Source organism: Lissotriton vulgaris, chromosome 12 (genome assembly GCF_964263255.1).
Source record: "Lissotriton vulgaris chromosome 12, aLisVul1.2, whole genome shotgun sequence".
Taxonomy (NCBI): Eukaryota; Metazoa; Chordata; class Amphibia; order Caudata; family Salamandridae; genus Lissotriton; species Lissotriton vulgaris.
In genome coordinates, this window is record NC_141700.1 from 784,332,367 (window position 1) to 784,620,724 (window position 288,358).

At 47.3% G+C, this 288,358-nt stretch overlaps 1 protein-coding gene across 4 annotated transcripts; it reads right to left on the reverse strand.

The window, feature by feature from the left end:
- Positions 1-35,182: 35,182 nt before the first annotated feature.
- On the reverse strand, positions 35,183-156,537 carry LOC147678715 (phospholipid scramblase 3-like). Of its 4 annotated transcripts, none has more exons than XR_015302494.1 (9): positions 156,396-156,537; positions 97,409-97,487; positions 67,651-67,844; positions 61,767-61,794; positions 54,649-54,830; positions 53,791-53,952; positions 49,474-49,602; positions 44,110-44,692; positions 35,183-44,011 (listed from the first exon to the last, which is right to left on the reverse strand). XR_015302494.1 is itself a non-coding variant. In XM_086946172.1 (8 exons), exons 2-8 carry the CDS (start codon positions 97,419-97,421, stop codon positions 44,630-44,632), a joined length of 771 nt encoding a protein of 256 aa, XP_086802298.1. In that variant the 5' UTR covers positions 97,422-97,487; positions 156,396-156,513; the 3' UTR covers positions 35,183-44,629. The 4 variants fall into 4 exon arrangements, 2 of the variants coding, with proteins under 2 accessions (XP_086802298.1, XP_086802297.1); XR_015302493.1 differs by having other exon boundaries at positions 35,183-43,973; positions 44,012-44,692; XM_086946172.1 differs by having other exon boundaries at positions 35,183-44,692; positions 156,396-156,513.
- Between the last annotated feature and the right edge of the window lie 131,821 nt (positions 156,538-288,358).

Here is a 288,358-nt window from a genome sequence, read left to right on the forward strand (position 1 = left end):
GTCATCTGTGTGCCCTTCGCAGTGCTGTGGTAGATTGTTATACTGTTGTGGTCAAAGTGTGGCCTGCAAGAGAGAGGTGTCAGTCCATTTCAAGTTGTAACATGGCGGTCCTTTTTAGATCTCGATTACAGACCGCATTTCATCTGGTTGTTGTTGAATTTCTTCCTTTTTATTCAATTTCTTTCTTTCCTTCCTTTGTTTGTCCCCCTAGCTTCTTTACTATTCTTTTGATTGGATGACTTGTATCCTTCCACTGCCCATTCTGAGAACTATGTTTCTTTTACTTGCAGCACTCCTTGGGTGTTCTGCATTGCAGCGTTGTGATTGGCTCAGAGGAGCCGGGGTGCTTCTCGGTCCCCAGAAGAGACTCACTCGACGTGGTAGAGACACAGCGACAGAGAGATGGCGGCGAGATCAGGTATATTTATTTATTTTATCCAAACCCGGCTCTCCGTACCTTACCGGCCCCCACTGAGTAGTGTGCTGGAGATAAAAGACCACAGTGATTATGACAAAACCATACATCACTGTCACCGCTCACAGGGGTAAGAAATCCACTGCCTATTGAAACAATCATGCTACAAACTGAATATGGTGGCTGCCGGGGATGAGCCTACCAGATCATAGGCTTGGCTTGCTACCATTTGTCTGTACTCTTTTGGCCATCTTTGGCCGTTTTCAGGCTTCAAGTGCTGTTTCTTCATTGTGACTTCCCCTCAGAGTTTTCTGTTGCCTTCTTGATACGTCTTTGGCCTCCTCAACCTCAGTACCTTCACCCTCATGCATTGTATGTCATCCCATGTGGAACACGGTTCGATACCCGGCACCGGTGGCAGGTCTGCTCAGCACCATGTGACTCTGGGCAATAGCTTGCTTAATCTTCCAGACGGCCCCCAGCGCCTAGAGACCCTTACGGGTGATTGTCCGCACTTTACAAATGTGGATTATTATTATTATTATTATTATTATTATTATTATCATCCCATTGAGCTGGCTACCTCAGCCTCGGGTCTGGGCAGTGCGGCTAGTTCACTTGCCCAGAAGGCTCAACAGGACACTTAACAGGACTTGGCAGCTGTTTTGGAAGCCAATGCATTGTCAACTAGTAGAGTCAGATTAGGTCTACCATGTCCCTTAGTTCTGGTGGGGAAGCGGTCATGTATGGGTCCACCCGCTGGGTCAGCTGCTCGAACCTATCCAATTTTAATTGAGAAAGGACATCAATAATTGTGTTAACACAACCAGACACATGCCTTGCCCTGATCTCAACATTAGCACTCAACTGACACCTCCACAACTTCCGCAATAAGTTAGGTCGCAGAGGGGGAGTCTGCTGAGCCATTGTTCACTTGCGGTACCACTGCGTGGTTATCTGACCATGATGTGATCTTGTTCATCACCCTGCTCCTCCATATCCAGAATGTGACTACAGTCGGGAAGGCAGGGCGTGGCCAGCCATCATGGCCATGTGGATGTGTTCCATGTAGGAACATCGCCCTTCCCTGCGATTTGGAGATATACAGCTCGCACTTACCTCTGGAATCGACGGAAATGCAGACTGGAGTGCAAGCGGGTTGCAAGAGAAGTCTTTCCACCCCTCATTGACCACAGGGGAGAGCAGACGCACAGAGAATCAGTGTGGAGACCAGGCCAGCTTGACAGGAAAAAATGGCGACCGCGACCTGTGCCCGGGTCTGTCCCAATCCCGGCGAGTTACTTGGAGCTGCAGTGAATGGAGCGGCATTGTGTGGCTGTCGGAGGCCCTGATCAAGACCTGCGGGGGTCGGTGAGTTACGCTGGCAGCCCCGATCTAATGGCAGCTTTGTAACTGAGGGTGAGCTGCGGCCTGACATGAAGAGAGCAGCGTCCCAGTGAGATCCCTTAGCACTGTGCCGATCAATCTGGCTTACGGGTGCTAGATGCTGCTCTTCTGCACAGGGTTCAGTCTATCTCCCCTCATACATTGGAAACAACCTCAGTTTTGCAGTGTCCTTTGGTAAATGAATGCCTGACTTTAAGATGGCGGCTGATTTGGGGAATGCAAAGTTTGGATTGATTGGAGGCTGAGTGGTTGCATGGTCGATGGTGTCCACTAACTCATTCTCCCTGACTCTGGGGTCTATATATCTAACCTGGATGCTATTGAAAGCTCTATATATATACCCATGGGGCTAACGTTCTCTCAATCGCTTGCACAATATCTCTCCCTTTCACTGGAGGGAGGCGGAGGGGGACTCTGCACTCAAGAAAAGAGTAGGCCCTGGGCCTGCAGGAAGAGTAGCATAGCAATCACCCTGAGGAGAGTTTTTAATTGACCATGGATGTGTGTGGCGGCCCATGATTAAATGTTGCTATTTGAATCTGGGACTATGTTGACCACCCAGAAGGCGGCATAGTGCCTGTTGTGGGAGTTGGGTGCCCTGGAAACTGTGACATTCTCCTAGCGGGGTCACACTGCACTGGCCAGAGTGCCTATACCACCGAAAAAGCTACAGGTGAATAGAGTTTCGAGCTATTCCCCTGCGACAGAGTCCAGAACAGGGGAAGCGGCACCACAAGTGGAGGAAAATATGGCGCTAACTAGAGACAATCTTCTAGCTTTACTACAAGACTTTAAGAAGAAGCTACATGAAGACATCAACACAGATATCAATGCTTCCTTTGATCCTTTCAAGGCAGAGATTAATTCCCCCTTAGTCTCCCTCCAGTCTGATGTGCACTCAGTGGCTACTTGTACCATGGGTCTAGAAACAAAATCTCAAGATTACGAGCAGCGGCTGGCACCGGTGGAGGAAGAGACGACCGCTTTAAGGGTGCAGTTTCAATCTACCCTCCTTAAATGTGAAGATTTAGAAAAACGCTCCAGCCGGGACAATATCAGGTTGTAGGGCCTGCAGGAGAGATGTGAGGGACCAGACCTGGAGGCATTGATGGTGGGCCTTTTTTCAAATCGGCTGGGAGATGACCACCCTGAGGTAAGGTTGGAACGTGTTCACAGGGTGGGTCCCTGGCTTTCTGAGGGGGGACAGGTGCCCCAGGTATTATCCTAGCAAAATGAAGCTCCTTCAAGATCAAAGAACTGGTCCTTCAGAGAGCTAGGAAAAGAGACACTGTTGAATTCCTGGGTGCCACCTGTTCACTCGACTCTTCCAGGATGTGGCTCAGGCAACCTTGGCCCATCATCTGCAGTCTCGCCCCATCACTACAGCCTTGAAAGTTTGACAACTCAGATATAGGTGGACATATCCTTTTGGTATAGCCTTGGAGTACAACAATAAGCAATGTCATTTTACTGAGATGTCTGAAGCAGTTACTCTTCTAGGCTTTGAGAACCCGAGTTCACCAGGCCGGACCGGATAAACGTAGGAAGAGGGGGAGACACCCCGGGAACAGCGCCCACCATGGACTTGGCATACACAGAAGAAGAGCAAAACTTAAAAGAGATGAGAGGGAGGGAAACTCCTCCTCCTAATGGGGCGAATTACATTTGCTGTTGAGAGCCGGGACACTTGTTATGGAGCTCCTCCACTAACTTTAATGCAGAACTCCGTTCTCTGTTGCTCATTAGAGACTAAACTCGAGGGCTTATAGATTATGCTAGTGCTGGACTTTGAGGATGTGTCTGTTCCATTCATTCTCTGCCGATACACATTTACCTATAATCGCGGGGTGATAGGGCAGGTTTACGTCCACGCCCTGAAGTTTCCTAAATAGATGAGTCAACACATTATTAGGAATTCTTTAACCTTTTATTGCTTTGTTAGATTCCTAGAGTTTTGTATTAGTTTTCATGTTTTGCATGACGGAGTATCAGGTCTTGTGGGAGAGATGAGGTGGGGGCTAGGAACGGGGGCGGGATGGATGCAGGGGGCCATGGAGGGACACTTAGGATGAGAGTGGAACTTTGAGATTTACAAGCCCTTCTAATTTTAATTCATAGCTTTTACCTCCTTAGAAATAACTTTGACCTGGTTGTGCTACAAGAGACACATCTAAGAAGGAATATGGATCACCTCTTAAAACATAAATTGTATCCCATTATTTATAAATCTTCTGCCACATCCAAGCATAAGGGAGTAGCCTCAGCCCACTTCCAAATACAAGAAAACAAGGCTGACAAAGAGGGAAGGTTCCTGATGGTAAAGGTCTTCCTAAGGGGATGTCGTGCACTGTGGCTACGGTGTATGCCCCCAATACCGAACAGTCGGAATTTCTTCTCTTAGTACTTTTTAGGTCTCGCCCTGGCGAAAGTGCGCTCTCGCCGCGAGGACTATAGCTGTCGGCTCAGCCGACAACGAGTGGAGACAAGAGCTGGCCACACGCGCAGCATTGTCAATGGCAGATGCAGATTCAGACGCCCGCCTTCGGATTGGGTCGAGCGCGTGAGCTTCTAACGTAGACAGCTCATGACGCGCGGCTGGTAAGTTTCGGTTTCGCTACTCAAGTGCATGTTGAAAACAGTTGTTTTTTCAATATATACACTAGACTTTACAACTCGCGCATTGCCACCGTGTGCCAGACGATGTTGGCTCTCATTACACACTGTCACCGTTTATTTTATTTAATGCGATGTTATGTAGCGCAAACATTACCTGAAGGTGTCAGAGCGCTTTACAAAAGAGCCAGTTGCCTTACATAACGACTTTGAATTACATGAACCAGTGACACGGAGTCTGCCATACTGGGCACAGTGGGGCATGTCGGAAAACTTTGTGAGCCCCAGAAAAGGTTAGCTTTTCTTTGTTTAAAAAATAGTCCTTCAAGGAACGGGAACAGAGCTGATGTAGCTTCTGGCGCCATCTAGTGGTATTAATAATGTTAGCTGCTTCGCAATTATTATATACAGCGCCGCTGAGGTTGAGCATCTTTGCCAGTGTTGCTTCTGGTTCCCCCTCCAGCCTTGTGTAATTTTCAGCCATGGTTCGTGCTGCTGTGAATAAGATCCCATTTGGAAGGTGCGACCCTCAAGTGGCAAGGATCTCTTACATGGAAGCACTTCAGCTCAGGTATCGGTTTTGACAGATCATCACACAACGTTTTCATATACGTAGGTGAATCACTGCAATAGAAACAATATCACTCCAATCTTTGTTGAACTTGTTAAGAAAGTTTTTCTGCAGCATTCCAAGTGAAACTGCGTTCCGTGTTTTCCAAAAGTCTAGTGTCATGATTTCACCACTATCCCGGATGCTTGGTGACCGCACTCTTTTCACATATACCTGCCACTACACCTTGCATTGAATGTTTAAAGCCTAGGGTGTTTGGAAATTCACCTACTGTCAATACTGACTTGCTAGCAAAGGGGGCTGGTGTATCAAGGGCTTTTACCCATTCTCTGTGGTAAATGTGATAGTACATATTGGGAAAGAGTCTTATGAAATCAGCCATTTTACCCATCAGTGAAAGAATCAAACGTAGCCAAAATATCAACTATGATTTTGACATTTCCTGTTTCTCAACAGTTTGTAAAATAATAATTAAAAAAACTAAAACATGCTTCTAAACCCTCCATCTTTAGACCAGACCACAGAACTGAAAACAAGCAATAGGAAGAAGAAACAATATTTGAGTGACATTCCTAAACAACAAAACTCAAGCAGAACAATGTTAGCCCAGGCTTCCTTGCTGCTAACATGTATAACAACATTACATTGTATTGGCCCATTCAGGAAGCAATAAAAAGGACTCTTTCACTCTCTCTTTCCTTTCTTTGGATGACATTTAGTATGTGGTTGTGCTTGTGTTTTTCAGTGTTTATATGTTTACCCTGGTGAGAGATTTTTCCCTCTCAGTTGGGTTTTATCAGTTATTATAGGTTTAAACCTAAAACAGGATAGCCTAGACATGTTCCAAAATAGATCACACTTAACTTAGCCAACAATTACGCCCCACGTCCAAGTGACGAAGACACATCCGATTGTCATATCAGACCATGCTCCACTAGAACCGATATTTGACTGGTCCACTCAACAGCTGGGTATCGTAGATGGTTTCCCCCAACATTCTCAGTCGAGATTGTCTCTTCTGAGATGAACTCCGGAAGACGATACAGGAATTTATTCAGATGAATGATCCCAAGCAGATCTCAAATCGGACTACATGGGATGCATTTTAAAAGCTCATACGTGGCAAAAGTATCTAGTTGGCTACTACACTACATCAGCAAATGGTAAAAGAGAGGCAAACATTGGAGGATGACCTTTCATGAGCCGAAATGGCACATAAATCATCTCCTCTTCTCCTACAGAGGAAAGCAGTGGCATTGAAATGGAAACTACATGCTATTTATACTAACAGGGCCGTGAAGACCCTCCTGTGCCTGAAAGCATTTAGCTACGAGCACGGTATTAAAATTGTCTCCTTACTGGCAAAACAACAACGGGCTAAAAATGAGAAAGAGTTTATCCGGAAGATCAGAGATGATACAGGATGAAGTCATCACTGTGAGGAGGGAAAGGCCTGAATATTCAAGGACTATTATAGTAAATTGTGTACTACTGACTCATTAGATCCAAGCACACAACTCTGATACCTGGAGTCACTTGACCTGCAGCGGGTCTCCCCTGAAACACTTAACCCCCCTATTGCTAGAGAAGAAGTACAAAAGGCCATAGACTCTCTGAAACTTCAAAAGACTCCTGGGTCAGAGGGTCTTCATGCTCAGTTCTTTAGACTTTTAGGGCAGACCTATTTCTTTACCCGACAGACCTCTTCAACTTTATAGCCTCCTCCCAAGAAGTGTCTCCTTCAATGAGTGAAGCACTGATCACAGTCATCCCCAAACTGGGGAAGAACCCCCAATTGTGCTCCTCGTATAGGAGTATGGCATTGCTTAACTTGGACGCAAAATTATTCTCTAAGATTCTAGCTAACAAACTGGAAGATATATTACCCAAACTGATGTATCCTAACCAATCAGTGTTTATTAAGAGTCGCCATACTCATGATAATTTGCGTAGGGTTATCCACCTCATGGAAGAGGTGCATAAGAAACAAATCCTGTTGGTCTTGTTGGCACTTAATTCTGAGAAGTCCTGACCATGTATACTAGCCTTTTTTTAATGAACATGCTGCATCTTTTTGGGTTCGGGACCGCTTTCTGTTGATGGTGCAGGCAAATTATACTAGACTGAGATCCCGGGTGTAAGTCAATGGTACGACCTCAGATATCTTCGACTTGATGAGGGGGACAAGACATGGATGGCCCCTCTCACCCATGCTTTTTGCCTTTTATATAGAACCCCTGGCGGCATGGATACAAGCCAACCATGGGATCCAAGGTATCCAGTTTGGGTTAGAGGAATACAAAATATCACTAATCATGGACAATGTTCTTTTACCCGTAACCTCTCCCTGCACCTCTCTACTGGCCTTACAATTTAAGCTTCATGGCTGTGGGCTGGCAGCTGGCTTTAAGGTCGAGCTTTCAAAATCCTTTCTTCCTAATTTGTCAACCCCCCTGAATGAGCTAGACGACCTAAAGACAACCTCACAGTTTGAACAGGCCAAAAAGGAGATAACTTACCTAGCTATTAAGATTACACCCGACGTGGCAGACTTATACAAAGCTAACTTTCCTCCTATACGGAGACAACTTAAATCAGATTTAAAAAGATGGGCAGAACTCTACCTTACCTGAATGGGCCATATAAATACGATGAGATGACCGTGTTTCCCTGGGTATTGTACCTGTTTCAAGGTCTTTCCATTGAAGTAAACAGGGATTTTTTCTCTGAGTTGCGTCCCTGGATTACACAGTTCATTTACTCTCCTGCCAACTACTAACACGATTGAGAACCGCCAGGGTCCGAGCCCTGCCTGATCTTCTATTTTACTCTAGAGCAGCCCAGCTTAGGTTTATATCCAAATGGTCTCTAAAGGCCTCAGATACGGACTGGCTCCATATGGACGGAGCAGTGGTGGGCCAGACAATAGGTGTTCTCTTATGGAAAACCCAACAAGACTGACCGAGAAATGCTTATCCAAGTACTCAGCCACTACACAAAGTGTGGGACATGGTCCTTAAATCACACGAATTAACAACGTGTCGTCTCCATATACTCCCATTCACTGCAATCCTGTATTCCCTCCAGCACTCTCAGTTGGCCCATTTGACAGATGGTGAAAAGGTTGTTGCCTAACCATTTCCAACCTGTTCCAGGGGGAAGATATCTGGACCTTTGAAAGTTGCTGTTGCAATTTGCATCTACCGCTGTCTGAGATTTCATTATATTCAATTGAAACTTTGGGAGTTGCAGCCACAGATGAGATTGGCGGCTACCAGGGACCTCCTCCCTGATGAGAACTTTGTACGAAGCGGCAGGACCTACAGGGGTTCCATAACCTTTGTTTACTCCCTATTACACCCCACTAGGCCCCTGCATGCCCCTGACACAAATCCTTTTGGGAATCCGCACTGGACATCACCATACAAGGGAAACAATGGGCAACACCTTACAGTGATATCACTAGGTATAATCGCTCATTGGCCCTGAGGGAAATGCATTGTAAGACTTTATACGATTGGTACCTCTACCCCAAGAAGTTACATACAATGTTCCCAAGCTCTAAGGATAGGTGCTGGAGAGAATTTGGAATGTTAAGAAATCTTTGACATATTTGGTGGGACTGCCCTTCCATCTGACATTTTCAAATGAAATTCTGTTGCGGATTAGGGAGATCTTGGGCTACCCGATATCTGAGAGCCCGGAACATGTTTTGTTGGGCCTTTAGGACACTGTTTTGAAATGACAAACAATCGGTGATCGCTCCATCTTGTGGCTCTGTCTGGAGGTGGCCAAAATGGCCCTGGCCGCAGCCTGGAAGAGGCTGGGGCCCCTACCCTCTCTCAGTAGTACACTAGGCTATGGCAGACCCCGGCTCTGGAGCACATGACAAACATGTTAGCAGATACGCAGAAGAGTTTTGACTATATACAGGGCCCCTAAGAAAAGTTTCAAATATATACAGAGCCCCATAGTACAACACCTCTCGGAGGGGCTCCCCCTATTCTCCTGCCAGCCCAGACTATGAGCCCTTTACAGTTTCCGGAGTTAGCTTGACCCTGCTCACTCTTGAAGATAAACAAGGTACTTTTAGAATGTGTCCCTCCCTAAGGGGGGGGGGCTATTGTGCTCCCCCCACCCCTCCCTCATATAAGAATAAGTCAATTTTTCATCAGCAACTGTTATCTCTGGCAATGCAGGTTATGTTGTAATGGTTTTATCCACTTGGATAAACTTTTGATGAGTTTGCCTTTCTTTTCCTTTTAATAAGGGTACCTGACAATATATGATTGGAAATATGATGAATTGTAATGATCTCCAAATGCTATGTAGACTCACGGAGATCTATGCCAGTTACTCTGTTTTAGCAATACTGGAACTTTCTATAGCATGCGGATGCAATTGGCCTAACAAATTGATTGCTGTCTTACAAGGCACAGTAACCCTTGAAAAATTTCAATTAAAACATTTTGACACAATCAGGAAGACCTCCAACAGTGAGATAGTCTTTGTGAAACTCATAACCTTCCAACCCTCAGGCACCTTGCTGCACATCAAGTGGAGCCCTAACATCTACACTGCCTTCCACATTGGTAAACCGCGCAAACTGTTCCGTTGCCCACGGCTACCAACAAATCAGTGTATTCTTAAAGTCGGCTAAGACTGTCATCCACATCAGCAGGTCCTGCTGACCCCCACCGTCAGCCTAACACCATATTGTTTTATGTGTAGAGCCCGGGGAGCTTCCCCGGATGCTTTGCCAACGCCATGCTGGATGTTGTAGCTCTGAGCAAAATGAATGAAAAAACATTTACAAACTGCATGACTGCACCGGGAAGAAGCGTCTCTAGTCAGGAGGAACCAAGCCAAGCTGAATCCCTACGAATGTCAACTCAGTTGTTGGCCCAACCGTCTTGTGCTTTAATGGTGGATCCCCCGAAGTGTCCGTATGTTGCAAGAAAGATTCCAGGATAGTTCTGCACTGGCCAAGCCTGCTGCCCCTAGAAATAAGAAGTCATCCAAGTAGTGCAGCTTACCCCCACCCGGGGGCTGTTTGTGCAGAGCCCATTCCAAAACAGTGCTGAAAGCCTCAAACTATGAGCATCCCATGGGCAGGCACTTGTCATAATAGTACAGCCCTTCGAAATGGAAAGCTAGTCAGTGGAAGCTGTCCGGCTAAGCTGGGAGGAGGCAGACACCAGACTCCATGTCCACCTTAGCGGTCATTGAACCCCGGGCAGCATTACTTACCAGATTGATCACCTCATTGAAGGGTCCCCTGATGTGTGGAGGTGCTGCCGCCACTCCAGGAGCGAGCTAAAGTGAGCTCCGACGTATCTAGCTCTGGCTGGTTCTCTCCTTTGGGTGGCAGGGGCCGGCACAGGGGTAGATGATCAGTTGCTTTTGCTTGCTGATGGACTGTTTGTGCTGGTCAAACTCTGTTATAGTCATTAGCAGGCATGGCTCCCACAGCTGCTTTCACTTCTCTCACTGATGCAAGCCCGCTGGATGCCTCCAACAATGCCTAGGAATACTGCACTACTGGTTGCTGTCTTTGAGGATTTTACTGCGCTGTACTCTTTTGCACTCTCCGCACCACAACTTCTTCTGACCCATCTGCCGCGGGGTACCTGCTTCAGCATTTTAGGCTCTCCACAATCACAGGCAGCACATTTCACACCTCTTCTTTGCCCGACCAATGTCCAAAACTGGTGGGCATCTTGACGCCGACAGACTCTGCTTCCCTCATGCTGCCTACCCCTCCCGCTGGTCATCGGTCACAGACTTTCATTGTTTTTTAGATGGCTTGGTAGCCTCCATTTGCTGCTGTACTGGTCCAGTTTGAAAATGCGCTTTTGACAATGTTAACTTCTTGCTTTAAAAATTTTTTTTTTAATTTAATTTGATTACTTAGGGCCATATGTAGGTAAATCATGAATACTGATTCCTTAATACCGAATTTTAACGATTCGGTATTAAGGAATCGGAAAATGCGATGTAGATAAAAATTCATTAAATTTTACCGATTCGTTAAAAATCTGTAAAAAATACCGATTCGGAACGAATCTGTAAAAAAAAAAAAATACAGAAAAACCAATACCGAATCGGAATTACCGAATTCATAACCGAATCAGTAAATACCGAATCGGTAATTCAAAACTTCGTAATTCGATGAGTCACCCAATCACCTCCCAAACAGGAAATGGCCACACCCAGGCAGCTGCACAGAACCTGGAGCTTACTGTGAGGCAGGCTGGTGAGCTGAGGAGCTAGGAGCAATAGAGCATCACAGCTACAAACCTAAAAAAAAAGAAAATAACAACTGCTTTGAAATGGCAAGCCAGGACAGGGAGAAGGAGAGAAGTGAGAGGAAATGAAAGCTGCAGTTCAGCGAAAAGGAGCTGGAGGTACGGATCCAGGATGTGAGTCAGGACCATTACAGGCTTTTTGGTAAGCGGTCTCTCCATGTGCCTGAGTCTCAAAAGAGACAGATCTGGATTGGCATACAGGACAAAATAAATGCCATAGGTGTGACCCAGCGTACCATTGAGGACATCAAGAAGAGGTATTACGACCTCAGGAAGACTGCGAAAGCAAGGATGGCAGAGAGGCAGAGGCAGGCTGGCGAAACTGGTGGAAGGAAGTACAGAGCACCAGCACCAACACCACTGGAACTGATGGTGGAGTCCACCCTCCAGCCGTAGAGTGTGAGTGGTGTGGGAGACGCAGACAGCTCTGCCAGAGCAGCAAGGAAACAAGGTAAGACGCATGCCCAGCATGCTGGGCTACCCCCTCCCCAAACCCAATCGCCATAGTGGCATAGGTGCTCCCATTCCACTCCATGTCTTACTCATTACCTGCTATGCATTGTGGGAGATGTAGTCCGAGGGAACTGATGTATAGGATAGTCAGGCTAGCAAATACAATAGCATTTGAAAGTAATTGGCAATCTCAGGACATTCACTGTGATCTGTAGGCATGATGTTTAATGTAATTCAAATGCAGACAGAGCAGTGAGTATATTTGTGTCATTACAGGCGAGACATCTCGCAGTGCTGCAGAGGGGAGCAGAGCAAAGACAGCCAGGCCAGAGGTGAGGCAACATGAGGAAGAAAGCATGCCTACAGGGACCACAAGCTCCGCGCAACCACCACCACCAACTCCTCCAACACAGCCATCACCACAGCGCCAGGGAACGCCGCCATCCCCTCATGCCCAGTCCCCACTGCGATGAACACCACCACCACCACAGTCAGGCAGGAGGCATGCCGTGGCCACCCTCCAGCAGATGGAGGAGTCGTCGGAGGAGGGCACAGGGGGCCAACAGTCTCCAGTCCATGAGGGCGCCCACAGTACATCTAGACGCCGCAGGGCAAGGCCGGACAGTCCTGAAGCAACCGAACAGGGTGAAAGTGTGTTTGCCGGACTGCAAGGCAACATGCTGAAGGTCCAGCGCCTGCAATGGAGGGAGATGAGATCACTGCACAGGGAGGTGGCACACATCAACAAACACATTCACAGGATGGAAAAAGGGCATCAGTGCAATGGGAGACAACATGTGTGAGGGAATGCAGAGAGTTGCAACCTCTGTGGACAACCTCTGCAGCCAGTTGGAGAAGGATTGCCTTGGCAGGCGCAGGGAGAGGCAGAGGCTCCAGACCTATACCAAGGCAGTGAACCGGCTGGCGACTGCAACCTCACTGATGTGTCGCAGGTCCATCGCCATGCAGGAGGAGATGGCGCATTTTAGCAGTGATGTGGCCGGGCATGGTTACAATGACCTCTGCATTAGAGCTCCAGCAGAATGCGAAGGCGGCCACGATGGAAGGGGGGGGACAGTGAGGAGGCTACCAGCCGTGGTAGCATTACACCCTCTCCCACCGAGGTCAGGAGGCGCAGTGAACGCCACGGTGCAGCGCAGGAACAGTCTGACACTACAGACAGTGTTGGCAGGGAACGTGCACATGCAGCGCGTGGACGCAGAAAGTAGGAACCACTGCCCATTGCCAAACATTATGTGGGTGATGTAACCCATTTCCAAATGGACACTGCTTACAACACTGGTGGTGTGCTAATTAAACACCATTACAAAAAACTGTTACTGGCTCTGTCTCGTTACTCGCTCAGAAATAGTTTGACGTTATCTCTGCCCTTCTCTGTCTCCCATCATGTTCGACTGCAACACCAGCTGCGCAGGGCTCTGGCTGAGGGTTGTCCTTGTCCTCGGTGTCAGTTAGTTCCACTGATGTACCTTTTTTTTGTGGCCAGATTGTGTAGCATTGCACATGTTGCAATAATTTTGCAACATTTGATGGGGCTGTACTGACGTGCACCTCCACTTTTGTGGAGGCAATGGAATCTGCTTTTAAACAGTCCAAAGGTGCGCTCCAACACGTTGCGTGTGCTCTTATGTGCAACATTGTATCTCCTCTCCCTTGGGGTGGTTGGGTTGAGGTATGGTGTGAGTAGGTAAGGCCGGAGGGCTTATGCGCTGTCACCTAAATACAAAAGAAAGTGCCATTAAATTGTGTGACCTATAGCTTGAGCCAAGGTGTACATCAGGGTGTGTCACATTGATTTACCTAGGAGGTATCCTTCTCCAAATTCACCATCAGCCAGACGTGTATGGATACCACAGTTCCGGAATATGTAGGAATCGTGGGTACTCCCTGGGAATTTGGCCACGATGTCAATTATGATGTACTTGGCATCACATATCACCTGCACATTAATGGAGTGGGTGGATTTGCGGTTGCGGTAAATTTATTCTGTTGTTGCAGGTGGGCAGATTGGAATATGGGTCCCATCTACGAAGCCAATGACGTGTGGGAACTGCGTCAGTTGGTAGAAATCCACCATGGTCCTCTGCAGCTCCCCCTGTATACTGGGGAAGGTAATGTAATGTTCCATTCTGTCCATCATGGCATCCAGGAAGGTGTTGAAAAAACGTGGATAGACAGCTTTGTGACACACCACCTACTGCGGCTATCACACCCTGGTAACTTCAAGATGCCAGGAGATGCAGGCAACAGAGTACCAGGACATGGGTGGGTATTGCGTGCGCTCTTGGTGTCTGATGCTCAAGATAGGGTTTGAGGTCCCGTATTTGGTCAAGGATGGTGTGTGGGTGCAGCCTGTACCTTTCATGGATTTCAGGTTCAGTCAATTGAAACAATGTGATGCGCAGTCTGTAAACCGCTCTGCCCGTCTCCAGATCCTCACTCCTGCTGCTCTCAAGCGTAGCCGCCTTGCTATGAGGTAGAGGCCTGTCATTGTGTTCACACTGTTGCATTTTGAGGCTGTTTTTATGCACTGCACCTGATTACCACATGATCAGGATCCGTGGTAAATACCGAATCGTTATTACCGATTTTGGTCAAAGTCTGTAATACCGATGTTTGCTGCATCGCATTTTGGGGCTTTTACCGAATCGTTATTTACAGATTCGGTATTCATTGTTTCGGTGTTCTCCGATCGGTAAATAAGGATTCTGTAATTATTTACCGATTCATTATTACCGATGCCATTCGGTAATACGTACATCTCACAGGGCTAAATATCGGTCGGTAAAGCCGGATTTTACCGATTTTCGGCTTTACCGACCGGTATTTGGCCATCTACATATGTCCCTTATTGCTCAAAATAGTGTCCACGATCATGGAACAGTAAACATAAAAAGGAAACAAAATGGATACCATAGCTTCTCATATGTGCACACGTGCTGTGCTGCATGAGCACAAAAGCATACTCATGCAACTCGTGCAGAGCTGCTTTTGTGATGTGACACATGCGTGCGAACACATGACACTTTTCTTTTGTACATCATTGGCAATGCAAATACGTTCAAAAGCGGAGGCCAGTTGGCTGTGCAAATGCTTGCGGTTCTCTACCTTGTATGCTGCTTTCCCCCTTAAATACCCGCTTTGTGCTCTCTGAATTGCTCCCTCTTCTCCCTCAAGCTTCTCAATGGCTTCTCCAACCCCTGGTGTTATGGAGTATACAATCCTTTTCTAACAATAAACTATCGTACCACGAAAGATGCTACCATCAGCAGATATGGAACACCAAGTACAAAGTTCTTGCAGATCGCAGTGACGCTGGCACTAAAAGCAGGAAGGAAATCTACACAATCATTAAAGATTTCACTGCACCTTCTGCTGCCTTCAGGAACCTCACACCCTCACAAGACCTTTGCAACAAGTTCTCAGAATTATTCTGGAACAAAATCATAACCTTGCTCTCGAAACACTCGTCTGACCCAGCCACGCTTTCCAACTACAGGTACATCTCCCTCCTACCATCCCGGTAAAGATCTTAGAGAAGCTAATCGACCAACACCTCTCTGACCACCTCAGTAACCACAGCTCCTCAATGCCACACAGTCTGGATTCAGACCCAAAACCATACAGAAACAGCACTCATCGCTACCATAGACAAAATCTCCATGATCCTTGACAGAGGAAACACAATAGCCCTGGTCTCACATCCTATCCTCATCAGGCGCCTGCACAAGACTACCATTGAAGGACCTGCTCTCCGCTTGATCTGTTTCTTAATGGATAGGACTCAAGCTGTAAGCCTAGCACCTTAAACCCTTGAAGCCCCCCAAACTCATGTGCGGAGTGTCTCAAATTCACCACTCCAACCCACCCTCTTCAGTGCATACATAATCCCTCTGTCCAACGTCATCCATGCACACATCAACATCCTCTCCTAAGCCAACGAGACACAATTTGTACTCCCCTCTCATACAAGACCCCAAAATAAGAAACAAGTTCACCTCCTAAATAAACAAAAGTTCTAAATGGATGAAAGCCATCTGTCTCAAGCTCAAGACCAACAAGACAGAAATAGTGATCTTCTGCAAAAATTACCCACCCTGGGACTCCAACTGGCTGATGGCTGAAGTTAGACCCACACACAGCACCGATGCAAGGAAACTCAGAATCATCAACAGCAAACTGGACATGATTACACAAGTCAATGCTGGAAGAAATGTGGTTACTGGCTACACTCTTCTCCGGCGATGCAACGTGCTTCTGCAAGGCAAAGCGACAACGGCAACACCCTTCTTCAGTGATGCAACGACAGCGGTTGCGGCACGATTCTTCTTCGTGAGTCGCGCTTCCAGTTCCTTGCAACATGCAGTCCCTCAGAAAGCCCAACACACCTGCAGGCACTTCTAAAGAACTCTTGGGGAGCTGGTGGGTGAGGTCTGTTGTCCCTGAGACTTCAAGAGGAGGCAAGCTCTATCTCAAGCCCTTGGAGATCCTTCACAAGTAGAATGAAAGTAGCACAAAGTCCTTTTTCCTTTCTTTGGCAGTCAGGCAACCACTGCAGGCCAATCCCCCAGACAGCACTCCACTTAGGGATAGTCTCTTCTTGTTTCCCAAAAGTGATCTAAAGTTCTGGGGATGGATCTCCTCTTTTATACTCATTTTCTCATTGTTCTCTGAAGGCAGAGAGGCCTTTGCCTAGTCCAAACCAGTTCTGTTCAGTCCTGGAGCACTTTGTTGACATGCCTCCTTCTTTCCTTTCACAGTGCAGGCCAGGGACATCAGACGCACCACAGGAGGGGGAGCCAGCATTTTGTAGGGAAGGTACAGGCCTATTCAGGTCCCAGATGCAACACCTCCCTCCCATCTAGATGCAGATCTCTCTATTCACCACTGGGCTGACTCACCCCGTCTCCTGGAATCCCCCAGCCCCTGTCACTCAAACTCCAGACAAGGAATACACAACCTAGCAGAGGCAGGCTTGGATGGTTAGACAAGAAAAGACCTACTTCCTAAAAGTGGTATTTTCAAACACAGAATATTAAAACCAATTTCACTAAAAGATGTATGTTATCTTTCTGAGTTCAGGCATACTAAACTCGAATTTCTACCAAGTTCCCCGAGTCAGTTAGGATTAGAAGATGTAATAATCAAGCTGCCCAATCTGGCCTATGGGCAACAGGTAGCCTTGCAATAGTGAAAAACGAAAATGCTGTAATGCTGTAATTAACTATTAGGACATGCCACACACACCAGGGCATGTCCTACCTTTTACCTACAATGCACCCTGCCCTTGGGCCTACCATAGGGGTGACTAATATGCAGAAAAGGCTAGGTTTAGGGACTGGCAAGTGGCTGCACTTGCCCAGTCAACATGGCAGTATCAGACTCACACAGGCTCTGCAATGGCAGACCCGAGACACACATTTACAGGCGGCTTCTGTGGGTGCCACAACCTGTGCTGCAAGCCCACCAGCAGCATTTGGTTTACCAGCCCTGGGCACACTCAGTGCACTGTAATAGGGACTGACAAGTAAACCAAACCAACCAATCATGGATTCACTAATCCATACATCAATTTGCCATAGGGAGAGCATATTCACTTCAGTGCTGATCAGCAGTGGTAAAGTGCCCAGAGTCATACAAAACCAACAGGTCAGACAAAATACAGGAGGAAGGCAAAAAGTTCAGGGATGACCCTGCAAAAAGGGCCAAGTACAACAAAACCCCACTCTATTTACACTGAATCCTGCCAGTGTACCCTTCTGCCTCTATGTGGGCGAATGTAACGCCTATAGCATTGCGTACCCCACCGCCGACCATCTGCTTCATATTATGCCCTTATGGCCTGTAAGCCCAATACTGTCTGACTGCGGTCTTTAGATGCTGTGTCGCCATGCTGCTGTCCCCACCCAAGCGTAAGTAGCCCAGTGCCAAACGTCTGCTAATGTATACCAGAATGCAGACAAGTGGATGGAAAAGCTTTGGGATGGTCAGAGCAGGAGGAGAACAATATGTACATATTTACCTGCCCTCTCTTAAATTATGGGAATGCTGGATGTTTCTAATAGATTGTAGCCTTTGTGCTCTAATCCAGTGTTTCCCAAAACTTTTGGACCACAACGCACTTTTTAGAAAGACAAACTTACCCTAGCCGTTTAGCTTCAATGCCAATAAGGCGGGCACCTTTTAGCTTAACTGAAGCATCCTGTAACCCACACTTGTTTATGGAGAGCACATATTCTGTTGAAATGGGTAATACATTTGCACAGACCGTTTTACTGATACAACTATGGCAAACAAATGTATAAAATCCAGTTTCAGTGAATGTTTGTCTTTTGTGCATCTGCCAGTTAGTACCTTGATTTGTTTTGGCTGTGTTAAAATTGTTGCTTCCGTCACACTTCAGGGTAACAAGAAATGTGATTTATCTTTTGCTTTTCTGACTGCTGAGTGTGCGGAGTCCATTCACAGCTATTTCTTTACATTTTCCCTTTCTGACTGTAAAATAGAAGAAGATTGCAAGCACCAATCCCAGTGCTAGAAGAATTACAATTTTAGCATATTCGATCAGGGGACATAGCTCATATTTGCCCTGTGTGGTGTGATCTGAACTGCTATGACTATGCGTCGGCGAATCATGTGTACCCGTTCATCTTGCGATGCACATCCGCTAACTGTGAAAACAAATATACTCCCTATCCATGGTACTTTTTGTAAACAATGATGATGGCACAGCAGGGCCTTTGCTGGACTGCAACCCTGGTTGCTTAATCCGGAATTGAGACCTAGTTCAATAGCTTTACCCCTGGGATGTATTGCCCTCCACCAGAATCAAAGATCTGCCTTGTTTCTGGCTTAGGCCCTAGTAACATTGTAATTAGTGACATGAACATTTGGCTCAGCGTAAAACGGACAGTCTTGAGTCGCCATTGCAATCACCAGTCCGATGCCCTTTGAAATCACCATCTGTCTTCCTTGCGCAAGTGGTCATTTGGCTAAATGCCCAGTGGGACCTGGAAATGCTATTTAACCCTCCTATCCTCTGAAGTATCGGCAAGCGCCACTCTCTGGTGCGGATGCCTTAGTACGTGAGCAACCTGCCGGCCACATCTCGCCGCCCGCTATTCATCCCCCATAGAGGCGCCCGCTATTCATCCCACATCTCGCCGCCCGCTCTTCATCCCCCAAAGAGGCACCGTCAGTAGAAAGTGTGAGAAAATATCTTGCTAGAGTGGACACAAAAGACTATATACGTTGGTGACCGTCCTCACAAGCTAAGTGACTGCCCAGCTTCTGGTGCTTAGAAACATGTGGCCTCGAGCAATGCATGTCTTTGTTTAGTTGCAATATGTCCATTAATTCCTTAACACCATCGCTGCGTGCAAGATTCCCCTCCTGTGCTGGGCCCTAATGTAAATGGGTGTGCTCAGGACAAGCTGAGCTCGTCATGGGCATCGAAGGGGTTAAAGCAATTTTCCACGTGCAGTTGAATACTGTGCTGTTCAGCTGGCCATCTTCAAAGGCCATTTAATTGTTAATATTATGAGTGGTGCGGAGAGATGATATCAGAATCTAAGAGTTGCTGTTTCATGTTCTGGCGCAGCCCACATATATGTGGGTCCTGCTGGAACCCCTGTGCCTCACTGTGCATGACCTGGGCACTTGGTCCAGCTCATTTGAAGCCCTTGCATGTGACTCATAACAAAGTAGCAACAACTGGATGTGATGCCGCTTAGTGACGATTACACGCAACTGCACTCGCCTCTAGAACGGTATGTAACAGCGGTTGGATGGTCTGGAGCCTTATTATGGACTTCCTGCAGTTACTTCTTGTTCGAGGAGGGACATCTTGTGCAATGTGAAGCCATAGACCTGGGATTAATCATGGCTTCCCTGCTTGACTAAATTGTGTGATCCTAGGCAATTGTTTACATGTGACTTGTTCCTTCATTTGGCAGATAAAGGCACCTCGAAATAGATGTGGTCAGTATATCCGCTGTATAAAACCTGCTGTTGTGTTTGAGTTATTAAACTATAATGTTGTCCATCTACCATAACAGCCAACAACTCAGAGAACCCAGAGGGTTCCTAGTGTTTACTGACCCGCCAGGGAGTAACGCATGTCAAGGCTCCAATTGATATAAAGCGTGTGTCTGTGCCCTGCTAAAATGGCCCCACAAGACCGTTACACTTTGGTGCCTGCGACTTATTCTTCAGTAAACATTTTCAATATTCACAAGGTTTGAATTCTGACCCTATGACTAGCCCAAATATGCTTGACGGACAGCTCTGTTACTGTTCCCCATGGTTGTGTGGCCAGGGGTTGATTGGCCTGTGGTCCCTTGGGATGTGCATGGGCTTGTGTGTGGGGGAGCAAAACTGCTGTCGGGCAGGGAGCCTGTGCAACCTGGAATACAAGTAACCGTACTAAGCGGTGTTACCCCCGATCCGATGGGGGTCCTTGTAAATCATTGCAGACTTAGTTGGCCACTGCCACATTCCAGTCTCCAGAATGTGTGCTTAAGAGCTTGGCATGAGACAACAATTCTAAAAGAACCGATTACCATCATGGCAACAACCACTTCTGGGTAAGTCCCGGTCTGATTATGAGTCGGGCAACGCCTAATGCAGATCATTCATTTACGGTGCCAAAATAGGATATTAACATACAACATGAATGGGAATCTGAGGAAGTCAACCGTCTACACTACTGCTAACACTGCTGGGCGAGCAGCGATGAAATCAGCTTTGTATTCTTGTGTTAGAAAGCCTGGGACAACCACAAGTGGCAAAGACAAGTGCTTGGCAACCCATAACCTTCACCAAAACACCACCCCACTGTTAATCAAAATACATGTTGTGCTTTTCAGCAGGCACCTTAAGCCTCAGTGCTACTTTATGATGAGTCAAGACCGTGATGCAACAGAAATCAGATCTCTGCAGGGGGCTCTGACCATTACCATTAAAGCTACCCCCTGAAAAGTGTCGGCCATAAATAAATCCTTCACCCTTTTACCAATAAAAGTATGGTAACATGTTGTGGCACTTAGCTTGATGACCAGATTAGGCAGCATTGCTGACGCTGCCCCTATGCAACTCGCGTTTCGGCGACTAAGTTGTTAAGCTGGCCAGGCAATACAGCGGAAACTGTATTTTATAGATCTCTGGAAACGGGAGGAGCGGATACCGCACTGAAGAAATGTAAGCAGTGATGCAGCGAGGAAATTATCTGACATCTACCTTTATCAATTCTCTCCTGTAAAGGATCATTATGACAAATATTTCTTGATGAAGACATCTTAACCTGCTAAATCGAAAAACGTGAGAATACATGGTGCATTGTAATAGCATGCAGAGCGTTCTAAAATGATGATACGAATGTAAACAAAAATAGATGCAATGAGAACTACACATGAATGTATTGACATGTTGTTTAAGGGTGAAGGGAAATCTTGCTGAGCTTTGCTCTGCATCTGCAGCGAAGAAATCGGGGCAGCCTGCATTTATAAAGAGCTTGTGGGATCTAGAGAATTAATGCTCAAAAGAGCAATGGACAGGTAGAACCAGCCTGCAGGACATAGATTCCCTTCCCTGCAATACAGGGTAAAATACTGTACTAAATGGACCACTCGTGTGGTCGAGTACCCCATGATGACCGTCCACTATCACCATCTTAGACTGACCTTAGCGTGCTATTTTATTCTAGCTTTAATGTAGAACGATGTTACATATGCCTGCCTAGTGAGAATAGTTATGAAGTAGGGCAGTATCCCTTTCATATGAATTCTTACTATTGACTTTGACACAGCTTCAGGTCAATCTTGTTCTTTAACTTTATCTTGCTTTACGGCAGTGCTTGATATTGGCTTTGATATGGTCTCATGTTATCTTCAATACTAATTTACGGGTGTAACTCAGGCCCCTGCTGTGGACCTACCCATCACGGGCGCCAATAAAGAGGGGTGAAACACAGCCCCTCAGGGTGTACCCATCCTTCAAGGGCACCCACTGAGATGGGTGAAATACAGGCCCCAGCGGTGGGCCCACTCATCAAGGCCACCCATAGAGCAGGGTTTACGGCAAGCCACTGTGGTGGGATCACACATCAAGGGCACCACTTGAGCCCAAGGCATGTGAATATCTGTGAGATATCGTAGCCTCAGGGGCCCCACACACGATTCTGCATAAGTGCCCCATCATTAGGTCTCGCCTGCACAGTGCTTGTGAAATCTATTGTATTCAATATAATCTAAAGAGGAGCTTACATCCCACCTCCTTGCTTTTCATTGGTTCCTTTGCTTGCCTCTTACTTTTCCTCCATTTCTATTGGCTGTAGAATAGTTTCTTGCATTGACCAATGCTTGTTCCAGTGTTGTTCTTTGCGTGCTTCCGCTGTTTTTATCTGCTCTCTGGTCGATTTTTGTTCAGTGGGGTGGCGAGCACAGGGTTCATGTGGTTGTCTGGCAGAACATTTTATGGTGGTTAAAATGGTGCAAAGTTTCACAAGAGAGAAACATTTATCAGCGCTCCAATTCGCAGCGTCGTTGTGGAAATATTTCAACAATAAACCTACTTAACAACAGAGAATGATAAATATGCTTACCAATTAGCATGGCGTCCTAATGATTATATCCCCGGTGGGATTCACCCACCAGAACATTCTGGAAAGGAATGAACCCGCGACCTAAAGCATAGCAGTATTGCTCACTGTGTTTCTGAAACAAAGCTATCCCTGAATTAACTGGCCAAAAGTTCTACTTTTTTTCTGCCTGTTATGGTTTTTACACATAAGTTCACGTTGTTCTTCTTATTCTGCCCGACTTACGTAATGTAAACGAGCTGTAATGTATGTTGCTGAAAACAGACATTCAATTTTTTGCCTAAATATGTATTTGGGTTTATTTAAATGCTCTGCTGTATTTCAGCTATTTGTTAGGACTTGGCTACACACCGCTGTGTGGGCAGACCTATTGTTTACAAACACATAATGTAAACTTAGAGTGGGTTTTGGGTCAGCCCCCTGCTCATGATTGGATGGCGTTTGTTGTCCATTGCAGGTATATGCTTTGATTGCCCCCCTACACCTCCACTGACCAGCTTCTCCCTTGCTTTAGTCCATGTTGTGTGCAGGGTACACTTCCATAAAAAAAAAAAATTGCAAGTGATTTTAGGCTCTTTGTGAGAAGTTGGCCTGGTATATGGTGTTCACTATTCTAGTGAGCACCTTGCACCAGTCCAAACGACCCTTATGGGGATTGGTTGTAAGTCAACCTTATAGACCAGCTATCCTAATGGTAGCGTGCACAAAGCAGTCTTAGGCTAAACTCAAGAGGGCATGTGAAGCCAGCTGTTTTACCATATGCAATCCCTTTTAATACCAAATGAAGGGACACCACACAAGTTATATATTACAAAATATACGTATTTATTTCTAGAATAATCCCCTTAATTCTTTATGAGCACAGGAGAACAAGCATTATACAAAGAACACAGTATAATATACAATAAGCTGCACAATTATGGATAGGCCAGGTGGCCACTCAAACCATATATTAAGAAAGTGGTATAAGTACCACCTCACGAACAATGAACAGGCCTAGGGCCTAGGGAATCGCTGGGCCTACACTGGACTAACGAAGATTAGATCAGGAGAGGCTCACAGGATACGGGTGCAGAGTCTATAGGTAGGCTTTCCTGTTTTCAGTTTCTATTTCTGGTAAATTCAGGTGGTGTTTTTTCAGTGTTTTCCAGTTATTTCCATACCTAAAAAAAAAGTGCTTTTCAGTGTTTACTCATTTTCAAGCCGTAAAAAACAACTGAAACTGTGTTTTGCCGGTGTTTATGGAACGCTTTGGTTTTATGATTGCTTTTTCAATTTTTTTTCAGAAATTGTATACTGCTCTACATTTCAGAAGCTTAATAAAGTCATTAAATACTTTCCATTGTTCTTTGATTCTGCAGCTCAGATTTAACAAGCATTTGCAATACAATAGTTCTCGCATTTATGCGAGTTTAAGCTATTGGCTTTGTAAGTGACAAAGCCTTTTATTTATGTTTTAAAAACAAAAACAAAAATAAAAGGCATTGTTATTTGCAATCCTGTGCTCGAAGGCATAGTCCTCGTCTTACCTTCCAGCTCTATCTCCCAAGTAGTCTTCGCCCTTTTGTGTGCTGGTCAACCCTATCTCATGGTCCCTTTTGATTTTATTTAGAAGGGGTAGGGCTTGTCTCTTTCTTCTGACTCTCCTGACGCTCATCCATACCATCCCCACAGAGTCATCTCCCTCACACCAGGAGCAGCCCTAACCCTGCAGCGCATGCCTTCCTTTTCCTTTTTGGACCAGACTGTAGGTTCTAGGTTGGTGTCTGTAGGAACCATGCTGCCCTATGGCAGCTAGCCTAAGAGTCCTCACTAACTGGATGAGAGGTAAGGAGTGTCTGAGCCAGGACCGATCTGATGCCTCTCTGGACATTTAAGCCAGCTGAACAAGGAGTGAGACTGAACAAAGAGGTGGAGCCATGAGTCGGGGTGCTCCATGGGACTGAAGCTGGGGTCGGACCCAGGGGGCGGGCTGTGACCTTCAATGGGTAAGCCACTCGAATGTAAACAAGAGGTGGAACTGTTACCAAAAGGGGAGTGGTTAACTTTGAGAGGTTCGTCATTCACTTAGTTGTTATGACAAAACTGCACTCTTTTTAGGTCTCGCCTGTCGATGCGCATGCGCATCGAGCAAGCGAGACTATGGGGGCTTATCCACTCTTTATCCCAACTTGCAAGGAATCGTGGCGATTCCTTGCAGTGCCCGTGACTTTTAAGCTCAATGCGCATGCGCATTGAGCTTAAAAGCGCGTGCACATCAGTTCCCTCATCCGCACGTCGCATTTCTCCTCCCCCCTCGCCCCCTCCCCTGCCCGCCGTGTCGCATTTCTCCTCCCCCCTCCCCTTATCTGCCTTCCCTGTCTGTTCCCTCTCCCCGCTCCGCCCCCTCCCCTGCCCGCCGTGTCGCATTTCTCCTCCCCCCTCCCCTTATCTGGCCTTCCCTCCGTCTGTTCCCTCTCCCCGCTCCGCCCCCTCCTCTTGTTATTGCATTGTGTTGTGGCATTTTTTATGTCATTGAAATGTGCATAATTATACAAATGCGCTCTACATCTTTATTTATTCCTCAGTCATTTCACGATTTACACAAATGAGTTCCCAGTTGCTGTAACTGAAATAAACCTCTCCTCATGATCTCAACATGTATTGTAGGCTGCCTGTGCTCTATTTTCGCGTTGATGCGAGGAGGCAGCGGGCAGGCCTTCAGACGGGCCCTGTCAGCTTTTTAGATTAAGAACCCTGAGGATAAGTGTAAAAATGGAGAGCCCGATAGAAAATTAGAAGATATTTCTGACTGCCCGTACATATTTAGGTAGAGAAAATTGCGTTTGTACCACTTTAAAAATGCAAATTTCCAAAACAAACTAGTAAAAGTTATCTATTTATATCCTTCTCTGCATCCTGCTTGCAATGGAGAGAATTGTTTGCAGTATGCACTCTGCAGACAATCACTTTGTTGCCTGCAGGTTTTACGGTGACTCGAGAATCTAGACATTAATTAAGTTACTAGACACGTGAGATTTCAACTCAAACATTAAAAATATCAATAAAAAGGAGCACGTTGTTTGGGTTATTGCTATTTCAAAATGCGGCTAATTTATGTTGTCAATACCCCAGTCTCGTTAGCCTCTACCCTGTGCAGCTCAGCTCCTTGTTAAGGGGCCCGTGCAAGTTAAGGAGGCTGGCTAGCCACAATCCTACCGGCCTCGCCTGCGGCCAAGCCATGTAGCCTTGTTCGTCAGTTGCTCTTTAGTGAAAGTTTTACACCAGAGGAAAGACGACAATTAGTATCGCTTCCATGTCATACACAGGACTGGTTCCATCCCTTTTAAACCTGGCACACAGTAGGCTGGGCTAGCAGGAAGCACAATCAGCGGCACTCGTGACGTGGAAGAGAGTGACCAGCCGCTGGTTCATGCCATGCACAAGGACAACGGGCACTTCAGAGTCACTGCTCCGCCTATGAACTACGGCACTGCCAGTAACTGCGGGCACAATCAGAGGGCGGCAGTCTGACATGGAACCGATTCTGCAGCAGCATCCGATGGATCACGTCAATACCCCAGTCTCGTTAGCCTCTACCCTGTGCAGCTCAGCTCCTTGTTAAGGGGCCCGTGCAAGTTAAGGAGGCTGGCTAGCCACAATCCTACCGGCCTCGCCTGCGGCCAAGCCATGTAGCCTGGTTCGTCAGTTGCTCTTTAGTGAAAGTTTTACACCAGAGGAAAGACGACAATTAGTATCGCTTCCATGTCATACACAGGACTGGTTCCATCCCTTTTAAACCTGGCACACAGTAGGCTGGGCTCGCAGGAAGCACAATCAGCGGCACTCGTGACGTGGAAGAGAGTGACCAGCCGCTGGTTCATGCCATGCACGAGGACAACGGGCACTTCAGAGTCACTGCTCCGCCTATGAACTACGACACTGCCAGTAACTGCGGGCACAATCAGAGGGCGGCAGTCTGACATGGAACCGATTCTGCAGCAGCATCCGATGGATCACAAACTACATCTGCTGCTGGCCTACGCCCTTCCGGTTTTAAACTTCTTGTGCAGTATACTGGAGGATACCTAACTGGCACCATGAATAAAGTGCCACACGATGTACATTAAGTGGCATATGTAGAAAAATGTGTCTGTAGGAAAGTTGGCTCGTGTGAGCATATGTACAATCCCAACAGTGTCTTTCTGTGCTGGTGTGCAAAGGTTCACTTTTATGAAACCTCGGATCAGATTCTTACTAGCACAAGTTAAACAAGCATTTACAACGCAATAGATCTCACATTTGGGAGAGTTTCAGCTATTAGCATTGCAAATGACAGTGCCTTTTATTTATATGTCTCAACCACCCTCACCCTCACTCACCCTCAACCCCTCACCCTCACACAGTGCAATAGGTCTCGGAGCATTTGAGTTAGAGCTTTTAGAAATGTTTATGGCTTTTTTTTTTTTTGTAATTCTTTAGCATTGGCTACAGGAAACAAAAATGCTAAAGATTTACTAAAAAAACCCATAAACAATTCTAAAAGCACTAACTCTAATGCTGCGAGACCTATTGCATTTCCAATGCTTGTTTTTTAAGTTGCCAAATGATGTAATTTCAGAGCCTGATGCTTGTTTACCTATCCACATTCATAAAAGTGGAAATAAGCGCTGCATTGGAAAATTCAGTTTTCGTTTGATTTGAAGTTCTTTAGTTTTGAAAACACTTCTGAGTTTGTGGATTCAGAATAGTGTGTCATTCTTAGGTCTTGTGTCAAAAGACCTGGTGTGTACTATACCAATACCTACAGTAGGCTTTGGGGCGGCCCTTTGCTGATCATTGGTTGGCTTTTTTGTCAATCTCAATTGTGTGCTTTTGTTCAATGGCTTTCCTCCTTCTTTTATTTGTCCCCTGGACCACCGCTTCTTTACCATGTGTTTGATTGTATGACTAGCAGTGCCTAATTTGTAAAGTATTAAGTGCCAGGGCACTGACCAGGAGGCCACTGCAGCTTGCACCACCGATCGCCCTGGTCATTGCTGCCAATATTCATGCATGTGTTGTTTGCAAGCTGTTGAGAATACCGAATCTTCATTATAGCTGTAATTTTCAATTTTTAACCCATCAGATTATCTTGTGTAGTCTCATATTCTACAATGACTTGCAAACTGCAGCTTTCTTCCTCAATAAAGCGCCTATGTGGAATCTCTGGCTGAGCGGCTTCATTCTAATGGGCAACCTTGTGTGAGAATTTATGGCGGCCAGCCCGGTCGCGAATGGAGCCCCGCTGCGCAAGCGGATCTTTTGCTGGCGCTTACAACGACAGCAGTTTAAGGGCCGGAGAAGCGCTGAAGCAAGCGCTACACTGTAGTTTCGAGTACAGGACTGTGCTTTTCAACCCACTTGGGATTTTAATTTCTTTTATGGGGCACCCCACGAGTCACTCACCGGAGCAACACTGCTAAGCACCACATATACCAGCAGGCAGTTCGGGCTGCCACGCCCTGTGAGGCGAATGAAAATGAAACAGGTGCTAGCCATTGACTTTGGGACTGCCTATAAGAACAGACAATCAGAAGGGTAGGGAGGAGGAATTTATGTCCATTTATTTCCCCAGGTAGGTATACAGGTAATCAAGTGGAGGAAATGGACACTTGTAACAATTCTAAACCATTGGTTAGAAATACTATGGTATCCTCAAAAAACTCAATGTGTGCTGGTGATGCGGTATATTTCTTTCATCCGCCCCTACATTGTAGTTTTTGGCAGTTATCATCGGATACCATAGTAAGTGTTGGGTGCCTGCCTCATCCAGAGGCTCCTCTGGTCTAGATTGCAGTGTCCAGAGATGAAGAAAGTGCCCCCAAAGAAATTAGGGTAAGTACAAAAAGGAAAAGAAAAGGGTAAAAAAAGGATCGACACCTGAAATGACTTTAATAGATTGGTGAAGATCTTTTGATAAAAATAAATGAGTACTTATGCTAGATCGAGTTACTGGATCTAGAAGTGTGGATTCCCAAAATGTGTCGACATGTTTCAGCCCCCTTTGGCTCAACGGAGTCTGTGGGGCTTTCGTCAGGACAAATAGACAAACAAAACATAGAAAATTACTCACACAATTCGTGTAGTGATATTGGGTTGTTTAGTAGAGGGTATACACTGACCACTCGAATCTTTTTAACCCCAAATAGTAAGGCTATTCGCTTTCATCAGGGAAGCCCAGAGCCGCGTGTGTTGGCGCATTCACCGCTTGTGCTGACTCTGCCCATCCGCACTTTCTTCATCTCTGGACACTGCAATCTAGACCAGAGGACCCTCTGGATGAGGCAGGCACCCAACACTTACTATGGTATCCGATGATAACTGCCAAAAACTACAATGTAGGGGCGGATGAAAGAAATATACCGCATCACCAGCACACATTGAGTTTTTTGAGGATACCATAGTATTTCTAACCAATGGTTTAGAATTGTTACAAGTGTCCATTTCCTCCACTTGCCTATAAGAACAGCCAGTGAACAAGTGCTCAAGCAGCACGAAACGAGTTGGGTAAGTGTATGAAGGAAGACCCTGACCTGACTTGCAAACTGCAGCTTTCTTCCTCAATAAAGCGCCTATGTGGAATCTCTGGCTGAGCGGCTTCATTCTAATGGGCAACCTTGTGTGAGAATATATATATATATATATATATATATATATATATATATATATATATATATATATATTCGAATGTACCTTTTTTATGTGCCCCTATATAGAATGTGCCTCTTTTGTGGTTCTCTTGAGGTATAAAGCAGCACGTTTTGCGCTGTACTTGTGTGTTATAAAACTCTTCTTTTGGGGTTCCAGCACATTGTTCAGCACTCCTCTTTTGAGCTGCCCATATTTCACAACTAAACCTTCACTTGTTTCTTTCATGTACGTTGTAAGGTACCCCTTTTTGTGATGTGCCTCGATGCTGCAATGCTCCCTTAGTGACGAGTTAATATATTGTACTGGACCCCTATCTTTTGACTTTCTTTTATATTCTTTTTTTTAAATAGAGGTTCGCTTCTCTGCTGTGTTTGCACTTTCTAATATGTCCCCGGTTTGCGTGTATACTCTAAGGACAATGTGGTTACCTGTATGGTGTTTGATTTGGCCTGAGGCTGCCTCCAGGTGCTACAGAATGCACTGATGTCACCTTAAATGCACCCCAAATCCTGTCTGCGCATGTTATTAATGTTTCCTAATCTCTGTTCTTATTCACGCGGCATTAACAGGCGAGGTTTATAGTGAAATTCATTTTTATGAGTGGAAGGGGGAAAAAGACATGCAAAGAAAGTTGAAATGATGAGCGCCAGTACTAACTGAAACACATTAAGCCCTCCTTCCTGTAAGACGTACATTGAATTCATGAAATGCTGCTAACCATTACCAACTAAAACATGCTTGCCTTCCTGGAAGATGTAGAACAACTAAAAGGCCCCATCCTTCATGCAAGACGAGCAAAAGCAGCTGAAATGCTGAGTCAGTTTGCACCATTTAATCACATTGCACCTCCCACAATGCTCATTCGTGCAACAGCTGTCTTTGCCTCGAGCCAACGTCCAAAAGAAGTATCCTGGTGGGTGAGGCAAGGGCTTCCTTAAGTGATCTGATTAACTTAATGGCCTGGTCACGTGCACATAAGGTTGCTCGCTGTGTTGGTGTAACATGAGCCCCAATTTCAATAAATGTCCAGAGTCAGGCGCACAACAGCCATTGGACTCAAGGGCTTCAGCCCCCTCCCTTAAGCGAGCCCCCGCCCGCCCCCACCCCCCGGTCGTGTGTGTCAGCCCGGGATGCACACCCTCAAACATACATCTTTAAGGCTATTTTGCAACTCGTCTGAAATCTCTTTCCACAGTGGAAAAGACAGGAAATGTTCAAGGGCGGCAGTAAATGTTTTTCCATGGTGGGGAAAAGGGGGTGTAGGGAAAGGGAATTTGAAATCAGTGAGCAAAAGTTTTCATATGCAAATGTACGCATGTATATCTCCTCATGCAAATATCGAATTCACACAAGTTTAGTTGGAGTTAGGGTTCCAGGTCTACTTCTGTAAAACCCTGAGAATGCACGAAAGGTGTAAACCTGCACCATATGCAAGGGCGTATGCCAGCAGGTAAAACGTAACTTACTTTAGGAATTCAGCCCATGATTTATTTTTTTGTTCCGTGTATGGCTCCCAACAGATTCTCCATTGTTTATATTTTTTAATATTGGCATTCATAAACACATTTTGCTAAATGAGACCTTGAACAAGTGGTAACATTGCCCTGTAGATAAACATTTTATTTTTTCAAGTTTCACATTTTCGTGTAACTTTTATATTGAAAGCAATCACCAGTCTTGCTTTCTGGCTTCCTCAGGGACTTATCTGATTAACTTAATGGCCTGGTCACGTGCACATGAGGTTGCGCTCCTAAAAGTTCGCTCTGTTGGTGTAACTTGAGCCTCGATTCGAATAAATGTCCAGAGTCAGGCGCGCAACGCCCATGGAATTCAAAGGGCTTCAGCCTTCTGCAATCACCCCCCCAGCCCCCCCCCGTCCATCGTGTGTGGCAGCCCTGGCTCAGACGGCTCCTGGGCAAACACACAGCCGCACCCGAGCACTTAACAGGTCTTTTAAAGACCTTTTGTTTGTTAAGGTGGCATTAATATCCCCCCTGCTTAGAGCCCTTGCAGCTCCACTCTGCCTTGTGTTGGAACAATCAGCCCCCCAACGAATTTTTTTCTTTACCCCCCCCCCCCCCCGAATTTGACTTTAGTTGCGCCTCTGTCCAGGGTGATCAACTGAACCAAAGCCATTGGGCTGTGTATGGTGCCTTTCGTAGCAACTGACGGCGAGCAATCAGCAACAAAAGAAACTGGGGGCAGAGGAGGTGTGGAGACAACTGCACAGCTAGGAGCACTCTAATTACCCTACCTGAACAGCGGGATGAGGGCGGACGGTTTATTGCAATTACTTGGATTGTTTTTTCGTATTGCTTTAGCGCCCTTAAGTGGCCAAACAGTGCAATAACTGTAAATGCAAATAATGTAAAAAATCAGCGATACTCGGTTTAAACCGAGTCAGCTGATTTTCAGCCGGTAGTGTACTGTCGTTGACAATCGGTTTTAACCGAATTCCAGACAACCTATCTATAGGCAACCGCGTTTACCATACAAGTCAATAGTGCGTAAAATGTAGGAAAGTTATAGGTTTCGTAGACTTCCGACTGGACTAGAACTTAGCCATTTAAAACTAGGACACTAGAGGTGTAATCCACTATAGGAGCACTGGAGTTAGATTGTTACCTCACCCACAGGAAGCGGGTGCATAGGTGCCAAAGTGTGTCGGGTTTCGTCGTGAAGTTCTATGGAGCCTGGAGATGAAGATGCTGCAGGCGGCCGGAGAGAAGAGTCCAGTTGGATCCAAGGGTGGATCGAAGATGTAGAGTACCTGAAAGCAGAGGGGACAGAGTTCAGGTCACTAGCCAGTGACCAGCGAGGAACCAGGAAGGAACCAGGTGATGTCGGGTTGCAATCAGGGCGAGGTATTTGTCTCCGCTGCCACGTGGACCAGGAAGGATCGAGGATGACCAGCTGGTGAACACGAGCTGTCCCACAAAGGCTTTTGCTGTCGGCAGTGTCGATACTCGATTCGGAGTCACCAAGCCTTGGCAAAGGCAACCCACGCAGGACTCGGAGATGTCTTCTTGATAGGACCGGGAAGGTCAGATCGATGGCTCCTTTTCAGGGGAGCTGGGGCCAGTCTGGAGCAACCAGACCAGCAGTGTAGTTTTGGTGTTTCGTCGTCACAGAGGCCACTAGCCAACGGGCAAGCGACTGGACAATGCGTCGTGCAGGAAAAGTGCAAAAGGGCCCCACACAGCACTAGGAGAGTGTGGAGAAGTGACCTTTGGAGCACAGGCTGCTCGGGGCTGGGGCTTCTCAAACCCCAAAGCACAGCGTCGAGGGAACCTCGGGGGCTGCACAGGAAGCACCTCGTCGACTTTTCAAGATGGCCGGTCCCATGTCTCTCATCGCCTCCACGGGTCTAAGCTTTGCTAGGACTGTGGCTCGGGCTGTTGGAAGTCTGGGAGTCCTGGTCTTGTCGGTCTCTGTCGCTCGAGCTCCGGCGGGAGCAACGGCAAAGAAAATCTCGCCGCGCTGATGGTGCCTGCTTGCACAGGGTGGCCACTCCTTGACCACAAGGGAGATTCTTCAGTCTTCTACGTTGAGTAGGATGTCGAAGGGTCCAGAGTTTCGTTTCAAAGTTTTAGTCAGGATGATCTAAATTGCATTGGCACAGCTCCTACCTTTATTCGAAATCAAGGGGCTGGATCACCTGCTAGGTCCCTCCTATGGGTGGGACCCAGAAAGGGGTGGTTACACCCCTTTCCCTTTGTCCAGTTTCACGCCAGAGCTGGAGCTGGAGTGCCCCAGCACCGGTTTGAACTGGGCTATGCATGGGACGCCTTGTACGCCACAGGCAGTGTCTAGTTTTATTCAACCCTCCCTGCTACAATCCACTATCTCCTGTCTGGGGTGGTGTAACACCTCCCTGTGACAGGATACCATTTGCCCAGGCCTCCCCTGCCGGAGTTTTGGTCAACAGCAGGAGGCCAGACTTGTGTCTGTGGAAGCAGCATCCATTTTGTGATGCTGGGGCTCTGGTTAGATTTAACCGCGTTTAAGCAAAGTAACATGTCTTCTCCCTCTAGAAGGGTGGAATGCTACCCCGCCGCCAGAACTGGCGAGGGGGTAGTATTCCAAAGGGTATGACACCTTACACGACATGTTTTGATAAAGCCAAACCAAAGTTAGCAAGTAACCGCAAGGATTATAATGCACTTAAGAGTATATAGTATGGCATTATCCCAGAACAGCTAAGGGAGTTGGTCCCGAAAGCTGCAGACAGGCTCAGCTCATGCTACAGCACCATCTCACATAAAACCAAGCACTCTGCCTCCAGGATTGATAAGGCCTGCCATAGAAGTGACTTATAGGTGTATATGTGTCCAGATATAGGTTTAGATATAGGTATACTATATCTAAGCAAAGGGTGATTACACGACCTTGCCCCAGCTGAGTGATCAGCCAGTTGTGTCAGTTTGGATAGCCAGCCAGGGGTGGCAAAATATATGCTGCACCCCCTGGTAGGCCTTGGATGCACCTATGCCCTGGGTACCTATAGTACACTGTACAGGGGCTGATAAGGTGACCCAATGTTCAATTGGTTATGTACCTAAAGTACATGGATGTGAATTTAGAGAGAGAGCAGCAGGCTGTGGGTCTGATTAGCAGGCCCACAGCCACATTAAGTCAAAAACCAGTGAAGCAAAAAGCAAAAAATGGGGTGACCATAGGAAAGCAGACCCTACTCTCCTACACTCTTGATTTTGCTTCCTGGTTACTTGGCCAGGCTTTCTAGAGCCGCCATACTATCGAGGCAGCGCTCTCGTGTGTGCATGTACCCAGCCCATAATATTATGGCCGCTGCGGCATCAACACCATTTACAATGTCTGGCTGAATGCATTTACAGCGTAGTTCCCAGGGCTTTATCGTCACTCAAACGTGCAGAGAGATGTAAAATGTTTACAGAAGAGATCGCTGGCAGCGATAAAACCGTCTCTCCTCTCCTAAACAAGGCTGAGCAGAAGCATTTGCTGTTTGTTTGCCAAGATGACTTGCTTGTTACACGCCTTAACTATAAAACTCTTACGCAATACTTGGAGCAAATTTATTTCTGAAGTTAACGCCCTTATCCAGATGTCATATACTTAATCAATGTTGCCAAGGAACTACCTCTGTGGCAGAAGTCTAATTCATCTAACGTGCCTATTATGTCATCATTCCGGACATGACAGAGGTGTACCTTGGTGTTTGCTTCACCAAAACGTTTTTTTACGGAGCTTAAAGAAGTATATTCGTATGTACGCAATAAAAATGGTTTCTCAAAAAACAAGTTATAAAACTTTTACGGAGTTTCTTTAACTTATGTTGAACAACTGCTCACCAACTTTAAACTCACAACAAAAATATTATTAATCACATAAGTGAAACCAAATGTATTTACAAATGCTTGTTTTTTTTATGCCACTGGCAGATGCACATTGATATCTTCGGACCCAATGCCAACCTTCCACGTAACATCATCCTGCCAAGATGATCAGGACTTGCAGATGGTTTTTTTTATTTGGGGATTTTTAGCTTGCTGAACTTTAATTTTCTACAGCTACAAAACTGTTGGTACAAGAATTCTTATACTCGCTACGTAATGTTTCCCAGGAGGGCGGCCTCCGTATTATCAAAGAAGAAGGGGCAAGGATGTGACTGGGTCATTGAAGGAACAAGAACTCCTGTTCCTACTGATTGTTTCATCATGCAGGTTGAAACAGTATACAATCTGGTGATATCAGTTGCTTTGGGTAAAAGGGATATTGTCATAGAATATTTACATATAATTACCACAAATTAAAAGTGCTCCTTTTTTAACAACACTTTTAAATAATGTCAAAATGTAGGTCTGTTTCCTTTAAAAGCTGTAATATTTTCATAGGAATTTTCTAATATTGGGTTTGGGTGATAAATAGCAAAATATAACTTCTTAAATTTAAAAAGAATTTTAGATTGATGAACATCCATAAACTTTTTGTAAGTCAATTAAAAAGGCCCACCTTATTTTAAAGTTGTAAATGGCCTTCATGAGTTTTAGAGCAGACGGAGAGGTTATTAAAACGTAACAAAAGTTATTCAGCATTTTTAGAATAAATTTCCTAGTTATAAAAATACACGTTAAGAAAAACTCAGGCTTGTTTACTTAAAATGTTTAATAATAATGACATTGTTATTGTATACGTTTTGGTACGATAATACACAACTATAAAAAAGGCACAATCCATCAAATGCTTCATAACAATCTTCAAGCAAACTCTTCTTCAGCTTTTAGTAGTGCATCCAGCTAAACAGAATTTAAGGCAGTTGTCGTATTTCAAAGCTGTGCATTGTTTTAAAAAAAATGTCTACAGATTCAATTTTTAAAATAGAATTAGTCTGTAGTCTAAAAAAAGTAATATCATATCTAAATACAGCCAACATAACAGCTGAATCTGCTTTCACTTGCACTTATACAAACCCATTAACCATAAAACCAAGACAGCAAGAATCTGACCTAGGCTAGCCAAGCAATACCAACTTTTAAAAGGTTTTTTGACAAATCAATCTAAGTTTTTTCCACAACTCCTAATAAACTTTATAAATGTTGCCTTTGAAGTAGAAAGCAGGAGTTTCCCCCCAAGTTTAAGAATTCTCACACAGCAGAAGTTGGAAATGTATCTTGGGCCTATCTTAGCATGTCACTGACTCTGATCCACCTCTAAAAGTTATTCTTCTCCCTTCTCTGAAGGCGGCTAGGATCTGTTACACAGGTTTAAAACAAATTCTGATCAGCCTCTGAGCCCCCTTCTTACCCAGAAGCCTTCATGCACGTAGAACATTCAATAGGAAACAGAGCTCTATTCAGGTTTGTGGGCATTTCTTTGTGTATATACGAAGTTAATCCAATAAATACCACTTCTTTATGTTTCCAGTATCTCAGCATGGCTAGCGTGTACATTCTCACATAATCGGATAAGTGTGTTATTTCACGGCTGTGCAGGAGCACAGAAAAGATGGTACTTCCTGAAAGATCCGAAAACAAACAACATTTCCCAAGTATCTGTTTTAAGAATGAATACCTTACGGAGACACTTCTCAATGTGTTTTCCTAAAATGAACTGAAATTTGGACACTATAAATGGGGTGAAGGGGTAGCACTTAAGGCTGTTAGATATGAGGGACAGGGTTTAAGAAGATGGGTTTAGGGATTGGGGTTTGGAATATAAGGTTAAGGGTTTGTGGTATAGGGCTTTGAGGTATAGCGTTAGTGAATAAAGAAACAGGGCTACGGTTTGGGGTGAAGGCTAAAGAGTAAAGTGATACAGGCTGAGAATTAAAGGGTAGTGGTTATAGGTTTGGGGTATAGGGTTGTGAGCTAGGGATATTGAGGTTTAGAGTACAGGGTTAGGGATTAAGGGAACAGGGTGTCCCGTTTAGGGTTTAGAGGACAGTGATTTGGGCTCAGAAACTGAGGGTTAGGATTTGGTGTAAAAAATTAAGGATTTGGGTTAAAGGTATAAGGTTAAAGGCACAGTGGTACGGATTAGGGGATAGAAGTAAAGCATATACAGGTTATGGCTAAGGAGTTAGTGATGAATTGTAAGGGTTTTAGGGTACAGGTGTCCTTGGTAAAGAGTTAAGGGTATATGGTTATGAGCATAGAGGTGAAGGATAGGGGTTAGAGAGTGGGTACGGGGTTAGGCATTTGGGGTATAGGGGAGAAGATGCAGTGCTTTGGGTAAGGATATAGGATTTACAGTGTAGGGTTGAGGGTACACGGTTAGCCACTAACATGACACCTTTTTCATGTCACTGTTTGAAAGGTGTTTAAGGTGTTTTGAGAATGTTTGTTATTTTTAGTCTTTCTGTTCAAAATAAAATAAAAACAAAGTGTTGCTTTCTAAAGTATTACTGTACTTAACCCATTTCAGTGGAGCGCACTACCAACTTAAAAGGGATGCAACTAGACTTGTTAAAAATGAATACCACTCCTTAGAGAAAAATCCAACTAACAAGGTCAATCAAACAGGTATATCCGAGGCAGAACACGGTAAAAGCCTTTATGTATTTATAACCGCACTGAACAGATAGCGTGCTATGTACACAGAGACTGGAATTGGATATTTGTATATGAGGACATACCAGATAACGTGCACAGTAACGCAGAATGTGGTAAATGGTTATTTCATGTCTGTACAGGAGCACAAAACACATCTTGTGTAAAGGGGGCACAGTGCTGTATATATCTTACAGCAAAACACACTAGGGTCTTGACTCGTTACTCAGCGCGGCTGAGTCAAACTATACTAGAAAGCAACACAAGCGCCACTGCTGAGAAAAGCTATTGACCAACAAAGCTCAGTACATATGGGTGTTTAGAATGAAGCATAAACAACCTGCACAATTCTTTAGCAACTAGGAATTTATTCCTCTTTCAAAAATCTTTTTCATTGTTGATAACACATTATTTTTTAGTGCATGGAAAAGACAAACATTTTTTATATATATACAATGAACAACAATAACATGTAGCATAATATTTACACACTTCCAACATACATGGCCTTCCAGTCATACAAAACACATGCATACACAGTGATCAGTAAAACAATCAAAACAACAGATAGACACAAAGAAAGTGAAACCACGTATCGGTCATAAATCAGTTGAAGGAATCCCTTGGAGTTTTAGAATTTTCTAAAGTCTTTTTAACTTAATCTCTGAACGAGAATCCACTTCTCTGAAAGGTGGTAAACAAACTTGTTTTTAGCGCAAAACTTGTAGACCAGATACGGGGAAAGGATGGTCGACGCGTTTCGAACCCTTATGATTAATGGGGTTCTCCTCAGGACCTATACTGGTTCTTTAGCCATTGAACCAGACAACTAAGAAATTCGAAGATGGAAGATCAAGGCAGGAAATTCAAAAGGTTTCACCGTGGGGTGCATTCAGGGGCTGCACTGACGTCGGCGGCTGGCTTGACGTCTAGTCCATGCTTCTCATTAGTCGCGGAGCGAACTTGCTGCTTCGCCTTTTCTCCGCGGGTGAGCAATGGGTCCTTCCATTCTAAACACCCATATGTACTGAGCCTTGTTGGTCAATAGCTTTTCTCAGCAGTGGCGCTTGTGTTGCTTTCTAGTATATATCTTACATACATTTTAATAGGACCCGAGAATAGATATGATGGTGAAAAGCAAAGAGTGTTAATTAGGCCTGGTCTATTTTTATTTGAGTGCAGAATAGATAACTTCGATATGAGCGCAAAATGTGATAAATGCTTATTGCATACCAGTATAGGAGCACACTAAGGGTCGTTTGTAGATAAGTAAAGAATATATTTAGTATATGTATATCTTAACAGTGGCACAGAATAGATCTCATGCAAACAAGCGAAAGGTGTACTAAATGAATATTGTATATAACAGATAACAGGCCTCTAGAACATGAGCAGAACAATTGGCAAATGCCTCTTGTGTGTCTGGAGAGGAGCAGAGCGAAGATATCTTATACATGGATTTATTATATGGGAATCCTGTCTTAGGTAAAGAAGGACTGCAGTTTACCTGTAAATCAAAGTATTAGATGGTTAGTGATGGAGAGATGCTGAAGACATCTTGGAGCTATGTTTAGAAGTCTGCCAGACAAACCTCAAATATAAGTGTATTAGAGTGTTGGAAAGATCTCGAAAATATGTGAATAACAAGCTTTTGCAATGCAATCAGTCACGCATTTGTGTATATTAGAGCTATTGGCGTTGTAAATGATAATGTTTTTTAATTCTTTTTTTTATTCCAGTGGAGGGATCCTCGAGAAAAAGAGTTGGAGCTATTAGCATTGTAAGTGTGCTGCATTTAATCTGGAGATGTAAACTACCTATATAATTTGGCTTCTGGAGATGACAGCAACATTTATCCAATATTACTTTATACATGAGGCGATCCGATTGTGTACAGCCCCTTTGTACGCAGGAAAAGATCAATTGAGATCTGCTTAATTGCATCAGGTGCAGCATTGAAAATGCACTTTAGTCGGAGTACGTTGTGCCTCGCTTCGATACCTTCTTTGAGTCCAGGCTCTGAAATATCGTGTTCCTGCACTCCGCTAATGTGAGCATTTACGAAGAAGAGGTCTCATGTAGGATGAATAGGTTGGTGGAGTGATAGATGTTGGTATGAATGCTTGAATGGATAGATACCTGTATGCACATATGGATGGATATCTGGGTGATTAGATGAATGAAAAGATAATAGGTGATGCATGGGTAGGATAGTTACAGATGGTTGTTATGGAAACAGACAGATGGACCCAATGGCAAAATATTCATTACAATAAATTTTAGTACTTTTTTGGACTTTGTCAGAACTGGACACATTCTCTATTACAAATGTTGAGCCCTAAGTGCATAGTTAACTGTATGAACAATGTTGTTATTGAAACTGTTTGTGTATCGCTTTTTGTAATTCCACAGAGACAGTAATGATAAACAAGGTCATATTCTTTTTTTGGGGGGGGGGGGGAGGGAGGGGGCATGGAGCGATTAAGTGATTGCCCAAAATTACAGGATATTTAGCTGAGACTGGAACCTGGAACCTGGTTCCTCAGTTCAGAAGTTGGCAGCTCTGGTTGTAATGTCACATCATCTCCCCATCTAGAAAAGCATGCATGTAGTATCTTCCATACAAAGAAAGCCCGCTTCCACACTACACGGATATTCGCTGTTGTCATTATCAAAAGAATAAAGTCCACTTTGGAAATTTTCCTGTAAAAATACACTTTTCAACTCGCCACAGAAAGAAAATAGGTTTTTGGTATTATCTCACAGATATTGTACTTCCTGTTGTGAAAGCGCAGACAGCAGTTGCAGCCTTTCTACAGGGACAGCTTTATATGTTATGGTAAAACAATAAACCAATCAGGGTTCTTACAGAGCATGGCTAATGACCCATTCGGGTCTCAAGGCATGGGGGGTGGAGGTAGTTCTGCAGTTCAGTCGAAGAGCCCGGTCTTGATGTCCTTCCTGAATTGAGGCAGTGAGGGTGATTGCCTGAGATGTAAAGAAAGAGTTCCAGGTCATTGCGCCGAGGTAGGAGAAGGTTCTTCCTCCAGCCGTGGTCTTGCGGATCCGTGGTATGGTGGCCAGGGCCAGGTTGGAGGAGCGGAGGTGTCTGATGGCAGTGTAGAAGGAGAGGCGGTGGTTGAGGTATGCAGACCTGATGTGGAGGGCCTTGTGGCCATGCGTGGGGAGCTTGAATGTGTAAATGTGGGATTCTTGTAAAGCGCACTGTTACTCTACCCGAGTGGCCTGGCGCTGGAGACCGCTGGGGAACCCATCCTGGTTTTCCCTGTGAGATGGTCCCTTTCTGGGTATCTCCAGGGTGCAACCAGGCATCCCCGGCGTCTGTGGGGGGCCGTTGTAGAGATGAGGCAAGCTTAATGCCCAGAGTTACCGAGTGTGTTCCCTGGTTAGAGTAGGCACTGAGGCGAGAATTATCAAGTCCGTTGACCCCTGGTCCACGACCCTGCCGCGTCGGGAATTGAACCCTGGTCCCGGGCCGTTCTCTACTTACAGGTCTGCCGCCTCTAACCAGTGAGCCACACCTCTTCACTAGGTGTGGCTCACTGGTGATTCTTTTCTTGATCAGGAGCCTGTGGAGGTTTCTCAGGTGATGGAGATGTGGCTGTGGCAGGGGAAGCCAAGGATAAGACCTGCGGTGGCATTCTGGATTTTTTGCAATTTCTTTTGGAGCTTCTGGGTGGTGCTGGCATAGAGTGCGTTGCCGTAGCGGAGTTTGTTGCTGATGAGCGCCTGGCTTACCGTCCTTCTGGACTCAGTGGGGATCTACTTAAAAATATTTTTGAAGCAGGCGGAGCATGTGGAAGCAGGAGGATGAGACGGCGTTGATTTGGGGGTTCATTAAGAGTGAGTAGTCAAGGATGATGCTGAGCTTACATGCGTGGTCTGTGGATGCGGGGAGCTCCGGGCGCTGCGGGCCACCAGGGTTTGTCCCAGGCAGAGGGGGTGGTTCCGAGGATGAGGACTTAGGTTTTGCTGGAGTTGAGTTTGATACAGCTGTACTTCATCAATGTATTGACTGTCTTCATCTCATTATGGAAGTTTTTCTTTGCGGATGTAGTTGCGTCGGTGAGGGAGAGAATCAGCTGGGTGTTGTCGGTGTAGGAGACTATGTTTAGTCTGTGGTTTTTGAGGATGGCTGCCAGCGGGCCATGTAGATGTTGAATAGGGTGAGGCTCAGGGAGGAACCTTGAGGGACTCCGCAGCTGATCTCTGTAGGTTCTGAGGAGAACTGTAGACGCCTGACTATATGAGAGGATCCACTCTGCGGCTTTGCTGCGGATGCCGGTGTCATGAAGTTTTGCATAGAGGGTGTAGTGGGAGATGGTGTCGAAGGCTGCAGAGAGTTCCAGGCGAATGAGGACTTTTGTTTCGCCTTGGTCGAGGAGATTGCATATGTTGTCTGTTGCAGTGAGGAGTGCAATCTCGGTGCATTGGTTGCTTCTGAAGCCTGATTTGGAAGTGAAAACACACAAACTTCGCATTACGGCAAAGTGAATACACATTTCTACGTTGTGGTGGTGGGAGTATACACTTGACATATTGTCCCATTATCACATGCTACGTGCAGTTCACGGAGTCAGATGGAAAGTTCATACCATCCCCAATAGAGGAGAGCACACAGCTCCAATTATACAGCAGACATGCAATCTGAGTAGAGCGATCTGAGGGGGGACAGCCCCCTCAGCTGCGAGCACCACGTGTGACTGTGCACAGGCCAGGAGATTAGTCTGAGCGGAGAGGACAGGACAGTTATTATCTGCTGTTATTACATTCCGGCTGCAGAGTTTTAGCTTCCAGGAAAATAGCTGCAGGCATTTGAATTGCAAGGCTTTCCCCAGAGCTGCTGTGGGGCAGAGACGAGAATGTGGTGAGAAGTGTGTCCATCAAGGGGTTAGGGAAGGAGCATAGAGGGACAAAGAAAGGGAGGGAGAGGGGAAGGACGGCGGCTGTGCGCACATGTTCCTGCTTCTTCCAAAAGCCATTTACTGGAGCTGTATTGGCAACAATGGCAGATAACATGTACCGAATTATGCATTCCGATTAGATAGCTCAGTGGGTTAAGCGCATGCAGCAGAGATCTGTGCTGTATGCAGATCACAGCTTCGCGTTGTTGTGGCATGTCCAACTTTTTCGTCTTTCCGGGTTCACTCCAGCTGGGCTGGATGTCACTCGGTAGCCATGAAACCAGTCAGTTCATAGAATGCGCTGTGGTTAACACAACACCAAAGTACTAGTATTATTACTACTGTGCGCCAGCACAAGCAGGAACTCACCGGCGGAAGCCTGGGTCACGACAAACAGGTGAGTCTTACACTATCGCCGGTGTGAGCAGCTCAGAGGTTGAGGGCCGACAATAAATGGAATATGCCGATATCAGCCACTGGATGCAATGCCAGAGCCCAGGACAAACCCTGAACGGGTAGACCGGAGGCTCGTAATAAATGGTGCAGGTGGAGAGATGGGAACGAGAGCGGCCGTAGGACCAATTCAATTAAAAACATAGTGCGCCGAAGAAACGATAAATAAATCAAAGAGCATGGGGACATGAAACAGGGGCAGTCCACACGAAAGTGAAAAGTACACCCAAAGGTGGGACAAGAGCAGCATTTTATGAATGAAAAGAAACAAATTTAGAAAGGCATTAGAAGGAGTAAATGGAAAGCAGTGAGCGTGGTCTAAGCACCTAGAGTAGAATGCAGCATGTCGAGAGACAGCGCATGTGCACTGCATAGGCTCAACCTAAAAATGCTAAGATATCTTGAAGATAAGCCTATAAGAGTGCTAGAGAGACCTTAACGATCTGACTGCTGGCAGGACCTTGAGGATGTGTGCATGAGAGTGCTAAAGAGACATTAAACATGTGTATTACAGGGACAGCAAGACATCATATGTGGTTGTATTACAGGGTTGAAGAGACCTCTTTTATACGTAGCAAAGAGTTCTACAGAAGTTTGGAGGTATGCATTTACAAAATGATGAGGCCATCTCATAAACATGTTGATGTGTCTACGATTGATGGAGAGGTTTCTATGTGTATAGAGTTGTTTTGAAGCACTTTTGAAAAGGTTTTGTTTGCGTCAAGAGACCTGAATGTGCCTATCACTTAGGTGCAGTGACAAGGACCATATGCAAGTATAAACACATAATATGTGAACATGATAAATTTGACCACAAGTATGTAAAAAATATCTAGGCCCCGACTGAGAGTCAGGTGGGGATGCATTCCAGTGTGGAAATCCACTTCTCCCTATTACAACTGGTGTTCCCGCACCCGGATTCTTCTGGTTGTGTGAAGAGCGGACCCAATATTAACTAATAATGAAAACCGGGCAATAAATCCGGTCCAGCAAGTGAATCCCTGTTCTGCAGGGTTTAACCATTAGCTGTACGGAACTGGCGAGGTGTTGACCGTACTGTACTGATTTTACTAGTGAAAGTCTGCCATCAAACCAGTACAGTACAACTCATAATCGTGGCCTCAGCAGGCGTGGCATGGGCACAGGTGCAGAAAAGAAATGTGTGTAGTAGTGCAAAAGAGACCTGAATGTGTGTACAGGACTGCCGAAGAGACAGTTGTGTGGGGGTTTGTGAAGGAGTGCCGAAGAGACTATGTGTGCACATGTGTGTATGAGTCGACAGGAGAACTAAAGAGATGTTTATCTATGATCTGTGTGGAAGGATGTGTAGGAATATTCCAGGGACATATGTATATGTGTGTGGAGACTGAGACACATGTATTTCTGTGTGTGGAGGAATGCTGAGGAGACAATTACATGTGCATGTGTGGGGGAGGGTGATTAGTGAGGAGTACTGCAGAGACCATGTGTATGCATCCACGTGTGAGGGGTTGTAGAAGGGCTTAAGGGACCTGTGTGCATGTATCCATGTGTGAAGGGCTGAAGGGACCTGTGTGTATGTGTCCATGTGTGAGGGGTTGTAGAAGGGCTGAAGAGACCTGTGTGTATGTATCCATGTGTGACGGGTTGTAGAAGGGCTGAAGGGACCTGTGTGTATGTGTTCAAGTGTGGCAGGCGGAAGGAGCACAGAACGGACCTGTGTGTATACATGTGTGAGGCAGGTGTAAATGAGTGCTTAAGAGATGTGTTTGTAAGCGTTTAAGTGGTGGGTGTGTCGGTAGGAGTACTGCAGTGAACTGCATGTGTCCATAAAGACACAGACATTTTACAGACTCCCCTCTCCTGCTGGGTCACAGGATGTCAGTCACTCATTGAAATGGCACTGAAGAAATCAGATCTGTGTCCTTGGCCCCTGCGGCTCGCTCAAGCCATTCCTACACAGGAAGCCAGAAGATAAAGCTACATCCCCAGACTCCCCACCTCCGCCTTGGGCTTGGTATTTTTTGTGCCCGACACAGATCAGAACTTTTCTTGTCGAGACATCTATGCTTGTAGGTGTGGGAAAGTAGTTTGATGAAAGGAGGGGCAGCAAGAGGCAGTGTGCACCAGGATCCAGTCTTCTCCAGTATTCGCTCTTTCTCCAGCGTAAAGAGAGCTTAGGGTTAGTTTAGTGGCGGTTGTGCTGCGCGTCTCGCAACATCTTCATTCTCCGATTGTAAATTTCTGCATCCTGAGAGATGACAAGAGAACAGAAGGTGAGATACAGGAGTCTGGTGAGATGCAAGTGTCTAGGGCAAGAAGCATGGGAAATGAAAACACCTAATGTAAAGTTTAGTCTCAATTTGCCATCAACCAGATCCCTCACTTTGCAGCACACTGGAGGTTGCATTCTCCATTACCATGGTGAACCAATTAACTTTCACCCTGGGGACCGAATTTCCAATCACCCTGTGTACTGCATTCTCCCTCAGTCAGATGACCGCATACTCCCTCAGTCAGGTGACATCATACTCCCTCAGTCAGGTGACATCATACTCCCTCAGTCAGGCGACCACATACTCCCTCAGTCTCAATAACTCTAGTGTCTGCATTCTCAATCACCCCAGTGTCTGCATTCTCAATCACCCCAGTGTCTGCATTATCAATCACCACAGTGGCTGCATTCTCAATCACCCCAGTGTCTGCATTATCAATCACCCCAGTGGCTGCATTCTCAATCACCCCAGTGGCTGCATTCTCAATCACTCCAGTGTCTGGATTCTCAATCACTCTAGTGGCTGCATTCTCAATCACCCCAGTGGCTGCATTCTCAATCACCCCATTGTCTGCATTCTCAATCACCCCAGTGGGTTGCATTCTCAATCAATCCAGTGGTTGCATTCTCCATCACCCTGGTGGCCCCCTTTTTCCATCACCATGGAGGCAGCATTCTCCATCACCCCAGTGGTCCCATTCTCAGTTGCTTCGGTGGCCACATCCTCTTTCACCATTGTTGCCTCACTCTGTATCAACTTGGTCACCCCTATTCCAGTTCCCCTGTGGGTCAACTTCCCCTTTGGATAAGAACAGCCAGACATGAGAGCTCTAGTGGTTACTTATGCTGTCTTTTCTGAAGACAGAGAACTTCTCGCCTTATCCACAAAGGACATCTAAGAACAGGCCGGCTGCAATTCACATTACTGCTTCTGGAAGGTCACTAAACCAGAGGAAAGGGAGGGAGAGCAGGAAACATACACAGAGCGAAGGTTGTTTTTCGGTTGAGACAGGATTTCCTGTTAAAAAAACTATAGTGTGATGGCCACACGATCAGGCATGACTAACATTTGTAGGATCGCTGTAAACATCTGAGCCACAGTATGAATCCCAAAAGAGTTTTTCTGAATATGTTTTTGGGCAAATAAGGTCTAATCTTGTACTCCATTTTCTTGCGAGTAGGCTCACGTCTTAGAAGGGGCTATCTGAGCTCCAGTCTCCACCTCCAGAAAAGACCAGCCGCCCTTATCTTTCGTCAATTGTAGCCACCACATGACACACTCCGTCTCATCCAAGTCATTCTGGTAAACACCCTGTATTGTCCCTCAAAACTGATATTACTCATAATAGTACACATTTTGAGAATGCTGTTTGATTTTAGTGTGTGTATGCAAGGTTTCTGGGCCCAGGCACTAGCCCTGGACAAAATTTCAATTATGCCTGAGTACCCGGAAGTGATTTTGGTAATCCTGTGTTATTATTTGACACAGAATTACTGATAATAACACATTTATGCCCAGTCATGTAATTAACAGCAATTTGGGGGGAGGGGGGGGAACATCCTACAACGAGGGCACATTTAGTGAGCAACTACTCGCGCTGCAGCTTATGTTCTGTTGCATTTAACACTATTTTCTTAGAGCCGAATGCATCTTCACAGCCATTCTGGACTTGAGGGTGCATTTTGCGCCAAGAAAACAGCAATAAATTCTGGGAGTAAGTTGGGGGAAAATCCGACCCTACGTGCCTATTTAGCGAGCATGAGTAGCTGCTTGCTTTTTGCTATCCATTTTTTGTTGTATTTAGCGATATTTCTTAGCACAAAACGCATCCGTGCTTGCGTTTTTTCCTCCCAAAAAATAGCGCTAAAGGCAGATTTACTCTTCTGTTGTTATTACGTGTTATCTTGGGGATCTACGGGTTGTTAGGCGTGATTACGCTACACAGAATTGAGTGAGTCGTGCCCACCAATACTAGCCACTTGATTGTGCCTATGGGGGTGTGTATGTGCCAGGGCGAGGAAGTTTGTGGGTACTAGTGGAGCCTCTGATCTCTCAGAAGGGTACTTTGGGAATCACAGACTCAAGCCCTCCCAGTCTTTGAAGTTGGGTTCCCAGGATAACCCCCTAGACATGTGCACATAGTATTTCCAACCCGGCCTTCTCGCTGGACGAGAACAAATGAGCAATTTCAAAAAGATACTCACCAGATTAACTATTAGTCCCAAGAAAAAGAGGTGGGATGTCCCTTTCCATGTCAGAAGATTGTGGCACCCTTGCCCAGATTAAATACTAGCAAGGCAGTCATTTTGGGCATGTCTTGTTTGAGATCAAAAGTGTGCCCAATGAGCAAGTGTCTTTGCAGAAGGAACTGTAATGTTCCATTGAGTTACAACCTGCTGAACTCTTGGAGCTGCTGTCTGGGGCATGATGACACTGTCCTCTGAAGAAAGGCTGCCATTTCACGTGGTGAGTTGTGGTAAAGTGAGCACACGGAAATTGTACAAGTGGTTGTGCCAGTCTAAAGAAGCCTTAGGTGATGAGGGGCCAACCTGAGTGCTGTGATCAATGCCAACTTTCATGAAAAACCTAGTTTATACGCTACAGTTGCTTTGATCTCTACTTCAAGAAGCACTCAACATACTTCAGTAGAAGTTGGACCCACCCACATTCCATGCCAACCTAGGGGAAAGCTGACGCGTCACCTGCTAGAAAGCAGGGTGTACATGCCTGAGGCCAGGTTATTCTCCAGTGCCTTCCATAAAAGCTTGAAGCTATGGGCCACAATGAGCCAGAAATCTGTTCTTCCTTGCCCACCATGTCATTTATACCAGCCCACAACATCAACTTGAGTTGGGGGGCAGATGTCTCAAAGCTAAAGTGTCCCACCATCCCTTAGTAAAGTATAAGCATATGGGTTTAAAAGCTATGCTCAGGGCTTCTTGCAGTCTGCACTGCCAGAAGCCAAGAGGCAAGCATTACATTACACCAGAGCTGGCATAGAAGATGTTATCAAGGTGAAGATGACTCCATACTAGTTTTTGTTCCTACATGTCCCCGTCCCAGTCTCCTACTGGCTGGCTTCTCACTGCTCCTTCCACCCTACGTGAGATTCGACACCCTCAGTCTTGCAGAGAAACTGCCTTTACCAAATCAATAGCCTGGCGGATATAATTCAGCCTCCGGCTTCTCCACCAGCAAACACTCACAACAAAGCACAGTGGGCCAGATGTACCAAAGCTTTTAGCCTTCACAAACACTCTGATTTGTGAAATTAGAACATTTGGTATCCACTAAAAAGTTATTTTGTATGTACTAAACCCATTTTAGGACACAGTAAAGTTTTAAACACTCCTAAAATCACTTTAGAAATGGATACCGAATCCCAATTTGGAGGAGACGTATTGTGGGCATTCCTTCAAAGTTGCGATTTGGTTTCCTGTGTGTCAATGGTTTGTGACTGCAATTTCCGTTGCATATAAGTGATACGTTACAAACTCCCAAGGTAACACTTTCTCAAAAGGGGATGAGTTCTCTTTGGACCCCTTGCCCGTAGCAAATTGGAATGGCAGCTTCAAGTGGAGGAGGCAGTGGCCCAGATTCATAACTTGATTTTTTTTTAAAGCAATCCCATTTTCTTTGAGGAAATGGAGCAGCTTCTATAAAAAAAAGTTTTCAATTTTAAAAAGAAATCACAGGAATGGTGGTCTGAGGTCTCTTATTAGCCACCATCTCTGTAGATGTAGCCAATCGCAGTGGGTCAAAAATTGTGGCCTGCCTCATTAGTATTCTCTAGGTAGGTCGGTCATCAACCCACTACGATTTCTCAGTATATAGGTCGTTTTGCAAGTTAAGTCAGTGTGCAATATTCTACCAGGTTCTTAGTACCCCATGTCCAGTATTTTCCATTATCCTAAACCTAAATTAACTATTTACCCTATTTAAGGGCTATTTGGGTTATTTAGACTGGTGCAGGTCGCAGGCCAGGTAAGTGGCAGCTATGGCTTACTGTTGAGCTTCTCACCTGCCTGGACTGAAACTCTCAGTCACATCAGAGCAGCCGGTGCAGTAGCTCCACTGCAGACTCAATGACTCACCCGGTAATTGCCATACTGTTTCTTCCCGCTCGGCATTGCTTTTTTTTGTTTAAAACAATTATTCATTGTCTCTAGAGCAAGGGATTCTTTTTCCCCTAGGCATCAGAGACACTGAAGGGGTTCCCTACCGATGACCTGTATGCCGTGCATGTGTTGCATTGCTTGGTGCTCCCAAGCCGGGGAATCCAGTGATTCCCCTAAATAGTAAATAGTTAAAGTAAAACGTGCTCCTGGTGAATAATAAGTGAGGTTAATATTTAAAAGAGAATCATACTTCTAATGATACTTAGACATCCCTTGATGGATCTTCAAATGTTTCATTATCCTTTAATACTATATCCTGTCCCTTTACAAACCTTGCACAAAGTTGCGCATTGAGATCCATCAGAGGAGTAAAGTTGAGCTGATCGTTGCCTCGGAGACCCTGCTTATCCAATTGTGTAATCAATGGGGAATCTACTCGGGGATGTCCAGCCACTGGGTTTTAAGCCAAAGACCTGTGCTCACTCTCACCCTAGCCCATCCACCTCCCATCATCCTTTAGAACCTGATTTAGATCTCGGCAGACGAGTCACTCCGGCACAATGGTGACGGTTTCCAGCAGATGGGATATCCTGATCCCATCTGAAAGCCGTATCCCTTCCCAGGCGGACAATACTCACCAAGAAGAAAGATGAGCCAATGAGTACAGCCTTGATATTCACATCCAGGTCAAGGGGGAACTGCACCGTGAATTGGCCGCTCTCCCGGCGAATCATGCCCACAGTCTGGGTTTCATCGTTGGACTTCACCTGTGGGCAAACGGGGTGAAGAAGAATCTTACCAAAAGGCTAATTTCACCTGGAGCACCTACCACACCATCACCTTGTTTACATCCACAACAATCCAAATCAAATTCTGTACAGAGCGTGTTGTCATTTGTGCCCTCCGAACGGGATGGCCCTCCTAGCACTCCCACTAATTGGACTGGGGAACTCACATGATTTTGTTCAGCCAGGCAACAACAACTCTTAATGATATACAACAAACATAGATGAGGGGTTGTGAGCATATGTTCCTCCTTTCCAAAGGTGTGTATTCCGGTCAGTAGGGTAATTCCTTATTAAAATACAACACAATAATACAGGTTGATTTGAGTGAGAATAGTTCTTTTTATTCACCACTTGATTGAATCCATTTCACTCATTTAAAATTTTTCACAGAATAAGTTGTTAGGGAAAGAGAACAGAAGACACATGTTTCGCCCTATGTGGCAAGTAGAGCCAGGGCTTTCTCAAGGCTGTGAAGGAAAAGAAAGAAATGTCAATATTAGGGCACAAGGCTCCCAGGAAAAGGGGACACTAGCCGAGTGTTGGAGTGAAGTCATTGCTTGACTGTCCCCCCAGTCCTTGTCCTGAATCCATACTGGACATCTGACAGGATGGAATTATCAATAGCTATTCCTCCAATCTCAGCAAAGCACCCCAACCCAGGAGTTTAGCAGATGAATTCAGGAGGGAAATTTGCTCAGGTGGCCCTAGCCAATTCTACTCTACAGCCTTCTAAGAGATGGTGGACTTTGGCACCTGCCAGCCCATCTAACAATCTAAGGGCCAGATGTAGGTTGCCAAATACCGGTCGGTAACGGCTGATTTCGGCCGTTACCGACCGGTATTTGGAGTTTGAGATGTAGGGGGCCAAAATATTACCAATTTGGTAAATTTACTGAATCGTTAAATTTACCGATTCGGTAAAATACTGATTCGGTAAATTTACCGAATCGGTAAATCTAGATGTAGGTGGCACTGGAAACAGTGCCACAGGCCCTTAAGAATTCGTTATTTGCCACAAAATAATATTTTGTGGTAAATAACTAATTCCAGTGTACATGCACATCTGTGCATGTACACCTGTGCCATGTGGCACACATACATGCCCTAAGGGCATGTATGCGTGTCACATGGCACACAAGCCAGAATCAGGGGTGCAACAGGGTGTCAAAGTGACACACTGTTCCCCTTGACAAATCGGTAATTTTACAGAATCGGTATTTAATGATTCGGTAATTGCCATTGATTCCTATGGGCCTCAAGGCCATTGATTCCTATGGGCCTCAAGGCCCATAGGAATCAATGGCAATTACCGAATCGGTAAATACCGATTTGGTAATTACCCAATCTTAACGATTCGGGAAATGTTACCGAATATTTACCTACATGGCATTTACCGACTTGTAAATACCGAATCAGTAAAATTCGGTATTTACGAATCGGTAAATGCCATTTACCTACATCTGGCCCCAGGTAGCCACCTTGAAGCTGTGGTGAACATGCAGTGTGCACCATATCCAACCCCTAGCGTGCTCCGCACCAACTGTAAGTTAATGCAAGATTGGGTGCCCAGAAGATGGCATGGGTGCACTGAAAGTTGGGGTATTCATGGTGGCTCAGGGGAGGAATGGGGTACTTTGCTGCACAGTTTAATGACACAGGCTGATGCAATGCAAGGCCTATACCACCACATAGGACTTAAAGCTATACATATCAGAACATGGCACAAAACCTTCAAGAGTGAACGTGGGCCTGATCACTTGGAACAATTGAAGACTTGATACAATTAAAGTTAGAACGGCTTCAGCGTACTTAAAACGTACAGGATTGAAGTAAAACTCCTACAAGAAATCACCTAACACAACGACACAAATGGGCGGCCGGTGATTTTATTCAGCATATAGTGCACGCGTAAGAGGGTAATGATCTTGAAAAGGAAAGGTTTTCTGTTGAAAACAGACAAGACTCGTTGAAACCCAAAGTGAATATTCCTAACAATTCAGGGACCAGTGGAGGAGCTACACGTCAGTCTTATTAATGCACCTGGACACAACACTGATCATCCAAAAATCTACGCAAACTTGAACAAGGTATTCAGTTAATTGAACACGCAGACAATATTATGGGGTGGGGACTTTTCGAAACCATCCAAAATAGTGAACTGGGCAGATTGAAACAGAGCAAAGAGGACTGTCTGGCACTGCTGGATAAAATTCCTTAAATTATGGACCAAGACAAATGGATAGATAGGTGGCAACAAAGATACCTGCACTCTTCTGAATTTACCTACTATTGCTCAGCACATGATGAGTGCTCCTCTACTGACTATAATGACTGACCACTCATGAAGTGGGCCTCTGGTTGAGGGACTGCCAGTATATGTGTGGTCCTCATCAGAGCATTCCCCAGTGTTGTTGGGGCTGGACAAACAACCCTGAATAAGTTGAAACACACTTGCACTGCCACAGGACTTTTTTTGCCTCAAATGTAGAATTATAAATTGCACTGCTTCAGCTCAATCTATCGATTATTGGGTGCACAGAGCCCAGGAGACCACACATCTAGAAGCTGAAAGGGAGTCCCCTAGGAATGATAATAATGAACCGGATGAACAGACCTAGAAAGACAATGGATACGGTAAAGTGCAACATACAATCATGACGATGGCTCACATGCAGAATGGGTCTAGCAAATCTATTTCTCTCTATGATTCCTGTTAGGAGAACCCCCTGACTTCCAGTAGTCTCGGAACCCAAGGCTGCCGCTCAGCTCTCCCGACCGGGCGTGAAACCAATGATTGATCTGGTTATTAAAAGTGAGAAGACAAGAGCACTTCAAAGGGAAGGAATATACTAAGGGGGCCCTGGATGCTTTTTACAGAATACAGAATGCCCTGAACACTACTCCCTGAGAACCTGAAAGAACCTGAAAGAACTCAACATCATGCTAGTGATATAAACCCACAGCCCATCTCATTTACTATCTCTGATATATATAGATTGGCCATCACTACTCAGCCGATACCTCACTGTGGTGTGAGGCGCTGATGGGAAAAAGATTTGGAATCACTTTTACTCTTTTAAATTGATACAACACTATACTATACACATCCCTCCTACTGGTATATGGTCTACCTGAGACAGCTGAACACACCAGATGTGACTAGAAGGGACAGGTTTCATCCACATGACCTGGGAGTGCTCTTGAGAAAAGCATATTGGGGTGCGATATTCATGGAGGATGGAAATACGCCATACCATAGCATCTCGCCTCAGGATTAGGACCACTCTTGGGGTGAGATGCTTCAGCACCCTAGCCCTGTCCTTAGCAAAGCGGAGAGTTGCAATGTGTTGGGCCAGAGCCCTCTCCTCAAGACAGAAGACTGGATCCAAGATCTGATGCCACAGATACTAAGGTCAACCTCCTTCCCCACAAACCCGACCTAAAGATAAATGGCTTCTCCTTACACAATATTTGGTGACTCAAACATTATATCTTTAGGCATATCCTACTATTTAATGTGCAATTCCCAAACAGGGAAAATAAATTCATGCATGCAACATTAAAGTACTACACACACGTTTGATGTGTGCTGAAGAATGTTCACGTGGAGATGTACGACCTGCTCAAACGTACGACTGACAAGATGTTCTTGCTTTGTCACATACATCTGCTGAGTTCTGAATATCGGCGATTATTAGTTGATGACAAGAGAATAAATGAAACAAAGAAACCATCTTAAAATGTACAGATGAGTAGCAACAAGAGATCCTGATGCACACGTTTACAGTACACTGGGTAGAGCACTTGGGCGAAGCCACAAGGGGAACATTACAAAACACAAACTGTAGGCGTGTTTTACATTGGTATCTCCCCCAGCCGACAGGAGCAAAGGTCCTTGTTAGTAGAATTACAATCTCTACATATTACCGAAAACATGAGCATTGCATAAAGCACAGAGAGTTAGCAAAGATATCCTGGGGAGGTCTTGAGTTAGAAGGAAGATATACCTGCGGAATTACTTCTGGCTTTCATTATTCCTTTTTTATTTCATTCTTCCTGCTTTCCTCCCTCTACTTCCCTTTTCCTTCTATCCTTCTTCCTACAAACATTTCTTGAGTTCCTTCCTCCACCTTTTCCTCCCACTTCTTGTCCCAAAATCCCTTTCACCTCAAAGCTGACGTCGCCAAAGATGTTCTGCTGGAAGCCAGGGCCCACTACTGCAAGAACCGTCTGTCTTGTGGCATTCTGGATGGAGAGGCTGGTCACGAACGCGCTCCAATTCCAGACGCTATATCCGATGATATTGCCAGGTGGGCAATGGATCTCGATCTGTAACCATGGAAACATGTCAAGATTGAAAAACACTTCATGAGGTCCTGTCATATAAGCCTGACCGGAAAAAGGGGATCTTTGAGAGGTCAGTCTTTGAGCCTTGGGACTGTGGTGTAGACAGGTCAACAGAGCTGTTGATGGTACTAACATCTAAGTAGGAATCAACTTTACCAAAAGTTCAATTTGATTAAATGGTCATAGCAAAAGTCCAGGTTCAGCCAGAACTAGCCAACCACTGTTGGCTCAGTGTTAGACCATTCCTGTCCATCAAGGGTGATCCAGTCAGTGCTGGGACCAGATGGAAGAGGGGCCTGAAGAACAGAAGCCCACAAGGCTCCCTCTGGTGGCGGTCACCAATAATGAGCCAACCTTAGGTGACTGATGTTACTACAATTTAATGTTGGGTGTCTGCAGAGGGGAATCAAATTGTTAGGGCATTTAATTAATTCATGTGCAGACCTTAAGTCACTATTGGTCAATTGTACATTTAAGGGGGCTCAGAGATGTTTTTCCCAAAACTGTGTGCAACAGAAATTGTTAGCAGTGTTGATAATCATCTTCACATAAGAAGGGCTCTACTGAAGGTTACTGGACAACCGAGGTCACCTTGGACCTCATCCCCCACTTTCAGGATTTCTTACTTATGGCCGACACTGCCCAGATACAAGAAGCCGCTGGTTCCTGGGAGCTTACATCAGGTGAGCAGGTGCACTTGCAGTTCTGCAGCAGTTGCATCACTTCCTTGTTGTTGTTGTCGGTTACATGGAGGTTGTAGAGGGGACCACAGCATTGTATCTCCTGCTTGGCAAAGAAAATCCTCTGGTTCAAAATGTTGAGTAGTTCGTAATTCCGTCCCCATCTTTGTCCAGTGGAAACTTAAATAACAAATGAATAACCTTCACATTTAGAAATTAATTCTCATATATATGCTTATATTAGAATCATCTGTCATCAACTGCAAACAAGTGTCTTCATCACCGTCACTTATTATTATGGAATGCCTGAAGTACACCACTACATTCCAACCAATCCTAACACAGGAAACAACACTCACAGTCTTCATCACATAGCACAAAGGGGACTAAGAGTTACATCTTTGAAGCTGCCATAAACTACGAGTTCTCTAGAACAAAAGGGGCAACCCAGTGACCTGGGCTGGACAGTTAATATGTAAAAGCTGGTCCCCACGGGGGAAGTGAAGCCCTTGACTTTCATGGAAATAGTGTCAAAACAAAGATAGAGATAACCTCTCACAAGAGTAGGTTTTCAATTATGCATTTAGAGCATTTATTTTTATGTATCTTCTCAGTCATGATTACATACAACAATTTTTTTGCGGTTATTATGCATTATTTATATCTTAAAAAAGATAATGTGCTCCCATTAAAGTGACGGCACAATGAGACTGATTAATAGTCAAAAAAGTCCTTACATGCTACATAAAAAAAATATACTTGTGGCTGGTAGGGATAATAGAGTGTTTGAAGCCAATACTCGTCAAGTGAGTGTTGATATCCACCATCAAATTCTTAAAAACACAGTCCACATATGTTGTTTCGTCGATGTTTCGACCCCTGGCCATAAGTTATTTAAAGCAGGGTCATCATCAGGATCTAAAATAAACAGGAAGCTCCAAAAATTGTGGCAGAAAATTGTGCAGTCTTATGGAAACTGAAATTCCAGTGGGGGAAATAACTTCAGGAAGGGTATTTATCAAAAAATCAAGTTGAAAAACGGGTGCAATGCTGGAAGCCTAAACCATCCGAAAATAAGCTCCCTCTTTAAATGCATTCTTTACATTGTGCTTTAATAAGCAGTTTCCAATTAACCCAGTTGAATAACAAGTGCAATACTAGATGCTTAAGTCATCTGAATTTATGTGCATTTCTTTTGAAATATATTCAGTACATCGCGCTTCAGTGAGCAGCTTCAACTGTCTCCTTCAGCCCGCTTTTATTACAGAAAGGTAGTAAACCCTAAATGTGGTGTACCTTTTAAAATGCTCACCTCTAGTAGAAACATCAATACAGATAGGTGAAATTCTCCATCTTGTTTGGCATGCGACAGAGTCCTCAACATGCTGTTGACAGATCCTGCAATAGGCGCAGTGAAAGGGGAGCGAGAAGGTAAGGGTGACCAATGTGTATTGCTTTTTCTATTACAGGTTGGCATTCTAAAGGGTACAACACATTTAGGTTTTACTTGTGATTGGATTACCCTTGCTACTAACCAGTATTCCAACCACTGTGTAGATGATAACAAATATTTTCAGTCCTGATGAATTGCCAATTGATCGCTCTTTGACAAATTAGGCACGAAACATGTTGACCTTTGACTTTTTAGAGCTACCAGAGAACAAGGTCACTCACTTATCAAACATTGCTTTATAGAACTACTTAGTCAATTTTAGTAACACTTTCCTGGAGCACTTTGCACTTCATTACACTCATCTAGACCCCAAGGCCCTACAACCCCACTTCACATGACAGCTTTGGAATAAAAGATCTCCAATAAAGAGCCCCTTTACGGGTGCCCGTCGGGCATTGCAGCGCCGGCCTGACGAGGAGCAATCGCCCAATGATGAAGCATGACACCCAATCAGGTGTGTGAGGGACCAAGTTCCTAAAGGAACGGACCCCCGTCCTTCCTTTATACATCTGACCGACCAGTCACATATATTCTCTATCTGACTTTTTCTGAAGGAATTGCAGACCTGTTTGATGTAAGATGAACAGCTCTCAAGACCTGTCCATACCACACTTGTCAAAGCAGTTAGCAAAGCAAGACCAACAGGCAGGCTAACAAGCCGCAATGTTAGCGTTACACCTAAAAAAAACACCATGAATCACACGACAATGATGTACTTTGAATTTTGCCACTAAAGTCTGTCCCCGACGGTGGTGTCTTTCAAGTTTAATGCACATGTGCACTACCCACCCCTTTTTCCATCCTATTATCTGCTGCTAAAGGTGACAAGTACTCTTGTACAGAAATACTTAGGATATTCACAAGTAGCTTCTGTCCTACCCCTTTTCACTCAACCTGTTCATGAATTCAAAGTGTCACAGCAGGAAACAGCTATGACCAGAACCACATGGAATAATTTACAGAGATCATGTCTGCCAGCACACACCTTCTTGACACTGCCCCTATAGGCTTTTATAGGTTTCATATAGGATTCTTTTTATATGTGATAGCAAAAATTATGACTATGCCTCACGTTTTGGATTTCTTTAAAGTACACATTGTACTAAAGCAGTCTGCAACTTTATCTTTTGTGAGGTCTGTCAGATCAAAGTCACAGCTCACTCCTCTCCCCTCCCATCAGCTCCGGGGTGTGCTTTCACAGATCAACCCTGGATGGGTGGTACTGAAGCATGCTTTATCAGTGTCAGGAGGCGCCAAGCACCATCTCAAATCCTTAATCTTTCCCTGCCCTATAAGAATGTTCAGTGTTGCCTTGGACTGTTTCATCTTTCATTGCCCTTCTGGCTTCTCCCCCTTGCAGATGCTCAAGAGAAATACCTTTCTCCCTACCTCACACTGTAAGTCAAGAGAACGGTTTTAGTAATGGAAAGGTATTGCGTCTGAAGGTGTGTTGTTTGTTTGCCCTCGTTTAACCTGATGTATAAAGGGCACACCTTCTAGTTTTGTAGACCAGACCAGTCCAAAGCCGACCAGGCATGTTATTGATATCTTGGGTACGTGCCGAGTGCTATTAAATGTCTTACCTCTAACTTCTGCCTATTGACAAACCATTCATTTAGAAATCCAGACAGGGGAATACATAGCGTGTCTCAGGAACTGGAGAGTCTTAATTGTGACGGTCAAACTAGGGGTAGGTCCCGTACCTTCAGGAGCTCCAGTAGTAGCTCCTTTCTTGCTATTGTGCGAGAGTCTCGGATGTCACGACTGGGGCAGCTAGCCCCTCCCCCTTTTAGGTGAATCCAGAAGGTATATTGTATATCTGTTTATGTTAGACTACATCATGAGTCCAAATTATAGGGTACAGACACACACCTACACCGTACCTACTTGAATAGAAGAGGATCCCTTTGTCCTGACGAAATACCAAGATTCATTGGACTATAATATGCATGAAACTTGTTGACCCCCTTCACTGCGCAAAAACTAATTTGAGCTAGAGAGACTACAATTCTCCCTCTCTAGCCACGACTCTACAGTCCTTTGTTTTTACTATAGCCTAGTTCCCCAGGCGATAAAGGAATCCTGTGGGATCACTATAGCTATTTATATCCTGCACTTACCCTCTCCCACATCTACTCATACTACTCTCTCCATATATGCCTCTCCACCCCTGAAGACTGCACATCGGTAAAAAGAAAAGACCTCCGGCAAGGAGTCCCTTTGTGAGGGCCCGTTGGGCATTGCAGCGCCGGCCCAACGAGGAGCTGCCCGATGATGAAGCATGACACCTCTCGGGTGTGTGAGGACCCTGGCTCCAAAAAGGAGCTTTTCCTCCTCTCTCCTTCCTACGTTTGACACCCGGTACATCACCCCACCTTGCCCCCAACCGCCCCCCTTCAATATCCCCCTTCCCTGTTTCCTCTAGGAACTGCATACCCCTGTTCTTGCGAGTGTTAACCTTACCCATTCTCCTGAGAGCAGAAAGAGCTACCATATTTCTTGGGAAGAATTTGATAAAGCCAACTTGCTTGAGGAGGTTGAGGCACTGCTGGTGGCCTTCACCGAGAGAGCAACCAGCAGTCTCCATCAGAGCTGGGATTGTGTTGTCTGAGGCGAAGATATTAGTGCCTGAGCTCATAGCAGAAAGGAGACCACAGTATATTCTCAACTTTTTGATAGATTCAAGACACCAGAACTTATTATCCATTTTCAATAACAGTGCTGGTCCTGATGAAGGTACATTGCGTACTCTGGGACAAACTTTTTAAAGATGAAAATGGAGTTAAACCGAAACCTTTTTTGGTTAGTGCAAACAGGGAGGCATCCGCACCTGCCAGCAAGGATGATGTTCGATCATTGGAGAAGTGTGGCTCAGGGGTTAGAGGCGGCAGACCTGGAGCTTGAGTTCGGCCCTGGACCAGGGTTCAATTCCCCACCTCGGCGGGTGTTGGGCTCAAAATTCCACAGACTCGTTAATTCTCGCTCCGGTGCCTTCTCGACTCACGGGTTCACACTCTGCGACTCTGGGCATTAAGGTTGCTTAATCTCCACAACGGCCCCTCGCGGTGGGATGCCTGGCTTTCACCTTGTGGATACCCTGCCAGGGTTATCTCATAGGGGAATACCAGGACGGGTTCCCTAAGCAAGCGCTGAGATGCCCCAGGGTAAGTCGTGCGCTATACAAGTTTCATTCATTGTTAGAGACGGCGGAGTGCTGTGCAAAGTACATTTGGAGGTTTGCTGCAAAACGTTATAACATCAGACAACTGTTAAAATAGGAAGATGTTTGAGTGGTCCTCACAGTGTTGGAAAGATTTTTTGACAAACACGAGATACCCAGAGTTTCAGCCCTGAAAAGGATTGATCCTAATGTGGACAGCATCATTACTATGGATGCCAGGAATAAGGAGCTGGGGGGGAGTTTTGACACTAAAGGATACATTTTGCAAATATGTAATTGCACACGCTTCTAGGTCATCGTCTCCGACCAAAGAAAGATGTCCAATCATAGAAACAGAAGTGTTAACTTGTGCATGAACTTGGAATCATTTGAGAGCTACTGTGTGGGGTAAACAATTAACCATCCAATATGATCATAAATCACATTAAAATGTTGACAACTGAGGGTCCAATTAATGCTTTGGGAATATTGGACATTATTTCCATGAGTATGCAAGATTATGTCTACAAAACAATATATGTATAAGGAAAGGATAATGTAGTGGCTGATTTTTTATCAGGAATGTCAACAAAGTTGGTGGAATGCGAGGATGGAGTGTGGAACAGTTTTTAAGTAGCTTCGGTATATGATTGTGGCGCGCCTGCTATCAGGAAGGAGAAGTAGGATACAGAGTTTTAAAACAAACACTATTTTACTGAAGGAGTTTCATTATTTCGAAGATAAATGGCATAAAAAGGAGTTTCTTAAAGTAGGTGCGAGACCTTTTTGGTAGTCAGATCTGAACTATCATTGGAGAATTGTGTGGTTCGGAGGGGTGACGGAGTAATTCCTCCTGGTGGAGTGTATGTAGTGATCACGAATTTGTGTCAAAAATGTCATTTTGGCATAATCAGAATAAAGTCTGTGGTAAAAATATTATTTTGGTGGCCTGGTGTGGACATAGGTGTGGAAAGCTATGTGAGAGAATGTTCGATTGTTCCATGGTGAATAAATCCCTCCAAACTTTGAGACCTCCAATGTGGAAAGTCGCTACTCCGAGCATCCTTGGGAGTCAGTTGTTGTCAATATAGTACCACTGATAGGGATGTTACAAAATTGCATTCTTTATTTAATTGATATATTTTCAAGATGGCCTGTGGTGAAAGTTGTTGAGAAGGCAGATACCAAGTTTATTTTGAATTTCCTGGATCAGGAATTTATTTCTGGAGGGATTTCAGCCACACTTTTGAGTGACAATGGTGTATAGTTTATGTCGGAGGTGGGAGTTAAACATAGAACTACATCTTTGTACAATCTCAGCGGCAATGGAATGATTGAGCGATTCAACCGCGTGTTTAAAGGTGCTGGTCAATCCGCCATGGCTAGTAACCTGGACTGCGTCACTTAGTTGGGAAATGATGTTTGGACTTATAGAGTAATAGGCAATGAAGCCACAGGGGTGTCACCTTTTGTCATTATGAGAGGAAGGAAAACCAGAGGCAAATATAACCGGTAATGGTTGTTCAATACAGGATTTGAAAAATGGTCAGCTGAATAACGAATAAACAACAAACACAGTCAACTATGACACCAAGAATAGTACAAAAAATGTGCATGTCAAGGTTACATATTCGGTTCATATAAAAAAACATCTGGAAGGGTCATTAAGGGTGAGAGCCTATTTTTTCAACCTGCTGAGGTGGTGGAGGTTTTGAGTAATGCAGTAAGGTTGAGCAACGGTCAAGTGTGGAACCTCAAGAGAGCATCTTAGCAGTCGAAGGACTTGTGGAAGGAATTTCCATCGAGTACTCGTGATAGCGGTTCCAGACTACTAGACAATGTGGAGGATATTGAATATAACATAACTTCTGAAGATGCCACCAAGAGACGAGATGTTGAGGATGGTTGAGTTACCAATATTGAAGGGGAAGGGTTTGGGTAGTCTACTGGACAGAAATGGGTGATGCCAAGACATGGAGTGGTGTGGAACCACAAAGTGAGCTGGAGACACTGATACTATTTTGGGTAGAAACGTGTCGGAGTGGGTGTTGTTAAAACAGGAATGTACAAAGAGCGATAGAAACCCACCTAAATGGTTGAAGGATTGATGTAGGTAAATTGTGTGCATAAATGTTCTTGTCCAATAGTTGTCAATATTCTCTTTTGTTTTGGTCACTGTCTATTCTTGTTGTCTCTTGTATTCTATTAGTGTGACCGAGGAGCGCTGGGCAAGAGGATCGGCCTGTTGGAGTTGCGGTAACCAAGCACTTCAGGTGGAATACATTACTTTGGACCATTTGGTGTGTGTTTTTTTAATCCTTAACACAACAGTCATGCCTCCATCAGTCAGACACTCCATGCTGGCAAGTGTAAATCCCACACTCCTAGGGGAAGCGTCTCATTGCTCAGGTCTCTCTTTCGTCACTTCCAGAGTTCTCGCCTTCGTCACTTCCATTGCACATGCGTACCCGACACCAGAAAAGAGATAACAGAAGAGACTTACACTTTTCACGGACGACAACTTGGTCGATCTGAAATTGGGAAAAATAAAGAACAAAGACAACATTAGGTTAGGTCCTCTTTGGTGGCTGCATCATGTATGTTTGGTTCTGGGTTAGCTGTGCCTGAAGAGTGCGGTAACAGCATCAGAGGTTCACAAGCAAGAGCAATTGCAGGTTTCTTCGAGTGCACTCAATAAGTATTTTGCCAATAACCGTTTAAAAAACCCATAAAAATCAAAGCATGCAAGATTGGGAGAGAAGGATTCAAGTGGGCAGTTAAAAGTGTAACCTCGCATCCCTCGATTGTAAAGTGCTTGAAGGTTTCACATACTCATATGAAAAAGTCAAATTTCTCGTCTCCGATGTACCCAGTTTGGGAAGCAGGGCACGCGATAAATGAGGGCGTTCATGAACTTTCGAGGTAATAGTGGAGCGATGAGGGTGGTGGGACACTACATCAAGCGGATAGTGAGAAGACAGGGAAGAGAATGGTGCAATACGGTAAGAAATGGATGATGGAAAGGGGGTAGGAAGCAATTGAGAGTATTTTAGTCCGTGCTTAGTTTGAGCCAGTGGTCGTTTGTGGGGTCCATCGCCACTTATTTTTGGGGGCCACCACTTGTTTTGTTCCATCAGGCTTTGACCCAGAATAAGAGAGAGAGAAAACACAAAAGGGGAGAAAAGGAGAAGGAGAGAGAAGAAAAAACAGTAAGGAAGGGGGAAATCAAGAATAAAAAAGAAATTGCAAGAGTGAGATAAAGGGGCTGGGAGATCCTGGTTATGGATTAGAGGCATGAGGTGGAAAAAAGGCTTCAATAACTCCGCCTTCTGATCGAAGCTTTGGGCCCAGCACTTGATCTTTTACAAACTAAGCACTGATTTTAGCTTAAATTATAAAGTGAGTTTCACTAGAACAACTGAGTAACGTAACCGCTATGCACCGCATGACAAGAATATACGTGTTGTCTTAGATTGAACTCTGAGACACGTAGGGTTCGGTGAAAGGTGAAAAGTGATGGATGGAGTGGGATAGGGTCTCAAGATCTCCATGGTAACGCAACCCCATTTTCTGCAGTTGTTATATAGCATAAACTTGGCCCAAGGGCATTAGAACAACATCAGATTACATTACACAATGTCAGATGTTATATTAAGTGATTTGCACAAAATTTGGCAGTATTTTTACTTGTCAGCTAAGGATCAACGTGGCACATTTCATGAGGATCCGTGCAGGGGGAAAAGTTAAAAAGGGTAAAAAAAAGATGTATTTTCACATTTTAGTGATTATATATATATATATACATACATATACTTGAAGATGAAGGATCACAATAAAACAACAGCCAGCCTGGGCAAAAATCTGGATCTCAAAGGATACAATGAGTCACAAAGAAATAAAATATCCACGAAAGAAGTGACTCAAACAGATAGATTCACCAAAGAACAAAAATATATTTCCACTACAACGTTTCAGCTTCCGCCTTCCTCAGGTAGTTTCAAGATTGTAAGCTCAGTGGCTGCACAGATGACACCGCTGAATTTTCAAAAAGCATCATGAGTGAAGATTCCATTTGGAATGTGGAATCAATGCAGTCCTGAGAGTTCTTGAGATGTGCAGCAATCAGGTTGTATTGTCAGTAATGTTCAGTCCACCTGGATGCAATGATTTTAAACGGTACATGTTCCACGGGGAAAATCTTCAAATCGGATAGTGAATGATCCACAAGGTTAAAATGATTGGCTACAGGCTGGTCAATTTTCTTATAAATTGTTGCTGATTTGTGGTTCCTGAATCGTGTGCGGAGGTCATTCACTGTTTGGCCTACATATTGTTTTTTACAGCTTTGCCGTTGGCACTGAATCACATAAATAATGCACGTGGAGTGACATGCAAGATGCTGCCTTATTGCATAGGTCCTTCTGGTAACATAACTAGTAAATGATGATGTTTGTAAAAGGTATTCACATGTGATGCGCCTTTTAGAGTCACAGCAATGAACCCCTGCATTTGTTACAGCTTGTGGATCATTTACTATCAGATTTGAAGATTTTCCTCGTGGAACATGCCTCAAAGGAAGAACTACTGGACTCCAGGGAAAACTTCTGGATGTACCGTTTAAAATCATTGCATCCAGATGGACTGAACATTACTGACAATACAACCGGATTACTGCACATCTCAAGAACTCTCAGGACTGCATTGATTCCACATTCCAAATGGAATCTTCACTCATGATGCTTTTTGAAAATTCAGCAGTGTCATCTGTGCAGCCACTGAGCTTACCATCTTGAAACAACCTGCGGAAGGCGGAAGCCGAAACGTTGTAGAGGAAATATATTTTTGTTCTTTGGTGAATCTATCTGTTTGAGTCACTTCTTTCCTGGAAAAAAAAAATTATATATATATATATATATATATATATATATATATATATATATATATATATATATATATATATACACACATATATATATATACACATATACACACACACATACACACAGAGAATTGTGGATGGCATGGAGCACAATTTGACACTCTACTATATGAGTCAGCTACGGATGAGCATGTCAAGCTTCATAAAGACACATACAAGTGGAAAAAAGTTCAATGGGTGTGGTGGGGTGAAGAGGGGGAGGGAGGGTTTCTGATTTTACTTCCATGGGAAGTTCTGCTCGTGCCTACAATAGAAATCGGATTACACCAAACTTGGCATGAAAGTATTACTTTATTCAGAAGGCGTGCTTTCATTGGTCTGGTATAAACGTGGTAAGAGGTTTTGAGATATAAGTTTTTGAAAACGTTTGCCAATGGGCTTGAAAGGATTAACACTTTTGTATGTATCTGCCGTTTTAAATTGCAAGTTCTGACTCATAACTCCATCTGGGACAGGGCGTGTCACTGCAGGTGCCAGACTGGAAGCAGCCCAAGGGTCTTAAAAATACTCTTTGAACCAGTACTTAATTAGTAAAAAAAAAATGTTTTTAAAAAGTGGCACTGCTCTCCTCAGGAGGCCACTGCAGCTTGCACCACAATTTGCCCCTGCCAGCGCTGCCAATGATAGTAACAACTCGACTACTAACCATCACACTGCTGCAAGTGTGACAAGTCAGACTATTCCAGGCCACCCAGAGCCATAAGAATGGATTGAGCAGCGGCAGGTAATAATAATTTTTTATGTATATTCAATTAACAATGAATTGAATTACTAATTCATTGTTGTGGTCATCTCTAAATCAGGCAAACAGCGCCACCTTGTGGCAGACTGTCACAAGCGCCAGAGTTGACAACTAAGTGCCGGTGTTGAGCATGGGCACCTCCGGCTCAAATTAAGCACTGCTTTTAATCATCTCTAGCAACAGGTTGAAAGTGCAAGAATAGCAATCTAAAAATAAAAAATAAAAATCGCAATACATAATAGCCTTTGTAGGTGGAGGGAAAAGCCTCCATTCTGTCCTGAAACTAACAATTTTAAAGCAAAATTAAAAAACAGAACCTAGTTTTTCCTCTAAAGAAAATTTGGAGAATTATGTTCCAATTAGTGTTAGGGGGGGATAAAGAACTGTACATCAGAATGTGGGTGTTGCCAGACAAATAGAGGTTAGATGCAGGGCCTGTCTTCAGACCAAGCACAGCGGCCAACCCCCGCTGCAGCTTGAGTGCGGGTTCGGGCTGCAAGCCAGGCCTGGTGCAGTGAGTTTGCTGCTAGCGGAGGGTTACGCCATGCACCGTGAGGGGGAAGTGGAGGGTTGGGTGCCCAGTATGAGTTGGACGGAGGGCTTGGCCCTAAGCCGCTCTGCGGCCAACCCCCACTGCGCAGTGAGGGTGCCGAATAAAGTGTATAATTAAAAAATAAAAATCACAAAAAACACCAAAGATAAAAACGGAATCATGGTACTGGCTTAAACTAGTACATTCATCAGTTTTGGTTCATTATGGTTGATGGTGCACACAAGGCAGCCGTAACTAACGTCACCAGCACTCCTCAAAAGAGCTATTTATCAATTGCACAAGAAAACAGTCAGCCTGGCTAAAGTAAAAGACGCCGGGGATGATCATCATGGAATACGCTGTGTGCCACGGGAACCGTAACTGGCGAATTTCTGTATTTTACGTGTTTGATCTAGAATTCATAACTTAATTTTGAACTGCGTTATAATGGCATGAATGCAGATGCGCAGAGTGTGCCATGGAACTGATTGGCATTGTTTAGTGTGGGGAGGGGCCACGAGTGCGTCATATTTCCCCTCCCTCAACAATGGTAAAAAATAGCATATTACACTGCGCGTCTGCAGATCACCTATGGTAATGCCATTGCAGTCCTTATGTGTGCATTAGTAAGAAACACAATAGGTAATTGAGGAAGCTTAAGGTGCAATGTCCACGCAGAGTTCATGTTATGAAGCACTGAAGATGAAGAACCTGGTTGAGGGCCAGGATCCATCGCGCCTTTTCTATCATAATAACATGAGGTTTTAATATCGCCATTCTAGTAATACCAGTAGGATTCTGTGTTTATTACTACACTTACTCTAACTAACATGGCACGGGTCACATTTATTTGAAACGGACGAAGAATTGTGACAAAACCTTCTGACATTTTTACAGCAAAGTCTTTAACCTCTTCGAGGCTCATGATGCGCTCAGCTAGTCATAACGGCCGTGGAACGCCCACGCGGGCTAATTCCCCTCCTGTGCCATTAAGTGGGCGGAGTCATGACGAGCTCAGCTCATCATGAGCACAGCTCTGCTGTGCATCATGACAAGCTCAGCTCATCATGAGCACAGCTCCGCCGTGCATCATGACGAGCTCAGCTCGTCATGAGTACCGCGGCGCCATGCGTGTCCCCCCTCCCACCTGCGCCGCGGGGGAATTAGCCCCGCGGCGAAGGGGTTAAGCCTAGGATTAGCTACACTGCCATTCACGCCCAGCTGAAAAATCACAAAGGCCTTTTAACACTCCAAGCACAAGAGTACGCATATGGACTGCTATTGTGCCATCCAAGTCAACCTGATTAGTATAATCAGCTCTTGACATGTGTTTCGCTCTCATTGGAGCAGGCGTTACAAGCACAGCATGTATAGATACACAGGGGACACACAGTATAGGTAAAAAACAAAGGCTCATAAACTTAAAGTGCTGCTGCTCAACAGCTGTCAACGCCTAGTAGGACAAGGGACAAATGCTTTTGCTTCATCAACATAAAGATACTGGCATAAGTATAAGGATAGAAAGGCAGAAATATAAATATGGTGAGATTCCACTGATAAACAGTGGATGACTAAATATAAGAAGGTTATTTAGGAGTGATAAGATACATGAAGATACTTGGACAAAAATACACAATCTAGACGAAAGGTGGGCTACAAAGACACATGATGAATGTACACAGAGAAAAATAAAGGCATAGATATACATAAAAGTACAGAGATATGTACAAAGAGGTCACAAATATAGAGATAAATATATGGATGAACATATGAACATAGAAAGCTGAAAAGATAAAAAAAATATATAACTGAGGATTAAAATACAGAAAGCAAGCTGTAGAAATAATATTCATAAAGGTAGGTAAATAAAGACAGTAAAATAAACATGACAGGAGAAAAGAAAAAGGCAAAGCCCATCAGAAAAGAGATGTCGTGAAAGATAAGCCAGTTTTGTAGAGAGAACATTCATAAATATCAAGGTACTGTTAGCGAGAAAACAAATACAGACATAGAAAGTGGCAAAGACAGTAAGATAGAGAGATACAGAAAGTTGAATTTAAAAATCATTAGTAGAAAGAAAAATAAAACAAGTTGAAAAATAATCCAGCTATCAATGGAGCAAAGAGGATACGGTATTATTGTTAGGAGTATGTGACAGGGGGAATATACTTCACCTGTGTCAAGTACTCCAGCCCCTGGGGGACTCCAGGAATCTCTGCCATGTATGGCACAATAGCAGCTTGTTGGGGTACCGGGAACCCCTGAGACTGAAGTGGGAGGTTGGTTGGCCCAGGAGGATTTATCGAACTGTAGGTTGGCGGAAAGGGCTCCGTGCCCTTCATCGGTTCAGTGGGGACATGCGAATAGTCTGAAAATAAAATAGAAAAGATGTTTCAATTTAAAGATTTGATGCACTAGCAAAAATGGGGTGCTGCATGCCTCTTCCCCCACTTCCTGCTCCCGTGCTCATGCATCATTTAGGTGCAAGCTGGGAAGTGGAGAAAGTTGGGAAAATGTATTGCAAATGTGTGCGTGTACCCACACAGTTTTATTGCTTGCCACACCATTTACAGGATCAACTTACCTTATCCACCTCTGGGGACACCCACTTCCCTGCAACTTGCCTTACCCACTACTTGTGCAATGTAAGTAACCTCCGCCCACCTGGCAGAAATTCACCAGTAACAATTGTATGTCAGAACATCGGTACAAAAATGCGGTCCAAATATGGTTTTAAAAAAATCACTCACATTGGTGTACATTTTCTATTATTAACTCCAATAAGTCGATACTTCAGACAGAAACTTTTTGTCAGACGCTATTTAGTCAAGTCAAGAAATACTTTATTTCGGCCTCACAAGACAATAAAAGGAAAAACAAGACATTTTGAAATTCAATGCAGATTATCAATTAAAAAAAATATTATGTACAGCTAAAAATTTGAAAACAATTAAAAAAGAATTAACAAGGTAATAAATGGCATGATAAACATTAAGTATCTTCGACATAAAGTGCTAGCTTGTATGTTAATAAAAAACAGATTTAAATACAAAGTCACGTACATGATTAATTGATAAAATGGAATAATCAAGCTGGAGCTTTCTTTAGAACTGCATGGCGAGCGCACCACATTGAGAAACAGTAGAGGGAAAGTGAGTATACTATTGCCATGCTGGTGTCATATTTAAGAATCCTGTAAGCAATGTTTGGTTCCAAGATTCCTACAAAGCGGATGCAACCAGCGAGCCCTCATTGCCTTATAGGTGGGGCAGAAAAACAGCACATGCAAATCAGGCTCCGTACAAGTTTTACAAGACAGGCAATCCTTCGTAGGGCTCCCTCCCCATTTAAAGGTAACAGCACATAGAGGGAGTACACCAAACCTAAACTGCAAATTAAGTTTTCTAGCTAGGGAAGGCTGAATGTCATCTATGTTAGATTCTAAGATTTATTGCAGTTTAACCTCTAGGAAGGATGATGTAAGTGTGCCTGTCCTGGGGATACTTTGTAGTTGTTTGGAGTGGTATTCCTTAAATTTTTGTATCAATACTTTTCTTGGAGTTGCCAGAGAACTCTCTTCCGGACTGTCCCATAAGTCACCCATTCCAATGGAAACAAGCACTGGCGTTGCCAATAGGTCTCGCAGTAGGAAAGTTGGAGCTATTGGTTTTGTAAATGACAAAGCCCTTTATGTTTTTAAAATGAAAACAAAAATAAAAGGCATTGTTATTTGCAATTGTAATGGCTCCAACGTTCCTACTGCGAGACCTATTGTGCACTGCACAGTGTGGGTGAAAGTGGCACTGCGTGGGTGTGAGTGGCTTTGAGTGAGTGGCGTTGCGTGGGTGAGTGGCGTTGCATGTGTGAGTGGCGTTGCGTGGGTGTGAGTGGCGTTGCGTGGGTGTGAGTGGCGTTGCGTGGGGGTGAGTGGCGTTGCGTGGGGGTGAGTGGGGTTGCGTGGGGGTGAGTGGCGTTGCGTGGGGGTGAGTGGCGTTGCGTGGGGGTGAGTGGCGTTGCGTGGGGGTGAGTGGCGTTGCGTGGGGGTGAGTGGAGCTGCGTGGGTGAGTGGAGCTGCGTGGGTGAGTGGCGCTGCGTGGGTGAGTGGCGCTGCGTGGGTGAGTGGCGCTGCGTGGGTGAGTGGCGTTGCGTGGATGAGTGGCGTTGCGTGGATGAGTGGGGTTGCGTGGATGAGTGGGGTTGCGTAGATGAGTGGGGTTGCGTAGATGAGTGGGGTTGCGTAGATGAGTTGCGTTGCGTGGGTGAGTGTGGTGTTGCGTGGGTGATGGTGGGCTTGCATGGGTGTGAGTGGGGTTGCGTGTCTGTAAGTGTTGCTGTGTGGGTGAAAGTGGCACAGAGCCTTTGATGTGGCGTGGCGCAGGAGAAATGGTGCTGCTGCTAATGAAATATAACAAGCCAGACCTCTTGGCTGTACCAAGGCTTGTTACACGTTGGATACATCTAGCTTTGCAGTATAGAAATCTGGACTCCACCGTGAAGGCTTCTCGACAGGACACATGGAAATGTGGGCCCTCGGAGAGCTGGATTTTCCCAGCCCTTGTTTTTAAACGGAGTATGTTGGCCTTTCTCGGGCTTCTTCCTCTCGCACCTAGCTTCCCTACGGAGCAGCCATTTTTGTACTCTGCAACACACATTTGGAATACAAATGATGTACTGTTACAAACTCATAGTTAAGCATTCACATAGCTGAAACATCCTAAACAGCGGGTACATGCGATGTCTGCTTCAAGTAAACTTTGCAGGGAGAATGGAGACAAGGTCCAGAAAAAGCTACTGAGAAAACTGGTGGCACCTAAGCATGCAAACGTATATGAACACATACATGTGCAAATATACATATGTAAAAGGACAGTGTTTGGAGGGCGCATTGTTTATCTACTAAGAAGAATTTCTGCTGCCAGGGGGAAGGGCTGCTTTCGACAAGTATTTGGTCACTCCAGCTGGGAGCTTATGTTACAGCCATTCAAAGGAGGGCGTGTGGGGGCTTAAGTCTGGTGGAACGAATAATAGGACAGTCTAGTTGGGGTGGGGGTGGTAATGCAATTAAGAGGAGAGAGAACAATGGGCTGTTAGAAAAATCCCCAATTTCCCTCTAGCCTCAAAGGATTCTTGCTTCAGACACAACACGCATGTATGCAAATCATGATGGATTTATGTAAATACCGAGGGAGCCTGGTCTTTTATCAGGCCTTTTTAATCGTAGGACGAACCGTCACTAAGGACAAGCACAAAAATTAAATGTAGCTTCTAAAATTCAAGTGAGATATATTGAAGTCGAAAATATTAGCAAAAGGCGGATTAGGAGGGAAGCCGGATGGGGGCGGGAGAGCCTGGTGGGGGGGGCGTGAATGCGCGAGGGGAGGCAGGCGGATTAGGAGTGAAGCCTGACGACAAGTATTTGGTCACTCCAGCTAGGAGCTTATGTTACAGCCATTCAAAGGAGGGCGTGTGGGGGCTTAAGTCTGGTGGAACGAATAATAGGACAGTCTAGTTGGGGTGGGGGTGGTAATGCAATTAAGAGGAGAGAGAACAATGGGCTGTTAGAAAAATCCCCAATTTCCCTCTAGCCCAAAGGATTCTTGCTTCAGACACAACACGCATGTATGCAAATCATGATGGATTTATGTAAATACCGAGGGAGCCTGGTCTTTTATCAGGCCTTTTTAATCGTAGGACGAACCGTCACTAAGGACAAGCACAAAAATTAAATGTAGCTTCTAAAATTTAAGTGAGATATATTGAAGTCGAAAATATTAGCAAAAGGCGGATTTGGAGGGAAGCCGGATGGGGGCGGGAGAGCCTGGTGGGGGGGGCGTGAATGCGCAAGGGGAGGCAGGCGGATTAGGAGGGAAGCCTGATGGGGGCGGGCGTGCCTGTGGGAGGGTGATTGAGAAATGTAGCCGATGCGGGAGGGAAGCCTGATGGGGGCGGGAGAGCCTGGTGGGGGGGCGTGCCTGTGGGAGGGTGATTGGGAAATGTTGCCGATGCGGGAGGGAAGCCTGATGGGGGCGGGAGAGCCTGGTGGGGGGGCGTGCCTGTGGGAGGGTGATTGAGAAATGTTGCCGATGCGGGAGGGAAGCCTGATGGGGGTGGGAGAGCCTGGTGGGGGGGCGTGCCTGTGGGAGGGTGATTGAGAAATGCTGCCAATGCGGGAGGGAAGCCTGATGGGGGCGGGAGAGCCTGGTGGGGGGGGCGTGCCTGTGGGAGGGTGATTGAGAAATGTTGCCGATGCGCGTGCATGTTTAATCACGTGGTTCACGTGAACTACATGAAAACCGCGGGGCTGAAAGCCCTTTGGTTTGAAGATGTTTTCGCCACTTGAATTCTCGCTCCGCTCGATGCGCTTGCGCACATCGATAGGTCGCGAGACCTAAAAAGGGAATTCTTAATATATATGAGCCAGGGAATTTTACTTGCTCCCCTGAGATTGGCTACCTCCTTCAATTCCTCCCTATACATAAATAATTCTGGAGTGCACCAAAGGTTGCACCAGTAAAGTAGAGGTCTTAGCGCAACTTCCATTGCCACTGGGCTAACACGCAGATCCATTCTGAGAGGAGTTAGAGGGGTACTACCAAGAAGACCCATCAGCTGTCTAAGAAATGAGTTTTCAATCCTTGCCAGCTGTATTCGGATGGCCTGTGACCCCCCACAGCTCAGCTCCATACAGGGTGGCCCCTCTGGCTTGCATCCTGTAAGTTTCCAGGACCGCCCCGGAATCTTGTTTGCACACTTCCTTTGCTGTTTTGAAAGACCCCCAGACGTTTGCGTCAGTTTAAGACAAGCCTTCTTAATTTGGTCACCCCATCCATTTTCTCATTGAGGGATAATCCCAAGTATTCGCATACAGGTACTTTTTCTAAGAAATCCCCTGCTAGATGTGGATTGGGTCTTTTTATGTGCCCTGCATTAAACAACATGTATTTTGTTTTCTGGGTGATAATTTCCAACCCTCTATTTTTGTAGAATGAATTAAAATATCCAAAGCCCTTTGGATGCCCATCGGTGATTTCGACAGAAGGACCTTATCGTCAGCGAACATCAGGGCAGGTACCTTGCGTCCCGCTAACTTTGGAGCATCTATATCCCCTCCTGCTGTCGAGGCTGCCACTAAGCCATTAATAAAATTGCAAAAGAGGGTTGGGGCTAGGACACACCCCTATATCACACCTCTCTCTATGGGTATACGGTCAGTGAGATCATCATTCTTCCCATATCTGATTTGAGCATAGCTATTCACATGCAATCGTTTCAAGATCTCGCATAGATATGGAGTATGACTGGGCCGTACATTCCGTTCCATTTGCGGAATTTGGGTAATTTTGCGGTCCGCGGAGAACACGAAATTGCCCATAATTCTGCATTTGGCGACTTTGCGAAATGTTTTGTTTGTTCGCGTTCTCAAAATACGTGTTCGCGAGATATTTCCCCCCCAAGCACACAAACAGATTGCGAACAGTAAAAAAGCATTTGAACGAGCAATTCCGCGTGTGAGCGGAATTTCTGCGTGTTCGCTGAGATTTTTTCCCGGTTCGCAGAGATTTGCCTAACGCGATTCCGCAAATTCCGCCCTCCCCTAATATGGAGGCGCCCCCAGGTCGGATAAGATGGCCCATAGTATTCCCCTAGGGACTAGATCAAAGGCTGATTTTAGGTCCACAAAGATCATGTAGGGACTGCCACCCTCCAAGATCACTGTTTTCCAGTGCAATAATTGCAACCTGAATGCTTGATCAATTGTGGACGTTTTTGTACGAAAACAGGCCTGGTAAGGGCTAAGAATGGAAAACTCCTCCATCCAGTTTTGCAATCGGTCCAGAAGCACTCGGGCAAAAAAAAATTGCTTAACATTGATGAGGCTAATGGCCCGATAGCTCGCAGGAAGGAGGGGTGAGCACTTCTTGAGGATAGGGATGATTTCCGCCCCTAGCCAAGTTGTGGGAATCTCCATTCCCTGGAGAATGGCGTTAAAAAGTGTTAAAGCGCTCGACGGCGTACAGTTATTTGCTTTCTAAAGTTGGCTGCTCACTCTCCTAATGGGGAAAGTGCACTCTTGGTGGTCAGTGCCATTGGGGGCTTCCTTTAAGTCAGGCTGGCCTTGGGGAGGTTTTGGTTCCAAGGACAGTCTTCGCTCTGTTAGAGAAATTTCATGGATAAGGGCTGACTCAGCACGTAACAGGAAGGCATCGAGGGTCCCCACCACTCCCTGTCCTGTGAGGGATTTTTTTTTATTCATGATACTAGAGTCGTTATTAGTCGTTATAAGGGATGGTATATGATAACCTATGGCAAACAACAATGAATAAACTAATGGACTAATGATCAGACGGTTGACTCAACTAGACCAGTGGGAACCCTTAGCCTACAAGCATTAACCCCCAATACAATCCAAGGACAGGAACTTTTTGAACAAATATGTTAATAAATTGGCACTGCCCGGCCTCTTAAGGTCTCTGACGGGCGTAGATGGGCCCGCCCTTGGCAAAGCGGGAGCCACGGGTGCCTTTGTGTGCCGCTGGGCGCGTAGGAAAGTGACGGCGCCTCCGGGAGCGAAGAGGAGCAGCAGCAAGGGAGGGTGAAGTCCCCCAGTGGTAGTGGTCACACTGGTTCCCGCGAGGCGGGGCAGTCTGGGGGCTGAAGTCCCCCTGGTGGTGGTGGTCACACTGGTTCCCGCGAGGCGGGGCAGTCTGGGGGCTGAAGTCCCCCTGGTGGTGGTGGTCACACTGGTTCCCGCGAGGCGGGGCAGTCTGGGGGCTGAAGTCCCCCCGGTGGTGGTGGTGGTCACACTGGTTCCCGCGAGGCGGGGGCAGTCTGGGGCTGGAGTCCCCCCGGTGGTGGTGGTCACACTGGTTCCCGCGAGGCGGGGGCAGTCTGGGGGCTGAAGTCCCTCCGGTGGTGGTGGTGGTGGTAACAGTGGATCCTGCAAGGTGCCTTGTGCGCCTCCGGGCGGTGACACCGGGCACAAAGAGGAGCAACAGCAAGGCAGTCTGGGGGCTGACGTCCTCCCTCTCGGTGGTGAGGGTAACAGTGAGGGTAGCAGTGGTTCCCCTCTAGGCTATGGTTGTAACCTAGTCACACTTACATGGCTACAGTACAGTACAGTATAGTCCAGGAAGGGGGGGGGGGGGCAGGGGTAGGCCGCACACCTCTGTGTGACAGCCTCCCTCAGTTACTCCACAACACTGCACAGTTCAGATGCGGTTTTCAAGGGAATGCTGAGCCAGCGCAGTTTCCTTCCCTCCTGACTTTCGTGGTGGTGCTCGAACGCAACAGCAACAACAGGCGTCTACTCCTCCCATTCAGCAGTGGGTTCATTCACGTTCCGGTGGCGCGGGAAGCGTAGGGCAACACCTCCGGGGCCGCGTCTGCAGGTCCCAGTGCACTACCACTAGTGTGCGCATCGCTGCTGGGACTTGAGGATTTTTCTTTCCCCCTACCCGGTCCGTTACCGGTGTCATGCGCGTGGTGAGGGGATCCTTAATTCCTCTTTAATTCCTTTTTTACAGGGGCCGACAGCCATAATCTCAGAGCCCAATTCGCAACTCCTGCGGCTTCCGTGACCCGCACGACCTCCTAAAGGCCCCCCTGGAAGAGAACACTAGCAGCGATTTGCACGCAGCGGTTATACGTTGCGTTTTCAAACGGACGAAGAAGGTGGGGAGCAATGGGCCGCGGGAACCGCACATAGCCGCAAGTCAGCACGATTCGGTGGTTTCATACCGTGGTTGTGCACAGGTGTTGCGGTTGCCGAGGGGGAGCAATGGGCAGGTGGCGGCGATCAAGCGAGCGATGACTGCCCTGCTCCAGCTCAAGCTCCGTGGACTCCTCCTACAAGCTCCAAACCGTGTTGGCGAACAACTTCGAGACATGTATTAGGATGCAATATTGTGGTACCCCACCCAAGTGACATCTCTGCATGGAAACATCTTCTGAGCTTGACTTTAGGAATCAGTAGCTTGTGATCTGATGTGAAGATGCAACTTTTCCAGATGCCCGTATCACTTATGCTCGAAAACAGTGCAGAGAATTAAAACCAACCATGTTGTGTTAGCTCAGCAGATCCTACACAGATTCGGTCAAAAAACACAAATAAATGTTGCATCCTTTGGAGGAGTGTCTCTGACTGTCAGACTGTCTTAGGTGGTAAGAGGAAAAGGGTTACAATTTGTATAATTTGAAATCAATTAAAAGCACATGATGAAATGTCCAGAAAGATATAGTGAATCCAAATAAAATAACTTATTCAGAAATGTTTAGAGAGCACCTCACTGTATTGGGTCCAGCCAGATGAGAACAAACCCTAAAGTAAACTATTTACAAAAAAACACCAAGGGTTGAGGTAAAATAAATTGCACCTGCTTTCTCCTGTGGCTTATAGTTCAAATTGATGGTGCTTGTGATTCCAAGGAACACAACCCCGTTTGTTCCGTCTAGGGCGAAGCCCAAAATCGTAAGATACATTAAGAAATCAGCACCCATCCAGAAAATATTATCTTTTTAGTCTCAAATATCCATAATACATGTACAAATGCACAGTCTTGTAAAGAAGGGATCCAAATTCTTGCAGACTTGCTTTTTCAACAAAGAACAAATTTTCCTTAATATCCTGTTTTTGTGAAACTTACCATGCTGCACTGATGTGTGCTTACAATTTATCGTGGAAGCCCTGAAGAAGTCTCATTGTAAGAGACGAAACGCGTTGGCTGGCTAAGAAGTGAATCCTTTTGCGTTCTTGGATTTCTCTTGTGCCGAAACACTTTAATAAAAAACTTGAAAAAGCAAGTCTGCAAGAATTTGGATCCCTTCTTTACAAGACTGTGCATTTGTACATGTATTATGGACATTTGAGACTAAAAAGATAATATTTTCTGGATGGGTGCTGATTTCTTATTGTATCAAACCCTAAAGTAAATCAGCGGGATTCATGACAAGTCATTAAACAAAGTTTTAATGACTTAAACAGGAGCTCTGTTACTGAGTTAAGGAGAATTAGATGAAACAATATGGGAGTCCAAAGCAATTCTGGCGACCAGCAAGAAATCTGCTATAGCAAATAGAACAATATACAACAACTTTGGATCTTCTGAACTGCAAATAACTATAAAATTTGGTGTGTTTATGGCCGACTGGTTGGAGCTGCTACTGAAGCCACAATGCCAACAGAAAGTCTTGGTTTGTTTCTGTTAACTCCATGCTTGTGCTGATGGGGTGCATGGAGGAATGCTTCTGTGTCTGTTGCTGATTGACTAGAGGTCAGGACACATCTGATTGGTGCTCCCTGCTCTGACTGAAACCCTGTAAGCGTCTATCCAGAGCATGTAGTGCTGTAGATAGATTCACATGCGCTGCATAATTCATAATTACACTGAAATTCTAAAAATGTCACACATAGCAATCTGAAACCTAGGCAGCTATGCATAATGATGCTGTTTATTTCAAAAAGACCTATTCAGCAGTTTAATAAAAATCAATTAGTTGATTACAACACTGCGCACAGCGCCACCAGCTAGTATTGACCTGAGGCTGAAAGGAAGTTGCATGGCTAGTTAAGTAATTAACATTACAATACAATGAGGCATGATGAGGGGGCAAGCCTCAGGAGAAGAGGCTGACTGAGGTACACATTGCCTGGATATATATGCTGTGTTATTTAAAAAAGACACTTCGAGACACTGAGCAGAAATAATCCTAAAGCTAAACGTAGGATCCCTCCCCAGCTAGACTCCCTCTTAGCATCTGGCTGTATCCCTAGCTGGAAATAACCCCCACAATCATGGTCTATGCTACCTCAAACTCCTGACTGTGCACCAGTGAATGCAGCCGGTGCCTGTGAGGGGAGCACGACCACTGCTGTTCTCAATGTTCGGCCTCATGGGAGCCCTAAAGATTGTGCAATACAAAAAGATGAAGGACGGAATGTTGAACATTGTCAAACATTCACCCCGTCACAGATCTGGGTTTAATCCATCGTCATTTTGCTCACCACGCCACCCCAGTTCAGACATAGCAATATGCAAATCAGTCTTGACCCTGTGCCTCATGGGAACAGTTCAGACCGAACTGCCAGGCCATGTCTTTCTTGGACCGGAAACAAGCATCCTAGGACCGTTTTTGGGCTTTCAGCCCTCATCAGTCAGGCTAGCTTGACTCCAGTGGCTTAGTAAGCACGGGCCCCACGTCTGGGCATACCCATCCCACTTAGGGTGAAAATGCAACACAAAAAGATGGACGGAATGTTGAACATTGTCCAACATTCATCCCCAGTCACAGATCTTGGTTTAGTCCATCATTATTTTGCTCACCACGCCACCCCAGTTCAGACATAGCGATATGCAAATCAGTCTTGACCCTGTGCCTCATGGGAACAGTCCAGACCGAACTGCCAGGCCATGTCAGGCCCTAATGAATGCACCGCTTGCTGCAGCAGTACTAGAATAGAAACGTTGTGCGCTCTCCGAAAATTACATTAAATTGATTGTGATATTGTGACTGACAACTGGTGGCAGTGGCTGGTTAACTTATAGTGTTCGTTCTTCTTCCCCTAGGCTGAGGTAGCGTGACTCTACCAGTGACGATCGGCCTTCAGTCTCTCACTGCGGTCTCTTGAGTGCACGACGCAGCACTCTCCTTCACCCAGTGGCATTGTGTCGCCGGGCCGGCCCGGGCTCTCTTGATGTTTGGTAATAATTCGCAGGCCTGGCGGCGTGACCATTTAAATCCTGGTCCGGCCCCACAGCGCGGGCGGCCCGGCTGTTCAGGACAGGTCGGAGTGAGGTGCGACATGTCCGTTCAGCACTTGCCTCAGGCTCTCCTGTGTAGACTCCATGCCGGTGGCGGCACAGGCAGGGCCCCTACTGTAGGGCAAGGTGGATTTTATACTTTTAGGATAGTTAATGTTCCTTCCGACAGCAACCGTGCAACTAAACACCCTAACAAATAAACACTGCTTAGGAATGGGTCACACTTGTGAAGAGACCATCTGAAAAAGAGGAGCACACAAAGACACATGCACACAGTATCAGCAAGGGAATTCCAAGCGTTCCTGTTTTATTTGAGGGGATTGCACCCCATACGGAAGATAATCCTCAGGACTATCACTGTGTTTTAGTGAGCATTGGTGGCAGCAGTATGTTTACCTTCCGGGTACTCATCGCTGGCAATGTTTAAGATTGCTTATGTGCGAAATTTTCATAGTTTCAGTGTACTTATGAGTGACATTTAAAGGCCAAATGTGTGACACTTAAGGGTGGCACTTTCTGGCGAGTAAAATCGAGCAAAGAAGTCCATGGAAACAGATAAATACCACAAGCAACACCCATATGAGCAATGAAAAACTGTATGATCTCTAAACTGCTACAAAGCACCTGAAATGGAAGGGCACTAATCTGTCTCTTTCACGAGTTTCATTTCTTTTATAGCGCTCCTCAGACCAGTGTAGGGTGTCAGAGCGCTTTACATCATACACACATTATACAGAGAGAACAAATCATACATGTGTAAATCAGTCTATAGGAAATGTTACGTAAGACAGTGAGGATTACAAGTTGTAGGAATCACACGTCATCCTTATTAGCAGGCAGTATATTTTAAGTGTGTGTGATCCAGAGAGGCACACACGCAAGATTTTAAACGTACCACCGTGGTTGGTTTTATTAAAAAGAATGTATTTCTAATCATTGTAAGGAGTGGTTCAAGGGAGAGTAGGAAGAGTGCGGGGGATAGCGGACATCCTTGTCTGGTTCCTCGCTGTAGGGTGAGAGGTTCCGAGGTGCCCCCGTTGATGACCACTCGGGCTTTTGGGCCATTGCATAGGGTCATCACCATTCTCCTGTACTTATCTCCTAGTCCAAATTTTACCATGCACTGTTCGAGGAAAGGCCAAGACACTCTGTCAAAAGCCTTTTCGGCATCTAGGGCAATCTGCCGGTTTAGTGTTTGTTGCCGAGTGGTTTAGCAGGTGGCATAAAAGTCTTGTGTTGTCGTGAGACATTCTATTCTTCAGAAAGCCCACCTGCGAATTGTGTATTAACTTTGAGAGCTGTGTATTTAGCCTGAGTGCTAGGACCTTTGCATAAATCTTGCAGTCTACGTTAATTAAGGAGAAAGGTCGGTAGTTTTGCGAGTGGTGGCACCTCTATAGAAGCCCTAATGAACACCATTGATACATACTCACGGGTAGCTGGATACAAACTCAATAAGGACAAGTCGGAATGCAAACCTCTAAACGTTCACACAACAAAAGGTGTTTTAGGTAACTCTGGATTGGCCTGGCAGAAAGGTTATATAAAATATCTGGGTATCTACTTCGGGAGAGACCTAAAATCAACTCTTGACCAGAATGAAAAAACACTGCTGGACAAGTTAAAGAATAGAACTAATTCATGGTCACCAAAATACGTTAGCTGATGGGGTAGAATAGAAACAATAAAAATGATGCTAACACCCATGGTCAACTACCTGCTCAGCATGCTCCCACTTACACTTACGGACGATTTCCACAAGAAATTAGACATATTAATAAACAAATTCGTCTGGAAAGACAAGAAAGCCAGAATAAGTCTACAGAAACTAAGGCTTAATAAAAACCTGGGGGGACTTTATTTTTAACCAACTACAAGACTTTCCAGACAGCATGCTTAGCTAGACAGGGGATACACTGGCTGACACCACAGCAGAATTACACGCCGGTATGGTTTGAGGTTGAGAGAGCAATGCTAAATGGCCTAGACCCCTTAGCCCTACTCACGGCAAACAAACACCCCGAGGCTAACAACATAATACTCAAAAACACTAAGAATGCCTTACTTAAAGTAGATAAAAAATGAAGAGTATTAGGAACATGGAATGGGAATCTCTCTGGACAAAAACCAAAATAAAATACAGGGATAAAACACTTAGCTTTAACTCATGGTCGAATAAGGGAATCTCCACGCCGAGCCAGCTAGAAGAGAATAATACCCCACTCACCTTCACCAACCTAAAACAAAAACAGAACCTCCCAGACAGAGAATTCTACAGCTTCCTAAAAATCAGGGCGGCCCCCACAAGGGCAGACCTTAGCAAAGAAGCCCCGTCAATCCTCCAATACATGACTAACCTAAACAAAATCTGTCACCAAACATCGCACTTATACAAACTCCTGAGCCCGAGCACATCGAGATTAAATAACAAAACAATCAATTACTGGGAAACTCAGCCTAACAGCCCTTTTAGCGAGACTGAAAAGCAACGGCTATGGACATCTGCGTCAAAGAACTAACGGCCACATGCATCATTGCACCCATTTGCGATTCACCATTTGCGATTCCTAAATTGCGAAAATTAAGGATCCGCAATTTAGAAATCACAAACTGCAATGCATGAACAATTCGCATTTATTTTTGCGATTCGGTATTTTTCCTTAATTGCGATTCACAATTTGCGAATCGCAATTAAGGAAAACCCTTCCCATTGATTCCTATGTGCCAAAAGGCCCATAGGAATGAATGGGAAGACATTCACATTTTGCGAATTTCAAATTGCGATTCACAAAATGTGAATGCAATTTCAAGGGTGCAGGGGGGGTCCAAAGAAGCACTCCCTGCACCCCTGAAATGTAACTTTAAATGCAATTTACACACACACACGCCCCAAGGGCATGTGTGTGTGTAAATTAAAACTTTCAAAAATGCAATTTGTGCATATTTGAAAGTTTTCGGTAAATTAGCATGCAGTTCAACTTCATGCTAATTTACCACTTCCAAATTGCGAATTTGCAATTAAAAAATGATCATGCATTGCATTTAAGAAATCTGAAATTGCGATTTCTTAAATGCAATCGCAATTTTAGAAATCGCAACACGGTTGCGATTTCTAAAATTTCGAAATGCATGATGCATTCCAAATTAGTCAATTGCATTCGCAAACGGCCGAAAATTGTGATTCGCACCGTTTGCGAATGCACTTGACTTTGATGCATGTGGGCTAAAGTCACACCAACCCTAGCCCAGACAAAATACTGGCTCCTCCACAAAACCTACTGGACCACGGCATGCCTAGCAACAGTCGGTCTCCGTAATAATGACCTTTGTTGGAACTGCCATGAACAGAAGGGAGACCTGGCACACCTCATTTTTCACTGCCCCAGAGTTAGGACCTTTTGGGAGAAAGTCAAGGATTTCATACACAACATCCTAGGATTCTCACCACCGCTGTGACTACACTTCCAAAGTGTAGTCACAGCGTTCATGGAGCCAGAACTCCAGTCACAAGATGATAGCCATCTGTTAGACCTCCTATTCACAGCGGCGGCAAAAACAATTCTTTCCAACTGGAAAGACACAAGGAAAGCGACTTTCAAGACCTGGTTCAACTGGATAACTTTCCTAAGGGGGGCGGACAACATAACTTTAAAATACTCCCCCGAGATGCACTCAAAAGGAGAGATGTGGCACACACTAGACAGCTTCCTTGGATCTCATAAGCCGCCTTAGGCAGTAAGCACATCTCCAAATATTGGATCTATCCACCTCCCAACACAAAACTAGGGGACCTTGGTAGTAACTAAATACCGCTTTCCTATCTCTCATCCTTTCTTTCTCTACCTTTTCTTTTTCCTTGCTCGAAGGTAATGTATTTTCGTTTTTGACTCCTCAACATATGTTGTGTAAGCTAAATGTAACTGCAACAGCACAATAACAATGTCCTACATTACCTTCTCTTTCTCTGTATTGTATAACAACATTTTTTTTTCTAATAAAAATTGTTGAAAAAAAAAAAAAAGAGAGAATGTATTTCTACCCAACCTAACTTTTTTAGTAACAATGGGATAATGAAAACCTGGGGGAGAAATACATTTCTAACCCATACCACGCAGTTTAAATGCAGCTCATTGATTGCGTTTCATATGTATATGTGTTATATTAGGATTGTAACTTATGAACTTCAAGTAACAAAAGGGTCTCTGTGGCAAGAGCAGTAACCCCCTGAGCTTGCCACATAAATGCAGGGGAGTGATCTGTCTGGCACACGTTCTATGCAGCAGGCACAGTAACCATCTGCGCTACTTGATGATGGGTAAAGCTGCCACTAGACAAAACGCTTATCTGGCTCCAGCAGGAACATTATTCACAAGAGTTATCTTGACATTTAACTTGCTTCCTGGAGACTCCTGGATAGACAAGGAATTTAGCAGAAGGTGGTTTTATTCCAGAGTACACAGCACCTCAGGGGTGAGGGGGTCCCCACGTCATTGTAGTTTAAAGAGCTGATTCCCAAGCGGCCCGACCGCCAACAGAGACAGATATTGGCCTTGGCACTCTTTTTTTTATTTCAAAGTATTTTATTATACATTTTTTATAGACAAGTACATTAGCGTATCCGTTACGAGGTACCAGCCAAACGTGGTTGGTGTTGCAGTAGTTACAGGTACTTGGTATACGTGTTTAGCTGAACCTCTTTACAATGACATGCTGGGAGATTAAGGACAGTATGATAGACAGAGAGGATAGAAGAGAAAGGGTGGAGATAGGACACAAGAAGTGTTCTATAGCGATGAGCCTAGTCTGGGTGTGTAGCCTTGTATGAAAGACCGACACCCCCAATGGCCTCACGGGGTTCATAGGAGTCCAGATACGCGTCAAGCGATTACCACATCCCCCTGGTAGCTGGTCTCCAGGGTGAGCTTTGCTGTGCCGTGCTAACTGCACCTCTGAGGTACGTCACCCAGTTGACCCAGCCCTTGTATGAGGTCTTAGCTGTGTCCTCATCGGTGGTTTCTGTGCAGAGACTGAGCAAAGAGAAAGGAGACCATGAACCATGGTAGCGTGCTTCAGACTCGCAGATGGAGCCAGAAAAGAAAAGAAAGCGGGCCAGCGCCGCATCGCTTACAATACACAGAGCACACAGGCCTCTCCACTGCCTGAAGTACAGTCAAAGTAAACTGAAATACAGTCAGGCGAGGGAAACCTGGCGCACACAATGTGCACCAGGCACCTGCACCACAACAGCAGAAACAAACAATATTTTTGATATTAAAAGAAAAGCCAAACAATTCCTACCTTGGCTGTTGAAGCAACAAAAACTATAGTGAAAAGGAGGGAAGTCCTGCGCTTGTAGACGAGGGAACCCTGCAGCAATCTTCCCAGAAAGTGTAAAGTTTAACAACTCTGCCCTGCAGTGGCCCGATGTCCTGGGCTGCCCTGAAATGTCTGTGTGTAGAGGTTAGGGGGCGCAGTCAAACTCGGCTGGCGGGCGGCGGCAGCACTTCCTGGGGACGCAAGTCTGTTGGCAGGAAACTGCAGCATGCGCTGACTCCAGACGCTGCAGCGGCGCGAGAGTCTGCCCAGGTGCACACTCAGACGGCAGGCAAAAAATATTTATCCTCGGGTAGCAGGCCTCAGACACTCTCCCACACTTCAATGCATCAGTCCCAAATCACTGCACCTTCTCAGCCCAGGGGATACTTCGCCACTGCGGCACTCGGCACACGTGCGCTCACTGCACAGCAGGCCCCCAAGGCAATCCAGGCCCTGGCGGGCAGCCAGGCAGCAGAGTCCAGTCCCCAGAGCCGCTGCACCACCAGCCGGCGGGCGGCTCTTCAGGGTCCAGGGACTTACGTAGGCTGGATTTCAGTGCCAATTCGCCACCATCCTCCAGGCGCTCAGCCGCACACAGGCATTGACCGCCAGATCCCTGGGCCCCACTACGGCGTGCCCCTTTAGCCTCACTCACCTCAACACTGGCTAGGCAGCGGCAGTGCCTCCGCAACCACTCCGGATCTCCCTCCACAGACCAGGATGCCTCACCAGGGTCTGCAGCCATCCGCTTCCACCAACTAGCTGCGATTATGGGGCCAATCAACAAACAGTTTGACCTCCCGGCCTCTGCAACCCGATCACAGGCTGCTGATGCACAGGGGCCACGCCTTCGTCCCAGTCACTTCCCGGCAGCCAATCCACTGTTTCCCGCCTGAACCGCAGCCCTCTATTACGTGGGGGCCGCAGCTGTCAGCAGAGCCCCTCTCGCAGTTTTTGCACAACAGTCACAGCTGCAAGTGTGTGTGGGGGTGCACTGTACATCGCTCACTGTAGGGGCGGCGACCGCGTGGTGCGCGGCACTGATGGCCCATGACGGCGGCCTTTATAATTTATTTGGAGACACTGTGTAAGTGTCCCCAAATAAATTATAATGGCCGCTGCCATGGGCCATCAGTGCCACGTGGCCGCCACCCTGAAAATAGTGCCGCCTGGGGCGGAGCCCCGCCCCCGCTAGATACGCCGGTGCTGCCAATAGCTTAAACTCTCGCAAATGTGAAACCTATTGCACTGCAAATATTCTTTTGCCATAAAAGCCCCCATGCCGCACATTCGCATGCATGAAAATCGTGCCCTATTCTTTAAAGAAGCTGTGTCTAAGGAATGGTGTGTCGCCACTATTAAAGTGAAACTGCAGTATGGGGGCTTTTAAAAATAAAGCATCTGTGTCAAACAAATGCTTTTTTTTTGTAAAACCGTTCATGCTGCGGTCTGACGTGACATGAGCATATTCCATTCGATAACAGGGATTGGGAGGGAAGCGGTGTTCATAGGAGGTGATGCCATGAGGCATTGTATCTACCACGGTCTCATGCTCACTTTGACCCACAAAGATGCTTCATTTACTTGAATCTCAACATTCATAAAAGAGTCCCAATTTTGAAAAAGTAAGACATTTCTTTTTTAAAAATTTTTAAACATTGATTAGTTTCATTAAATAGACCTTAGAACAATAGTGACAAGAATATAATACAGATCATAAATGATGTGCGCTACATGTGCAGTAATTTGCATTAAAAGGGTACAGATATAATTATAATAAATAGATTAAAAGATAGATTAAAGGAGAAATACCCAAATAACTATAATAAATATATTAACAGTGATAATCAATATATCTCATATGACTTGCATCCATAAGCATTCAAGCATATTTCCACTACTTTACATTTCATACATATCTTAGGTTCACTAAAACGACGACAATAAAACTATAACATCAATCTCCAGCACCCACAGTTACCCATTATCAAGTAAAGCAGCCATTAATAAAGTACTGCACCTGGTGGCTAGCAAAGAGGGACTGTGCCTGCTCAAGGACAAGCCATCTCCAGAGCCCAGCCAAGCCAAGAGAACTCCAAGGGCCAGCTGACTTACCTCTTGTTCAACCCTGGGCGTAGTTCGCGAAGTAGCGCTACGCATAGCTACGCGAAGTGCACTTTGCACTACGCGAGCTACGTGTAGCACTACGCGTAGTACCCTGTTCGCACTGTGCAAGATGCCATTTTCAATGATTGCACGGTGCGGACAAGCATCCGGCACTGTGCAATCATTAAAAACGGCATCTTGCAATGCGAGCTGTAGTTTTCTGCCGCTCGAGTAGATTTTTTTGCCCGAGCAGCAGCTTTCTCAACGCAGTCTGGTAGTTTCTCGTTGCGAGCGGTCGCGTGCATATGCGACCACTCGCAATGAGAAACCCAACCTCCCCACGTTGAGAATCTCGCCGGGAGATTTATTTTCCACGCTCGCGATCGGCAACTTGATGTTGCTGATCGCAAATGAGGAAAAAGTCTCGCCGGGATGTCATTTTGCTTGCTCGCGGTCGCTAACTTGACGTTGAGGACCGCGAGCAAGCAAAAAATGACTGCTACGCAATGCGTGTTTGCACTGTGCTACGTGTAATTCGCGTAGTGCGAAGTAGCGGAAACTTTGCAAACTACGCGAGCGTAGCTTAGTGCTTTGCCCAGGGTTACCCTTGTTCACAGCACAGGGACACAACAGCGGAAGAAACCTGCTGGGGCAAGTTGGTAGCCCAAAGTCTTCAAGCAGCTACCACTGCTGCCACGCAGCACTAAGGAATATGATCCTAAGCATAGAGTTGCACCAGAGTGTGCTGAGCCCAGGAGTGCTGTTGGAGAGTTGCTGGGACCCTCAGAAGGGAACTTATCAATCCAGGAAGGATTTGCATGTGACCGCGATAATGGACGACTGGTCGTCCAGTGGCAACTGGACTTCGGCCAGATCATAGAGGACTTTGTGGGACGTCAGCCCTGCAACCAGGACCCCCTCACAATCTTCGTGGACCGAGGAATCCCTGCAGGAAGACCACCGTTGCTCACATCGCATCCACTGCTTCCTCATCTGCAACATCCTTCATCCCTTTCATCAGGACAACTACAGGAATCCAGAGCAACAAGGATAAAGTGCCTGGAACTGCTGGCTGCTTGCCTTGTGAAAGTAACAGTTTTTGGTCACCCCAAGTACTTGGAATGAAAACGCATTGACAGGAAAAAAGTGTCCAATTTGTTGACATTGCCAAGGCTTGTTCGCGGTTGAGTGAAATTGCTTTGATTTTACTATTGCTTGTAAAATCAATATCTTGGGAACCACAACTGGATGTTTTTTGTTTCAGAGTCTAAATTCCTATATAAATACAGTCTATTTTTATAAATTGGGTCAGATTTCTGGAGTGTTGATTTCTTCTTCAATTCTTTTGGTGCTGTTTAAACACGTAACACTTGTTCCTCTGTGTAAGCCTTGCAGTCCAGAGCCACAGCTACCCTGAGCTGAGCTGAAAGTTCTACAGACAAAACGTACTGGACCTAAAGGGGATACTAGGTGTATTACATGGTGAAGTTGAACAACCACACCATATAATACACCCCATTTCCTCACGCCGCCCACTCGCCTTCATATTCTGGTGTAAATTCTGTAATTTCAAAGAAATCATTGAAGATTCAACAAAACTCTTTCCCTTCCAATGTGACCATTACTAATTCAGCCAGATTTGTAGCTTGCCCGGCACTACAAATGCTCATCAATTGATTTTACACATACGGTAACACTTTCTGCACATCAAAAGCAGCACCTATAGCTTGCTGAGCCATCTCCATTGGACATGTAAAGCGCAAACATATTTCAAACACATCCATTAGCCTGGCTAGATAATCTACTGGCAATTCTCCTTTATTTTGCTTAATATTTGAAATCTTAGACCAATCAGTCTTCACTGGGCACGCATCTGTAACTGCATTCAACAAGACATCCTTTGCCGTGTTCAGGGTTCCATCGTTCCTGGGGTCCTGCCTCGGCCAACCTGGCTCAACCAATCGATCTCTCACTTCACTTGGCACCCCCAAACGCAGCAACGGATTCACATCAACCCATTTGGGTCTTTGCATTTCAAACACACTTTGCAATTCTTCAACCAGGTAGGGTTTTCTTTAATATTATATAAACTGTGTCCTAATGTTCATTAAATCAGAAGAGGTCCAAGGAACGCGAACAGTGACTCCAGCGCCTCAAAGTGGGTAATCTCTTCAGGGAAGGAGGGAATCTGGGGCCAGAAAAGTGGTATCTTCATAGTCCGGGTAGCGAGAGTGAGGAGAGATCTCTGCCTACTCTCTTTGAATACATTTCCAAGCCAGTCGATGGTCCATCTTAAACTATCTCAGGTAATAGTGGGGCTTTGTTTACAGTGACCTCTCAGCCCAGCTGGTACGGAACACACGCTCGGTCTAGACCGCTATGAAGTAATGAATTTGCATTTCGCCTAGCAATGTGCTCTCTTCCAGAGATGTGTTGGATGCTCACATTGCAGCTCATCAGCATTACCTCCTTGTTGTCCATCTGCTGGTGGTCCCACAGATGCGGTCTTGTTTCAGAAGCATCCGCTGGTGGTCCCCCAAGATCATCAGCCAGCATGGGGAAGCAATCCAATACATTATTCCCCCCTTTATTCTCACACTCCTCTTTTTTGTGGTTCGGTGATCTGGAGATATAGACCGGAAGGAGGTGGAGCAGTAAGAACCCAAGCCCTGACCCTATCCCTACGGTAGATTACTTGGTGTTCCTCTTCAGAGTCAGTTTCATACCGCGAACTAGGGATTCATGCTTTGTTCTACATACCAATTCAGAAACGCAAGCCATTGTCAGCATTTAGCTTATTTTTAGGATCCTTCAATTCCTTTATCAAGTTTTCAAGTGATCTTTGTCAATAGTATCTCTATAAGGAAAGGACTTTTCCCCATCGTTATTCATGAGGTCCACCCAGTGTTTCAGAAGCCTGCACGTGCCTTTCCCTCACTAGTGGTACATAGCATGGGCAGGAGTCCCTATCGGTGGAGGGTCGTTACGCTTAGATTTTGATCTTCCCATTACTTCTCCTTCATTGATACACAGATAACGAGAAGGTATCTGTCGGCATTGAGCACCAGCTCATCTCATGGGTGGCGCTAGGAGGGGTGGCTGGAAAGGAAACAAAGTTGCCTAAAGGGTCCCTCAATTATTTCTTTAACTGATCCTGTGGTAGGAGGGAGGAAAATTTTTGTATATTCACACTCAAAGATCCCCTTGCATTTGGCCTTTCTTTGGTTATGCACCGGAGGTGCTAGCGCGGGGCTGGTGCGACTGCATCAAAGAGACACTTTCTGAAACATGTTGTTTATGGATTTATGCTTCAGGTCCTGGCACTCCTGCCCGTCTTCCCCGTTCCTGCACAAATCTCTAGAGTCCCCTCGAGCTATATATATTCATTCGCTGTCGGACTTCTCTCATCCTTACCATGCCAACCAACCTTTTATCCCATTATCCCAATTTTGGGCACTTCTAACAAACCAAACACGCTACAAAACAGCACATGCAATGCAAAGCACAGCAACAATAAACAAGGTCAGACTTCACCTTAATATAGTTCAGTGCGTTTACACTGTCCAGGCGAATCACCGGGTCCAGCACTGGGCCGTGCTCCACCCCAGTCCCCCTGGAGAAACGTCTCCCTTACCTCTAGCGCCGGGGGTCGCTGTGCGGGGTACGGTCCAGTGCTTGTCCCCCTTTGGTCTCCGACTGTAAGCTTTCCCAGCCAATGCACCAGGTTCTATGGAAGAAACCAGACACTCTGGAACGCTCTTAGAAGTCTAACACATGTTTAATGCAAAATAGGCAAAGCAAGCATAAAAATGTCCTAAGTGTGATTCACAATGTCAAAGCACTGACACTTCACCGCCTGTTCAGTTGAAGCACTTATGCCACATTCTATTCATTTTTTTTACTACTTTTATGCAATTTTTCTCAATGCAGTGCCCAAAGGGCAGCATGCATGTTCAAACTGAAGCTCAAGATGGATGCTAAAAAGCAGGTGCCTAGCTCAGAATGAGGCTTGGCTGACTTAAGAACTCAGGCGGAATGTGCATTGTTCAACATCAAAATACATGATGGCCGTCCATTTAAAATGTGTGTCAATCGGGGCAGCTCCGCGGTTTTGGCGGAAAAGGGTAGCCCCACTGAAAAATAAAATGATAATAAAAAAAAAATTCTTACTGTCAGCTGAGGTTAGGGCGGAGCCGTTCTTACGAGCGCCCCGTCACAGCAGGGAGGAGTGTTGGGCCTTGTAAGTGCGCATGTCATTTTGGACGGTTGTCTTCGCCGGGCCAAACAGACATGTGAACTTCTGTTTCTCCAACCAAGCTGTGTTGCACAACCAGGTTGGAGAAAAGCCACAGGTTCCCTGTGCCTGAGCGAGCATCAAGTCAGCCCGCTCTGGCCAACCAGCCAATGATGGGGCTACTCTCATGCTGGTAAATAGTATCACTAGCATGAGAGCAGCGCCATGATTGCCGCTTGGGAGCCTTTGCAGTGTGACTAGTGTCAGGAAAGGAGCACCGAGGCGGCGGCCACAGGGGCAGGTAGGTGTTTTTATTTATTATTTTCCCTCCACATTGTCCCACCACCCCAAAATTAGAGCAGCTGCCACTGGTGTCATGTGCAATACAGCAAAGGCCTTGGTAGAGTACAAAACAAATTCACATGTGTTATTACAAGCACGTCCTTCCTTGAAACTTTACGGGGTGATTTTTGACTCAGATGTTGTATTGGTAATGATAATTCCAAATTCTTAACACACATTCTCTGAAGTTATCTTCCATCTTGGCCTTGCGCTACTGAGGGGTAGGGAGCCATTTTACAGACATAGATTACTCGAATAGAAGCTAGTTTTGCCTAATGATGGGAGAATTTACCCCACTGAGCGACCCAGCTTCCTAAATATTTGTGTTTAGTGTTGGGATCCAGACCTGGGCATCGTACAAACCTGGGGGTCAGGAACTAAATGTACCTCACCAGAGTTTTGCTTCTAACTCTAGAAAGAGTATTTTTTTCAATTGTCAATGCTGAGAATATTGATTTCCTTCCATTTTTTTATTGGAAGTTTTATACCCTGTTGCTGGTTTGACAAGCCATTTTGGTGTCAAGAGCAGTCCATCCTGGTTAGCACCAAGGCTATTAATGCAGAGTGGGACATCGCATTGAGAACATGTCTCCTGGGGAAACAAAGGGAAGAGAACCCATTCATGCAGCGCTTGAGGGAGTACAAGAGACTGAGGGGACAGGAGCTGTAATCCGGCCAGAAAGAGCTCACTCGCCTACACCGTCTCAAGCAGAGACCGGAGTACAGGCTCATGATTTGATTCCTGCAGAATGGGAAGCTTGCAAGCTAGCCTTTCTGATGAGGGGTGTTATCCCGAAACCAGTCCCATGATGCTTGTTTCCGGTCCAGGGAGGACCTGGCTTGGCAGTTCAGGCTGGACTGTTCCCATGAGGCACAGGGTCAGACTGATTTGCATATGGCCATGTCTGAAATGGGGTGGCAGAGTGAGCTAAAGAACGGTGATGGATTCAACCCAGATCTGTGACTGGGGGTGAGTATCTGAAAAGTGTCAGAACTCCGTCCATCATCTCCTTGTGTTTACCCTGGACAAAAACCTCTCCACCTCCTGTGAGAACGCAAATTGCCCAAATGTTTCCCCAAGGTAAACACACAAACACTCGATCGGCAATGCACTATGGATCAACTGGTCAGGTATATTTGTTTACGCTTTTCAGCCTCTCCCGCTCCTTCGAATTGTGGTGTGGACGATGTGCCAAAGATCACAGATCCTTATCTTGGTAGCCCCTACTCGGGGCAGGCAGGCCCGGTAGTCTGCCCTCCTCAAGAGGTTAGCAGTTCTACATGAGAAGCACCCAACCATCTCACCATGAACCAATTGCCGATCAGACTCCCAGATCCCAAGTAAGTCAATCTACCGATCTCCCACCTTCGGTCTTAGAATTCGGTCACCTGAGTCTCCCTCAGGAATGCACGGACATTGACGGGAGTCCCGTAGACTTACCACACATGCATGCTATGCCCCCAACTGGAAAAGTTGTCTACTGCTGCATTATCAACAAACTGGACCCCCTGAAGCCGGTAGTCCAAAATAGCATTGGCTACTTGCTCCACCCAAAGAAGCCATGCCTAGTAGCACACGGATCCATCAAGCAGATATAGTCGCCTCCCACATACCTGTAATTAAAGCAATCATGGAAGGACTTAAAAGAGCTACTCCTTCCAGGGTTCCTCCAGCAATAGCCTGAAACCTTAATACCATCCTTTGCGACACATTAGCACAAACCCTCAGACTGCAAGAGCGCTTCATCCAAGTCCAAAGGGACAGGACAAACCTCCGTTCCTTCCCAAGGTGGTTTCCCCTTTCCATCTTAACCAGACCATGGAGCCCCCAGTCTTCTATTTTAACTCGAGTCTCGATACTCACAACCATGGACATCAATGGGAGCTCGGGAACAAGTTCAAAAGACGACGACCACTCAAGAGCAAGCTCGCTGGGCCAAAGGGGAATGTTGTAGCTTAGCTAACTTTGCCATTTAATTGCTGTACATTTACACATATGCAGAATTATTTTTTTTAAATAAATAAGACATGTATAAAAATAAATACAGAAAGAAATGCTTTGTTTTCATCTGGTGTTTTCAGTATAAAGCATTAAAAATAGGAAGCTGTGATTATATATATATATATATATTCACTGAAAAAACCATAGGTTTCACACCGGTTATAGTTAGGAATTAGCATTTAAAAAACCTATTAAATTCACTGAAAAAACCATAGGTTTCACACCAGTTATAGTTAGCTGGAAATTTTACTGATATAAAACCATTGAAATTCCCACGTTATAGTTAGTCGGACTCACTATAACTTGCGCGTGCAATGCACTGCTGATGACATCACATATTACATCACTCATGACATGGTCAGTGACATCACTCATGACATCACTGATGACACCATCCTTGTAACACAGTGACAGACCTCCTTTCACTGTAAAGTAACCCTTGAGACACATATTCAAAAATAGAAACTGAAATTTTTAAAAAATGGACATACCTATATCAGTTACAACAAGCAATTCTGTACTTCCACTATCTATATACACATCCACTCATTCACCAACAGTTCTATATAGTCACTCATACATATACTCACTCATCATATGAAGAGATACACCTATACATCCTGTTACACACCGACATTCATCCAAAAGTTACTCACAGACATATTCACACGTGCAAATAAACTATTGAACAACCATTTATTTGAATATAGAGTTATACACACACTTCCACCTTACTTCTATTGAAAATTACACATATTTATTCTCTTAAACAATCACTTATAGAAACACATACTTATTTAAAAAGGAAATCTTACAATCTCTTACTCTCACATATACTCACTTATATACATCAATATTCATATATACTAGATTAAAACATATGTAGTTACTGATAAAGACACTAGTGAGACAGTCATTCACTCACTAACAAACACATATAGACACTCATCCACCCATACAGTCCTGTACATATGCTGTCTTCAAAACACATACAAACAAAGAGTCAGTCACTCATGCATCTATGTGCTAAGTAATACCCCCACCAAACCATATAGACACTCATACTGATACTAATAATAATATCAAATAACCCATATACATACGCATGTTGCTACTTATCAACACATGTAGCCACTTATACACAAAGTGAAACACTAATATATGTATTTAAATTTTTAAACATAACTCACTAATATTTATTTTTCAGAAAGACACATATTCACTGGATGGTGTCATCAGTGATGTCATGAGTGATGTCACTGACCATGTCATGAGTGATGTAATATGTGATGTCATCAGCAGTGCATTGCACGCGCAAGTTATAGTGAGTCCGACTAACTATAACGTGGGAATTTCAATGGTTTTATATCAGTAAAATTTCCAGCTAACTATAACTGGTGTGAAACCTATGGTTTTTTCAGTGAATTTAATAGGTTTTTTAAATGCTAATTCCTAACTATAACCGGTGTGAAACCTATGGTTTTTTCAGTGAATTTCATAGGTTTTTTAAATGCTAATTCCTAACTATAACTGGTGTGAAACCTATGGTTTTTTCAGTGAATTTCATAGGTTTTGTTAATGCTAATTCCTAACTATAAGTTTCACTTTATAAATAAGACTGTTAGCACTCTAGTTGTTCTTTTTAACACTCTGGTACATTCTGTCATTGGGCTACAGTTGGGCTACATCTAGTTGAAATTTGGGCTACATTTACAATTTTTGGTCTCTGGTGGCCATCTTTGGGCTACATTGGGCTACTTTGGGCTACATTTGGGCTACATTTTGGCTCTAACATATATTAAGCCCAATGTAGCACAATACATATTTTTATAAAGTTATTTTTTTTACAAACCACTTCAGAATAGGGCTACCTGTCCCTACAATTTTCCCATTTTTTTTTTTTAATTTTTGGGGGGAGCGCTCCCAGAGCGCGCCCCGGAGTGCGCCCCGAAAAGCGTATTTCTGAAAAGCGCCCCCTGGCGCGCTCCGGGGAGCGTCCCGTGAGCGCCAATATAGCAAACGAAAACATGATTGTGACGTTCGCGTAGCCGCGACCGCGTGATACGCACTGCGTAAGCGCACCCGGAAGTACTCGCGCGAATACGATCGTGCAACGTAGGCGTCTGACACGCTTACGCGGCGCGCCTCTGGCCGCGCCCCGCGGCGCGTCGCGTAAGCGCGTCGGGTCATGTGACCAGAAAATAACACTTTTCATTGGTTCATAACAGTTTTGGTTTCATAATGATGAAGCCCATGGTCATGTGACCTGTAAATAACACTTTTCATTGGTTCAATAATTATTTTTTTCTAAATTTAGAGAAACCCACCCATTTCTCTCACTATTGATTTTCACTTGGAGAGAGCAAGAGGTGTTTTGTGAATTCTCTACTCATTAATTTTCCTGATCTACAGCAATGGCTGCAAGGGAGTCCTCCAGCAGTGATTCAGATGGATTTGTGCAAGAGGACCCTCCTCACCAGAAAACAAAGAACCACTTCATCTGGAAATTTTATGACATCCCTGAAGGACAAAAAAAAGTTAATGCAAGTAAAGTAACTTGTAAAATATGTGGAAGTATTTTATCCAGAGGCAATCCTCTAAAAAAATACAGCTTTGGAAATGCCAATTTAATTAGGCATGTCAAAAGAAGACACCCCAACAATTACTCCAGGGAGAGTGTCAGGGAGCTGGCAGAGAAGGCACGAAGAGATGGCAGCAGCACCTCCACTGGTGGAGCAACACCTTCAGGTTCAACACGTGCAAGAATGGTCCCTAACATCCAGCCGGTATTTGCAGGAATAAAATGTTTATTCACGAACTGTGACGAACTACTCTGTTACGGGGAGCAGAGCGTTGAACTCATTGCAATAAAGAAACAGGAACACCAATGCTCTCCCCGTCCCTAAATTTTCTCATTTTTTTGCTCCTGTTGAGCATTTTCTGAATCCCTGTTTTTGTTTTTCCCCTGAAAAAAACCCAAAAAAAATATAAAATCGTTTCAAAAAGTATAAAAAAAATATAAAACAACAAAAACAAAAAAAAAGTTCTTTTCAGAACTACCTCCAATTTATAAAAAAATGCTATTTTTTTTTTTAAAAAGTGCCATTCTTTTTCTCAATCGTACGCTCACCGGTGCGCGTACCAGGCGCTCCCTCGGCGCAAATTAAAAAAAAAAAATTTTGGGGGCCCCGTACGGCTTTTTTATGACCCCCACATCAAACCTAGGGGGTCAGGGGGGGTGTACCCTGCCCCCTTTTGCTCATTTCCCCCTTTGATTTTTACCACCTCAATCCTACCGAGGTACAAGATGGCGGCCGCTGCGGACTGTTTCGAATGTTTACAGACACCCGAGAGCCAATCAGCTTTCCATGCGCACCTCGCGTGTCGCGCCTGGAGCGCACTCCGGTGCGCGCACCTGTGCGCTGCTATAGATATATATATTTTTTGGGACCTAAATTACTCAAAATCCACTGGAGCACATATCTTGAGACATAGCAAAGGCACATCGGGCTACCAGTCCCTACAATTTTGCCAAATTTGGTGGAAATACATTCAGCCGTTCGGGCTAAAAGTGACATCGACCGCCCTATGGAAATTAACATGGGGAAAACGCGTTTTGGGACCCCCCTTTTATCTCGGCCCCCGCTTGACGAATCCCCCCCAAACTTTCAGGGAAGGACCGGAACGCCGCGAGGCCATTTTGAGGAAATTTTGAGGCAGATTCGTCAACCGGCGCCAAAGTTATTCCAAATAGAATTTTGAGATTTAACATTGAAAAAAATCCTAACTATAACTACCTACTGGCGACCGCCAGTAGGTAATATATATATATATATATATATATATATATATATATATATATATATATATATCCAAACACCCTCTCTCCACAGGAAAAGAGCAGAGGCCATTCAGGGGACTTCGTGGAAACACCTTTAATGGAACATGACGGCATGATGCATTTCGGCCTGGGATGGCCTTCTTCGGATGCCTAAATGACAAGAGGCTTACAAACACCACTTTTTAAAGTTGTCCAGCTGCTTCCTGATTTGCAGAGACCCGCTCCGCCCCCCCACCTCGTGCTTGCTCACCAACCTGTGGTTCGTTGGAACTACAGGTCCCAGAATGCCTCCAATGTCCAGGTAGGTGCTGCAGGGGGGAATTTACAGTCCTTGTGGAATCGCGGGTTTTCCGGGCATACTGTGGTGGATGGCAGCCAATTTCTTGTGATTAAAGTCCTGGGTGCCTCCTCTAGTCCCCAAACACCGTTACACCCCGCAAATCAGGACACAAATGAGGCGGAGGCAGGAGTGCACAATGCAGCCCGCCCTACATCTCGCCGCCTTGCTGAATCCTGATGAGGGAGGTGGGCCACGGACATCCCGATACCTCGGAGTCCAATCCAATCTGCAGCAATAGCCTGAAACCTTAATACCATCCTTTGCGACACATTAGCACAAACCCTCAGACTGCAAGAGCGCTTCATCCAAGTCCAAAAGGACAGGACAAACCTCCGTTCCTTCCCAAGGTGGTTTCCCCTTTCCATCTTAACCAGACCATGGAGCCCCCAGTCTTCTATTTTAACTCGAGTCTCGATACTCACAACCATGGACATCAATGGGAGCTCGGGAACAAGTTCAAAAGACGACGACCACTCAAGAGCAAGCTCGCTGGGCCAAAGGGGAATGTTGTAGCTTAGCTAACTTTGCCATTTAATTGCTGTACATTTACACATATGCAGAATTATTTTTTTAAAATAAATAAGACATGTATAAAAATAAATACAGAAAGAAATGCTTTGTTTTCATCTGGTGTTTTCAGTATAAAGCATTAAAAATAGGAAGCTGTGATTATATATATATATATATATATATATATATATATATATATATATATATTTGAAAAGTTTTACATGGCGCTGGCCAGACCCGGAGGTGTCAGGGCGCTTTACATGAGGTAGGACATCGTTTCAGTACATTGAGTTGCATCAGTTTCTGGAGCGTCGCTTAACATAGAAAGGGAAACGGTATAACATAGTTACATGAGTTACTAAATCATAGCAGAACATAGAAAAAAACCGGCAAGGGGTAAATTACTAGAAATATAGATATATATAGATAGATATTATTTTCTGTAACCAGATCCTGCCACTCCTAAGCAGGAAGTCTTCTTACCTGGAGCCGACATGTTGCCCTGTTTCCCAGCTCGTCTCTTAGCCTCTGTGCTGCCTGCGAGGGGACACCTCCTCCGTCTCTGGAATAAAGAAAAAAATCACACAGATCAGGTAGGCAGCACGGATACCTGAAAAGGCACAAAACAGGTGGGCAGGAAGCCCTAATAGCAGAAACAAAACTCACCTTTCAGGAAAGGAGGCGGGGACGAGGCAGCTGGGACACTGGGGCGGGGCAGAGGGGGCGCGGGGAGGGTCGGGACTTCTACTCGGGGTGGGTGTGTCATCCTGGAGAAATGTACAATTTACTTACTAAAAGGCGCCTTGAGGCATTTCGACACAACAGGGAGCCGGCAAGACCGGTATTAAGAGATCACGTGTGCTTCTCTCACATCTCAAGAAAGCGCTTTACGGTGTGAGATTTTAAGTCGATGGATATAATGAGGAAAGAAATACACGTCCCAGAATCCAGGGTAAGTTTACACTCCTAAAACACGGTGCCGATGAGAGACTAGGGCTAGTAAAATTACGTATATTTTTATTACAACAAAGCGAGATTTGCTGGTATTTCGTGACCTTTTTTCATGCAAAGGCATACTCTGAATAAAAAAAAAAAAAGAAACGAGATACCCCCAGGAGTCCGGTCCAAGCAGAAACACTTTCCTGGTGAGACACTTTCTGTTAAAACGAGTTTTCTGTGAGCAAAAAGTAAACACAAGATACGAAATGTTATGAATTTCACATTACAAATGACACCACCGTCATTTAAAGTGTGTCCTGGTTGGTCCTGCGCGTGCACTATTTTGGGTAACTGGGTGACTCATCTGTTGGCACTGCAGTGCACTAATATGGGTTACTGCGAGTCCATAATTGGCACGGAATGTGCACTATTGTGGGTTACTGATGCCTCCATAGTTGGCACTGCACAAGCACTATTTCTGGATACTGGGTGACCCCGTGTTACCTGGGAAGCCGCGCTCTCGCCCTGGCTTCTCCTTTACAAATCTATGTTCTCAGTTCCTGTAAATTCAATTTGACCTACTGAAGTTAACCAGGACTAGACTACATCTCCCAGAATGCATTAGGGTAGCAGACTAAACCCCAGAAGTGACATTCGGTTGTGCGGTAAGTTTAGCAGCAGTGAAAGAGTGCAGGGGGGACAGGCCTGGGCGCGACCAGACCGGTGGTGGCGGCACCGAGAGACGTTCTGCCGCTGACCGCGCGACACGCAGGGGAGCATGGGCGGGACAGCGCCCTAGTCCCACACGACGGGCGAGCAGAGCAGCCCGTAGCGCGAAACCCCCGGAGCCGCCCTCCTCGCTAACAGCCAATAGGGAGGGCACACCTACCCTGAGGGCAATTCAGTCAATCATTGGTTAGAGGAAGGGGCGTGTTCGGTCTCCTATTGCTCACTGGACATGGCCATAGACTTGATTAGGAGGACAGGCAAGGGAGCGTGGTTAGCCAAGGCAGACATCGAGTCAGCGTTCTGGCTCCTACCTGTTCACCCAGACAGTCAACACTTGCTGGGTTTCAAGTGGGAGGGGGCATTCTTATTCGATCGCTGCATGCCCATGGGCTGCGCAGTCTCGTGCGCCTACTTCGAGGCATTCAGTTCCTTCCTCCAGTGGGCCCTCACGGCCAGGCATGGTATTTCCCAAGTCACCCACTACCTGGACGATTTCCTGTTTTTTGACAGGGATGGGTCCCAGGAATGCGCAGAGGCCCTGCAAGCCTTTGAAGAGCTGACGGGGCATTTAGGTGTTCCCTTAGCCCCTGGAAAAACTGAAGGTCCGCACAGATACTGACCTTCCTGGGCATAGAACTTGATACCATTAGAGGGGAATCCAGACTCCCAGCGGACAAGGTGTGCGACCTGAGGCAGGACATTAGTGCAATGATTGGGAGGAGTAAGGCAACACTTGGGGTGGTCCAGAGTCTGTTGGGCAAATTGAACTTTGCAGCGCGTGTCATACCGGCAGGTAAGGTGTTTTCCCGCAGGCTGGCAAAGGCTACGGCCAGCATGAAGAAGAAGCATCACTTAGTGAGACTGGGTCCGGGTTTGAAAGCAGACCTAAAGATTTGGGACGAGTTTTTGAGGAATTTCAATGGCACTGTGATATGGAGGGCGCCCTGGGAAAGCAGCCAAGGTCTATGTCTGTTTTCAGACGCATCCGGTAGAGAAGGTTTTGGGGTGATCTTTGGGGAAGAGTGGTGTGCCATGAAGTGGCCGGATGCTTGGCGCAAGAAAAGAGTGACTGCGAATGTAACAGTCCTGGAACTGTTCCCCATTGTGGTTGCACTGCATTTATGGCCAGGGGGACTGGGCAACAAAAAAGTGGTGTTCTGGTCGGACAACTTGGCCGTGGTCCAAGCCATCAATGGTCTGACTGCCAACTGCCCTTTAGTCTTAAGCTTGCTGAGGGAGTTAGTCAGGGCTGGGTTACGGAATAACATCGAGTTCAGGGCTAGGCATATCGAAGGTATTAAGAATGTGGCAGCTGACGCTCTCTCTCGCTTTCAGCTGTCACGGTTCTGAGAGGCCTGGCCGCAGGCAAGGGAGGCGATGACACCATTCCCGGCAACTCTATGGCGACTCCTTCAGTGGGGGAGCGGTTGAAGAGGATGGGACAGCGTTCCCTGACCCAGGCAACCAGGAGAAGATATGCGGCCCAGCTGACCACTTTCCGTGCAGTAACCCTGTCCCTGGGAGCATCGGCCCTAAGTTCAATAGAACAGGTGGAGACTTTTGTGGTATGGGCAAAGGAGACTGGCAAGTCACATTCCTGGGTGTGTGGCCACCTGGCGGCACTCAAACATGAGACCCAATTAAATGGAGAAGAGGATCCCACGAGTGCATTCAAGATTAGGGCAGCATTGAAAGGATGGGCTAGGGATGAAGTCAGGTTCCCCGACAGAAGGGCAGGAATTGAGTTCCCCGCTCTCCAGCGCATGTTGGACGTGGTGCCGTCCTACACAAATTCGGCGTTCGAAGCCTAGCTTTTCTCGACAGCCTTCTGCTTAGCGTTCTTTGGCGCCTTTAGGGCTAGCGGGCTAGTGGCCAAATCTAAATCTGACAGATCGGGGAGAGCTTTGGACATGATGGATGTTTGTGCCAGGGATTCCTTGGTACTGTGGTTACGTAAATCCAAAACGGATCAGGTGGGGAAGGGAGTGTCCATCACGTTACATGCGTTAGAGGACCCCAGGTATTGCCCGGTCGCCTCAGTCAGGGAGTACCTAAAAATCAGGCCACTACTGGCAGGCACCTTCCTGATACATGCTGACGGCTCACCACTTACTAAATTCCAGTTGGAGCGAGTAATGGCCACAGTGTTTTGGTCAAGGCAGGTTTGTCAGCTACAGGTCAGAAATTCTCCAGCCACTCGTTTAGGATAGGGGCAGCTACCGCCGCATTCAGGGCCGGGCTGGGCGAGGAAGGCGTCCAGAGGGTGGGGAGGTGGTCGTCCTCTTGCTATCAGAGATACATTCGCCCGTGAATACTTCTGGCCGAAAGGGGGCCATGCCTATTCAACGTGACATATGTGAAAGAAAAGCCATACTGGAGCGACAGGCCATGGTATTTATGGGCATGTCGGATGTAGAAATTTGTGTGTATATGTTATGAAGAACCACTTGTCGTTTGAAGTGCAGTGTTCACTTATAAATAAAACATTGATGTCTAGCGTAGTCTTCTTTCTTTGTTATTGTAACTCAACGGTGTCTTTTCTTGCAGCTGATTGTTGCGTGTGGGTGATGGGCCATTCTTACATTCCCAGGCTGGAGCAGTGGGCGATATGCAGGAGATGGGATCTGGCCTTAGCAAGGACACAAATTCTATGGCTGGGTTTCCCTGGAATGAGATGGGATCTGCTGAGGCGCAGGCTTGAGCAATGTCTAGCAGCACGGGGCGGTCCTCCCAACATCCTCATTATCCATTTGGGAGGGAATGATCTGGTTACAGTGGGGAGGAGAGCCCTAATTGAAGCCATGCAGAGGGATGTGACAGCAATAACTAACCAATTGGGAGCCACTGAGTTAATATGGTCAGAAATTGTCTCTCGCAGGGCCTGGAGGGGAGCACGATCAGTGGTTGGAATAGAACAATGCCGCAGGAGGGTCAACAGGTCCATGCAGAAATTTATGGAGAGGAGGGGCCTGGGGTTCATTAGGCATGCACTGATACAAGAAAGAACTGAAGGATATTACGAGAGCGATGGGGTGCACTTGTCTGGCCTGGGTATGGATGTCTTTCTCCTAGACGTACAAGAGGCTCTGTCAGCGGCAGGTTGCAAGTGACTGGGTAGGTGGGGGGCTCTGTCATCGACGTGGGCCTCCTCCAGAGCTGTGGCGGAGTACAGGGCGATCTGGAAGCAGATGGACAGTAGGGGTACCTCTGCGGCAGAAGGATACAGTCTAGATACCTCTGCCTGGCACAGTAAGGGTGCCTGAGCCAAGAACCTGGAGCCGAAGGAGGTTCCAGGAAACAGCGTCGGCGCCCCGTTAGTCCTTCGGGCGGTCGGGGGGCCTGAACCGACCGGGGGTGTGCCTCATCGCTCCGCCCTGACAGGGGGCGCGGGAGAATAACGAAATGGTAATTTACTGCACCGTCAGAGCATCGTCTCGCCGTGCAAGTTGGCTCCTTGGGCATGCGGGTCAGCGAGGGGCTGCCGCATTGGATCGCCTGTAAGATGACCCAGCTTATCAGCTACCTGTTGTACGAAATAAACCTGCAGCACTGCTTTCCCACAAATTTGTCTCATGAGTTTCCTTGGTATATAAGTGGATAATGTGCAGTGCGGAGCGAGCGCTGGCGGTGTGGGCACTATGCCGCTGACCGCGGGACACGCAGGGGAGCATGGGCGGGACAGCGCCCTAGTCCCACACGACGGACCAGCAGAGCAGCCCGTAGCGCGAAACCCCCGGAGCCGCACTCCTCGCTAACAGCCAATAGGGAGGGCACACCTGGGGATGGGGGCGTTCCTGACAGTATAAAGCAGGCGCAGCATATTGCTCGGCCTCTCTTTCCCGCGCTTGGTTCCCTAGGCTCTGCGCTGATCCCACCCTGAACCCTGACCCAGCTGCAGAGCGGCGGGGCAAAAGTTGTGAATCTTTAATGGTCATGTTTTGTGTTGCAGGCGGAGTCACAGGGTGATCTGGAAGCAGATGGACAGTAGGGGTACCTCTGCGGCAGAAGGATACAGTCTAGATACCTCTGCCTGGCACAGTAAGGGTGCCTGAGCCAAGAACCTGGAGCCGAAGGAGGTTCCAGGAAACAGCGTCAGCGCCCCGTTAGTCCTTCGGGTGGCCGGGGGGCCTGAACCGACCGGGGGTGTGCCTCATCGCTCCGCCCTGACAGGGGGGGCGGGAGTATAACGAAATGGTAATTTACTGCACCGTCAGAGCATCGTCTCGCCGTGCAAGTTGGATCCTTGGGCATGCGGGTCAGCGAGGGGCTGCCGCATTTGATCGCCTGTAAGATGACCCACCTTATCAGCTACCTGTTGTACGAAATAAACCTGCAGCACTGCTTTCCCACAAATTTGTCTCATGAGTTTCCTTGGTATATAAGTGTATAATGTGCAGTGCAGAGCGAGCGCTGGCGGTGTGGGCACTATGCAGGAACAGGCTTCATCTGCTCGACGCCGCCCCAAGAGTAGTAGGCGCTATATAAATGCAATTTAAAGCAGGCGCTTAATCGGGGTGGCAAGCGCCCCTGAACTATGTGGGTAAAGTCTGAGGTCACCAGTGGCAGAGACCAGGGCCCTATGTGAAGAATGACAGACTAGCTGTGTTTGTAAAGGGTTGCATCATGGAACCTGCGCATCACAGGGTGAGTCAACAGCAGGGCCTGACGTCAGATATTTGTAGACTGTGGAATGTCCTGGGGGCACAGAGCCAGTTCTTTACATTTCACCACTCCTTCTTTTAATCTTAGCTTAGGTCTGGGGTTAACCAAGATCTTTAGATTGTACTAATGCGTATAATATACTTGCTTAAAGGGACTTTCAACCTGTTGCTATTTCACAGCATATCAGATAGTCGGTCCATTTGAAACTGTCCTGTACTAAGTTATCTTTAAAAAAAAAAAAAACTATTTCCCCCTTATTTCTTTTTCCCTTCTTCCTTCCCTAATTTCTTTCCTGCTTTCCTTCTTGCGTTTAATTGTTGCTGTCTTAGATTTTTCCTTCCTTCTGTCTTTCTTTTTCTTTTTTCTTCCCCTCTTCCTTTACATCTTTTTCCTTCTCGCATTCTCTTTCTCCTTCTTTCTTTCCTTATACTGCCTTCTTTCATTCTTTATTTCTTTTCTTTTTCCTTCCTTTACTAATTTCCTTCAGCCTTTCTTTCTCTTTTCTAGTTCAATCTCTCATTCTTTCTTTTAGTTTTTCCTTTTTTCATTCTTTCTTTTCTCCTTCCTTCTGTCTCTCTTTCTTTTGCCTTCCTTCTCTTTCTTTTTTTCCTTTTTTTTCTCATTCCTTTTCTCTTTCCTCACTTACTTTAGTCTTTCTTTCTCGTGCCATTCATTTTTCTTTCTTGCTAGAGGCTTGCAGCTGATGCCACACTGACTGACTTTTTTAGGTCTGTTTTAGCCAAGACCTTTTGATTTTACTAAAGTTCTGAGTAGATCGTAGTTACCTAGAGGGGTTTCAGCCAGACTTCAACCGTTAAATTGTGGCTGGCGTCATTCACATTTTTCTTCCACCTACTTACGCATAGATTAGGGGTCAATGTATCAGCTCACTTCAGCCATCCGCAGACTTCAGTGCCAACAGCACTTTGTACTGAGCCACATGCCGCCCTTTCACAAGGAGCACATCCGAACACGAAGCAGCTCCCGTCAGTGCCAAGGAGTACTATGGCAATGTGTAGATTTTTGGCACCCAAAAACGTTATTGTCTTTAGCAAATGTTTGTTTTCACCTTGATATGTGTCCGGGAAATAACCAAACAATACAGTTTTGCAAAAACCAGGACAAAACAAAACAGGAATTGCATGAAGGCTGGGGCCAACGCAAGACCTGCTGACTTTGCCAATGCTTGTTATTAAACATCTATACTCTTAATATCACTTATAGCAATGCATTAATCCTCCCTGGGGGCTACAAAGCCCTGTTCTAACCCATGCAGTGGTGTGTGCCACCCTCTACTGACATAAGAAGATGGCACATGGTGCCAATGACATTTTGCCTAGAAAGCAGTTGGTACCCACAAGGGTACACATGGAGCAATATTGCAAAGGCACAGATGTCGTGTGCACAGTCGTGTACACTGTGAACAAACGCACACACGAGTTCAAAGGGGAGGATTCAATTACTGAGAGGAGGAAGCAACAGTACAGATGGTGCAATCACCACTCGTGCAAGGATATTCAGAGTTCCAAGTCCATGACCTGTGATGAAGACATTTGTGCTGCACTGCCCTACCTGCATCAGTCCTATATACAAAGGAAGCTTGCATTGTTTCTGCCCTAACTGCACCGGTCCTCTATAGAAAGGAAGCTTCCACTGTTTTTGCCCTACCTGCACTGGTCCTCTATACAAAGGAAGCTTGCATTGTTACTGCCCTAACTGCACCGGTGCTCTCAAGAAGGGAAGCTTGCACTGTTTCTGCCCTATCTGCAATGGTGCTCTCAAGAAGGGAAGCTTGCACTGTTTCTGCCCTAACTGCACCAGTCCTCTCAAGAAGGGAAGCTTGCACTGTTTCTGCCCTAACTGCACCAGTACTCTACAGAAGCGAAGCTTGCACTGTTTATGCTCCAACTGCACTGGTGCTCTCAAGAAAGAAAGCTTGCACTGTTTCTGCCCTACCTGTACCAGTATTCTATAGAAAGGAAGCTTGCACTGATTCAGCCCTACCTGCAAGGGTCCTCTATGGAAAGGAAGCTTGCACTGTTTCTGCCCTAACTGCACCGGTGCTCTCAAGAAAGGAAGCTTGCACTGTTTCTGCCCTACTTTCACTGGTCCTCTCAAGAAAGGAAGCTTGCACTGTTCTGCCCTAACTGCACCAGTGCTCTCAAGAAAGGAAGCTTGCACTGTGTCTGCCCTACTTGCACTGGTCCTCTCAAGAAAGGAAGCTTGCATTGTTCTGCCCTAACTGCACCGGTGCTCTCAAGAAAGGAAGATTGCTTTGTTTTCGCCCTACTTGCACTGGTCCTCTCAAGAAGGGACGCTTGCACTGTTTCTGCCCTACCTGCATCAGTCCTCTATAGAAAGGAAGCTTGCACTGTTTCTGCCCTAACTGCACCGGTCCTCTTAAGGGAAGCTTGGACTGTTTCTGCCCTACCTGCATCAGTCCTCTATAGAAAGGAAGTTGCACTGTTTCTGCTCTACCTGCATTGGTGCTCTCATGAAAGGAAGCTTGCACTGTTTCTGCCCTAACTGCGCCAGTGCTCTCAAGAAAGGATGCTTGCACTGTTTCTGCCCTACCTGTATTGGTGCTCTCAAGAAAGGAAGCTTTGATTGTTTCTCCCCTAACTGCACCGGTGCTCCCAAGAAAGGAAGCTTGCCCTGTTTCAGCCCTAACTGCACATGTCCTCTATAAAAAGGAAGCTTGCACTGTTTCTGCATTAACTGCACTGGTCCTCTCAAGAAGGGAAGCTTGCACTGTTTCTGCTCTAACGGCACTGGTCCCCTCAAGAAGGGAACCTGCACTGTTTCTGCCCTACTTGCACTGGTCCTCTATAGAAAGGAAGCTTCCACTGTTTCTGCCCTACCTGCAAGGGTCCTCTATAGAAAGGAAGCTTGCACTGTTTCTGCCCTAATTGCACCAGTGCTCTCAAGAAAGGAAGCTTGCATTGTTTCTGCCCTACCTGCAAGGGTCCTCTATGGAAAGGAAGCTTGCACTGTTTCTGCCCTAACTGGACCGGTCCTCTCAAGAAGAGAAGCTTGCACTGTTTATGCCCTAAATGCAACAGTCCTCTACAGAAAGGAAGCTTGCACTGTTTCTGTCCTACCTGCACTGGTCCTCTCAAGAAGGGAAGCTTGCACTGTTTCTGACCTAACTGCACAGGTCCTCTAAAGAAAGGAAGCTTGCATTGTTTCTGCCCTAACTGCACCGGTCCTCCCAAGAAGAGAAGTTTGCACTGTTTATGCCATAAATGCACCTGTCCTCTACAGAAAGGAAGCTTGCACTGTTTATGCCCTTAATGCACCGGTCCTCTATAGAAAGGAAGCTTGCACTGTTTCTGTCCTACCTGCACTGGTCCTCTCAAGAAGGGAAGCTTGCACTGTTTCTGACCTAACCGAACCGGTGCTCTCAAGAAAGGAAACTTGCACTGTTTCTGCCCTAACTGCACCGGTGCTCTCAAGAAAGGAAGCTTGCACTGTTTCTGCCCTACTTGCACTGGTCCTCTCAAGAAGGGAAGCTTGCACTGTTTCTGCCCTACCTGCATCAGTCCTCTATAGAAAGGAAGCTTGCACTGTTTCAGCCCTACCTGCAAGGGTCCTCTATGGAAAGGAAGATAGCACTGTTTCTGCCCTAACTGCACTGGTCCTCTCAAGAAAGGAAGCTTGCACTGTTTCAGCCCTAACTGCACCAGTGCTTTCAAGAAAGGAAGCTTGCACTGTTTCTGCCCTACCTGCACTGGTGCTCTCATGAAAGGAAGCTTGCACTGTTACTGCTCTAACTGCACTGGTGCTCTCAAGAAAGGAAGCTTGCACTGTTTCTGCCCTACTTGCACTGGTCCTCTCAAGAAGGGAAGCTTGCACTGTTTCTGCCCTACTTGCATCGGTCCTCTATAGAAAGGAAGCTTGCAATGTTTCTGCCCTAACTGCACCGGTCCTCTTAAGGGAAGCTTGCTCTCTTTCTGCCCTAACTGTACATATCCTCTATAGAAAGGAAGCTTGCACTGTTTCTGCCCTAACTGCACTGGTCCTCTCAAGAAGAGAAGCTTGCACTGTTTATGCCCTAAATGCACCTGTCCTCTACAGAAAGGAAGCTTGCACTGTTTATGCCCTTAATGCACCGGTCCTCTATAGAAAGGAAGCTTGCACTGTTTCTGTCCTACCTGCACTGGTCCTCTCAAGAAGGGAAGCTTGCACTGTTTCTGACCTAACTGAACCGGTGCTCTCAAGAAAGGAAACTTGCACTGTTTCTGTCCTAACTGCACCGGTGCTCTCAAGAAAGGAAGCTTGAACTTTTTCTGCCCTACTTGCACTGGTCCTCTCAAGAAGGGAAGCTTGCACTGTTTCTGACCTAACTGAACCGGTGCTCTCAAGAAAGGAAACTTGCACTGTTTCTGCCCTACCTGCATCAGTCCTCTATAGAAAGGAAGCTTGCACTGTTTCAGCCCTACCTGCAAGGGTCCTCTATGGAAAGGAAGATTGCACTGTTTCTGCCCTAACTGCACTGGTCCTCTCAAGAAGGGAAGCTTGCACTGTTTCTGCCCTACTTGCATCGGTCCTCTATAGAAAGGAAGCTTGCACTGTTTCAGCCCTAACTGCACCAGTGCTTTCAAGAAAGGAAGCTTGCACTGTTTCTGCCCTACCTGCACTGGTGCTCTCAAGAAAGGAAGCTTGCACTGTTACTGCTCTAACTGCACTGGTGCTCTCAAGAAAGGAAGCTTGCACTGTTTCTGCCCTACTTGCACTGGTCCTCTTAAGGGAAGCTTGCACTCTTTCTGCCCTAACTGCACATATCCTCTATAGAAAGGAAGCTTGCACTGTTTCTGCCCTAACTGCACTGGTCCTCTCAAGAAGGGACCCTGCTCTGTTTCTGCCCTACTTGCACTGGTCCTCTATAGAAAAGAAGCTTGCACTGTCACTGTTTCTGCCCTTACTGCACTGGTCCTCTATAGTAAGGAAGCTTACACAGTTTCTGCACTACTTGCACCGGTCCTCTATAAAAAGGAAGCTTACACTGTTTCTGCCCTAACTGCACCGGTCCTCTATAGAAAGAAAGCGCGCCCTGTTTCTGCTCTACCAGCACCGGTCCTCTATAGAAAGGAAGCTTCCACTGTTTCTGCCCTACCTGCAAGGGTCCTCAATAGAAAGGAAGCTTGCACTGTTTCTGCCCTAACTGCACCGGTGCTCTCAAGAAAGGAAGCTTACACTGTTTCTACCCTAACTGCGCTGGTCCTCTATAGAAAGGAAGCTTCTAATGTTCCTGCCCTATCTGCAAGGGTCCTCTATAGAAAGGAAGCTTGCACTGTTTCTGCCCTAACTGCACGGGTCATCTATAGAAAGGAAGCTTGCACTGTTTCTGCCCTAACTGCAAAGGTCCTCTATAGAAAGGACGCTTGCACTGTTTCTGCCCTAACTGCACAGGTCCTCTATAGAAAGAAAGCTTGCACTGTTTCTGCCCTGACTGCACCGGTTCTCTATAGAAAGAAAGCTTCCACTGTTTCTGCCCTAACTGCACAGGTCCTCTGTGGAAAATAAGCTTGCACTGTTTCTGCCCTAACTGCACCGGTTCTCTATAGAAAGGAAGCTTGCACTGTTTCTGCCCTAACTGCACCGGTTCTCTATAGAAAGGAAGCTTGCACTGTTTCTGCCCTAACTGCACCGTTCTCTATAGAAAGGAAGCTTGCACTGTTTCTGCCCTAACTGCACAGGACCTCTATAGAAAAGAAGCTTGCATTGTTTCTGCCCTAACTGCACTGGTGCTCTCAAGAAAGGAAGCTTGCACTGTTTCTGCCCTAACTGCACCGTTCCTCTATAGAACGGAAGCTTGCACCGTTTCTGCCCTAACTGCACGGGACCTCTATAGAAAGGAAGCTTGCACTGTTTCTGCCCTAACTGCAAAGGTCCTCTATAGAAAGGACGCTTGCACTGTTTCTGCCCTAACTGCACCGGTTCTCTATAGAAAGGAAGCTTGCACTGTTTCTGCCCTAACTGCACCGTTCCTCTATAGAAAGGAAGCTTACACTGTCTCTGCCCTAACTGCACCGGTCCTCTATAGAAAGAAAACGCGCCCTGTTTCTGCTCTACCAGGACCGGTCCTCTATAGAAAGGAAGCTTCCACTGTTTCTGCCCTACCTGCAAGGGTCCTCAATAGAAAGGAAGCTTGCACTGTTTCTGCCCTAACTGCACCGGTGCTCTCAAGAAAGGAAGCTTACACTGTTTCTACCCTAACTGCGCCGGTCCTCTATAGAAAGGAAGCTTGCACTGTTTCTGCCCTAACTGCACAGGTCCTCTATAGAAAAGAAGCTTGCACTGTTTCTGCCCTAACTGCACCGGTGCTCTCAAGAAAGGAAGCTTGCACTGTTTCTGCCCTCACTGCACCGGTTCTCTATAGAAAGGAAGCTTCCACTGTTTCTGCCCTAACTGCACAGGTCCTCTGTGGAAAAGAAGCTTGCACTGTTTCTGCCCTAACTGCACCGGTTCTCTATAGAAAGGAAGCTTGCACTGTTTCTGCCCTAACTGCACCGGTTCTCTATAGAAAGGAAGCTTGCACTGTTTCTGCCCTAACTGCACGGGACCTCTATAGAAAGGAAGCTTGCACTGTTTCTGCCCTAACTGCAAAGGTCCTCTATAGAAAGGACGCTTGCACGGTTTCTGCCCTAACTGCACCGGTTCTCTATAGAAAGGAAGCTTGCACTGTTTCTGCCCTAACTGCACCGTTCCTCTATAGAAAGGAAGCTTACACTGTTTCTGCCCTAACTGCACCGGTCCTCTATAGAAAGAAAACGCGCCCTGTTTCTGCTCTACCAGGACCGGTCCTCTATAGAAAGGAAGCTTCCACTGTTTCTGCCCTACCTGCAAGGGTCCTCAATAGAAAGGAAGCTTGCACTGTTTCTGCCCTAACTGCACCGGTGCTCTCAAGAAAGGAAGCTTACACTGTTTCTACCCTAACTGCGCCAGTCCTCTATAGAAAGGAAGCTTGCACTGTTTCTGCCCTAACTGCACAGGTCCTCTATAGAAAAGAAGCTTGCACTGTTTCTGCCCTAACTGCACCGGTGCTCTCAAGAAAGGAAGCTTGCACTGTTTCTGCCCTAACTGCACCGGTTCTCTATAGAAAGGAAGCTTCCACTGTTTCTGCCCTAACTGCACAGGTCCTCTGTGGAAAAGAAGCTTGCACTGTTTCTGCCCTAACTGCACCGGTTCTCTATAGAAAGGAAGCTTGCACTGTTTCTGCCCTAACTGCACCGGTTCTCTATAGAAAGGAAGCTTGCACTGTTTCTGCCCTAACTGCACTGTTCTCTATAGAAAGGAAGCTTGCACTGTTTCTGCCCTAACTGCACAGGTCCTCTATAGAAAAGAAGCTTGCACTGTTTCTGCCCTAACTGCACAGATCCTCTCTAGAAAAGAAGCTTGCACTGTTTCTGCCCTAACTGCACCGGTGCTCTCAAGAAAGGAAGCTTGCACTGTTTCTGCCCTAACTGCACCGTTCCTCTATAGAACGGAAGCTTGCACCGTTTCTGCCCTAACTGCACGGGACCTCTATAGAAAGGAAGCTTGCACTGTTTCTGCCCTAACTGCAAAGGTCCTCTATAGAAAGGACGCTTGCACTGTTTCTGCCCTAACTGCACCGGTTCTCTATAGAAAGGAAGCTTGCACTGTTTCTGCCCTAACTGCACCGTTCCTCCATAGAAAGGAAGCTTACACTGTTTCTGCCCTAACTGCACGGGACCTCTATAGAAAGGAAGCTTTCACTGTTTCTGCCCTAACTGCAAAGGTCCTCTATAGAAAGGACGCTTGCACTGTTTCTGCCCTAACTGCACCGGTTCTCTATAGAAAGGAAGCTTGCACTGTTTCTGCCCTTCCTGTCCTCTATAGAAAGTAAGCTTGCACTGTTTCTGCCCTTCCTGTCCTCTATAGAAAGGAAGCTTGCACTGTTCTACGAAGAAGGGCTGTTTGCACTGCTGCCCCTTTATCTCACTCTTGAAGGTCCCTGCCTTGTCCCTTTTCGCCAGTCCTTTCACCTTTCTCCATCTCTGTTTGTGTGTTGCTCTCTGTAGCTTGCTGTTACTATCTGCTAAGGAAAAATAAGTGGCTGTCCCCAAAAAGGAATGCTGGTGAGCCCCACCGACCGCAGCTGGCTCAAATTAAGCACTGTGTGAGAGAACAGGGTGATGTTCACCCCGCTACAGTACTGCCCCTTGCTTATTCTTTGGGATAGGGAAGGCTGTGCTGTGGCTGTCTATGTTATACCTTTGTTGCGTTGTTAAGCTTGGTATAAAAGTTTCCACTGCTCAAAAGTTAAAAAGATTCTCACCGCCAATGCTTATTTTAATGCATGATGTGAATGAAAGAGTGAACCCTCACAAAATGTGTGAGCAGAGTTTACTATTGGGTTTCATGTGAAATAAGCAATTTTTTTAATGGACTTGAAGACTTAGTAAAAATGTAAGTGGCTCCGTGTCACGTATATTGCCTTTGGCCTATTTTGGCATTTTTAGCCAATAGCACGGTGAATTCCAAAGCTTTAAGCCATAATGAAAGTGTGAAAAGGAAAACTACAAGTCCCACAATGCAGCGTGTTGCTGATAAGCTGTGGAGGGTGTCATAAGTCATAGTGCCCCTTGGCAGAATTGTGAAATACAAAATAAGATTCAGATCCTGACAATCCGCCATTTTCTTCTCGGCAATCAAGGGTTAAACCGCCAGTGAGTGAAAGCGCGGAGACAGCCTTTTAACTGCAGATGCAGAAGCAGCCGTTGACTGCTAATGGGCGAACATTAGCACTCCTTGGAATGGCAGGATAAAAAAGACATTAATGACCAGAAGAAAGCCACAAGCAACAGAAGAAACAGTCCCAAGAGGCACTGGGGAAAGGCAAACAAGGTGCAAGCGGCCCAGCCTAGAGGTTGGTGGTATTTGATTGGAGCGCCTGATGAACGGGTGCAGCACGTGCTGCCGCTGCTGCCAGCGTCAGGGGCGGCTCTTCCATAATGGCGGAGGAGCGTCGCCCCACTGAGCTGGTCAGTGGAAAATAAAATTATATCACAATATCATTATTTTATTTCCTGCTGACTGACTCAGCCAGGGAGCCTTGGGAGGTGCGGGCGAGCCGGGCATGGCAGGGAGGAGGGGGTAGTGTGCACTGTAAAGTGCGCATGTTGGTTTAGTTGACCTTCTAGGCCGGCCGAACAGACATGCGCACTTAGGTTTCTCCAACCCGGCTGCATTGCACAGGCAGCTCAGCCCTATCCTGGCACTGCTTTCATGCTAAGAGAGCGTGTATGGATTGAATGGGGAGCCTATGCCAGTGTCCCAGGGACTGCTTGGACACCATCATGAGTACAGACGCGTCTGCGGCAGAACGGGTACGTTTTTTTGGGATTATATCTCCCTTACCCGCCCACCAATGGAGTCTTGTTGGGGCCGCCACTTCCATGCAGCATCCTAGGTCCAGGCATGGGATGGACCAGCACTGGAACCGCGCCTCATCAACCATGGGGGTTCTCATCGGAGGAAGAGGCAAGGGGGAGATGGACCCTGGGAGCATAGAGACCTGTTGCATGAACTAGGGGTTGACCCCTCTTTTCCAATGGAGGATGACAACCACATGGAGCCTGATCTCTCACACCACCGCTGTAGGCTCCAGAGTGTTTGGAAGTGGGTTCTGGTCTTCGAAGGAAGCCCCTGAGGAGAGCTGGTGTTGCAGAAGCTGCTCAACAAGAAGCCACGCCCCCTGAATCACTCTACACTTAGGGGCTTATCTCAAGTAGAGACAGGGTGGTCCCTCACTGCTTCCTCTGCATCTCAGGTGCCCGCTGGATGGGAGGCAGGGTGGTCCCTCATTGATGAATCTACTTCTCAGATGCCCTTTAGATGGGAGACAGGGTGGTCCCTCACTGCTTCCTCTGCATCTCAGACACTCTCAGGATGGAGTCAGGGCAGTCCCTCGCTGCTTCATCTGCTTCTCAGATGCCCTCTGGATGGGAGCCAGGGTGGTCCCTCACTGCTTCATCATCTATTTATCATATATCCTCTGGATGTCAGTGAGTGGAAGTAAGTCCAAATCTGAAGCTAAAGCAAAGACAATGCACTACTGTGTCTCACTCTATACCTCTCTCAATGTACCCTCTCCCTCCTCTCTCTGACTCATCCCAAACCTCTTTCTACTACTGTGATCTCCAAAATAAACTCTTTCTAGACTCTTCATCCCTCTATCCCCTCTTTGGCTCACCTGAAACCTCATTTTACTACTGTGATCTCCCAAGCAACCCTTTCTAAATTCTTCCCTCATGCATCTCAAACCTCATCTTACTACTATGATTTTCCCAATCCCTTTCTAGAGACTCGTCCCTCCTCCATCTCCCATTTTACTCATCGTAAACCACCCCCTGCTGCTGCTGTGATCTCCCAAATAATACTTTCTAGACTCTTCCCTCTTCCATCCCTCCATTATCCTTTTCATTCCAACTCACAGACTCACATGTCCACCGCCCACATTCATTCATATTTCACTCTACTAATCCACCGCTAATCCTTTTTTGGGTTTAGGAATAGTGTGCTACTCGCGAAAAGCACTTCAACGCCTCATCAGCAGGACTAAGCGCTATATAAATACAATTTCATCTGAAGGCCCAGCCTGTGGCATACACCTTTCCAGATGGGCAGCCAACAGTGTATTTACCATCACAGCACATGTGGCAACTTCCCAAGCAGATACTGGAGTGTGGACCGGCAACCAGAGAACTCCAGAGCCTGGGTCTTAGGACAGACTCGTCACTCATGGAAAGGAGGGCACCTGGTATGCATTGCAAAGGAAGCAGAAAATACATTCTGGACTGTGGGTAAATGCGCAGAGATCCCTGATTTGAAGGGACTCACATCCCTCAGACTGAGAGTACAGCTACTTTGGACCTGCTCGATGGCAAAAAGCACATTTGTGGAACACTCTGGCTACATCTGTGGCTGTGACCACAGACACCGATCAAAGGGAGATGCCAGGGCAGCTGTGCACCAGGATAACTGGGTTCAACCATGAAGGTTGTTCCGGTGGGGTGGGGGCGAGAGGGGAAGGGCACCTGGCAAGATAGATTCTGAGGGTCTTCACCATAGGGGGGCCGTATCATGTCAGTGGGGCAGGGACTATTGCCACAGAAACTGTCCCAGGTCTGAGGACCCTTGTTCCACAAAGCCGAGGTCAAGGTAGACCCCATGTCATATGGTGGCCTTGTATTGAATGAGGAAGTCCTCAACTGTAAGTGTGTGACACTGTATGTGTCGTAAAGTTCAGCAGTACAGAAACCCAGCCTTCACCTGCGAGGGGCGCTCTCACTGCAGCGGGTGCCTGTGGTCTGGCCACGGCGATGGACCATGTGGAATGGATCAATGGTCATGCTGATGAGAACCCCAACCCAAACCAACCCACCCAACCACAAAACCTTCCGCCCCACAGCAAATACATTTTTACATCATCAAGTTTTCTGTGCTACCCAATAGTCGCAGAGTTTGTTCCACAGAGACAGAGTGTGGTGCAAATTCAACACAGACTCTGAACCCACAATCACAAGCTGGATGTGGCTTCAACGCAAAGCGAAACCCACACGAGAAAGAATTAGGCCTGCTGCCGCAATCCAGCAGGTCTTGATGAACTGGACCATGAAAAAGTCTTCTGGGCAGGAGCGAAATCTCTTCTTTTTGGGAGCCCAGAATATTCAATGAGAGCTCTACAAGTTTGGCAACACCTAACATGCTTGGACCTCAAAAGGTCTCCCCCCCCCTTTCTAACAGTTTTCAGCCCACACACCTCAGATGCACTAAAGCAGACATCCAACAGCAGCATAGGTGAGTGTCCCAGCCGCTGTTTGACTATGACAACTGGCACACCAGCCTAACTCTGCCCCACACACTATCATTTCTATGTAGGAACAGAATCAATGTCCCGAAGGACACAAAAAAATGCATTTACATTTTCAGCAAATTACTCAACTGAATATTCTGTGATAATAATAATAATAATAATAATAATAATAATAATAATAATAATAATAATAATAATAATAATAATAATACAGAAACTTATAAAGCACGAACAGCTACCTCACCTGGAGGTGTCCCGGTGCTATGTGAGCAGTTAACTAAGAGAGTAAGGGCACATCTTTGATTTAATGCTGAAGTTACAAAGTGAAGACCAACAACGTATCCAACCACAGCACGGAAACAGGCCTTGTTGGATAGGTGAGACCCTCAAACTCCTTGACAACAAGAACTCCAGTCTACTTTTAGTGCTTAATCCATCTTCTGACTTCCACACAACTTGCCATGACCTCCTTACCAAGCTCCTACCTGGCCACATGGGTTGTGATGGAATTGCGTTGAACTAGATCAGACCCTACCTCAGAAACTCCATCGAGCTAGTTACGACTCACAGCTTAACCTCAAACCCAACACCCCTCTTGATCTATGATTCCACAAGGCTTGATCTTGGTCCCTTTTCTTTTGAAACAATCTGTTGACCTTAAGTGAGGATTTGCAGAAACAGGGTGTCTACTTGAAGCACTATTTACTTTATGAGTAAGACATTTTACGGAGAAAGGCTGGTCTCCTTAGGGTTGACTCAGCGCCTGCAGAGGCGTGGAGAGGTGTGACATTATGGCAGCAGGTTAGAGTCCAGACAGAGGAGTGCTGTGTTAAGTTTAGTTAAGAGAAAGCCCCAATAGTTTGGTTTTCAATGTATCCTGAGCCACATGTAGGTGGTTTCTGTTCTCAGATTTGGGGTGAGAGCATGACAGAGTCAAGGTCTTTGTACGTCCAGACCTCTTCCTCCGTGTTTCGACATCTTGAACGAGCATTGGGTGATCCGATGGGCAGATATTGAGCGAAGGGACCTGGTTATGACATACCGAAGTATCAGTTTCTACAGGTATACTTTTTGGATGGAAAATAAGGCTTTGAGGTTTATCCTAAAAACAGCTGAGAGCCAGTGCAGTGCCCTATGGGGGCATTCCACTTATGAAAGTCACAGCAAATTCTGGCTGCCTTGTTCAAAAGTTTTGGGAGTCTGGCAATGATTTCATTATTCAGAAGTTTATTATTATCTTTTGGTCAGCTGGAGTAGATATTACTTTAAGTAAGACGTGCCAGGATGAAGGCTCTGGTCAGATCAGCGGTCATTGTGGTCAGTTGGCTGGTGTGAAGGAATGAGAGGATTTTACCACCCTTTGTTACATCACGGACCATGGGACCGAAAGGGAGATCATCATTGAAATGGATCCTCAGATTCTATACTTTTGGCGACGTGGATTCCAAGGCTTGAGGCACTCCGACAGCGATGAATCGGATTAATTATAACTGATTATCAGACCAAGTGGCCTATACACAAAATAATTTTGATTGAATTCTCTCCCCCATATTTCAACTGAATTGTAACATCACCTGGTGTACTCTGACAGATCCTGAGCAACACACAGTGTATAAGTAGATGTTGAACAGAAGGCCCGAGAGGAATGACCCTGAGGGACGCCACACTGCACCGGATGCGTGGACGACAGAAATGATCTAATCGTGACTTTCTGACTGTGATTTTGAGAAATGGATGGAGCCACTGTAACGCAGGTCCAGAAATGTGTGTCCACTGTTCAAGTCTCTGAAGCAGGATAGTGTTTTGGATAGTGCCATTGTGTTGTTGTGGTCATCTAGGAAGAGGAAGAACTCTTCTCTCATATTCACCAACGTGGTTCCCACACCCCTTAACAGGTTTTAATGCAGACTATTGTTCCTGGAAGCGGTGGTTCAGTTCCACGTAGCCTAAAAGATGTCTTGTCGCCTCCCACTCCAAGATTTCAAATGGGAGACTGGAAAGAGGTCATTAGTTGGACAGAATTAAGGGCCTGTAGAGGATTTTTTCTACAAGCAGCACTTCAATGGTTTTTAATGTTGTGAAGAAGACGGCAAAAGAGGATTGGAACAGGGAAGCAAGAGAGTAGTACACAGAACCTGTGCGGATCGGAGTACAGGTTCATGGATTTGGCAACTCTGAGCCTCGAAGAACTCAAGGTTATCGCGGCTTTAAAGAGATAAGTATGGATCACTTATTAGGGCACATGGGCAAGATGCCTTCTGGTCCACGTTGATGGTTTCCTTCGTCCTACTGAACACCTCATGGATATATTTCACTTAGCAATCCCTCTTTGCTCGGTTGATATGTATTTTGTCCCCTTTGGTCGATAACTTATGCCACTCTAGTTCCAGCTTTTGGTCCTCGCCTTTCAGCTCAGCCAGTTTCGCGTTTAATGGCACCCAATTACACCTGAAGATGGACCTCCCTAACCTCGGTCAGACACTGATAACCTGCAGCTCAGAATCAGGTGAAACACACGAAACCAAAGCTAAATTCACCTTCCTGTCCTCTCTGCTCAACAAACCTGTCCGCTTCGGGCTGAGTGCGCCAACCACCAGAAGAGAATCATCGCCTTTCTAGACTCCAATCAAACATGGCCACCAACACCAAGCAGAAGCAAAAAGCACCAATGACCAACCGACCCTTACACATAATATCAGACACTTTGCCCCAAAGTCTGATGTGATGAATGTATTTCAGTCCATGGTCATCTCTAGGATCGAAGATGGAAACACACTTGTCCCCGCTACAACTGACGCGCTCCTCTGAAAGGACCCGAACTCAAACCCGCTACAACTGACTTGCTCCTCTGAAAGGACCCAGGACTCGTCCCCGCTACAACTGACGCGCTCCTCTGAAAGCACCCGCACTCAAACCCGCTACAACTGACGTACTCCTCTGAAAGAACCCGCACTCGTCCCCGCTACAACTGACGCACTCCTCTGAAAGGACCCGCACTCAAACCCGCTACAGCTGACTTGCTTCTCTGAAAGGACCCACACTGAACCCACTACAATGGACGTGCTCCGCTGAAAGGACCCCGCACTCATCCCCGCTACAACTGATGTGCTCCGCTGAAAGGACCCGCACTCAAAACCACTACAACTGACTTGCTCCTCTGAAAGGACCCACACTCATCCCCGCTACAACTGATGTGCTCCTCTGAAAGGACCCGCACTCAAACCCACTACAACTGACTTGCTCCTCTGAAAGGACCCGCACTCAAACCCGATACAACTGACTAGCTCCTCTGAAAGGACCCGCACTCAAACCCGCTACAACTGACTAGCTCCTCTGAAAGGACCCGCACTCAAACCCGCTACAACTGACTTGCTTCTCTGAAAGGACCCGCACTCGAACCCACTACAATGGACGTGCTCGTATGAAAGGACCCCGCACTCATCCCCGCTACAACTGATGCGCTCCTCTGAAAGGACCCGCACTCAAACCCGCTAAACTGACTTGCTCCTCTGAAAGGACCCGCACTCAAACCCGCTAAACTGACTTGCTCCTCTGAAAGGACCCGCACTCAAACCCGCTACAACTGACTTGCTCCTCTGAAAGGACCCGCACTCAAACCCGCTACAACTGGCTTGCTTCTCTGAAAGGACCCGCACTCGAACCCACTACAATGGACGTGCTCCTCTGGAAGGACCCCGCACTCATCCCCTCTACAACTGATGCGCTCCTCTGAAAGGACCCGCACTCAAACCCGCTACAACTGACTTGCTCCTCTGAAAGGACCCGCACTCTAACCCACTACAACTGACTTGCTTATCTGAAAGGACCCGCACTCGAACCCACTACAATGGACGTGCTCCTCTGAAAGGACCCGCACTCAAACCCACTACAACTGACTTGCTCCTCTGAAAGGACCCGCCCTCAAACCCGCTACGACTGACTTGCGTCTCTGAAAGGACCCGCACTCGAACCCACTACAATGGATGTGCTCCTCTGAAAGGACCCGTACTCAAACCCGCTACAACTGACTTGCTTCTCTGAAAGGACCCGCACTCAAACCTACTACAACTGACTTGCTCCTCTGAAAGGACCCGCACTCATCCCCGCTACAACTGACTTGCTCCTCTGAAAGGACCCGCACTCAAACCCGCTACAACTGACTTGCTTCTCTGAAAAAACCCGCACTCGAACCCACTGCAATGGACGTGCTCCTCTGAAAGGACGCCGCACTCATCCCAGCTACAACTGATGCGCTCCTCTGAAAGGACCCGCACTCAAACCCGCTACAACTGACTTGCTCCTCTGAAAGGACTCGCACTCAAACCCGCTACAACTGACTTGCTCCTCTGAAAGGACCCGCACTCTAACCCGCTACAACTGACTTGCTTCTCTGAAAGGACCCGCACTCGAACCCACTACAATGGACGTGCTCCTCTGAAAGGACCCACACTCAAACCTGCTACATCTGACTTGCTTCTCTGAAAGGACCCGCACTCAAACCCACTACAATGGACGTGATCCTCTGAAAGGACCCACACTCGAACCCACTACAACTGACGCGCTCCTCTGAAAGGACCCGCACTCAAACCCGCTACAACTGACTTGCTCCTCTGAAAGGACCCACACTCAAACCTGCTACATCTGACTTGCTTCTCTGAAAGGACCCGCACTCAAACCCGCTACAACTGACTTGCTCCTCTGAAAGGACTCGCACTCAAACCCGCTACAACTGACTTGCTCCTCTGAAAGGACCCGCACTCTAACCCGCTACAACTGACTTGCTTCTCTGAAAGGACCCGCACTCGAACCCACTACAATGGACGTGCTCCTCTGAAAGGACCCACACTCAAACCTGCTACATCTGACTTGCTTCTCTGAAAGGACCCGCACTCAAACCCACTACAATGGACGTGATCCTCTGAAAGGACCCACACTCGAACCCACTACAACTGACGCGCTCCTCTGAAAGGACCCGCACTCAAACCCGCTACAACTGACTTGCTCCTCTGAAAGGACCCACACTCAAACCTGCTACATCTGACTTGCTTCTCTGAAAGGACCCGCACTCAAACCCACTACAATGGACGTGATCCTCTGAAAGGACCCACACTCGAACCCACTACAACTGACGCGCTCCTCTGAAAGGACCCCACACTCGTCCCCGCTAAACTGACGCGCTCCTCTGAAAGGACTCTGCACTTGGCTGCCTGATTCATCTCCATAACCAGTACATTTAATTACATCAGTCATTCCGTCACTCATCTGTCTCCCATGAGAGACTCAAAGCACTTACGAAGCTGCCTGCATCTTACAGCAGGCATTACCTAGGGCCAAGCCTCATTTCTTGGCACAAGAACCTGTCCTCTGGGGCAGGAACGGAGTCCTGAGAGTATAATCAACCCTACAAATTAAAACCTCTAAATACAGGAAATAAAAAAAATTGGAAGAGCTCTGCCTCCAACCACACACAGGAGTCGTTTCAGATAAAACCTACAATGAGCACAAACCCTACTGCACGACGCCACACCCCAAATAACTGCCTCTTATGTCACGGGTTAACCTGGACATCAGCCTTCCCGATGAGATATAAATCCCTTCGAGCTTCATCAGGAATCTCTGCATTGCTTGAGTTAGGCTAAGCAGCATGGCACCTGTGTACGTTTTCTAATTCTTTCTTAATAGGAAAATATTACATTTTTATCAATATATCATTCTTTAAACATAGGTTTGCGAACTGACCTACATTCCATACCCTCTGCAATAGAAGTATATGTTGACTTTACAAGCAAAAAAGTCGTCATGCCCTTTAAGGTGATGCACATGATAGGACAGTGACATCACTTCCTGTGACATCCCTCCATGTAACGTCACCGTCAATTGCCTAGGCTATTAGCCTTCTCCACTATTTTGTTTTAGGACTTTTGACCCACAAAATGTCCCTTCCACAACCCCTGGAAAAAGAACAGATTATGGATGGAATGCTGAATCAATCGAACATTCACTTTCAGTCACAGATCAAGGTTAAATTCATAGTTTCTTTGCACGCCACGCCATTCCAGTTTAGACCCAGCCATATGCCAATCAGTCGACCTTGCGTCCAATGAGAACCGTCATGCCCGAACTGCCAAGCCAGGTCCTCCCTGGATCAGAAACAGCCCCGGACTGGCCGTTGCGGGCACCGGGCAAATCCCCGGTGGGCCGCATGGCTGGGGGCCGGTTTTGGGCCCCTGGGGGCCGTTTTTGTTACAGGGCCGTTATGCTGCAAAAACGGCCCTGTAACAAAAACGGCCGAAAACCGGCCCTGGCACAGAGCGCGGTTGCACCTCCCCCACCCCCCTCCTCCGGGAGGGGGGCCGGCTGAGCACTTTGCCAGGGCCGGTTCTGGTTCCCAGTCCGGCCCTGATCAGAAACTAGCATCCTAAGACCGGCTTCGGGGTTTCAGCCCGCATCAGCAAGGATAGCTTATATCTGGTGGCGAAGCGAGCACGGGACCCACATCTGGGCATACCCTTCCTACTCAGGGTGACAAATGCAAAAGGAACAGATGATGGATGAAATTCTGAATCAATCGAACATTCATTCACTTTCTGTCATAGATCTGGGTTAAATCCATCGTTTTTTTGCACGTCACGCCATTCCAGTTGACCCTGTGCCTCATGGGAACAGTCTAGCCCGTATTGCCAGGCTAGGTCCTCCCCGGACCAGAAACAAGCATCCGAGGACCGGTTTCGGGTTTCACTACGCAGAGGTCCACAGAGTTGGGGCCAACTCCGTGGAAACTCCGCTCCGCTCCGCCGCCCGCCTTCACCCCCCCCCCCCCCAGGAATAATTACATTAAATATACTTTAAAGGTTAAAAAAGCAATACTTACCTTAACTGCGGCGTCCCCAGGCTGCCGTTCTCCTCTTCCTTGGTTTCACGATGAGTTTATCGCAAGGAATGCGCATGCTCGAGGCCGCGTGCAGAGAGAAGCGTGGGGGTAGGACATGGGGGATTTCATAAAACTAACATCTCTGTGGATATTAAATCAAGGTCTCACACAAATATTTCAAGGAACACGTGGTTTAATCCAAGAACGTCTGGTATGGCTGACTTCAAGAAGCAGCATTAAATACTATTACTAAGTAACTTGGCTCACATCCGGGGAAAGAGTGAAAAGGAAGTGCAGGCCTGACATGGCGGACACATTGCAATGCTTGTTTATGATGGAAACCCGCAAGGAAAGCGGTGCCTTGACACTTCTAGGGAATGAGGAGGAGGAAAAGCAATTCACAGGAGGGAGTTCTGTGCGCAACACTACTGACGTCCGTAGAAATAAGAAAACAAGCATTGGCAAGGCCAGGAGTGTGGCCTTGGCAAGCTGGTGCGAGGAGTACACTTTTTTTTCATTGTAAGCACATGACACAAAATCAAAAAAGAAGAAATACATACCACCGCCTCTTTGTACATTAAAGTGTTCACTCATCAGCTCTGGCACTGAAGTGCACTTCTTTTTAGGTGTATGTGCACAAGTGAGGAGGTTACATGCACTTGCTCACAGTGCATGAGAGCCAATAGCTGAAGTGGGCTGACCCATTACCACTGCTCAGTGCTGTGGTGGGAGGATGTAACACGTGAATGATGCATGTGATACATTATGTCAGCTGCTCTGCTGGGGGGCTGGTGTGTGTGTGTGTGTGTGAGAAAAGTTTGGTATCTTGTATGTTGAACACAGCACGCACAGATATTGGCTGTGCTGTACCTTTTCTGATTTTATAAGTGAAGTTTGGACTATCGCGCCTAAGCTATACGTTTCGGTGCGCATAAGAAAGCCTGGCCTGCTTCTGGGTTTGCACTTGTTCTACATGTGATTACTGTGACGCTAATGCTGTGAAGCGTATATGTGCATTAGATCTATCTGTGCCGTGTCTCTTCTGTATTTGTAAGGGATGCCTGCCCTACTGAGTACATCATTATAATAAATGTATTTACATACAGGGCACAAGTCCTATAAAAAGAAGTGGGGGACTGACCAAGTCAGACACTATGCAAGTGACATCATGACACGTGCCATGACGTCACGATGTAGCACTTTAAAAGAAATAAAATAATGCTATTTAAATTATTTGTGTAAATACTGGGGCAGACCACCCCATCTGACAGACTTACAGTATTTGCACTTATATAAATGGACAGAACAAAGGCAAAAGTATGCCTCCCTTAAGTACCTGTGAAGAGGAGGCAAGCTCTGTGCCTTTGTTTCCCCCTCCAGTGCATTTACATTTGAGTGTGAGGTTCCAGGATGCCTCTAGTCGGGATATTCAAATAAAAGGAGGCCTGATGGCCCCTTAACTTCGGCCTGGCTGAAGGTGAAAAAGCCCCCTCGCTGCCTACATGTTGCTGCTGGAAATGGAAAAGAGACAACGTGCAGGCGCTGTGGAACGTGTCCCGGTGTCTTACACTGGGACAACTTCAACATATTTCTGTGGGGCCCAACTTGCTGGCAGGGGGGACGGCATCCACCCTGTGAAAATAGCCTACTCCTGTCATGCCCTTTGCTGCTCCCGTCATGTCCTTTGGTGCTCCCGACACGTCCTTTGCTGCTCCCGACACGTCCTTTGCTGCTCCCTGCGCATCCTTTGCTGCTCCCGGCACATCCTTTGCTGCTCCTGGCGCATCCTTTGCTGCTCCCTGCGCATCCTTTGCTGCTCCCGGCGCATCCTCTGCTGCTCCCGACACGTCCTTTGCTACTCCCTGCATGTCCTTTGCTGCTTTCGGCACAACCATTGCTGCTTCCGGAACGTCCTTTACTGCTCAGGACACGTCCTTTGCTGCTCCGGACACGTCCTTTGCTGCTCCGGGCACGTCCCTTGCTGCTCCCGTCACGTCCTTTGCTACTCCCGTCACGTCCTTTGCTACTCCTGGCATGTCTTTTGCTACTTTGGTCACGTCCTTTGCTATTACTGTCACGTCCTTTGCTACTCCTGTCGCGTCCTTTGCTACTCCTGGCATGTCTTTTGCTACTCCTGTCACGTCCTTTGCTACTCCTGGCATGTCTTTTGCTACTTTGGTCACGTCCTTTGCTACTCCGGTCACGTCCTTTGCTACTCCTACCATGTCTTTTGCTACTCCTGGCATGTCCTTTGCTGCTCCTGGCATGTCCTTTGCTGCTCCTGACATGCCCTTTGCTACTCCTGGCATGTCCTTTGCTACTCCTGGCATGTCCTTTGCTACTCCTGGCATGTCTTTTGCTACTTCTGTCACGCCCTTTGCTACTCCCGGCATGTCCTTTCCTGCTCCCAGCATGTCCTTTGCTACTCCTGTTATGTCCTTTGCTACTCCTGTTATGTCCTTTGCAACTCTTGTCATGTCCTTTGCAACTCTTGTCATGTCCTTTGCAACTCTTGTCATGTCCTTTGCAACTCTTGTCATGTCCTTTGCAACTCTTGTCATGTCCTTTGCAACTCCTGTCACGTCCTTTGCTACTCCTGGCATGTCTTTTGCTACTTTGGTCACGTCCTTTGCTACTCCTACCATGTCTTTTGCTACTCCTGGCATGTCCTTTGCTGCTCCTGGCATGTCCTTTGCTGCTCCTGACATGTCCTTTGCTGCTCCGTCATGCCCTTTGCTACTCCTGGCATGTCCTTTGCTACTACTGGCATGTCCTTTGCTACTCCTGGCATGTCTTTTGCTACTTCTGTCACGCCCTTTGCTACTCCCGGCATGTCCTTTCCTGCTCCCAGCATGTCCTTTGCTACTCCTGGCATGTCCTTTGCTACTCCTGGCATGTCCTTTGCTGCTCCTGGCATGTCCTTTGCTGCTCCTGACATGTCCTTTGCTGCTCCTGTCATGCCCTTTGCTACTCCTGGCATGTCCTTTGCTACTCCTGGCATGTCCTTTGCTACTCCTGGCATGTCTTTTGCTACTTCTGTCACGCCCTTTGCTACTCCCGGCATGTCCTTTCCTGCTCCCAGCATGTCCTTTGCTACTCCTGTTATGTCCTTTGCAACTCTTGTCATGTCCTTTGCAACTCTTGTCATGTCCTTTGCAACTCCTGTCATGTCCTTTGCTACTCCTGGCATTGTGCATGTTAGATTCGTTCGGAGGGGTCATGGAGGCAGGAACAGTAAGTAAACGGAGTGCAAAGAGCCTTGTATTTTTAGAGTTCGCCTGCACCGTGCCTGCGAAATCTATTGTTTTTAATATAAAATGTAAAGGAGCTTACATCCTGCATCATCTCTTTGCTGGCTTCCCATTGGTTCCTGTGCGTGCCACTTACTTTGTCTCCATTTCTATTGGCTGCAGCATATTGTCTTGCATTTAGCAGTACTTGTTCCTCTCTGCTTCTCTTATCAGTTTTCCGTAGCCTAAATACTGTTAACGTCCACTTTGATGAAACAATTTTTTAATAAAGTTTGCCTCTTTTTGCTTTTCCTTCTTGCAGCACATTTATAGCAACTTATGGAGAGATTAAGTGATTTGCCCTGAATCACAGGATGTTGCGCCGCCGAGACTCCAACCGGAATCCTCAGCTCTCGACCAGCTCTGGCCACTGCACCACATCTTCTCCACGCCTGTGACATTTGTTTTACTCCTGCTGAATACGCTGGTCCATATTTATACACGTTGTTAATTCACCACTGCTCCTCACGCTGGAGTTGTGTGTTAGTGAAGGTTATAAAACACATATTCCGTAAAAAAGACGATAACGGTTGGCACTGCCAAGGTTTGTCTGACTTTCTGTGATTTCTTGCACTGTCTTCTTTCTGTGCCCAAAGCCATATTCCTGCCAAGTGCTTGGATAATAGTTGCTCTCTGACCCTCTGCCAGCTCGGTGCCAGCACTGGTTGGCACAGTGCCCGCTTGTCTTCGTAAATCTCAGTAGAAGGCCGGGCACCAGGTAGGCAGGTGCACTTAGCGGTAAGTAGGGACAGAGTTTTCTTCTTACATCATGCTGAGGTCGGGCGCTAACCTGTATGTCACAGAGTTCAGTCCCGCCAGCCTGAAACCCGTGACTGGCACAGTTTATCCAGACGGACGGGTGTGCTGTGAAACGTTGAACTGTTATGATGTTCTAAGAATTTGCTGTGGTCTTGGAATTCACTTTAAAATCAGAGCTCACACCAACATTCAGTCTTAATTTAGAATTTACACATATGCTTTCATGTGACTTTACCCAAGGGCCACTTCTGAGAGGTCGCACTGTGCAGAAATGTACAGGTTTGGAAAACGCCACGGGCCCTTTTTGCATCACAAATAATAGCCGTTTTGTACATTGCACTTCATTTGGCATTCTTGGCATTTCTAAGCACTGAAAACAATCCGTGCTATCATAGCTCAATGTGAGGACACTCCAGGCACCAGCATCGGAAGGATGAAAGGCTGAGTTGACGCTGCCTGGGTTTGAATTCATGACCATAGGTGTCACACCAGGAGTCAGCAAGCAACACTTCAATTCCTTTTATATTTTTATATTTTTAAATGAATGCTATGATCTTTTCCAAAATCTTTGACCGGAAAATTAAATGCAGATTAGAGGATTTTTGTCACGTTCCCCACGTTTTTTTGAACAGTTTTCAAAATTATGCCGAATTCTTGTATGCAATGCAAATGAAGCTGCCGCTCCCCAACCTTAATGGCACAGACATCATTTGGTCAAAGCCAGACACAATGGCTTTGCTATTGTAGCAAAGGAGCATGAACAATCATTGGCAAAGCCAATAGATTACACCTATGTCAATATATATCTTTTTTTAAAACATATTGCAGATCAGTTAAACTGCTCAGCAATATAATTTAAACACCTTGACACGGGCAATAGGCAGCGCCTACTTGCTTTGCCAATGCTTGTTTCTGTAGCCGCCACTACTCGCTTTTCCTCTGGGCCACGCGCTGGAGGAGCCTGATGTGATTTAGGGGTGTGGGGGCTGATGGGGGCGTGGGGGTAACCGGCTATGTGATGTCAGTTGCGCGCCCCCTGCATCTTCTTGAGCTGACATCCATGTACAGAGTCCAGAGAAGAAAGGCTTACGAGAAGCGACTAGGTCATAAAGTATTTTAAGTACATATTTCACATTTTCAGTATTCTTAGCAGCTCCCGCCATGGCTGGGCTGCACACTCCATGATTATGAATATTTGTTTATCTGAAAGAAGATCTCCCATTACTGAAAATTTCTACTTCTCATGTCCATGGAAGTGCCTTCCCAGTGTGTTCTTGCGGTTAGAGTGCTTGCCTGTTATTGCAGTATTCTCCATGTACTTGTGTTTGGTACCCTCTTGCAACTTGCACTCACCACTTTGCCCCTGTAACACACGGTTTGCTTCCTCTCACATGTTTTTTACCTTTGATACTTGCACAAGTGCCACCTTTGCCTACGTAACGTTTGTTCTTGTGCCTGAGTGTCTAACATATATTGCAGTATTATACCGCAAATTATACTCTATTTTCTCTTGTAGCCTGCACACTTGTCACTTTTTCCTCCTGTGCACTTTTTACTACCTCATGTATTTTTGGTAGCCCACATTTTTACTACCTCATGTATTTTGTTTGCTCACAAGTGTCACTATTACCTTGTCTACCTCATGTATTTTTGGTTTCTCACAATTTTTACTACCTCATGTATTCTTGTTTGCTCACAATTATCACTTTACCGTATGTAACGTAACGTATGCCTCTGCAATCTGTTGCTCGTGTAATGTTCTCAGTTTGTATCATTTCTGTTCCTATTGTGAAGCGCTCTGACACCTTCGGGTAAAGTCTGCGCTATATAAAATTGCATAAATAAATAAATAATAAATAAATATAGTGCAGGGGAGCCCTCCCTTCCTGTTCTCCTGCAGGACTATCTCAAAACAGCAGAAACTGCCAGAATGTTAGAATCAAGGCCGAATGGTGGCGCGTCCTTAAATGACCTGATTTGATGCTGACCGGCAGACACCCGACAGCCCAGGGCCACTGGTTATTAAATTGCATAGCAGCGCTATCTTCCAAGCTGTTTCTCTTTTATTTAGGGGTTCACCTCTCAAATTACTTTCATATTTCACTATACTAACTCAACACTGATCCTTTATGGGTTCCGGAGTAGCGTGCTACTCGCCGAAAAAGCGCTTTGACGCCTCGTCAGGGGCAGTAAGCGCTATATAAATGCAATTACAATACAATAGTGGTGTACTTGTCCAATGCAGGTGGAGGGGGCGAAGTGGGGGAAAGGGGATAAGGAGTTGTTCTTGTGTGAGGGAACATGACAGAGCTTCTTACTGAGCTGCCTGCTGAGTGTTAAAGAAGCATGCACGCCTGCTGACTGAGCTACTTACTGAGTGTAAGAGAAGCATGCACTGCTGCCGACTGAGCTACTTACTGAGTGTAAGAGAAGCTTGAACTGCTGCAGACTAAGCTACTCACGGAGTTTGAGACGCTTGCAAAGCTACCTTGTTCTGTATGTGAGGGAACATTGCTGGCATGTGTTGGTTATTGCAGCAGTGTGCGAGTGAGTGGCAATGTGCTTGTTCTTGGGTGAGGGAACATGACAGAGCTTATGAGCTACATACTGAGTGTATGAGAAGCTAGCACTGCTGCTGACTGAGCTACTTACTGACTGTAAGAGAAGCTAGCACTGCTTCCAACTGAGCTACTTACTGAGTGTATGAGAAGCTTGCACTGCTTCCAACTGATCAACTTACTGACTGTAAGAGAAGCTTGCACAGCGGCCTTTGGCCCTTTATTTGTTCTGTGTGTGAGGGAACATTGATGGCCTATGCCGGTTAGGTTACTGCAGCCATGTGTGAGTGAGTGGCAAAATGTTATGGCGTACCTAGTCCGCTTCCACAGTCAATGCTTCGTTATTCAGCAAAACTTCATCCGACGTGGCATAGTCTCACGGGAGACTACGCCATGTCGGATGAAGTTTTGACTGTGGAAGCGGACTAGGTACGCCATAACACCATTTTCGAGTATAAACCTCAACACAGAAGGAACTTTTGAACCAAAGGTCCCACACGAACTGCGCGGTCGGAGACGATCGAGTGGAGATTCAGGAGGGGGTCACATTTTACAAAAGATTGAAAGTCCTGAGGATGGCCTTGAGGATTTGTCAATGATAAGGCCGAAACGTCGACATATTAGTCCACATCTTTTGTTTATAGATCAATTCGTCACAGCGTTATCTTTGTATACAGTGAACAAGATCCGTTGTGATTTAACTTAAAAGAGTGGGCTGCAGCGCAAGTGGATTTTAAGATCAACTAGTCTACGTATTGTCCACTTGTACATTGTTGATTAATTTTCATTGTTTTTAAAGAAATTGTACCCTACAAAATGAAAATTTGATATAAAAAGATATTCTATAAAATCTACTTCCCGTGTAGCTTTTTCTATTGTGAGTTTTTACCCCTTTGTTGAATTTGCAATTGTTTAGATGAAAACAGGTTTTAATTGAATTAAGTTGGTCCTAAGTTTTTTCAGTCAAGATTGATCAACCTCCTATTATAGAATAATTTCTAAAAAGAATTCCCTTGTAAGCAATTTTTCTTATATCATATTTCAGCCCAAGCTCGCAAGGGTTTATTGGGTCACACACCTTCAATATAACTATGTCACAAAATATCATGTTTTCCCCCACTTCATACCCGTACCAATCGTCATTCGTCTCCTGTTACACTTATCCTTTAGCTCCGCTTATGTACCCTGCTTGTCGTACTATGTATTTTAATATAGGTCTGTGTGACTGTTGGGAAATCCGACATCAATGCCCCGCCCACCCCCTATTTTACTGACCAAGTTACGCCCCTCAGTGTGCCCTACCTGGGAATCCACAGCCGAATTAAGAACTGTGTGCAGGCCCACCCCTTCTTTGCCACTCCCTCCACTGCCGGCTCAAACCCCACCCTTCACTACCCCACGCCCCTTACACCCACTCTTCTGCCCAGTTCTCCTCTCCTCTGCTCCACAGCATCTCCAGTCACTGGTACTATTGTAACTAGTCCTACTCGGTGAATAAATCAAGCATCATCTAGCTATGTTACCTGTTGACCCGTCTTGCAGGTTATGTGGTCATGACGACCACTGCACCGCTTACTAACCAGTAATCTTCATTACTCCGAGTCCCGATCTTCCTGAAAAGGAGAAACATCTCATGCGTAAGAACTGCCTCGAGGAAGACGGACGAGGAGGTAATGCATCAACGCTGTTCATGTAAAGGGCTCTGATACCTCTGTGTTCAGCAATATGAACTGTTAAATAAATAAATATACATTAAGAGATTGGTACACATGCCCCTGTCCCTTGGGAGCCCAGACCATACACCCTAGAGTGAAATGCAGGCTGTCAGTGATTGCTCAGTGAGATGAAAGTCCGACCTGCAGCGTGCTCGCCCACAGAACGCCGGCTGCACATTGTTAAAAGGTCCCTGGTGTTTGCCAAAGGAGAGACCGCACAGAAAACATTCACAGCATTTCTGCGGGAATGGATCCAGGATGACGCAAGAGCTGAGCAGCCACCGGGCAACGCCCAAGATACTGTCAGGCAGGCTGTGCACCAGCTGCTTTCATGGACTTCAGCCAGTGGATGGCAGCTGCCACCCCTTGGTTGCTCTCTGGTACTCCTGGCATGACTCCTGCTACTCCTGGTGTCAAAGGTCGCAGAGGCAGAGGCAGGAACAGAAAGGAAGCGGGGATCCACTCTCTCCTCTACCCAGCCAATCAGCAGCATGCAGTCAGCTGTTCAGGGCCTAAAGAGGTCAATGGGTCAACCGTATAATGTAACAGGAGGCTGAGGGGTATGTGATGTCACTCGCCTGACCCTGGCATTTTGCTCAATTGACATCTCTGTGGGGTGCTACTCTTAGATAATACGGGTTACAGTGGCTCCCAATCTGTAGGGTCGTGGACGATGTTGACCTCAAGATCTATGAGGTACTGTGTCCCTAAAAACAAGATTTAAAATAGAGTATTTAGAGATACAGCCAATAAGAAAGAATTGACTCAAAAGGGGAGTCGGAGATCAGCAATTTCGAAAAGCACATGAAGGTTTATTAAAATAGAAAGGGTTAAAACAGAAAATAGAAAGATGCAAATGCAGCAGCAATTCTCATTGAATCTTTCAAAAGACAGATATAAATTAAGATAAAGATGTTCTGAGTTCAGATAAAACACAACAATAACCATAATCTGGGAAAATAGACGAAGGGCCTCCTTAGATCTTGGTGGATGGGTTATTCCATCACAACGGTGTTTGATATCCCCCCCACCGAAGTATAAATTACAATATATCCAATGGGATTTGTATTTCGGCCGACTGAGGACCCCGCCCAGCAGACCCGGCAGCAAGAAAGCCCCATGGTTCACCGACGAACTCAAGAGCTCCAAGAAGAACTGCCGAGCCCTCGAGAAAATCTGGAGAAGGGAACCGACACCGGACAACAGGACCTCCTTCAAACTTGCCACCCGGAAACACCACCAGCTGATCCGCGCCGCCAAGAAAACAGCATTCAAGGACCGGTTGGACAACAACGCACACAACTGCAAGGAACTCCTCAACATCGTCAAAGAGCTCTCCAACCCCAGCGCAGGAAACAACGACATCACCCCATCGCAAGACCTCTGCAACTCCCTCGCTTCATACTTCCACAACAAGATCGCGGACATACACAACAGCTTCAACAACCAACCAACGCACACCATGACCGAACAACCACCCCCCACCACCACCCTCCACGCCTGGACCCCGATCAGCACCGAAGACACCATCCGCACGATGAACTCCATCCACTCCGGATCACCGACCGACCCCTGCCCTCACCACGTCTTCAACAAGGCCGACGCTGTCATCGCACCCCACCTGCGAGACATCATCAACACATCCTTCGACACCACCATCTTCCCTGAGAGCTGGAAACACGCCGAACTCAGCGCTCTACTCAAGAAACCAACAGCGGACCCCACCGACCTCAAGAATTACCGCCCAATCTCGCTCCTCCCGTTTCCAGCCAAAGTCATCGAGAAGACCGTCAACAAGCAGATGGCCGATTTCCTCGAGACGAACGGATCCCTCGACCCCTCACAGTCCGGCTTCCGAGCCAACCACAGCACCGAGACCGCCCTCATCGCCGCCACCGATGACATCCGAGCCCTGATGGACAACGGAGAAACAGCGGCCCTCATCCTCCTAGACCTCTCCGCGGCATTCGACACGGTCTGCCACCGCACCCTAGTACGGCGCCTCAGCAGCGTCGGAATCCAGGACAAGGCGCTGGAATGGATCATCTCCTTCCTCGACGGAAGAACACAGAGAGTCCGCCTACCACCGTACAAGTCAGAGGCCACCGAAGTCATCTGCGGCGTCCCCCAAGGATCATCTCTGAGCCCCACCCTCTTCAACGTCTACATGAGCCCCCTCGCGGCCATCGTACGCAAACACAACCTCAGCATAATCTCCTACGCCGACGACACCCAGCTGATCCTCTCCCTGACCAACGACCCCGCCGCCGCCAGAGCCAACCTGCACGAAGGGATGAAAGAGGTAGCCGAGTGGATGACAACCAGCCGCCTGAAACTGAACTCGGACAAGACGGAAGTCCTCATCCTGGGCTCCTCTCCCTCCGCCTGGGACGACTCCTGGTGGCCTCCCGCCCTGGGCACCGCACCCAAACCGACAGACCATGCACGCAACCTGGGCTTCATCCTGGACTCCTCCCTCTCCATGACCAAGCAAGTCAACAACGTCTCCTCGGCGTGCTTCAACATCCTACGCATGCTACGGAAGATCTTCTGGTGGATCCCCACCGAGACCAGGAAGACCGTCACCCAGGCCCTCGTCACCAGCCGACTGGACTATGGCAACGCCCTCTACGCCGGTACCACCGCCAAGCTCCAGAAGAGACTCCAGCGGATCCAGAACGCCTCAGCCAGACTCATCCTCGACATCCCACGAACCAGCCACATCTCCGGACATCTGAGAGACCTTCACTGGCTCCCCGTCAACAAAAGAATCACCTTCCGCCTCCTCACCCACGCACACAAAGCCCTACATGACCAAGGCCCGAGCTACCTCAACAGCCGAGTCAACTTCTACGCTCCCAAACGCCACCTCCGATCAGCCAACCACGCCCTCGCCGCCGTCCCCCGCATCCGAAGAGCGACCACAGGAGGAAGGTCCTTCTCCTACCTGGCCGCCAAGACCTGGAACTCCCTCCCTCCCGACCTGCGCCTGACCCAAGACCACCTCTCCTTCAGGAAGAAGCTGAAGACCTGGCTGTTCGAGCAGTAGCGGCTCCCCCCCCCCCCCCCCCCCCCCCCCCAGCGCCTTGAGACCCTACGGGTATGTAGCGCGCTTTATAAGTGTCACTGATTGATTGATTGATTGATATTCATCACCCTTGTGATGAAGTAACCTGTCAGACAATATCTACATTGTGTCCTAAGTCCCAATCGTGCAACAAATCAACAGAGAATCAGACAACATCTTTAGAGGAAACCCGCCAGCCTCCAAGGACTCCCAGACTCACTCCCAAATCGAAGGGTTCACATTGCCAATTTCACCAGAAAATGATGGAAGCGGAAAGGTCAGCTGGGCGTGAGCAAAAGAATCATTTTAACAAATCATACAGCAATATCCCTAAAACGCCATGTAATCTACCATCTTAGCACTAACACAGTACACAAGCATTGATTCGCCCCTTCTGAACTAATGTCATTGGGAGGTGTCAGAATAAACAAGCCACATAAACAACAGAAAACATTGATAAATGAATGCAATGCATCTCCTTGCAGAACTTTGGAACCTACCAAAGGCTTCCTCCAGCGAGTTCTTCAAGTAGAACGTGTCATACACAATAAGCATCTTACTGGTGTGGTGTCAAGCAAGAAATATAAACACACAATGAACATTATGAAACAGCAGCCATATTTACAAACAGAGAGTTGCGACCTTAGGAGGACTATCTTAGTCCAAGCCAGAAAAACATATGAAAAAACAGCAAAACACGTTTGCTTCAATTGCAATGGTTCCGTGTTACTACTCGCACATAATTCAAATGTGAAATAACATCTGTATCTGCTTTCCTCCTGCACTAAAGCCCAGATTGACTTCATTCTGAAAGGGGGGTGGGCGGAGGAGTAAAGGGGGGCACTGGATCAATACAGATAAAAATGTCTGCTACCATCTGTGAGAAGTTGGCCCGATATGCAACGTTCGCTATTCTAGCGACCGCTATGTATCGTTCCAACGACCCTTATGGTGTTTGGTTGTAAGTCAACCTATAGACCAGCTATCCTAGTAGCGTGGATACGAGCAGTCTAAGGCTAAAGACTCGAGAGGGCGCGTTAAGCCAGCTGTTTACCACACATGTACCCCTTGAACACCCAGTGAAAGGACACCACACAAGTGTTATGAAAATAAACAGTATATTTATTAAGAATCACAACAGCCCTGTACTCTTTATGAGGACAGGGTACTTAGCACAAACCAAATCTCTTTAGCAAATACTTTAAGTGCACAATTAAAACAAGTGTCCGAGGACACGGAAAGGTTAAGGCAAGTCGGAAGCGAGGGACTCGGGACCCTAGAGTAAGGAGGCTATGCAGGCACTGAAATGCCGAGTTACCTAGCCACGAGGGCTGCGGCTGCACAAGTCTTACAGGCGTCGGGGTCTTCGCTGACGAGCCAGGAGCCGGAAGAAAAGGAGTTGCTGGCCGGCGACCAGTGATGAATAGTTCGTAGAGATCCAAGCCTGGATCGGAGATTGATGAAACCTGAAAGCAGAGGGGACCAAGTTCGTACTACTAGCCAGTAGTCAGAGGGTACCAGGAAGGCACCAGTTGGCCGTCACCTCGACCAGGTGAGTGGGCGACACTAGGCTCTGCAGTCTCACGGACCAGGAGGCGTTGTCGGCGACCACGGTGGAGGTGCGAGCTGTCCCACGACGGATGACGCTGTCGGCGTCTTGAGTGGACCAGGAGGGTCCGGGGTGCTTCTCGAAGAGATGGAAGCAAGGGCCAGTCTGGAGCAACCAGACCGGCAGTGATGATTCTCGGATGTCGTCACAGAAGGACACCAGCCAGCGGCTAGTGACCAGACAACGTGCTGAGCAGCGAGCAGAAGGGCCCCACGCAGATCGTGGAGATGCTGGGGGACTGCACTTCGGAGCTGGAGCGGCTCAGGGTCGGGGCTTCTCGGACCCCAGAGCACTCACCAGAGAGTTACCTCGATGGTCGTGCTGGTTTTTAAGAGCGTGCAGGTTCTGATGATGGCCGGTCCCTCGAGGTCTCGTCGCACCCACAGATCACAGCTGAGCTGATGACGGGGGTAGAGGTCAGAGGTGCCAGGGAAGCCGGTTCTCGTCGAGCTGGGCCGTCGGATTCCTTGAGGAAGGACTTACAGCAAACCGCAGAATTCTTAGATGGTGCCCGCTGATGCAGGGTGACTACTCCTTAGCCACAAGGGAGAAATCTTGAGAAGAGTCTTGAAGTCCTTTCGTAGAAAGTATTCTTGATTCAAAGATGATCTAATTTGGAAGGGTCCCCGCTCCGGCCTTTATCCTAAAGAAAAGGGGTGGGTACATGACTAGGTCCTGCCCTAAGGGTGGGACCAGGAAGGGGGGTAGTTACACCCCTCTCCCCTGCCGGACTTTCCCCAGGCCAGGGCTGTCGCCCCTGGAACTGGTTCTAACCGGCAGATGCGTAGTGAGCACCGGGGTGCCACTCCGCAGTCACCTTCTCGCAAAAGCCCTACCTACCCAGAATACACAAACCCTGTCTGGGACGGTGCGAACACCGCCCTCGACAGGAAACCCTTTGTCCAAGCGCTCCTCGCTGGAAGGACTCCCAGCAGCAGGAGGTCAGACTCGTGTCTGTGGTGGCAGCATCCATTTTGTGGAGCTGAGGCTTTCGTTAACTTTAACCGGGGTTCACAGTTACGTACATGTCGTGTCCCTCTAGAAGGGCGGAATGCTAACCTCGTCGCCAGAGTTGGTGAGAGGGCAGCATCCCGATTCGTATGACACCTTACTCGACATGTCTTGATAACGCGACACCGAAGTTACCGATGTGGCACGCGTTATCATGGAACAGCCATTGGGTCTTTTCTCCGCAAGCTGCAACCGGCTCGGCTCGGGCCAGAACACAGTTCACGCGAGCCCATGCACTCTGCCTTCAGGATTGTCAAGGCCTGCCATAGGAGTGACTGATAGGGACTCGGGTGTCCATTGTATGGTTAGATATAGAGCTACTATATCTAAAGCAAAGGGTGATTACACGACTTCGCCCCAGCTGTCATGCAGCCAGTTGTGTCAAATTTAGGAGGCCAGCCAGGGGTGGCATAATACATGCTGCAGCCCCTGGCGGCCCTGGGTACACCTATGCCCTGAGTTACAGGGTCTGATAAGGTGGCCCAGTACCAATTGGTAAATGCACCTAGGGTACATATCGTAATTTAGAAAGAGAACAGCCAGGCTGTGGGTCTGATTGGCAGGCCCACAGCCAGAGAAAGTCGTAAACCAGTGAAACAAAAGCAAAAAATCTGGGTGATCATAGGATTGCAGACCCTACTCTCCTACATGACCCCCCCCCAAACGTCGGAACAACTAGCTAACCTTGACCAGGTGAGTCTTCTTGTTCTAAGTGGAAATATCTGGAGAGCCCATCGGCATTGCCATGATCAGTACCAGGTCTATGTTCCACTGTGAAGTCCATCCCCTGTAGGGAAATGGACCACCTAAGCAGTTTGGGGTTTTCACCCTTCATCTGATTTAGCCACAAGAGGGGCTTATGGTCGGTCTGAATCTTGAAGTGAGTGCCAAACAAGTATGGCCTCAGCTTCTTCAGGGCCCAAACCACAGCAAAGGCCTCCCTCTCGATAGCTGACCAATTCTTCTCTCTAGGGGTCAGCCTTCTGCTTATAAAAGCAATGGGCTGGTCTTGACCATCAAAATTCAGTTGAGAAAGAACAGCTCCCACACCCAACTCAGAAGCATCTGTTTGGACAATGAATGGTTTGGAGTAGTCCGGACTCTTGAGGATAGGCGCCGTGCACATGGCCTGCTTTAGGTCATCGAATGCTTTTTGACAGCTCGCTGTCCACTGAACCTTTTTTGGCATTTTCTTACTCGTCAGTTCATTTAATGGTGTCACGATGGAACCATAGTTCCTGACAAACTTCCTATAGTAACCAGTCAGGCCCAAGAAAGCTCGAACCTGAGTCTGGGTGGTTGGAGGAGCCCAGTCCCTGATTGACTGTATCTTGCTCTCCAGTGGCTGAACCTGACCTCCACCTACAAGGTGGCCCAGGTATACAACCTGTGTCTGCCCTATCTGGCACTTGGTGGCCTTGATAGTGAGGCCTGCTGCTTGCAGCGCCTCCAATGTCTTCCGCAGGTGGACCAGGTGATCCTCCCAGGTGGAGCTAAAGACAGCAATATCGTCAAGATACGCCGCACAGAAGTCATCCAGCCCAGTAAGGACGTGATTCACCAACCGTTGGAAGGTGGCAGGTGCATTTTTCAGACCAAAGGGCATCACCACGAACTGATAATGCCCACCAGGGGTTGAAAATGCTGTTTTAGGCTTGGCGTCCTCAGCTAACCTGATTTGCCAATACCCAGCTGTCAGGTCAAACGTACTTAAGTAGTTGGCCGAAGCCAGCCTATCAATAAGCTCGTCTGCCCTTGGTATTGGGTGGGCGTCAGTCTTAGTGACTGCATTGAGACCCCTGTAGTCTACGCAGAACCTCATCTCTCTCTTACCACCCTGGGTGTGAGGTTTCGGCACTAGAACTACGGGACTAGCCCAAGGGCTATCCGAGGGTTCAATGACTCCCAGCTCCAACATTTTCTGCACTTCACTTTTGATGCAGTCTCTAACGTGATCAGGCTGCCTGTAGATTTTACTCTTTACGGGCAAGCTGTCACCAGTGTCGACCTCATGGGTGCACCAATCGGTCTGACTGGGTGTCAGAGAAAACAGATGTCGGAACGACTGAAGAACCTGTTTACAGTCGCTCTGTTGATGTTCGGAGAGGCTGCCACAAAAGACAACACCATCTACCGAGCCATCGTCAGGATTCTGAGTGAGCAGGTCGGGGAGAGGGTCACTCTCCTCTTCCTGTCCCTCATCTAGGGCCATGAGCAAACTCATGTCCTTCCTGTCGACATATGCTTTTAGCCTGTTGACATGAAGCACCCTGTGGGGGCTCCGGGGAGTTCCCAGGTCGACCAGGTAGGTGACCTCTCCCTTCTTCTCCAGGATGGTGTGGGGCCCGGACCATTTGTCCTTGAGTGCTGCTGGGGCCACTGGCTCCAACACCCACACCTTCTGTCCGGGCTGGTAAACAGTCAAGACAGCCTTTTGGTCATGCCAAGCTTTTTGGAGTTCTTGGCTGGCCTTAAGGTTTTCAGATGCCTTTTCCATGTACTCAGCCATCCGCGAGCGGAGGCCAAGCACATAGTCCACTATGTTGGCGGCAGGCTTTTTGAGAGGTCTCTCCCATCCTTCCTTCACCAAACACAGGGGTCCTCTTACAGGATGCCCGTACAAAAGTTCAAAAGGGCTGTAGCCAACCCCCTTCTGTGGGACTTCTCTGTAGGCGAACAAGAGGCAGGGGATCAGGACGTCCCATCTACGCCGAAGCTTTTCCGGTAGTCCATGAATCATCCCTTTTAGGGTCCTGTTGAACCTCTCAACAAGCCCATTGCATTGTGGATGATAGGGTGTAGTGAACTTGTAGTTGACACCACATTCCTTCCACATAGCAGTTAAGTAGCTCGACATAAAGTTTGCACCTCTGTCAGAGACGACCTCCTTAGGGAAGCCCACTCTGGAGAATACTCCAACCAGGGCTCTTGCCACAACAGGTGCTGTAGTGGTCCTAAGGGGAATAGCTTCAGGGTACCTGGTGGCATGATCCACTACCACCAGTATAAACTTGTGCCCTGATGCTGTTGGTGGTTCCATGGGACCGACGATGTCGATCCCCACCCGTTCAAAGGGCACCCCCACCACAGGCATTGGTATAAGGGGGGCCTTTGTCGTGCCACCTGACTTACCACTGGCTTGGCAAGTGACACAGGAGCGGCAAAACTCCTTGGTATCCTCATTCATGTGAGGCCAGTGAAAGTGCGAGACAAGCCTGTCCCACGTTTTCGTCTGGCCTAAGTGACCTGCTAAGGGAATCTCGTGGGCCAAGGTAAGTAGGAAACCACGCTGAGACAAGGGGACGACCAGCCTCCTGGTCATGCCAGGCTTGGGGTCTCTTGACTCAGTGTACAGGAGTCCATCTTCCCAGTATACCTTGTGGGTACCTGCGGCGTTCCCAGCAGCCTCAGCAGCAGCCTGCTGTCTGAGGGGTTCAAGAGAAGGGCAGTCTAACTGGTCCTTCCCCAGGTCTTCCCTTGAGGGTCCCCCTGAGCCCAAGAATTCAACTTGATCAAGTTCGAACTCCCTTGGCTCAGTTTCCCTCAATTCCTGTAGGTCAGCCTCCTCTGAGACTTGATCCTCGACCTGGGGCAAGGGGGAAGGCGCAGCCTTAACCCTACTGCTCTTTTTCTTGGGAGGTGTCTGGTCCGTTGTCCCAGGATCCAGCACCTGTTCAGTGGGGCATTTCCTGACCTGTGACCTAGTCACAGCGAACACATGTGCTGGCAAACCTAACATTTCCATGTGAGTCCGGTGCTCCACTTCTGACCATTGTGACGACTCCAAATCATTGCCCAACAAACAATCCACTGGGAGGTCTGGACTAACTACAACCTTCTTTTGGCCAGTTACCCCTCCCCAGGAGAAAGCTACAATTGCCATACTGTGATTGGTAGTGACATTGCTTGCATTGGTCACCAGGAATTCTGTACCTGGCATGATCTGTCCAGGGTCCACAAAGTTAGGCGTCACCATGGTGACGCTGGCACAAGTGTCCCTATAGGCCTGAGCCATCTTTCCATTTATGAAAGGCGTCTGTCGGTATTTGCCCAGCGTATTGGGACTTATGTCAGGGGACACGTCCGCGTCCCCTGTACTGACAAGGACAGCCTGAGTGAGTGTGCCAACTAAGTTGTCACGCCCCTCAGAACCCAGGGTTAACCCTACTAAACCCTTGGGAGGCGCACTACCACTGCTGACTGTACTAGGGGGCACAGGTGCCTTAGGGGCTGCAGTGGCAGGAGTCTGCCCTCCTCCTTTCTTGGTGCACTCACTAAACCAGTGAGATTTACTTTTACAGTACTGGCACCATCTTTTGGATTGGCCTTCTTTCTTCTTTTGGGGAGCCTGACCCCCACCCTCTTTGGGTTGTTGGGGACCTGTCGAAGACTTCTGGTCATTTTGTTCCCCTTTAGAATCTTTACCCTTTTGGTCTGCTTTCTTCTGACCACCTTGATTCTGGCCCTGGTTCTGTTTAACTCTCGTACGAACCCATCTGTCTGCCTTCTTTCCCAATTCTTGGGGAGAGGTCAGATCCGAGTCGACAAGATGCTGATGCAACAACTGGTTCTGACAATTGTTTAAAATTTGTTCTCTCATCATCAAATTATACAATCCTGCGTAATCAGTAACCTTACTGCCCAGCAACCAGCCCTCAAAAGCCTTAGTGGCACAATCGACAAAATCAGACCAATCTTGAGACTGCGTTTTCTGGGTATCCCTGAACAGCACCCTGTACTGCTCAGTGGTTAGGCCGAACCCTTCAACGAGTGTATTCTTCAAGACTTGGTAATTATTAGCGTCCTCTACCCTTGTGGTGAGGAGCTTGTCTCTTCCTTTACCTTCAAAGGAGAGCCACAAGATAGCCGCCCACTGACTCTGGGGAACACCTTGCACAGTGCAGGCCCTCTCCAAAGCAGTAATCCATTTGTGGATGTCGTCCCCTTGTTTAAAGGGGGGCACTATCTTCCCAAGGTGTTTCGTATCGAAACTCTTTTCCCTATTACTAGGTACATTGCTGCCACCAGTGGGGATTGCCCCACTTAACTGTTGCTCTCTAGCGAAAGCAAGCTTTTCCTTGGCCAGGGCAAGTTCTTCCCTTTCGATCCTTAGATTAGCTGCCCTTTCCTTCGCTTCGTACACTCTCCTCTGAGGGGACGTCATCCCTCTTTGAGAAGAGTTGTGAGAGCCGTTGGTATGAAGGGATCTGCCAGAGTCTCTTGACAGAGATCGGGCTCGTCCATTCCCCAGGTTAAGCGGAACTGACAGTAGCGCCGGGGTTCCCCCAGTACCACTATCGTGTCTGCTTAAGTTGGACCGTGTTAGTCTGACGACTTCTACCTGTCCCTTATCTGCCTCGTCCCCAGAGAGATCCTCATCCTCGTCCTCCTCTCCCTCTTCGTTCTCAGTTACGAGGTGGATGAGGTCAGGACCATCTCGGGTTCCCTCGAGGGGAGGCATGTCTCCTTCTGGATTAGAAGAGCTACGAAGTTTCTCAGCTCTCCTGGCATCATAAGTCTCCAAGAGACCAATCAGAAAGGACGTTGTGGGGTTAGACCCCTGCTGAATCTTCCGGGAGTGACACAGTCGTCTTAACTCCTTGAAGCTCAGCACAGTATATCCTGAAGGGATGACCTGTGGAGGGTCAACTGACACAAGGGGAGACTCAGAGTTTCCTCCTTGGCCCGACATACTGTTTCTAGTGTGGTGTAAGTGATGCACCTACCTACACTATGTGTTTTCCTACTGATCCCTTGCTAAGAGTTGTAGCCAAGGTGTGCTAAGCCTTGAGGAGCTACAACAGCTGGTTCAGTAGAACTCAGAGTATTCTAAGCTTTAGTTATATGTACTAACAGTACTTGCGCGATCTTTCAACAAGATATTCTTAGGATACGTGTGGTAAAACAACAGCAAGCTCAAATCCCAACCGCTGCTCACCAATGTGAGAAGTTGGCCCGATATGCAACGTTCGCTATTCTAGCGACCGCTATGTATCGTTCCAACGACCCTTATGGTGTTTGGTTGTAAGTCAACCTATAGACCAGCTATCCTAGTAGCGTGGATACGAGCAGTCTAAGGCTAAAGACTCGAGAGGGCGCGTTAAGCCAGCTGTTTACCACACATGTACCCCTTGAACACCCAGTGAAAGGACACCACACAAGTGTTATGAAAATAAACAGTATATTTATTAAGAATCACAACAGCCCTGTACTCTTTATGAGGACAGGGTACTTAGCACAAACCAAATCTCTTTAGCAAATACTTTAAGTGCACAATTAAAACAAGTGTCCGAGGACACGGAAAGGTTAAGGCAAGTCGGAAGCGAGGGACTCGGGACCCTAGAGTAAGGAGGCTATGCAGGCACTGAAATGCCGAGTTACCTAGCCACGAGGGCTGCGGCTGCACAAGTCTTACAGGCGTCGGGGTCTTCGCTGACGAGCCAGGAGCCGGAAGAAAAGGAGTTGCTGGCCGGCGACCAGTGATGAATAGTTCGTAGAGATCCAAGCCTGGATCGGAGATTGATGAAACCTGAAAGCAGAGGGGACCAAGTTCGTACTACTAGCCAGTAGTCAGAGGGTACCAGGAAGGCACCAGTTGGCCGTCACCTCGACCAGGTGAGTGGGCGACGCTAGGCTCTGCAGTCTCACGGACCAGGAGGCGTTGTCGGCGACCACGGTGGAGGTGCGAGCTGTCCCACGACGGATGACGCTGTCGGCGTCTTGAGTGGACCAGGAGGGTCCGGGGTGCTTCTCGAAGAGATGGAAGCAAGGGCCAGTCTGGAGCAACCAGACCGGCAGTGATGATTCTCGGATGTCGTCACAGAAGGACACCAGCCAGCGGCTAGTGACCAGACAACGTGCTGAGCAGCGAGCAGAAGGGCCCCACGCAGATCGTGGAGATGCTGGGGGACTGCACTTCGGAGCTGGAGCGGCTCAGGGTCGGGGCTTCTCGGACCCCAGAGCACTCACCAGAGAGTTACCTCGATGGTCGTGCTGGTTTTTAAGAGCGTGCAGGTTCTGATGATGGCCGGTCCCTCGAGGTCTCGTCGCACCCACAGATCACAGCTGAGCTGATGACGGGGGTAGAGGTCAGAGGTGCCAGGGAAGCCGGTTCTCGTCGAGCTGGGCCGTCGGATTCCTTGAGGAAGGACTTACAGCAAACCGCAGAATTCTTAGATGGTGCCCGCTGATGCAGGGTGACTACTCCTTAGCCACAAGGGAGAAATCTTGAGAAGAGTCTTGAAGTCCTTTCGTAGAAAGTATTCTTGATTCAAAGATGATCTAATTTGGAAGGGTCCCCGCTCCGGCCTTTATCCTAAAGAAAAGGGGTGGGTACATGACTAGGTCCTGCCCTAAGGGTGGGACCAGGAAGGGGGGTAGTTACACCCCTCTCCCCTGCCGGACTTTCCCCAGGCCAGGGCTGTCGCCCCTGGAACTGGTTCTAACCGGCAGATGCGTAGTGAGCACCGGGGTGCCACTCCGCAGTCACCTTCTCGCAAAAGCCCTACCTACCCAGAATACACAAACCCTGTCTGGGACGGTGCGAACACCGCCCTCGACAGGAAACCCTTTGTCCAAGCGCTCCTCGCTGGAAGGACTCCCAGCAGCAGGAGGTCAGACTCGTGTCTGTGGTGGCAGCATCCATTTTGTGGAGCTGAGGCTTTCGTTAACTTTAACCGGGGTTCACAGTTACGTACATGTCGTGTCCCTCTAGAAGGGCGGAATGCTAACCTCGTCGCCAGAGTTGGTGAGAGGGCAGCATCCCGATTCGTATGACACCTTACTCGACATGTCTTGATAACGCGACACCGAAGTTACCGATGTGGCACGCGTTATCATGGAACAGCCATTGGGTCTTTTCTCCGCAAGCTGCAACCGGCTCGGCTCGGGCCAGAACACAGTTCACGCGAGCCCATGCACTCTGCCTTCAGGATTGTCAAGGCCTGCCATAGGAGTGACTGATAGGGACTCGGGTGTCCATTGTATGGTTAGATATAGAGCTACTATATCTAAAGCAAAGGGTGATTACACGACTTCGCCCCAGCTGTCATGCAGCCAGTTGTGTCAAATTTAGGAGGCCAGCCAGGGGTGGCATAATACATGCTGCAGCCCCTGGCGGCCCTGGGTACACCTATGCCCTGAGTTACAGGGTCTGATAAGGTGGCCCAGTACCAATTGGTAAATGCACCTAGGGTACATATCGTAATTTAGAAAGAGAACAGCCAGGCTGTGGGTCTGATTGGCAGGCCCACAGCCAGAGAAAGTCGTAAACCAGTGAAACAAAAGCAAAAAATCTGGGTGATCATAGGATTGCAGACCCTACTCTCCTACACCATCTTACCCGGACACTCCTCCCCCTACCCGCTTGAATCTAAACCTAACAAAGCTCTAAGAGCCAAAAATCATATTTTCAGAGGTTAGCACAACACCAAGAACTGGCTTTGTGTATGTTAAGGCAGCAGTGCAGGTCAGTGCACACAGGAGTAGGTGCAGATTGTGAGGTCCACAGATAGTGAGACACTGCACACCGCCAAGCTATAAAAGCAGGTAATAGGCCTCCATAGAGCGGTGCAGCTATAAAAACAGCCTGCACCTCAACACCTCTAGAACGCTGGACCAGCTGACCCTTGACCTCAAACTCAAACCACACATAAACAAGCAACAGCAAGCAGGCACGGAGGGGCACTCGGGCAGCACTAGCCCCTAAGGACAGGCAGTAGGAACCACAAGGCCCCAGGCGGGGTATACCCTCCAAAACTTTACAATTACAACAAACGCCGCCTGTTATAAAAACAATTACAGACAACAGGCATTTTCCTGAAATAACAATCCATGTAAATAACAGACAGCTGTCGGTCACCCGATGCGCGTATAAGTGATGACGCGTGACTGCTGTGTTTAATGCGTAAAACAATATATGTGCCGTGGACCTCTTTAGGAGGCTGCTTCAGTTCGAACTATCTACAGCCCCGTCAGCGCTGCCAATGGCAAAACAAAACACAACTACTTATCACCACACTCCTTCCTACAAGTGTGACAATTCAGACTATTCCAGCCCCCCGAAGCTACTCCAATGCATAGCATCAGCAAAACAGTATAGGCAAAGCCAACAGGTCTGTAATGACAGCCAAAAGGTGATTCTTGTTGGCTTTGCCAGTGCTTGTCTTATGATAGCAGAAATATTTTCCCATGATGCCCCTCCAATCACTGTGAGACTTGGGGAACTTTCTAAATCACACTTGGAGGAGCTGTCACTCCCTCTCTCACCAGCCCAGAGTCTTAACAAACTCCCATTAGGTGAGGACCATTTGCTTCCAGCTCTCCTGGACACAGAGCTGACACCTCTAGCAAAGCACATACAGGGAGAGGCAGATCACACAAGGGGGCAGGAGCACCACTTCAATAAGCATCATAAACGAGCCACAATATGGTGGCACATTTTAACCCATAATAGGCACCTTTCAAACGTATGTATATAAAAAATGTTCCCATGCATGTAAAAAAAAAAAAAGCAACACACATGGGTAGGGCCCAGGGGTCGGCTCATTATTAAATTGAGTGAAAGGGGCATTGGCCCCTCTCCCTAAGCCTCTAAGTGGCCCAGGGGACCCCATCTCTCATAGACTATGTTTTGATGAAGGGGAGGGGGCCACTGTCCACCTCCCCAAAGCTAAAATGGCCCTGGGAGTCGCCTGCAAGCTATTAATAAAGGTGCCTTCATTGTGTTAAGTGAGCACATGCTTTCCTGTCTTGTGCTTGCTGTCTCAGTCAAAAGTTTGTTAACTCATAATTCTTGGTGGCAATGGCATCTTAAGGATTTGTGGGGCCCGTGGCAACATACATTTTGGGGGCCCTTGTTTTGTGCGACTTTAAATGCATTACCCCTTTAAAGCTCATTCAAGTCCTCATGGTGGCATTAAAATACAAAGTTATATTTTAAACCATTATAGATGTTGGTGCTCAAAAGCAGACATAAAGCTCTGCCTGTCTGGTGTTCATAAGCCCAATAGTAACAAAAAAGCACGACCAAGCATAGGTAACCCATTTCCTTTTTAGTTTCTCTCTATTTTATTTTGCATGCAACAGTTTACGTGGAATTCACGGTCTAGTGTGTTACACCTATTGTAGTAACAACATGCTAAGGTGATCTCTTAAATGTTTGTGGATTAGTGCATCATTTTAAAGTAAGACAAATGCACACTAAATTATAGCTTTAGTTGCTGAATATTTGTAATCACAAATATAACCCTCTTCACCACTGATGTTTTTGCTGCAACACTGAAAATCCAAGTGTTGCTCTGAGGATTTTCTCTATTCCATTGGTTAAAATCTAAACACGCCCTACTAATTTCTCTTCTGCTGCCTCATCTCCATTTCTCTTCTTTACAAGGGTACACTTCTGACAAGACAGTTACCTGTGACTCTGAGTAAAAAAGAAAGTACAAGAGATGGACAGAGACATAAGGGGAACAGTACAACGATAGATGGGAAGTTGAAGGAGAAATGGAAAGAGATGATGTAGATAAATATGGAAGGTAGGGAAATAGGTAAAGTAACTATAGAAAAAGGTGAGATAGCCAGAGGGAAGATAACGAGAGATTGAAAGTGGAAGATTTGAGTAGAAAAAGAGGCTTCAACAGGTAGGTCACCAATTACGCTGACACTGGCCCCAATGAAATGAAGCAACACAGAAAAAAACAGAACACAAGCCAGCTGGCATGCAGAAGACATTAAAATGGCCACGTGCCACTGTAAACAACTAGAACGGAAATGGAGAAACAGCAAAGGGGAAGTGGAAAAAGACGCTTTCAAACTGCACAGAGGAGGTACCACCAGCTCATCCAAGAAACCAACAAAAAGGCCCTAGTTGAACAAATAAACACCAGCTCCAAAAACAGAAAAAAAATCTTGGCAATCATCAAAGACTTCACCACACCCACAGCTCTCACTGGAACATCAACATCAGCAATATCTGTGCAACAACCTTTCGAACTAGTATCAACTTAAGGATTTTGTGGGCACGAAATATTTAAGAGGACCCCTGTTCAGAACAACTTTGACTGTTATTACCCATTGTCTGCTAATCGAATCCCCATGATCTCAGTCAGAATTGAATTATATAATAAAGGCTAAGATAGAAAAAGAGAAAGAAATAGGAAAGAGCACAATTCAATTTCACCACCAGGTGCCCCTTGGAAGGTGGGGGACCTGGGCAATTGCCCACTTTGCCAATGCCTTAAAACAACTCGGTCTCAAACTACTTCTGCAGCAAAATCGCAGGATCCATATACAGGATCTTCCCCCCTGCAACCAGCCCCCCTGGCACTCTCCAGGAGCCTCCCATTACAGAAGAAAATCAACACAATCAGCAAATGTGACACCATTAGCACAGGCAAAACCATGAAAATCATTTAGACCATTCACTCCAGGGCCCCGGTAGACCCCTGCTCTCATCACACTTTTGACAAAGATGTAAACCCTATCAGCAAGGCCCTCGCATCTATCCTCAACACCTCATCAGTACAGCCACCTTCCCGGAACCATGGGAATACACAGACGTCAATGCTCTCCTCAAGAAAATCTTCTCTGACCCGACCAAACTCACAAATCACAGACCGCTATCCCTCCTTCCCCACCCAGCCTAAATCCTGGACAACCCATCAACAAGAGTCTCTCAGACCCCCTCACAAAACACAAGCTTCTCAACACCACACAATCAGGATTCAAACCCAACCACAGCATGGAAAGTGCACTTATAGCAGCAACGCATGACATCTGGATGAGTCTCAACAGGGGAGAAATAAAAGCCCTCATCTTTCTAGACCTATCAGCCTCCCTCGACTATGTATCCCAGTCCATTCTAATCCGATGCCTACACAACGCAGGCATCCAAGGACAAGCCCTTGAACAGATCTGCTCTTTCCTGAAAAAAGAACCTGAACTGTCAACATGCCCTTTCTACCTCTCTGAAGCAGAAGATCCTATTTGAGGAGTGCCGCAAAGCTCATCGCCCAGTTCAATGCTCTTCGGCATCTGCATGACCTCGCTGGCTGATGTCATACGAGCTCACAACATAAACATCCTCACTTATGATAATGACACACAATTGGTCCTGTCTCTTTTGGACAAAACATCCTACACCGGGAACAAGTTCACTACATGCATGACCGAATTGGCCACCTGGATGAACTCCAACTACCTCAAATTTAATTCACACAAGACCAAAATAGTAGTCGTCGGAAAGAAGTCCTCACCATGAGACTCCACATGGTGGCCCACAGATCTTGGGGCCACGCCTTGCTCACATGTGAGAAACATCAAAATCATTAAAGACAAAAACTTGACATGACTGTCCAGGCCAATGCAGTGGACACATCCTACTTCAATGTTGTTAGAATTGGGGGTCTCCAGTTGGCAGAGGCCAAGGCTTCTGACCAAATAGGGACCCTCCCCTCCAGTCAGGGCCAGGTGGACACACGTTAGTAGATAATCCCTGCTCACCCCCTTGGTAGCTTGGCAGAGCAGACAGGCTTATCTCCAGGGCAATGTGTAAAGTATTTGCACCAACACTTTCAGTAATTATAATGAACACCACAAACGGACACCACACAGGTATAATATAACAATAATATTTTTATATATTTTTAGGCAGACTTAAAACGGACATAAACCAACATAAAATGCTTCTTGAAACAAAAGTATTCTTCCTATGGAAAGTGTTCTTAAAAAGTAAAAAAAGAGTTTGTTGCAAAAGATTGATCAATTCACAATTCACGATGTAGCCACCTCTGTGGGATTTCTCAGGCTCTCTGGCGCCCCCTCCCCTACTCCAGGGTTAGATCAGGACTGCCCACGGTAATTGGGTTGGCTGTTTGAGGCTCTGTCATGTCGGGGAGCCTCCCAGCAAAAGTCCCAGTACCACGCTGTTCTAGTGCCTGGTACCGGACTCGGGAATGGAACAAGCAATGAAGGGCGGAGGTAGGGGGCGGTTTCCGAGGGCCCCCGTAGGTGCAGGCACTGGCGGTGGAGCCGCGGGCCGGAGAACAAAGCAGATGTCCCGTGGGCAGTTAATCCCGTAAGGGGCTCGGAGACACAGGGGGCAGCGCACTCTTACCGGAGGAATCAGAGGTCTTGGCTACGGCAGCTCGGGTCCCTGAGGGCTCTGTCGGTCCCGGCAACTGGGCAGCCAATCCGCAAGGGGCTCTCGGGGATTCCGATGACTTGGCGATGATTCGGCCACTCCCAGCGCAGCTCCCAGGAAGTCCTTGGTGACACTGGTAACCGGGAAACGCTGAACCAATCCTTGCACAGCGATTTGGGCGAGCCCCCGCTCGGCTTCTCGGAGCACTTTACTTTCGGCGATCTAGGCACTGGGGGCACCTCGGGACGACGGGTTTTCACGGCAAGAGGCAGGGGCCCACAGCGCTTCTGTCAGGACACAGAAGAGCGCCCCCCCTGGCTCTGGCGGTGCCTCGTATGTTTGAGCTTGGGGGGAGAGAGCACGAGCCGGTGGACTCACGCAGCACTCACTCTCTCCCGGTCGGTTGTAGTCAAAAAGACGCTCCCCCCACACACAGCAAGGAGGGAGGGAGTGCGATGACGACGGAAGAGTTTCTTTGTCCCTGAACTCTGGGATCAGGAGGCTAGCTCTTCTTCTAGCCCTTGGAGAGTTCTTCTTGGCAGGAGGGGGGCCAAGCACACAGCACAGTCCCCACAGTCCCTCTTAGGCAGGACAAGACAAGACAGCAATGGCAGCACTGTTCATGGGGTCTTCTTACGGTGTCCTCTTCAGCAGGGATTCTCCTCTTCAGTCAGAAGTAGTCTGAGTCTAGTGTACACGGGTCTTTCCTTTATACAGCAAATTGTCTTTGATGACTTTGAGGTTTTGTGATTTAAGCACGGGTCGCCCTTGTCCAGACTCTGGTGGTGGGAGTCTCTTGGTACCCGGGGAATCTTTCCCTTTGCAGCAGGGAGGCTGGGACATCCATCATCCAGCAGGCAGGGGAGCCGGTATCGTAAAAGGCAGGCACTGCCCAGCACCAGCACCACTCCTCCCCTAACCTTTCGCAGCAGCCAGCTATCACTCTACTGCTGGAGCTTTCCCAGACCCTGTCACACTCCCTCTAGCTCGCACACCCTGGCAGGCCCCCAGTCAGACTGGACAAGGAAATAGCCACTTTCTAAAAGTGCTATTTTCAGACACAACATTTAAAAACCACCTATGCTAAAAGATGTATTATTGATTTCTGAATCCGGAGAAACCAGGTTTGGATTTTCTATCTTGCTCCTGGGGGAAGATAGGCAGGTACACATGAGACCCCACCCTCCCCTATTCTGTCCTACGGGCAAGATAACCTTGCTGTAGTGAAAAACGAATTTGGCAGTAGTTCACTACTAGGGCATGTCCCCTACATCAGTACAGGGCCTACTAGGAGCACTTGCACTTTGGCACTGATCAGCAGTGGCATAGTGCCCAAAGCATATAAACCAGCAAAACGTAATCCAGCATAGAGTCAAAAACCTAGGAGGTAGAGATCAAAAAGTCAGGGGAAACCACGCCCAGGATGCCAGGTCTAGCACGTGTCCCCTCCAGCTGAAAGTGAGGGGAACTACCCAACCCCTTTGGAGTTCTCATCACTAAGGCGGAAAAATCTGGACAGACCGTCAGCATTGGCGTGTTCTGTGCCAGGGCGGTGTTCCACCGTAAAGTCCATTCCCTGTAGGGAGATTGACCACCTCAACAGTTTTGGGTTCTCCCCCTCATCTGCATTAACCATCTGAGGGGCCTGTGGTCTGTCTGAACCCGGAAGCGAGTCCCAAATAAATAGGGTCTTAGCTTCTTCAGCGCCCAGACCACGGCAAAAGCTTCCCTTTCAATTGTGCTCCACCTCTGTTCCCGGGGGAGTAGCCTCCTACTAATGAAGACTACAGGTTGGTCCCAGCCCTCGTCATTCAGTTGGGAGAGCACTGCTCCCACACCATGCTCTGAAGCGTCTGTCTGCACTACAAATTCCTTGGAGAAATCAGGTGCCCTAAGCACGGGGGCGGTGCACTTGGCAGTTTTTAGGGCTTCAAATGCGGTCTGATAAGCATCAGTCCAAATCACCCTTTTAGGCTGTTTGTTAGAGGTCAGCCCTGTCAAGGGGGCCACAATGGTGCTATACCCTTTGACAAACCTCCTGCAATACCCGGTGAGGCCCAAGAAGGGTCTCACCTCTGTCTGGGTCTTGGGGGGCTCCCAATCCAAAATGGTATCAATCTTTGCCTGTAGGGGCGCCACCTGGCCGCTCCCTACCTGGTGTCCCAAGTACACCACAGATCCCTGCCCTATCTGGCACTTACTGGCCTGGATAGTGAGGCCTGCATTTTGCAGAGCTTTCAACACTTCCCAGAGGTGTTGCAGGTGTTCCTCCCAAATGGAGCTGAACACAGCAATGTCATCCAGGTATGCGGCGCTGAATTGCTCCAGTCCGGACAGTACCTGGTTGACCAGCTGCTGGAAGGTGGCAGGGGCATTTTTCAAACCAAAGGGCATGACTCTGAACTGGAAGTGCCCCTCTGGTGTTGAAAACGCCGACCTCTCCTTTGCCCCCTCAGTTAAGGCACTCTGCCAGTACCCAGAAGTCAAATCAAATGTACTGAGATGCCTGGCAGCCCCCAGCCGATCCACAAGCTCATCAGCTCGGGGGATGGGGTGTGCATCAGTCTTAGTGACCGAATTGAGCCCACGGTAGTCCACACAAAACCTGAGTTCTGGGGTGGCACCGGGCGCAGCAGCCTTTGGTACTAAGACCACCGGACTAGCCCACGGGCTGCTGGATGGCTCAATCACCCCTAGCTGGCCTCACACACCTGCTACAAAGCGCCTGGATACCCCCATTAGTAATTAGCTCACTTTAAAACACCAATAAAATAACACAACAGGCACAGAAATAGGTACAGGTTTGAAGTGTAGTAGAAAAAGATAAAGCTAGGGAGAAGGAAATTAATATAGAGAGGAGTGCAGTACTCCAAGGAGTGAAATAGAGAGGGGTTATGTAGATAAAGAGATGAATAAGAGAGCACTAAAGGCATTGGAGGTAGATATAGACAGGGAGACTTGAGGAGTAACAAAGCGATGCAAGGTGGAGAACGATTAAAGTGAGAAGAGGTAGAGAAAAATGAGTTAGGTAATGAGAGTAGTGGGAAACAGAAAAAGGTAGCGAGAGAGGTCAAAGGAGGAAAGAGAAATGTGTTGCTTCATTTTTGACCGCTTCAATAACTCCGAGGGCATATGCGCCCAGTTCAACGCATATGTTACAGAACCTGTCCCAAAGAATCACAATCTTCTGGTACACCAGTATTGGCATGGAAAGCTCTCAGTGTTCAGAATTAGAAAATTGTGTACTAGCTGTTTTGGCATTGCCTGTTTCCGTGCCAGTGTTGAGAGAGCCTGTTAGCAGATAAAAGTTTACATTGGAAGGAAAGAGTGACTCCCTGAAGAAATATTGTATGGTGTACTACAATAGTTTTGATTAGTAAAAATGTATTTGGACCTCAAATACACTGTCTATATACCATGCACGATCAGTGGAGAAGCAAGCAATAATAAAAGCAAAACATTCCATAAAGACAGAAAAAACACTTTCTGTGTTTTTAATGGTGCGGAAATGAGTAACAACTGATAACCACTGTTTTTCAGGAACTGAAATCACTTGAAAACACTGAAAACCCTCACTAGAATTTACCAAAAATTGGAACTGAAAACAGGAAAGCCTAATTATACATTACAAGTTAATTGCCACCAACTGCCTGACAATGTGAGGGTTCAGGCTGGGAAGGCCAGCCCGGCACTCTAAGGGGCAGATTTTTTTTAACTCAAAATATTGCACTAACCAAAGTAGCATTATTGAATTACAGAAGGCAAAGAAAGACGATCAGGGCAATATTTATTAAAACTGACCTGATGTTGCTCACTACCCCTTTGCTGGTACAAAACATGCTGACTAGCACCAAGCACACCCTTTGCACCATTGTGCAGAATCGTACGAGTACTATTTTGCGTAAGTTTTTTTCCTGGAAACTTTGTATGTAAAATTCAATGCCTAGAATATTTCTTACATTTTTCCACACATTGTATGTGTGCTGGTCAGTGCTCCATACATGCAATGTATGGAATGTCTCCAAAAACTAAAACATTTCTCCATGTTAGTGCCTACTTCAAGGAGGTGTTTTTTTTAACGCAAAGCCCATCTTGCTGTCTTAGTAGATCAGGCATGCGTCAAACTATGGGTGCTTACGCTTATCCACCCAAGTTACACTCAGGTAACACTACCATCAGGCACAGTGGTGCAAAGTGCTATCTGTGCTTGAAAAAGGGTACCTTTCCAGCACTAAAAAACGTTCTCACTTCAATGTATAGGCTACGTTTGCGCTCTTTTGTGTCACTTTACGTGACTTTGCCTTGGAGCAAACCCTTTGTGTGACTTTGTACTGGTGCTAATGTGGCCCTACGTTTCTGTTAAGCATGCTTGGCTGTATAATTAAAAAAATAAGCTGTTCTTTTATGAGCAACATTATTGTGGTAGAAATTAGGACAGGCCCGCTCACTTTACTGGGGGGCTCCTTAGACGGAGGGTATTCTGGGAAATTGGCCACTTTGGCGTTTTCGTTCTGTTAGCTTAATATTATTCTCAAACCCATTGTATAATATTGTATTGTTTTGATGTATATATGTAATTATTGTTGTTTATTATTGTGCAGTGTATGAATTTGTTTCGTCTTGTTGGTTGGTGTGTATGGATTTTATGAGTGTTCTATTTTGCAGTGTGTTGTATTATTGTGTTTAGTGGGCTTTTCTTTTCTGTGTATCAATCATGTGTTATTATTTAAATGAATATAATTATATACATGAAAGATGGAGTAATTAATTTAGATACATGCTGTATTAATAATAACATATATATATTTTTTTTTATAAGAATGTTATAAATGTATTGTTTGGAGGACAACTATTGACTCATTTTGTATTTGTTACTGTATATTTAACCCGTTTACTGCTTCGTACGTTCAGCGCCAGTGCTACACGTTCGAAGAAACTGGTGCGGCTGCGTCGGCCGTTGGACGTGCGCAGCACCAGGGAGGTAGCTCGGCCGACGGCAGCAGCGATAGGGTTAAATAAGAAAGGGGGGGGGGGTTGGCAATTGGACACTTTGTTCATTTCTTAAAGAAGTATCTGCTGGGTGGCAAATACTCTGGGTGCTTTATTCTGAGGGAGAGTGAGTAATAACAGACTGCTATGTGCCCAGGAGTACGCAATTTAGAAGCTGGGATTCCAAGATAGGCCTACTAATTTTGAGGCATGAATCTTTGCCACATCCCCTTCCTACGCCTACTCTCCACAAGGGACCCCCAGAGCTGCTCAAAGCGGACAGTTTACTGAAACCCATAAACTGTGAACCTGTTCCTCATACTCCTTCATCCATCACACTGCTAAGCGCTGCGCATAACACAATAAAACACCCCTCAGTGGCCCTCACACAACATGGATAGACTTCCCACAGGAGAACAAAGCAAAGACATAACACTTCCAACCACACACCCTACCAGTTGTAGCATACTAGTCACGCAGGCCAGCGCTTCAGCATACCACATAGGGGAGGTAGGCGCTAAATAAATGTTGAAATACAATGCATTCCTTTCCGTGGGTAGGGAATAAGCGAGCAGGGCAGTAGTCATTAGTCTGGCCACAGTATTCCGAGAAACCTGTCTCTCCAAACACAATGGATACTTTTATTTTTATATATGTCCTATTGTTTTTCGTCATATTTACAGGTCTGGCTTGGACATATACACAAAGTTTTGAAAACATACATTTGCGCGTTAGTGCAACGGGTTAGGATTCTCTGGTACTAGAGAAGTAGAGATATTTAAGGCTCATTATTATGGGCGCACCCAGAACACTACCCATCTTTCCATCTACCCAGGCACGTGCTTCTGGGGGCACAATTTTAAATTAAACAATTAATAATACAGTGTGAACCCCGCGTCGTTCCCACAAAGTGCCTCGAAGTGGTTCGGCACTCGCACACCGCTGGGTCTAGTAGTTGTTGAACACTAGTGAGCTGCTGCTCGGGCTTTGCTTCTCATGTGTCACTGCCTCGGGCCAATGTACACAATACTGCTTTTGTTTGTGTCCTTGGCACACCCACGGGCACAACAAAAACCTTTTCACCAGAGCAGGAGGTTTGTGTAACATAATAACGGAAGCTCGGGTAACAGTTTAACACTGATACCGAACATAAATACACACAATATGCGTACCACAAAAAGCATGAATATCGCATCTTTTTTTGCCACATATTGCCTTTGCAACACCCACATTGGGGTGTGGTGGTGGGGGGAGAGGGAGAGAGAGAGAGGGAGAGAGAGAGAGGGGGGAGAGAGAGAGAGAGAGGGGGGAGAGAGATAGAGAGAGAGAGAGAGAGAGGGGGGAGAGAGATAGAGAGAGAGAGAGAGGGGAGAGAGATATAAAGAGAGAGAGAAAGAGATAAAGAGAAAAAGAGAGAGAAAGAGATAAAGAGAGATAAAGAGAGAAAGAGAGAGAAAGAGAGAGAGAGAGACAGAGAGAAAAAGAGACAGAGAAAAAAGAGAGAGAGAGAGAAAGAGATAAAGAGAAAAAGAGAGAGAGAAAGAGATAAAGAGAGAGAAAGAGATAGAGAAAAAGAGAGACAGAGAGACAGAGAGAGAGAGAGAGAGAGAGAGAGATTGTTTTCACCAGGGAGTTTTAAATATTGCCTCAGTCAAGAACACATATACTTTCGTCTCTGTTTTTAAAAGTCTTAAAACATTGTTATTTTTCAAAATACTGTTTTTAAGCACCCCTCACAACCCGCACTCCCTTTCCTTTCCACCGCCTCTTGGCGCAGCTTCTCATGCAATGGTTAACATGCCATGAAGCCAGTGTGAGCGTCTGAATATCTGAAGCCCACACCCCCAGGCATGCTGACCAAGCGCCGCCCCTGGCAACACCCTGAACTGCCAAGTCTGTTAAAATAATATAGAGCGCCTGCCCATACAAAACGAAGGGTGAGGGCAGGTCACAGGTGGACCCGTGCGGTGAGTCAGCCTGGCTTATTAGGCAACACAACAATGCATTCTGGGACATGTAGTTCCACTGTTCAACAATTTAAGTATGGGTTCAAAACTCAGAATGCAAAGTGCTCTAAACGAAAGGGCCAGGCAATGAGGGACCTTGGCTGATTTCAGCATTTACTACGCCTGCCCCTTAAAGTTACTTTGTAAACTCCCCCCCTCCCTTTGAAGAACTACACTGTTGCTTCTGCCAGCTCCTCCAGAACAGAGCCAGAGGCGCCCTCCAGGGGAGGGGTGGGTACAGGCGCTAGCCACGCCCTGCCCGTCGGGGGTCTCAACACTCACCCGAGCCTCAGCAGCCCCAGTCCAGCAGCTTCCAGGAGTCCACCTAAATGTAAACAATCCGGCTCCGCCCACACAACGACGCGGACGGGTTAGGCAGCTGACCCAGGGAGGGGGCGCGTCCGCCTCGATCGAAGCCGTCGCGACGTCTGCAGCGTCGGGCGCCGCCCTTATGATAAATTCAGGTTCCGGTGGGGCTCAGCGTCGTACGCATGCGCAGCTGGATGATGACGGATGAGGAGAGGAGAGTTGTGAAATAATCACAACAAGCCCTGTGTGTTGACTCTGTGTAGTGATAGTTAATTTAATTTAATTTTTATTTATTTATGCAATTTTATATAGCGCGGACTTTACCCGAAGGTGTCAGAGCGCTTCACAGAAGGACCAATAATGATATACAGGAACAAAATTCAAATGCCAACAATAAGTTACATGGATCAAAAGTGACACTAGTGAGCAACCAAAATACATGAGGTAGCAATCGGTGCATTACAGGAGAAAAAAGTGAAATGGGTGCAGGTTACAAAAATGTACAAAATACAAGTAGAAGCATAATACTGCAATAAAAGGCAGACACTCCATCACAAGAACAAACGTTACGTAGGCAATGGAGGCACTTGTGCAAGTACCTAAAACAAACAAAATGTGTGAGGTAGCAAACAGTGTGTTACAAAACAAAAGTGACGTGTGCAAGTTCCAAAAGGGTGCCATACACAGGTGTTGGGATAATACTAAACATTTAAACTACCAAAACACACTGGGGAGGAAGACCATAATCCTGGCCAAAAGACTTTCTAGTAATGGGAGGTCTTCCTTCAAACGAAGGCAAGGGTGTGAGTTAGACTTGTAGGTGTCTTTAGAGGAGGAGAACTTTAAGGTCCCGTTTGAAGGCCTGAGAGGAGGAGGTAGTTCGGAGCTGAGGCGGGAGTGAGTTCCAGATTCTAACTGCGTTGCCTGAAAAGGATTGGGCCATCGATCTTTCCTTCTTGAAAGTGGGGGGTTCAAGCAGAAGATTTTCCGCATTCGGAGATGGTCTAGAGCCTCCAGAGAGTTTCAATTTATTCGACAGGTAGCGAGGAGAGGAGGAGTGCAAGGCTTTGTGGGTGATACAGGCAGTCTTGTAGATAGCTCTAGCCTCGATGGGAAGCTAACGCAGGGAGGATAGCAGCGGTGTGATGTGGTCGCTTCTTTTAGCCCCATAGATGAAACGGGCTGCTGAGTGTAGGACCGATTTCAGGGGGGATAGGTGGGATTTGGGGAGGCCAGTAAGAAGAGAATTGCAGTAGTCCAGTCTGGAGAGGACCAGCGATTGCACCAGTGTTTTCACCCCTTCCATGCTGATGACGAACCCCAGCCGTCATGCACTACGGTGCTCGTGTGCTGATGACGGCTGGGGTTCGTCACGGCCCGCCCCTGTTCGTGTTGTTTACAGCACACCAGGGGAATCGCGGCCGCATGGAAGGGTTAAGGTCATGCTCAGGAAAAACGCGACAAATTCCCCAAAGAAGTCGCAGTTGGTATCGTGCAGACTTTGCAATGGAATTGATGTGAGGGATTAGATTAAGATTCTTGTCGAGTAAGAAACCAAGGGATTTTGCACTTTCAACAAGGATATGCTTATTGTTGAGTAGATTAGTCTGATCCATCCAAGATTGAACCGGGGGAGGGGAAAGTGAGGAGAAGAGGAGGAGGAATTCAGTTTTGGAGGGATTCAGAATCAGTTGATGAGTTGACATCCAGTTTTGAATGGAGTCGAGAGTTGAGCTACGGATAGTGAGATCGTGGGTGGAGGCAACTTTGAGGTAGATTTGAGTGTCATCTGCGTAGAGGTGATAGTTGAACCCAGATTTACTTAGGAGATTTCCCAGGGGTTCTAGGTAGAGGTTGAACAAAGTAGGTGCAAGTATAGAGCCTTGAGGAACCCCTTGACCTACCGCCAGAGGAGATGAAAGGCTGTTCGCTATTTTGATCATTTGGGATCTATCTGAGAGGAAGGAAGCAAACCATTTAAGCACATTACCCTCCATGCCCATTCTCTGTTGCAGAGTATTGAGGAGAGTGTCGTGGTTGACAGTGTCAAAGGCTGCAGAGAGGTTCAGGAGAATAAGGAGACAGGACCCCCCGAGTCGAGTATCCTCAGCGCGTCATCAATCACTTGCAATAGGGCTGTTTCAGTGCTGCAGTTTTGGATGAAGCCGGACTGATATTTGTCAAGAAGATCATTGTCCTTGATATAACGAGAGAGTTGTTTCGCTACACATCTTTCTGTGATCTTCGCAAGAAAGGGAAGGTTAGTGATGGGGCGGTAGGTATTGAGGTCATTCGCATCAGCAGAGGGTTTTTTGAGCAGAGTGGTGACCAGCCCTGTTTTGAAGGAGACAGGAAGGGAGCCTTGGCAGAGGGAGAGGTTGACCAGAGTGGTCCAATAGGACAGTGAATGGGAATAGAAGTCGATAGCAATGGCACTAGCGATGGGGAAGAGAGTGGTTGGAGGGCTTTGTTTCGAGGATGCATTTGAGGAGGGTATCTTCAGAGATGAGGTCAAAGTTCTGCCAAACGGCTAAGGATTTGCGCTCCTCAGGAGGGGTAGGGTGAGCTACCCGAGCCACAAGGGATTTCACTTTTTCGTCAAAGAATAGAGCAAGGTCCGTTGCTTTCTTGGTAGAGTCCTCCAGCTTGGAGGTTGGGGGAGAGTGGTTAGGAATCTTGATGAGATCGAATAGTTTTTTGGGTCTATTTTTGGCAGAGTCAAGGAGGGTTCTGAAGTGCGACGCTTTCCCAAGGAAGATGTTCTTATGGTATTTGGATCTTGCAGAACGAAGCGTGGCTAAGTTATTGGTGGAGGGCGCTTGCCTCCATTGTTTCTCCAGGTATCTTAGCTGCTTCCTTTCTTCATAGAGGGATTTGTTGTACCAAGGTGCTGAAGGAGTGGGCCTAGCCTTTTTGCTTTGGAGAGGAGCGACCTTATTGATTTCGACTGCAAGGACTGTGAGGCTTTGGGAGGTGAGTACGTCAACATCTAGGTTCGGGTCTAGCTTTGGAAGTGATAACAAGGATGATTCACAGAAGGAACCAATGTCAATATTTTTAACATCACGGAACCAAGAGGTAGCCCTCTTAGGTTGGCCAAGAGTTATAGAGTGTGAAAGGTGAAGAGAAAATGGGATGAGGAGGTGGTCAGACCAGTCAAAATGAATAGGGGTAGCGATAGAGAGCCTGTCTGCTTTGGAGATAACAAGGTCCAGGATTAAGCCCTTAGAGTGTGTTGACTGTGTGCAGTGTTGTATAAGATCGTTTGCAGAGAGGAAGGTGGCAAGCGAGCTCGCAGAGGAGTCTTGCGGTGAGCCCCAATGGAGATTGAAGTCCCCCACAAAGGTCTGATTGTCACTTTCCGAGTATTGGTCGCTGATGAAGTCAGTGAGTTCTTCCAAAAACGAAGGGTCGCTACCCGGTGGACGGTAAATGACTTGGAATCTCTGGGGTGAGCGACGGTGCAATTGGAGTTCAAGAGAAAGGCCTTCGAAATTCCAGAAATTGCTGAAAGGAAGAGCCTTCAATTGAAGGGAGTGTCTAAAGATGACTGCAATACCACCCCCAACGCCGTCGGTTCTGTCTTTCTTGAGTATAGAATAGCCTGTGGGTAGTAGGAGATCAAAGATAGCGTGTGAGGTGTTGTTGAACCAGGTCTCTGTGAGGAAAAGCATGTCAACCTTGTGAAGGGTGATGTTATCGGAGATTAGAAGTTTATGTCTTACTGCTGATCTGCAATTGTGGAGCAGACAGCCCAGCTCTGTCAAGACTGTTTTGGTGATGGGGTACTTGGGCTGTGCAGGGTGATTGGGATGTTGTACTTATACAGGGGTGCTCGGGAGGGTTTAGGTGGAAACTTTGTTCTGACAGAGGAGATGGTCGGAATAGAGTAGACAATAGGGTAATCGGGAGGTGCAGGATGAATAAGGGTGGCATTCGAAGGCTTGTGTGAGATAACCAAGTCTGCCGATGAGGGGTTGGGCTTAGTTATAGTGGGGTGAGGGGGCGAGGTGCAACTCGTGGGATGGTGCGGGTTATCCACAGGAATGGGGGTGTATGGAAAGGAGGGAAACTTGGAGCTTAAAAGTGAGATGGCACTTACAAGCTGGGAAATCAATGTGATCAGGGAGTCTAGCTTATTTTCCAGGGAGAATAGGGTAAAGCACGGGTTGTTGGGTGGTTGTAGGGAGACAGGAGGGGGTGGCATTGGAGGGGGAGGGCAGGGAGGGGTTGCGGTGGAGGAGGGGAGTAGCGGTGTAGGGTTCAAAAATGGGGAAAGGTGGAGGTTGAGAGTTGGAGTAGGGTTCAAAAGTGGGGAAAGGTGGAGGTTGAGAGTAGGAGTAGGTGCGTCAGAGGCGGAGGGGGGTTGTCTATGTTGGAGTTGCAGGAAGGAAAGGAATTAAGGACAGATTTAGGAGAAGATCGGTACGGATCCAGGCGGTATGGTAGAAGGAGAGGGGAGGATTGAGTGGAGTTATGTGAATGTGGGAGGTTAGGGAGGAAAAGAGGGGAGGTGGTCAAAGGGGTTCTGTCATCGATAGGAGGTGGCTGTAGGGGAACGGGCATCTGGCCTAGAGAGGGGGGTTGGGAGAAAGGGAAATTGAGGAAGGGGAGTGGTTCTGCTGTGCCCGAGGGAGGGAAGTGGAGAGGAATACCATGGTGGGAAAGGGGGTAGCACAGCATAGCTGGAGGTGAGGGTGGGAGGAGAGAGATGCAATGGGTAAGAGGGGAAATTGGGGCGAAAACCGTGGGGAGGAGGGGGAAGAGGAGAGGGGGGGATGGAGGAATAAGCTGAGCATAGGGAGGGTTAGCCTGGGTAGAGGGTTGGAGAAGAGCTGGACTCACAAGGGGGGTGACGGGTAGGAATATGGGTGAGGTGAGGAGATTGGGGAATCGTGAAGGTGTAGCTTGGGCAAGGAGCGTATTAGTTAAAGGTAAGGCTGAAGTGAAGAATGAGGGGGCAAACTGTGAACGGGGAGGAATAGGAGGGGGGTGGAGGGAAGGGGGCCTGCCTGTGATTCTCGAGGGTGCATCCTAATGGTGTGTAGGGGAGTCAGGGGAGGAGAGAGTGAGTAGTGGGTGTAGCTAGGTGAGGAGTTAGGAGAAAACCCAGTCACAGAGGAGGGGAGTAGGGAGGGGAAGAGATGGTCAAAGAGCGAAAGACAGGAGTCTTTGCCTTGTATCATGAAAGTACCGTTGTTATAGAGTGAGATAGTGAGGTGGCCATCAAAACGCACAGAGGGGGAGATTTTTAGTTGTTTGCCATGAGGGATGGAGGAGGAGGAGGTGACGTTAAGTGAATGATAAAAGCTTGTGGACCAAGAGGGGGTGTCGCGAGTGAAGAAGATGAAGTCGTTATTGAGCCTCCCAAGATGACTATTGTAAAATTGATCAACAAAAAGGGAATCAGGGAAACGTTCAATAGTGTTATGTTTCAATCGTTTTGCTGAGGCTTTAGTCTGGCCGGGAGGATAAATGATTTCAGACCCGATTCAGGCGGGAGACTACCGATTTTTCAAGCCAAAAATGGCTTTTTTTTAGCGGTCGCCCGCCTGAAATTGCATTTTTTACAACAGAAGTCAATAGGGAATTTTCATGTATTTTTAAATCTCCCACGTCCCTGTCCTAAAATGTTGGCATGTATGGTGATGTATGTAGTGATCCTCTGCCTGCTGCAGGCACCAGGTGTGTCTGCTCTCAGCTGGCCCACAGCTACATAGAGGGAGATGAATCAAAACGGGAAACAGAGCTGCCATTGGACAGAGAGACCCTTAATCTGATTTTCTGAAATATGACGCAGTTTCTTTCTCTCCTTTAGGAGGTCATGCACCAACGCACACACCCTTGTATCATACTGCCAGGCTGTGCATGGTCTGCCAAGCATAGGTTTTGTACTGGGGTGTTGAAAGGGGATCCTTCTAGTAGGGAAACAATGCTTTAAACCATGAACAATCCATCGCAAACACTCTATATCGAGAAGGTGAGCGGTTTTGGCACATTTGCGTCAAAACCACCAATCAAGTTCAAGTTCAAGTTCAAAAGACCTTTATTCGAATTTCATAAAATTCATAAAAGCACACAGTAAAATCATTCATTTGTACAATAAAAGCAAGTATAAAATCATGAGTTTTAAAAACTGAAGCATTTCTCATAAGACAATTAGACAATTATCAAGGGCTTTCCATAGTTTTGCGTACACATGTTATAATTCTCAAAAAAGTGCTAGTTCAGAAGATTAATTCATCTGTATCCAGGGACAATAACATTGAATAAGATTCCCCTAACAAAAGGGGTCTGTGTTTTCTAAAATACGGAGTTCAAAGCCAGTTAATATATTTTAGATAAAATTTACAGAAGAATAGAAAGTGCAAATCATTCTGTTTACTAATACCATCACATGGGCATGGATTGTAGTCATTTGTAACCACCAATCAAATCCCCTTGGTGTCACAGTACTAGAATACTCTGGCCATCCCTATAACACAAATCCTGATTTGCATTGCAATTTAAGTACCACCACAACACTTTGTGCAGGATTTGCGCTACAAAAGTAAACAAGCATTTGCAATGCAATAGGTCTTGCATTAACAAGAGTTTAAGCTATTGGCAATGCAATATCTTAAACTCTTGGAAATGTGCGACCTATTGCTTTGCAAATATTTCTTTTAATAGCGCCTATGCTATGCTTTCTCATTTATGGAGGCTGTGCCCCTTACTTTAGACAAGGCGCGTCTAAATAAAGAGGTGTGTCCTACATTAACTGCGGCATGGGGGCTTTGACAAAAAAAAGCATCTGGTTTGTCAAGATGATAGTTTTTTTTGGGTAAACGCATCCATGTTGCACTTTTGCTTTAATGTCAGCCACATACCTTTCTTTAGAAGCTGTTTGTGTAAAGAAAGAGGCATGGCCTCCATAAATGTGAAAACACCAAATAGGCGCTGGTTAACCAATTAAATAAATGAGTGCGGCCGCTAAGTACGGACCGTGCTGCTAAAATAAAGTTAAAAAATGCTGTCGCTTTAGTTAAAGCAGACTGCAATTAGTAAAAATGTAAATAAAAGTGCACAGCTGCTGGGAGATAGTGCTTGAATAGGGGAAGAACATTAAATAAAATAGTGTTCTCCGACCTTTAAAGCAGACCATGTAACAACAACAGTAAAAGGTCCTGTCGTTATGGCAGTTAACAAATGCAGACAAGGCGGTACCAAAGAGGGACTAACAAGCCTAATAACAACTCAGAAGCCAGCGTTTACGAAGGACAATGACACAAGCCAATTAAAAATATGTACTCCAATACTGCATGCCTCGCAGCAGCACATGCGCTGCCCAGGCTCAGCCTAAAAAGTAACGCAAATGACATTGTTGGGGCTAGGGGCAAACAGCAGCATCTCGGATCATTGGGCGCTCTGCTAGTCATCATGCCGGCTCAGGAATTACGGTGCCATGTGGACTCAGTCTCCTCCCCTCATTTAGGGATTATACTGCTTCACTTTATGAGCATAAGTAATTCTGCCTGGACTGCTGCCCTGGCTGTATTTTGGCATGGTGAGGTTGAGGTTCAGGTGGATTCAGATGTCTTCTTCAGGACACAGGGGAGGCTGCGGGACATGGATACATTTATGCAATGAGCCTGCGGAAGGTAGGTAAGTGTGTACTCCTGTGTGTGCCATCTATTTAGGATAACTCGCTCATTCATGAGGTTTATGTACTTTCCTGTGGCGTTGGATGGTGGGATTAATGAGAGCAAGAAGTAATCTTCTAAATCCCACCACCTTCCTCCTGCCTTCGACGCTCCAGAGTCCAGGGCAGGCATAAACGTTCCAATCCCAGGCATAGTGAGTTTTTATCCTCACAGACTCACACCGCAAAAAGTTTTTCTTACCTCACTGTTCTGGGGTTGGAAGGATATAGAGTCCATTACCTCTGGTTTATTTTACTTTTGCAGGATATTCCTGGCCCCCATGTTCACTGACCACTTGAAATCCCTGTTTGAAGATGCAATACAGGTCATATGGAACAAATGTTTTCCTTCTCCTCCGGTTCCTAAAATCAAAGATTGGAGGATGATGTGCCTCATCAGGAGGACTCGGCTGAAAAGTTTGTGGTGTGCCAGGTACTAGCAGAAATTCTACAGAAAGCTGAAGTTCTCAGGTGGATTTCCTGATGCTCTCAAGACTGACTCCCTTCTAGTCATGTTGTTGGGAGATACCAATGTGGTACCCCAAGATGCTGCTACTTCAGATCCAATTCAAATGCACCGGGCCAGGATGGCATTCCTGGTGATCTGTTCTGCGCTAGCCCTAAGCAATGGGCCAAGTTCTTCTCCCTCTTGACTAATGCCCTCCTCCTTGGGTCCCCAGTCCCAAGCTCATTGAGGGGGGCTGAAGTGATTCCTATTTACAAAAAGGGGCCAAGGGGTGACCCTGTCAACTATCGTCCGATCAGCTTGATCGACGCTGGTCAGAAGGTGGTTGGCAGAGTCCTTCTGGAAAAGATCCTCTCTTGGGCAGAGGAGAACAATATTATCTCCCCCTTCCAGGCGGGTTTTAGGGCCTGTACAAGCACTGTAGATCAGGCTTTCAGGCTGTTACTACTCCATTGGAAGACAGTCTTGATTAGTAAGGGCGGTTTGTACTTAGCCTTTATCGATCTGAAGACCGCGTTCGACCTGGTCCCCCGAGGGCGTCTGTGGGCTGTTCTTCATGAGATGGGGTTCCCTCTGCCCATTCTGAACCTGTTGGCCCGCATGCATGATGGAACGTACGCATGCATTCGGTGGGGCACGAAGGAGCAGATAACTACAAAAATCCCGGTGAACAGAGGTGTCCGCCAAGGATGCGTCTTGGCGCCGACCCTCTTTTCCTTATTTGTTAATGGGGTGGTTTCCTTTTTATCTGATATTGATGCTGACGCCCCTAGTTTGGCCGGTGTGAAAGTCCCCGCCATGCTTTTTGCTGATGATACGCTACTAGTCGCTAAAACGCCCATGGGGTTCCAAAAATTGCTGGATCGGTTCTGTGCTTTTTGTAATTTAAGGGGCTTGGTTATTAACACTTCTAAAACCAAGCTCCTTTATTTTAATCCCAGTAGGAAAGCCAATCACATGCTCACTCTTAATGAAGAGCCATTAGAGCGGGTCAAAATGTTTGACTATCTTGGGATTAGGATATCCGACCAACTTAAATGGAACCCTCACATTGAAAAAATGGCTCTAAACCACAAACGGGTTGTGGGCGTCATAGGCAGGGAGCATAGATCCTCAGTATCAAGACCCATAGCTCCTGCTTTAGAGATCTATTCTACAAAAGCAATAGGCAGTGCACTGTACGGAGCAGAGCTCTGGGGTTTTAATAATGTTGATTCCCTCGTAATGGCCGAGCACATATTTTATAAGGAGCTTTTGTCTGTCCCCAGGAGTACCCCAAGCAAACCCATTCAATACGATCTTGGACGCAGATCTATTGAAGATCTTATAATTCTGCGTCCGCTTCTCTATTGGGCCCGCCTGTGGCGCACACCAGAGCTAGAGAGCTACGCAGACGGCCTTAGAGAAGTCATGAACTTGCAGGGGTCTCACAAAATTGTCTGGCTCTCTAAAGTGAAGGAGCTCCTTATGGCCATTGGCCTGTGGGTCGTATGGGAGTCCGGTGCTTCAATATCTAAACTGGAGGTTAAGCGGGCATACTGGCTGTGGGTCGACGCCCAAGAATCTAGAGCGGATAATCTGGGTGGACTCACTGACGAGTTTCGTCTGCACAAGACAGTACCCTTGCTTGAACCCTATATGGATTTCATTAGAAAACCTAAAGATAGGGCCCTATATGTTCAGTTTAGAATGGGAACTCTACCAGCCCGTGAACGCACCTCTAAATGGAAACCCCCCCATCAGACGCTTGCCACCTGCCCACACTGCATCGCTGAACTGGAAACCATCCCACATGTCTTTTTTGTTTGCAGTGCTTATAATAAGCCCAGATCCAAATGGCTAAAACCAGTCTGTTGCCTACTTGAGACCAGAGGCTATGTCCCAGCGTTAAGAATTTTACAATCTGATCCTAATACTGTACTGGCCTGTGGGGTAGCTAAATTTCTTAGCTGGGCATGGGTGATCAGATCCAAAGTTATGTGATGAATTTTTCTCAGGCGATCCCCCGTTTTTTAATCAACTCAAAGCTGTAAATGGTTTAATGCTGTTTTATCTTGTCTTTTTAATTATTTATTAAGTGTTTTAACTAATAACATGAATTGTATTTTTATTGTTATGTGCTTTTAAGATATTTCTATATCAAAATAAAGCTTTGATACAATTCAGATGGAGGTAGAGGTTCCCAAAGCGGATTCACTCAGCTGCCATTTTTGCTTTACAAACGGAGTCTTTTGTGGCCTAACTTGCAGTCTCTGTTTCGTCATTTTCAGCTGTTGATAGTGGCCACTTAAAAAAGTGGAGCATTGTGGCTTTCAGCTTTAGGGAATAAAAAGGCATCTTCAACCTTCCTCAGACATGGTTTTGGATGCGTTGAGGGCAGGAGCCCTAACAGCTGTCTCTGCAGTGGTGATTTTCGGCAGCTAATGATGACATCCTGGAAAGCTTTTCCATTTCTTGGTCTGATGCCTTTTTTGGCTGGGCATTTCCTGAACTTGTGTAAGCTGGTGTTATTCTTTCAGCCCAAGTTTCCACCCTTGGCATGGAGGTGACGGTTTCCTTGATCACAGCATTTTACATTTTCTTCCAGAATCAATTTTCCGTCTGACCTCAAAGGTTCCTACCAGCCTTTCTGGACATACCTCTTTTACACAAGGAAAAAACGCTTTAGATTATCTACTGTTTCCTTCTCAAGGGCTGCTCCATTTCCTTCCTATAGGGCACCAACTCTTGGAATTAACCATAATTTGGGAGGATATTGTTGCAGGTGCTTGGATGTTGGCAGTGGTCCACAACCATAAATGTTTCTGGCACTCCCCCCCAACGTGGATGAAGATGATGTCCAGGCCTTCCAATCCGCTCAAGAAACATGCACTCCATCTGTGGATAAGGGTTGTCTTGTCTAGGAGCACTATCATAGAGACAGGATATTGTGATAAGAGAACCTAATTTCAGAGTGCATCAGTGACCACAACAAGCACTGGAGGACTAGACGGTGTCGGGAAGTTGGAGTGGGGGCAGAGCTTGTGCTATGATGGTGTAGGGGGTTGGGGGAGGCTTGGGCATTCACGTTCTTTCCTCGTTTTAGTTTTTGTGACTATTGTCATGCATTTTAAAGCCGGGTCTGATGGCTCAGTGGACCAATGCATCCACTGGAGGGACCTGTGTTCGACCTCATGTTCACAGGTTTAAATCCTGGCTGGCCCATTAAGCCTTTCAGCCGTCTGAGGTCGATAAAATGAGTACCATTGAGTTGGGTAACAATAAACATCTGTTATTCAGCACCAAGATACCCAAGGGTGAACGTGGGCTTTACAAATACATGTTATGTGTTATGCATTTATTATACACAAGGGAGAGCTCTCCTTCCTTTTTCCAGAGAGGTACTGAGAGCAGGGGCCATATTATGTATTATGGGGCAGTTTCCCTGTTTGCGCCATGCGCACCCTAAAACAGGTGTGTTGTAATTTAGCAGCGATTAGATTGAGCATTAGCGGAAGGCATCTTGTATTTAGAGACTATCTTGTCAATTTTGCGGGATCCATTTTGTATTTCTGGCAGCCATTTTGTTTGCCATGTGCTCACCATGTGCTCTGTCCTACCTTCCTGGTAACTGCTCTTGAAATCTGCCTAGAGACGAGATATATTTATCCTCTTCTGCTTTGCATATGCCCAGTAGAGCTTACAGCTGTCCCTGACTTGTAACTGTCAGGATGTGACCACCAGAATTAGCTTACTGTCAGCCCTTCCCACTTGTTGCTAGCACACTCTCTGTATGATCTTGTATGTATTTGAAACCAGCATTCTGTAACTTGTACCGCCTTCTTTTGAGCCACTGTGTGGGTATAAAAAACCAAGATCCTTCCAGTCAGTTTGCTACATCATACACTACCGAAGGGTGATGTGTGAATGTAGTTCCACCTCATGAGTTTTAATAAACTATGTCTTTTCTATTCCAGTTTCTGTGCCAACTTCTTTTTATTGGTCTAAGGACTCTGAGCATAGAAGGGCGAATCCCTTTGACTGGTAGGCCTGGCTGAGGCTTGCTACTACAGGTGTGCCGGGCGCAAACAGAGAAAGTGCGCCCTATTACATAGAATGCACTGCCCCCAGGGCAGCAGCAAACAGGCAAGCGCATTTCAGTGAGTCCTGAGTTTTTGGGATCCTCAAACCAGGGCTTAGAACACTGTCCTCCCAGTTGCCTCCACTGTCAGGATTTCTCTTCAATGGTACTTGATAAAGGCTCATCTCACCGGCGTGGTGAAGCTGCAGTCTTCTTTCCCCATTGTTTTGACTACCGACACCAGGCGCAATGGTGCCACATTTACCATGTCCTTTGACAAGGGGCTGTGATCACTGCTAGAGATTGGTGTTACTCAAATTACCGGTAACAGACAGAGGTTGGGATAGATATTCTGTGTTCTCTCTTCTCTGCTTCCCAGATATCCCATGTGCTTGTATCACCACTATTTTAACACAATCATTGCCAGATGTGTTGATTCCCAGAGTTGGAGTTGTAGGACTCCCTGAAGTGACCCAGCCTGCTGGCTCCAAATTATACTAGGTGTGCTGGTAGTACTTTATGTGCGAGACTCGACCGTGTGCATTGCCTCATCTCAAGCCAAGGGTGGGCCCTTTCCAATCAGCTCATTGTTTTAGCTGTTGAACAAGGTTATGTGAAAGTAAGGTAAGAGGAAAGCCTTTTATAGCTCTCCACTACTATGAATCTAGAACTGAAGACTCACAAGAGCCAAATTGGGTAATGGCATAGAAAAAAAGCATTTGCAATGCAATAGGTCTCGTATTTGCGAAATGTTAAGCTATTGATATTTTAAATGAATATACCTTTTATTTATCTGTTTTGATAATTAACACATAAATAAAAGGCATTGTCATTTACAATGCCATTAGCTCATACTCTTGGACATGCAAGACCTGTTTCATTTCAGAGAAGCGGCCGCCATTGTCCCGGGCTGCTTGGAAAATGAAAGCGTGCATGGCATGCTGAATGTTGCAGGAAAGCTTGTCGTACCTGCAGTAGGAGAAACTCATTAATGAAAATAGTCCTTACAGACTAAATAAGACATACCGTGTAAGAACAGAAGTAAAAGGGCCAGTCCTCATAGGATGTTACAAATGAACACAAGGTGGTACTAAGGAGGGACTATCAAGCCTATTAACGAATCAGAAACTAGCGTTTACAAAGGACAGTGACACAAGCCAATGAAAAATGTGGGTGGAGAATGGACAGAGATTCCAGTCCATATTCTAATACAGAATGCCTCGTAGAGAAGTGCATGCGCTGCGGAGGCTTGACCTAAAAATGTATATATTTATGGACCAAGACGAATGATTTAAGGGCATTCCCCAGAGACTACTATTGCATAACAGAGATTTTGCATCTTTAGTGGTTCCACAACCAATGAATTTAATTCAGTAGCATAATTCTATTCTTAAGGACAGAAATACCCTAAAAATGATAATGCTCCAGTCGTGTCTGTTCCAAGACACCCCGTCCTCTCATGGTAACAACCATAGTGAATGCGTGAGTGCCCATCAGAATGGATTGTTGTTAATGGAAAGTGCTATAGAACATATGAACTGCTTCGGCCCTGCATAGGTAGCCCTGACCCAACTGAGGCGATGACAGGAAAAGCTACAAAGGAGCTTGTGGATACTAACCCTCCTGGTGAAGGGGTCCTCCTCCAGAATCTCCGCCATTGGCAGTCCGTTGTAATAAATTGCAAGATCCTGTTACCTGAAATTTTAGATTTGAAATCTATGGTTTGTGATTCATGGGAGACTGCTAAAACAATGAGGGGAGGGGGGTGGGGGGGGGGTGGGTGGGGGTGGTTTGATGTAAAAAATGTTAAGGCCCAAAAATACTGAGTGACATGCCGCAAGCTTAATGAACTCCATCAGCGTTCGAGTATCTGAAATTGCATGAGGGGATGTCACCCGTTGTAGAGGATTGTGGATTGACTAAAGACCTAACTGCTTCTAACTCTGACTGTAAATGGTGCATCAGCACCCGCTCTACTGTCCACGCTTAGGCGGAAAAGTCAAACAGCAATTGCTTTCAGCTGTTGAAGATTGCGGTTCCCTAAATAATGTAATGAAAATTTGCAAAATGTAAAAGTTTGGTTGTGGGTTGTGTTCTCGATGCAGATGTCCTTCCATTAATAACGGTCTCTAGGTGGTGAACAGCTTCGACTACTTGGGCTTCAGATTTGAAAAATACAGCCATCCAGTCAGTCAGTCAGTCAAAACACTTTTATTCGATTAATTAAAATCATAAAAAGACACAGATACAAACAATTCATAGCAAATATACCATAAATAATGCCAGCCATCCAGTCAAATGCCACGTACGAGCTTTGGCGGTACAACTGTAAGATGCAGAAAAGTCCAACCTATGCATCTCTGCCAGTTCACTGCATTAGAGTATACGCAAAAACAATATGTAGCACTGAATTATCGAGCCATATTAAATAGATTTTTTATATTTATACCAAAATCCCTTTATGAGGGGGATTCCTAATCTCAAAACCTCTCCATCTTTTAAGGGCTAAGATATGAGTGAGCAACATAGCTAACTCTGTAGCTTTTAATCCAACTGTGTTCCAGATCAGTCTATGGGAAAGAACCTCTTCGAATAATTAACAGTGCAGGCTTAGGACTAGGACTTATTAACTCATGAGATGGTCATTCAACTCCGTGGAGCTCCTTGGGTGGCACACATACGAATGACACTAATTAAATGCCTGATTGGCGACCTGATCGGACGCGCAGCCTTCAGCTCCGCCGGCCCCGGAGTCCCGCACCATCATCCTGCTAACTTCGCTTACCAGCTTCTGTCCTGAAAGGTGCGGGAAACGGAGCTGTCGCCACCGGTGGTCCGCCGACCTCTCCATTCGCCCGGACTCGTCAGCTACTGGCTGATTTGCCCCGGCCCGGGCACCAGCTCGCACTGCAACGAGCCCAGACCCCACGCAACATCACAGCCGATCCGCTGCAGGGGTGGCGCGACTGGACGGCGCTTCCTCGCAGGAGCGCGGCCTCGGCGCTGCCTGCCGCTGGTGGAAGCTGTGCACGCTCCGGGCAGTGTGGTGACAGGGGGAAGTCGTGTCTCCCGGCGAGTCCTTTGTTCCCGGCCTCCATGTTTCTGCTCCGCTCTCCTCGTCCCTCTGGCCGCTGATTGCAACCCCCACTGGACACTGCTTGCCACATTGCCTTGCTACGGGCCCGCAGGCACTTCCCCTGACCCGGCGGTCTATCGCATGTCCCGGGATGGCTCCGGTAGCAGCATCGCGCCCCGTGATTTCCCCCGTCCCCCACCTCACATCACCTCGTTGGGGAAACGACAAGATGGCGATGCCGGCGGCTCGCCTTGCAGCGGAACCCTATGCAGACTCCCCACGAAACAGCGAGCATATCGATCCTGGGGGGGCCGGGGCACGTTCTCCCCATGAGCATGTGGACAAGAGGATACTTCAGCCTGACTTCACCCTTGGGGATGTGCTGGTGGCCCTGGGTGAGTTGATATCGGCGATGAAGGTCACTTCTACCGAACTGGGGGCACGGTTTGATGCTTGCGCCCCAACATGCAGGCAGGAGCGGGGACTTTGTTTCTCACAGGGCTCCAGACAGGAGCTGTCACAGCCAACTGCCACAACGTTTCCTCGAAGGGATACAGTGGAGGTAACAGTTGCTACATCTGTGGAGGGTGGCGGATTGTTGCCATTTTACAGCTCGGTCGTCGCTACAGTGTCTCCCCCTCGCTCCGAGCTCAACTTTGCACTACTGACTGCGACGTGGAAGAGTCGGCTGCCTGTGGACTGCCTTCCAGGTTTTTTCTCTGCATTATTGTCAAGACCTTGGAATGCTCTGCTTTGTGACTTTGTGGGCCCGGACACGCCAGTGGGAACTACTACCGAGGGACAACTGTATCCTGGGAGCGGACGCCATTCCTTCTTTGTCTGCGCACCGCCCCCCTCCTTAGGGCGGCCATTTTCCATCGTCTTCCCGGCCCGCACTGGACTATCACGTAGGAGGGGTGAGGGGCCGTGTCCCAAAACGGGCCAGGGCTAGGAGAATTTTTTTATGGTTAAATTGCCGGGCGGATGGGTGGAGACTTGGTGGATACTGATTTTGACTGATTCTTACGGACTGTTCATTGACTCGCCCTGCCTGATCTACTGTTATTGCTTTGCTTGTATTGTTGTTGGGGCGGGAATGTTTCTTAGGCCGGCGGAGTCTGCATGCACATATGACTGGTCCTCCTCCCGGTTTCGCTCTTGTAGGAGTCTAGGGATGGGTTTCTGTTCCTACTCCCCCTGTCAAAGGAAACTTTTTTACTTTCACTTTCCCCTTTACTTTTCTTCTTCCTCCTTTCTCTTTTCTTGCTATATTTCGGGTTTTTTGGGGCGACAGACACTCTGCTAGGGGGGGGGGGGCAGGCCATAGCCTCTGCATGTGTGTAGGGTGGGGGGTTACTTTATGATTCAAGGGTTTTTTTCTATGGTGCCTTTCTTTGTCCTTTTTATGTTTTTTCCTTTTTCTTTGGTCTGTGTTAGGCGTATTGGGGGATGGGTGGTGGCACAAATGTTTAGGGGGTGTTGCGATAATTTTTTTGGTGACATGACTCGTTTGTGACCCTCCTCTGGTCGGGACTTGCATGTTATGCTTCGAACTGTTTGGTGCTGTTGTTACTCGGCGAGTCCCACCTGCATGGACCTCGTTCTTTTATTTTTATCTTTTATTAGTTTATGCTCGAAGTAATATGTCCTGATCTTAACAGCTGCGTAAAAAGTTTAAAATTAACCTACATTGCTCCTGTGCCTGGGTACTATGGTGCTTCTTGATCTATGCCTTACTTCTCACCTATTGCTCTGCTGCGTTACCCTGTCATTATATTGCATGCACTAGTGCGTCATAAGAGTTCGTGGCCGGCCGGACGGTTGTAGGCCCGTATATGTACTGACTTTGTGCACAATAAAGGTTTTCAAAAAAAAAAAAAAAAAATGCCTGATTGGGCAAACTGCAATTTTTTATTGCGGAGCTATGGCCAGAACCATCGCCCAAGTGCAGACGGGGAGAACTGTTGCTGAATATTTCGAGAAACTCTATGGAGAACCAATCATTCAAGGTGTTGTGCAGCAAGGCAAAAGTTCCTCACTCCCAAAAGAGCCTCCTGAGCTTCCCAAGAGCAAATTGACTTTTGATCAGACCCTACTCTCTGGGAAACAACCTTTACCACAAAGCTGTAACCCTGCATGCCTTTACCATGCAGGCTTTACCACCCATCCGAGATGCGACACTACCATCCATGCCGTTACCATGCAAGTCTTCACAAAAAATATGCCTTTACAAAGCATGCAATTACAAATAATTTCGTTGTAAGGCATGAATGGTAAAGGCATATTTGTTGTAAAAGTTTTAAAGGTAAGTACAGGTAAGTATTAAATGTTTTAAATGTTCGGGTTTTATATACACACACACACATATATATGTGTGTGTGTGTGTGTGTTTATATATATATATATATATATATATATATATATATATATATATATATATATATATACTAGCAACCCGCCCCAGCGTTGCCTGGGGGTAATGAGGCTTTAGGGCCAACCGCCCGCCTTGCCCCCCGCCCGCCCCGACCCCCTAACGCTCCTACATTGCCCCGAGTGGAGTGTGTTATCTTTCAGCCTCGTCGTCCTTCACCCACCAGCAGAGTGGCTCAGACCATGTCCCTATTTGAAATACCTGACAACCAGGATGTGACAGTTCATGAACGCAGAGACTGATGCTGCCTGGTTTTGTTCCATCGTTCCTGTTTTCACACAAGTGAAGGGGGGGGGGAGGGAGTGACGAAGAACTTACCTTTCCTTCTTCCTGCGAGACTGCATCACGCGCTGCCTGAGCTCCAGCTTGCTCCGGAGTCCTACTGCGTTGTAGGCAGCCTCGCTCCTCCTGCATTCTCCAGCGCCGCTCTTCCTGTTGCTTCCACGCCGCTCCTCCCCGCGCTCCCGATGTCATGACGCAGACGTCGCAGCCGGCGCTAGATGCAAGGGACTACTTTTATTTATTTAAACATTTTTAAAACAATGTATATTTTTTATTTTTAAATAGCCTATGTCCTTCTGCTTGCCCTGCGGTTTTCAATGATGTCTTTGTTGTTCGGATTGGTGGTGTACTTTTCGAGTTTACCTTGCCAAAAGGTGCAAGTTCTCTCTTTATAATAGTAGTATATATATATATATATATATATATATATATATATATATATATATATATATATATATATATATATATATATATATATATTTACTGAAAAAGCAAAGGTTACAGGGTCATTATAGTAAGAAAATAGAATTTTAAAAACTTTAGAAATTCACTGAAAAAATCCAAAGGTTACAGGGACATTATAGTTAAGCTCGGATATCTCTAGTACAAAACCAGTGAAATTCAGCAGTTATAGTTACCTGAGCTCGCTATAACTTACGTCCCTGCAATGCCCTGCTAATGACCTCACATATTACATCACTCATGACATGGTCAGTGACATCACTGATGACATCTCAAATGTGCAATCTCTCAATCCCTGCCCCCCTAACATATCTACGCAACACAAACACATTACGATTATCCTTGGAACAAGCAGTCTCTATGGACTGCACTATTTGTATAGAAGAAATAATTCTCCGGGAAGTCACCGGGACCTGATGGCTTCCCAGCTATCTTTTATAAAACCTTTTGCCAAATCCTCGCCCTAGTTTTGGCCAGGCTATTTAAATGGATTACTGGACCTCGATCAGTCCCACCCTCGATGTTAACAGTGGCTGTAGTGGTAATCGAGAGATTGCACAATGTAAAGTTCTTTATAGAAGTCTCTAAACTCAGAGGCAATATCTTTATCATCTATAATCTCTCTACCACCAGATGTAGGTAGAGATTGGTCGCCTGTCTCTGATTAGGTAACTTATTGGCCAGAAGCCATCCACACTTATCTCTCCCATGTAGAAAGAGTGCCACAGTTCAAGTGTTGCAAATTCATCTCTGTCTACATCTATACCCGCTAGCTGGGAAGGAGCCAACTTCAATTGAGACCACACACCTTCGGGGCTCCAGCTCTTTGGTGGATGTGTTCGAATTCCTTCACCTGTTGGGACAAGTGGTGTCTCTTTTCTTTGCGGGTCTTATTCTCTGCCGCAGATATTTCTATCAAATCCCCCCTAATGACGGATTCCAGTGCTTCTCAAAGTGTGGCCAGAGGTACCAGGGGTATCCTTTAATTCTAGATAGTTCTGTAGGGCCCGGGTAATCTGTGACACTGCTTCCGTGCGGTGTAAAAGGGTTTCTCATAATCGCCATTGCAGTGTTGGACGTTCTAACTGGGGGAGCTCTAGGGTGAGGGATACCGCTAAATGATCTGATATGGCTATGGGTTCTATTTCAGGTGCAGTTTTTAAACCATGTGTGTCTTTCATCCCTAATAAGAAGTCAAGTCAAGCATAAGATTTGTGAGCATGGAAAACATATGTATGGTCATGTGTGTGTTGGTGTAGTTCCTGCCAGATGTCTTGCAAACCCAAGTCTCGTAGTCTCTGTGCTGTTCTCTGAGCTAAAGCCCTCCTCTGATCGTGTCTGTGTGCAGTTCGTTTGACCACGGTATTAAAGACCAAGTTGAAGTCCCCCCCCCCCCCCCCCCCCCCGCGCATGAGAGTCTTCTGTTCTGGTGTGGACGTAATTTCGGATACCGCATTCCATATAAATTGTTCTTGACCCTCATTGGGAGCATATATAGAGCTCACTATGAAGGAGCTGCCCCCTTTAGTTATAATTGAGGCGAGGAGCCTACCCTTCAATTATGTGACTTTAGAACCTATTTTCCCACAAAAGGAATGATAGACTAGTATTGCCACTCCCGCAGACTTAGTTACAGCGGAAGAAAAGAACTGGCGGGGAAAGACTCAATAGAGAAGGCAGTGCCAGTCTCCAGTCAAAAGATGGGTCTCTTCCAGTAGACAGATGTCTGCCTCTGAGCGTTCAAGGCATGATAGAACCACTCGATGTTTGATCGAGTTGTTAAGACCCTTCACTTTTAATTTGGCGTTCCGGAATGTGGTGTGGATCATGGTTACCGGTGGTGTATAAAATGAGCATCAATATTCAGTGCCCCCAATACATTGGTCATATATTCATCTATTTCTCCTCCCAGTCTCCCCAAAGATGTATCTGCTCTGTAAAGAGCTAACTTCAAATATGAGTACAGTCCCCAATTAACAAAGATAGCGACAACTAATTACATAAAAACAAGAGCTATCAAGTCCGAAGCTGTCACATCAAACTTACAGTTCCTTTTGCAATGGTAACAGTGAGTCAATCATTTTGGCCTTCGTTCCCCACCTCCCTGCCCCCCCACCCAGCCCACTACCTCAGTGCTGAGCTTCGATGCCCTTCAGTCAGGACCATCTAGGGAACTACACCTTGGTTAGCCCACTCATCAGGGAGTCCAGCACTGCCTGCTGCTCCATTGCGATAGTCTCTGGGTTTGGTTGCAAGTCTCCAGGCATTGATTGCGTCATTGCCAGCGATTGGGCGATTGGGCATTGGTGGGTCTGGCGGTCCCGGTAGCTCCTTTGTTGTTCTCCTGTTGTAGAGCTGTGAATTCCTAGAATCCAGCAGGTGTCCTCCAGCGATCTCATTTGGTGCAGTTTTCCCTGCAGGAAGAAGATAATCCAAAATAGGTGCCACCAGGAATAGGACACTCCAATATTCCACAGGTGAGTGATCACAGGGCGAAAGTCATGACATTTTTGGAGGGTTATTGCCACTAGGTCCTGGTAGAGTGTCGGAGTATGTTCCCTGAAATGCACCAAAGGATTTTTTCATTTAGCGGAAAGTCATGGACACAGACTAGGATGTCAGCCATAGGGAGCGATAACGATCTCGGTAAGCCCACTCTGTGCACCCAGTCAATTTTGATCTTGAACTACAATGGAGCCTCCAGGATCTGAATAAAGAGATCCCTACCATACCTGGCATATCTGAGCCTTCTGCCTCCATTGAGACCCCCTTAAAGCAGGCATTTTTCCATCGCAATCTATTTTCGAGTTCCTCGGCATGCCCCTGTAGGTAAATGTTCTCTTCCCAAAGGCGGATGATTTCTTGTTGTCGGCTGTTCAGTTCCTCTTAGCTGTTGTTTTCATGGACCGCAATGGCTGATACTCGTTCCTCTACAGGGTCGAGATCCTGTCTGACCAATTTTATGTCGTTATATAGATTCTGTTGGATTGCCTGGAGGTCATCTCGCAGTATTGCAACGAGGGCCTCAATAAAACAACGTGTCATTGGCTCCTCTATGTTATGGCCCTCTTGGAGAACGCAGGAGGGGGATGTCTATGCTCGGTTGACCGCCGGAATGACAGGCGGTTTGGTGAGCATGTCTTTTAAGGTGCGATCCTTTTTTGCCTGAGCGGTTGCTATGTTCCGAGGGCCAGTAGATGTCCCCCCGTCCCACTTCCGTCTTCAGCTCTGTGCGCTACTAGTCGGACAAGTAGTGGCTTGAGTTTCTGTTAAGAGGTCAGCTGGCTGTCTGTGCACTTCCCCAAACCCAGAAAGAGTGGCGAGGCACGCGTGGATAGCATCTGGAAGGGCTTTGACACTTTGAAGCAGAAGCACGAACAGGAATAATATCTCCGGAAGGTAAAGCCCAGCTGCACCTGAGCCGACGGTCCAGGCAGTGTGCACGCACTTTGAATTCTTGCTCATTGTGTGGTGTCCGGGCAGACTGACACGGGAGGATCGGGACCCTGGCACGTTTGGACAAGAGCAGAAAAGCAGCTTTTTTGGATAGGTAGGAAACATGCCGGCCACTTAGTACGCAGTCGCGGAGGCTCCCGACGAAGGAGAAGGCAAGTGGATTAAAATGCAAAAACAAGAATGCCCAAGGATTCTATAATCGGAGGAAATGACAAGTAAAGGCATAATGCGGGATGTGATAGCATTGGAAACGATTTAGAAATCATAGCTTTCTGAGAGTAATACCGTGGCTGTGCTGTGTCCGTCGGCGCTCGTTCTGCGCCCTGTTCTGCACCCTGTTCTGTGTTCTACATTGCGGGTGGCTCTTCCTGACGCTTTGGCTGCGTCTCTTCGGAGCATGGCATGTGGTTTGTGGCAGGGGTCGCGAGAGGGAAACCGCGGGTGCTGGGCGCTGCCATAGAGGGACAACTGTTGGAGGCTCGAAGACATTGTGAAGGTGGAGATTGCAGGATCCCCCATTCAAGACCCTGCTGGGCCCAAGTAGCGCGAGAGCTCGGCAGGGGCCGGAGAGCGCTGGCGAGGAGGACTTGCTATGGAGACCTGCATGGAGTGAGGAGAAGCTCGTCGGGTACTGGGGTAAGTGCGGAGGAGGAAGGCGGTCCTTGGGAGGGGAGTAGCAATAACAGATGGACAGAGAGAAGGAAGGGAAAGGGCGTAGGGGAGATAAAGAAGAACAGTGGAGGCGACAGTAGCGGCGACATAAATATTTTTGCAGAGAATTGGCGTGCACACCAAAAGAAAAAAGGAGAAGATAACTTGAATATAGCAGGTTCTCAACTTGAAGGAAAAGTGGAAGGGGCAGAGACGGTGGGAGCCCTGCAAAATAGATATGATTTGAGAAGTGGTAAGGGGAAAAACTGTATGAGGGGCACCCAAAGTGCATCGCAAATAACTAGCAAAACAGAAAAATCACCCTCTCTGAAGCAGGGGGATACAGGTACAGGAGAGTGGGTAACACCTAAAAAGAGAAATTCTAAGGGGAAGAGATACAAGTTTCAAACCTAAAGATTACCCCTTCACTGAGGACATTTTTTAAGGTAGTTGCCAAAACACTGTTGTTAAAAAACCCTGCTTTAGCTCCCCCCCGGGACCGGGTTAAGGGGGGAAGATAAAGCAAACTCGAACAAATATCAGATTTTAGCAGAGATCTCTGAATCCCAGGATAGAGTGCCTATAAAAAGAGAGCGGGTCAAGCTGAAAAAATTGAGCCACAATCTGCACAGACCCAGCCACAGATTCAGTCTCAAAGTCAGATACGGGCGGCATCCTCTGAAGACCTGATAGTAACTCCCAAAGGAATCTCTAAAGAAGGGAGTGCTTCGAGTTCAGTTGAAACCAACTCAACCAGGAAATTAAATTCATTTATTATCCCAATCACAATCTTATCCTCAGCTTATGTTCCCAGCACAAGACCACTCACAATCAGTTACTGAGTTGATTCAATTATTGACAGCAGAAGTACGGAACAGGTTTGAGACATCCGAACTGAATCAGAAAGAGATTAGATCTGTATGTGAGAGTCTTGGAAAAAAGTTGGATGATGTCGCTGCTAGAACCTCACAGCTGGAAGCTGGAATGAGAGATCTAATGCTTCAAACAGAGGCTAATACAAAAGAAATTAGCGACTTGAGGTGGAACGAGAGGCAACTGAAAGATAAACTTGAATCACTGGAAAATAATCAAAGGAGATGTAACGTCCGTATGCTAAAGGTTCCAAAAGGAGCAGAGGGCGAGGATACCAGGGCATTCGTGCTGCGTCTGATCAAGGAAGGGTTGCAAGTAAAATGGCCAGAAGAAGAATTAACTAAAGGCATACAGAGAGTCCATAGAGATCCCTTCAGGAGGAATGTAAATAAAGCAAGCCGAGAAAAATGTTGGTAAACTTCCATACCTATAACATAAAAGAAGAAATACTTCTGAAAGCACTGAAACAGAGATCACTGACTGTTGACAGCATTAACTTTGAGATCAGGTCAGATATTTCCCAACTTACGGCAAGTAAGCAGTGGGCATTTGGGAAAATGATTAAGCCATTTAAGAATCTGGGGGCGACAGCACAGTTATAATTTCCTGTCAGTTTACGGGTGAAGCACAACAACAGGATTCAGACCTTTCAAAGAGTTGAAGATGCGGAGGAGTTTTTTAAATCAATATCAGGAGCTGGCACAGGATAGGAGGGGTAAAATCTAGTCCTGGTATTCCCGTAGGCATAACATGCTGAGATAAGAGTCTTTAGTGGTATATTATAGGTAGCCGGGGCAGGATATGCAGCTGGAACAGATCTCTGGAATCGGGGCCTCCTTAGGCTTTAGCCATTAAGAAAGAACAGGAGGGTTTCCCAATTGGAGGGGGCGGGGTTCACGGGTAGTCATTAGTGCACGGGGGTGGGAGCATGAGGAAAAAATCAAAAGAAATGTTGTCCTCTATACACATCAAAACCCAAATTGGAACGGAGCCATAAAGAAAAAAAAGAAACAACAGCTAACCAGAAACCACAGATAGAATTTCTATCATGGAATGTGAATGGCCTTAGGGTGATTCATAGGCGTGAAAGGATTTTCCAGTACCTAAAAGATGCTTCTGCCATGAAATGAGAGAGCTGTTTGAGAATAGGAAATGGGTAAAAAATTTGGTATGTACTGATCAGCAACTCACTACAAGAGGGGTAACAATTTTGATAAAAGTCAACTCCCAGATTGAGGTTATGGAAAGTAGAGGGGATAAGACTGGCAGGTGGGTGATTGCGAGGATGAAATGCTACGATCAGTTATATACAGTGGTAGGTTACTAAGGCCCCAATATAGATGACCCCATGCCATTTGGTGATTTACTTGCAGAGCTGTTAGACTTTCCTGATCTGGTTTTAATGGCAGGGGATTTTAATGTGGTTTTAGATGGGAGTCTAGATCGATCCACAAAAAGCAGAAGCATAACACACAATAAGTCAAGATCATTACTAATAAATTCTATCAGGAGCTTAAAATGGTGCGATATTTGGAGAGAAAAGATGGGCTCCCTAGGAAGTTTTACTTTTAACAACAAAAAATATGGTCATCAGTCTAGAATAGATCTGCTTTTAGTCAACCAAAGTATAAAGAATCAGGTTGGAAAGGTAAACCATGTGGAGGCACATATGTCCGACCATTCTGCAATAACACTGATCTTGGTCCCCCTAGCTCCGGAGTACAGCGGAGATGGACTATGGATCGAACTATACTGTCTGATGAATGATGATATTATGGACAAATTAGGGTTAGAGACTGTTAGAAATGAGGTAGCGTGGTGCAGAGCAGATGGGCCAAACTCCAGAGGACATGTGCAAAGCATCCACGCAGCACACACAGGCGACACACAAGGCACACCACAAAAAGAGACCACACTAGCATATGTATTATGCATAACACAGCCAGAGGTAATCACAGGGGTGAACACGGTGCCAACTAGCACCCAGTAGTCCGGTACAGAGGGGACTATTTACAGGGCAGGGCCAATCGGGCTGCTGCCATAACCATCGCAATTACACAGATAGGGTAAATGGAAGAGTGAAGGATAAAAGTAAAATCTATCACTAAATGTATAACTGCCAGGACCTTCTGGCTAGATTATGACCTGGACAACCTTGTTAAAAGTATCAGGCCTAAACATGAGGCATCCTCATTAGCTTGAAGCATAAACAATGGGCCTAGAATAACACGCCAGGCCAGCATATAAACACATCCTGCCCAAGCCTGGACGGAAAACATTAGGCACATGACACATGATCATGGAGGCATACACATATTTGCATAAACCATGGTAACCTCACCTTAAACCTGCACATTGGCATTATCATAAGCATAAAAGCAGTAACATATGGGAGCAGGCGTAATCTAAAGCATCCTATTAGGCATCTAATTCGCATAACCAACCTTCACAGTGGGCATAACCCTCAAATATCATGTTAATACCATTGGGCGAAAGTTGCATGAGGCATCACAATATACATAAACAACATGATTAACCCATGAGGCAGGAAAGCTTTAAGGGAAAACATTATTGCATGACACTAGTACGAGGCATCATCAGTAGCATACAGGCCACGGTAGGCCTGCCAATTATACTCTGCACCAATTCTAGGATATAAACGTGTTATCATGTGGCACCTCTCTCGCGGGAACACAATAGGCCTAAAATCAGCACTGAAAAGCTGAGGGAAAAGCATTAGGTATCATCCTAGGTACAGGTGCATTATGCAACAATATTATGCAATAAATCATATGGGGCAGTCGGCCTCGCCAGCATAAACACAGTTCGCCCCAATCGGGGCACAACACTCTGAAACTGTCCTCTCTCCGGGGCTCAATGCCCTATGTCCCGCAAAGTCAGGGCTGGCTGCAAAAAAGAGGAAAAGCAAAAATCGTAAGGCAACGGGGCGGGCAGGCGTGTCTCTCACTCCTCTCTCTCTTCTCCTGAGGAGTACAATGCCCCCCAATATGTTGTAGCACAGTGTCAACCAAGCAGGCAGGGGGGAATCCCACACGCCGGGATCCCCTCGTAGCGATTTAGAATCCCGGCGCTGCAGACGTCCGCTCCTCTTCTCCTGGGCACAGTTGTAGCGCCTTGGCAGCAAGTAGAGCACAGTCAATGCGAATAAGGCACTCTGGCAGCACCACAATGCAGCACACACACAGGGGAATTAAAATATAGTACTTTGACAGCACAACGCTGCAGGAGTCAGCTCCTCTTCCCCTGGCACCTTGAATATAGCGCTTGCGAGGCACTAGGTCCCACTAGAAGCTTCAGGGACAGAAGATAGAGTACCTCTTCTGGTAATCAGGAAAACAGTGCCCACCAGGCGCTAGAGTGCAGGCAGAGCAGCACAGTGACTTCAAATATGGTGCTCACCAGGCACTAGATGACTCACAGTTCCCGGGGTCCCACCCGTGGGAGTAGCGCCCAAGCTCCTCACCTCCTTGGCGTGCAGGCAGTCAAAGTATAGCGCTCACGAGGCGCTAGGGCACTAGAGCAGGCAGGCCAGGATGGGAAAGATCAGCAGACAGTAGGCACTCATCAGTACAGGACAGCAGCTCCTAGAAGCAGTCATCTCCCATAAAGTGGCACTCCTCCTGACACAGCAGTCCACTCCAGCAAAGGCTCTCACTGGCCCTGTGGACAGCAGAGGGGTACAGATGGGCTCAGGGGCCAGCACACAGGCCCATGCGGCGGTACCTCCTGGCAGAGTGTCCCTTTTCATTCCAGTCCACCCTCAGTCTGAGCACATGGCATCTCTACTGGTCTACATATACACCCCTCCTCCCACCTACCAGAAAGGGCTGGAAGCTTCTGGAAGGTCCCTGGCAGTTCCAGCCTCACTGTCACTGGGGGAAGTGTAGAGCACCTTGTCACTTCAAACACTAGACCGACAACCCACCTCAGGCAGGCGGCACAAGCAGACAGAAATGGCGTCCATTTTAAAAGTGACATTTTTGAAATGGTAAAAATAAAGGTGTGTACACCATTACACAGCATTTATTATTTTCCTCTCACACCACACATGGCATATACATATCCTACCATGGGGGAGATGTCCCCTAATGGGAGGGGGTTCTAATATACCTATGTAGCGCAGAAAGCACACACACTTTGCACTGCTAATACAATGTAACGAAATAGAATATGAGGCGGGACAATTATCTATTCAGACTCTTAAAACTGATCTCTTGGCGGTAGTGGAAAGGTTACAAGAAAGATGGCAAGCAAGTAAAGTGGCCCACTTTAATTACAGAGAAGGGTGTGGCAAGTTACTGGCATGGAAGACAAACAAGCATTTGCAATGCAATAGGCCTCGCATTACTAAAGTTTGAGCTATTGGTGTTGCATTATTTAGCAATGCCAATAGCTCAAACTTTAATCATGCGAGATCTATTGCATTGTAAATGCTTGGTTTTCCTGTTAACCCTTGTTTTTTCCCGGCTCCATCATTCTGTGCTTTGATAAACTGAATGCGCTTTGTAGCACTCAACCCTGCGTGTTCTTGGCTTCAGTCTCTGTGCTGCTGCACCACATCACTCAGGGACACCACCACATCACTCAGGGACACCACCACATCACTCTGGGACACCACCACATCACTCAGGGACACCACCACATCACTCTGGGACACCACCACATCACTCAGGGACACCACCACATCACTCAGGGACACCACCACATCACTCAGGGACACCACCACATCACTCAGGGACACCACCACAAATCTCTCTGGGACACCACCACATCACTCTAATACACCACCACATCACTCAGCCCAACTACATCATCACTCAGGACCACAACAGCACTGTCCTTGCTTGCTACCAATAAGCATTGCTGTAGCCAATAGGACTCGCATTAGGAAAGTGTAAGCTATTGGCTTAGTGAATAACAATGCTATTAATTTATATATTTTCAAAGCCAACACATATTTAAAAAATGTGTCATTTACATACTAATAGCTCACACTTTCCTAATGCGAGACCAATTGCATTGCAAATGCTTGTTAGTCTCCTGTTTTTCTTTGTAATGTTTTATTGAGTTTCCACTGTTCTCTTGTAACGTAACTGGCTCTATTTTACAGCGCTCTGACACCTTCGGGTAATGTCCGCGTTTCATAAAAATGCACTAAAAAAACAAAAAAAAATAACTGCCATTTCTAGCTTGGTGCTAGAGATGAAACGAATGGCTCTGCTTTGTTCTGTGACGCACTTACTGGGCAAAAACGTTTACCAATTATGAGTTAAGTGGCGGCTGCTGATAGTGCCCATAACTGGCAAAGGATACATACTTTAATGTAAACACCAGTGCATTAAGGTATTCGCGATGCGGCCCCCGGGGGAATGCAGGTCGGCAGACCAGTCTTTCCCCGGGGTGTTCGCGCGATGTTACGGCAGGCAGGAAGTTAGGTAGGGGGTTAGGTCAGGGGTGGGAGGGGTTAGATAGGAGGCTATTTAGGGGGACAGGAGAGGAACAACTTCCTTTTCCTGTCCCCGGTGCCTCAGGGAGAAGTTAGTCTTGCCACCCACCCACCCCACATTGTAAAGGGGAAGTTGGGTGTGGTTGTTGTAGTTGCCATGTTGGGCAACATGCCAGTTTAGGACAGGATGGCACATTAGGGGTATGTTTCCGGGAACTGGGAGGGGTGGGGAGTCCATGACGGGCAGAATCACCCTTCCAGGGAGGGGGTTACAGGTGCAGGATGGGACAGAGTGGTAGACGGGAGTGCGATGGATGGAAATGACCGAGGAGTTGGAAAGTGGAAAGGGGAAGTGAATGAGAAGCAAAGAGGTTGTGGTGTGATTTGGGAATGGCTGGTGGAGCACGTGAGTGGATGACGGTTGAAAGGCAGGATTTTGGGGGGATTGTTAAGTTAATGATGTTATGTTTATTGTAAGATGTCATGCCTGTCCTAATAAATGGCCTTTTACGCAAACTGATGTGTGGAGTGGTTATTGCGCGACCAGTACCCCCCACTCCTCGTGTTGGCACCGCGGAAGTTGCTAGGAAACAACAGGTGGTAGGGCCTGGAAACATGCGCGTCACACCCTCACCTCCTGGTCACAGACGAACCTGCGATGCACAGTGCAGAAAACGGAGTAGGGCAGGAGGGCGCTCGTTTCAAGTTCGCGCGGCGGTTCTGTGGAACTCCCTGCCCCCGGTGATTCGGGCTGAGAGGGACCTGCTCTCCTTCCGCCGTGCGGTGAAAACTTTCTTATTTCCTTAGGTTGTTTACTGTTTGTCTATTGTTTTGTTGTGTTGTGCTGCTGCCTTGTCGGGCGCCAGGACGCTCTTTAGCTGGAGCATCTGTGCGCCAAATAAAAACGCATAACATAACATAACATAACGCATAACGTCTAAACCAAACCCCACAGTGCAGAGGGGGCGCCCCGGCTCTCCCTCGCCCTCCTCCTCACAGCCAAGCTGCGCACAAACATCGGCCCCGGAGCCCGAACCGAAATGAGTCAGCCGCACTAGGAAGACACGTCGCAACGCTTGCACTTGGAGTTTGTTCCGCTTGCGGCTGGCAGGCAGGAAATCACTGCAGGCAAGAAATGATTGCGGGTTGGAATGGGTCTGCTTCTCTGTGCCCGCCCCTGTGCTGGCTTCTCTTTGAAGAGGCGGTGTAAAGTATGGTAAACCTGTGAAGACTGGCGATTCAGGGCACCCGGTTTCTGTACAATGTCCCACCTCGTAAATGCCGTGCGGCAAAACAAACTCGCTTTACTGTTGAGTGAGAATCTCAGAACGGAAAAGACCAGAACCTGTGGAAACGGAAATTGGAAAAATAGCCCTCGAATGTGGGAACTGAGGCAGAGTTTGCAGGAGTTGTTTGCAGAAGCCTGGCCTGTCTGTCAGTGTGGGGGTCCTGGGATATACAAATATAAAGGAAGTACAAAGGGGCATGGGGAGGACTACTGGAATTGTGAGGCACTATTCACTTTCTTGGAGTAAGGAAAAGTAGGTAACAAACCATTTCATACATAAATGTTTGGAAAGGCTAGTTTCCCACACAAGCATAAACAAAATAGAAGAACTTTAAAAGGGATATAACGAAGCTAGGGAACCTTGAACTGGTGCTTTATAGCAAGAGGAACTCATAAAGCTGAACCATGTCCCCTGGCAGGAAATGATTGACTTTCGCCCTGTCCAGCTTCACATCACCAGTCAGGAGTACCCGTATACCCAGTCCAACCTTGCAAGGGCCAATTTACCAGTGACCAATTATTGTGAAAGGAGTTTTGGCAAATCTAAAACCAACATATGTCTTGGCCAATCTGGTAGAATAGAAGATCTTCAACACATTAGGCCCATGGTACACGGGTGTGCACGTGTTATCACAAGGGCAGAGAAACAATGCTGAAAGGATTAATGGCAATATCTCAGATCAAGAGACACTAGGATATGGAACCAGCCCTTTCACATATGATGGAGAGTGGTACCATCCCTACCAACACCCTAAAGATGCACACTGCAGATCACTTACGAGAAAGTTATACTGGGATTGATGAACCAAAAATTATTTATTGGTTTCTGTTTACTGCTGACTTGTCAGGCTAACCTACATGGATCTTTTTTTCCAGATGCTCTTCTAGATATGCAGCTATAAAACGAACATGTGTCTAACCTTATGTCCTTCCCTTCCGCTCGGCTTGGAGCGACGGGTACCGACGGATAGAGCGGGGCCTCAATTTCCCGAGCGGTTGCCGGGCGAGGTGAGGTCTTCACCCACACAAAGCTGGGAGGAAGACTTCTTTCCTGTCTACAGTGGACATTGGGGTTCCATGTTCCTGGGATATACATGACTTTTTCAAGTACATTGCATGTCATTGAAATAACTTGTTTTATTTTTGTACACTTATCACACTTTGTTGCAGTAGCTAAATACCCATAAGGTCCTGACGAAAGCTGGAGTAAACACTCCTTTAAGCTGAAACTAGTTGACCAACCTACACAGCGCCATAGCGTAGTTTTACTTATCCACTACTAGGCGTGTTTTTAATCTTGACACCTACACTAACCTCTATGAAGTAGCTCCTTCAGTCTAGGTAGTCAATTTTAGCTTACATCACTTTTTGAGCACTGCACTTATTTTACACTATTTTTGAGCAACACTGTGGCTAATGTGCCGCACCGTCACTTGATGGTACGGGCGGTGCACTGAGTAACTGTCTACTCCCACATGATGAAATGCCGCCATAAGGGTGGTCTGATGGGATTCCCACAGCCCAGTGTGACTCAACACACTCCTCCACGCATGCACCCGCGTGATCCTCACTCACCACTCTAGGCAGCACACTACTTCGGACCTGGTCTTCTCTTTTTATGTTTTCTACCTTAACCTTATGGAGTGGGCATTTAGGGGCAGATGTATCAAGATACCATTTTGCACTTCTCAAATAGCGATTGTTAAGGAATCGCTATTTGAGAAGTGCAAAATGGTATGTATGTAGAATTTCGCTATTTATTAGCGATTTCCTAAAATTCCTTAATTGCGATTAGCAAATTGCTAATCGCAATTAAGGAATAATTTCCCATTCATTTCTATGGGCCAGGAGGCCCATAGGAATGAATGTGAATTTATACTCAATTTGCGATTAGCAATTTGCTAATCGCAAATTGAGAATAATTTCAAGGGTGCAAGGGTGTCTTAAGGACACCCTGCTGCACCCCTGAATTTGACATGTATATGCATATGGCGCACATACATGCCTTAAGGGCATGTATGAGCGTCATATGGTACCTTTAGAATTTTAAAAAAGTGCTTTTTGAAAAGAAATCGCAAATTACCACCAACTACAAGTTGATGGTAATTTTTGAATTCTTAGTCAAAAATCGCAAAACTAAAATGCTTGATACATTTCAAATATTAAATCGCAATTTGCCATTTCTTAAAAGCCTCGCAATATTAAGGAATCGCTAAATTAGCGATTCCTTAATATTGCGAGGCTTTTTGCATGATACATTCCAAATCCCGTTTTTTTTTGTCGCAAACGCTGCTATTTTCCGAATCGCAGCGTTTGCGACAAAAAAAACGGATGATACATCTGCCCCTAAGTCCACCCCTTTCAACCACTGGCTTTCTTTGACTAGCCTCTCAGCCATGGCCTTGAGACTTTGTCAACCACATTTTGCCTCAATCCTGCAGACTAAAAATCTCTCACCTAATGTTATTGGCTGCCTCCATGTATTCCCCTCCCCCTCCAGTTCTTGCACTGAGTTGCAAAATGGAATACAATATAACTTCTATCCTCTCGGTCTGCTCCCCCTGGAATCTTCCCAAGTATCTCGCTTTAATCTGGTAATGCCTCTTGTGTAAGCAAATTAAACCCAGATCTACTGGCTTTGCTAATGCTTGTTCTACTTACCCCTACCGGTTCACCATCCCATCATTACATTACCTTTGGATATGTAAATAATGAACTTTTGAATGCCAAGGTCAAGAAAGAGTAAATATAACTGAATCTAGAGGAAAGTAGACGACAGGGAAGAAGGTCGCAAGGACAGAGTGGGACCCTCTGATCTTAGGAAACATTCCAGCACATTAAAGCGCTAGCCATAGGACATCGAAACCCTCGGGGACTTCCACAGAGTGCCCCTGGTGCGGAGTGTATCATAGGTGCTGCCTGCGTTCCTTTTTCATGACCCCTGGTGTCCATCTAAGCAGCCTCCCTGAGCATGCCCTGAAAGAAGCGGACACCACTGTGGCCTTAGCAAAAGCGACCACCCTGCCATTCATGGATAGGAGCAAATCTCACTATAGCAAGACAGGGAGGGGAAAAGGTGTCGCCTGGCGCAGGATGATCTCGCCACAGTGATGTTCTCAATGTGATGTGGGGTAAGTAGGCGTGGCATATCAGGCCGAAGAGGGGACAAGTGTCTTTAGTAATAGGAAACTATAGGGCGGGGGAAAGGCACCATTGTGATGTGGAGTGGAGTCCACAGGTGATGGAGGATAAATTCCGGGTCTCACAGACCTTGATGTGCAACTCCTGCATGACACCTTCAAACTAGGGGACTAACTCCATTTTCAGCGGGCTCCCCTTCGAGCAAAGGGCGTTAGCACAGGCCAGTGTCGCGTGCCATCACCGTGGAGAAGACTGAGGCTTCTGAACAAGCTCAGAATACGGCCAGGCTCGCGGACAATGCATGTGACGCAGGCCGTCTCCATGGGTCACGTGACAGCAGGCGAGTGCATGCAGAGGGCGAGGGCCGGACTGTGGTGGTCATCTCGAAGGAGAGCTTTCTAGTAAGCAGGCACTAGAAGCTTCTACCACATACACCACATATCTACGAAACGTGGCCGCAAGTGTGCACAGGTGATGCTGACATTTCTTATTTTAGTGCAACTATTTATACAGGTTCGTGGAACTGTTTCAGCCAAGGCTCTTCATTTCCTGTCTCCTAAAATATTTAGAAAACCTGTGTAAATGTAATCTTATATACAATGGTTTCTTCCCTTATTGACTTATTGCATTGTAGGGGTAATACTATTTCTTCGTATGCGGCCGTCAGTAGGGCTGTTTTGAAGTGAAATCTGTCTATTCACTCTCAGCAGATGCATGTCTAATGTGCAGTGAAATCACTCTATGTTTGTGCAGGGGGATACTTCACACATCATAGCCACTGAGCGAGGGTATTCCATAATTTCCATTGTTTGCAGATTTCGGTAAACACTAAAGGTGTCCATAGCCAGACCTAAAAACGCAGCACTGGTGTTAGATGTTTTTACATACATTGGAAGGATGAACGTGTGGGAGTTTGACGTACATGGGATGGGAGAGGCAGGAGCGCCGGTGCCCTTTAACCCCTCCCCTGCTGATGACGGAACCGCTCCGTCATCAGCTACAGTTGGGCTGTGCTGATGACGGAGCGGTTCCGTCATGGCCCAGCCGCCGCGCCTGCGCGGCGCTGATTTCGCGCCTGCGCGGCAGTTCTAATGAGCGGGGCGGGTCATGACGGAACCGCTCCGTCACCAGCACAGCTCAACTGCGGCTGGTGACGGAGCGATTCTACCACCAGCATGCGGCCGCCCCGCCCCTTTAGCGCTGCGGCGGAATAGCCGCCGCAGCGAAGGGGTTAATAACAAGCACCGCTCTTCGCGTCTATAATAACAAGCTCAGTATCCGGCCTGGGAGGAGTGGGAAGGCGGGGGCTGCCTGCGCATGCGCAACATTTTAAAGTTTCGTTTTGAGGTCGGAGCGCGAGCCCAGAGTGCCGTACCTGAAGTCCCGGGACTACTGAATTAGGAGAACGTGTGTCTTTCTGTAAATGAGAAAACAACTTTTAGAACAAATTACTGAATGTTTTTCTTCTATTATCCTGTATCAGGCTGGGACTTTACCTTCTAGTTCAGAAGAGGATTGCTTAGTGAGATATCTTTTCACTACAGAGTAGAAGTTCAGACTTTTTTCATTAATGTCCTGGACTCACTTGAAAAATGGGTATGTATACTGTTCTTAAGCTGGCGCGCAAAGGGGAACAAGGAAGGGAAGAAAGGGGAAGGAAAGAAATAAGGAAAAGCGCCAAGGAAGAACAGGGTCCAAGGATAAGGACGTTGAATTGTTGCCAAGTTCTGCGCGGCAACCACTGGAAAGTTCTCACTTGGAAAGTGGCGACGTTAGGACAGTTCCAAGCCACTCAGTCCTTACAGCTCAATACTTGCTTCAGCTACTGCGCTGATACTTCTCAGCGCTCGAAACTCAAAGGAACTCTGTAGACGGCTTCCTCTGGTTAGACTCTCATTTTGACCGGAATAGAATTTCCGAGAGCGGAGTGGAACAAACTCTGCTGCTCGAAAACGGAGTAGTGAAATGATAACTGAAAACTAGATAACCGCTCTCTCACGCACTAAGCCTAGGCAGAGAAACGGTTCGGAGCGTGTTGTCTCAAAAGGAATCAAATTGAACTGCGCAGTGGAATCTGCGCGTGTCATCTATAAAGACTAGACTGTGAAAGTTGTACAAAATGGCGTCGCATTCATTACCAATATGGCGGCCATCTTGTAACGGTCAGTGTCATTATAAGTCGTACCAAGTATTGATCATTTGCGGTTTGATTACCACTCTGGTTCTTCTTTTTAAGGTACAAGACAAAGGTTTGTTCCAAATGGTAGCAATCATGCGTTTCCTGACAGGTATCCTTAAAAGTCGCTTCATGATCCTACATAAGACGGGAGGTGCATTGCAGTATAACCCTGTAACCTGCTGCAGGATAATAGCAGTGTGTGGCATGCTGCACAACATTGCGACAAGAAGGGGGATACCAATAGAGGTGAATGGAAATGACAACTTTCGTGATGACCACTCCCCCCCACACAACACTGACAGGCACACATGCCAAACACAGCTGAAGGTCAAAGGAGGCGGACATACATCACACAACATCACTTCAAAGGCAGGTAAGAACGAGCCATCACAATATATTCTGGAGTGCAAATGTTTAATTCACATGAGCACCTGTCAAAGTAAATATACATAATTCGTAAACATGACGGTGACTCAACACATTGTGAAAAGATACATATCCATTGGCATCACAGGAGTATGATCACGATATGTAAGTGGCCCATGGTTACACCACCATGGACAAATAGTGCATGTCTATTGCCGCTTTCCATGTATCCCAGCCTCCTGTCTCGTGGCTTCTCTACATCACCACGATGTGTGTCGGTGGCTATAGACCTGCGCGAACTGCGCCTCCTGTTACTGGTCTCTGGCACAGAGATGCTACTCAAGCTCAATGCCGCCTCACTGCCCTACTCCCCTCCCAAGTTGCTGGCACTAAATTTGCCAGACTGCACATGTTCAACTGCAGTGGTCACCTGGCCTAAGACATTCGCTACATCTCCGCAGTAATGACATAGGTCAATCTGCAGTGACACGGATCTGCGTGAAAAAACAGCAGTGCTGTTGCAGAGCTTGGTGATGGCCCTAGTCGATGCTGTAGAGTGGAACAAGTTCTGTTGATGCCTCCTGCGCTCGCTGTGTTGTTCTGCTAGGACGGCACGAGTGAGCTCCTGTAGGGTCTTGTTGATGTCACGATTCCCCTCTGCTACAACTGTGGTCAATTGATGCACAGCGTCTGGCATCGTGCACATGTTTTTTGCCAGTTTTGAGAGGTTGAGGTTCATTGCTCCCATATTTCTCCCCTGCAGGCGCTGAAAACGCAACATCTGGGACTCTAGACCACCATCGATGTTTGTAGGCTGTTGGGATCCCTAAGCAATACTGCCCATGGGCCTGCGCCACTGTCTGATTTGCCCACGTGCTGGTGTTGGAGCTGGCGGAGTGTCACGTGACTGGCGGGGAACACTTGTAGGTGCTGGGTTCGGCTCCGTCTCAATTACCTGCAGGGAGGGGACAGCCACAGAGTACATCTGTACCAAAATACTGAATCCACGTCACAAAAAAAAATACTGGCCACTTTCATTCCTTTTTTAGAAGGGGATGTTTCAGAACACAAGACATGGATTGTTGAGCGAGCCAGAGTCCTGGAAGAAGAATGGCTGGAACATAGAGTCCCACTCGCAGAAAGAAGTTCTGGGGTGCTGGCTTCAACTTCCACAGAGGGCACTGCTGTTGTCTCACAGCAGCTAACACCAGCAACAAGAACACCAGCAGCAACAACAGGAGCACAAGAATCATCCACAAGCTCTGCAGTGACGTGGAATCAAACAGCATTGCTTAGGTACAGTGCAGAGGCGAAGGCAAAAAAGGTCGCACAAGTGGCCGCACCAATGACCATTGAGAGGATATTCCATGAATATCTGGCTGACCCAAGAGAGGTCTCTGTAGATCAAAACATATTAGTGTCCGGGTATGCAAAGATGCACCAATGGCCATAACCCAGCAGGCTTGCAATAAAGTATCTGGCCTGTCCAGTACCAAGCGTGTCTCCTGCGTGTGTGTTTAGTACATCTGGTGCAGTCGTCATGGACAGAAAGACCAGTTTCTAGCCTCAAGACGTGGAGAGATTGACCATGATTAAAATGAACCAACATTTTATTCCACTGAATTACATAGTTCCTGATATACCACAGGAGGAGGAGGAGGGTGATTAGTCAGACTCAAATCAGAGTGTGTTAGATGACCAACTTCTGGGTGAATCACCTGAGCTTGAGGACACACTCTACTTCCCTGACTGAGTAGTCCACCTTAGAACTTTTTATCGTGGAACTGCTTTGACAAAAAATAAATGGATATAGCTAGGGAAACATTATATATTTTGCTTGTTTCTTCCTGACTGACTTTTGCAGCCCACTGTTTTAGGCACACATATGGCTGGATTGGAGTTGGAGCAGGGTGCAGTGAAGAACCCCCTTTCCCCATTATACCTTTCAGGACATTGGAGAGACTATGCCTGTCTCCTTTTACTGCCTATTCTTTTTTTCATACCTTAGCAGGACTACCCCAGAACATTTGATTTAAAAGACTGCCCAATATGTATTCTACTTCAAGTTCATAAATTTGTATAGCGCACTACTCACCCAGAGGGTCTCAAGGCGCTTGGGGAGGAGGGGGGGTATTTACTTATCAACTATTCAAGTTTTAAGTTGTTTTCTGAAGGAGAGGTGGTTCTGTGTAAGGTGAGGTGGGTGGGGAGAGAATTCCATGTTTTCGGCGCTAGGTAGGAGAAGGATCTTCCCCCCACGGTGGATCTGTTGATGCGCGGAATAGCGGCTAGGGCTTGATTGGATGAATGAAGTTGGCGGGTGGGGGTGTAAAAGGACAGGCGCGTGTTGAGGCATTCGGGTCCTAGGTCGTAGAGGGCTTTGTGTAGGAGATGATGTTGAGGTTGTGTTGGCGCGCGATGGAAGCGAGGGGGGTCATGTATACATTGAAGAGGGTGGGACTGAGGGATGATCCTTGTGGTACGCCGCAGATGACTTCGGTGGCCTCTGATCTAAAAGGGGGGAGGCGGACTCTCTGGGTTCTTCCGGCGAGGAACAAGATGATCCAGTCCAATGCTTTTCCTTGTATTCCGACGTTGTTGAGGCGTTGTATGAGGGTGCTGTGACAGACCGTGTCGAAGGCTGCGGAGAGGTCAAGTAGGATGAGGGCGACTGTTTCTCCATTGTCCAGTAGTGTTCGAATGTCGTCTGTTGCTGCGATGAGGGCGGTCTCGGTGCTGTGTTTGGCTCGGAAGCCGGACTGTGAAGGGTCGAGGGATTTGTTGGATTCGAGGAAGGTGGCGAGCTGACTGTTGACGGCTTTCTCAATGACTTTGGCAGGGAATGGGAGGAGCGAGATGGGGCGGTAGTTCTTAAGTTCAGTGGGGTCTGCTGTGGGTTTCTTCAGAAGGGCGCTGAGTTCGCCATGTTTCCAGCTTTCCGGGAAGGTGGCGGAGTTGAGGGAGCAGTTGATGACGTCTCGGAGATGGGGTGCGATGATGTATTGTGTGCATCAAAGAGGATCGACAATTGTAAACCACCATGCTCGGATTGTAACAGGTAAATAATGTATATTATACCAATTAGAGGTATATTATTGAGTGATTGTGAGTAATGATGCATGTGGTGGCAGATAGTGAGGGTGTTCAACTATAATTTGTAAGCTTGATTGTGATTATTTGCAATATTTTTAGCCTGATGGTTGACCATTTTTCCTGAAGGTGATTGGCCCTTCCTGTTTGAAACTTAGCGAGATTTGCTTGCTGGGCAACTTCTTTTTTCTGGTTCACAATCATCAAAGACCAGTCCATTTAGTTACCAAACTCAAATCTACACAAAAAAATACTCAGTGTTTCTCTTCTGGTTCATCATCAACAGCAGTGCACTGCAGGTCGATCTCTCTTGTTTTGGCCGGGATGGAGTTGGCAGTTTTATTACTCGGAGTCAGGAGGAGGATGGAAAAAGACTTAGGGCAAGGCTACCTCAACAGCAGCCAGGAGAAGGTAGTTATTAACTTCTGGGAAACCAGCATGATGATGACTCTAAGAGGCTTACTCAGCTCTGTGGAATGATGAGAGGTGGCTTGTGATATGCAATGCTGCTTAGTGTGTGTGTGCTGGCTGTCTCAATTTGAACCTCCTCTATAATGGTCAGGGGGCCTGTTGTTGTAAGTAACTGGAAACAGACATGTGATGTCACATCATCACATTAAACACGCTCTTGAATAAATGTTATAATGACAGTTGTGAGATTGATCAGCCCGGTAGAACACGCAGCCACTTGTCCGTGATTGGTTGTAATCTGTTCTTACTTCTCAGTTAATAGATTGCACATGAATGACTACAGCAGACTATGCTCTTGGTCTGCCTTTGAGTCTTCTTGGTACACTCCCCACGAAGCATGCCTCTGTCCTTCTCCTGGACTCTACAGTATCTGTTCTGTTTTATAATCCACAGGCCTTCTCTTTTCCTGGCAAAAGCTTCATAACACTCCTGCTTACCTTTTCAGACCGCTTCAGACAGGCACCCAAGATTGACAGACAGTCCAAGAATAATGCACAGGGAAGAGAGCTATTGAGCATTGTTGTAGGCAATATAGACAAACGCAATCCTCCAGTGGTTAATAGATTTACAGAGGCTAGAAGGACAAGAGTACTGTATAACTAACTGGTATATACTTTTTAAGCAGATTTGAAAACAGGCAGCAGTGCAAAGTAAAACACCCAAAAATAGATTTGAGCCATAGATAAACTAAAATAATTATTTACTAACATTTTTAATCAATAAAATATACCCCTTCGACCCAAAACAGACCCACCTCTCTCCCCAAACAAATCTCCCGTCCCCACCATTTCCCAAATGTCCAACACAAAGTCCATAGAAACAGTGCTTGTCCCAGCTCCCATCCTCTCCACCCACAACAAGTCCCTCCCACCAAAACGAATATTATAAAAGGGTCTAAGGGAGAGTTCACTACACACAGGTCAAAAGCTTCTGGAGGTGCCCCTCAATTCGTGCCATTCTATTTCAAGATGAGTGAGCCTCAGCAGGACGCAGTGCTGGAAAAGGCAGTCTGAGCATGGGGGACAGCAGTAGTAGTGTGACTGGGGCTTCCAGCTTCTGGCGGAACTGGTGCTGTTCTTGCTGGGAGGTTGGAGCCACGGGCAGTTGGCTGTGGCCCTGGGCAACAGCAGCTGCTTCATCTTTCTCTTACTCCTCCTCGACCACCAGCTGCTGAAATTCGGCCCATATGGCCCCCAGCCTCTGCTGCCACAGCTGTGCTGCTATTTCCTGCCAAGTAGGTGGTTGAGCAGCAAGAGTAGCTATATTAGGAAAGAAAAAAATAAACTGTAAGCAATGGTCTGTGCAAAGCACTTGTTGAAAATTATATAGCAGCATAGTAGCAGTACCATCACAATTTATAATTATTTCCAAGAAATACATTTGCTTGGCAGTAAGGTCCTGGCCATATATTTTTGAGCTGCTGGCTTTGAGCCAGTGGGACGACACACCTCCACCTTTGAGGAGGAGCCGACCCTGCTTTTGCCAATACATCCATTTACCCACCCATCCTGTTTTAACCCACCTAAGCATTCCTTTCACCCATCAATCCTATCACCCATCCATGCATTCTTCTACCCACCCAAGTATCCTTTCCCTCACCCACGCATCCTTTCACTCATATAACATTTCATCCATTCTTTCTCTTTCCATCCTTTTTTCCCTTGAGTTATAGATAGAAGCGGTCATTAACTCAAGCTCCGCTGTTTTTGCTAAAGCAGGGGGTTCACAACACCCTTGTAGTTAGTATACTAGTAACTGTCAATTATCAAGCAATATGACTTACTACTTGCACAGGGTCAGACTGATTTGCATATAGCCATGTCTGAACTTGGGTGGCAGAGTGGGCTAAAGAACGGTGATGGATTTAACCCAGATCTTTTGACTGGGTGTGAGTGTTTGATTGATTCAGATGCTCCGTCCATCACCACCCCCTTTTGTACCGCTTTTGGCCGCCATAAGTGTGGCAGGGTATGCTCAGACGTGAGTCCCTTGCTCACTTTGCCATTGGATTCAAGCAAGCCGGGCTGAAGACGACTGGAATGCCAGAAACCGGTCCTCTGAGCTTGTTTCCGGTCCAGGGAAGACATGGCTTGGCAGTTCGGTCTGAACTGTTCCCATGAGGCACAGGGTCAGACTGATTTGCATATAGCCATGTCTGAACTGGGTTGGCAGAGTGGGCTAAAGAACAGTGATGGATTTGACCCAGATCTTTTGACTAGGTGTGAGTGTTTGATTGATTCAGATGCTCCGTCCATCACAACCCCCTTTTGTACCGCTTTTGGCCGCCATAAGTGCGGCAGGGTATGCTCAGACATCAGTCCCTTGCTCGCTTTGCCACTGGATTCAAGCAAGCCGGGCTGAAGACGGCTGGAATTCCAGAAACCGGTCCTCAGAAGCGTGTTTCCGGTCCAGGGAAGACATGGCTTGGCAGTTCAGGCTCGACTGTTCCCATGAGGCACAGGGTCAGACTGATTTGCATATAGCCATGTCTGAACTGGGGTGGCAGAGTGGGCTAAAGAACGGTGCTGGATTTAACCCAGATCTTTTGACTGGGTGCGAGTGTTTGATTGATTCAGATTCTCCGTCCATCACCACCCCCTTTTGTTCCACATTGTAAATGCGGCGCATCAATGGTGGCGGAGGCATGGCGCACAATAAGTCGCGCATCCCTGCTGATATGCAGGGATGCGCCACTTGTTGTAAATCTGCCCCAATGTAGTTATATCTGCCGTGAGGGGATTAACACTGAAGTCTGGAAGAAGGACCTACATTTCCAATGAGCATGTGGGTGCCGGCGAGGCCCACGCATGCGTCTATGGGGAAGAGCTCTTACTTAGACATTTCTGCATTCCATAACGCTGCCAATTATTCTTTATCCTGTAGTGTTCCTTGAAAGGATTGTGGTGTGTGGTCTGGTAAGGTTGTGGCTCGCACCACCAAGTCATTCATATTTGGTCCAGTTGTATTGTCATTCGTATCTCGAGTCAGGGTTGGATTTGTATGAACATTCCGTTGTTGAGAGCAAGTTCTGATACATTTCTTCTGCTGGAGAGTCTCACTTCCATGCCTACTCATGCAGAAGAAATTAAAGTGATTCACTCAATAGCCTTGTTATGAGAGGCTGTCATTTGAGATTATCATGGGTGTAATTTGTTTAAAAATTGCACAGCTCTGGTGATGAAGAATGCATGTGAGCTTGTCTGGCTCCTGATGCAGAAGCAAATGATGTCTAAAGTCCTAATCTGAATTAGAACATTGGAATGTCGGCAGCTCTATTGAAAACAATGGAGTGCTCCGGGCTTATAATGGCTGTTATAAGCCCGGAGCTCCAACATTCCAATGTTTCTTTGTTCACAGCTATTGAGGGCGATATCATTGATCCTTGGTGAGATTTTGGATTCCATTTCAATGGACTATACTATGGCAGTAAATACACATGGAGTAGTTAATTGTCATTTTATTTTCTTGCCGCTTTAACAGGAGGTCCACGTACAGTTCCAGGACTTACTCTTCTCTCCCCTGTGATGCTAGGTGGGTGGTATGCATGGGTAGAAGAACAAATCACACATTCACCCCACAGTCAAGAGATCTGGGTTAAATCCATCGTTCTTTTGCTCACCATGCCAGTTTGGACCCAGCCATATGCAAGTCAGTCTTGACCCTGCTCTTTATGGGAACAGTCCAGCATGTACTGCCAAGCCATTTCCTCCCTGGACCAGAAACAAGCATCCTGGGACCGGTTTTGGGGTATCCAGTGTCACAGTGAGTCCAGGACCCATGTCTGGGCATGCTCGGCGCTCTTAGGGCGAGAAAGCAAAAGACGCATGGGTAGATGTTACAACAGAGACATAAGACACACAAAAGTGGACGGAATGCAGAGCAAATCAAACATTCACCCCCAGTCACGAGACTGGGTTCAATCCATAGTTCACCATGCCACCCCTGTTTAGACCCAGCCATATGCAAAACTGAAATATTTGACATGGAGTATATTTCTTGGTTATACAATTATGAGAATGCTGAGATTCCTGCTCTTTCTTTTATAGCACATCATAGTATGGATCTTGGTTACAACCCTCATATGTTCTAGTGGAATTTCCAAGTCCACAAATATTTGATTATGGTATACGTTTATTTCTTTACAGGTATAGAGGTCCTCTATTGGGTTATTACATATTCATATAGTTCAGTAATATGGATTTGTGATCATATATTGTTTTTCTTCTAGGTCTCCATCCATGTTTGTTCCCTTCCTAACCTTCCCTCGCTTGATCACTACAACAGTCTGCGCTATTATAGTTTTCAGACTTGAAGCTATCAAGAGGTGGGCCATTCTGAGCCTCCTTCCGATCCTGAGGAGTCACCGAGTTGACACTTTTAGTGCTCAAGCTCCCCATCCTTCTATTTCTGTACCACCAACTCTTTTAAAGTATAAATGTGTAGATACTAAAATTGTTCACGGCAGGGGCTCATGTGAGACACAGCCAAGTGTGAATTTTAGTTACCAGTGAATAGGTTGTTCTCTAACCAAAAGTTATGAATGTAAACAACTTCACGCAAAGTTTAGAAGTTGTCACAGAAAGATTAATGTTTACAATGTGGTGGAATTCATGTCATATTTACCATTACCTGTATTGTCTGAACTTGCACCAAACATATTTAAAATATTTTCCAGTCCTATGTAGTGACAGTAATAAGAGGCACCATATTTGAATTTTTACTTTATTTTTTATTTATTTATTTATTTTATTTTAAAAGTTATATATAGCGCTGGCCAGACCCAGAGGTGTCAGAGCGCTTTACATGCGTAAGATAATATAAAGCAAACATGGCATACAAGTGGATAAAAGATAATAAAACAACATGTGAAATATGCAAATCAAAATAGATAAAACAGGTGCATGAGCTATACACTTCAAGTAATTAGGTAGATGATGTTCGGGAAACGGACAATATTACTGGACCAATATAACATGGTGATTGGAGACCAAGTGCAGGTCACAGGTTAGGACCCCCAATAATAATTGGGCCAAGCATGGCATACAAGTAGATAAAAGATAGTGGAAACAATATGCAAAATATACAAATCAAACGGATAACAGGGGCAAGAGATATACATTTCAAGTAATTAGGTAGATGATGTTCAGGAAATGGACAAATATCACTGGACAAATATAACATGGTGATTGGAGATCAAGTGCAGGTCACAGGTCAGGACCCCAAATAATAATTGAGGAGGTGGCTTTTGAGGTCTTTTTTGAAGCTGAAATAGGAGGGGTTACAGCGCAGGTTTTTATGGAGGGCATTCCAGATGATAGGGGCATTACCAGAGAAGGAGCGTGATTGTTTGTATTTCTTTTTATGAAGTGGTGGGATTAGGAGGAGGGTGTTGGTGCTTCTCAGAGGTCATGTGGTGCACACAATGAGGAGTTTCATGGAGTGGTACTGAGAAGTGCTTAGGGGAGGACTTTGTGAGTAATGCAGGCAGTTTTGTAGACCGATCTGCCTTCAATAGGGAGCCATTCAAGAGATTTGAGAGCCAGGGATATATGATCAAAGCGTTTGCAGTCTGTGATGGACCTGGCTGCAAGGTTGAGCACAGCTTTGATTAGAGCAAGGTGGACCTTGGGGATTCCGTTGAGGATGGCGTTACCATAGTCAATACGTGAAATAACAAGTGACTGAACTACAAGTTTAAAGTCATCGGTAGGTATAAAGGGCGTGATATTCTTGAGGTGACGGAGAGTGAAGAGGGCTCCTTTAGCAAAGTTTTTGATGTGGACGTTAAGGGTTAGGGTGTTGTCAATACAAATGCCAAGAGATTTGACGGAGTTGGACAGGGTGAGTGAGCAGTTGAGTCCGTTAAGGTCAGAGATCCAGGATTGAACGGGGAGAGGGTTATTTTTAGGGGAGAATAGAATGATTTCGGCTTTGTTAGGGTTAAGTTTAAGATGATTGAAATGGAACCAGGTTTGAATCTTGGTGAGGGTGTTGTTCAGGTGTAAGATGTCAAAATGAGTTATAATCTTGTAATAGATTTTGCTGTCATCAGTGTAGATGTGGTAGTTGATGCCTGCTTGTTTAAGAATAAGGGTGAGGGGTTCCATACAGAGGTTAAAGAGGGAGGGAGAGAGAATAGATCCTTAGGAGACTCCAAGGGAGACAGGAGTGGGGTTAGAAAGACAGTTTTGAATTTTGATTTGCTGGGTTCGGTGTTGTAGGTAGGAGTCAAAACTATTTGTAGGCAGTACCATTAAGGCCGAAACGGGTCCTAAGCACATTAAGTAGGGCTGAATGGTTGACTGTATTGAACGCTGGAGAGAGATCAAGTAGGATAAGAATGCAAGTCTCGCCATTATCAAGTGAGTGGTGGATGTCATCGACGACATTGAGCATTGCCATTTCGGTGCTGCAGCCTTTCCTGACGCCTGATTGAAAGGGGTCAAGTAGGTTGAAGTTTTCGATGTGTTGTCTGGTTGTAGTAGGACACATTTTTCAAGGACCTTTGCGAGAAGGGGGAGTTTAGTGATGGGGCGGAGATTCTTTAGGTCATTGGGGTCAGCATTTTGGTTCTTGATTATGAGAGAGATTTGTCCAAGTTGAAGGGAGGTGGGGACACAGCCAGTGAGAGAGAGGTGTTGATGATTGTGGTCCAGTATGGGGTAATGACGTGCTTAAGGGCAGGGACAAGGTTAGAGGATAAGGGTTCTTTTGTGTGGGAGGACAGTTTAAGATTACCAATTATTTTAAGGACTTCTAGCTCAGTCACGGGGGGAAAGTTGAGCAAGGAGACATTATTCTTTAATTGTGAGTTAGGTGAGTTGGTGTCCATAGATGTGGTAGCGGATAGGTGTGAGGAGTGGTTAGGGGGGGTGAGGAAGTAGGCAGGTGAGGAGAGTCGCTGGGGAGCGGTAGAATAGTGGGAGGAAGAGAGAAGGTGTCAACTGGTCGAGGCGGTGTGGGGTATGAATTAGAGGTGAAGACAGGTTTGCATTGGGAGTTGGAGGGGAGCTGTGTGGAAAGAAAAGATTGATCAGTTTTGGCTATTTTTTGGGAGAAGAAGTGGGAAATTTCTTCACATCTGGCAGAGGAGGCGGTCAGATTTGGAGACGCAGGGGAAGTTTGGTTTCAAATCATTTTGAAGAGTTCCCTAAGTTTGTTTTTGACACAATCAAGTTGAATGCCGAAGAAGCATGCCTTTTTCTTGAACATGTGTTTTTTGTGGGTGGATCTGGCACATCTGAGGAGTGCAAGATGGGAGTTAGAGGGACGGTGTCTCCAGGTTCTTTCCGACAGTCTGAGTGACTGTCTTTCGTTATTAAACTTGGTATTAAACCAAGAGTTGGAGGGGGTGTTTCTTTGGTTTTTGAGTTTAGGTGGGCCAGTTGGTCAAGGATCCTGGTGACAGTATTGCTAAAGTGTTCAGTGAGCTCAATAGCATTTTGTGAGGGGGAATGAGAAGACGTTGAGCTTGGAGTTTAGATTCAAGAACACTTTGGGGGATACACTTTAGATTTCTGGTCAATTTCTTAGGTCTGTTAATTTTGGAGGTGGGGAGATTTGCAGTGGTAGCAATGGTGAACAGTTTAAGTTGATGGTCAGACCAATCAATGGGGACGATATTGGTCACGGAGGCCAGATCTTCATTGGAAAGAATGGCATCAAGGATGGCTCCTTTGGTATGTGTCAGAGACAGGCATAGTTGTTTGAGTTCATTGATCTCAAGTAGATTAGTGAGGAGGGAGATAGTTGGATCATCTGTATCGTTCCAATGTAGGTTAAGCTCCCCAAGAAAGAGATTTTAAGAGTTGGATAATGAGGATTGAGGCAGGAGCTCAGATAAGTCCTCGATGAAAGGCTGGGGGGCTCCAGAGGGAAGATAGATGTTGTGTAGATGTATTGGGTGGGACTTTTGAGTTGTCAGTTCAGCTTCCAGGTATTCACAGGAGTAGCCAGAATTATTGACAAGGGATAGCTGAAGTTCATTTTTAAAGATAATGGCTAGACCACCCCGAACTCTGTCTTTTCTAAGAATAGAGTATACCGAGGGGAGAGTAGGTCAAGTATCCTCGTTGAGTGGTCATTGAGCCAGGTTTCTGTGAGGAATGCAATGTCAATGGATTCACTCAGGATAGTTTCCGAAATTTCTGTGGCATGCTGGACTGCGGAGCAACAGTTGACAAGCATACATGTAAGTGGTGTGGGGTTGCAAATGGTGGGTGGGCAAAAGTGGATCGACATGAGTTGGGGCGGTGGTCTGGGAAGGAGGGGATTCTATTTATCCCTAGGATAACAGGGATGTGGGAGTAGGGGTGTTGAGAATTGGTGGTTGGTAAACTAGGAAGAAAAGAGTTGGATAGTTTGGAGAGGTCGGACGGGGGAGATGGTTCGAGGTGCGGCGAGGTCTATGTAAATTGCAGTGGAGAGGAGTCTATCTCCAATGATTGTGTTTGGTGTTAGGGAATTTTAGGGGGGGTGGGTGGGAATTTTATGGTGAGGGAGGGTTCTGGACCTGAGGAAGATAAAATCTTTCCTGAATTGAGAAAGTTCAGTAATCAAATTTGTTGCAGGAATTCTGCTCCTACACAGAACTGTGCACAGATATCCAGGACCGCAGTGAATTGTGGTGGACCAAAAATCTCACCTCAGTACCTAAAAACCCTGACCAGCTCGCATCAGTGTCACATCAGCTCTTCGTCCTATAGCAAAGGAACCAATGATTAGACAACCCAGAACATGTAACTTAGGTTACACTCAGGAATGGTGGGAATCAAGAACACTCTTTTGTTTGTTATTCTCATACCAGTCCACAACAGGCGTAAAAAAGAGACACAGGAAAGGTTAAAATATTTATTTTAATGACGTGCTCTCAGATGCAGTATTTTTGCTAACATAAGCAGGCATATAATTAGAAATAATATGATCAGCATTGTTACAACTCCATAAAACACAAAAGGAGAAATCATATTACAATGATGGTGAAAACAGGTCTAATAGCACCTAGTAAATCACCCTCCCTAGCTAGGAACTATTTTTTATAAAATATAGAGGGTCTCTTAGGCGTGTGTGAGGAACCCAATACCTCCAAGCTCAGCAGAAATGTATCACATCAGGATCTGCATAAGCTCTTTCTCTCTGGAACCGGGATTCTTCTAAGTGCCAAAATCATGCACTACAGCGCAATATTAAAGGCGTCAGAATCTCCATTGGCTTGCAGCTACACGTATGTTTAGTCTAAAACGTGAGCCGATTAGCTCGAACAACAGCTACCTTGTTATGATAACCTTGGAGGGTTTAGCACTCACTATGCAGACTGGGGTTGCGATGTAAGGCTAGGGATGCAGACAACAAGCCTTTCTCATGTGAAGCAATTCACGCGGCCTAACTTACACAACAGTTATTTGCAGTGTTGTGTGAAAAAAGCAGCAATAGGTAAAATGGCGTTTAAGCTTTTAATAAGCCTATGCTAACATAGCAATGTGCACAAACCAGGCTCAGCCCATGCTACACCCCCCCTTGATCGGAGAATGCACAATACGGGGGGGGGGGCAATGTGTCAGAACGCAGAGTTCAAGTTTGAATGAGACAGAACCAAGCTCAAAATTTTACCAAACTAGATAATTGGGAGTAAATTCTGATTTAGCAACCACAAAACTTATAGGAACCCAACAGGAGTTGTATCATGTCAAAACACATGTCATGTGTAAAATAATGAAGGAGAAAAATCATGAATACAGTACGTGTCTATGAAGCAGGAAAAAAAATGTCACTTCAATCCAACAGCGTATAGGCACAGTACATTGCACCTGCTTCCAACAGGAAGTTGTTGTTTTTATCAGTGAACATTTCAGCCATCCAATTCAGTAATGGGAAAGAACATACATATTCCTCAACAGCCGGAGCCTCTAGCAGGATCAGAGGGCAACTCGGATGCTCTTCAAAATAACTGCATGCCAGAAATTCTTGGGCGGCAATCCATATATTCATATTTCCTAGGACCCCATGCGCGGCTGCGAAGGCCATAATCCCGATACCAGAACAATCTAGTTCATGAGAAACAAAGGGACTCATTAGTAGATCGAAATCCGTGTTAGGAGACACCGTGTTGCAGAAACAATCCAGAGCCCATTCAAAACTGCAATCCAGGCAATGAAAAACTGGCTGCACGCATGTGAAGTACGAAAACCGGAAAGATAAACCATACGCCACACTCAGAGTTGCCAGAGGCAGCGATCCATTGTATCCAAGCCTTAAAAAAGTGTGCCACGCCCGAGGTCGACAAGGCATTAAATATAGTGTGAATCAATGCACCAAAATGCAGTGGAAGATCCGTACTTAATAGGGCATGGACCTCGGTACGAGTGTTAGCAACATGAAGGACGAATGTTTCACACGCAGATGTATGGGCGACTTCTGTTTGAGACAAAAGCGCCCTTATTCAACTCGTCTTGTTGAACTCTGCTTTCAAGATCGGAATGGAAGGCCAGATGGATACATCGAGCTTCCCATGTGGAGGAGGAAACAGAACATTTTTACAGCAGACACCATGGTGGGAGACTGGCACGATATATGGTATCCCTACCAGAATACCACAGCAATCTTCATTATTTAATAAGAAATAAATTCAGTTTGCTAACAACGTGAAAGTAGGTGTAATAGCCGGTGTGGGTGTGCCTTTTAAAACACAGGCCAAATTTGTCATGTTCAATGTTGTGTTGGCTCTGGGAAATTATGGTGAAGGGAGGTACTGAGGGGGCATGGTCAGGGTTAGTTGGGGAGGTTGGACTGATGTGTGAGGGGGAGATAGGGTAGTGGGTGTGGAGTGAGGGGTGATGGGGCTGTTAGGTGTGAGGGGCTCAGTAATCAAATTGGATAGGTCAGGTTCAGTTTTGTGTAGGCTTGTGGCAATTGGGGTGAGGGGAGGTACTGAAGGGGCATGGGTGGGGGGTAGGGAAAGGTCTTGGTTATTTGCAGAAGGTGGACTGATGTGTGAAGGGGAGATAGGGTAGTGGGAGTGGAGTGAGGGGTGACAGGGCGTCAGTTGTGTGGGGTTGGGCTGAGATGTGGTCAGAGAGGATAAAATGGCATAGAGCGATTGGAGTGCAGATATATATTGGGTTGGAGTTGTATATTTATCGGGGGTTGGAATAAAGGATTGGGAGGCGGAGTTAGGAGGGCCTGAAGGGGCAGGATAGGGGGGATGGGGAGGAGAAGAGGGTGGTTGGGATGGGTAAGAGGAGGGGGTGGTCAAGTTAAAAATTAAATATTTAAAAACCTTACCATTGAATTGCGATAATTCAACATTTTGTCTGTGTTATTCAAAGTCTACGCAATGAAACTAAGCCAAGAATCTGCAAACCTGAAGTTGATGCTATTTTATGTAACTATCTTCATTTCTGTGAAATGCATTAGAATTGAAAGATCGGGCAATTTATTTCATGTTGTCTAATTGGACATGTTGCCCTAGGGGCAAAACTACTGTAACATTGATTTTACTTTTTGTGAAAAGGAAAACTTCTCATTTGGGAGAATTGTTTACATTGATGCATGTGATCACTTGGTATTGTAAATCAGAATAGTTATGTCTGTTGTTTATATTTTGTAATTCTGAGTCACGTGATTGCTCCAAATGGCTTAGGAATCTGAGTCCATAAAATGTTCCCACTATGAACTGGCACTTGGAGCCGATCCCCTTACTGCTACCTTTAACTAGCCACATTAGTGTCAAATTATAAAATGATTAATCTAGCAGAGACCAACCTCTCCATAAGATTTTATACTGCATAAGGGATTAGCTTCTTAACATCGAGAACCAGGACAGCGATAAACCATATTTACAATAACCTGTTGTGTAATCTTGCAACATTTTGTTGAAAATGGGATGGCTAGTTTCATGGGAGAGTGTCCTAGCATGTTCCTGCTGCATACCTTTATGAACTGTTAACTCCTTAAAAGGTGGAAATTCTGAAATACAAATCACTGTATTTATATATAAATGATAGGGACACTTGCAGGAAAGGTGGAGATCCTCTTGAACAATTATCTTTATTTTTATTTCAATACATTATTGTGGTGGATTGGGAGGGATGTGGGGGGGGGTGAAGAGGCCGTCTTAACCATGGATTATACCGCTTACAATCTTCAGCTAGTAATGTGGGGAACAATAATAGGTATTTCAGATATGTAGACATGGACCTTAATATCCAATCTTGTTTAATGTGATGCTCACAAATTCTTAATATATTCTGAATTTCCAAAATTCAAATTAACAGATTAATGTGGAGGCCGAAGAAGAAGAAAGTTAGATATAGAAGTCAACTGCAAAAGCTAGTGTGCAGTATATTTTTGTAGTGAATGCGTAATGTGAAGAAACGGAATGGTACCAGTATTCATTTAATCATAGAAACAGAATAACATATTCCAAAATGTAAAGGGAAAGTAAGTTGCATGATTTATTAAAATTGTTTTAGTTAGACCTGCTATTTGGAAATGTATATACTTTGTTCCTAAGCAGCAAATATAGGAGCCAGTATTGACAGCAGTCACTCCGCGAACCATGGACCTGCATGAAACAAACTGCCAAGAAATTGTGCTGACTTTCCAGCCTATTGTATCCTACATCAAATTCCATTAAATTCTTTTCATTCCCTTTCAAAATTGTCATATGGTATTTTTATAATAATATGCTTCTTATTTGGTTGCAAAGTGAAGAGCTACAGATGCACTGGTATTAAAACAAAAAGAAATAATAAACCTGCATGAACTCCTACATTTACATTCCCCCTTGTTTTTTTTTTATATTCTTGTTTATGTATAACTGTTCATGAAATTAATGTCCATTAAAAAATACTGATACAGAAAAGGGGGTGGTGATGAACAGAGTGTCTGAATTAAGCAGACCACTGGGTAAGAGTGGTCTGCTTAATTCAGACACTCTGTTCATCACCACCCCCTTTTCTGAATCGTTTTTGGCCACTATAGGTGTGGCAGGGTATACTCAGACATGAGTCCCTTTCTCACTGCACCATCAGGATTCAAGCAAGCCGGGCCGAAGACGGCTGAAATGCCAGAAACCGGTCCCCGGTAGCTTGTCTCCTTTCTGGTGAAGAATTGGCTTGGTAGTTTAGTCTGCCCTGTTCCCATGATGCACTGGGCCAGGGACAGACTGATTTGCATATAGCCAGGTTCTGAGCTGGGATGGTGCAGTGAGATAAATAACGGTGATGGATCAAGCCCTGATCTTTGGACTGGGTAAGAGTGGTCTGCTTAATTCAGACACTCTGTTCATCACCTCCCCCTTTTCTGAATCGTTTTTGGCCACTATAGGTGTGGCAGGGTATACTCAGACATGAGTCCCTTTCTCACTGCACCATCAGGATTCAAGCAAGCCGGGCCGAAGACGGCTGAAATGCCAGAAACCGGTCCCCGGTAGCTTGTCTCCTTTCTGGTGAAGAATTGGCTTGGTAGTTTAGTCTGCCCTGTTCCCATGATGCACTGGGCCAGGGACAGACTGATTTGCATATAGCCAGGTTCTGAGCTGGGATGGGGCAGTGAGATAAATAACGGTGATGGATCAAGCCCTGATCTTTGGACTGGGTAAGAGTGGTCTGTTTAACTCAGACACTCTGTTCATCACCACCCCCTTTTTGTAAATCGTTTTTGGCCACTATAGGTGTGGCAGGGTATACTCAGACATGAGTCCCTTTCTCACTGCTCCATCAGGATTCAAGCAAGCCGGGCCGAAGACGGCTGAAATGCCAGAAACCGGTCCCCGGTAGCTTGTCTCCTTTCTGGTGAAGAATTGGCTTGGTAGTTTAGTCTGCCCTGTTCCCATGATGCACTGGGCCAGGGACAGACTGATTTGCATATAGCCAGGTTCTGAGCTGGGATGGTGCAGTGAGATAAATAACGGTGATGGATCAAGCCCTGATCTTTGGACTGGGTAAGAGTGGTCTGCTTAATTCAGACACTCTGTTCATCACCACCCCCTTTTCTGAATCATTAAAAAATACTTGGCACGTGTTATTTTCATTTATTTGATCACTAATCAGAGGGTGTGCAGACTTTCTACGTTTTATCATAATGCAATGCAGAGAACAGGGGCTATAAAAGGGAAATGTAGGGAGCAACTCACATTCTACAAACACATTTCCAAATCATATGAATGTGGTAGTTTGGGGGTTAATGAGATGTGGCTCTTAAGTTTAATAATAACTTATTTTAAAATATGTAAATTCAGCATTTTTTGTCTCTTTTAAATGCTGTATATATCAAGTGCAATGGTGATAAGCAAACCATATATTTACAAAGTCTATACATCACATATATTATAAATATGTGTGTGAGGGATAGGGAAGGCCACATTGCTAGTATGGTCACCATATATGTAAATATTCCATCCAACAGAATTCTCTAATATATAACAAATCCAAGTATGTGGTGTAGGGGATGGTTACAAGAGGGATTTTTTGTACACCTTTTTCACACAATGTACAGTCATAATATACTTGTAGTCTGGGGCATTTGATTACAAAGGGATAAAGTGTGACTACCTGTCAAACTAATAAGTCTGCATTTATAGGTTAATTTATTAGGAACGTATGAATCCTCTTCATAGTAAATGACATGTTCCAAAAACATCAAAAACTAGATGATTGGTGTTAAATGTGTCTACACTTGGGTACATGTGCAATGGAATGTACATCACGCTGCATTAAGCTCACTAAAAATACATTCAATATTATGAAACACATAGAAAAACCTTTGCTTTAAATCTGGAGGGTCCAGTGTAGGTCTTGGAGGGCTGGATACATACCAGATATTTTGGGTTTCCAAGTAATATAAATTACTTACAATTAATCTAAAGGGGGAGAATTAATATATGCATTGACTAATCTCCATGCCAACTCCGAGCTCCAACAAGAGCTGGTTTGTTGGTGGGTGCCTGAAGACCCTTACAGCAAAGTTTAGCTGAAACAGGAACTACAAAAACACCAACTTTGAATATGGTCCTTGAAGTTCCTTCATTTGTACAGCCTTACATCCATCTAATGATGGACTACACACCAGTATAGATCTCAGTTCTGGGTACCGTGGAGATGTTGGTAAGGAGACTGGTGTTATTGTTCCAGATGAGAAACAGCTGTTCTGCTTGGGCACCCTACATTAGGGGAAGCCTAGGGCCATCCATGCATCAGGGGAGCTCAACTCATCTAGTGCTTTGCTTTGTTACAATCCCACCTGCCATTTATGCCACTGGTGTTTGCTGCCATCACCACTAACAGTCAAGCGGGCATATTCCAAGTCCAGGCCGCGAGTGAGGAGGCTGGTCAGAGACTACAAGCCCCAGCAGCCCTAGCGGCGCGCATGCTGCCCACGCCAGTTTCAAGCGTCGGAAGATGCTTAAGAAGAGCACAGGGCTCCCGCAGCGCGGGAGCTCAACTCATCTGGTGCTTTGCTTTGTTTTCATTCTGCCTGCCATTTGTGCCAGTGGTGTTTGCTGCCGCCACTGCCAACAGAGTCAAGTGGGCATGTTCCAAAACCCAGCCGCGAGTGAGGAGGCCATAAGGGACTACAAGCCCCAGCAGCCCTAGCAGCGTGCACGCCGCCCACACCAGTTTCAACCGCCGGCAGGCGCTTAAGAAGAGCACATGGCTCCCACAGCGCGGGAGCTCAACTCATCTGGTGCTTTGCTTTGTTTCCCTTCTGCCTGCCATTTGTGTCACTGGTGTTTGCTGCCACCACCACCAACAGAGTCAAGCGGGCCTATTCAAAGTCCCCGCCACGAGTGAGGAGGTCGGTCAGGGACTACAAGCCCCAGCAACCCTAGCGGCGTGCACGCCGCCCACACCAGTTTCAACCGCCGGCAGGCGCTTAAGAAGAGCACATGGCTCCCACAGCCTGGGAGCTCAACTCATCTGGTGCTTTGCTTTGTTTCCATTCCGCCTGCCATTTGTGTCACTGGTGTTTGCTGCAACCACCGCCAACAGAGTCAAGCGGGCTTATTCCAAGTCCCGGCCGCGAGTGAGGAGGCCGGTCAGGGACTACAAACTCCAGCAGCCCTAGCGGCGTGCACGATATCAAGCGCTGGGATGCGCTTAAGAAGAGCACAGGGCTCCCGCAGCACGGGAATCGCGCAGGCGAAGCCCAGGCCAAGGGCGAGCCCGTCTGCGCTGGTCCGCAGCCGGACGGGCCACCTCCCTTGGATCAAGAGAAGCAGTAATCGTGAAACCTGCTAAGAAAAAATACATCAAGTTTCCCTGTCACTGAAGGTTCTCACATTGATTAACGATGGGCAAAAGGAAATTATCACTAAAGGGGAAAGTGCCCTTAAAGAGTGCACCCATTACTAAATACCTGAAAATGCTGTGGGGCGTATTCCCAGCGAAATTGTCCATGTTGAGGAACAATTGGCAGCTACACAAACAGCACTCAATGCTGCCTTAAAAGAGTCTGCACTTGAAGGCGGGAAGGTTCCTGCTACAAATGTGACTAATTTGGGAAACGCTGGGGAGGCAATTGAGCTGTCTGTAGAAAAATCTCTGTAAATGAAAATGTCCATAAAACGCCTAACCCATGCATTCTAACCACATCTTTGGAGATTTCAGTTGTAACGGATGACACGCTCCGATTATCCCCTCCCGCAAAAAAAAAGGAAAGAAGTTTTGCGAATTGTAAATGGCCCTGTGGAGAAGTTACCAACAAAGACCAAAACTAAATCCAAATCCAAACTAAAATGGGCAAAAATAATCCAGGGACGATAAGGGGGGGTAAATAACTCCACTAATCAAAAGCTGCAATATCTTGAGATATTATTTTAAAAACTTCATGGCAAATTGGACAGCATAGAAAGTCGCTTAATGTCGGAAATTAAACTAATACAGGAAGATATGGCTTTTTAACAGAAATGGTTATTGAAATTTTACACTCTAAATCTATGAATAAGGAAATCAGTACTTCTAAGCCAATTAAGTCAGTTCCTAACTCATCAGAAAGTGTCAGAGAAAATAGAGGCCAAGTTACTAACCGCTCTATCAATCAAAGAGAGAATACTACCGCAAATCGCACCCGGACCAACGCTATAGAACGATGACATCCCACCCCTTACAAGGGTGCTGCAAAACCCACAAATACCAAGGACAAACATAATCAAAGAAGATTATAATAACACCCAGGGTCCAATAAATCTTCCCCCACAGGCGACTCCATATGTTATTATTTTAAACAATGTCCCAAAAATAGCGGAAAACAAGAGGGACACATATGAGTCCTGGAAAAATCAAGTAGTTTACTGGATTACTGTAAATGCCAACATTGCACCAGGACATTATTATGTTAAGGAGAGTGAACTAGGTGGGTAATTCCAGAAAATCATGCCGGGGGGATTGTACAGTTGTAAACTTTCGAAGTAGGGATTTGGTGGGTGACTTGTTGAATGCTTTATCGAACGATGACAAAGGGCTTTGCCCTGATAACGTTAACCATATAATGGCTGACCCACCAGGATACTTTTATAGGCCAAGTCATAGCAATACCTACGCAAATATGAGCCATCGCTTACCACAACCTATACCGCGGCATCAAGGATATGCAGCACTGAGAAGATGCAGTGAAATAGATTGACTTAGAAAGGACTTGGCTGGGTCATCAGTCATGACAATGGTTGATACCATTAATAATAGTGTGGTAGATGTTAACATGACCTCACAAAAGGTAGTAAATTATATGGATGACACCTTGCATAGTAATGAGGGCGATGATGATACCTGTAACTTGGCGATGAACTCAGAGATTGATGATGTTATACCATCTCAATAGGGTGATTTCTACATCACAAGAATAGCAATAGACTCATAATGGCAATTTGAGGAAAGCTGGCCCTAGTATACATCTAAGTGAATCACTAAACATTACGACATGGAATGTTGCAGGGATCAAAAATAAAATTAACGATGTGGTCTGGTTGAAAACACTAGATGGGTGCGCGTTAGTTTTACTCCAAGAATCTTGGTGTACAGAACCTTTTTTTGTAAATGGCTACCAAGCTGTCTGTTCTAATGCTTGCCATTCTAGGATGGGAAGAGCTAAAGGAGGTTTAGCTACACTAATTGCTACCACATCGCCCCTGATTTTAAAGAAAACGTTTATCTCATCTGAAAATTATCAGTTCTTGCTTTTGCACTCAAATGGAAAGCAGGTCATATCGTAATAAACGTTTATAATAATGTATTTGATAAATGAAAAAGCAAGGTTATTGGGCTATTAGAAAATGATCTGGATCACGTCCTGGAGGGTGTAGGTGGTGACTATGTATTATTATGGGCAGGGGACTTTAATTGTGTTAAATGCGTTCATGAAGCACGGGAGCCCTGCGCATATTGTGATCATCTAGGAGACAGGAGACCAATTTTTCCCATGACTTTTATGGGGAATCCATCAATAATGCAGTGAATAAATATGATTTAGTGATCCTGGAACCCAAAACTGGGAAAGGGGAAACCAATATACCAACTTTCATAGGAGCAAGGTCATCTTCAAATATAGACCATTTTATTGTATCAGCAAACTGCAGTGAATTGGTGGGAAAAGTGCTCATTAATATCAGCCTTTTTAGTGACCATCATCCCCTAATAGTGTCATTAATATTACATCTGACACAAAAAGAACAGGGTAAGAGAGTGGAAAATGACATTGTTACACAGGGGAATAATGGAGTGACAATAAAATGGTAAGGAGTTAATCCGGTTATATTTATGGCAAACCTTAAAGAAAAAATACAACTGAATCTAGAAACCTGCCTGGATAGTTTTGCTTGAGCCTGGCAATAATAACTCCTTTTAGTAAAATTAAAACTGAAATTGCCGGCTATTGAACTAGTAAAAGACAGAAGAAGGTTTGTGACCCTAACCTTAGATGGTTTAACCACGAATGCTCAAAGTTGAATGGAGAATTGAAATTGGCCCTAAACCGAATGCCAAGAGATAGCGCAAGGATTTGCAGTCTGAGGAAAATATATAAAAATACCCTGATAGAAAGAAAAAGTGATATCCGTGAAGGGGCATGGGATAAACTAATCCAGACTGCAGAGATGAAAGATTCAGTTCTCTTTTGGAAAACAGTAAACCATCCCTTTTTAGGTCTCGCCTATGCATCACGCATACGCTGCATGCGCTGACTAGGAAAAAGACCTTTAGTAATCGATTCTCGTTTTAGCCCAAAAACGTGCACGCATTGCATTGCTTAGAATGGCAACGCGTGCACGTTTGGCGATTTTCTTGCGGGAGCGAGCTTTCACACCATCTGTTTGTAATTAACAGATGGTTCCTGCTAACTCCCACAAGGAAAACAGGTGCTGGCCCCCTCCTCTCTCCCCTCCCCCTGCTACCCCTCATCAAACGTTTTTTTATTGTTTTTTACTTTGAGCGCGAGGCACGTGTGCTTGTTTTTCCTACTGCCTGCTGTAATCTAACATGAGACTACAGCCAACTTCAGCTGAAGAGAAAAGGAGCTCCAATGCACTACACAAACTTCTGGATCCAACCCCACAGAAAGGGGTCCAATGAGGGAAGCCTTGAATGGAGAACAGGTATTCGGTTAACCTGTCACGTACTTTCGCAGGCACTCGACCATCGCCTATTAAACTGAAAATACAATTTCAAGTCTACGTAACCTAACAGAAAATAATGTGTGCTGCCTGAATTAAATAAAAATTTGAAACAAAACGTTAAACCTACTCCCGCACTATGCATGAAAACACTTCGCAAAAAAAAAATCCAGGGACCACGACAGTGAGCACATTTGTACATTTTTAGGCGGTTTACATTTATAAACTGGCCCGAGGGTATTACAGAGCTATTTGTGAGAGCCATGATGTGTTACATCGTTTTTAGGAATGAGGAGATTTAGTGTTTTAGCTACAATCGTATACATTTGATCCAAGAAGGCTGAATTTGAGCCTGATTAGCCAGTTGCAAAGTCTTCAGCTTTTTCCGCAAAGACCAATCAGTTATCTTTTATTCCCTTGATTCTCTTTACAAATATAATAATTTTACATGGTCTGCACCTCACGAGAAACAGTGTGGAACTATAAACACGCGAAAGGGACAACTCTGGTCATTTCTTATCTTACCTGAATAATGTTGATTTATAATGCACGCTACCCAATTTTGTTTATGTTCATGGACTGCAAAGCACCACACTAATGGTTGCCCTGACAACTGACGCCTCCGTTAATTACTAACCAGTTCTTTAAAAACGGTATACATGAAAAAAACACATGCTAAACTATGTCCATGACCTAGCCCCTGTCAATTGGTAATCGTCTTAAACACGCCATTACTCATTAGTCCATAAAATAATATCGTAAATGAGTAGTAACATTTTCCAGTGGAAAATGGTGCAATGGTACGCCTATGTTACTATGATAAGAAATAAATATTCCACTGTGACGGCATATTAACATTGTTCTAACCACTCAATTTGCTACAAAAAAGAAAATTACCTGGAGACTGAGCACAATAACTGCTACAAGACAAAATCACCCCTCCCAAGGTGCCCGCCGCTTTAAACTGACTTCCCTTGAAACCCACGCGCCACAAAGTTTTAGGTGACACTTTCGTGACACCCAAGGGCTTTGCCTGCACAGCAAAGCTGATTAAATGGACACTAAGAGGGTACCTGAAGTTCCTAACATTAATCTACATTGGTCTGTGCAAATTGCATTAAAAATCACTAATGCCCACTCGTCCTGCTAATAACACAGTCCCATGGCAACACAGTGTAAAAGCTTGGGATAACTTATAACCTACCTTCAGAAGCACTGAGAACGTCCTGGGAAAAGCAGGCGCTGTGTGATGTTACTGAGGCAACGGGTGGGTTCAGAGGCAAACAAGCATCAGCTCAAACAGTTTCTACCCCGGACTCCTCCTTCATGCCTCACTATAGGTTACACGTACCTCGGTACCAGCTCGTAACAGAGTCCCCGCCTTTCACTGTCTGGCACGAGTTTCTTAACCCTGTCACCTCAGATTGTAATGAATTATAGCAGGAATGTCCTTACCAAATCTGAATACTTAATATTGTTTTAAACATGACCTTTTTTTGTATTCGAAGAGTACATTTTAAAATTTTTAGTATTTAATATTATTCTTTTTGTGAAGACTAGTGCATGAAAACTACTGAAATGTCATTAATCCACCTTGAACACTAACAGAATACTAAGCAAATATTGGTGTTATCATCTTCTAGTCTTCATTTACAATGCAGAAAATCTATGGAATACAAACCTATTATTTATCATTTGAATACTACTAGAATACGATGAATACTAAAAGATCACTAAAGAAATAGTCTTCTTAAGGCTGAAGTATTCATTTAGTATGCAAATATCAGTTAAATACAAACCATCCAAAGAAAATGTGGAAGTTATTGCAAATCTAAGGGACTTCTGATACATGTGCAACCTGAACTAGACGTCAGACCCACACCACATCCAAGAGTAAGTTCTTCACCCTGAAAAGTCAAAGCGCAAAGATGCTGTACTCACAGCAGTATTTGCTTCAGGGACATTAGTAGTAGTTTTCAAAAGGATTGTTTAACTGCAGTTGAATAACCATCCAAACTCTATAGACACATTGATGACCACACTGCACTTTAGCAACACTCAGGCAACAAGGCAAACCATAAATAATCACCCCACCAACCCCTCTACCCCTGCCTCTCCCCTCTCCCCCAAGAGACCCAATGGCTATCAGATACTTTAGAAAGAATTATTACTCATGCAACAATAACCCCCATCAGATATTCTAGCAAAGTTTATTGCCACCGAGTACTATATAACAAAGATGACCCAATCAGGCACTTGAGCACTATTTCTCCAGAGTCACCATTATAGACATAATGACTCCTGTAAGGCACTGTTGTAATACTTATACACTCCCCATCAGACGTCACAGCCATATTGACTTCTACTAGTCTCTAAACCAATACTGATACTCATAAGGCTCAATAGTATCATTGGCCACCATAAAAATAACAGTACCATTGTAATATTATTAACCCCCTTTCACTACTATTGCAATAATGATTTCATACAGGATTGACAGGAACAATGATCAATTAATTGAATCTAAATGAAAAATAGCCTCAATGAGGCATAGATAAATGGCACCCCAAAAGACAAATATAAAAATATTGACGTGACCTTCGACCCACTATATAATCCTAGCCTAGACATTACTCAGAAAAAGCAGCTCCCAGGATTGCCCTTGCAGCTAAGGTTGCATATAATCTAGTGTAAATTGGTGTAAACATCAGTTTTCATCTTGGTGTTCTCACTTGTCCAAATAATGTTATCATGGGCACAAGATGTATCCCAGTAGCTCTTCGGGCCCCTGTTTTCACAAGTTAAATCATCTAAAAACAGGTGAAAGAAAAGCATAGTGTACAATATGCATATATATTTTTAAAAAATGACAGTGAAAGGTATGTGCTGTAACTTGTAATGTTGCTTTCCATCCTTTCCTTTAGCTATCTGTTCCCTAATTGATTTCCATAAGGGAATGAGATGTGTTGCAACTTGTGTAATGTTGCTTTCCATCCTTTCCCTTAGATATCTGTTGCCTGCTGCTCAGCCAGTATGAATGTGATGTGTGTGGAATGTTAGACTGCCTGATGAGGCAGTGGAATGCTGGAGTGCCGGGTGGAGTGGAGAGAGAGACAGTTGGAGTGTGTGGGCTGAGCAGCAAGGATTCTGCTCCTGTGTTGAGGCTGAACTGCTGAACCTATTATCCTACTTACCATCTTGTATCTAAGCTTAATAAACCTCTTACATATAACCTACTTCATGGTTAGTTTGGACTACTTTTGGATTGTAAAAAAGGCGACGATTTGGAGAAAAATCCTGTGTGTTCTGAAAAATGAGCTGTAATTGAAACTACTGAGGAACGTTGAAGTAAAGGAGCTTGAAGCTAGAAGAACAAGCATTGGCATAGCCAATAGGTCTCGCCTTTGGGACCTTATAAATGTTTAGTTATCCAGCACAATATCCTTGGTGCAACAACATCAAGTGTTGCATGGCTAAACACTTATAAGGTCCCAAAGGCAAGACCTATTGGCTATGCCAATGCTTGCTTAAAGAGCATACATCAGTAAATATTGACACTGTGGTAGCTCCGGAAGATTGGGTTGCCCACTTTGAAGGCGTTTTTAACCCAGATGGTGTAAAAATAAGTGAGAATAGAAATGTAAATCTTATATTGATAGAACCTGTTAAATCTCCACCAATATTACCAGAAGAGATTAAATTAGCATTGCATAAAAGTGTGAATGGTAAAGCCGCAGTTGCGTGTGGGGTACCCATAGATGTTTTTAAGTAGAAAATGGATCTCTGGATACTAATTTTAAGGAATGTTTTTAATGCCACCATCGGGGGCTACTTACCTGCAACCTGTCGAAAGTATCATCGTAATGATTTTTTAAAAAGGAGATAGAGGGAAGAATAATTTCTACCGCCCAATATCTCTTCTTGATTCTTGACTCCACGTCAAAACTGATGGGCCGAAAAATGCTGAAAAGACTTGAAAATTGGGCCAATGAGAATTTCTTTTTGGCTGATGCACAGTATGGATTCGGAAGAGGTATTGGGAAAGTAGAACAATGTTTAAATTTAGAGTTAATAATAGGGAAGTACACACTAGCAAAGAAAGGGTTGCTACACCTCTGTTTCGTTGATCTCACTAGCGCTTTTGAACTAGTCAACCATTGTAAATTATGGCAAACACTGCAAGGGCTAGGGGCCCCCACTGACCAAATTACATACTTATCCCAGATCTACACCCTTTAAACATCTAGGGTACAGTTTGGACATATGAGGGAATGCACACCTGGCTTTAGGGTCATGTGTGGCATTAGACAGGGTTGTGTATTAGCGCCCCTCCTGTTCTCCCTTTATGTTAAGAACGTAGACACCTTTTTACAAAATCTTAGTGTGGACGCCCCGAAAGTTGGGACTCGCCCTAAGCAAATCCTACTTTATACAGATGACGCTGTCCTAATATCAGCCTACAAAACCTCATAGAAAATTTCGCTCTGTACATTACTGATAAAGATCTTAAATTAAATCTAAAGAAAACCTTTGTAATGACATGTTGGAGCAGTAGGTTTAAAAATAAACAACATCATGTAGGTAGAGTTTAAGGGTGGGCGTAAAATCCGTTTCGCGGGCGAATTTGCGGATTTTCTGCGATTTCACGATCCGCGAATCTCGTGAAATCGCGGTAAAATCCGCGAATCAGCGGGGACGAATTTTCGGCCAAGCAAGGGTTACAGCAGCAGGTGCAAAAGTTGAACCTAATTTCTTTGTAACCTTTTACAAAAGGGTTACAAACAAATTAACTTCAACTTGGACACCTGCTGCTAATTGCTTACTGGCGCCTCGTTGCCTACTTGCAACTATTCTCTGACCCTGCTCTGACCCTTGAAGCAGGGTCAGAGAATAGTTACAAGTAGGCAACGAGGCACTTGTCCAAGGAATTAAACCTCATCAGGAAGCACTTACAGATATAAAAAACAGGAAGAAGGGAGAGGATGGCAAATACACCCATTTTGAGTTGTCAGGAGGAGTTAAACTAAAAGAGACCTTTACAGCACAATTTTCATATGCATTTTGCTAAAAATAAAAAGCTGTATGTTCTGTAGGGGACACTCAGGAATCTGGCCCTTCAGAGATCCGGCCTCTCTTTCATTCTCTCGTTCTCTCTCTCCCTCTCTCTTTCCCTCTCTTTCTCTATCTATCTATCTATCTATCTATCTATCTATCTATCTATCTATCTATCTATCTATCTATCTATCTATCTATCTATCTATCTATCTCTCTCTCCCTCTCCCATAAACGACTGCATGGGTAACTTCGCTATGCAAGCGGCTCGCGAAGACTCAAAAAGCCCCGCGAATACGCAAAAAACCCCGCGAACACGCAAAAAACCCAGCGAACATGCAAAAAAACAAAAATCTGCAAATTCGCACAAATTCGCGAATTTTGCGGATCGCGAATTCGCAAATCCGCAAATTCGCGGATCGCGAATTTGCTAAATTCGCCCATGCTTAGTAGAGTTGTAATTAAAAGAGTCTAATCTTTTTCTTATTTGGGGATGCTTTTTAATAAGAATGGTACATGGAATACCAATATCGAATTATGCAATATAAATTTTTAAGACCTATAGAGCGCATTTTTAGATTTTCAGCAAGCAATGGTAATAGACCCATCCGAGAAATCCCAGCACTTTGCTGGAGCAAATGTATCTCAGGGGCTTGTTATGGGGCTGCAATTTGGGGGAGATCTAACATCGCCTCTCAACAGACCCATGAAAACAAGTTCTTAAAAAGATTGTTGGCAGTCCCTAGTGGAACAGCAAACTATATAATCCATAAAGAACTATCAGTCCCATATATTAGTGATATAATAAATGTTGCCGGTCTCACCTTTTGGGGTGGTGTCTGGTCAAAAGATGAAACAAAATTTACAAAAGAATTGATTATGGACTGTTTAGGCCTCGATTTAAGTAGAAAGATACAATGGCTGGAGTACATTCTCAATCTTTTAAAATGTTGTTAAGTTGACATTGATGGGAAAGACTCCCTTTCTATACAGAAGTTCAGTAAAAAGGAACTTAAGTTGAAATACATAGAAATAATGGAAAATGAAAGAGAACCATCTGCTAGCAAAAAGCATAGCATCATCTCTTATTGTGAACGTCCGTTTGTGAGGGGCATACAGCCATACTTAATATTGGTGAGAAACGTACAACAGAGATTTTACCTAACAAGGTTAAGGATGGATACACTACACTATTAGGTTGCTTTCCCCAAAGTAGAAAAATGGTGTCACAAATTGCCAAATTATCCATGTGATAGAAAATCTATACAGTCCACGATGCACTTTATTCTTTTTTGTAGTTTTTACAAGGGCATCCGGCAATTAGTTTTAAAACCTTTCTTTTTATCTAATATGCTTTTTAATTATAAATATGCTTTTAACTTTCTATGTAGTCTAGAAAATGTGAAAATCATAAATTCTGTAACTTGTTTCGTAGAACTTGCAATTAGCAAAAGAAAATGATTATTCACACTTGGATGCATTGATATAGGAAATTCAAGATCACTACCACTAGTACTGTATTTAATTGCGTACCCTGGATAAGATGTAACACTCTGCACTTTAGGTATCACTATGCACCTTTACGCAACATCACTTTACCGCCTAAGACTGGATGTAATGTCCCCTGATTAGCCTATAATGTCTTATTGCATCTAGCGCCCTAAACAAAAGTTTAATGACTGCTTCATGAATTTTAAAAATTTTATAAATGTATTTTAAAAATATTTTCTTTTTTATATTTGTATGAACCAGAAATGACAATGTAAATGTAGGAATGTTTTTATAATAGGATGCTTTTATGGTGAAATTTGTTGCACCAAATAAATCTGATTTTGATTTGATTTGAGAAATTACAGTGATTACACCAGCATGAGAAATTAAGAGTAATTTGCGGCTGAAATCCTACGGCAGAATGACAAGAACAAGGAGCGAAGAGAGAGTGAGCAGCTGCTGGCTACTGCTGCTCGTGTCCTGCGGCATTTAATGCTATTTTCATAGCGTAAAATGCATCCTATGGCCCATTTTGGATGCGAGGGGGCATTTTATACGAAGAAAATAGCGCTAAACCATGGATTACATTTTTGACAGAAGACTAATTCCAAGTAATTTTGCAGTTATTACGAATAATTACTCTAGAGAGAATTACACTAATTACGCCCACCACTTACGCCCTAGTTTCATACATCCTGCCTTTTGCCATACTGGCTCTATGCTGCGTTCTGATAAAGTTACGCCTTAAGATTGTACGTCACTCTGCTTGACCCAGCAGGCCCCTGCAGTGTGGGGGGGGGGCCTACCGTTCAGCAAAGCAGTGTCTTCAGTACTCCGTCCTTCTCTCCAGCACCCCTAGGAAACCCTGTCCTGATAAAGCAGTCTCTTCAGGACAAGGCTGTCTCTCCTGCACTCCTAGTAGACCTACTACTAATAAGGCAGTCTCTTCAGAACCCCGCCCCTCTCTCCAGTGTCCCTAGGAGACCCGGTCCTGATAAAGCAGTCTCTTCAGGACCACGTCCTCTCTCCAGTGCCCCTAGGAGACCCTGTCCTGATATAGCAGTCTCTTTAGGCCCACACCCCTCTCTCCAGTGTCCCTAGGAGAACCTGTCCTGATAAAGCAGTCTCTTCAGGACCCCGCTCCTCTCTCCAGAGCCCCTAGGAGACCTTCTCCTGATAAAGCAGACTCTTCAGGACTCTGTCCCTCTCGCCAACACCCCTAGGAGACCCTGTCCTGATAAAGCAGTCTCTGCAGGACCCTATCCCTCTCTCCAGTGCCCCTAGGAGATCCTCTCCTGATAAAGCAGTCTCTTCAGGACCCCGTTCCTCTCTCCAGAGCCCCTAGGAGACCTTCTCCTGATGAAGCAGTCTCTTCAGGACCCGTCTGTCTCTCCTGCAGTACTAGGAGACCTTCCTCTGATAAAGCAGACTCTTCATGACCCTGTCCCTCTCTCCAGTGCCCCTAGGAGACCCTTGTGAGAAGTTGGCTAGGCATATGCTGTCCACTAGTTATAGTGGGCATCTTGCACCAGTCCAAACAACCCTTATTGATGATAGGTTTACGTCAACCTTTATTGAAAGCTATCCTAGTGGTAGTTATGGTGAGTCGATTTCAGGCTAAGTCTTGAAGGAGTGTAAAGCAGCTTGGTTTACCAGATTATAACCTCTTGAATGGCTAAATGAAAGGGGAACCACACCAGGTATATATAATATATATGCAATTATTACTAATCACTCTCTAGTAATCTCTTTATGAGATTACAGAGCAAGGTACACACTTTAAACAATGTAGAACTTCAGTAAATAGCACAATATAATCTGGGCCCCAGGGGGGACCAAACCATATAGTAAGAAAGTGGTCTAAAAACCACGGCTTGACTAGACACAAGGCCTAGAGCCTGTAGAATTGCTGGGACCCCAAGAAACCACCCAAGGTAGTGACACAGGGGACCCACGGGGGACACGTGCAGTGTGAAAACACAGCCACGAGTCGCTGTTAGCTTCTACAGGGAAACTTGTGGTTGGAATTTTAAAGAAAAGGACACTTAGGAGAGGACTTTGAGCAAACCCCTTTAGACTTAAGGGGTTATAGGGACAACACCCATGGGAGCACTGGAGTAGTCGAGTTACCTCACCCAGGGAAGCCGGGTGCGTAGGTGGCAAATGGTGTCCGGAATCGTTGTTGATTTCAATGGCGATCTGCTGCAAAGTGTTGCTGCCGTGGAGAAGAAAAGTGTCCGGTGTGATCAAAGCCTGGATCAAAAATGTGTGGAACCTTAAAGCAGAGGGGACAGAGTCTGGGTCACTTGCCAGTGACCAGGGGCATGATAGACATATGCCCACCGATGTCGGGTGATTCAGGTGTGAAGAGGTGAAGCTTGACTCTGCAGCCACGAGGATCAAGAGGCATCAAAGCAACCAGGAGCTGAGTTCAAGCTCTCCCATGAAGGATGTCGAGTGCTGCGGCATCGGTGCCCAGATTGGACCCAACAAGCCTTGGCAGCAGCAACCCACGCAGGAAGAGAAAAGATGCTTCGGTGTGGACCAGCAAGGTCCAGGGGACTCACCAAGTGGTGGAAAGTCAGGGCTTGTCTGGAGCAGCCAGGGAAGCCCAAGAAGTCAAAGTTGCCTTCTCAGGGACCCACCAGTCGACAGACCAGGATTCGCAAAGGTCCCTCGAGCAAAAACACAAAGGGCCAGCCCACGGAACACTCGTGGAGTGTAGGCCAGCAATATTCGGGGGGAAAAGTGCTTGAGGTCTGGGCAATAAGTAACCCAATGCACAGCCTCAAGGATTGTCGAGAAGCAGTTGCACTTGCGAATGTGCACAGTTCCCAGGGGTTCCGGTTGCCCCGTACCCACAAGGGCTGCGGGTCTCAGCTTTGCTGGGGACTCGGGTCGGCCTAGGGTAAGTCTGGAAATCCACCTACTGTGTTGCAAATACTTCGGAGTCCGACAGGAGCTTCAGAGATGCAAACCGGTTGTGCCTGCCTTGCTGGGTAGTAACTCCTTTACTCCATTGTAGATTCATTAGTCATCCAGTATCGTGCAGATCGTCAAAAGTTACAGGATTCAGTATCAGAGTTTCATCCAGGAGTTATCTAAAATACTGTTGCCAGGGGTTCCTACCTTATACCCAAGCAAGGAGTGGGACAAACTCTAGAGACCCACCTATGGGAGGGTTTAGAAAGAGGGGTGGCTACAACCATTTCCTTTGTCCAGTTTAGCATCAGAACAGGGGCTGGTAGCCCCGCCAACCGGTTGGAACTGGGCTATGCACAGGGACACCAGATGTGCCGCAAGTGCTGACTTCAAAGGACTCTTGGAGTGCACCCACTCAGCCCCAATACACTAAAGCCTGTCTGGGGATTTGTTTCTAATGGCAATACCCTTTTTTGTACTAAATAGGTTTGTGTCCCTGTCTCCCGTCCTGATGAGGACCCCATTGCAAGGGATCAATTTCAGCCGGCCTTCATAACAGGGATCGAAACGTCGACTGTTTTTTGTGTTTTCAGCTTCATCCCAATAATTAGGCTATTTAGTATATTTATGAAGCATGTCATTTTGTAGTATTATACTTGAACCTATGGTCATTGACAATCTGAATCAGTTTACGTGCCTTTGATTAATTGTAGCCTTTTGGCTTTGTTTTTATGTCACTTACCCTTTCCTACACTCACTGCACACTTCCCCTCTCCCTTCTCCAGGGCACTATACTAAATTTGTAAGTGTTATATTAAGAATGTTTGCCCTAATAATTGGCTTAGCTACATTGTAATTTAAAACAATGTTAGCAGATTGACTTTTTTTCTTTATAATTGATTTTTCTTGATGGTTTGTTAATAATTTTCTGTGTGATTACTGGAACCCCTCTCTCAGCAAGACACCTCCCTGTGACAGGAAACCTAGTGTCCAGGCCTCCCCTGCTGGAGTTTTGTGTAGCAGCAGGAGGCCAGACTTGTGTCTTTTAAACTGGTACCGGGTGTACCGGTGTGTACATGTCTCTCCTCTAGAAGGGTGGGATCATACCCCCACCGCAAGGACTGGCGGGGGGATATGATTCCAATGTATTTGACACCAAACACTACATGTTTCCTTGCAGCAATTCTAAAGTTCGCATTTACTGCGAGGTTATAATGAACTTAAGAGTATATGGTCTAGCTGCATCACAGAACAAACCCAGAGAATAGATTCCGAAGGCTGCAGAGGGGCCCTGCTCATGCATGGGCACCCTCTCACACAAAAATCAGCACCCTGCCTTCAGGATTGATAAGTCCTGCCATAGAGGTGACTGGTAGGTTTATATGTGCAGTGATAAGGTAGATATAGGAAACCTCTATCTGAGTAAGGAGTGCATACACCACCTTAGGGTTGCTGTAGCAGACCAGTGGTGGCATTTTGAAAGGCTTTTCAGGGGTGGCATAATACATGCTTCAGTCCCTGGTAGGCCCCTGGGTACATAGTATACCATATACTAGGGACTTTTAAGTGTACCCCAGATTCCAATCTGGAGTGTACCTAAAGTACATGGAATCATTTTAGAAGAGAAAACAGATAGGCTGGGGACCTGAATAGCAGGAATTTTACAGAGAAAATGAGCAGCCGAATTCTACAGAGTCTGAAGCTTATTCAGAGATCCTGTTGCAAGATTAAGATATAGGCTATTGCAATAGTCGAGACTTGAAAGCACCAGTGCAATGATTACTGTCTTCAAACGCTCTGATGGCAAGAATGTTTCCATTTTTTTTACTGGCCTCAGAGAACAGAATGAAACAGGTGTAGCTTCATTCACTTGATCGTTAAGCTTCAGATCTTTATCCAGCAGAAAACCTATGTTTTTTACTTTATTTGCTGGCCCTCGAAGGGGGCCTAACTCAATGGGCCACCATTCCAGCATCCAAAATGGTGGATTATTGCCAAAAATGATGACCTCAGTTTTCACAGCAGTCAGCTTAAGAAAGTTGTTGTCCATCAAATTGCTCACATCGCTCATACAAGTTCTAAATGCAAGGCCAGAGTTATTCTGGTGTTTTAACCAGTGACACCACAATTGGAGTATCTTCTGCATATGAGGCTTAAGAAAAGCTTGATTTTTTAATAATAGTAGCAAACAGCGTAACTTAAAGATTGAACGATGTTGGGCTCAGTGCGGAGCCCTGTGCGACTCCCCAAGGCAGAGAGAAGGACATGGATGTAAATTTTCCCAACTTAACTCTTTGTTGCCTATTAGCTAAGAAGGATTGAATAACATCAATAGCTTTATCCTGTGTCCCCAAACTCCGCATACAATCAACCAGAATGTCGTGGTTGACCGTGTCAAACGCTGCAAAGAGGTCGAGCAGAATCAAAGCTGTAGTTCCACCCCTGTCAAGAGCTTTGACGAATTTGCTCGGTGCCCACCACCAAGACAGATTTGGTGCTATGGTTTTTCCTAAGCCCAAATTGGGTATAATCCAGCAGTTTTCGGCAATGTGCTCTGATAACTGTTCATTCATTACTTTCTCTACCAGCTTAGTGGCAAAAGGGAGTCTGGAAATAGGGCGATCATTATTCAAATCCAGGGCATTAAGGTTATCCTTTTTTAAAAGAGGCAGAACAGAGGCAGATTTCAAATGTGTGGGGAAAGCACCCTCTTTGAACACTATATTGAAAATTTGTCCCAGATCTTGTGCGCTTGTGCCGGGATCATATGCATTATTCATGGAGGACAAGGGTCTTGCCAAGCACCAAATTTGATTAATGGAATTAACTTCATGATCTGTTCTTCAGGGGGTGCTTTAAAAGTTGAGAATCTAACTTGACCTGTTGCTACAATCGAGCTTTACCTTTCTGACTGTATAGATGTCCTGCCTACAGAGAATTTATTAAAGATATTTACGACTTTCTCTTGAAAAAAATTGGCAAGGGCATCACAAAAATGTTGATAGGTTACTGCTGGATTGGAAGTAGGTGGTACTACCAGTTTTTTATAACTTGAAAGAGAGTTTTACTTGCATTGCATGCTAATTTTATCTGTTCAGAATTATAAGAAGTTTTAGCGGCTAGAATATGTTTTTTATGTTCTGCTAGTTTTGTAAATTATTCTTTCTTCAGACTCATAGTACCACCATTGGCAACCTTCCCCACCCTTCCAAACGTAGCATGCATGCTAATAAAACACACCACACCGTTTCTGTTTGGGTAAAATTACTGCAAGTTTATTACATACACCGCTATGTAATATGGTGGGTTATCTAACGGGTGATCCAAGGGCAGGCAACCATTTGGACCGCCTGCCCGCCTGATGAGCCAAGCAGCACTGGGGCAACCCCATCCGTGCTGTACCTTCTGGTGATCCTCTTCCCGGATCACGTGACACATGGTCCCTTATTACTCACGCCCCTTTCAGGGCAGAGCATACCATAGCAAACCCCCGGTTGTTCAGGTCCACAACCGCCCGAAGGACCAAAGGGACGCCGACGCGGTTTTCCAGGAACCTCCAATGAGGTTTCTGGGATTTGGCTCTGGCACCCCCTATGGTGCCGCGCAGAGGTACCCTTCTGTACCTATTTGCTTCCAGATCGCCCTGTAACTCCGCCTGCAATGAAAAAAGACAGCATTACAACATTCTCTGCCTCCTGCCTGCCACGAACCACGCCGGGTAAGCGATAGGGTGGGAGACGGCGTGTCCCACGCGCGAAAGAGGATGACCAGATGGTGGCAGAGGCCTATATACCCCTCCTCCTATCCTCGCGGCCAGGAAGTGACGCTCGCCTAGTGTGCCGCCACAAGGCTGCGGGGACTCCTCCCTGAGTCCCTGCCCCTAAGGGGGTGTGGTGTACCCTGATGGAACTAGAAGGCTGCCCTCTTTAGTGGCCCCATGCGGGTCCTCGGACAGCCGCATAGTTTTTCCTCCAGTTGTGTTCTTGCCTACGACAGTCACATCGCTGCATCGAGTGCATCCCTCACTCCTACTGTTTCTCCCTGGTCATTTGTTGCCTCGCCCCTCTAGGTGGCCTCTCTGGCGCTCCTGGGATACCTGTCCTGACTCCACACCTTTTCCCGCCTTTTTACTGCTGTGCAGTCGCGAAGCATCAGTGAAGGAGGGAGGGAGAGAGTTCAGTCGGAGAATGAGCCTGAGAGAGAAGAGAGAGGCCAGCCGTTAGTTGCCCTCAGAAACCAAACCCTAGATTGTGAAAACATTGCAGGCGGTCACTGAATTCTACAAGCCAGGGAGGCCTTCAGTCAGGGTGGACCTCAGTCAGGTGGGGCTTTCAACATGGTTGTGGGGGGTAAAAATGACAAGAGGCCCCCCTGACTGCTTGTGTCACTGCTGAGAGCCTGTCCTGTGGTGTTAAACACTACAAGAACCTGCAGAACTCAGTGCACTGATTGAGGGGGGTAGACCACACCCCCCCTTTCCCGGCCTTTACCCGCTCCGCCCCCTCGAGTCTGCGCAGCCGCAGAGCTCCAATTCTTTAGCAGGAGGAGGCTGGGCAGAATTCAGACGCACTGGTTTGGTTGGTTGGGAGGGTAGGAGGAGCCTATGATTCCTCCTGCCAGGCCCATGCCCCTTCTCACCTGTGTACTACTTCTCCAGCTGCAAGACATTTGAGAGGAGGGGGGTAAAGTTCAGTCAGAGAGAAGGGAGAGCACATGCAAGAGAGAGGCAGGAAATATAAGCCAAAGCCCAGGGGAGAGGGAGGAAAGTGAGGAACAGAGAAAGGTGACTTTCTGGCATCTGAAATACTGCCGGGCCCTCTCCTGAACCCCGGCGCATAGGGTCTGCAGGGGGGGCAATGGGGGGTGCTTGCCCCTGCTTGGATCGCCGGTCCGTCCGGTGCTGGCCCAGTGATAGTGCAGTATTATCACTCAGGCAGCGCACGTTGCTGCAGCGGACTCCCATGTGTTCTGAGCAGGGAGGCCATCAACATTCCTTTTACGGACGCCTTTGATCCCCTTAATTTTCACATTTACAGCAGGCTGTGCTGTTCCCCTGCGAGAAGCCCCAGGAGTTTAAGCGTTCTCTCACTTGGGAACTCTCGCACTTTTCTTTGAACTCTAGAGGCTACAGCAGCCCCTCCCCGGCCTCGAGCGGACTGTGGAGGGGCCCATTGTCATTCTCTCTGCTGCTGATCATCACATAAAGAATGACAATGGGCCGTCTGCCTTTAACGTGCCTTACAGACATCCTACCTGTGTTTTTTTATTTTTTATTAAAGAGTGTCAGCAAACACCGCTGCAGCAGCGCAGCCAGACACTCTGCTCTATGGGGGCCGGGCGATTCACAACAACGCCTCAGTAATAAGTAAATGGTCGCCACACTGACTTCTGCCCTGTTGTGAAAGGAAGGATTTGCCACCGTCGAAGGGAAGGATTTACCAGCAGCTTGCGGAACCCGCTCCGCGGGTCCCGCTTCGCCGAGGCTGCCCATCCAATTGTTGGCCCCTGCTGGGTGAGTGTGTGAGTGACAGGGCTGCGAGCGCTGGGACCGGGACTCGCTTTCCCAGGAGTCCCGGCTACCCCGAGGCCAAGTCACCTGGCCCGCTCTCCCTGACCGCCCCGCCCAGCAGAACAGCTGAAAAGGACTCCCCCTGTTTAGCAAACCGGGACGCCACACTGACTTCTGCCCTGTTGTGAAAGGAAGGATTTGCCACCGTCAAAGGGAAGGATTTACCAGCAGCTTGCGGAACCCGCTCCGCGGGTCCCGCTTCGCCGAGGCTGCCCATCCAATTGTTGGCCCCTGCTGGGTGAGTGTGTGAGTGACAGGGTTGCGAGCGCTGGGACCGGGACTCGCTTTCCCAGCAGTCCCGGCTACCCCGAGGCCAAGTCACCTGGCCCGCTCTCCTGACCGCCCCGCCCAGCAGAACTGCTGAAAAGGACTCCGCCTGTTTAGCAAACCGGGACGCCACACTGACTTCTGCCCTGTTGTGAAAGGAAGGATTTGCCACTGTCGAAGGGAAGGATTTACCAGCAGCTTGCGGAACCCGCTCCGCGGGTCCCGCTTCGCCGAGGCTGCCCATCCAATTGTTGGCCCCTGCTGGGTGAGTGTGTGAGTGACAGGGCTGCGAGCGCTGGGACCGGGACTCGCTTTCCCAGGAGTCCCGGCTACCCCGAGGCCAAGTCACCTGGCCCGCTCTCCCTGACCGCCCCGCCCAGCAGAACAGCTGAAAAGGACTCCGCCTGTTTAGCAAACCGGGACGCCACACTGACTTCTGCCCTGTTGTGAAAGGAAGAATTTGCCACCGTCGAAGGGAAGGATTTACCAGCAGCTTGCGGAACCCGCTCCGCGGGTCCCGCTTCGCCGAGGCTGCCCATCCAATTGTTGGCCCCTGCTGGGTGAGTGTGTGAGTGACAGGGCTGCGAGCGCTGGGACCGGGACCTTCTTTCCCAGGAGTCCCGGCTACCCCGAGGCCAAGTCACCTGGCCCGCTCTCCTTGACCGCCCCGCCCTTTTACTGACGCCTATAAGAAGTGGCGCACCCCGCTGCGCGGGAGCGCCCGGGGCTAAGCCCGGGCAAAGGGCGGGCCCTCTGTGGCCCTCAGAGGCCCCAGGAGACTGGACTGGGCCAGAAATCTTGGTTGGGCACATATAGCACTCAATCCGTCTCCTATTCTTCTTGATTATACGGGTTATGTCCTGTCGTGAAACGAGAAGTATGGCCGCTGCAGGAGCGAAAAAGCTTACAGGGACTCTGGACGACTTTATTACTCGCACACACGCACTTATTGATGAAGGGATCATACTTATGGGCAGGAGAGTCTCCCAAGACCTGGCCATGGCCAAGCGGTCTTCCCTTGGCCTCATTGCCCAGGCTCAGACACCAAAAACTGATTCCCGACCAGAAGTACAGGTCTTAGTACATCAACCTGGAGCTAACGGGGATTTGGATGCCTCAAATATTGTCCAGGACCTGGAGGCTTCACCCAACCTCAATATTTTAACTGAGAGTGGACCGCAATGTAGTGAGACAAACATTAGTATCTCTACAGCCAACATAAAAGAAAGGGCCCGGACAGAAGGGGCAATCCCTAAGCAAAAACGTAAAAATAATACCTCAACTGTTGCGAAAGGGAAGAAGGCCATTATTGTACCCAACCTTCTTAACATTGAAAAACCCTCAGTCAGCCTACCTAACCCCAGAGAGGGCCCACTTCCTAACAACCCAGGTTTACTGCTGAGTCTCCCAGACGATACCATAATTGACCAAAGTCTGGAAGAAATTTTGCAACTTAGTGGACCTACAGATAACCCAATAATAACACCATCACAGGAGGAGACCGGTTCAAGCACAAATAACACAGTAATCCTTAATATGCTAAAAGCATTATTAGAACCCATAGAGGTAAGATTACGCTGCTTGGAAACGGTATTAAAAAATATACATAAGGACATAAGTGCCCCCAGTTTCACTTTAAATAATAAACCCACCCAGGTTACTAATCTACCCAAACCCGCAAAGACCCCAGTGGCTCCCAACAAAGTGTTGGAGACTAATAAAACGACGGTTAAGAAATCCAGTAACACCTTAAATCAGGCAGGCTCCAAACCTAAACCCCTTGTTGTAGAGCAAACTAAGAAAACTGATACTACACTGACCTCTTCCAAAAACAATGTAACCTCCCAGCTCATACCTAGTGATGGTCTATCTCAGGCCCCTAAACCTGACATACAGGATAAGGTCAAGGATACGGCGCGTAGAAATATTCATCTCCCACCGGATGCCGCGCCCTATGTGGTTATCCTTACTGGAGTCACTGAAATTCGCTCGCCAGAAGAAGAATCATATCAGGCCCTTAAAAACAAAGTCTGCCACTGGCTAGCGAATAATTATCCCCTCCCACCAAACATACCTACCAACATTTTAATGATAGAGAGGGCCCCTTGGGTAGGAGGCAACAGAAAAAACTTGAAAGGGGACTGCGTGGTGGTTACTTTTGAGAATCCGGAGGTAGTAGATTTTATCTGTAATAGCAGGGCCCCAAGATACCAGGCGAGCAAGGTGACTGCCAGACCTCTTTCGTATTTCTATCTCCCACACAATCAAGCGGATAACCGCTGGAGCTGGCTTAAAGGTTCACACGATCGCATCCCTAGACAGAGGCCTAACTTCCCCTGGGACATACAACCCCCTGCCAGTGAGGAGGGATGGGATGGGGGATGGAATTTGGTGGGGACGAGAGGAGGTAGACCACGCCAAGGTGGCCCCTTTTATGGTTCCCATCTCACCCATCCCTTTTACTACCAGCAGCCACTAAATGGCCCATCCAACCCCTTGCATTTCCCTATAGCAAATCGCTTTGATTGTCTATCAACCACAGATTGGGTGGACTGACATACTCAGGGCTCGCCAGGGGAAAGGAGCGCCTGTGCCAATCCAACCCATCCCCGCAAGGATGCAGCCATAGCTGACCCGACCATAGTTAATTCATCCCCCACACTCGGAACTAGCCCGAGGACGAGAGAGATTCGGGGCGTGGGTACATTGATTGCCCCTAATACAGACTCAGTACTCTGTAAAGTCCTTACCTGGAATGTGGCAGGATTAAATGCAAAGGCTTTAGACCCAACATGGCAAAGATTTATTAAACAACATCACATTTTAGGACTTCAAGAAACGTGGGACACAACACATAGTTTCTCCCTGGACGGTTTCTGTAGCTTTTCCACTCCGGCAGTTCCAGGTGTAAGAGGGAGAGCAAAGGGTGGTTTACTCATATTGTGCTCTCTAGATCTAGTAGGGGTTTTCAAAAAGTTAGATACCGCATCAACAAATATGCTTGCGGTGGAGTGGACCCTCCCTAATTCAAAGACTTTTCTCTTGATTAATTTTTATAATTCAAAGGAGTCAGATACTGCAAACGAACATTTGATTTCTCTGTTAAATTTTTTGTCAGCCTATAGGTGTGATTGCACTACCCTCCCAGAACTGGTTATTCTGGGGGATTTTAACATTCACCCCTGTGAGGGAAATTGTTTTAACGACAGATATGGGGGTATATCAGCTGAAGCCATTCCTCATTTCGAGCATACATCCGAAGGCGAGTTCCTAGAGTTCCTTCTAGCTAATCTAAACCTCTACGAATTGGACCAAGGCATTAGCGAGCCTAGAGCCCCAACTTTTGTTGGGAGAGATGCCAACACTGTCATAGACTACATTTTTGTCTCAAATGGGGCCCTGGCAAAGGCACGTGAGTATAGTGTGATTGATCTTATCTCAAGCGATCATTATCCCGTCCTCCTGACCTTGGACCTAGACTGCTTCCGTACCGGCAGTCCGCTGAACGTGGCAGCTCCAAAGGATTTGAAATCTAAAGATCAGGGAAGGCGCTTAAAATGGGAGATGATTGTCCCAGAAGAATTCTTTCATTCACTCGCCCAAGAGTCCGAGGCCAATATGGCAGTGTGCTTGGACCCATCTGCCGAGGGCCCCAAGGTTTTGGTCGCATATGAGGAGATCTGCTTAAGGATCAGTAAAAACTTGGAAAGAAGGTCAGTTGGGCAAGCGAAAATAAAGGCTCATAAATGGTTCAACAAGGAATGTTCGAGGATACATAGTGCACTTTTGAAAGCCATTAAACAAAAACCGAGAGACAGGTCAATAGTGGCCAAGTTAAGGAAGGAATACAAAAACGTAGTCGATAAGCGTAAAACCCAAATCAAGGAGGAAGCTTGGAATAGCCTTTTATCTGTGGATGTGCTAAGAGATAGCAAGAAGTTTTGGGCCATTTTAAATCAGCCCTTTTTTTCAGATAATGGGTCATCGGACTTAGACTGTGTCATAGAGGACAACAGATGGCTAGCCCATTTTGGCAAAATCTATGAATCTACAGTCCCTGCCTCACCTATCAATACCCATGACCACGCCAACTTGGTTATGGACTTCAACACTATGGAAGTCGAAAGGGCGATTAGAGATACTAGTAAACACAAGGCCCCAGGACCCGACGGGGTACCCGCTGATCTCTACATACAGTACCCACAATTCTGGTCAAAGATTCTGACCAATGTTTTTAACGCGATTCCAACAGCTGGCTTCCCACCCTCTTGGTCCACCTCTATAATTGTGCCTATATTTAAGAAAGGGAATAGGGCAGACCCGGCCTGCTATAGACCAATCTCCCTGTTGGACTCTGCCGTCAAGATCCTAGGCAGAGTCATCTTGCACAGAATGGGGGATTGGCTAGAGGAGAGCGGGATCCTTTCAGACTTGCAGTACGGCTTCAGGGCACATAGAGGGACAATTGACCAATGCTTGAACCTTCATCTAATTATTAGCAAATACACTGTGGTGAAGGGGGGGCTTCTTTATTTGGGGTTTATGGATTTATCTTCCGCTTTTGATTTGGTCAATCGCTCAAAACTATGGTCCATCTTACGAAATATGGGTTTGGACACTACCTTGGTTAGTTTTTAGCACGACCTTCATTTAAATTTGTTTGCGTCTGTTAGGGCAACGAGGGATGGAAGGTGTACAGCAAAGTTTAGATCAGGGAGAGGGGTCAGACAAGGGTGCATCCTGGCCCCTCTCCTTTTCACACTGTACATCAATGCCTTGGGGAAATTTTTGAACCCAGCCACCCTGGACACTCCGCGTATGGGGGGCTACCTATCCCGGTCCTCCTATACGCGGGTGACGCTGTTCTTATAGCACGGACTGGTATAGGTCTGCAAAGACTTTTGGACCATTTTGGCCTCTTCATGGAAGCCCTCGACCTAAAAATTAACACTGCCAAATCCCATGTTATGGTCGTGGGCTCTCGAAAGAAAAATATGAAGATTAGATCCTTCAGCTCAAACAACTCACCAATTCTGAGGGTGTCCTCCTTCTGCTACCTGGGTGTCACTTTTGATGAGAGAGGAACTTGGAAACCACAAATGAAACTTAAGGAAAACGGAGTCATTAGATCCATCACAGCACTTCTGAGCTTCTCCAAAAAATTGGGCTCGAAACCTATGGAAGCCATGACCAGGATCTATAGAGCTAAATGTGTGGCAATCGCATCCTATGGGGCAGACATTTGGGGCTACGTCCCAACTCCAGGCATACAAATCGCTGAAAACTATTTTATACGGGCCCTGCTGACACTCCCGAAATCTTCTCCCACACATTCAATCCATAATGAAATAGGCATGGGATATGTCTCTGATCTTCTAAAAATGTCCCCAGTACTTTGCTGGATTAAAACCTGGACAAATGAGGAAATCAGCTTAAATCATTGCATCCTTAAAGATTGTATATCTCTGGACAAAGCTCACACTATCCCATGGCTGGCATATGTTAGAGCGGCATGTGCGAGGCTAGGGCGACCGGAAATGTACTCGCTACCGCAAAATCTTAAAAAAGAGGATGTAAAATGGGTGAAGCAGCACTTTCGGACTTTGTTGGAATGCGAAAGAGAATCGGTTGAATTCAGTAAACCCACGGTGAGATTACTTTTCCAACTTTCCACAACTACAGCTATGGAGCCCTATTTAAAATATGTCACAAAGCCTTACCGGTTGATTGCTTTATTTCGATATGCATATATCATAAAAGCGGTACAAAAGATAAAAACAGCATATCAAAAAAAAGTATGACTGTACATTAGATAAAAGAGTAAAACACATTTGATCAGCATAAGTTAGTTAAAAAAAGAATTAAATTGATATGGACAGTCTTCTAAGTCTAATCAACCAAGCCCATTTTAAAAACTTGGCAACAGCACAAACAATAGGAGGGGCTGTGTTGGTTAAAAGAATCCGAAGGGCAACAGAGTACTGGCGGGTACCTAATTCTCTGCAGATAGGTCCAAGCCAACGTGATCTGGGGCGATCATAGTCCGGGCATTCGAAGAGAAAGTGAGGCACCGTCTCTGGTTTATTGGGACAGAGAGCACAATAGCGTGATGAGGCCTGGGATTTATTCCACCTGGAGCAGAGGTCGGCCAAGGGTAGGGTTCCTAAGCGGAATTTGATGTACAAGGACCGGTCCATGGCGATTGTTATTATGTCCATGTACGGCTCGTAGGCGACGACATCTTTTATCAGCAGAAAAGCTGCGGTGGTTTTGCAGTGCTGCTGATTACTGATGCGCTTCACACGAACCCACTCCCAAAAAAGTTTTTTTAAGGTCTCCTTCGGGGGGGCGGAGTGGCTATGCCAACAGGAATCCAGGCCTAGGTCCCCTAAAAGATGTTTAATGTCCTTCAGCCATTTAATCCTGTGCCAACCGTCGGAGTGCATCACCTCAGCTAGGCCATCGGCGTACGATTTTAGCTCCGGTACCCTCCACAGGCGAGCCCAGAGCAAGAGGGGTCGAAGACGGGCCTGATCCCTTATAGCTTTACAGCCAGTATCCATGAGCACTGGGATAGTCGGACTACTCGATGGGATGGCAAGGAGATCTTTGATGAATTTATTTTCCGCCTTGCTCAGTAGATCCACTTTGCCCAGGCCCCACAGTTCGGCTCCATAAAGTGACGCAGGGACCGCACGTGCTTTATATATGTCAAGTAGAGGGGCAACACAGTGTTTTGTTGAGTTGTTGAACTCCTTAAGGAGGGCCCCTCCCACCCTTTTGTGGGCCATTGTCATTTTATTGATGTGGGCGGTCCAACTCAACGCGTCATTAAATCGAATTCCCAAGTAATCGAATTCTGCCACTCTTTCAAGGGGTATAGAGTTCAGAGTGGGAGGGCGGCCAAGTTTGCGAGGTGGATGCATAACTAGGTACTTAGTTTTTTCCACGTTGATGACAAGTCCCTTGGTGGTGCAAAAGTCCTGGAAGCGATTCAGTAATGTCTGGAGACCCTGGGGGGTTTTAGAGATGAGGATGGTGTCGTCGGCGAACAGCAAAGTTGGAATTTTTACGCTTCCCAAAGTGGGAGCGTCTGCTGGTTCGCCTTACCATCGCTTTCTGCTCATAAGGTTCAGATTTAATTTGATCCACCTCATCCTTGGCTCGCACACAGATTGGGGTACTCCAGAAAACTTTCCCCCCTGTACATGTGACTGTTTTTCAACACAGGACACTCTGCACCTGGTCATGTTCTGTGAGCATTATATGGCGCCGCGGAAAAAATTTCTCGTTCCTATCTTGAAACCTTTGAATTTCGTCCAGGTACGGCCAGCACTATTATATCTCCAGATGTTGAACTCGGTGCCGGTTGCATATGGTGTAGCTTGTTTTTTAGTAGCAGCCGCCAGACAGAATAAAGTAAGAGCTGCCGCACCACTTAATCATCAAATCTGACTTTCCGTATAAACTTTGGCGAGAATGTTTCCAACATGCTGACATAGGTGTTCCCCTTATCTATCAACCCCTTTTAATGAATGTGTTTATTGTGTACTTAGAAGGAGTAGCAATCAATTCTCTTCATCTGTTTAATTGTATTTTTTAAATCTGATTCTATGTATCATGCACTGCTGTTATGGTTTTAATTAACCGAATAAAGTTTTTGACTGACAAAAAAAAAAAGTAAATGGTCTATTAAAGACCTGTGAAGTACTCAGGTGCGGATGTGTGTGTGCCTGGGAAGCTGGGGTGAGGTGACAGAGGGTGACAGACCAGACAGAGGATGACAGAGGGAGGAAGACAGAGGGAGGGAGACAGAGGGGGGACAGAGGGAGGGAGACAGAGGGAGCTAGAGGGCGACAGACAGAGGGAGACAGACAGACAAGGAGACAGATAGAGGGAGATAGAGGGAGGGAGACATACAGACAGAGACAGACAGAGGGAGGGAGACAGGCAGAGGGAGGGAGACAGAGAGAGAGGGAAAGAGAGGGAGAAACAGAAAGAGGGAGACAGAGAGAGGGAGACCGAGAGAGGGAGACAGAGAGAGGTAGAATGAGAGAGAGGGAGTCAGAGGGAGGGAGACAGAGGGAGGGAAACCGAGGGAGGGAAACCTAGGGAGGAAGACAGGGAAAGAGACAGGGAGGGAGACAGAGGGAGGGAGACAGAGGGAGGGAGACCGAGGGAGGGAAATAGAGACAAACAGAAGGAGACAGAGGGAGACAGAGAGAGAGGGAGACAGATAGGGCGAGAGACAGAGGGAGAGAGAGAGGGAGGGAGACAGAGGGAGAGAGAGCGAGGGAGACAGAGAGACAGAGAGACGGAGGGAGACAGAGAGAGGGAGACAGGAAGAGGGAGAGAGATAGACAGAGTGAGTGAGACAGAGGTAGACAGAGAGATAGAGGGAGGGAGAGAGGGAGAGATAGAGAGAGGGAGGGAGGGAGACAGAGATAGAGATAGGGAGGGAGGGAGATAGAGAGAGAGGGAGGGAGACAGAGAGAAAGAGAGAGAGAGAGAGAGAGAGAGAGAGAGAGAGAGAGAGAGAGAGAGAGAGAGAGAGAGAGAGAGAGAGAGAGAGAGAGAGAGATGTGTGTATGCCGGGTCTCGTGGCTCAGTGAACGAAGGTGTCCGCTGCAGGGGCATGGGTTAAACCTCATGGTCATATTTTTGTTTGTTGCTCTAGAACCACCCCCCTCCCCCATTGGACCCACCCCCACCAGTGCGACCCTCAGGCACAAACCACACTGTAAATTTGGCCCCCGAGAGAAAGTTTGTGAGTACCCATGCTCTAGAAACACATCAACCTGATTTGGAATTGTTTTTTTTTTCCGGCCATTTTTAGTTTTTCCCTCTCTTTTACTTTAGTTGCCAGGTCGTCTGCTGTGGCGCCTCACAAGATTTCTCTCTTCCCCCCATGGGTTTCTTTGTTTATTTAAGCTCTTTGTCTTATTAGATTTTTTTAAATGTATTTAATACTTGTGCTCAATCATGTCGGAGGATGGTGATGAAGTTAAAATGTTGCCCCCCCCCCCCCCCCCACCACCCCGCCAGGTCACTCAGGCTCAGGCACGCAACACCCATTGGAATCAAAGGGCTTCAGCCCCCCCCCCCCTGCGTGAGTGGCCGCCCGGGCTCAGCTCCCGAGCAGGCACACAGCCGCACCCGAGCACTTCACAGGTCTTTAAAAGACCTTGTGCATGTTAATAAGGCTTTGTTGTTGTTTTACCCCTTCCAAGAGACCCTGCCGCTCCACTGCTTAAAGTTTCAGCCCCCCCCCCCAACATTTTTTCTTAGGCACCCCTCCCCCCCCCCCCCCCAAATATCGCTCTAGTTGCACCTCTGCTCAGGCTCCTCCCAATACAGGGCAGAACCCCCAGAAAAAGAGAGGGTGTCTGGAGGAGGCTTCAACTACGGCGGGGTGTCTTGTGATGAAAGAGTTATGCGGTAAAAGGGCCCCATGTGATGAAAAGAGTGGGACCGAAGTCCCACGGGCTAAGGGCCGTGTGGTGAATGTCCCTCTGGTACCAGTTCTCGTATGCCGAGCCCTGTGTGCTGAAAGCTTTGTACAGTTCTAACTGGAAAGAGTATGTTTTGTGCGGTAAAATATAAATACCCCGTGTGGCGACGGCTGGGTGGTGAAGTTCTCACAGGGTCAAGAGCCTGCGTCGCAGGTGTGTGTTAAATGCCCCCTGGGGTAAACGAAGAGCGATATCTGTGTGGTAAAGAAAATATTTTCATGCGGTCACTCCTGCACTGTCAAGCGTGAGACAGTCAGTGCGGTGACGTCTTATTCTAGAACGGGTGAGGTGCAGTGTGGAGCATGTTCATACAGTGTGGGAAAGTTATGCGGCAAATGGAGGCCAACATTTGTGTGTTGAGAGCTCTAAATGAGTGCGACAAATGGCCCTCGGGTGAGCTGCGATGTTTGTAGATCATGTGTGTTTGAAAGATACATGTATGAAGCATGTCTGGTGTGATGCTTGTAGATCATGCATGTGTGAAAGATACATGTATGAAAGCATGTCTGGTGTGATGCGGGCCCCCATGGGATGGATGTGCGTGCGGATAAAAGGCCCCGTGTGCCCTGAGGTCCCGCGGTAGCAGTGGGATTGTTTCCGGTGTGACGTGTTGCCTCTCTCAAGGAGAATGAAATTGAAGCGCTATGTGCCTGGCCTTCGAGGCGCTGAACCTCACTAGATCCGTGTCAGTGGCCTAACATAACCCCACGCCCCAGGGGCCCCTCATCAAAAGTGGCAGCAGTGGGCCGGCAAAGGTGGCCCCCCTACGCGTACTTAGCAGAGGGACCCCTCATGCTTTGTTCTGTCACTGGCGTCAGAGGTGACTGATCCACGTCACTGGCGTCAGAGGTGACTGATCCGCGTCACTCCTGCCTGATCCTGGTCAGCGGTGGTTGATCTGGGTCAGACAGTGGTGGCGGATCCGGGTCGGAGGTGGCCTGCCTCCCAGCCATTCAATGTGGCCTTCCAGCGCTTCAGTGTGGCGTCTCGGCGCTTCAGTGGTGGCCTCTCGGCGATTCAGTAGTGGCCTCTCGGCGCTTCAGTGTCGCCTCTCGGCGCTGAGACATCAGTGAAGGAGGTAGAGGGAGCTCAGCCAGAGAATGAGCAGCGGAAGAGGACACGAAGGGCATACCAGAGAGAGGGTGAGATGTGAGAGGAGAAGGTCAGTCGGACGCCTGGGGGAGGGGGGGGGGGGGGAGCTCCTGAGTCCATGGGCGGCCGCAGGGGGGCAAGGAGGGGCGCTTGCCCCCCCTGGATCCAGGCCTGGTTCTAGAAGGTAGGCCAGGCCCACCCAAGGCCATCCAGAAGTGGAAAACCAGGTCCACATACCGGCGCCGTCTTTCATGCTGGCGCACGATCCGAATGATACAGATTGGCTGTGTCTTTTAGCAAGCCACAGTCAGGGCGTTCCATTGTCATGGGCAGAATGACAACGGACCGATAGTGGAGGCACAGCATGGAGCATCTCCTCCCACAGAGATTCTATCAAAAAAGTGAAAAAGTGACGATTTTTTATATTTAACTGTTTTTGGAAGTGGTACTAGGCTCTCTCTTATGCATGGAAAGATGGGAGCACAGTGTGCTTGTTAAAATACCCCTCACACTCTAAAAAACCGTTAGTGTCATGCTTCATCATAGGGGTCTCCTCGGAGGAGCACGGGGGTAGGAATAATGATTTCTTTCTCTGGCAGACATTAAACTGCGCAGAATACCCCTCGCCTGCAAACTCATGGGGCGATGACAAATACTGAGATAAAGACCACATCAGGTCAATTTTTTCTGCTTCACCTGGGCCAACTCACGCCCCGAAGCCCAAACAGCCAGCTTATTTTTGCTGGTTGTTTGTAGCACAGTAGGCACAACCTCATAGAACTGAGTAGTAATTAGTAGGGATCGTTATATGGTCCTGATGAGTAAGCAGTAGGGGACTGCTTACGAAACATGTCGACTAGGTAGTAGCTAATGCTCTACCACACAACCCCTTCTTAATGTTCCCAGCTAGAGAAGCTAATAAATCTGTTTTTTTCTACTAAGCAAGGGAATTTTTAAACTTTTTTCATTTTTTCACTTTTTGCACACTCACTAGTGTTAGGTCCCTACACTCTCACTGACTCCCATGCACCTACACATAGCCTCTGTCACATCTTAGTGCTCCCGCATATTCCGTCTGGTCGTAGCACGCCCCGACCCGTTATAGGGGCGGGAAGACCCCTATGATGAAGCATGACTCTAACTGTTTTTTAGTGTGAGGGGTATTTTAACAAGCACATTGTGCTCCCATCTTTCCATGCGTAAGAGAGAGCCTAGTACCACTTCCAAAAACAGTTAAATATTAAAAATTGTCACTTTTTCACTTTTTTGATAGAATCTCTTTGGTTGAACAAGTCTTGCTTTGGAGGGTGATTCTGTCAGTACCTCTACGCTCCCCTTTTTTGGTTTGGCATCTCCTCCCACCCCAGGGCTCAGGAGGTGACGGAGTCCTCGGGGAGCTACTGATGCTTTTGAGCAGTACAGGGGACGCTGGCTTTAGTCCCTCGCAGCAAGCCACAACGATCGGTAGGAAAGCTGCAGTAGGAGTTATGGGGGCGGGGGGCGCTAATGCCAGCTGTCTTGGTTTAAAATACTGTGCAGTGACATACCAGCTATAGATTCCAGATGTAGTTTGGGAGTGTCATTCTAATGAAATTCCATATGTTTATGAAATGGGGAGGGTGCTGTGCACCTCGAAGAGAAATGGAACTTCAGAAATAAAACACACTTTATTAAAATCGAATTTTCCTTTTACCCATTTCTGGTCATATTTTTTTTCAAATGTAAAGTTATATCAGATATCTTTACATTTGAAGAAAAATATGACTAGAAATGAGCAAAAGGAAAATTCGATTTTGACAAAGTTTCAGTGAAATAATTAATTACCCTATGTTGGGGCTAAAGGAGAGGCGAGAGGAAAGGAGAGATAACAAGAAAGAGAAAAGGAAATAAGAGACGGAGTGGGGAGTAGAGACGGATGTAGAGGGGAAGAGGAAAGAGGGAGAAATGATTGACAAGAGAAAAAGAGGCTAGAGTGGAGGGGGAGAGAATTAATTCTAGATAAGCACATTAAGGGAGAAGGAGAAAGAGAGGGGAACAACAAAGGAAAAGATGAAGTGAGGACAAACTAAGTGGAAAGAAGGGGGAAACAAGAGTTTGGAAAAGGTAGGGAAGGAAACAAAAGGGGAGAGCAGGGCGATGGCAAAGGGAGAAACAGAACACTGAATGACAAAGTGAAGGATTGATGCAGAAGAGGGTGTTAGAAGTTTCCTGGTCAGTAATAAAAAAGGGTGGAGCAAGGCCTCACAATCACTTCTTATTCTGATGTCTCAGCAGCCCACAGCCTGATTTAGAGGTTGATGCATGGTGTAGAAAATGTTTTATGTGATCCTTATCAGCAGTTTTCCTTTTATTAGTTTATGAAATGTGTAGTGTACTGCAGCTTTATATTCACAAATGTGGTATTTTAAAACCATACTCCTTATGTTTTGTAAGGATTTAAGCAATGGACATTGAAATGGGTCCCCTCCGGGCCCTGTAGTCATGTCCTTAGCTTTTCAGGCAAAAACACTCACTGATTTCTGAATAATGAGTGCACAAGCATTAAGGTAAGCATGTTGTTCATGCTTACATTTCACATACTTTACTCAGTCCTGCATTCCCTGCATGTGCTTGCTTTTTCCAGGAGGTTGTTACTGTTTTTTTCAGACAGAATATTACTCTTGTCTAGTGCATAATTTGAATTGAGTTGTTTCCAGGCGTTTATAGCGGAACACAATTGGATTGAATCTAACGTTTCTTTTAGTGGAAGAGTATGGTGTTCAGTGGGGGAGAAGATGTGGCACTGTGGCCAGAGCTGACAAATTTGGAACTGGGGAACCAGGTTCAGCCTTCACTCCTAAGGGAGCACATTCCCATGCTAGACCTTAGAAGGTCCCACTAGACCTTAGAAGCCCTGGTGTCTTAGCACCAGCATGTCCCTAGCTGTGGCAAGAGTAGGTTAACCTTGAAGGTCTGTCCCCCACAATCCATACCGAAGTTCACCTTCAGTCTTCTGGCCAGGCCTACAAAGCAGCACATGCTAGAACAACAGAATCACTGAGGTCACAGGACCCTGAGCTAGTCCGCCTCACCCATTGGTACCTCAGTTGGCCTTGTTTCTGCAGAAGTAGTGCAACTCACAAGGGATCGGCAATGCAGGATTTGCACGCACACCAAGGTAAGTTCGCAAGCTTTAGGGTCTCTGCTTCATGCACAAGTACATTTAACGTGTGCATGGCTGCTTTGGGGCCACGGAATTATGCAGCAATGGAGGATAAAATGATGTCACAGTGTTAACTAAATTATTCAGCAAAAATAGGGCTGCCGCGTAATGCAGTACATTTTCTGATGCCAATTGCTAGAAGGTGCGAATGATATCTACCAAAATCCACAAAAGAAAGAGATGGCTGGGGCATAATAACCCTATGGTGTATGAGATCATATGCAGTCTACTCCCTGCCCCTCATGGCTTCTCCTGTGCCCCTGTGTTTATTGTGCCCCACCAGGCACACAGCATGTCGGAGGATGGTGATGACGTTAACATTTTACCCCCCCTGGAAAAATTTCTGCGGATGCCCATGCCTGAGTCCTGACCGATCTCACCCCACCCCAGGAGAGGACAGGAGCCCCCGGAAGAGGCCTGGAGGGAGGAGGCGAACCCTGAGGGAAACTGCAAACCTTGAGGTAAAAGTGGGGATTCTGTGAGCGGAGACGCGTGTGAGTAAGAGATCCCATGAGCAGTGAGTGAGAGGCCCAGTGAGCTGTGAGAGGCCCAGTGAGGGGAGACTTGTGTGAGTGAGAGACCCCATGAGCAGTGAGTGAGAGGCCCCGTGAGCAGTGAGTGAGAGGCCCCGTGAGCTGTGAGAGGCCCCGTGAGCTGTGAGAAGCCCCGCGAGCAGTGAGTGAGAGGCCCCGTGAGCTGTGAGTGAGAGGCCCTGTGAGCTGTCAGAGGCCCAGTGAGGGGAGACTCGTGTGAGTGAGAGACCCCGTGAGCAGTGAGTGAGAGGTCCCGTGAGCCGTGAGAGGCCCCGTGAGCTGTGAGAAGCCCCGTGAGCAGTGAGTGAGAGGCCCCGTGAGCTGTGAGTGAGAGGTCCCGAGATCTGTGAGAGGCCCCGTGAGCTGTGAGTGAGAGGCCCTGTGAGCTGTGAAAGGCCCAGTGAGGGGAGACTCGTGTGAGTGAGAGACCCCGTGAGCAGTGAGTGAGAGGTCCCGTGAGCCGTGAGAGGCCCCGTGAGCTGTGAGAAGCCCCGTGAGCAGTGAGTGAGAGGCCCCGTGAGCTGTGAGTGAGAGGTCCCGAGATCTGTGAGAGGCCCCGTGAGCTGTGAGTGAGAGGTCCCGTGAGCTGTGAGAGGCCCCGTGAGCTGTGAGAAGCCCCGTGAGCAGTGAGTGAGAGGTCCCGAGATCTGTGAGAGGCCCAGTGAGCAGTGAGTGAGAGGCCCCGTGAGCTGTGAGAGGCCCCGTGAGCTGAGAGAGGCCCCGTGAGCTGTGCGTGAGAGGCCCCCGTGAGCTGTGAATGTGAGGCCTTGTGAGCTGTGAGTGTGAGTCCAGTGAGCTGTGAGTGAGAGGCCCTGTGAGCTGTGAGTGAGAGGCCAGTGAGCTGTGAGTGAGAGGCCCTGTGAGCTGTGAGTGAGAGGCCCTGTGAGCTGTGAGTGAGAGGTCCCGTGAGCTGTGAGAGGCCCCGTGAGCTGAGAGAGGCCCTGTGAGCTGTGAGTGTGAGGCCTTGTGAGCTGTGAGTGAGAGGCGCTGTGAGTGAGAGGCCCTGTGAGCTTTGAGTGAGAGGCCCTGTGAGCTGTGAGAGGCCCCGTGAGGAGTGACTCGTGTGAGCGAGAGACCCCATGAGCAGTGAGAGAGAGGCTCCGTGAGCTGTGAGTGAGAGGCCCAGTGAGCAGTAAGTGAGAGGCCCCGTGAGGGAGAGGCCCCGTAATCGGTGTGGAAAAAGCCAGCCTGGTAAAAGTCCACAGGGCCGAGGACCAAGCCGTTAATGTGCTTCTGTGAAAGGTCTGGGCCTCCTGCCGTGTGAGGTGGCAGTCGTCGGTGTGTTAAACTTCACACCGGGGCTGCTAAGGTCTGGGTTTCCTGCCGTGTGAGGCGACAGACGTCATCAGTGTGTTAAACTTCACATCGGAGCTGGTAAGGTCTGGGCCTCCTGCCGTGTGAAGTGGCAGACGTCGGTGTGTTAAACTTCACACCGGGGCGGCTAAGGTCTGGGTTTCCTGCCGTTTGAGGCGACAGAAGTCAGTGTGTTAAACTTCACACCGGGGTGGTGAGGTGTGGGTCTCCTGCCGTGTGAGGCGACAGAAGTCAGTGTGTTAAACTTCACACCGGGGTGGTGAGGTGTGGGTCTCCTGCCGTGTGAGGCGACAGACGTCGGTGTGTTAAACTTCACACCGGGGCTGGTAAGGTCTTGGCCTCCTGCCTTGTGAGACGCCAGACATCGGTGTGTTAAACTTCACACCGGGACTGGTAAGGTCTGGGCCTCCTGCCATGTGAGGTGGCAGACGTCGGTGTGTTAAACTTCACACCGGGGCTGGTAAGGTCTGGGCCTCCTGCCGTGTGCGGCGACAGACGTCGGTGTGTTAAACTTCACACCGGGGCTGGTAAGGTCTGGGCCTCCTGCAGTGTGCGACGACAGACGTCGGTGTGTTAAACTTCACACCGGGGCTGCTAAGGTCTGGGTCTCGCGCCGTGTGAGGCGACAGAGGTCAGTGTGTTAAACTTCACACCGGGGCTGGTAAGGTCTGGGCCTCCTGCCGTGTGCGGCGACAGACGTCGGTGTGTTAAACTTCACACCGGGGCTGGTAAGGTCTGGGCTTCCTGCCGTGTGCGGCGACAGACGTCGGTGTGTTAAACTTCACACCGGGGCTGGTAAGGTCTGGGCCTCCTGCAGTGTGCGGCGACAGACGTCGGTGTGTTAAACTTCACGCCGGGGCTGGTATGGTCTGGGCCTCCTGCAGTGTGAGGCAACAGAGGTCAGTGTGTTAAACTTCACACCGGGGCTGGTAAGGTCTTGGCCTCCTGCCTTGTGAGACGCCAGACATCGGTGTGTTAAACTTCACTCCGGGCTGCTAAGGTCTGGGCCTCTTGCTGTGTGAGGTGACAGACGTCGGTGTGTTAAACTTCACACTGGGGCTGCTAAGGTCTGGGCCTCTTGCTGTGTGAGGTGACAGACGTCGGTGTGTTAAACTTCACACCGGGGCTGGTAAGGTCTGGGTCTCCTGCCTTGTGAGGTGACAGACATCTCAGGTGTGTTAAACTTCACACCTTTGTCCTGCTGTGTTAGGTGACAGTCGTCAGTGTGTTAATCTTCACACCGGGGCAGGTAAGGTGTGGGTCTTCTACGGTGTGTGGGACAGAGGTCGGTGTGTTAAACTTCACACCGGAGCTGGTAAGGTCTGGGTCTCCTGCCGTGTGAGGTGACAGACATCGCCGGTGTGTTAAACTTCACACCTTTGTCCTGCAGTGTTAGGTGACAGACGTCAGTGTGTTAAACTTCACACCGGGGCTGGTACGGTCTGGGTCTTCTCCGGTGTGTAGGACAGACGTCAGTGTGTTAAACTTCACACCGGGGCTGGTAAGGTCTGGGCCTCCTGTGTTGAAATGTGACAGACGTCGGTATGTTAAACTTTACACCGGGGCTGGTAAGATATGGGCCTCCTGCAGTGTGAAGTGACAGAGGTCGGTTTGTTAAACTTTACACTGGGGCTGGTAAGCCTAGGGGCCCGATTCACAAAAGTAATCTGAGACAAAATCCTAACCTTACAACTTTCGGTGTTCACAAAGAGCGTTTAGGAGTAATAAAGTTAGGATTCCTAACTTTACTACTCCTAAATGCATTTTGTGTACACCAAAAGTCATAAAGGTAGGATTTTGTCTTAGTTAAACTCAAGTTTTGGTCTTCTTAAGAGATGGTCACCTGGGGGCACTGGATATCCAGGGGTACCAGGAAGTGACTGCTTTATCTGGAGAGGGTCTCCAGGGGGCCCTCAAGAGTCAGTGGTGCTGGGAACAGACTTCTTTATCTGGAGAGGGTCTCTAGGGGGCCCTGGAGAGTCAGTGGAGCTGGGAAAATACTTTTTTATCTGGTGATGGTCTCCAGGGCGCACTGGAGAGCCAGGGGAGCTGGGAAGAGACTTCTTTATCTGTAGATGGTCTCCAGGGGGCCCTGGAGAGTGAGTGGAGCTGGTAAGAGACTTCTTTATCTGGAGATGGTCTCCAGGGGGCGTTGGTGACTCAGGGGAGCCAGGAAGAGGCTGCTTTATCTGGAGAGAGTGTTCTTGTGGAGCTGGAGAGTCAGGAGAGCCTGAAAGAGACTTCTTTATCTGGAGGGGGTCTCCTGGGGGTGAGGGAGAGCCAGGAGAGCCGTAAAGAGACTGCTTTATCTGGAGAGGGTCTCCAGGGGACCCTGGAGAGTCAGTGGAGCCGGGGAGAGACTTCTTTATCTGGAGATGGTCTCCAGCGACCCAGGAGACCATCTCCAGATAAAGCAGTCTCTTCCTGGTACCCCTGACTCTCCAGAGCCCCCAGAAGACCCTCGCTAGATAAAACAGCTTCTTCTCGGTTCCCCTGACTCTCCAGGGCCCATCGGAGACCATCTCCAGATAAAGCAGTCTCCTCCCAGTGCCCCTGACTCTTCAGGACCCCCGGGAGACCATCTCCAGATAAAGCAGTCTCTTCCCGCCCCCCCTGACTCTCCAGTGCCCCCTGGAGGCCCTTTCCAGATAAAGCAGCCTATTCTGCCTGAGTTTTGACTTTCAGGGACATACAGACTCAAATGTCTTTAAGAGAACTAGGGCCCAGATGTAGTAGTAGTAATACTTTATTCGATACATGTATCATAAAAGTACAAACATAAAAATAGATACATACATAGATTTCAAGTATTACAATCCTCATAAAAGTGTTGCATCATTATAAACGGTTAAAACTAGGGGGAGATAACATAATTAAAATTCATACTGAGTCATGGTCTGTAGACGAGTGAGACAACAACCTTAACCGGATAATACAGGCGCTGGCCAAAAACTTAGCGACCCCGCAAACAATAACCATGCAAGTAATGTTGGAAAGAATAATTTGAAGGGCTGATCTATAGTCCCTAACTCCTAGCTTCCTACAGACTGGCTTTAACCATTTATCTCTGGCCTGTTTATATGCTTTACATGCAAAAAAGAAATGACCCAGGGATTCTTCCGGGCGGGGACAACCTGGGCATTTCAAATCCTCTTCCCTCCTATCTTTCCATCCTGCCACAACATTTTTAAGAGGTAGAATGCCATATCTAAGTTTCAGAAATAAAGTTCTGTCACGAGGGGTCTGTATGAAATCCAAGAAGGGTTCTAACTTTACAACAAGCTTGTGTTCAAAAATTTCTCCGTTAAGGGACCCCAATTTGGGTTGAGCAGAACCTTGGCCTCTATCCACTCCCAGTATAGTTTTTTCATTGTTTGTTTTGGTGGGGGGGATTGGGAGGCCCAGAAGTCGCTCAATCCCAAAGATACCACAAGCTTCTTTAGATTGTTTAGCCACTTTATTTTATTTGAAACATTCAGGCTAATTAGCTCATCCAGCACTAAAGCATATTTTGCTAATTCCGGGGTCCTTGTAAGGCGCACCCAAAATAGTAGTGGTCGGAGTTGGACTATTTCAGAAATAGATCTCTTACCCAGATCAGCAAATAAAGGTTTTAAAGGGGTTGAAAGAGGGAGCGAGACTAAGTCTCTCATAAACTTGTTCTCTGCCACCACCAGTGTTTTAATATTCTCAGTGCCCCATAATTCAGATCCATAGACTGCAGAGGCTAACGCCTTTCCCTCATAGACTGCTAGGGCAGGGGCTATAGGTCTATTAACTGAAAGACGTTGATTCTGTAGGATAGCACCGGAAACCCTTTTAAGATTTAAAACCATTTTACACAAGTGGGATTCCCAATTCATTTTGTTACCAATTCTAACCCCGAGATAATCAAATTCATCCACTACCTCTAGAGGGGACCCATTCAAGGAGAGGTAGACCTTCCTATGGTTTCTTTTTACGGACATGACCATCAACTTCGTTTTTGCAGTATTTACCGTTAACCCACAGTCTTTACAGAACACATTAAAACGATCAAGGAGTTTTTGCAGGCCTTTGGGGGTTTTGGACAACAGGAGGGTGTTGTCAGCAAAGAGGAGTGTGGGTGTTTTCTCCCCGGCAAGGACAGGGGCATCCGCTGGGTCCTCTCTCAGGTGATCCACCACCCCATTTATAAAAAGAGAAAACAAAGTTGGGGCCATCACACAACCTTGCCGCACCCCTCTGCTGACGGGGATCCTCCTGGCTAGTTGCCCCTGATCCCCCATTCGGATCCTTGCGTAATTTCCTTCATGGAGTCTAATTATGAACTGTAACAAATAACTAGGGAATCCCAAATCCAGGAGGACCTCCCAGAGTTTAGCATGTGGGATAACGTCGAAAGTCGTTTTCTGATCTTTAAAAGCCAGGTATAAACTCCCCCCTGGCTATAGACACAGACTTCCAATAGACCGCACAAAATCTAAAGACCTGGTCCATGGTGCCTACATTGCGTCTAAATCCGGCCTGGAAGTGGGTCAAGATATAATTTTCCATTAACCACATCTCTGTCCGGTTTATGATGACCCTACCGACTACTTTTTGGATGGTATCAATTAAACTAATTGGTCTGTAGTTGGCAGGGTCCTCTCTATCACTTTTTTAAAATATGGTAATGACCCCTGCACCTTTCCAGGATTCGGGTACTGGGTGGCCAGACTGGATTAGATTCATAATCATAGATATGAGGTCTGCCCATAATTCGGGGTCATACAACAGTAGGTTCCCCGGAAGGCCATCAGGGCCAGGCGCCTTTCCTGGGATTATTTTAAGGATGGCGTCTTGAACTTCATGGGGTGAGAATAACTCTTCATTAACGCCATGCTCTGTACTAATCTTACTCACAGTACCCAAAGCAGGAGATTTTGGCTCGCCCTCCACACTGTCCTCACAATACAGTTTTAAAAAGTGAGGGTACCATTGGTGCTCGGTTATGTGGTTTAAAATATGCTCTGCCCCTCGCCTATCAAGAGTGTTAATTAATTTCCAAAAAAGAGTGGGATTCTTCCCATAGGCAGCATCCTTTAGCGCCTGCCAATGCTCCTCCTCCCAGTCCTTTTTGGCTGTCGCTATGCTTTTATGGTAATCTTGTCTAGCAATTCTTACTGCTAAAGGGTCCTTACTTTTTATGGCCAAAGTAATGGCTTTCCTCTTCCTCCTACAGTTAGCTGTGTACCAGAGGTTGCCCTTATTTGGTTTATGGTGTGTCAATGACGTCCCCTTAGATTTTTTGATAAAGAACTGTTCAATTTTCTCTGTTAAGTTCTTATACGTAGCTGGTAGGTTTGACCCCGAGGGATGAGGGGCCACTAAAGTAACAGATGCCAAGCCACGGGATTCGGCCATAACTAGCTCTTTAGTAACAGATGCCAAGCCACGGGATTTGGCCATAACTAGCTCTTTCCAGATAAAGCAGCCTATTCTGCCTGAGTTTAGACTTTCAGGGACATACAGACTCAAGTGTCTTTAAGAGAACTAGGGCCCAGATGTAGGTAATTCCTTTTTACCGACTCTTAAATACCGAATTTTACCGATTCGGTATTTAAGAGTCGGTAAAAAGGAAGGGGGCAGATGTAGGTAATTCTACTTTTTGAATTACTGAATCGGTAGGATTCGGTATTTACCGATTCGGTAAATACCGAATGGGTATTGCCCATTGATTCCTATGGGCCATGAAGCCCATAGGAATCTATCGGCAATGCCGATTCGGTATTTACCGAATCGGTAAATACCGAATCCTGCAAGGGTGCAGGGGGTGTCACTTTGACACCCTCTAGCACCCAGGCATACAGGCTTGTGTGCCATGTGGCACACAGACATGCCCTAAGGGCATGTCTGTGTGTCACATGGCACAGGTGTACATGAACAGATGTGCATGTACACCTGAATTCGGTATTTTACCACCCAATTGGATTGGGTGGTAAAATACCGAATCCTGAAGGCCTGTAGCACAGTCAACAGTGCCACCTACATCTGGGTTTTACCGAATCGGTAAAATTACCGATTCGGTATTTTACAGAATCAGTAAATTTACTGATTCGGTAAATTTACCAAATCTGTAAAATGATGCCCCTACATCCCAATCACCAAATACCGGCCGGTAACGGCCAAATTCGGCAGTTACCGACCGGTATTTGGGCTCCTACATCTGGCCCTAGATCATTTACGTAATTTGTCTTTCTCTGACAGCAGCACAGATGTTAAGAGGACAGTCATTAATCTACATGGAGTTCTAGGTCTGGCTTGACAGTGCAACTGTTGTTTGACCTTTTAACCCGCAGCAATACATTTGTAGAGTTCTTTGCTTCCACACAAATGCATATTTGTTCCCTTGTAGTGTCCTGTTGGACACCCTCTAGTGTTCAGTCTTGTGCTGTACCTACGCTTTACACCCATCCATCACAGGCGTTACTGGTCAAGTGACCCTGCTAATAAAAGGGTCCAGGCGCACGTTCCCTGTTCCAATTGTCCAGACCCATACTACGGTGTCAGAGTGCATTATTCTCAAGAATGTGGGCTTGCGCCCACTACTCTACAAGAGCGTAGAGTGGGACGATCCCCGCATTTACGACTGCTGCTGTCTTCCACATGGTCGCAGGGGAAGTGTACCCTGCGTATATGGCACCCCTGCACCTGCTGGTGGACAACAACCAACGCACCAGGGATGTGGCACACCGACACAAGGCAGAGAGTGAGTGAGTGAGGGGCTCAACAGTGTCCACCAGCAATGCCCCTGCAGCTGCCTTGTGCGTCAACAATCATAAAAGAGCCTGGCCCTCCAAGGTGAGGGAGAGGGCCACCAGCAGGCACGGGGACAGCGAATACAGCATGTCGCCCATGCATCAATGCACCTGAACTCTGCCAACCACTAAGGAGGGGAAGATGCCTTCTTATGCCCAACGATGTGTCACGACAAGCCATGCAATAAGGTAAGGTGTGAGCGGGTTAGGCAAGAGGCCCAGAGCAGTATCGCCCGTGTGAGGAGGCTGAGAGCAAAGAGACCACCCACAGAGAAGCTGTTGAGGTGCCAGCAGGCAGAAAACGAGTTGATCAGCCTGCGGCTGCACCTAATGAGTGTCACAACCCCTCCCCCTTTCTGCAGAGAAGGGTCCATGGCTGCAGGGGCCCATGTGAGAAGTACTAGTGCTGAGCGTCGTGTGCAGCATTTTTTGAGCGGTAACTGAGCCTGTCACTACAATAAGAGGTAAGGAGCCATGGGCACTTCAGCATTTAATGCCCCCACAATGGCATCTCCCTCGCCAACCAACACCACTGTGAGTCCGCGGCAGCTGGAATCTCCCTCATAAATAAAAATACAGCTGAAGTCAGCACTAAATGAGAGACACTCCGGTAGTCAATTGCAACACCCCGCCTGCGAGCGAGACAGAACAGAGCCCTGCACCGGCAGAGAGGGAAGCCCTATACCTGCTCTAGGAGAGTAGGATCTGCTTCTTATTGTTACCTCCACTTTTTGCTGATGTTTCACTTAGACTGGCTGGGATCCTGCTATCCAGGACCCCAGCATAGCTGCTTTCTCTTCTAAATTGATTGCATGCACTTTAGGTACACTCCAGATTGGATTCTGGGGTACCCATATAAGTCCCTAGTATATGGTATACTATATACCCAGGGCTTAGGTACCCCAGAGGCCTCTCAGGGACTGCAGCATGTATTTTGCCACCCCTGAGAGACCACTCAAACTGAAACAACCGGTCTGCTACTGCTACCTGTTTAAGGTGGTGCATGCACCCCTTATTTAGATATAGGCTCACTATATCTACCTTATAACACTACACATATAAACCTATCAGTCACCCCTATGGAAGGCCTTATCAATCCTGAAGGCAGGGTGCTGGGGTTTGTGTGAGAGGGTGCCCATGAAGGAGCAGAGCCCCTCTGCAGCCTTCGGAATCCACCCTCTGGAGTTGTTAGTGATACAGCCAGACCATATACTCTTACGTGCATTATAACCTTGCTGTAAATGCTAACTTTAAAACGGCTGCACAGAAACACATGTTTGGTGTCAAACACCTTGGAATCATACCTCCACAACAGTAACTGGTGTGGGAGGTATGATTCCTCCATTGTAGAACCACTAATGTGTGGCACCGGTGTACCTGGTACCAGCTTTCTCGACCCTGGCATCACAAGATGGATGCTGTTAGCCACAGACACAAGTCTGCCCTCCTGCTGCTGGACCAAACTCCGGCAGGGGAGGCCTGGACAATAGGTGTCCTGTCACAGGGAGGTGTAACCACCTCCCAGACAGGCTTTAGTGTATTGGGGCTGGGTGGGTGCACTCTGAGAGTGCTTTGATGTCTGCACTGGGGGCACATTTGGTGTCCCTGTGCATAGTCCATTTCAAAAAGGTTGCAGGAGCCATTTGTTCCTGCTCAGGCGTGAAACTGGACAAAGGATATGGTTGTAACCACCCCACTGTCCTGACCCTCCATAGGTGGGTCCCCAGAGTTCGTCCCACCCCTTCCTTGGTTATAAAGTAGGAACCCTGACTACAGGACTTTAGATTTACCTGGACTAAACTCTGCTACAGAACCAAGTAGCCTTTGATGATCTACGCTTTGCTGGACAACTGAATAATTTCCCTTGGAGTAAAGGAGTTACTCCCCTTCAAGGCAGGCACCAAGACGAATCTGACCGGTTTGCATCTCCCAAGCTCCTGAGGACTCCAAAGAATTTTGCAACACAGGAGGTGGCTTTCCAAGTGTCCCCTCATAGGACTTCTGCTTCTCATAAAAGGGAGTCCTCTTATGAGAAGAAGTGCCAACTGCTTGGGTTTGAGAGAGCTAAGCTTGGAATCAAGACGGAGGGCAATTGGCCTTAGATAGGGAATCCCTGGAGCTTCAGAGAGCTTTTAAAAAGTTGGGGCTAGAGCCCCATGGTGGCAGCAACAGTGTCCCTAGAGGTAGAGAACATACTAATGACCATAGGAACCTGAACAAGATTGTCTCTCCTTACCAGAGTCGGGATGACATCCACAAATGGATAACTGCACTGGAGAGGGCCTGTAACGTACAGAGGGTCCCTCAGGGGCAGTGGGCAGCAATCCTGTGGCTCTCCTTTGCAGGAAAAAGGTTGAGACAAGCTTCTCACTGTTATAGAAGAGGATGCCGATAATTGCAAAGTCATGAAGAGTGCTCTGATTGATGAGTTCGGCTTAACCATTGAACAATTCATGATTAAGTTCAGAGACACCGAAAAAGCACAGATTCAAGACTCTGGCTAATTTGTAGATTGTGGTACTAAGGCTCTGGAAGGCGGGTTACTTGGCAGTAAAGTGTGTGATTTTAAAGGTTTGTACAATTTACCTATGAGGGAGCAGATCCTTAATAGTTGTCAAAATCAGTTGTTGCATCAGTACCTGGTGGACTCTGATCTGACCTTTCCCCAAGAATTGGGTCAGAAGCCAGACAAATAGGTCAGAACCAGGGTGAGGCAGAAGTTTCAGAACCAAGGCGGTGACTCCAAGAAGCAAGATTCCAAGAACTCTGATAAGGGTGGGGAGAAGGGTAAAGTCCAGAAGTCTTCTCAAGGGGCTCCACAAATCTGTATCTGGTGGGGAGTCACAATCTTAACAATTGAAAAGGCAAGAAGAAACCACGTCCAAGGACTCAACTCCAACCACCACTGCCCCTAAGGCAACTGTTCCCCCTAGTTCAGTTGTGGTGGTACTCAGAATAAGGGTGTAGTAGGGTAACCCTGGGATCTGACATGGATGCTGGCCTAGTCAGAGTTCCAACTCAGGCTGTGTTGAACTGTGATGGAGGCATGGGTATGGCCTTCTTATTTGTCAGTCTCAGTAACCTGGGCAAATACAGATAGCAGATTTTGATAAATGGAAAAGAGGCCTTAGCATTCAGTGGCACAGGAGCAAGTGTCACAATACTGACAAAAGATCTTGTGGCTCCTGAGCAAATCATACTTGGTGAGATGTGCTAAGTGACCAAGGCTAGCAATGTCAGGAAAGACCATTCCTTGGCAGTTGTTAATTACACCTGGGGAGGGGTAACTGGCCCTAAGAAGGCTGTGCTAAGTGCAGACCTCCCTGTTGAATGCTTGTTGAGCAATGATTTAGAACCTTCAGCTTGGGCTGAAGTGGAGCTCAGGACTCATGCAGAAATGTTGGGTATCCCTGCAGATGTGTCTGCTATGACTAGGTCACAGGCAAAAATGTCTTTCCCTGAACAGGCCCTGGATCCTAGAAAAAACGGACCAGGAGCCTTTCAAGAAAAGGGAGGGGTAAGGCAGTGTCTTCCCACTGACTCAGAGAACAGAACAGTCTCTTGAGGGTGATGATCTTAGTCCTGAAGAAGGAACTGTCCCAGAGGAGCTTGAGCCTGATCAGGTTGAGTTCTTGGGGCCAGGGGGCCCTTCCAGGGCAGATCTGAGGCAGGAACAGCTGAACTGCCCCTCTCTTGAACCCCTCAGACAGCAAGCTGCTACTGAGGCTGCTGGGAGTGCCAGTGGGTCCCATAGGAACTACTGGAATGATGGACTCCTTTTCTCAGAGAGCAGAGACCCCCATGCCTGGTGCTACCAGGAGGTTGGTTATACCTCTAAAGTTTAGGGGCTTTCTATTGACACTGGCACATGCCATCCCATTAGCAGGTCACCTAGGCCAAAACAAGACCTGAAACAGAATTGTCCCTCACTTTCATTCACCTCATATGTCAGAGGACATAAAAGAGTTTTGTTGCTCCTTTGTCACCTGTCAAGCCAGTGGTAAGGTGCCCTGGAAGGTTTCTAACGAGTCGCTCTCGGTAGTGTACAACGTGTGTAGACCATACGGGTTTCTACTTCCGTGTTTGTATAGACACGCTGAGCCGCGCATGCGCTGATATGCCCATTCAACGCGGGTTTTTCTTAAAGGCATACTTTCCATATAGGCACCTTAATGTCAACAATGTGCTGCCATTATCGGTTCGATCCCCAGCGAAACGAACCGAGGTAAGAGTAGAGCTTTAATCAACAGGCAAAGTTAGAGGCTTTGAACATACAGGTTTTAACGGCAGTGCAAACAGCTACCTTCATGGAGGGGGGGCGGCATAGCATTGTATTTCCGAGTGTTTAGAAACACGATATAAAATGCGCCATGAGCGACAGGGATTTAGAAACCAGATCAGGTTGAACATGTGAGTTACATGCATTATACTAATTCGTTTTGAAGTTATGTATTGGTCATCGACATATTGTTAAAAACACTTGTAGGAATAAGCTTGTACCATGTTTATATTGGTGATTATGTGTATTTAATCATGTGTTTGATTAGTTTGATTTACTTACCTTATTTAAGTGGGCTTTGATACTGATTGAAAGTTTTTTGGATTTTCAGAATCATTTCCCTGATGAAGGCGGGAGACCCTGCCGAAATGCATTGGATGTTATAAATTGGGAATTGTTACTATCAGGATATTAATTATGGAGAAGTGCTAATCAAGACACTTACGAATCAATTCAAGAATTTTGAACACTTATTTTCATAAAAATTGCTGGAGGACCAGCACAAACTTGTGCTCAGGGTGACAGCTATACTATAGCAGTACAGCTGCTACGTGTGAGCCCCTGTGCATAGCCCAGTTCAAACCGGTTGTAGGGGCTACCAGCCCCTGCTCTGGTGCGAAATTGGACAAAGGAAATGGGTGTAGCCACCCCTCTTTCCAGACCCTCCCATAGGTGGATCCCCAGAGTTTGTCCCACCCCTTCCTTGGGTATAAGACAGGAACCCCTGGCAACAGGACTTTAGATGACACCTGGATGAAACTCTGATACTGAATCCCGGAACTTCGATGATCTGCACGACGCTGGATGACTGAAGAATCTCCCTTGGAGTGAAGGAGTTAGACGCATCTAACCGGTTTGCATCTCCGAAGATCCCGCCGGACTCCAAAGTATTTTTAACACAGGAGGTGGATTTCCAGACCTCCCCAAGGCCGACCTGAGTCCCCAGCAAAGCTGAGACCTGCAGCTCTCGTGGGTACCATGGAACCAGAACCCCTGGACACTGTGCGCATTTGCAAGTGCATCAGCTTCTTGACGTTCCCTGAGGCTGTGCATTGGGTTCCTTGTAGTCCAGACCCCAAGCACATTTTCCACAGAAGATTGCTGGCCTACACTCCACGAGTGTTCTGTGAGCCGGCCCTTCGTGTTTTTGCTCTAGGTACCTTCACGATCCCTGGTTCATCGACTGGTGGGTCCCTGAGAAGGCAACTTTGACTTTCTTTGGGCTTCCCTGATTGCTCCAGACATACCCTTACTCTCCACCACGCGGGGAGTACCCTGGACCTTGCTGGTCCATACCTAAGCATATTTTCTCTTTCTGCATGGGTTGCTGTTGCCAAGGCTTGTTGAGTCCAATCTGGGCACCGACACCGCACCACTCGACATCCTTAGTGGGACAGATTTATTCCAGCTCCTGGTCTTTGTTGATGCCTCCTGGTCCTTGTGGCTGCAGAGTCAAGCTTCACCTCTTCACACCTGAATCACCTGACATCGGTGAGCATTCATCTATCATGCCCCTGGTCACTGGCAAGTGACCCAGACTCTGTCCTCTCTGGTTTCAGGTTCCTCACATCTTTGATCCAGGCTTGGATCACACCGGACACTTTTATCCCCACGGCAGCAGCACTTTGCAGCAGATCGCCATTGAAATCAACGACGATTCCTGACACCAAAAGACACCTATGCACCCGGCTTCCCTGGGTGAGGTAACTCGAGTACTACGGTGCTCCTGTGGGTGTTGGCCCTAGAACCCCTTAAGTCTAAAGGGGTTTGCTCAAAGTCCTCTCCTAAGTGCGCTTAATCTTTAAATTTCCAACTGCAACTTTCCCCATAGAAGTTTACAGCGATTCACAGCTGTGTTCTCACACTGCAAGCATCCACAGTGGGTCCCCTGTGTCACTACCTTGGGTGGTTCCTTCTGGTCCCAGCAATTCTACAGGCTCTAGGCCTTGTGTCTAGTCAAGTCGTGGTTCTTATACCACTTTCTTAGTATATGGTTTGGTTCCCCCCTGGGGCCCAGTGTATATCATGCTATTTACTGATGTTCTATTGCATTTTAAGTGTGTACTTTGCTCTGTAATCTCATAAAGAGATTACTAGAGAGTGTTTAGAAATAAATACATATATTTTATATATGTACCTTGTAAGGTTCTCCTTTCAGTTTGACATTCAAGAGTTGATAATCTGGTAAACCAAGCTCCTTTACACTCCTTCAAGACTTAGCCTGAAGGCTGCTCTCCAAAGCTACCACTAGGATAGCTTTCAATAAAGGTTGTCTTAAACCTATCATCAATAAGGGTTGTTTGGACTGGTGCAAGGTGCCCACTAAAATAGTGGTTAGCATATGCCAGGCCAACTTCTCACACAAATTAAAGAATGTTCACCCTTTTTCTGTAGGAGGAACTCTCACTAATGACAACCAAGGTTCCAGGGTATGGTGAAGGGGGACCTTTTGGGGATCGGGACTCATTCCAGCAGAGGCAAGCAGGGTTCAGCAGGTCCATTTGCAGCTTTTGAGCTCGGCATTGTCCGGGAGGCCTCGGGAAGGTTGTTCTGTTCCTGTATCTCACACAGCAAATGCTAACCAACACTTTGAGTCACTCTGGGTAGTCTGGATCAAGGCAAGCTGGACCAAGCTTCCTTCTTCAGACAGCAGGCCTGTCCTTCAAGCAGCAAGTCTGCGCTGGCTTTCTGCCACAGGGCCTTGGGGCCAGCCTCTGTTGACAGGAGCAGGTGGGTCCGAGTGGCTAGTCGTAAGCCAGGCTGGGCAATCTCGGACCACTGCTTCAACCTTCTGGTCCAGCCCATGAAATGAGACCTATCGCCTAAATCGGTTATTGGACTTAACAATGGTTTGATGAGATCCATGTGTGAGGAAAACAGCTCTCTGGGTCATGCTTTTGGGTTGCACGAGGCCTGGACCTCATAGTAGAACCCTTCGCCGGTGACTGACAGTTCTTGACAGACGTGGTACTGGGCTCGAGGGTCCGATTAAGCTGCTTCTGTCCGAAAGGGTGTTGGGCTCTGAAGTAGCTGCCAGTTGCCATTGAATTTTGCATTTATGACCATTTGCAGACAGTCATCATGCTGCGTTGCAAGCACAACTTCTGCTAAAGACATCAGAAGGGTCCTGGAGTGGTTCACAACAAGCCTCAAATACTCTTCTGTTTCCTGGCCTCAGCCGACTCGGGGAGGGTGGCTGGCCGAGCATGCCTGGATAAGAAATCCACTGGATTCTGGGTGTCTGATTGGTAGCTCACAGTAAACTGGAACACCCTCAGCTGTACGATCCAATTTTTGATCCTGGGAGGAGGATGCAACGAGGACACCCGGAACAGTGGGACCAGTAGCTTGTGGTCCATGATGACAGAGAATGGGTGTCCGTACATGTATATGTTGAAATGCAGGCAACCCCATAGAATGGCAATTGCTCCCCACTCAGTTTGAGAGTAGCACTGCTCCGTGGACGTAAGTGTACGGCTGGCATACGCTACTGGGGCCCACTCTCTGCAGTTTTGTCTTTGACATAACACTGCTCCCAGTCTGGTAGGGCTGGCGTCTACCACCAGCTGCAACTCTCTCTGCGGGTTGAAGTACAGCACGGTGGTGTCCACGGAGAGAGTGGCCTTCGCCTGTCGAAATGCTTCTTCCTGTTCTGGCCCCCATTCCCAAGGACTGGACGACTTGGTGAGCTCCCGGAGAGGGCTGATGATGACCGATAGAATTTTCATGAAGTGCCCACAGTACGTCACCTTCTCGAGGAAGCTGCAGACTACTGACACCGAGAAGGGGCATCTTCTATGTCCTTTACCTACTCCAGGTTGGGACCGACACCTTAGTCTGAAAAACAGTCTGCAACAAAAGTGCTGTCTGTTCACAGAAAGTCACACTTCTCGCAGTACAGGGTCATCCCACACTTTTCTAGCCTTGCAAAGACTGCATGGAGGGGAGTCAGGTGTTCCCCTAGTCTGGCTAAGTGAACAAGGTTGTCGTCGCTCATGTTCAGCATGCCAGACAAACCCTGGAGGACTGACTTCACGATGTTCTAGAACATCTCAGCTATGCTAGAAATGCCAAAGCTTAGTTTGCTGTACCTCCACAGTCCAGCATGTGTTGAAAAGGTGTTAATGGGGGATAGACTGGATTCAGTGTGATTTGTTGGTAACCTGACCTAAGGTCCATTTTCAAAAACCATTTGGAGCCTTACAACTCTCAGATGATGTCATCTATGGTTGCCGTTAGATGTTGTTCGCACTTGATAGCCAGGTTTGGGACACTCGTCCATGCCAATTCGGACCGTGTCTGGCTGTATGGGCTTCTTCTCCACCAAGATCAGGGACACCCACGGGGGGGCCTTTACCCACACTATGATGCCTGCTTTCTCCAAGTGTTTCAGCCCAGCTTCAACCTTGGGCCATAGGTGGAAGGCTATACAGCGCCATCTGAGGGCAACGGGAGCTGCATATTCGTCGGATGGCTGGTCCGACGAGGAAGCCAATTCTTTCGAGCAAAGGTGTGAAGTCTTGTAGAAGGAGGCCTAGACCTTGTTCATGCACGCTGAATGCGAACTGTATAAAGTTGAGGTCCTGGCAGTGTGGCAGATGAGAAGAAATGCCACTCCTCCTGTGACACGTACACCTTTGGCCTCAGTCAGGTGGACTCGTAGGCAAGGTCCAAACAGAACATGCCAATGAGCTGTAGTGGGGAGTGGTAGCCGAAAGCATACTCCTGTACGCTGCTGAAACAGAGTGTTGGGGAGTCTGGAAGGCTGCGGCAGATATCCTCAGCCATCAGGTTGATCAATGTCCCTCTGTTTATTAGGGGGGAAATGATATGGTCCTGCCCCTCCACCAGGCACATAGGGGCAGATTGATGATTTGTTCTGAAGACGTCAGGTGGACAACAGCTGTGTCCTCTTCATCCATGTTGTTGACGGGCATGGTGTCCAGGAGTGACTCCACTGTGCGAACAGGTTTTTGTGAGAGTTTGGGTCGTTGTCCTTGTGAAAATTGGCAAACTTTAGCAAAGTGGTTAGGCTTGTAAGTTACCACACATGCGCTGCAGGTTTTTCTGTTTGCTTGGTAGGTGCTGGCGTGAGGGTAAGGACCACCACACCACCTGCAAAGGCGGGATAGCGATCCTTGTTTGGCAAGGACTGGCGGGTGCTTAGTGGGCTCTTGTCTTGTTTGTCCGTGCGCTCTTTCTTGTGAATGGCTTTGACAAGCTCCTCCTTGACTGAGACTGATGAGGTAGGGCCCATATGGGGTGCCCGAGCTTTCGAGATTTCTTTTGAGTGACCCAAGGTTAGTATGTCCCTCATCGACATATATGACTTCTGGAGTATTCTTTCAAGAAGCTTGGATGATGCGTACCCTTAGATGAATTGAGCACGTATTTCCTTGTCTTCGACCAATGGCAACTGGCAGCTACTTCAGAGCCCAACACCCTTTCGGACAGAAGCAGCTTAATCGGACCCTCGAGCCCAGTACCACGTCTGTCAAGAATTGTCAGTCACCGGCGAAGGGTTCTACTATGAGGTCCAGGCCCCGTGCAACCCAAAAGCATGACCCAGAGAGCTGTTTTCCTCGCACATGGATCTCATCAAACCATTGTTAAGTCCAATAACCGATTTAGGCGATAGGTCTCATTTCCTGGGCTGGACCAGAAGGTGGAAGCAGTGGTCCGAGATTGCCCAGCCTGACTTACGACTAGCCACTCGGACCCACCTGCTCCTGTCAACAGAGGCTGGCCCCAAGGCCCTGTGGCAGAAAGCCAGCGCAGACTTGCTGCTTGAAGGACAGGCCTGCTGTCTGAAGAAGGAAGTTTGGTCCAGCTTGCCTTGATCCAGACTACCCAGAGTGACTCCAAGTGTTGGTTAGCATTTGCTGTGTAAGATACAGGAACAGAACAACCTTCCCGAGGCCTCCCGGACAATGCCGAGCTCAAAAGCTGCAAATGGACCTGCTGAACCCTGCTTGCCTCTGCTGGAGTGAGTCCCGATCCCCAAAAGGTCCCCCTTCACCATACCCTGGAACCTTGGTTGGCATCAGTGAGAGTTCCTCCTACAGAAAAAGGGTGAACATTCTTTAATACAGATGCTGGCAGCTTTCTCAGCTGACCATGGAAGATGACCACGCATTCCTCTGGAGGCTGCAAAGCCTGGCGCAGGAGGAATCGCTTATAATTGGGATGGGAGTAAGGTTTGAAGTGGGCAGTGTCATCGGCGTCTCTCAGTGTTCCATGGTTACTTAGGGGTCCTGCTTCCATGACCGTCTTGGATATTTTGTGGATGTTGGCACCTTCTGGGTGTAAGAGCATTGGCTGCGGACAACCTGCAGGTAGTCCAATGGCTTCAAAATAATGTTCCTATCTTTCAACCCACAATTTACAACGGGCAGCTTAGGAAGGTCAGCTTCGAGCTGAGGCCTGGCCTCCTGTGGTGTCAGCACAGTCCTAGCTCTGTTCCTTCTTCCTGCTGTGAGTCTGTGGCACAGACTATAGCTTGACCTTGCTGAGTTGAACATATTAAAACACAGAAACTGGCCTACAATGGTGCTTCCTTATTCTTCCTGCTCTAATTGGAGAAGCCCCTCAGAATTTGTACATAGTCCAAAAAGTCGTTTGTCGGTGTGAGAAGCAGGCCTGGTTTATGATGTTCACTAATGTAAGTTGGCACCTTGCACTAGTTCAGACAACCCTTATGGTGTTTTAAGAGGTCTTGGACAACCTTAGAAAGCTCTCTAAAGTGGTAACTGTGGTGAGCAGCCTTTAGACTTAGTCCAGAAGGAGTGTAAAGCAGCTTGTTTGACCTGAATGCATTTTTATAGTAGAGATTAAGTGCAAAAGAGCCACACAAAGTATTTATAAAAAAGATGTATTTATTATACAATACTCTCTAACACATGGAACTATCTCCTACCCGGATATATGTACAATGCACACAATACTTTAGCAAAGAAACACAGTAAATAGCGCGAAATACACAATGGACCCGGGCCGGGGGACTAAACCATATACTAAGAAAGTGGTATAAGAACCACGACTCGGGCCAAGACAAGGTCAAGAGAATGTAGAAGTACTGGGGACCCAAGGAACCACCCAATGTAAGTGGATAGGGACCACACGGAGAACCTCCATCAGCATCCATCAACTCATCCAATGATGAGCCCAGCATCATCCCATCAACTACTAAATCATCTCCTCGGCCAATGGCAAGCTTGTCTCCTCCTGGACCATCAGTATCCATCAACCCATCCAATGATGAGCCCAGCATCGTCCCATCAACTACTTCATCATCTCCTTGGCCAGTGGCGAGCTTGTCTCCTCATGGACCATCAGCGTCCATCAACCCATCCAATGATGAGCACAGCATTGTCCCATCAACTACTACATCATCTCCCCAGCCAGTGGCCAGCTTGTCTCTGTAGGAGAGTAGGATCTGCTTTTTATAGTTACCTCCACTTTTTGCTGATGTTTCACTGTTTTTCGACTTTAGCCTAGCTGGGGCCATGCTATCCAGGACCCCAACCTAGCTGCTTCCTCTCTAAACTGATTGCATGTACTTTAGGTACACTCCAGATTAGATTCTGGCGTACACTTATAAGTCCGTAGTATATGGTATACTATATACTCAGGGCATAGGTACCCCAGAGGCCTCTCAGGGGCTGCAGCACGTATTATGCCACCCTTGAGAGGCCACTCAAATTGACACCACAGGTCTGCTACTGCAACCTGTGTGAGGTGGTGCATGCACCCCTTACTTAGATATAGGTTCACTATATCTATCTCATCACTGCAAATATATACCTATCAGTCACCCCTATGGCAGGCCTTATCAATCCTGAAGGCAGGGTGCTGGGTTTTATGTGAGAGGGTGCCCATGCATGAACAGGGATTATCTGAAGCCTTTGGAATCTATCCTCCGGGGTTTTTCTGTGATGCAGCCATACCATATACTCTTAAGTGCATTATATCCACGTGGTAAATGCTAACTTTGAAATGGCCGCAAGGAAACATGTTGTGTTTGGTGTCAAACACCTTGGAATCATACCTCCATGCCAATCCTGGCAGGGGAGGTATGATTCCACCCTCCTAGAGGGAGAAATATGACTATACCAGTACACTTGGTAACAGCTTAACAGAACCCTGGCATCACAAGATGGATGCTGCCAGCCACAGACACAAGTCTGCCCTCCTGCTGCTGGATGAAACTCCAACATGGGAGGCTGGACAATAGGTTTCCTGTCACAGGGAGGTGTGACCACCTCCCAAACAGGCTTTAGTGTTTTGGGGCTGGGTGGGTGCACTCCAAGTGTGCTTTGATGTCTGCACTGGGGGCACATTTTATGTCCCTGTGCATAGTCCAGCTCAAGCTGGTTGCAGGGGCACTCAGCCCCTCCTCTGGCGTGAAACTGGACAAAGGACATGGGTTTACCCACCCCTCTGTCCTGACCCGCCAATAGGTGGGTCCCCAGAGTTTGTCCCACTCCTTCCTTGGGTATAAAGTAGGAACCCCTGATTACATGACTTTAGATTTACCTGGACGAAACTCTGCTACAGAATCCCAGAACTTCAGCTATCTACACTTCGTTGGCTGACCGAAGAATATCTCTTGGAGTAAAGTAGTTACTCCCCTGAAAGGCAGGCACCAAAGATGCATCTGTCCGGTTTGCAACTACACAGCTCCTGAAGGGCTCCAAAGACTTAGCAACATAGGAGGAGGGTTTTCAAGCTTCCCCAAGGATGATCTGTGCTCTCAGCAAACCTGATATCCAAAGCCCTTGTGGGGCCATGCGACCTGAGCCCCTGGACACTGTGCACATTTGCAGCAGCATATGCTTCTTGGCAATCCCTGAGGCTGTGCTTTGGGCTACTTATAGTCCAGATCCCAAGCAGTGATTCCACCAAAGATTACTGGCCTACACTCCACGAGTGACCTGTGGGCTGGTATTTAGTGATTCCTCTTGAGGGCCCTTTGCAATCCCTTGTCAGTCAACTTGTGGGTCTCTGAGAAGGGTACTGTAACTTTTAATGGGCTTACCTGGTTGCTTCAGATGTGCCCTGACTCTCCATTGCTTGGGGAGTCACCAGGACCTTGCTGGTCCATACCAAAGCCTTTTTACTCTCATCATGTGGGTTGCTGTTGCCAAGGCTTGTTGGTCTCCGATCTGGACACCGACCCCCCAGCACTCGATATCCTTCATGGGACAGCTTGCTTGTGGACTCTGGTCACAATCGACACCTCCTAGTCCCCGTGGCAGCGGGGTCAATCTTCACTTCATCGCACCTGAAACACCCGACATTGGTGGGCATTGGTCTACCGTGCACCTGGTCACCCTGAAGTGACCCAGACTCTATCCCCTATGCTTTCAGGTTCTTCACATCTCAAATCCAGGCTTGGATCACACCGGACACTTTTCCTTTCCACAGCAGCAGCACTTTGGAGCAACTCTCCATTGAAAACAGCGACGATTCCCGACACCGTTTGGCACCTATGCACCCAGCTTCCCTGGGTGAGGTAACAAGAGTACTCCAGTGCTCACATGGGTGCTGGCCTTAGAACCTTCTAAGTCTAAAAGGGTTTGCGCCAAGTCCTCTCCGAAGTGTCCTTAATCTTTTAAATTCCCACTGCGCCTTTCCCATAGGATTGCACAGAGCTTGCGGCTGTGTTCTCACACTGCACGCATCCCCCGTGGGTCCCCTGTGCCACTACCATGGGTGGTTCCTTGGGGTCCCAGCGATTCTACATGCTCCAGGCACTGTGTCTAGTCAAGTCGTGGTTCTTATACCACTTTTTTAATATATGGTTTGGTCTCCCCCTGGGGCCCATTGTATATTGTGCTATTTACGTACGTTCTATTGTGTTGATATAGTGTATCTTGCTCTCTAATCTCTTAAAGAGGTTCGTAGAGAGTGTTTAGTATTAAATACATATATATCTTATATATATATATACCTTGTGTAGTTCTCCTTGCATTTAGTCATTCAAGAGGTTATAATCTGGTAAACCAAGCTGCTTTACACTCTTTCAAGACTTAGCATGAAGGCTGCTCTCCACAGATACCACTAGGATAGTTTTCAATAAAGGTTGTCATAAACCTACCATCAATAAGGGTTGTTTAGACTGGTGCAAGGTGCCCACTAGAATAGTGGAGTGCATATGCCAGGCCAACTTCTCACAGTCTCCCCCTCAACCATCAGCATCTATCAACTCATCCACTGCTGAGAAAGCATTGTTCCATCTACTACTATATCATTCCTCTGGGCAGTTAGACTCTACAACTGAAGTGCCTGCTAAACCGAGCTGCCTACTTTGTATGTTTTTTGAGTCACACTTCTGACTGCTGCTGAAACGCCTTGTACAAAAAAGTGCACTATCCGTCCAAGTGAGTGGGACTGAATTTTTGCCAAATAATCTAAGATTTTTACAATGGGACAAGCGGCAGGACTGCACAGCGAACAGGCTCGGTGTGGCTTCTTTTGTTACTGAATGAGCTTCTTCATTGTTTGTAGAGCTTGTGTGTGATGGTCTGGTCAGATGAGTGAGTGGGTGAGAGAATGAGACAATGGTTGGATGAACTACTAGACCAGTGAGTGTATTCACTATGAAAAAACAACATAATGCACTTTCCTACACAGGTTTTGCTTTCCCCACTGAAGTGTCCCTCTCTCTGCAAAGAAAGAATTCAGATAGATAAGTGAATGGCACTGACTACAATGAAGTGCTGGGGATGACTCATCGTCCCCCTTTCTACAGGTTTTGAAATGTTATTAAGTGAGCAAAACTAAAGAACCTTTGAAGACCAGGGACAGTGTATTGCAAGTCATTTGAGCAGTCAGTGAGCGCTACTTGTAAAAGACTTAAGAGCCAGAGGGAGCCCTTCAGAGGGAGCCCTTAGAGGGGGCCCTTCAGAGGGAGTCCTTCAGAGGGAGCCCTTCAGAGGGAGCCCTTCAGAGGGAGCCCTTCAGAGGGAGCCCTTAGAGGGGGCCCTTCAGAGGGAGCTCTCCAGAGGGAGACCTTCAGAGGGAGCCCTTCAGAGGGAGCCCTTTAGAGAGAGCCCTCCAGAGGGAGACCTTCAGAGGGAGCCCTTTAGAGGGAGCCCTTCAGAGGGAGCCCTTTAGAGAGAGCCCTCCAGAGGGAGCCCTTCAGAGGGAGCCCTTCAGTGGGAGCCCTTCAGAGGGAGCCCTTAGAGGGAGCCCTTCAGAGGGAGCCCTTCAGTGGGAGCCCTTCAGAGGGAGCCCTTAGAGGGAGCCCTCCAGAGGGAGCCCTTCAGAGGGAGCCCTTAGAGGGGGCCCTTCAGAAGGAGCCCTTCAGAGAGCCCTTAGAGGGAGCCCTTCAGAGGGAGCCCTTCAGAGGGAGCCCTTCAGAGGGAGCCTTCAGAGGGAGCCCATCAGGAGCCCTTCAGAGGGAGCTCTTCAGAGGGAGCCCTTCAGAAGGAGCCCTTAGACGGAGCCCTTCAGAGGGAGCCCTTAGACGGAGCCCTTCAGAGGGAGCCCTTCAGAGGGAGCCCTTCAGAGGGAGCCCTTAGACGGAGCCCTTCAGAGGGAGCCCTTCAGAGGGAGCCCTTCAGAGGGAGCCCTTCAGAGGGAGCCCTTCGGACGGAGCCCTTAGAGGGAGCCCTTCGGAGTGAGCCCTTCAGAGGGAGCCCTTCAGAGGGAGCTCTTCAGAGGGAGACCTTCAGAGGGAGCCCTTCAGAGGGAGCTCTTCAGAGGGAGCCCTTAGAGCAGAGGTCTTCAAACTTTTTGATGCCGAGACCCCCTTGTAAAACCTTTTTAGGGGTAAGGACCCCCTTCCGACAAAAGTTTCTAGAAACTGGTACTCATCATCCTCTTTTGACAACCACAAATGCGCCTGTTAGACCTCATGACATCCATCCATCATTCATCCACCCACACTTTCACACATCCATCCATCCTTTCATCCATCCTTCATACATCCACCCTTCCATCTTTCCATCCATACATCCATCCATACATCCATCCTTTACCCATCCACCCTTCCATCCATCCACCCATCATTCATCCACCCACCTTTACACACACCCATCCATCATTCATCCATGCAACCTTTTATCCATCCATACATCCATCCACCCTTTCATCCTCCCATCCTCCCATCCATCCTTCATCCATCCACCCTTTCATCCATACATCCATCCACCCACCCTTTCATCCATCCATCCATCTATCATTCATCCCCCCACCTTTTCACACATCCATCCATGCATCATTCATCCATGCAACCTTTTATCCATCCATCCTTCCATCCATCCACTCTTTCATCCATCCATCCTTTCATCCATCCATCCACCCTTTCATCCATCCATTCATCATTCAGCCACCCACCGTTTCACACATCATCCATCCATCCATCCTTCATCCTTACATCCATCCACCCATCATTCATCCACCCACCTTTTCCTGTGCCCCTCTCATGGGAGGGGGGGGTGGGAGGGGGGTCAGTATCTCTCTGACTTCTTCCTTCTGGGGGATGTGTCACGGGACCCACAGCTCCAGGCACGCAATATCCATTGACCTCAAAGGGCTACACTACAGCCTGCTCCCCCAGCCTCCTCCGCCCCCCCCCCCCACTTCCCCTCCTCCCCCAGCTCGAAATGGCTTCAGGGACACACACACACAGCCACACCCAGTACTTGACACGTCTTTAAAAGACCTTTTACTTGTTAATGAGGCGTTGATGTTTTTCACACCTCGGTGTGAATTAGGCCCCCACCGTGAGCACCCTCGATCAGCCCAAGCCAGGAACTGCACTCTGACAGAATCTGCGACCCCCTTGCAAGGACTCCACGACCCCCCTGGGGGTCGCGCCCCACAGATTGAAGACCTCTGCCTTAGAGGGAGCCCTTCAGAGGGAGCCCTTCAGAGGGAGCTCTTCAGAGGGAGCCCTTAGAGGGGGCCCTTCAGAGGGAGTCCTTCAGAGGGAGCCCTTCAGAGGGAGCCCTTCAGAGGGAGCTCTTCAGAGGGAGCCCTTCCGAGGGAGCCCTTTAGAGGGAGCCCTTCCGAGGGAGCTCTTCAGAGGGAGCCCTTCAGAGGGAGCTCTTCCGAGGGAGCCCTTCATGAGCCCTTCAGAGGGAGCCCTTCAGAAGGAGCCCTTCAGAGGGAGCCCTTCAGAAGGATTCCTTCAGAGGGAGCCCTTCAGAGGGAGCCCTTCAGAGGGAGCCCTTAAGAGGGAGCCCTTCAGAGGGAGCCCTTCAGAGGGAGCTCTTAGAGGGAGCCCTCCAGAGGGAGCCCTTCAGAGGGAGCCCTTCAGAGGGATTCCTTCAGGAGCCCTTCAGAGGGAGCCCTTAGAGAGAGCCCTCAGAGGGAGCCCTTCAGGAGCCCTTCAGAAGGAACCCTTCAGAGGGAGCCCTTCAGAGGGAGCCCTGAAGAGGGAGCCCTTAGAGGGAGCCCTGAAGAGGGAGCCCTTAGAGGGAGCCCTTCAGGAGCCCTTCCAAAGGAAACCCTTCGGGAGCCCTTCAGAGGGAGCCCTGAAGAGGGAGCCCTTAGAGGGAGCCCTGAAGAGGGAGCCCTTAGAGGGAGCCCTTCAGAGGGAGCTCTTCAGAGGGAGCCCTTCAGAGGGAGCCCTTAGAGGGAGCCCTCCAGAGGGAGCCCTTCAGAGGGAGCCCTTCAGAGGGAGCCTTTCAGAGGGAGCCCTTCAGAGCAAACCCTTCAGAGGGAGCCCTTCAGAAGGAGCCCTTAGAGGGAGCCCTTCAGAGCAAACCCTTCAGACGGAGCCCTTCAGACGGAGCCCTTAGAGGGAGCCCTTCAGAGGGAGCCCTTCAGAGGGAGTCCTTCAGAAGGAGCCCTTCAGAAGGAGCCCTTCAGAGGGAGCCCTTCAGAGGGAGCCCTTCAGAGGGAGCCCTTCAGGAGCCCTTCAGAGGGAGCCCTTCAGAGGGAGCCCTTAGAGGGAGCCCTTCAGGAGCCCTTCAGACGGAGCCCATCAGAGGGAGCCCTTCAGAGGGAGCCCTTCAGAAGGAGCCCTTAGAGGGAGCCCTCCAGAGGGAGCCTTTCAGAGGGAGCCCTTCAGAGCAAACCCTTCAGAGGGAGCCCTTCAGAAGGAGCCCTTAGAGGGGGCCCTTCAGAGGGAGTCCTTCAGAGGGAGCCCTTCAGGAGCCCTTCAGAAGGAGCCCTTAGAGGGAGCCCTTCAGACGGAGCCCTTAGAGGGAGCTCTTCAGAGGGAGCCTTTCAGAGGGAGCCCTTCAGAGCAAACCCTTCAGAGAGAGCCCTGCAGAAGGAGCCCTTAGAGGAAGCCCTTCGGACGGAGCCCTTAGAGGGAGCCCTTAGAGGGAGCCCTTCAGAGGGAGCCCTTCAGAGGGAGCCCTTCAGAGGGAGCCCTTCAGAGGGAGCCCTTCAGAGGGAGCTGTTGGACAGGCCACATGAAGGGCCGCTCTCCCCCGGCCCAACCAGGCCTGAGCCCAGTCCCGCAAGTACCACACACCACCATTGCACGTCCTCCGTCCCCTCAGGGACCCCTGCCCTCGAGCCTGCCGACCTCGTGGGTCCGATCCACTGCCGGCCCACGCGCCCAGCCTGGGGCGCCATCTTGGACACTCCACCACGAGGCCGCCTGGCCCCCGATCGACCTCAACCCTGGGCCTGGCCCGGCCTCAGACATTCCGGCACCACCCTCCACCCAGGAGGTGAGCGGGCTACTTGGCAAGTCAATGAGAGAAAGAGGTGCCGATGGATCTCCCCCACCAAGTGCCGCTCGCCCATCGCCTCCCCGGGCGCTGGCTCCACCCCCCTGCTGGGTGTCTGGACTCCCCCATCCCGGACCTCCCGACCTCCAAGTGCGAGGGTCCGGACATCAAAGCACGCCAGCCCTATAACTGGGGCAGCTCCAGAGCAGGAAGGCAGTTGTATCTTGGAGTCGAGAGACGTAAAGAGGAACTCATCCTGGACGGACTACTGGCGCTGCCATAGCTCTGTCCTGTGCACCATCGTCCTGCCTGTTGGCGCTGCCACAGCCGTCGTAACCTTCATCCTTCATCGTCGTCGGGATCTGCTGGCGTGGCCGCGGACCGTTGTAACCGTCATCTTCCACCGGGACCTGCAGGCTCCGCCGCGGACCGTCGTCCTTCCTTCATCCATCTCGGGACCTGCTTGGCTCCTCCACGGCCCGATCATCTAGAACGCCGAGCTCGAGGATTGAGAGCTATTTTGTACTCATTGGTAACTAAGACTGTCCCGCTACCCCTTTCCTAAACCAGAGACTAGAACCGAGGGGACCCCTGAGTCCAGACCTCCTTGTATCCATCATCGTAACCTAAGAATTGCATATAAAGTCTCGTTAACCTTCAACCTTGTGTGGTGTCCGTCTGTGGGGGGGAAGTTACTTATCTGTACAGTCGTTGGAGACGGCTCTCCCTGGAGACCTCTCCCCGTAACCTCGGCCGACCCTCCCGGTCCGTCTAACATTGGTGGCCAGCGGCGCGATCCGAATCACCGCATAAACGTACAGAGAGTAGCTCACCCCACGACGAAGTCACAATGACCACGAAAGAGAGCGGATCAACCGAGAAATTCTAAATGGAGAAATTGGAGGAGTACAACCATCGTGAACTTAAACAATTCTGCATCGAACTGGGTATCGCTACCACCGGACTGAGTACCAAGGACGATTTTAAGCATGCCCTAGAATCTTGGGCAGAAACCGGGGCTGCCGGAACCCCTGATCAAAGCACCGTAGAAAAAACGACCACGGCCCCGGAAGGGCAAAGAACGGGTCTCTCGCAAGGCGAGATCCAGGAAAGAGAAAGGACCCGACTACACGAACTAGAAATGGCCCGACTTAAAATGGACGTTGAACTTAAGTTGGCCGAACAAAAAATCAACTTAGAGCACCTGCGTCTCCGAGAAGAAAGAGAGGAGAAACAGAGACAAAGGGAGCTCGAGGAAAAAAAACTAGCGTACGAACACGAACGAAACCTAGCCGAGATCAACCTACGCAAGCAGAATAAAGAAGCAGGGGTGCCCGAGCGACCCCCCACCCCAGGGGCCACAGACAAAAAGGTACACATCCCCAAGGATGTTGTCCGAGAATACTTCAGAGAGGACGACATCCAGCAATGGTTTAAAGCCTATGAAATCGCTATGACTGCACACCGGATCGATAGAAGCGACTGGGGAGCCGGTCTCTGGGGAAGATTCCTCAATGAGGGCCGCGACACCCTACTACAGCTCCCGGACCACCAGATGACCTCCTACGACCATATGAAAGCGGCCCTCCTCACCCGCTATGGTCTCACACCCGAGATGTACCGTCAGAGGTTCCGAGACTGCACCCGCATCCCGGGTACAACTTGGGTGGACTATGTAACATACTTTAGCCGAGCCTTCGAGGGCTGGATCCGAGGAAGCAACGTCACGACCTACGAGCAACTATTTAACCTGATGGTATGGGAGCATCTGTCGAACAATTGCTTCATTGAACTCCGCCAACACCTCCTCGACAGCAAGTTAACGGATCCCCGGCAGCTCGCAGCCGAAGCTGACCGGTGGGAGATCACCAGAGTGGGCCGGAATGGGTCCTACGAACAGAACCGGAACAACAATGGTCAGCACCGACCCAGAGGAGGAGGAGGGGGCCAAGGGCGAGGAAGAGACAACGCCCCGGTCGCCCCCGCTACCAACACCACCCCCCCGGCCAACCGGGGCAGCACCCCAGCGCGACCGGGGTACAGAGCCAATGTCACGTGTCACCGATGTCAACGAGTCGGCCACTATGCGAACGACCCAAACTGCCCGCAGTACCAGAGCCCAAGACCCCGCCAAGTGGCCGCTGCAGCCCTAGGGGAAGAACAGATCTCCGAGGAACAGGAAGAGTACGAACAAGAGCATCAAGAGTGGGAGCCAGCCGCCATGACTCTAGCCTGCTTAGGGGGGAAAGACATGGTCCCGCGGGTCCCCCTACCCGCTAACACCCAGAAGTACAGCCAATGGGTGAGCATCAATGGACACCAGGCCGAAGCCCTTCGTGACACCGGGGCCAGTGTAACAGCCGTCCGCTGTCACCTGGTGGCCCCAGAACAGTATCTACCGAACATTCTCTGCCCTGTACGATCAGCCGATAACTCGGAGAGCCTGTGTCGGATGGCCTGCGTCCCCTTCGAATGGGGGGGGGTCTCCGGCATGTTGAAAGTGACGGTCCGAGACGATGCCCCCGTAGACTGCCTCCTGGGCAATGACCTGGAAAGCTCTCCGTGGGCCGCCGTGGAGCGAAAGGAACACCTGGGGATGTTGGGCGTCCCAGACTGGGCGTGCGTCACCACCCGTTCCATGGCCGCCCGTGCCAACCACCAGCCAGAAGAACCCGAATGGCCGGCGCCACCGCCTCCGGTCGCCCCGGCCGAAAACACCGACCGTAACATTCCCGCCGAACCAGCTCAACCTACCGACCTCGCTAACCTCGACCAGTGGCCTCAAGAAGGGGGGCCCACGCAAGAACAATTTCGCAAAGAACAGAAGACCTGTCCCTCCCTCGAGGGACTCCGCCAGCAAGCGCTCGCCCAAAGCGCAGGGGATACCCCCGGAACTCATTGGGTCTACTGGGACAATGATCTGCTGTACAGCGAGCAAAGAATCGCCGAGCTGGGGAGCAACCGAGTACTAGTGGTACCCCTCCGTTTCAGAGACTTCCTGTTAAACCTGGCCCACGATGTCCCCCTGGCAGGACATCTGGGACAAGATAAAACCTACAGTCGCCTAGTGACCCACTTCTTCTGGCCCAAAATGAGAAACGATGTGCACCAGCATTGCCGATCTTGCCCCACGTGCCAAGCCAGTGGGAAGAGCGGCCGCAAACTAAAGGCTCCCCTGCAACCTTTTCCCGTGGTCACTACCCCGTTTGAGAGAGTCGGAATAGACATTGTGGGGCCCTTGGACCCACGCACAAAACAAGGCCATCGATTCATCCTGGTGCTAGTGGACCACGCCACCCGCTACCCTGAGGCTGTTCCTCTGCGAACTGTGACAGCCCCGGTGGTCGGCCGGGCCCTGATGGGGATCTTCTCCCGTGTGGGCTTCCCCCGAGAAGTCGTCAGCGACAGAGGCACGAACTTTATTTCCAAATACATGAAGTCCCTCTGGCAACAGTGCGGGGTCACCTACAGATTCACAACCCCCTATCACCCTCAAGGGAACGGACTCGTTGAGCGGTTCAACCGCACGCTAAAGGGAATGATCGGGGGGTTGGAAGAGCCCCTCCGTCGCCAGTGGGATGTGCTGCTGCCGTGCCTCCTCTTCGCGTATCGAGAAGTCCCCCAGAAATCCCTGGGCTTCAGCCCATTTGAACTGCTATATGGACACCCAGTGCGAGGGCCGCTCAGTCTCGTCAAAGAAGGCTGGGAGATGCCTCCGCTAAAGAACCCTCCAGATGTCTTCCGGTACCTCCTCACCCTCCGCAACCAGACCCGGCGGTTCAGAGAACTAGCGAAGGCCAACCTAGAGGCCAGTCAAGAGGACATGAAAAAATGGTATGACCAGAATGCCTCATCCATTGAATTCGAACCTGGCCAACAGGTATGGGTGATGTCCCCCACTGAGCCATGCGCCCTGCAAGACAAATGGACGGGGCCCTTCAAAGTAATAGAGCGCAAGGGTCCTGCCACTTATCTCATCGACATGGAATCCTCCCGGAACCCTCTCCGGGTCCTCCACGCTAACAGACTAAAGCCCCACTTTGTGCGAACAGAGCTCAGCCTCCTGATGGCCACAGACACTGGGGTTGAAGAAGACTCCGAGCCTCTCCCTGACCTCCTACGGACTCAAGAGCAAGACGGCTCCGTGGATGGGGTCCGGCTCTCAGAGGCCCTCACCAGAGAACAACGCCAGGAGTGTCAAGCCCTCCTATCACAGTTCGCCAGCCTGTTCTCCCTCACCCCGGGTGTCACTTCCTGGTGTGTGCACGATGTGGATACCGGGGACAGCCCCCCTATCCGCCACCGGGCCTACCGCGTGCCCGACCGGGTACGGGCCTGCATCCAGGAAGAAATAGCCAAGATGCTCACGATCGGGGTCATCGAGCCCTCAGACAGTCCCTGGGCCAGCCCTGTCGTACTGGTCCCCAAAGCAGCTGCCCCCGGCACCACACCAGAACTCCGGTTCTGCGTCGACTACCGGGGCTTGAATGCGGTCACCAGAACAGACGCGCACCCCATCCCCCGGGCAGATGAACTAGTCGACCGAATGGGAGCTGCCCGCTACCTCAGCATCTTCGACCTGACAGCAGGCTATTGGCAGATCGGCCTCACACCCCGGGCGCAAGAACGTTCTGCCTTCTCCACCCCCGATGGCCATTACCATTTCACGGTCATGCCCTTCGGCATGAAGAATGCCCCAGCAACATTCCAACGGCTCGTCAATCAGGTCCTAGCGGGGCTCGAAGGATTCAGCGCCGCCTACCTAGACGACATCGCTGTATACAGCCACCATTGGACCGAGCACCTCCACCACCTCCGAGCAGTGCTGCAAGCCCTTCAGCGAGCTGGCCTCACGATCAAGGCCAGCAAGTGTCAAATTGGGCAAGGGTCTGTAACCTACCTCGGACACCAGGTGGGAAGCGGCCTAGTGGCCCCGCTACAGCTGAAAATTGCCGCCATCCAGGCCTGGCAGCCCCCCATCACCCAAACCGAGGTACGAGCCTTCCTGGGCCTCACGGGCTACTACCGAAGGTTCGTAAAAGACTATGGTACCATAGTGGGGCCCCTCACAGAACTCACGTCAAAGAACCAGCCCAAGAAAGTCACCTGGACCCCAGAGTGTCAAACTGCATTTGAACAATTAAAGGCCGCCATGTGTTCCGCCCCTGTGCTCCAGGCCCCAGACTACAGCCGGGAGTTCGTCGTCCAGACGGACGCCTCCGACCAGGGCATTGGGGCAGTCCTGTCTCAAGTGAACACCGAAGGCCTTGATCAACCGGTGGCCTTCATCAGCCGGAGACTCCTACCACGGGAGCAACGCTGGAGCACCATAGAGAGGGAAGCCTTCGCTGTGGTATGGGCCCTCAAGAAGCTCCGGCCCTACCTTTTCGGCACCCACTTTCGGGTGCAGACCGACCACCGACCCCTGCAATGGCTGATGCATATGCGGGGGGAGAACCCAAAGTTGCTACGCTGGTCCATCTCCTTGCAAGGTATGGACTTCACAGTCGAACACCGGCCTGGGCCAGATCACGCCAACGCGGATGGCCTGTCCCGGTTTTTCCGCCTCGACGAGGAGAGTCCCCAAGAGGATGGGTAACTCTCCCCGCCTTCAGCTGGGGGGGACGCATGTTGGACAGGCCACATGAAGGGCCGCTCTCCCCCGGCCCAACCAGGCCTGAGCCCAGTCCCGCAAGTACCACACACCACCATTGCACGTCCTCCGTCCCCTCAGGGACCCCTGCCCTCGAGCCTGCCGACCTCGTGGGTCCGATCCACTGCCGGCCCACGCGCCCAGCCTGGGGCGCCATCTTGGACACTCCACCACGAGGCCGCCTGGCCCCCGATCGACCTCAACCCTGGGCCTGGCCCGGCCTCAGACATTCCGGCACCACCCTCCACCCAGGAGGTGAGCGGGCTACTTGGCAAGTCAATGAGAGAAAGAGGTGCCGATGGATCTCCCCCACCAAGTGCCGCTCGCCCATCGCCTCCCCGGGCGCTGGCTCCACCCCCCTGCTGGGTGTCTGGACTCCCCCATCCCGGACCTCCCGACCTCCAAGTGCGAGGGTCCGGACATCAAAGCACGCCAGCCCTATAACTGGGGCAGCTCCAGAGCAGGAAGGCAGTTGTATCTTGGAGTCGAGAGACGTAAAGAGGAACTCATCCTGGACGGACTACTGGCGCTGCCATAGCTCTGTCCTGTGCACCATCGTCCTGCCTGTTGGCGCTGCCACAGCCGTCGTAACCTTCATCCTTCATCGTCGTCGGGATCTGCTGGCGTGGCCGCGGACCGTTGTAACCGTCATCTTCCACCGGGACCTGCAGGCTCCGCCGCGGACCGTCGTCCTTCCTTCATCCATCTCGGGACCTGCTTGGCTCCTCCACGGCCCGATCATCTAGAACGCCGAGCTCGAGGATTGAGAGCTATTTTGTACTCATTGGTAACTAAGACTGTCCCGCTACCCCTTTCCTAAACCAGAGACTAGAACCGAGGGGACCCCTGAGTCCAGACCTCCTTGTATCCATCATCGTAACCTAAGAATTGCATATAAAGTCTCGTTAACCTTCAACCTTGTGTGGTGTCCGTCTGTGGGGGGGAAGTTACTTATCTGTACAGTCGTTGGAGACGGCTCTCCCTGGAGACCTCTCCCCGTAACCTCGGCCGACCCTCCCGGTCCGTCTAACAGGAGCCCTTAAAGGGAGCCCTTCAGAGGGAGCCCTTCAGAGGAGGCCCTTCAGAGGGAGCCCTTCAGAGGGAGCCCTTAGAGGGAGACCTACAGAGGGAGCCCTTCAGAGGGAGCCCTTCAGAAAGAGCCCTTAGAGGGAGCCCTTCAGAGGGAGCCCTTCAGAGGGAGCCCTTCAGAAGGAGCCCTTCGGACGGAGCCCTTAGAGGGAGCCCTTCAGTAGCCCTTCAGAGGGAGCCCTTCGGGGGGAGCCCTTCAGAGGGAGCCCTTCAGGAGCCCTTCAGAAGGAGCACTTAGAGGGAGCCCTTCAGAGCGAACCCTTCAGAGAGAGGCCTTCAGAAGGAGCCCTTAGAAGGAGCCCTTAGAGGGAGCCCTTCAGAAAGAGCCCTTAGAGGGAGCCCTTCAGAGGGAGCCCTTCAGAGGGAACCCTTCAGAAGGAGCCCTTAGAGGGAGCCCTTCAGAGGGAGCCCTTCAGAAAGAGCCCTTAGAGGGAGCCCTTCAGAGGGAGCCCTTCAGGAGCCCTTCAGAGGGAGCCCTTCAGAGGGAGCCCTTCAGAGGGAGCCTTTCAGAGGGAGCCCTTAGAGGGAGCCCTTCAGAGGGAGCCCTTCAGAGGGAACCCTTCAGAAGGAGCCCTTAGAGGGAGACCTACAGAGGGAGCCCTTCAGAGGGAGCCCTTCAAATGGAGCCCTTCAGAGGGAACCCTTCAGAAGGAGCCCTTAGAGGGAGCCCTTCAGAGGGAGCCCTTTAGAGGGAGCCCTTCAGAGGGAGCCCTTCAGGACCCCTCAAGAGGGAGCCCTTCAGGAGCCCTCCAGAGGAAGCCCTTCAGAGGGAGCCCTTCAGAGGGAGCCCTTAGAGGGAGCCCTTCAGAGGGAGCCCTTCAGAGGGAGCCTTTCGGAGTGAGCCCTTCAGAGGGAGCCCTCAGGAACCGGTCCGATGGAGCCCTTCAGAGGGAGCTCTTCGCAGGGAGCCCTTCAGAGGGAGCTCTTCCGAGGGAGCCCTTCAGAGGGAGCTCTTCGGAGGGAGCCCTTCAGAGGGAGCCCTTCAGAAGGAGCCCTTCAGAGAGCCCTTAGAGGGAGCCCTTCAGGAGCCCTTCAGACAGAGCCCTTAGAGGGAGCCCACCGGCTCCTCCTCCCTGCAGTGTTTGCACACTGCAGGCTCATGCAGACTTTTCCCAGTAGATATTGTTGCCTGTGGGTTGAAATGTGTAGATTCAGTTGGAGGGAGGGAGGGAGGGAGGGATGGGGCTGGTCACTTCCCTTGATGTCCGGGTTTTGGGGTGCATGGAGGCATCCAGTATGAGGGTTAGACCTCCACCGGTTGCTGGAGGCTTGGACCTGTTTTGTTTCCTACTCAAGTGTGGATGAGTGACCTCTCAGACCTCACCCTGGCTAAGACTCCCTGACTGTTCTGGTAAAGCCCATGTTCCAGGATCTCATGTGTGCTTGAGCTGAGCCCCAGGGACCCCTAAGGGATGTGTTTAGTACCTAGAACCACAGACATCCAGGATAAAGAGCCGGCAGCAGGAAGGTTTGCAGTGTTGTCTCTGGTGCCTGTGGGGTTTCTGGCAGTAGAGTGACAGAGCTCAGCTTTGGAACACACTACAATAGAAGGCACACTACTTTTTGTTATGACAAGTGTGCCAGCCTTTGCTAACATAAGTACACAAGGAGCCTGGAGTGATAAATACTTCTGGGTCTTGTAACCTGCTGCATGTGTCCTGTCTTATGCTGACACTCAGCACCATCACACACCCTTACACACTCTCATGGTTCTAGTCGATTAACCACCCCATGAGCATGAATGGGGAGAGGGTGGGTGGGGAGAGATGCACTGGCCTGCTAGTTACTTTAGGGATAAAGAGGGGGAGTGGTACAGATGAAATCTTGCAACAACCCCTGTATACAAATGCTGTGAAGAATGTGAGGATATTTCCTGTGTTTGTGCTTCTAGATCAAGGGGTCAGGACATGAGAGGTGTCCAGGGGGGCACAGAATTAAGAAAGTTCTTCTCCAATGGGGCATTGGATGCTTGATTCTCCCTCCCACTGGGCTCAGAGGGTGCAGGAGCCATCACCAACATCCCTGCAGCAACAAAGTCATCCAAATGTGCTTTGTGTTGCTTTAAAGCTCACCTGTGTATGTGAATGTGCTGCCAGGATTGATACTCTGGGATGGTTTGTAATGTGACCTGTTTTCATCCCTCCTGCAGGATCCTCCATCTGAACAGCCGCACAGGCCCCCTGCAGGGAGGCAGCTTGTGCGAAGACATCCCACGGTAGGACCCGCGCCTCTCGGCGCTCATGCGCAGACGCCATTTTACTCAAAGCTCCAAATGTTACTGAATGTTTTATTCTTTTACCAAGAATTGCTGAGGCAGAATAGGTACCACGTACACAACACGACCCAAGTCACAAATGTTACATACTTGTGAGTCCACGGCAAGTCTTATGTGTATTTATTGCGTTGTTATTTTCTGTTTATTCTCATTTAAAATGTGGGGCTTTTGCGTTTTCCATGTTGATATGGAATCAGGTTAGCCCTGTCCTATTTGTTCTTGCCTCCTTTGCCGTGTTTGTGGTGTTGTATTTGTTCTACAGTTGTCATTGGTACACAGCAGGCACACCTTGTATGCACAAGGCCGCTAGTGGTAGATAGATGTCTATGCTGGTACACTGCTTGTATGCACAGGGCCACTAATGGCAGATAGATGTCTATGCTGGTACACTGCTTGTATGCACAGGGCCACTAATGGTAGATAGATGTCTATGCTGGAACACTGCTTGTATGCACAGGGAAACTAATGGTAGATAGATATCTATGCTGGTACACTGCTTGTATGCACAGGGCCACTAATGGTAGATAGATATCTATGCTGGTACACTGCTTGTATTCACAGGGCCACTAATGCTAGATAGATGTCTATGCTGGTACACTGCTTGTATGTACAGGGCCACTAATGGTAGATAGATATCTATGCTGGTACACTGCTTGTATGCACAGGGCCACTAATGGTAAATAGATGTGCATGCTGGTACACAGCTTGTATGCACAGGGCCACTAATGGTAGATAGATGTCTATGCTGGTACACTGCTTGTATGCACAGGGCCACTAATGGCAGATAGATGCCTATGCTGTTACACTGCGTGTATGCACAGGGCCACTAATGCTAGATAGATGTCTATGCTGGTACACTGCTTGTATGCACAGGACCACTAATGGTAGATAGATGTCTATGCTGGTACACTGCTTGTATGCACAGGGCCACTAATGGCAGATAGATGTCTATGCTGGTACACTGCTTATATGCACAGGGCCACTAATGGTAGATAGATGTCTATGCTGGTACACTGCTTGTATGCACAGGGCCACTAATGGCAGATAGATGTCTATGCTGGTACACTGCTTGTATGTACAGGGCCACTAATGGTAGATAGATGTATATGCTGTTACACTGCGTGTATGCACAGGGCCACTAATGCTAGATAGATGTCTATGCTGGTACACTGCTTGTATGCACAGGACCACTAATGGTAGATAGATGTCTATGCTGGTACACTGCTTGTATGCACAGGGCCACTAATGGCAGATAGATGTCTATGCTGGTACACTGCTTATATGCACAGGGCCACTAATGGTAGATAGATGTCTATGCTGGTACACTGCTTGTATGCACAGGGCCACTAATGGCAGATAGATGTCTATGCTGGTACACTGCTTGTATGTACAGGGCCACTAATGGTAGATAGATGTCTATGCTGGTACACTGCTTGTATGCACAAGGCTACTAATGGTAGATGGATATCCATGCTGATACACTGCTTGTTTGCACAGAGCCACTAATGGTAGATAGATGTCTATGCTGGTACACTGCTTGTATGGACAGGGCCACTAATGGTAGATAGATGTCTATGCTGGTACACTGCTTGTATGCACAAGGCTACTAATGGTAGATGGATATCCATGCTGGTACACTGCTTGTATGCACAGAGCCACTAATGGTAGATAGATGTCTATGCCGGTACACTGCTTGTATGTACAGGGCCACTAATGGTAGATAGATGTCTATGCTGGTACACTGCTTGTATGCACAAGGCTACTAATGGTAGATGGATATCCATGCTGGTACACTGCTTGTATGTACAGGGCCACTAATGGTAGATAGATGTCTATGCTGGTACACTGCTTGTATGTACAGGGCCACTAATGCTAGATAGATGTCTATGCTGGTACACTGCTTGTATGCACAAGGCTTCTAATGGTAGAGGGATATCCATGCTGGTACACTGCTTGTATGCACAGAGCCACTAATGGTAGATAGATGTCTATGCTGGTACACTGCTTGTATGTACAGGGCCACTAATGGTAGATAGATGTCTATGCTGGTACACTGCTTGTATGCACAAAGCTACTAATGGTAGATGGATATCCATGCTGGTACACTGCTTGTATGTACAGGGCCACTAATGGTAGATAGATGTCTATGCTGGTACACTGCTTGTATGTACAGGGCCACTAATGGTAGATAGATGTCTATGCTGGTACACTGCTTATATGCACAGGGCCACTAATGGTAGATAGATGTCTATGCTGTTACACTGCTTGTATGCACAGGGCCACTAATGGCAGATAGATGTCTATGCTGGTACACTGCTTGTATGTACAGGGCCACTAATGGTAGATAGATGTATATGCTGGTACACTGCTTGTATGCACAAGGCTACTAATGGTAGATGGATATCCATGCTGGTACACTGCTTGTATGCACAGAGCCACTAATGGTAGATAGATGTCTATGCTGGTACACTGCTTGTATGTACAGGGCCACTAATGGTAGATAGATGTCTATGCTGGTACACTGCTTGTATGCACAAGGCTACTAATGGTAGATGGATATCCATGCTGGTACACTGCTTGTATGCACAGAGCCACTAATGGTAGATAGATGTCTATGCTGGTACACTGCTTGTATGTACAGGGCCACTAATGGTAGATAGATGTCTATGCTGGTACACTGCTTGTATGCACAAGGCTACTAATGGTAGATGGATATCCATGCTGGTACACTGCTTGTATGTACAGGGCCACTAATGGTAGATAGATGTCTATGCTGGTACACTGCTTGTATGCACAGGGCCACTAATGGTAGATAGATGTCTATGCTGGTACACTGCTTGTATGCACAGGGCCACTAATGGTAGATAGATGTCTATGCTGGTACACTGCTTGTATGCACAAGGCTACTAATGGTAGATGGATATCCATGCTGGTACACTGCTTGCATGCACAGGGCCACTAACGGTAGATAGATGTCTTTGCTGGCACACTGCTTGTATGCACAGGGTCACTAATGCTAGATAGATGTCTATGCTGGTACACTGCTTGTATGCACAAGGCTACTAATGGTAGATAGATGTCTTTGCTGGCACACTGCTTGTATGCACAGGGTCACTAATGCTAGATAGATGTCTATGCTGGTACACTGCTTGTATGCACAAGGCTACTAATGGTAGATGGATATCCATGCTGGTACACTGCTTGTATGCACAGGGCCACTAATGGCATGTAGATGTCTATGCTGGTACACTGCTTGTATGCACAGGGCCACTAACGGCAGATAGATGTCTATGCTGGTACACTGCTTCTGTGCCTCTTTTCACTCTTGTGCTGTTTGCCATCCATTGTAAATGGGTTGTAGGGCTTTTGCGTTTTCCATGTTCATATGGAATCCGGTTAGCGCTGGGTATTTGGGGTTTCTTGCATTTGCTTTGCTTTGCTTGTAATGCTTTTCCTGAAATTGATTTGAGGGGTGTAGCTGGGGCCATGTTAGTTTAGGGAGGATGTTTCTAGGCCTCTCTACCTTTTATTCCAATTTAGGAAAACAACGATGAGGGACCCAGGCCCAAAGTAGACGAGAGCCCGGAAGTGAGTTTCAGAAAAGGATTCGATAAAGACGACATTAGAGGTAAGACATTCGTGCTGTGATATTTTTCTTGTTTTGTTCTATGTGTTTGCTTGTATTGATGGCCACCTGATAAAACCGGACCTTTGTCAAATGGAATCCGGCAAAACAAAGTGCTGAAAATATAACATCTGAAATATCAAACCGGTGACATATGATTCTTTTTACAGAGCTATAACTCAGCGTAATTTCTAGTGCCTCTGGTGGCACAGGCTCCTCTGGGGCAAGGGTTCGAATCCCACCAATGCTGGCAAAGTTGAAGGCAGAAAATAAATCAATATTTGGCATAACCTGTCTTGCCTAAAAAGATTTTCTCCTGTAGTTTTATTTTATTATTTATTTAAGGTTTTTGTAGAGCGCGTAGTAACCCTTGAGCATCCCAGCGCTGGAACCTGAAGTCAGGAGGGAACAGCAACAGAAGGGACGGGGAGATCAGGGGAAGAGGAGAGTTTTCAGTGCTTTCCTAAACTGGAGGAGGTTTGGTTCGGTCCTTAGTCTCCGGGGGAGACTATTCCAAGGTTTAGCGGTGTGTACCGAAAAGCGGCGGCCTCCAGACCGGGCTTTTTTTACTCTGTGAACAGTGATGAAGTTCTCGTGGTTTGACCGGAGTGCCCTGTTAGCTTTGTAGGGAATGATGAAATTGTTGAGAATGGGTGGACCTTTGTTGTGAAGAAGTTTATGTGCCAGACAGAGGGCCTTGAAGACAACCCTCTCTCTGACTGGGAGCCAGTGGAGAAGCTTCAATGCTGGCTTTGCCGATGATCTGGCCGGGGTGTGAGTGAGTAGTCGGGCCGCGGCGTTTTGAATTCTCTGCAGGGTGTTGAATGTGGCTTCCGGGGCTCCCAAGTAGATTGCATTGCTGTAATCTAGCCTCGCCAAGATGAGGCCCTGGATCAGTAGTTTCTGGGAGGTGGAGGGGAGCAGGGGGAGAACCTTCCTGCATGCCCTGAGAAGTCCAAAGCATATTCCCACCGTCTTTTTAGCCTGAGTTCTGAAGCTCAGATCCTTCTGGAGTCATACGCCTAGGCTCTTAACCTCCTCCTTGGGGGCAGGGGGGTCACCTAAGCAGGCGGGCCAGATGTTAGGCGGCAACGAGGGCCCTTTTTGTCCAAGCAGCAGGATTTCGGTCTTGGACCCGTTAAGTTTCAGTGCTGAGGTGTTCATCCAGCTGTGGATTTCAGTGAGACAGCTGTGGAGATCGGAGGGATCTTGGTGAGGGTGTGAAAGGGTCACCACCAGCTGGGTGTCGTCGGCGTGATTGATAATCGTCACACCGAACGGGGTGACCAATTCCTCCAACGGAGACATGTAAACGTTGAATAACGTCGGGCTAAGAGATGAGCCCTGCGGTACTCCACAGCGGAGGGGGACCGCGGGGGAGTGGCTGTCATTCTCCCAGACTTGGAAGGAGCAGCCATTGAGGAATGACATGAGCCACTTCAGGGCCGTGCCCCTCACTCCAATGACTCTCAGACGCTGGATTAAAACCTGGTGATTGACAGTGTCGAAGGCCGCACTGAGGTCCAGGAGGATCACTGCCACTGATCCTCCGGTGTCCAGAATGCTTCTGGCCTTCTCCACTGCCGCCAGGAGGGCGGTGTCAGTGCCCTGGCCTGGGCGGAAGCCTGTCTGGGAGTTCCTAAGTAGGTTGTTACTTTCTAGGAATAGTGATAGTTTTTTATTCACTAGTTTCTCCGTGATTTTCCTGTTTCCTGGGAGGAGGGAGATTGGCCTGTAGTTGGCTAGGTCCTGAGGGTCCAGTGAAGGTTTTTTCAGAAGACCTTTTACCACCGCCGCTTTCCAGCTGGGAGGGACTACTCCCTGCATTAGGGAGGCATTGATGAGGGACGTGAGAGGAGGGATGATGGTGGCGGACACTTTTTTAAGGAAGCGCAGTGGGACCGGGTCGCTGGGGGAGCCACTTTTGATTGTGGCAAGCATCGCGGCTACCTCTTCCGTGGATACTGGGCCGAAGGTATCGAGATAGAGTGTGGGGGTGTCAGGGGGGGGACTGTAACCAGGGGGAGAGTTGGGGGGGTCCCCGTCTGTGCAACCGGCGTCGAAGGGTGGTAGGGATGCGAGAATTTTTTTAATTTTCTCGTCCAAGAAAGTAGCCAGTTTGATGCATTTACTTTCCGCGGCTTTGGGGTCCAGGGGTTTCGCAGGGGGATCTGGAGCATGAAGAAGTTCTCTAAGAATGGAAAAGGTTTCCTGAGCGGAGCAGGATGAGTTTTTAATTTTATCTTCGTAAAATGAGCTCTTGGTTTTATGGAGCGCGAGTTTATAGGTTTTTACGGAAGACCGGAACGTGTCTTTCTTGTCTGCTGTCTTGTCTTTTCTCCATGCGTGTTCAGTTCTCTTGCATTCCTTCCGTAAGAGGTTCAATTCGGGGGTGTACCAGGGGGAGGGGTTGACTCTCTGTTAGACGGACTGGGAGGGTCGGCCGAGGACAAGGGGAGAGGTCTCCGGGGAGAGCCGTCTCCAGCGATCGTACAGACAAGTAACTTCCCCCCCACAGACGGACACCACACCAGGATAAGGTTCAACGATACTTTATCAGCAATTCTTTAGGTACGGTAAAATTATACAAGGAGGTCTGGACTCAGGGGTCCCCTCGATTCTGGTCTCTGGATTGGGAAAAGGGTAGCGGGACAGTCTTGTTACCAATAGATGAAAATAGCTCTCAATCCTCGAGCTCGGCGTTCTAGATGATCGGGCCGCGGCGGAGCCAGCAGGTCCCGAGATGGATGAAGGAAGCGACGGTCCGCGGCGGAGCCAGCAGGTCCCGATGAAGATGGTGGTTACAAACGGTCCGCGGCCACGCCAGCAGGTCCCGACGACGATGAAGGTTACGAAGGTTGCGGCAGCGCCAACAGGCAGGACGATGGTTCGCAAGGCAGGGCTACGGCAGCGCCAGTAGTCCGTCAAGGATGAGTTCTTCACTGCGTCTCTCGACTCCAGGATACAACTGCCTTCCTGCTCTGGAGCTGCCCCAGTTATAGGGCTGGTGCCCTTTGATGTCCGGACCCTCGCACTTGGAGGTTGGGGGGTCCGGGATGAAGGGGTCCAGACACCCAGCAGGGGGGTGGAGCCAGCGCCCGGGGAGGTTGTGGGCGAGCGGCACCTGGCGAGGGAGAACCATCGACACCTCTTTCTCCCATTGACCTGCCAAGTAGTCCGCTCACCTCCTGGGTGGATGGTGGTGCCGGGATGTCTGAGGCCTGGCCAGGCCCAGGGTTGGGGTCGATCGGGGGCCACGCGGCCTCGTGGCGGAGTGTCCAAGATGGCGCCCAGGCTGGGCGCGCGGGCCAGTAATGGATCGGGCCCACAAGGTCGATATGTTCAGAGGCAAGGGTCCCGGAGGGGACGGAAAACGTGAAGTGGTGGTGTGTGACACTTGAGGGACCGGGCTCGGGCCTGGTCGGGCAGAGGGGGAGCGGCCCTTCACGTGGCCTGTCCAACATGCGTCCCCCCCAGCTGAAGGCGGGGAGAGTCACCCATCCTCTTGGGGACTCTCCTCGTCGAGGCGGAAAAACCGGGACAGGCCATCCGCGTTGGCGTGATCTGGCCCAGGCCGGTGTTAAACAGTGAAGTCCATCCCTT

Coding starts and splice junctions, on each gene's coding strand:
- LOC147678715 (XM_086946172.1), bottom strand. Junction 61,795..67,650: donor GGCTGGAGTACTTGACACAG/GTGAAGTATATT, acceptor TCCCAATTTCAG/ATCGACCAAGTTGTCGTCCG. Junction 53,953..54,648: donor AGTGCACCTGCTCACCTGAT/GTAAGCTCCCAG, acceptor CCATGGTTACAG/ATCGAGATCCATTGCCCACC.